We start from the raw sequence: 288,358 nt of genomic DNA, 5'->3' as shown, positions 1-288,358 counted from the left end.
TTCATCACGTGACAGAATTAATCAAACCCGAGGACTCGAAAGATGAACGATTCAATTCTTTTTCCGGCTCTAAACGCGTATGATTGGCCAGTGAGGAACGAGTGACTCAGACCCGATAGAGGACTCGAGAGATGAATGGATCAATTCTTTTTCCGGCTCTAAACGCGTATGATTGGCCCATGTGAAACGAATGACTCAGACCCGATAGAGGACTCGAGAGATGAACGGATCAAAACTTTTTCCGGCTCTAAACGCATTTGATTGGCTCGTGATGAACGAGTGACTCAGACCCGATAGAGGACTCAAGAGGTGAGAGGATCAATTCTTTTTCCGGCTCTAAACGCATATGATTGGCTTTTGCCAATGTGATGAAAACTTGAAAATAACGATACTACCTGCACAAATGTGCGCACTCACGGATGAGCGAATCACTCCCTGAGAGGACTCGTAGTTCCCGAGTCATATTGAAGATTCGTTCAAAATGAACAAATCGTTCATGAACGACCCATTACTACTGTGTACGCTTTTTCAGATCTCAAATTTCACTCACGAGTCTCATTCATGCCTGCTCTTCTCCCGAAAATCCACCAGAAGCTGCTATGAACACTTTTTGAGATCTCAAAATTCTCTGGTATGTACCATTCACGCCTGCTTTTTCTTACGCAAGTCCACCAGAGACCGCTGTCGACTGACTCAGACCGATTGTCTGACCCACAATCCTCCTTCCCTAAACCCAACCGATAGTGTTTTTAAAAGCACCGACTGACCTTTTTTTTAATCAAGATTTTGATTTTGTAAATGCATAGGGTTTAAGAATTGTTGTTAAACAAAAATGCAAACTATTTTTTAATGCGTTTCATTGAACCTTTTTAACCAAATCAAAGAATTCCAAGCATACGTCAGATTTATTGGTTGTCTGTCAATATTACAAAAATATTGCAGCTTTTAATATTAATTTACAACTTCAAAAGGTAATCTTAATTAGCATTTTCAATTGATTTTAGGTAATAATTATCATTATTTTCCCTAATTAGCATTTGCCATCACTTTAAACTATTGAGTTCATAAAGATCAAGTTTTTTTAACGAAATAATCAATAAATTATTATTTAATGTGAGAAGCCTCAGGTCAAGCTCAGGTCAGATCTACCACTTAAAATGTCAATTATACAGTTTAATAAATGCGTTTTCATAAATTAGTACAGAGTTTTATAATTAAACTAGGCACAGATTATTTTTATTGGGGAAAAAAAACGATCACATTTTATAATTATAGATTTTTGGCTGTGTACATTTTACATTTAAATACAGCAAAACAAAGTTAAAATGTTTTTAAACCTAAATTAAATGCAAACGTTACTTGCACAAGCTGCCTGTTGGAATGGTGTTGGATATTCCATTTAGAAACGTAAGAGTCACATTATTTTTAAGGCAGCGTTCAGGTCAACATCATAGAACTGCAATGCTGGGCAATAATATTAGTGATGCTTGGCTTAGCAAACACCACTTATTCACTACAGAAACTATTGCTTATTAAATAACACTTTGAAGATGCTCATGTGAGCCAATTTCTCCGAGCTGTTTTTGGTCTGTCACATTGAATCGTGTAAATGTGTGTTCAATGCACAAACACGTTAGATGAAACGGCTGACTGAGATTTCTGATTAGCCTCCTTCCTCTGTGATCAGCATGTCTTAGAAGATATTATGGGCGCTACAAAAGTAATTACGTGGCTTATTTGTGCCTCTAAACCTTTGCCAGGTCCCGGGTTATACAGTATAGGCAATAGCCAATTATATTCTATAATAATCCACAAGCAACCTTTATAAACCATGCTACACAACATTTTTTGATAATATTTTACTTGAAGTGGTTGTTCATAAGACTGTCATGACACCTTTATAACCTTGACATGACATATGACATTAATTTGAAGGAGATTTTATGCATGCTTACGGCAACTGTCGCGAAGTGTCATTAGTTTATGTCATTTTAAATGTTAAGATAGCTTGAAATGTCTGTTATGACAACTTGACATAACCAAATGCATCATATTGTATCTTTGTCTTTGTAGATTCCTGTTTATTCTTGTTTTGGCAGCAGAGTCCAAAGACTAGTCATGTCATGTTATATGTTGTGCTCAGCTCAAGTTTTCTTGGGTTAAGCGCTCATCTTTCTCGTCATTGTTTGTCCTTGTCATTGTAAGAGTGCCGTTCTGGTTGCACTCGGACCATGGCACACTGCAACTTGATACAGGCGCGCAAGGTCCGGATGTGGTCTGGATGCGCGCTCTTGTCCTGGTGTTTGTGTTCGTTTTGTCTACAGCGTGATGTTCATTCTCAGCGTCTCAGTCTAGTTGGTTTTGGTTTTGGATGGCGCTGGGAAAGAACATTCACGTTGCATATGCGAGCGCAGGGTAAGTAACTTTATTTATTGTGTGCCTGTGTCTTTTGTTTTGTTGTGTTTGTGTTGTGTAGCACATTGTAACCATGTGCTTTAGTGTCTTGTTTCATGTGAGCATGTGGTCAATGAGTTCTCTCATTGGCGACATGTTCTAGTCCTGTTTGTATGCAAGCACATGTTTTGCGTTGTGTTTTTGTACCATTTGTTCTTTTGTCTAGCGTTTTGTCCCACCCACCTTGTTATTCTGTTTATAATTTTAATTTTCACCCCTCCGCCTGTCTGTTCATTGGTTTGTCTTCCCTATTTATTCTCCTGGTGTGCTCTGTCCTGCGCTGGTTTGTTGCTGATTTTCTGATTTCATTTGCTGTTTGAAGTCTCGTCTACAACAGTTATTGGATGTAATCAAACCCCTGTGTTTTGTTGAGAACATAGTCAAGTTAAGTCTAGTTGAGTTCTATACTTGGGTCCTCGCCTCATATCCTTTCTCCCCTTATCGTGACACATCGCTACTTTTTGTCATAGATACGTCATAAACCTTATTGCAATGAATATATTCTGGAAATATTTAAAACAACAAAATGAATCAAATAAAATAAATAGCAATTTCTGAAATTACTTTGTGACAGTTTAAAAACAGGGTCATTAATATTTAATGGCATTTATTGACAAATTCAATATAATAGAAAAAAATTAGGAAACATGAATTACTCTACTAAAAATATGTAATGGCATCATGACAGTAATGTTTATGACAGATTTATGACAAGTTATGTGGTCTTGGTAATCAAGTTGTCCTGACAAAGACAAGTTATGATGTATTTGGTTATATCAAGTTGTCATAAAGATATCTGAATCATTGTTACCTTTGCATTTAAAATGACAATTGACAACTAACCAAATAACACTTGACAATTCTAAGTAAGCTAGCAGAAGTTGTATAGTAAATGTAAAAACATTTATATTCATGATGTCATGCCATTATTATAAAGGTTTCTTGACAATGTAGAGGCCAACATGAAGTCAACATAAAATATAATATAAAACAACTAAATGTGAAAAAGGGGTGAGGCTTGGTCATAAAACTAATTCATTGGTCAAGGATGCCAGAGAACATCTGACTGACATTTTAGTGAACCAGTAATAGTTTTTTTTTAGCTCATTGTCATGTTTTATGGTGTTAAAATGTAATATTGATTTCCCTATTTATTATGTATATCAGGTGTAAAACTCTTGGATGTGTCCTTGAGTTATAAGCTTTACACACTTTTGAAACTCCAACTTGGTTGATCCAGAAGAGCATTCTTTGGTGACCCCAAAAACATTAATTCTTCTGCATCTAACAAAAATATTATTATGATCTTTGGGGAATCCAAAACACATATTTTTATATTTATTATTATTTCATATTTACTTTTTTAATGTTACAAAAATGATTGGTAGTTCTCAAAATGGTACTTCTTTCACATCATTAAAATAACCCCCATTCGACTATTCAAGTGTGCATTATGAGATCAATTCAACAATTTCTGGAGATCCTAAAGACTTTGAGTGCATTTTGGTGGCTCCACAACCTTTAGAACATACCTAAACTGTGTGCAACCGTAAAACGTTTAGGGTCAGGTTGGAAGACAGTGTTTAGACCAATGATTCCAGCAGTGAATCCACAGGGCTGTGATTGAAGGCCATAATATTTATACAACACACACAGGGCTATATATCTGAGCAGAGAGCTGTTCGACAGGAAAGGGTAATTACCCCAGTCTGTGCACCGTGTTCCTTTGCTCTTACAGCTAGACTTCATTCAGCGCTCTGACCTGAAATCCACACTGATACAAGGCGGGAACCAAACAGAGATGTGGTGACATGCTTTAGTGAAGCTTTTCTCTCCTTTCTACCAAGTACCTTACTTGCCCCGATCCACTTGAGTAGCAAATGTGTCATTATCCCAAGAGGGGACACCCATCTAAGCTGTCATTGCAGCCAGGGTTGAGTGGATGAAACCAAATGTTGTCAACCTAATGTCACGATCGCTTCAAGACCGCGAGACCGAGCTGATAAGGACGCCTGAACATTGTAGTTCTGCTAAACCAGCGATGACAGGGCGAGTGGCATTAAACGCAATTCCTCACCAAACAATCGGTTCAAAATAGAGGCTCTGTTGTGGCTCTCTAAATGATTAAAGATGAGATTTGCGATGAGGCCCAGCATCTGGTAACACAATTGAAGATTCAGGGAAGCAGAGACTAATGAGCTGCTTTCTCCCTCAGTGTTTGACTTCCATCTTGTACCGTCCCATGTCATTATGTATGAATGGCAAAAAAATGAATCAAAGTTGGGTTCTAATACGCATCTGTTGATCTAAGGTTTGAAAAATATCAAGTAGTTTTGGCAGAGAAATGGAAGTTCTGCATTTAGGCAACTTTAGATCGAAAGGATTCAAGTTAAGACTTGCATTTTTATTTTGTTATTTTTATATTTTCATCTTAAACTTCAGTTCTTTTGTTAGATTGTCATTGAAATATTTCTATTTATAGTTAAACAATTTTTTAGGTTAGCTAATTTCATTCTTGGCTTGCATCCCTTCAATTATGCAGAAAAAAAAAACAATGCGGCTCATTTCAAGAAGTAAACATTTGAAATGCTATTCTAAGTCTAAGTACTAAAAGTGTTTTGAAGGACAACCTTTCCTGGCCAACGTCTGTGTGGTTTGATGTCACTTCCATCTCCTTCTAATTGAATCAGCTGTGCTCACTGGAGCACATCTGAATCCTTATGCTTCAGTATTGTTTTGCATCTTTTCCATAAATAATGCCTTAGTTGCTCTTTACTCTAAGCTTCTCTGCAAGAATCTTTAATCTTTGTTTTCACAGCTGTCCTTGAGATCCGTGGTGATCTCTTAACTCTGATACAGTTTCCACTACAATGAATTGCAGGTAAAAGCAGATTGTTGGTTAATTGCGTGCTTTTTATGCCAACTGTATTCATTTGTTTAAATGTACAATGTTTGCAACATAACTGATGGTTTTCCAAGTGGAAGGTTATGGCTATGACAAATATCTTACTGGCACTAATGTGATGTCTTAGTCTCCTCATGGTCATTACTGTCCTTGTGCCAATCCAAAAAAACACTAGTATAGATTCAATTGTAACTGTACCTGCAAAGGTCTGGAAGATAATGATCCTGTCACCAGGCAGAGATGAACTGGCACAGGCGTTAATCCAAAATAACCACATGGGAACTTGAGAAAGGTTCAATGAAATGGGCAGAGCAGAGTTTAGAGCATTAAATTCTACTACAGCTAGAGTTTTCAAATGGGAGTTAGAGGACTCTTGGGGTTCACAGAAGTACTGCAGAGCATATCAAATCTGATAAACCATACCCTTTACCATAAGCCAAATTATAATGGTTTCTGAATGATCGTGTGACAATGACGATGGCTAAACATATGCCATAAAACACATTTAATGTGATCAAATAGAGTTTATGTCATAGTTATTATATGCAAAAAACAGAAATGTGCGCACATCTAGAAAAATCTTGAAGGCAGGTGCACGATCAAAAAACAAACATAAGTAGCAAAAGATTCAAAGTAAATCGGCACACTGCCACTTTAGCTCTCAAAAAATTTTATTTAGTCAAAATTACAAAAACACTACGTTTCGACCGACATGGTCTTCATCAGGTGAAGACCATGTCGGTCGAAACGTAGTGTTTTTGTAATTTTGACTAAATAAAATTTTTTGAGAGCTAAAGTGGCAGTGTGCCGATTTACTTTGAATCTTTTGATAGTTATTATATCTCACAATATTTACAGCATGTTTTTTTTAAATTGGATTTTACTGATACCCAAAAAGTTAGTGTACATAGGAATCAAAAATCAGTTCATATTCAGAAATCCAAAATTTAGAAAATGGATTTTTATTCCCAAATGAAAATTGATTCTGCTTATTGTTTCCCATACACATAATATAGAATAGGGTTTATGTATTTGATTAAAACATTTGAATTCGCATACTATTATACACTTGAATGTAATTTGTTCATCACAATTACATATTCTGATTCCTGTTAAGGGATCTAAATAATATAAAGTGTGAGTGCTATCCTGTGCTATAGTCAACAGCTCAGGCAAGCCATTCATAAGCCCTGCACAAGTCAACAAGTGTGTGATTTATAAAATTTGACTTTTTCACCACACTGGAATCGAAACTGTTCTACAAAAAGAATGGAGAAGCAGAATCATGAATAGAATCAATGATAAATCAAATGATACCCAACCTGAATTTAGAACAGCTTGTCAAGCAGAGGTTAGACATGACCGTAAGTGCCTAAGGCCCCTTAGCTGTTCTATATTCACGTCAGAGGGCCTATTGCTTATATAGAATGGATACCCCACACAATACATACTGTATACTAAAAAGGCAGAAATATGTTAATGTTACTTTTCTAAAATATGAAACATTAAATGCAATCCTTCCACTAGAACAGTTTCTGACAGTGCCAATAAATGGCAACAGAATGATCCTAGCTGTAACAAGCTTCATCTTATGAAGCTCAAATAGAACAAGTCTGTTTTTTTATTTATTTATTAGCACTTTATATGATATTTCCTCCCACATGTCCATCTGATTATCTCTACCACACCATACTGATTCAGAGCATAGTGCGAGTTCACCTATAAGAAGCTTTATTAAACACTCTAACTTGATGAATGTACTTTAATATACCTGAAACAGAAAATATATTGCACCATGGAAACTGGGATTTCACATCCAACGCATCTCTCGCATAAGAATACTTTCTTTGACATAACGTAAGCAGAGGATACTCATAAATCATTAAAATATTTTTTAAAACAGTTAATTTAGCTGAAATACATAATATATGTATCCATAGTAGCGCAGTGGCTGATGTAATAGTGATGTAATGAGGCCACAGGTGTATGCTTGTAAAGTAATTTACAACAGCTTCAAGCCTGGCTCAGCCAATCAGAATCAAGAACCAGAATTATCAGCTTCATAAATTACAAAACTCGTGCAGCGGTAAACACCATGCTAAAGCCACAAGTCTCCACATCATTACTCTAGATAAAAAATGTGATCTGCATACCAAACAGTCTTCAGCTGTAACCTTCTGCTCCTCCTTACTGAATACTGATTCAGTCATCCCAAGCACATGTTGAGTAAATCCCACAGTCACAGCCCAAGGCCGTCCTCCTTGAACTCTAATCTCAGAACATCTCTTATCGACGATGCTGAACGACATGATTAAAAAGGAGCCAGGACAATCCAGCCTTCCACTTGGGATCTCCTTTTCTCCACGGCCTCTGTCAATCACCCAGGTATCTTCCATATGGCTTTGCCAGGGCGGCCAATTAGGCAGTTTCAGCAGTCACCTCTGTGGTGCATTAAGCACCCTGTGGACATTAGAGATTCTGTCTGTAGAGCCTGTGTATGGTAATGAGAAGAGGTAAAGAGAAAGTCTTCTGGAAGCCCAAGAACTCACTTGGTTCTTTTCTTTTTTTATCTTTTTTTAAAGCTGTTAAGAGATGCTGGCTGTTCTCGCTCCGACTGCCACTCCAAAAAGCAAATGGCCTGGGGCTCCGGAACTTCAGCCCCCATTAGCAATGAAACAAATCACAGCGGTTGCAAAGGCCTACCTGTGAAATGTGCACCATTTGTCTCCGATGAACTTCTCTCTGAGCCTGGAAGCTTATTTGCGGAGGTGGAATCCTTCAAAAGTGTACAGACATCTACACATATCGACTTAAGACCGGCAGAGAGGAAGAGAAACGCCGTCGGACTGATGAAGTGAGTGATTATGGAGGTTACTCGCTTTGACAGCCTGGCATCAAAATGCAAGTAATTTGAATGATATTGATGAGAAAAAAGAATGCTAACTTGTATATCAATGTAATCTTCCAGGCTTTGAAAGCTCATGGACGTACAGCGGTGAAGCTGAGGGTAGTATCAGGGAATTGATGTCGACAATGCTAATTTTCAGGTCTGGCAAACTGGAGAAAGCAGTGAAACAGAAAATAGAAAAATGAAAGGCAAGCTCCTGCTCACAGAGTATCCTTCATCATGCAACCATATCTCAAAACAACAACTAGCAATTTCACACAGTAATTGACAAACATTTTGCCGAAATTAGACGCAGGGAAACAACCTTTTGTTCAGTTGTTTTTCTTTTTGTGTCCTAGCTGTCCATGATGGCAAAGTAGGATTAAAGGTGTAGCTCGGTTCGGTTTGTAGTAATGTTTTTGGTCCTGATTCACTGAGTGCTTACACCATGGGTGGCACATGTTCCCCACACTACACAACAGAAATCATCCCCAGCACTTTTTCACTGGAAAAGCAAAATAGAATAGAATAGAATAGAATAGAATAGAATAGAATAGAACAAGATGAACCCTTTTTACATTCCTGGATTTCTCTGTAGCAGAAGTCGTCATAGTTAAGTAAACTTAGACCAAAGTGAATGGGAGAGAACAAAAAGAATATTTTTACCATCATATTTGCTGAAATAATAAGGAAAAACTTCATGATGGTGTTAAGTCTTTCAGAAAAAGAAAAAAAATGGGTGAGTCTGATAACGGCAGACAGAAGAGAGTAAGAATGTCAAACTTACTGTCCTGCCCATTGACACTGCATTGGAAACACCTTACATAAACAATAGTTAATTCATTCATTCAATTAATTTCTTGTCGGCTTAGTCCCTTTATCAATCCGGGGTCGCCACAGCGGAATGAACCGCCAACTTTTTCAGCAAGTTTATACGCAGTGGATGCCCACACACACACACACACACACACACACACACACACACACTCATACACTATGGACAATTTACCCTACCCAATTCACCTTCACCGCATGTGTTTGGGCTGTGGGGGAAACCGGAGCACCCTGAGGAAACCAATGCAAACGTAGGGAGAACATGCAAACTCCACACAAAAACACCAACTGAGCCGAGACTGGAACCAGCAACCCAGCGAACTTCTTGCTGTGAGGCGACAGCACTTCCTACTGCGCCACTGCTTCACTCTAAACGATAATTTGTGTTTTGTAATTTGATGTAAATGGTAATTAACAGTTGTCTTAAAAGGGTCCATGAAATTACACTTAACATTACATCACCCTCGCTTTTAAAAGGAGGCAACATTCTGGCTTACGTTGTCATTTTTAGATGAAATGAAAACTCTTTCATGACATATACAGTAGTCAACATTTGAAGTGGTTCAAAACTTTTCATCAAAGTTGTCCTGAAACTATTGAACTTCACTCATTCTTGCCTTAGAACAATTTTGAAAAACCTTTTTGATCCACTTTAAACATTGACTACCGTATTTTTGTAACAACATTTAGCCACAACAGATGCCAACAGGTAAAGGATAAGAGCATAGCGTAAATAAAGAAAACATATTTGCATTTTACTGAAAACTAGAGAGGGTGGCGTGGTGGCTCAGTTGTAAGCAATGTTGCCTCACAGAAAGAAGGTCACTGGTTCGAGTCACGGCTGGGCCAGTTGGCATTTCTGTGTGGAGTTTGCATGTTCTCCCCGTGTTCGTGTGGTTTTCCCCCAGGTGTGGGTTTCCCAGTACTAGGTTGCAGCTGGAAGGGCATCTACTGTGTAAAACATAAGCCGGAATAGTTGGCGATTCATTCCACTGTGGTGACCTCTGATATATAAGGGACTAAGCCATAGGAAAATGAATGAATGAATGAAAACTAGAGCTGTGGCACAAAAACAAAAAACACGCTTGAGAAATCATTTCTGCAATTTTAAAATGAATCTCTTTAATGGATTCGGAGCTTAAAGGTTTTTACAGCAGATGATACTGTATGCTTTACAAAGAGCAATACTCTGCTTGCATCCAATTCCTAGCAAATATCACATGAACCTAAAATAATCACGTATAAAACAAAATTACAAGAGTTTTCATAATGAGCTGTGTTTTCATTAATCTCTCGATATTAAAGTCACCTTACATGACACTCAGGCGAATGCAAAAGAACTCTCTTATAAGCATTTGAGTGTATAGTTAAAAACTAGCTTAGTGCTGTTAAAAAAATAACTCATAAAAAAACTCATAATCGATTAAAAAAAAATTGTGATGCATTTAGAAAACGTAAGAATTGATGCAGTATCATTTCCTCAATTTTTTTTTTTTTTGCCACAGCTCTACTGAGACCTATTTAAATTCAATCATTAATTTATTTTCCTTCAGCTTAGTCCCTTTATTCATCAAGGGTCACCACAGCGGAATGAACCGCCAACTTATGCAGCGTATGTCAAACCCATAAACACAAGAAGAATATGAAATCTCAACACAGAAATGCAAACTGGTCTAGCCGAGACTCGAATCAGCGACCTTGTTGTGCGTCGACAGTGCTAACCACTGAACCACCATGTCGCCCCAACTGATTTTTACTAGGGTTAAAAAGTAGTTCGTGTTCGAGTACAAAATACCTTAAAAACACTAAAAAAAGAAGTAAAAAGATGGGGAGACTGAGCACATCAACAGTAAGCTCTCCAGATTGCTGTTAAGGTCAGGCTCAAGAGCTGATCGTTTTTTGTTATTAATCCTTTCTCAACTCAATGCTAAATTATTCACACCCCAGGGTTATGAATAATTTCAGCCTTGACTGACTGTACTTGGCTAAAAGTTATTATATGCTTATACAAATAAAATCATAATGGGCATATAACATACGTAAACAAATCCATATTTCAGTCAACTCAAATGGCGAAGTTCAAACTTACTCACATATACCACTCTTAACAGACAAAATTTAAATGCAATCGCTTTTAAAAGCAAAGTGGTGTAAGATCTGAAAGGAAGAAATTAGAGGTTACCAAGATTGATGAAAAATGTCCTCAGGCATTAAATAAGACCAGCCTCTAGGTTTTTTATGCCTTGTAGAACCTTAGAAGGTCATTTAAAACACACACACACACACACACACACACACACATTTCATTAATTTATCAGTCAATTACAGCATGTCACATCCTTAAAGTCACAACAATCTTTTATGTTCACCCTGAGTCTTCGATAAGTGAGCGCAGAAGCATCAGATCATGTACGATACTTCAGTCACTCGCGTTATAAATCTCTGCAGGGAACCCGCTCATCTTCAAAAGACTCTTGGACCATTTTTCTGCCGCCGACACGAGTGTAATTGTTAATTCTGAGATATTAGACTACATACATCCTAACTATGTCTCACAGGATATATGGGCATCATTCAGTCTCATCACAAGACTGACACGATAGCTGCTGTTTCAGCTCGGCATGAACTTAATGAGTTGCACTACAAAGGTGGCGCGCAAAGTTACGATAAAATAAAGTGAGTGCTGTAAAAGCAGCTCATGTGACCTCAAATGGCCTTGAAAGGGAACTCAGCTGGAGACACATCTGACAGCTGACACTTCCAGGGCAACATGAAAGAGGCATTTTCGGAGGTTGGGTGACATTCAGAATGTGCTCGACAGCCAAAACACTCGAATCAAATGTCGGTAAATAACATCTTGCAAAATTCAAATGGCAAGCATCTAACTCTCAAATCTACTGATGCATTTCACGAGCCAAAGAGTTAACGGTGGCAAGTTGTGTGCGATGTGAAGTGCAAAAGCCATGCTGTGTAATATCGGGAAAAAGAAAAGCTGAATAAATGGCAAATTATTATATTTTGTGCAAGCCTAGAGGAAAATAACGCACTGTGGACGCTGCAATTTTCAGCCGCTCACCTGGGCTAAACTGATTTGTGCCAATAATTATTAAGTATGATATACTGACTGCGCTGGGATGGAGAAGAGGCCTGGAAAATTCAGTTAAACATTACTGACCACAGAATCGATACTAGACACAGAGGATAGATATATGGATGTGTCATGCTCTCTGACATTATATTCTGCTCATTGACTGACGTATGGATTTTGAAATGGCCGTGGCTGCTGGAGGCTCTGAGAGAACAACCCATGGTAAATGCTTTTATCATTTCATTCTGAACGCTTGCTTTTTGGTAGTGTGGTTTTTATTATTAGTCCACCATTACAATAATCATTTCAAAACCAGAACTGCAGTTTGTTTTGTTCTTTGTTTGTTTTTTTCAGGACTGCAGATTTATTACGTGCACTTTGATTTACAACTTAAAAGGGCAAACTTTAAAATGTTTCTATTAATGTATTTAATTACATGAACTAATAATGTAATTTAGTTCTAGCAATTAAGTAGAACTTAATGAATAATACTAATAATACTGAATTTATTAAACGATGTATATTTACTAATGAATTATTAAATTACAAATTGATGCTTGTTATCATTGGTTAACACACCGTAGGTTAACAATGAAAAACTTTATTTTCATGTAACATTAACCAAGATGAATATATAATAAATGCATTGTTCATTATAGTTAATACAATAACATAAAAATAATACAACCAAACCTGACCAAAAACTTACTAAAAATAAGCTGAAACAACACAATTCTTAAGGTTTTTTGGGAGCAACTTATTGTTTTATGTTTAATCCATTTAATTTTGTTAAAAAAAATTATAAATTAATAATCCTAGATTAACATCTATGTTGATCCTGAGACATCCTTTTTATTGGAAAATGTAATCTACACCCAATCCCTACCCCTAAAACCATAACTATAATTCACTCCCAAAATCAGAGGGGAATAATAGTTGGTAAACAATCGCAAAGAAGTCCATAAACGTAACCGCAACTTTACATAAAAGGTAAACATATCCCTTATTTTGATTGGCTGATTGTAATGTTGTTCCAGGGTCATTAATCTGGAGATTTTTAAAAATAGGCGAACACAGCAGTACGGATAAAGGCTGTGTGTCTAAATGGTAACAAACTCAACTGATAAAAGTCCACCATTCTCAAATTCTCATACTGCTCGTACTGCTCTCCTGACAAAAAAAACAACAGCTTATCGTCCCTGAAAGCATCACGGGGAAAAACATGCGACAAATCCGTGAATCATGGAAACAAACACATACAATCCTTCTTTTATGACTAAATACTTTGTACTGTTCGCAAGCGTGGTCTCATCCCGTCATTGGGTCTTACAGCTTAGCAAGTCTGTCTTGCCATCGGAAAGCACATGCTCTCAAGAATAATAAAGAAGCAGGGTCTTCTCATAGGATAAGAAAATTTTGCACTGAATAATAATGAGAAAGTGACGAGTCATCACTCCACTAGCAGACTTGCGCTGCATCACCGATTTTGATCACCCCCAGATTGATACTCAACACACACACACAAATCTGTTCAAATCTCAATAAAAGTACTCCAGGGTGTCTTGAACTTTTTAAGCTATACACTTAGCAAACTCTCTAATCATAAATAATTTTATCATGCAATAACTCATTGGTATATTCTTAAAAATTCCGACTGAACAAACTTTAGACCATCACAAAAGCATGTTTGTTTCACAACTGTTCTCAAGTCTCTTAATGTGCAGAAAAAAAAGGGTTTTGATTAGCTAGGAAAATGGGCTGAGTGTTGAGTTTGTGAAGGGCTGGCCTCATGGGTGTTGCACAGATTGGCAAATATCCTGTGAGTGGCCCTCAACAACACAGAAAAGTGCTGAATGATGCCCTTGTCTCAATTCTGTGGAGACCGACCTCACCGATACTGACAAATTGTCACAGCATGTTGGTTAACCTTCACTACAACAGAGAGTTGCGCTTCTCCGTGACCTATCCATCAACTGATCAGGCGTCCAATGAGATCATGCATCTTACTCTGCTTTCTGTCAGGTGCATATACATATGCGCTACCAGCCACAAACTCGCACTCCAAACTTGTGTGGGCCTTTATGTGCCCTTTTTAATCGTGTTTGTTCAGTTGCTGTGCACATTCTGTCCACTGGGACGGGGCTTTCAGTGAAAACAAATGCAAATCAGTGTACAGATACCATTCCAAAAGCACTTGACTGAACCACCTTTAGCCATAATTACATGCTGGTGATAATACTGAATTACAACAGACCAACTACCAATGCCAAAAAGAAAAAAAAAAATGCCAAGAGATGCTACTGCATCTTTAAAGAAGCTGTAACTAAAAGAAACCAGGGGATGTTCACAAAATACATGATCCTTTCCTTTGATCCTTGTTATGGATATTTTTAAAATATATTCCTTTTTGGCCTTTTTGTACTGTTCTTTCTCTGTCACTCTGTATTTCCCCATTATACTACACAATAAAAAATGTTGGGGTGTCCTAACACAAATCGATTATGTTTGTGTAAGTGGATTGAACATGAAATAATTAAGTTGTCCCAAAAAAAATTCCAGAATTGTATTAAGAGATTTAAGCTACAAAAATGCAGGGTTCCACACAATTCCTTCATGTTGTCCCAACACAAATTGACACAGCTGTTAGACAATTTAAATGTACTTTTGAGGATTTTTAGGTGATAATGTAGTTGTTTAGATTGCAACAATGCAGTTTATTTAGGACAGTGTCTAATTTAAATATTTACAATTCAGCACATCGGTGGCCATTAGCCTGCCATTGAGCAGAGCAAAGAGGGTTGACGTTCTGCCACAAGATGACAGAGACAGCATAATAAATCCTTAGAGAAGAAAAATTCTGCGAAAACCAATTCTAATTACAGCTGACTAAATAATTATAAAACAGGTGATACTTTAAGCTGATCTCTCTCTCTCTTTTGTATGTTGTAGTGCTGTATTTATACCTTAATAATCTGGTAGAGTTTGCTTTACTTTGGCTTTTTTGGGGTTGATTATTGTGATCTCTCGATTGCAACACTAAAATACAGGGAAATCTCTGTAGACTGATGGCATTTCATTTCGTTCAGCCTTATAATCTTAAAATGTAGGCAATATCAACTGTTTTGTCATCACTTTAGATTTTACACTAGAGAATCATTTAACTACTAGCTGTAAAGGGATGTTTATGAAGTAATGATTTCTTCTGTTCTGACGTCAGCTGCAGGTATGAAGGTATGGCGGAAGAAAGTAGTTCCTCATACAAAAAAAAGTTTAGACTTAGTTTGATTTTCTGTTTTAGATACACTATTATGCAGTAAAACTGTTGTATAACGCAATATTACACTCATACACTCAAGGCACCAACGCACCTCACACTAGTGCCGATATGAAGTGTGATATTGCTTACATATATATCAATGTTTCAGAAAAATCAACAAAAACTTCATTGTAATTCTGATAAAAAAAAGATGTAAATGACTTTGGCTCCAATAGCAGCACCAAACAGAAATGCCTAAAAAAAAGCCTTCCTAAATTAGGGGTCATTATTTGGACAAACAGTTCTGCTCCAAATACAGTCAGACTGGAGTAAAAGCTGAAAATATTCTTGCCACCTTTAGCCATGATTACACGCTGGTGATATCACTGAATTACAGCAGACCTGCTACCACTGCCGAAAAAAAAGAAAAAGCAAAACTGCCAGGAGACACAACTGCATCTTTAAAGTAGCTGTAAGTAAAAGTTGTTCAGTTGTTTCCCTTTTTTTGTGTGAGGAGCAGGACGCATCATTTTGGGAGGGGGGTGAACTGTAGTGTGTCAGCTCTGTTTCTGGGTTATAGTTTTCCTTTTGTTTCATTTTTGCTTTTTGTTTTTAGTTAATTAGATTGAACACCTGTATTATTGTATATATGCATTGTTTTATATTTAAAAGAATAGTTCACCCAAAAATGAAAATTACCCCATAATTTAATCACCCTTAAGCTATTCTGTGTTTTATTTTATTTTATTTTTTTTTACTTTCTGATATTTTCTTGGCACACTTTGGGTCCATTAGTACCAATTGAGCATCATGTCAGTGCCACAGCCTACCTGAGTATTGTTGCTGACCATGTCCATCCCTTTATGACCACAGTGTACCCATCTTCTTATGGATACTTCCTGCAGGATAACGCACCATGTCATAAAGCGCAAATCATCTCAGACTGATTTCTTGAACATTACAATGAGTTTACGGTGCTTAAATGGCTTCCACAGTCACCAGACCTCAATCCATTAGAGCAGCTTTGGGATATGGTGGAACGAATGATTCGCATCATGGATGTGCAGTCAACAAATCTGCAGCAACTGCATAATGTTTGAGGAACATGACAAAATCTTTGAGGAATATTTCCAGTACCTTGTTGAATCCATGCCATGAAGGATTAAGGCAAAAAGGAGTTCAACCTTGTATGAGTAAGGTGCACCTAATAAACTGGCCAGGGGGTGTATATGATGTGTAATAGGAATGATTTAGATTGTTTTGTTTTTCGTTTACCAAGTATTTATATCACTTCCCCCATTATACAATATGCTGTGTAGGCTGTACTGTAAAAACTGTGCCTAAAAGCTTATGATATTGTATGTAATAAAGTTGTGTGCATGCTTGTTACCAACTTGGCAGAAAATCAATAGTAAGTTCAAAATAAGAAGAAACTGCAAGTGACTTCAACACCATTAACAGAATTGCATAGACAATAGCTTTCCAAAATCAGGGGTCAATATACGGACAAACACATACAGGAGTTCTGCCCCATATATAGTCAGACAGAAAAACAAGCTCAAAATATAATGTTATGCTTTAAATAAAGTATCAAATCCAGTGCTGTTTTTACATTTCAGCAGCCAAATTAATAAAAGAGGATATATGTACGTAGAAGCAATTTCACAACAACACGATAAAAGAGGCCTTCTGGAAACCCATTCAAGCATGCTCATGCCTGCAGCAAACTTTACTTTGCAGACTTTATTAGATGCAGAATAAATATGCCAGTAAATAATAAATGAGATAAAGTGAATGTCTTTGTTCCATTGAGTTATAGCAGAACACTGCACACTCAACGTTTCGAATTTTGCTACCAGTGTTTTATTACCAATATACAGTAATACAATTTTGGTTGTTTGGCCATGTTCACACATAAATGACAGCTTTTACAGGTCAAATCCATTGGGCTTGGCTGAATTAAAAGTATTAATACTGCACACACTTAATTAATGTCATCAATCTTTCAGTAACAATTCTGAAATAACAATAGGGCCAGCTCAGCCAAAAATAAAAATTTGTGGTTAATTTACTCACCCTCAGGTCAAAGATGGAGGTGACTTTTACCGAAGGTTTCCAGCTACCAGCACTTTAAAAATCAAAATATATAATAGACTAATTATAAGAAAAAGCATTTAAAAACACTCATTTTCAATCATTTTCCTTCAGATTAGTCTCTATTTTATGTCACCACAGCGGAATGAACCACCAATCATTCCGGCATAGGTTTACGCAGCACATGTCCTTCCAGAAACAACTCAGCACTGGGAAACAGCCATACACTAACTCACACACACTGGCCAATTTAGTTTATTCAATTCAGTTTAGCTTACAGCGCATGTCTTTGGACTGTCTGGGGAACTGGAGCACCCGAAGGAAACCCACACGAACATGGGGAGATCATGCTCCACACAGAAACGCCAACTGGTTCAGCTAGGACTCAAACCAGCAACCTTCTTGCTGTGAGGCGACAGTGCTTACCACTGGGCCACTCATTTCATACCAAAAATAAATAAATACCCATGGGTACAAAAAATTTACTGAGGTCTTATGAAGTTAATCTATTTATCTCTGTATTTATTGTACCATTATGTGCTTAGGAATGTTTGCCAAAGCTTTGAATTAAAGATAATAATGTTATAAATAACATTCAGTTACTTTCTTAGACTAATCATTTCCCTTCATGAGATCTCAATGTATCACTTGAGACCAGAGTTATAAATATTGTTATCATTATTATAAGCATATGCTATTTTGACTCTCTAAGTGCCCGTAGCTGTTGACTTCCATTTTATGAACATTCAAGTAGCATGGTTACAGCTAAAAAAAAAAAAAAAAAAAAAACGTTTCCAGGGTTCTACTTGGATGGTCTAATGCCAAATTCACACTGCACGATTTTAGCCCTGATTTTCACTCACTGACAGGTTTTGTGAAATCCCCAGCAAATGCCCGGAATAGCAGTCAAATCTCTGCTCATTCACAAAACTGGCAGTCACGAAGCAAATGATCAAATATGCAATCATAGAGAATCACAGCACAGGCATATATTTGACATGCTACTGTAAATAACTGGAACTGTCTGCAATCCAATGCAAATCGTACAATGTTAAAATGAATTCTGGCTGAAAAACACATTGATGACCTACAGCCAATACACAACATGATGGATTCAGTTCTTTTTGAATGTTTGGTAAAACCTAGGCAGGAGCACCCATGTCTTTTTGTTATTTTGTCAAGCCTACTACAACAGAGTATCCCTTATAGTCTCACATGAGACCTCTGATTTTACAGAAGATCTTGCAATATTCCCTTATCGGGTCAAGTGGGTGTGTGGTTGTGAAATGTTCTTTGTGAGCCAGACAGAGTTGTCAGCAATTCTTCCTATAGTAAGGTCAAGCCGCAGTGTATAAGCTCCTGTCGCAAATTGTGCAATGTGAACACAGCAGCCACTGAATGCTATCAGATAGTCATGTAAAGTGAAAACAACAGTGATCTGATGAAAATCACACGGTGTAAACACCAAAAATGCAAATTAAAAGTGTACTGTGCCAAAAGTAAGCCCTATGTTAACTGTGTCCAAAAGTGCAGTCAACTTCTCTAAGCTCAGAGGCATCAGTGATGGATCATCACACAGTGGAAATGTGTACTGTGGTCAGATGAATTAGTAATTCAGGTATTTGTTGGAGAAATGATTCCTTATAATTATGTGTAAACAATTAAATCAAGATGTCTTGTGAACTACAAGGTTGTCAGGCAGTAGTACAGTAGTCAACATTTGAAGTGAATACAAATCAATTTAATCAAAGTTTTCCCAAAACTATTCAACAACACACATTCTTGTTTTAGGACAATTTGAAGAAAAAAATATTTGATCCACTTCAAATGTTGACTACAGTACACTTTTATTGAAACTTTTTAAAATGTTGTATTAATTAAATGTGGAGTTTCAACTGGAGTCAATATTATCGATAATTCTGCCAATAAATAAATAAATAAATAGGTTAAATACAATGACTGTAAAAAATATGGACGACGCGACAGCCCTTTTTCCCATTGAACGCCTTGAGGGCAAAACGCCTGCTTGACGGGCACAAACTGTCGCAAAAGACTGCTGAAATTGGAGCCAGACATGCGCAGAAGGATTGTCTGATGGAGCCAGAGGAGGAGCCGCGAAAATGAGCGTAGTCGAGCTTCCAATCAAACGCTTTATGTAAAATCAACTACGCCCCCCGAACTTCTCAGCATGCGTTTGCTGTCATATCAACACAAATGGATGTAATAACGTTAACAAATATGAGGGTTTTATATATTCAATCGCACCAGCTCCAGGCCGCAGCGCACAACTTACTCGCGGCGTCGCGGGCTGATTCCGGCTCGCATGCGGCAGCGCCGGCTCGCTCGGCCGCCGCATCTGGCTCGATTGACTCGGACTGGAATCGGGCAGTGAGTCCAGGCATCCGGAGTAGGTCCAGCAGAGGTAACATTAGTCAGTCTGAGCTCTAAGAGATAAGTCTCCGGCAGGCGAGAATCTAGCCGGAACTGTGTTTTGCTATCTGGGTGGCTAGGCGTGTATCAGCAAACTAATAAAGCCCGAAAAAAGCCCTGAACTTAGCGAATAAACAGTGTTCCACCAGGATCATGTATGTCAGAAACTATAGTTTACTGCTGAACTCATTTTGTCATGGTAAAATAACACAGAAATCGAATAATAACATTTCAGTCTACTTCAGTCTCCTGCCGAAGCTCAGACGCCGCGCTTTGAGAAACTGTCAATCACAGCTGTCAATCACGATGACACGCCCAGCATTAAATTACTGCTAAAAACAAACTGTTTACAAAAATGAAGATCTGCACCTATTTTAGCACAATAACCAGTGCCTTAATCGACCAGAACTATCTTTCGGGACATTTTATTGCAAGTGTAATATTTTCTTTTTATTTGGGCTCAAGTCTCCTTCATTAACACGGAGGAGGCGGGCTTTATGACTTGTACTGCAGCCAGCCCCCAGGGGGCGATCTAACGGCCGAAACCTTCACTCGAAAGTAGGCTTGCGGCACACTTGGTTAAATACAACAAGCTCAAGAACTCTACACACCCATTCCCATGAAGCATAGAATATATATATGTATGTTATATATATATATATATATATATGTATGTTTGTCTCCATGTGTGTGGATCTTCATGGAAAATATGTCGAAAAGTCCTACATGACGGTAATAGTTTGATTGCGATGTTTATTTAAAAAATGCCACTAATATATGCATACTCCACATCTTAATTCCATTTCTGTTTAGTTCAGTTATGACTTTAGTCGGATTAAGGTGATCAAAAATTGCTGTTTTGAGCTCACGTAGACCTACAGTTTACTGAATAAACAGTTAACACAAGTACATCTTATTGAACATCATTTATTTTCATCACCAATTATCATAGTAGAGCAGTTTCTCAAGCAGTTTGTGATGCATTTTGGAAACAGGAGATGGGCCCCTGTTCTAATGCGCCACCTGACTTGAGAAACCTGTTCTCAAAGACTTATTATTTAGGTAGCACACATATTCTGAATGCCTTCGGCAGAATTCAAATGAGCCGTTTTTATCTAGATTAATTCCAAGACTACAGTGAGATTAATCTAGATTAAAAATAATTAATCTATGCCCACCTATAATATATATACTAAGTCCACAAGATCATATGGGTGTCCTATTTATCATTTTAGTTTTCAGAATGTGCTCATGATTGCCCCCTTCACAGCCATCATGAGGAGCTTAGGCAGTATAGGTGAAAAAATTATAAATGACGAAATGTCATAAAACTGTATTGAAAATCATGATTAGTTAAACTTTGTTAAATTTCTATAGTTTTTACCAGAAGTTTAAAAACTGTAGTATGGAGAAGTACAGAAAAGTATAACACATGCCATGTGGAATGTGTAAATTATTATCATTAATATTATATTGGTGCAGATAACTAAAATGATCTTTTACTCCTCTCTCTTACTAGATTTACATGGAAATGCATATTTTCAGAATAAATAAAGACTTGTTTGATAAGGAATCGTTGAGTGAATGACTCCATGACTCATTTAAACCACACATAAGACTCTCACTTATCGCCACCTAATGGCACAACAATGTATCCACCAGATAATAAGCAAATTAGTGAAGGAATCTTTTAGATGGCATGATTTGTACAGATTTGTCACAGAGATGCAGTTTAAGTGATTCAGGAATCCTTGCATTTATAAAAGAAGAGAGCAACCCCATAGTTCTAGCCTTAAGAGATTTTGTGTTGACATACAGTGTGGGAAATTCCCCATTTAAGCCACTATTATTACTAAGTGAACATTATAGCTTTGCATAAGAATTTGGCTTCTGTAAAACACGGTGTTTCCATTTAACGAAGATAAGTAAGCTCACAGTGAGAGCAAATAATGACTGTGACATTAAAGCAGACTTTTTACTTCCAGACTCGCTTGCCATTAACCACCAGGGGGTGCAAAGATGACACCCATTTCACCCACATCTTCAGCCAAAAGCCTTCAACACAACCGACGAAGCTCTCAAAGACATTAGATTACTTCAGCATCTGCCATCAAGGTGGATTTAAGATCATCCACTAATCAAATCATTCCGTTCAAGGGCTGAATCGAGATGCTGCAAAGTTCAAGACACACATGTTGCACATCCAACGCACTGTGTACACATATTTCTTCTATAAAACAGAGAAGCACCGTAACCCTTATCGTTCACATATAGCTGAGATTAGGGTGACTTCGTTGGATTTAAGGTTTAATGTTTGACTTTACGTGTATGCTTGGGGAGTCACGAGCACAATTAAGTTTCTTGCATCACAGGCTCACATTCTATTTCACAAGGTCTCATAATCCCAAATGCGTGTAGAATAATAAAGCAGTAATTATCATAAAAAGTAACCAGTGATTAAACTAGAGGGACTTAAGTTATAAATAATTTACCAAAAAAGGGGACCTAATTATCATGCAAATCATGCAGTGTTCATTGACTATCAATTGTTGCTGTGACTAATGCAGAACAATTGTGACAATTTACTTCAATGTGCATTTGGCACACAAAAGCTTCTAAATGTTTGAAATTGCATGTAATAATTTATTAAGTTCTGCCTATCTAGCCGATTTGTCAGGCTGATTCAACATCAATGATTCCCACGCCGTGTGTCCACAGAATCAGAATGATGTACATCCAAACACGGCTTTAAAGTCTCGGGATCCAAAGCAATTTCCCATGCAAACCTATCCATCACATGTTGAATAAACTAAAGGCAGAATAGACCTGCATGAAGCAATGAAGCGAATCGTCTTACCTGTTTTAAGCTCGTCGTTTATTAATGCTTCCTCGGTTTCGGAGCAACGAAATCACCGCTGTTTATTCTTCTGCGAGTGTTTTATTTGGCTTAATATGAGCTTTAATGATCAGCTGTTGTTTTATAAGCACTGCGCGCGCGTGCCTTGTCAATTCCCGCTGTTCTGTGGTGCCCGGTGCAGCGCTCTTCAACACGATTAAAGAAAAAACGAAGCCTTAGCGGACGGCACGCCGTCAAAAACTACTTTCGAAGGCCACTTCATCTTATTTTTTTCTCCGTATATATCCGTGTGATGCGAGAGATGCGGGGCAAGCGCGCGCTGTCAAGAAAAGGAGGAGGAAAATCCGCATCCCAGTGAGAAATAAATGAAACAGATATCCTCTTTCGTGTCAAATTAAGTCAAGCATCGACCGGCGTTCTTCTTCTGCTCTCTTTTCTTCACTTTGCTTTTCCCTCTTTCCAGAAATGAGTAGCTTTGAATAAAGGTTTTGAACGCGTGTGATAAGAACCCGATAGCTCTCCTCAGTCTTCTGCCTCAGGACCTGCACTGAAACAGCTCTCACTCTCTTCTCCACACACGCGCAAACACACATACACGGTCTCCCACTCGGCTCAGTGCATCTTTCTGGCTGTGTGGGATTTCTTTACGACTAAAATGCGACTTAGACCGTTAAAATACCTATATGAATGGGAATCGAAAAGATTTGAGAGATTCGGGCTCTTCGTTTACCTTGACGATTCCATTAAGAGATCTTTTAGTACTTTTGCGGAGGAAATACTTGCGAGAATTCCTCTGAAATATTAAGAGAATATTAGCTGCTTTTACTGCCCTCAGCAGTCTGTTCAAAACAGTCTATTACAGAATTCAACAATGAATTTAAGTTAGATTTAGCAGCAGATCACCTAAAATAAAATCATTTGTTGAAGTGTTTAGACCACGAGACTAATATGCCTAATTAAAATGACAAACAAAGAAAACAACATTTTTAAATCGTTAAATGTAGTTTGCTTGGCCTATAAATTAAAAATAGAGCACAGGCTACATTTTAGTCCATTCAGAGTCATACACGATTAGCCTGTCATCCATTAGATGACTCAAAAAATTACAGTTTCCGTTCATTCAGCCTGATGTGATGAGTTTGGTTCATAATATAATATGTCAACAGGAACCATTGGTAGGCCTGTTCATTTTGTCATACCTACATGTTTCACTTTATTTTCTCTTTCTCCTAATGTTAAAATATAATAAGCATCGTCTCACACACAAAAAATGCAGGGTTACTTCTGTAAACACATCTTTGGGCAGGGTTAAAACAGCTGGGCTGGAGTGCTGCAAACACACAGTTGGGTTACCCATGCCTGGTCAACCCAACTGAGAAGGCAGTAAGGGGTTTTCTATCCTTTGAACATCTGAGTTGAGTTATTTTGACCCAACTGGTTTATTCATTTTTCATGGAACTTTCTTGATTCATCACGATGTCACACAGCAATGGAGCTTGCAAGCAGGATTACGAGGTAAAATTAGTGTTACCTGTGTAAATATCAATTACACAGTTTACCAATATCTGGAATAAATGGTGCTAAAGGTTTACCGATTTTAATGAATGTAGCTTTTTATACGTCAATATGTGAGTTTTGCCTTTTAACTGAATAAAGTCGCCACAAAAATTAGGCTAGTGAAGGCAAAAAAAAAAAACTGCTCGTCTTAAAAAAACGGCTTAAATGCATAATTTTTTGTTCCATTTTCTGAAAAGAACCGATTCATACGAGTTGTTTGTTTGGGAATCAAACTGGCTTGCGCTGTATGTTTCGCTCCATTGGTTTTGAGTCACTGAATAATGCAGGAAAAAAATGCCTATTTTTTTGTTCTGTTAGATGTAAGTAATTCAGCCTAAAAGTAACCCAGTTTCATTCGGGAAAATCATTTGGTTCAAATATTTTTAAAACAAAATCAAAAATGCGTGAGAACCAGCGATCGGTTCCCAGCACCAAAGCAGCCTCCTCAAAAAATAGCCTCCTCTCTTTCTTGCTCTGTCATGCTGTATGTGAGCCAAAGTTCCCCCGTATTTCTCATCAGGTGAACATAACGTGCTCTCTGATCGGCTGCATTAGACAAAAGCATCGCTGTTTGCTGCCAATGAGTAATTCATTAATCACATCTTCCCATACTCCACATGGTTTTGTGAACACGCTCTCAGCCTGAGCGGAATAATCACGGATGAATAACAATTGACCAAAATGAATCACGAGAGTGAGTAGAAATTCATATTTGAGCAAGCAGGTTGTCAGCAGCATCAGTAAACTCTTTGCACAGCAGATGAAGGATGCGGGAGATGGGAGCTCTTTCATTTACTCCATGCACTGCCCAAAAAAGGAAATTCACACATTATCATGAGATCAAAGGCTCTTTCTCTTCACATCCACCACAGCTCTCCATACAATTACCTCTTGAAATAGTTAAACCGTGCGCACTAGACTCCAATAAATGATAATTTTACTTGTGTGCGTGGTGCAGAAATTATTAATCACTGTCAATAACAACAAACAAGAGATCTGGAGAATGCAAGTTTTTTTTTTCTATGCAGGTAATAATTAATGAGGCCTCTCATTCGTCCCACCGCCCTTAATGATGTATTTAAAATTTAATGCATTTCTAAACCTTGAGTCAGTGAGCAGTGCAGGTGTTCGATAGTTTGTGTGTCAGCATCCCTGTAGAAGAGCCTGTGAATCAGCAAGGCTGGAGCTCTGCTAAGCGAGGACAAATCTCCACGGGCCGAGAGCTAGATTTAGGCTAAATGGACGCATAATCGTCGTGAGGAGAAGATACGCATCTGTGGTTGAGACACAACAATCCTGCCTTTTATGATGTGCCTTTAATAGAGACGTAGCTCTTGCAGAGCCCTTTACGTTCTTAGCCAGAGCTAATCCACGTTTTCTTGACATTTTGTCCCTACGTCGATGTTCGCAGCTGGATAATAAGAACAGATGTCAAGCCATGTGACCTTTTCCTTCAAACATACAGCAATCATGCGACCTGTCATTCCAACAGAGATGCATACTTTGAACTCCCAGAGACGAGGTGGGGAAAGGGGGCAGAAGGAGGCTCTGCTAAACTGATGACTTGAAAGCTCTGCAGATTTATGGGTCAGCGTCAAGAAAGAGTGTCTCCAGTCAGGAAAAAAACAGGTTTATTAGAAAGTTTTAGAGTGTTTCTCCCACCTCCAAGGTTAAACAACCAGCCTGACTATTGATAAACAAAACCAAGTTTATATTTTCTTTACAATTTAAAATATTTCTGGGTGTCACGGTGGTGAAGTAGGTAGTATAATCAGTTCACAGCAAGAAGATCGCTGGTTCGAGCCTTGGCTGGGTCAGTTGGCATTACTGTGTGGAGTTTGCATGTTTTCCCTGTGTTGGCGTGGGTTTCCTCTGGGTGCTTCGGTTGCCCCCACAGTCCAAAGACATGCAGTATAGGTGAACTGAATAAGCTAAATTGGCCGTGGTGTATGAGTGTGAATGCAAGAGAGTGTGGGTGTTTGCCCAGTACTGGGTTGTGGCTGGAAGGGCATCCACTGCGTAAAAAATATGCTGGATAAGTTGGCAGCTCATTCCGCTGTGGCGACCCCTGATTAATAATGGAACCAAGCTGAAGAGAAAATGAATAAATGAATATTTCTATTAGTGCATAAAAATAAAGCAAAATTTCAAATCAGAACGCAAGTAAAAACATGACATGAATCTTTGTAATTATGTCTTCATTTATAGAAGTTAAAAAATTAAGTCAAATCACTGACAGAATTTGAACAAGATTAATGAAGTTAAAAATCCATCCATTTTGTTTTATTAAATATTTATAGTTTTTAATAAGGTTTTCTGCTATACTAAGACATTTAACCCTCATAATACAATCAGGTCCTTTCTGGCAGTTTTGAAAAAAAAAATCCCAAAAAATGCATCTAATATTTGTTTCTTTTTTTCTAGTTTTCATGCAGCGATGTTTGAAAATATATACCGTAACAATGACACACTTTGTATTCTGCTCATGAAGGCATGAAGTAGTTTGTCACAAATTCATTCATCAAATCATTTTGCTTCAGCATATGCCTTTCCAGCTGCAATCCTCTTGCATTCACACACATACACTATGGACAATCTATTTTCAATTCAATTCACCTATAGCACATGTCTTTAGACTGTATGGAAAACCGGAGTGAACACTGGGAGAACATGCAAACTCAACACAGAAATGCCAACTGACCCAGCCGGGGCTCGAACCTTTGACCTTCCTGCTGTGAGTCGTCAGTGCAGTGTCAAAAAAAAAGTGAAATTATCTCTGAAGTCATATTAGTCTCAAAAAAAATCATCATATTATGTACGGTAGTTAGCGGTAGTTAGCCTTTTCGTTTTTTGCTTTACCCCAAAAATGATTGGTGTGACTGAATTTTGTTGATTAATATTTATGCTCATTGACAATTTGACAATGAAAATTTTCATTCAATTTCTTTTCGGCTTAGTCCTTTTATTAATCAGGCGTCACCACAGTGGAATGAACGGCCAACTTATCTAGAATATGTTTTATGCAGCGGATACCCTTCCACCCACAACCCATCATTGGGAAACACCCATATATTCTAGTTCACACATACACTAAGGCCAGTTAAAATTTATTAAATTCACCTATACCGCATGTCTTTGGACTGTGAGGGAAACCGGAGCACCCGGAGGAAGCTCACTCGAACACAGGGAGAACATGCAAACTCCACACAGAAATGGCAACTGACCCAGGAAGGGCTCAAATTATACTTAGTATCATTATCAAACATTTCAAAGTAATGTTGTTTTCTTAAAAAATAAGAATGTCGGTTTCACAAATCTGGACTTTTTTTTGAGCAAACATGGAAGTGAATTCCGTTAATTTCAATGAGTTAAATACTTTAATTCTAACCAACTTCTTATCTTATTAGTATTTTTTTAGAGAGAGAGAGAGAGAGAGAGAGAGAGAGAGAGTAATGTGTAGTAATATCATTGGTAACACCATGAAGTCACATATACACTCAATTACTGAGAAGCTGCTGATGAGATGCAATGTGCTTTAAACTCCATTATGATTTTTCTGATCCAAACGGGCCCAGAATCTGAAAATAGTTTACAGAATCTGATTGTGTCATGAGGGTTAAATCCATTTCGGCTTCTGCGTGGGCCTACTTATTCCTCTAGGTATGCTGTCAATGGCCTTCTCCCACTGGGATTCTCATGAAACGTCCTCGTAAAGGAAACATCTGACATCTGTAAAGAGGAGAGGACCTGCAAGTTTGATGAAATGTACGAACGCATATCCACTTCATCTGTCATAAAGACACACACTCACCTTGTCAGTGAAGGAACAGAAAGCACAGACATTTAATCTCCAAAGATGTAATGACACTTTTAACCTCATATCAGAAGTAACTGCATGATCCGAGCCAGTGATTTAAGATTCGCATTACGCATATCTAAGTGAGCCAAGTTTGAAAGTTATCTAATACTTTTCTTCTAATGGATTTTTTCTCTGAAACGCAGCTCGTGAGGCAGCAGATTCATTCTGTACTCAGCTGAAATTAAATCTGAAATGTCATATATCCCATGTTTGCTTGTTATACCACAAATGATATGAAATTTCATCTTTTTACACAACAAATGTATATTCGAGGCGTCGTTCTGATTCCCCTGGCATCGAAGCCAAAGCAACAGAATGCGAGCATTAAATCTACTGCTTAAGTCACTGCCTTTCCATTACAAGCTACATAAGTTTGTGCCAAAAGAAATTAAGACAACCCATGCGTTGGTAAACAGATGTAGTCTGCGTCTGTTCCCGGGATGATGAATCTGATTTCCTGTGTTATCTTCTATGGCGCGCAGATATTTCTTGTTTTATCAAACACACCGACTTGTTACAGTGAAGAGTTGGAGCTCACTGTGAAATTTCATCCATCATCGGTGGCAAAAGACAATCCGTTGACGGTCTTTTCATAGCCCCTAGATTTATTAACTCAGCTGCGAGGGGCCAAGGAGATGATTTGCCTGTAGAAAGGTTGTTATACTGAGGCAGTTCAATCTCATGCCAGAACCAAGGGCATTTGCACTTCATTATCGCAGAATAATTTCAAATAGAAACTGCAAACCAGACCGCAACAGGTGATGCATTATTACAGATGGATGGCATTCGGAATGGCGCAGACCATCAATCAAGAGCTCCATTTGAAGCGATGATGCATTGGGGCAAAATGCAGATGCACATTAGGCTGCAGAGCGTTAGCCATAAATGATCTCCGCATTTCAGCAATATTCTACCGCCAATAAGACAAGATGCAGTGCAGCACGCGCAAATACGACTGTGATGAGAAATGAATTGGACAAAACAGAGGTGACACTTCTGGTACTGAAAAGGATCTCTTGAGTTGGAAAATCAGTCATGGTCGTCCTTGTCGGGGCAAACTGCTTTGAGACTGCATTATGATGTTTGTGATCATAAGAGCCTTTGCCAGAGCTGTTTTTGCGGCCCATCTAACACGAGGGAGGGTTGTTTATCTTTGTCCCTGTCCAAAAAAAACCTGCTCCTATTGATTGAGGGAACTGATCCTGACTGGAGAGTTGATGTTCATAGTTCTTGGTGTACTTCGGCGAACGTCATATTGTTGTTGATATCGATGTCTGGTGAAGCAAAGGTTCAGAGCAGTGGTATCTCCAGGGTGCCGCACTTAGAATAGCATTTTTTGGAAACATAAAATACATTGTTCTAAGTTTCATAGCACATTACTAATACTATAGTATACTATAGTGTACTACACATTACTGTTTTACTACTATAATCTACATAACATATAGTATACATTACTTTGGATATGCTTTGCTGTATGTTTCAGATACATGCCCTTCTTGCACACGTCTAAAAAAAAGTTAGGGCTTCTAGTGAACCACTGACCTAAACACAACCAATAGTGTTTTCAAAAGCAAACATTAAAGTAAAATGCACTGTGAGCACTAGTCATGGGACCATAAATAGTCTTGGATATAGGTTTACTGTGGTTTGGATAAGTCAAGTTTTTAAAACCAATAAAATGTTCTGTTATACCATTTCTACAGTATTTGAAAGACTATGAAAACATTAGACATGTCACTAATATAGTTTTGAATGGGGAAGAGTCAAAATAGTGAATGAAGCCCTGCCTACTAATACAGGAGGCAATCATCAATTGCTATAGACTGACGTTTCTCCCGGGAGAAGCTCAAACCAGGCATCAACAAACGCACTGGAATCTCAGCGACTACCTGCTTTACCACCATGAGAAATCTTGACAAACTTTTAAATAAACCAAGTGCACTTGAAAACAAAAGTTTTTGGGTAAATATAACATTTTTTTTTTTTTTTTTTTTTACATGTTTTTCACAACTATTTTACAAATTTATTTAGGGCAACAGTAGCTCCAGCAGAAAAGGAACCTCCACACTAAAATTCATCGGTCAACCTATGATTCAGGTAACATTTGAAAAACAAAAATCACATATGCACCAAAATCCTAGCATGCTATGAACAGTGCAGTGGCTTATTTTATTTTCAAATAAAAGAAAGGCATCTAAAAATTCCTTTAAGTTGCAAAAAAATTGTTTTTTGAAACTAACAACAATAGTCAATGCTCACAATGTGAGTGTGTGTGTGTGTGTGTGTGTGTGTGTGTGTGTGTGTGTGTGTGTGTGTGTGTGTGTGTGTGTGTGTGTGTGTGAGAAAAGAGCAGAGTGTGACAAGCTAGGAGATCTCCTCGCCAGTTCTTGGAGTTTTTGCTCAATAAAATAGTTAGTCGTCAGTATTTTCAAGTCCATCGTCTGTATTTACATTCACCCACTGGCAGGCAAAATCCACGCCTTACACTATGAAGCGTGTATGCACTGTGACTAATTTTATTTTGTTGATTAGCTGCTGGGCATTTCACTATGTCTTGCGCTGAAGGCAGTCAGTATCGACTTATCGCAACAGACTGTAATCGGTCCAATCAGAGCAGATTAGCTTCGTGCTAAGGAGGGGTTTGGGAATAAATGAATCACTGATCGATTCATATGGGAGTCGCTGGGATACTTAGGTAAAACTAAATGCAGATTACAAGATAATAAAAGTGTTTTTTGACCTTGCATGCATATTAGACTGTTGTTGGAGACCCTTACATAAAAAATATGACCCTATTTCATGTATAATATGGGCTCTTTAAAAATAAAGAAAAAAAAATCAAAGGGGGGCTAATAATTCTGACTTCAACTGTATGTTTAAGTACATGTATGTTAAGCACTAATTTCCAATGAGCCTGTATTGGCACAGAGTGTTACTACCAACACAAATCAAGTAAAGATGGTTGATTAGAATGATTTATGTAAACATCATTAACAGCACATTTACTACCACTACAGTAATTTAGCCCTAGACAAACAATACCACCAGTCAATATGCTGCTATAAACCCAGCAAATTACACACATAATAAGTAAGAAATATATTCACACAAAAAAAACGTATATTATTTACAACGGATTTGGTTACATTATTTTTAGTATTTTTTCTTAAATGGTTTGTATGGAAAACCAAATTTGATACTTTAATGTTAATAGTCTCTTCCACATAAACACAGTGAACACGAGAATGACTTTTTGACCCAAGACATTTTAAGCTTGACATTGTAACTATCCAAGTGATGGGTCTACAAATGCTAATATAGGGTCAATTTGAGTTTGAGTCTTTGGCTAAATGTGAAAGGAGCATCATTGACACCACAAGCAGAAGGTAGAGATGAAGAAACCTCACTAGTTCTCAAAAGTAACATGAATATGACATTTTTTAAATCCTGTTGGATATTTTCATGGATATTTCTTAAATCCTGTTTTTGGATTTAGGTTTGATTGGGTTGCTTGTGTGGACCAAACACTAACTTTAACTAATGTGTGGGCCGATATTGACAACCTAAACCCTTGCAGTATCTTTTTTTTGAGACATATTCGTGACGTATTGCCGCTTTGATCTTCAGAAGTCGGCTCAGAGCTTGCCTTAAGACCATTTCACTCTAAACATCACAACTTACATGAAGTACAACCCAATGAAGTTCTTAAATCAAATCAGATCTCTATGGAGCTATTCATACCAATCACAATCAACTGCATCATAAGAAAGCTGGGAAGTATTTTTTCTTTGTCACTCTGTAATAAAATGGACCAACCAATTTGTGCTTTCCAGAGTCAAAACCTTCACCTCACTGAATTGTAGTTTTGTAAGAAATGCATATTGACGATATGTAGCTGCTTCAAAGACGTGACTTGTTTGCATTTTCCTGAAAACTAAATGGGATCAAGGACCACATAACCATCGTAAATAAAGTTAAACAAACTTCCCATTATTTTATATTTGGACAACATTTGTTAAAGATACAACTATTAAAAAATCTGGAATGTAAGGTTTCAAAAAAATGTTATTATGTTTGAGAAAATCCCCTTTCAATTTGTCTAAATTAATTGAACTGTAATGCAAAAAATTGAGTTACAGTAGGTAATTCACAAAGTAAATCTTTTTTGGAACATGACCTTCAGGTAATATTTGAAAGACTTTTGGCATTTAAAAAAAAAAATCGATATTTTTGACAATTGCCAAATATATACCCCTGCAACTTAAGTCGGTTTTGTCAACTTCACACAATATAAGATATTGGAGAAATCCTAAAAAAAAATTCTGCGCTAAATATTGTGATATGATTAAAGTTTCATGAAATAGTTTGAATAGCACTAATTCACAGTTTTCTGGGGAGTCTAACAGTATTCAGGTACAGATACGGAATAATCACAATGGAAAAATACTTTTCTTACTTTGCTTTGTCGCGTTTCTCCAAATATCTAAAAATTCTTAGACCAAGCAAAAAATTATGTTTTGTCCCTCCATGGCCTTGCCCCTGAGAATATTTCTGAACTAGTTAATATACATCAACCCGTGAGATCTCTTCGCTTGAAGGATTAACTCTACTTGACAGTTCCGCGATCACGCTTAAAATGTCGAGGTGATGTAGCTTTTTCGATTGCAGCTTCAAGACTTAAGAACATCTCCTATTTTGGAGTCATTTCAGAGGTCACTGAAAACACACTTATTTTCTTTATCTTTTATCCATGTGTTGTGAGTTTATGTATTTTGGCCCTTTGTATGTTTGCATGTATTATGTGTTTTTGTGTACAGCACTTTGGTACGCTTTGTGGTTGGTTGAAAGTGCTCTAGAAATAAGTTGAGCTGAATTTATTTTCAACTTCTGAAATAGGGCTGCACGATTCTGGCTAAAATGTGAATCTCGATTTTTTTTTTTTTTGCTTAAAATCGAGATCACGATTTTTTAGATGTAAAATAAAGATTAATATGAGTAGGCTATTATTATCATTAATTCTCAAACATATCATCACCTTGGAATTATAAGGTTCTATCTGCGTTCTGAATGATTTTGAGATATTGAGCTTCAAAGCAATTCATATAGCAAACAGTATGTGTGCAACATTTTTTTTTTAAGTTTTAAAATGGAAACAATAATTTTAATAAAAATGTCAATAAATAAATTTTTACAAAAATGTCAGGATAGAACCTTAGAATTCTAAAGTGATGATATGGTAAAACAACACTAATAAAATTAGACCTATGTGTACCTCTATTGTTGCTTAAAATGCTAAATGTTGTACAGTCATTATGGTGGACTTGAACAGACTTTCAATATGTCCTGTTTGTTAATTCACAGTAAAATGATGACATCAGAATACAACTATTCATAATTATAAAGTTGAATTATTATGTTTAAGACATGTTTGTCATTTTTCATTGTCAGCATTATTAGACCATTTGTTTCACTGATAAAATCAGACATTTTTGCATTATATTCAACAGTATATACGCTAGAGTAATACTGACACTGTAAAACATTTATTTTCATGCACACCACTTTGTAAGCTATGAAAGAAAAAAACATATTAAATGCTTGCTTTAATCATAATTGTAAAATGCATTATGACTATTTAAATGATGTGCGCACACGTTTCACTTTCACTTCCCAGTGCGGCTCATGACTGCCGTCACTGTAATAAAACACACACATGAAAATCATTCTTTCAGCGCAGCTCTCAAACGATCGCTCTGTGCAACAAACTAAACGTTATTTACAACGTTCTAACTTGTTAATTACAGCAAATGCAGGTTCTGTTCACTAAAGTAGCCGTCAAAAGTAGCACGCGTTCTCGGTAGCTCGTGGTCAGCTCACGTGTGATTTTGTGGCCGCAAATAAATCATTACATGACAAAGAAATCACAATTCTGAGTGAATTATACCTTATAAATACAGTATGTGACACTTTTAATGGCAATTGAAGGTGTTCATGTTCCTGTGAGGACCTGTGCGGCCGCCTTTAAGCTTCTCTCCTGACTTTGAAAATATAATTGGCTGAATTGTAGAAAAGCTGAATTAAGATGTAGGGTCGAGTCGAGATTGTGATCTTTTTTCGATTAATCGTGCAGCCCTATTTTGAAACAACCAAAATTATCGGCCAGTGGGCAAAGTAATCTTGTTTCTGCTTTGAAATGTAAATATTTTGATTAGAAACAAAACAAATATCTTTTATAAATATTTTTTGGCATAAATTCCATATAAATACAGTAATAAAATACATTTCTGTAGCTCCTGGTCAACTATAACATTGCATATATTGCAATGCAACTATTGCGGATGCACACATAGCAATATCAATGCTGAAATGATATACTGTCAGCCATACACAACATTTATTTTAATGGTCGCAACATACCAAGTACACATGAATTGTGCTATAAGTGATTGGACCATACATAGAAAAGCAAAGGAAGTACAGGTTTCACATTACTGGCAAACATACTGAATAGTTTGTAATCTGGAAAGAGCTAGTTTGCATTTTATTTCACTGACCGGGCATTCCGCACCACAACAAACACGCACATTTGACAAGAGACCATTTGCTGTGAGCAGACTTCTGAGCTTACGATTGTCAGCCTTTGTGATCTGCCAATAAGCCTTTTAGCTGCCAATTAGATTGTAGTACTCTCAGCTCAGCTTAACACAGTTTACAATATTTAAATCTATTCCCGCGCCTCCCTGGCAAAATAAGTGGAGGAAACGTCAAGAAAAAAATAGAGTCGATTTCTTGCGGGGGTTAACCAGTACTGGTTCAGTAGCTCCTGAAGAGTAATGTGCAACCTGAGCAGGCTTGGAAAATATTCATTAGTTATGAATCAGCCAATCTCCTGAGCCTGAATGCACTGCTGTGCTGTTGTGTTTGTGTCAGCCAGAAGTATAGATTCCTCTTCTCTCTCAGACAGACAGCTGCGTAACGGCTCTGGCATTCCACCAACAGGCTACCACAGAAAGCCTAGTGTTCGAAAACCATAAAACCGAGACCCATGTTCATTTAACAAAACTGCCATTCAAAGAAATTCTCATGATATATGACAGAGTTTAGAGCAATTATGCAATCAGATGCCAGTAGTTAAACTTTTGAATTTCGTCATCAGTGGGCCTTTATTGCACATGTAAAACTTAAGATTAGATATTAAGTAAAAATGAAGCTGCCAAAATTAACAATTTAGCGCAAATTCATTTTAAACAGCACTCATTTTAGTTTTTTTTTTTAAATACTTTAATGTGTACTTGTTTTCTTTGACAACCAAGACAAAATTGTGAAAATAGAGTGTGACTGTTTCATTCATTGTGTAATCTATGGTGAAAAATTACCAAAAAATATGGGGGGGGGTGTAATACAAAAATGTTTACAAACTATGTATTTGGCCATGTCTTTCATTATGCCAAGAATTTTCATTTTGGTGCATTCCTATAAAACAATGTCTGTGTCCCAAATTGCATACTTTCATACTATATAGTACGCTAAAAACAGTATGCGAGCTGAGTAGTATGTCTGAATTCATAGAATTCAAAAAACAGTATGACCGAATGACTTATTACTTCAGTTGAGATACTGAAGTGCACATCCAATGCATGCTGCAATATCCTATGATGAACTGAGAGAGAATTCATGAATGGGAGCGGAGCGACGCAACTGGCGCAGGAGGAGCATGTGACATTTACACCAGGCTGTGCATGAGGAAAGCCAAGAGAATTATCAGCGACTCCAGCCAGCCAAGCCATAGACTTTTCTCTTTGCTACCCTCAGGCAGACGGTTCCGCAGCGTCCGATCACGCACCAGCCGGCTGAAGGAAAGCTTCTTCCCACAGACTATCATGCTGATGAACACTTAACACACCAACAATATGTAGCATGCACTGCACTTCAACCAAATCATACTTGAAACAACACTGACTACAACTATGTGGACACCTATTCATTGTACATATCACTGTCAATCTTACATTATCCTGACCTGTCCTTTTTTTTTTGGAAGTATGCAGTTGTATGTTGCACTGTCTGGATTTTGCACTGTCGTTGTATTTGCATCTGTACTTTGTACGGTCTGGAGCCAGCACCTAAGCTTTTCACTCAACATAGTACACGTGCTGCTGATGATGTGAAAATAATAGTGATTTGATAAAATGGAGAATGTAGTATGTCCCAGTTCCATTCATACTACTCGCATTCATACTGCTTAGACAACTTTTCTAACGGTCAAGTAGTAAATTAAAATACAGTACCTACTGAGTAGAAGACGACGCAGCCCATGATATGTTTTAGTTTGTATTGCGTCAACTTAAGAACCTGATAAGTTGTTATGTAGTTTCCAAATGCATCATTAAATTTATTTAAGGTATCAATTAAGGTATTCATTTAAGGCACAGGTTTTAAACTCTGGAGGGCGGAAGCTCTCAACAGTTTAGTTCAAAAGCTAATTAAACACACCAGATCAAACTAATTGAGTCCCTCCGTCTCGTTTAAAAGCTACAGGTTAAGCTGTGGTCACACTGCACTTTTCTCCCCAAAGACTTCCATTCATATGTGCGCGAATGCACCAGACCGGAAAAGCAAGCGCACATGAGAAGTTTCGTAGTTTGTTGCGTTGCAAAGTTCTTGCTGCGGCCCTTCAGGAGTTGAGTTTGACATCCCTGATTTAGGGTAATCTCAAATTAACTGGTGGTAATCATGCAAATAATCATAATTCGAATAATCGATTTACAAAAATACAAAAAAACCTGTAGTTGAATAAAGAGATGTTGGTTAATTAGATCAAGTAAAGATACATAAAGTGACTAAGTGTAAAAAAGGCTTTAAAGTGTTTTCTGTGTAATGAAAATATCTGGGGTGGCACGGTGGCACCTTTAAGCAAGAAGTTCGATATGGGTCAAGTTCCAGCTGAGGCCAGTCGGCATTTCTGTGTGGAGTTTGCATGTTCCTCCAATGTTGGCGTGGGTTTCCTCTGGGTGCTCCAGTTTTCCCCACAGTCCAAAGACATCCGCTATAGGTGAACTGAATTAAGTAAACTGGTCGTAATGTACGGGAACGGCATCTGCTGCAAGATGAAATAGTTGGTAGTTCATTCTGCTGTGGCGACCCCTGATAAATATGGGACTAAGCCAAAAGAAAATGAATGCATAAGTGAAAGTATCTGGCTATAAATTCCCCCTTCTTTAAGCAGCAGAAATGCAGTTAAGACTATGAAATGTTAATATTTCATGAGCAGACTAAATCGGTTTACACATGCCAAGCTCTAGTGACAAAAACCGAACCTCATGGATAACACAAACACACACACACACACACACACACACACACACACACACACACACACACACACACACACACACACACACACACACACACACACACACACACACACACACACAACGAAACTCCAGTTTGCATTTCAAGAGCCATATTTTTGATGCATTGTGTTTTGAGCTGTCAATTGAACTTGATAATTTGGTACTTAGAATTATGTTTTTTAAAAATAGCATTACATGTTTAATCATGACTTGACAAACCACTGGCACAGTTAAATTAATAAATTAATCAGCATATTATCTAATCAATTTAATTAAAGTGTTTGTTCAGCTTTATTTTAATTTCGCTGTTTTTCCATGTATCGTATTTGTCGGTTTACTGGAGGTCGATCAGCTCTATATGTCAGTCAAAAGCTTAGACTTTATTAAGGGCTAATCAGACTAAATAGACATTTTTCCTCTCGAGAGAATTGAATTTACTGCAAGGGCCATTGTAATGAGACGCTGTGAGTAGAGAAGCCATCAATTTATTCCTTGTTAAACAAACAGAATTAAAAATCAAACTAGATCTGCACTTGCCAAAATGCTTTAATGGGATATCTCACTCAAACATTTAAATTCTGTCATTATTTACTGACCCTTGAGTGGTTTCAAACCAGTTTGAGGTTTTTTTCTCTGTTGCATGTGCAGATTGTTTGATGGTAAACAAAATAATTTTTGCATTGATTAAAACTTAAGTGAGGATGTGTTAAGTGTCAAAATTATGGTGACTTTAATAATTTATATTGGTATACATTTTACATGCAGACTAAATAACTAAATAACTAAATAAAAAAGGACAATAACATTAGCAAAATTTAAGGGGTCAAAACCAAATCTTTCTTAGATTTATTTTTTATTTTGTATTTTTTTTAGCTGAGACATGACTAAAGTATCATCATTTTTTAAATGTATATAGTGTATATAGTACAGAGCAAATGTTTTAGGCCAACATTAAATCAATTGTTTTACTGATGGTATACTGTATGTGACCCTTTAACAAAAAACAGTCATAAGTGTAAATTTTATTTGTAATTCTTTATTATTATTGAGATTTACAGTATACAGGGTCAATAAATTATCTTTCAGTTGATGTACAGGTTGTTAGGATAGGAGTTTAGTTAAAGTTTGAATTATTTTGGTTTAATTGTTAGACATGTGAAAGACAATATTGGATAGAGGCTGTTTGTCCTGCTCTGAGCTGCATTTCTACCAGTGTTGTTAGGAATAATCTCTGAATTGATAGAATTGTGAAAGGTGCATATTTTAATCCATTAATCTATTATGCCATTCCTTCTGGAAAGGACTTTAGTGGTAATAGTTTTAATTTTTAGCATGATAAATAATTGCAGTGAAATCCTATTTGGAAAAAAAAAAAAACTGATGAAATGGCCTCCACAGTGTCCAGACCTGAATATTAGAGGCTGTAGGAGATCACCTAGACAGAAAAGAAAGATTTGACAGTCTAATCCTAAAGAAGAACTAAAGAAGCCTGATATGACAACAAATTATTTAAGAGAATGTCAAGACAATTAGACAAAACAGTTCAAGCTGTGCTTGGTGCTAAAGGAAGCCACATTAAACACAGACTTTGCTTGAAGAGGAAATGTTCTGCTGTTGATTTCTTTTGTACATTATCCTATATTTTCAGTTTGATTTAATAAAGAGGCTGGTTATACATTGTGCAAAAGTTTTAGGCCAACAAAGCTGGTAAACTGCTTATAGAATTTTATATATTATTTAAAAAAAAATTTTACAGTACTTAAATTATTTTTTTAAAGATATATAATCATTATAATGAGTAAGATAAACGTTCAGGGTTAGGTTTAGGGATATTATTACCTACAGTATACTGACTATAGTAACTACATGCACTGTTAGTATTTTTAGAGTACAGTACTGGCAGACCAGTTGCCGGCAAGGTACTGTAAAATGGAAAATGGACTAAAGTAGAGTAACTGTAATTCATTTTACAGTAAATGGATTTTTTTTAACATTCAGATTATATTTTAAAGTATTATTACTTGTCTATAAATCACTAAATGGCTAAGGACCCCATTACATTACAGATATGCTCTCTATATACAACCCCCAAAAAAAATCACTCAGATCTTTAGGATCAAATAAATTAGAAACTCCAAGGTTTCAGTCAAAGCATGGTGAATCCACCTTCAGACTCCTGCTGCTTCCAAAAATTATCTGATGTGCTCCAACATTAGACACATTCAAATCAAGACTGAAAACACATCTGTTAGCTGTGCCTTTACTGTATGAGCACTGTGCTACGTCTGACAGTACACACTATTATGTCTTTCTGTTCTTTTTCAATCTTTTAAAATGTTTTAACACATTTTAATCTGTTTTTAATCACTTTTATTATTTGTTATTATTTTCTTATACTCGTTTCTTTTTTCCTGTTTATGTAAAGCACTTTGAATTGCCAGTGTGTATGAAATGTGCTATATAAATAAACTGGTCTTGCCTTGCCTTACTTAGTCTCATTTTGACAGTATTATAGAATGCTGCAAAATATTGCTATATTCTAATAATTACTAACAACTATTATATGAACTTGCAATGATACAGTTTATCATTGTATAGCAAACATATCATTGTGAAACAGGACAGCAAAATAAAATCCTACCATTGATCCCCTTACAAGAACGTCTTCAAAAAGCTCAATTTTCTCAGGAAAAAAGCCATCTCAGAATAAAAGGAAGGCGAACGCATTTACAGAGAAAAAAAAAAGTGGATGTACCTTAAAAGTGTGTTTCTGTATCTCTCAACCCTTTCATAAAAACCACACGTTAAAAGCCACACTGAACTTTTCCGGGGCCGTCGGAGGAGCGCAGAGCTGCCCTTTTCCCACAGAAGCCAGAAGACTATCAGACGCATTAAAGTGGACAGCAGGATGTCTGACTGCCTCTTTAGAAGGGCTCCGTATTGAGTTTGACCCGCAAAGGTAACGGACAACAGCACACAAGTCATTTTCATTCCAGTCAGGCTTTTGTTATCCAGCTGCTGCCCGTGTAGCGAGGACTGACATTAGCATGGGAGCGTATTGATCTGAATGCTGTGACAGTGTTTCAGATAGATTAAATCACCTGACCTTTTTTGTCACCTACAAATAATTCAACTTTCCCAAACAAGCATTTCATTGCGCCTCCTGTTATCTCACTTTTCAGACGGATAAAGACTGGCAGGAACAGGTGTAGTGTTTGTTAGCAACGTCATCACCTTCTGACTATCCAGCTATGAATATGAATATCATCTGTGAACAAAATTTTATGTCCAAATTGCAGAGATTCTTGAAAATGACCAATTGTATGGTTTAGGTTTGTGGCATTTTGAAGGGTTATATATGAAATAAATAATGCTATTTTAATAAAAGGCTTTATTTTTGATCAATTTAAAACCACAGCTGAATAAAAACTGCAGAAAGAGGAGTGTATTTTTAATTTATTTAGATAAAGTGAAGTTTATTATAAACTAATTGAGAGAATCTCATGCTTATTGCCATGGCTGGTCCCACATAAGCCAGCTTATAATTTACTAATCAGATGAATCCAAATGCACATAAATATCCAGATTTCCTTACCATAGTCATCTTCGCCTTGAAGTATCTCCCCATACAATTGGACAGCATGCCAAATACGCTTTATTATCAGTCATCAGCTAAGTGTGAACTCTTGAATGTTTACAAATGGATTAACATCATTCATATGTAAGGGTGTCACGATCCTCCAAATCCTCGATTCGATTACATTTTCGATTCTAAAGGCACGATTCGATTCTCGATTCATGAATATAAATATATATTATGAATATAAATATTAATTAATTATTGACCAATTAATTATTTGTAGCCTACCGTTTAAACTACCAGACCTGGATTTTCTTTGTTTTACCCATAAACAAATCATACAGTAAATGAATAAAGGCAAGATACACACATAATTAACACCTTTCAATCACTTTTTCTGCGGGACTCGTGAATAGGCAGTGATGTGTCGTTTTAATGGCGTCGGTAAAAAAGACGCACATCCAACAGGAACCAGCCAACAGTATCTGAGGTGTTCGCTAAAATGACTAAGTACAAGTGAGTGAAAGATTGAAGCAGTCCTCTGACTGCCTGGACCAGCTGTCTCGAGAGTATGGCTGTGTGTGCGTCTGTGTCTTTGTGGTCACGTGATGTGCATTTTTAGAGGTAGAGAGGAAGGAGGGCTGCTCAGAAATGCTCCACGCCACTGTGGATGTCAAATCGTTGTCGTTCTAAAATGCCATTTAAAAACAAAGACAGTGTAAACAGGGCCTGAGTGTGTACTTTTCGTGAGCGGATTTGCAACGGGGACGGGCGGAGGATCGCTATGCCGGTGTTGTCTATCGGACAAACCGTACGTAATACGTACATAGCAGAGCTTGCAAAACTGTGCTTTTTTGTCGACAACACGAACGTTGTCAACATAACTCACTGGAAATCCAAAATGCTTACACACCGGCGACTTCATTGAAAGAGGAGAGGGTTTAAGTTCTGTCGACGAGTCTCCTGTATCTGCAGTTCAACAAGCACTTCAACAAGCCTGTTTTTTTCCCCACTTGGCAAGCCAAGCTGACGTGACATGCGGGCGTGGCAGCATCGACGATTCTATTTTTTGATTCGATAATCGAAATTGAGCATAAATTTTGATCGATTTCGATTAAAAATCAAAATCGTGACACCCCTATTCATATGTTTGTGTGATTAAAATTAATTATTTTTTATTCATTCATTCATTTTCTTTTCGGCTTAGTCACTTTACTAATCTGGGGTCGCCACAGCGGAATGAACTGCCAACTTATGCGGCACATTTTTACACAGCGGATGCCCTTTCAGCCGCAACCCATCACTGGGAAACATCCGTTCATAATCATTCACACACATACACACATACACCTGTATCACATGTCTTTGGAATGTGGGGGAAACCGGAGCCCCCGGAGGAAACCCACGCGAACGCAGGGAAAACATACAAACTCCACACAGAAATGAAAAATGACCCAGCCGAGGGTCGAACCAGCGACCTTCTTGCTGAGGCGATAGCACTACCTACTGCGCCACCACATCGTCAACATTTATTTAGTGTTTTTTTTTTAAACATTTCATTTTTATATAGTTTGCTTTAAAGTGCAAAATCTGTAATATTTTAAATAAATTATAGCAATTATTAATTTGTCTGCCTATAATTGTATTTTATTCTTTAGATGCAGGGCTAACATTTACAAAAAAATGTATCTTATTGGTTTTATCGTTTCTATTTGATACTGCGAAATGGTTTAAAAACCACTTAAATATATGGAACTATATAATTAGGAATTATGAGTGCTTAATATACAGTAAAAATTATTTTTTTTGGAGAGTGAGTTTGTTTGTTATTTGTTGCTGGTGGGTGTATAACAGAAAAAAAATACCGAAAAGAAAGAAAAAAGTAAGTTTCTTTATAAAAAAAAAAAAAAAAAAAAACATGCCTGTGGTTAAAAAAAGTGTTTTATGTAATACATGAATTGACTTGAATGGAAAGAGAATGTACTTGATATAGTAACATAAAATAAAATTCAAAAGTTCACAGCTGATGATTGATTATAAAACGTGTTTGGCATGTTATCCTGAAAGAGAGCCCCGAGCTCATAAGATCCTTGAGCCCTGGGCTCCCTCCCATTTGCAGGGCGAGAGAGGAGTTTGAGATCAGGTAGATCTCAAGAACTTTTCTACTTATTTATGGCTAATGACATATTAGGGATTGATATGGAGAGATATACTGCTTACTAAGAGCTCATCTGTGGTAGCAATTTGGTGTGGTCAATTGTCTTTGGACATGTCTTTGGATTGTGGGAGGAAAGTGGGGGAAACTCACGCGAGCATTAGAAGAACATGTAAAATCCGCACAGCAATGTCAACTGGCCTGGTAAGAACTCGACCAGAGGCATGTGATCCTCTTGAAATTAGTTTATAAATAAGCTTCACAAAATGTTAAAAAATATTTAAAATATCTATTTCAGCTAGTTGCCTAGATATTATTTTCTATTTTAACAGTTAATAAACTTATAATATGCAAATTAATACAATATTTTTAAGGAAATGTTAAAAAAAAACTATTAATAGATTAAAAAACAATTAAATCAAGGCAAAATTTAAAAGTTGCATTTACAAGTAATAATAATTAAATATACTAATATAAACTATAACATATATCATGCTAAAGAAAACTTTTTAAATAACGTGGGTCAAAAAGTATCCAAGTGTATTTTTTTATTCTGTATAATCATGCTGGGTTAAAAAAAAAAAAAAAAAAAACTATATAGATATAAATAATTAGACAACAAATTAAAATAGCAGCACGGTATCATTTTAGTTTTTTCTTTCTTCTTTAAGGGTGAACGATATCTATGCAACCTGAACAAAGATGGCAATTTCCACAAATACTTCCCATTTTTGTGTCAGCGGTCAGTGAATGCACTCTAAGTGGCAGTGGCTGTAATAATCCATAAATGACCAAAGTGCCAAATCATGACCTGAAATACACTTACTGCATAGAAACCTGCAAAGTTCAAGGTTCCAGTGACTCATTTCATCTCCTCTGATGTCATGTTGAAAGTGCCCAGACTCCATCATAATTAAACAGAGCACAAGACATCCAATAATGTCAAAGAAACAAATGAAAGTGGCACTCATTTATCTTGTTGCTTTAGTGACCAAAGAGCCAAATGGCAGCAGGGCCTAAACATACACCAGGGTCACTCCAATACAAAAAAATATGTAAATAAATATATTTGCAACTATGAGACTTTTTTCCTTAAAGTATGTTCCTTTTAGACATCAAATAAAGATTTTCTTCCAATGTTACGTTAATGAATTTTTTTACAAATTGATTAGCCAATTATTTAAAATGCGTTTAAATAGATTATTGATAAATATATTTTCAAAACAACCTTAAGTATGGATGGCTCTGCTTTATGATTTTAAACGAAATTGAATAATTTGCAGGTGATATTTGATGCCAATCAAACATTCAATTCCAACATAGAGTCAGTCTAAAAACGCAGCCCAATTAACTTTTCTGGAGATCGCAAATTATGTAGCCAGAGGTAAATACATCTGCATTTTGTCTTTAAAAAAAAACGCTATGGGGTGGCATGATGACATTCCTTTTACCGCTTATTGGCTGACCGTTTATCTCTTTATGGACAGCTTTCCCGCTTTTATTGTTGTTCTGTAGACCATCTAAAATATGTTAGTTTAAAGGGGCTAATCATTTTGACCTTAAAATGGTTCATAAAAAATTAAAAACTGCTTTTATTCTAGATGAAAAAAACAAATAAGAGGGACTAGACTAAAATAAGACTAAAATAAAATATTATCAGACATACTGTGAAAATTTCCAACTGTATATTAAAATATTTAGAATTACATATTAAATGTATATATTTAAAAATGTGTTTTGTTTGTACCATGTGGTCTCCTGTGATTTCTCTGAGGCTAATGATAAAGCAGACGTGTCGGATTGCCCACCATGGTAATGAGACAGTGGTTAAACCTCCTCCCGCCTCCATCTCCACAACCGCTCGATAACTACATCAATGTTGTTGGCACAATACAGGAGAAAAGACCGCTGAAATTTATGAGGCCCTGTCCTTATGAAGTTGAGCTGAGCGACTCCCTGTGGACGGGACACAGAGATACCAACACAATGCGAGCGGGTGGAGAGGCTTTCTGAAGCATATCACACAGAGACTTTACTCAGCACTGGTCAGCTGTCAGTGCAGATCGATTGCATAGTTCTGCATTAGAGGGCACGTTCAAGCCTCTGTTGAAGACGGCTGTCAGTCTTGGTTTTGAGTGTAGAGACGTTTTGTCAGTCATTGCAAAAGTTAGAGACTTCTGTTGATCTTCAAGCAATACAAAATGAAGATATTTTTGCTTTATACAACAAAAATGGGAGAATTCTGTTACTCTTATTTAAGGCTGGTTTATTCAAAAGCAAGAAATGCTTGTAGAGAGAAAATGTGAGGGATGTCAACATTGCTAATTTATCATTTATGTGTGAATAAAAGGCTCAATTAAATCTGCTCATCATATGAAGCAATCGTGTCTCATCTCTAGATTTGGGTTAAATGGTCCAAATCACAAGGATTTCTTGTTTTGATCTCTTTATAAATGGTTTGAAGCATCAGAGCTTCAGGTGAATATACTTTCAATAGAGGGAACCGAAATCTCTCAGATTATGTTAATTTGGGTTCTCGAAATGAACGAAAGCCTTCTGTGTTTACAACAACATCAGGACAAATCAATCTTAGTGTAGTGTATACCCTTAGGTTTTGATGTTAATTCATGCTACTCATCATGTATGGTTGTAATGCTGGGGTTAGGACTTGGCATTTAGGGTAGGTTTGGCTAATATTTGGGCATTACATCACACTACTCAGAATCAAAATAACGCTGGTAGCACTATAATAAATAACATTGCATTCAACATGTGCTGCCTACTTTTTTTTTAATGGAGCAGCAGAAGCAGGTAGCACAAATCATTAGAATGTATTTCTTAAAATTCCAAATTGATATCTTTCAATAACGTCTCTAACAATTCTGAATTTTTACCTTGAATTAAATTTGTTTTCAGATTTCGTTCTAACAAAATACCATTTTACAATTTTTACTATTTTTAAAATGATGATATTAACTTTTATAGTCATAGAAAAACTATCCTGCTGAATGATTCGAAGAACATTAAGGTAGTTGTATATGCACATTAAAAAAAAAAATGTAAAACAGAAATGATCGTCATCCATCTGTTTACACTACACTTGCATTACCAGTTTTTAGTATTACACTCCAAAGAGCTCTGTCATTATCAGCAACACCATGTAAAAAGAAACAGATTTTTTTTTTTTTCAAAATTTTGTCCACATCAGATCAGGGTTTTACTACAGACAACATGTTTTGTAAAATAATTTTGAGGGGAGCATGTGATGTGACTGAACATGGCTGATCTTGCATCAATAATCACTGCTAGTCCATTCAGATATCATTGCTAGACCAATCAGATGAATTTTAGCCTCCAATAAATAAACCCATTCATCCTACCTTCCTTCGTTTCGAGGAACCCCACCATCCACCTTTCCTCTTTTACCAGGGGGAGCTACATGACCAGACGGGAGACCTAGGCTCAAGTATCTTCAAGCTCAGGGTTCTCTACCGGGACAGCATGCCAAATCTGCAATTATATCAAGCAATAGCTAAATGTAAAACAACACTTGTGATTCATGCTGCTGACTCTAAAGGGAATATGCCATACTGTCCAAGTTAAACAGGCACCTAGACCTCACTCAGAAGAGAAGACATTGGTCACAAAACAAATGTGTTTTTATTTATTTATTGTTTTTTTTTATTGTTTTTTTTTTTGGGGGGGGGGAGGGGTTATTAGTTTTAGTTTTTATTTCATTTTGACTTTTTGTTTTCAAATTCAGATAGCTGAAATTAGTTTTATAGAGATAGATTTACTAGGTTTTATATTTTGAAATTGCTTAGATTTTTGTTTAGTAATTATTAGTTTCAGTATTATTTTTTGTTTGTTTTTAGTAAATTAGGATATTTGTTTGGTGCAACATTCAAAATCATCTGAATAAATACTGTATAATAAAAACTCAACCAAAGATAGGCTACATCATTACCGTCTAAGACTACCATCTACACATCCTCAAATTCAAATACAGCAGCCCACAAGATAGCAGGGTAAATATTTGTGCAAGGCTGCTTCTGACGTTGGATACAGAATTGAAGAAAAGTTCTTTTGTTACAATCTTTCCAAGTTTTGACTCAACATATCACAAATATGTAGTCAGCATTTAAAATGTCAGACAGTTAAAACATCACTATGATCTGAAAAGTTTCTTACAATTACGTTTTGCAATCCAACTCAAGTATTATTAACTTATTTCAATTCCATTATGGCTTTCTGTTATGAGATAAACATACATTTTGCCAGATCCTCTCATTTAAGCCCTTGGTTTACACAAGCTGCAGTTGTTCAAGTTTAGCTCAGTCACAGCAGGCTGTCATGTACCGTTTCAGTTAAGCTCACTGGATCATGTATGTGCAGTAATATCGGTTCACTGCTTCTCAAATCTGATCTCAGTGTACTGTTCTAATAACTGAATAACTCAGTATATATTGGTTTATTTCGAGTCAGAGGGGGTATTAGTCATGTAAAAAATAAGTTGTTTGAAGTTATGTCCTTAACGTTACTGAAAATGAGAATCATTTCAAGTAACTCAGTTCGATTTGGTGAATTAGTTCAACCGGTTCACCTAGAAAATCTGGTTAAAAAGAACGATTCGTCTGCGATCGCGATCACTAATACAGAATTAAAGGGTATAAACAAAAGACAATCATGGTGGAAACCCAGACAGGCAGTCAGGCAGCGTTATACAGTGAGTGGAGCAAAGCACGTCAAATGATCTGTAATTAAAAGGGGAAAAAAGAAAAATAGAATAAATATATATACTTTTATATTAGACACACATCTGATGCTTGTATTTGCAGCAGCTCCACGTCCACAACTTCACACATTGGGTTAAATTATGCTTTACAGTCCTTTACTTTGTTATTGTTTCCGTTTAGCGAAGGAAACTCAACCAACCCTGTGACGTCAGACATAGCGACATTCCAAGATGGCAGCGCCCTAGGTCTAAAATCTATAGTAAGACATGCCGTTTTCTGCTAAATGGTTACATTAATCGAGTTTAATATATTTACATTTAAGTGGAATCCAATGCACAAAATAAGGTAAACTTGACTGATTGCTTCACTTCCCTTTTAAAACCCATTATTAAGCACAAACGTGTTCAATTAATACTTTTAAGTGTCGGCTCAGGTCGCCCTGTGACCTCGTGACGGTGGTCACCATGCTGCTGTCATGTCCAGCCGATTTCACTGGAGCAACAGCGAGGACCAGCTTGATCTGGCATATAGGTCACATGGCAGCGCGAAATAAATATACTTACTTCTAAAAGGCATACAGTACATTTACATGGACGAAAACAAGGGATTTTTGCTACAATTTTAGTTACAGTTAGTTTTGTATATACACAACAGCTTCAGTTCTAGTTTTTCAAAAAAAAAAAAAAACTCTCGTTTTTATTGTTATTTTAGTTAACGAAAACAAATGAAAAAACAAAAATATGGTTAACAATAGTATAATAACCTTGCTGTGGATGACAAATACCTTGAATTTCATCTTTAAAAAAATCTTAATTTGTGTTGTGTAGTTGAAAAATGGTCTCCAAGCTTTGGAACAACACTAGAGTGAGTAATGCAAAACAGAATTGACATTTTTGGATGCACTAACCCTCTATGAACTGTTCCCTGAATACTTCTTTGTGAAACTAAAAATGACATTACAGAAAAGACACCATTTTGGAACTTTTATTTTCAAAAGTGTTACTTTATGACTTGATTTGCATTACAGTATTTCCCCCACAGCTTCACTCTAAAAAAAAAAGTTCATAAATTTGAAGCAATTTTGAAGTCAAGAGGAAAAGTCATTCTTGCAGAACTTAATTCATCCAGTCTACTGTAGCACGGATGTCATTCACACTAATCCATGTGTTCTTCTCTGAGTGGTCTGAATAATAATTTGGAAGGGGGGCGTGTTAATTCTCTCTATATTAAGCCAGGTTTGTTCACCTATGTAATTAAAAGCAGCAGAGCGCCGTTCTAGGGAGACTAAATGCCGAGGGGGAACGTTCCATTTAGACGAGTCAATATGAGCGAAGAGGTTCATTAGTCACCAAGGGGTGGAAGTGAGGTCAGAATCAAACACTGGCGTCCTACAGGGGACTCGTAACCTCTCCTTGCATGTCTCTTGGCTGCCACATTACGCCATAATAAGCTTGAGAGGTTTCTAAAAGCGTATTGTCTTCACTGTACTGCCTCGGTCGAACTCTGATGTCTAAAACAGCTTATCCACATTAACTCCTGAAACAAAGTGGCTGTCCTGTTGTTTTAGTGACTATCAAAAACTATGCAGGTTCATTGTTCGTATGCATATTTATTCATGACGCGACCTGCTATTCAGGGTGACTTTAAACTGTCTTGCTCGCCTTTGTTAAGATGAGCTGCTTTATATTAAAATATGGGTATCACATCATGTCAAGTGGAAAATAACTGTGATTATGTGTTTTAATAAATGTGTTAAAATGCGAGTAGCTCAGTATGTCAGGCAGAACGTTGCTGTGAGGATGTACACCCACTGTAATGAATAAGCTAGAAAAGCCCACACAGACTGAGCGCTCGCAGAACTGCACTGTGAAGATTGTGATATTATATTAAAGTGATCTGCATTAAGACAAACAGTAGTAGCTTTATCAGGTCATTCAGCAAATGGAAAATTGAAATGATTTAAAAAATGAATGCGGAAAAGAAAGTTGGGCAAATCCCTACTCTGCATGAAGATAGAATTGATTTAGAAATGTTTTAACATTTTATACAATTATAAGCTTAAAGGAGCATTGATCTTTTTTGAAAATAGACTCTTTTTACAACTAACCTAGAGTTGTTGAGACCTTTTTGTAATCCATTCAGCCAATATCCAGGCATGGAGGGAGCACATTCAACTTAGCTTAGCATTGACAATTAGAGCAGATTAGCCCCTTCAGACCCTGCGTCCATCACAATGGACATCACGACATCCCATTTTTCTGAAATTTGAAACATAATTCAGGTCTGAAGGGGTTGGACCACTAGCATCTTAAAAACCACAGTTTTGATCATTTTTCTATTTAAAGCCTGACTCTTTTGTGAAGTATTTACTGAGCATTGTGGATGTAAATATGCTCAAAAAAATTTAGAGCATAACATAATTTAAGATATTTTAAGATAATTTAGAGCATAACATTTTTGTTGCTGGTCCTATTCATTATATTTCTTTCTCATATTATTTCTGATGGGGATGTAAGAATGTAACAGTCATAAAAATACATAATTGCGTAAGAATTATGTAAAAGCGGTATGTGATGTCTCCGATGACCTGTTCGTTTTGTCACTTGTTTATTTATTGTGAGTGTGTGCTATAAAATTGTTAAAAAGTACAATGTTTTTAAAAGTAAAAGAAAAAAAAGAAATTGTGTCTGGCTAACATTGTGTGCCAAATCAAATGGAAAATGAAAAGTAGTATGTAATATGAAAAGCTCATTTCTTGGTCGATGTGGTTGGAACTATAGTCTCATTTTATCAATAATCAAGGAACTTTGCTGCTGTATTATGACTGCAGAAGACGCACTCAGATTACGCATACTGAAAATCAACTTGACTATTGGGGAGGACTAGGGCCGCACAATATATTGTTTCAGCATCAATATGGCAATGTGTGCATCTGCGATAGTCACATTACAGAATGTGCAAAGTTAAGTTTATATTATAGGATTATAGTTGACCACATTTTAGAATACATGAAGTTTGTAAAGTCATGGCAGAGTTTAACTATATTAAAGTGAAATTTATTTCATTCTCAGGTTTTTCTAAGGCTTGTGACTATATAAGCATTCAGGAAAGTTAATGTATTCAGGCACAATCAAATGAATCATTTTTAACTTAATTAAAATATGGATTGCATTGGATTATTTATACAATGAAGACTATAGTGTTACTTTTGATTTTTCGATATCATTACCTGAATCCCCAGAAAACACTGTATATTTCACTTTTATCTGTAACTGCAACTACATTTTATGAATGATTCACTCCCCTACAGAATAATCCCAAATCAGTCTAAATAAATGAATACTTTAAAACAGAGCTGTTCAAACTACATGGTGAAACTGTATTCATATACTTGCAACATAAATCTCAATGTTATATTTTAAAATATCCCCATAAAACTGGGGAGGGTGGGTGGAATTACGGGAGTTTGCAGGAAAAAAAACAAAATAGGAGGGTGGAGGAAGATGGGTGTAAATTATGGGATACTCTCAGGACAAACGTGATTTTGGAAGGTATGGGCATGACTAAAGTGAAAGAACTGCAAGTTCTCATTGGCAAGTAATCATTTTGAACTTATTGCAAATTGTATTATTTTAAAACTGCACATAATATAGGCTCTTAAGTGTACTTAAATTTAAATCTGAAAATGCACCTTGTATCATTCAAGTCTACAGTTGAAAATTGCATAAATACATAAATGATACCAAATTACTGCTTGAATTCACACCGATTTTTGAACCATACAGCAATCCCCACCCTATAGCTTAGATTGCCTTATTTGTTAGAGTCCTTTTGACATTTGATGCATTCATGACATTTTAAAAGTAGAACTTGGTGTTGTACTTTAAGCCATACCACAAGCATATCTATGGCAACACTATTAACTAATATATATATATATTTATACATATATATATATATATATATATATATATATATATATATATATATATATATATATATATATATATATATATATATATATATATATATATATATATATATATATATATATATATATAGTATAAGTTTTCTTCTTTTATACATTTAGCTTGTCCTAATGATCACTGACAACAAATCACTTAAACACAATCCGCCAAGCATCATGCGTAGTCATTCATTTCTTCTATTTGATGACTAGTCTAGTTTTAGGCTATTCTTAGACATCTATTAGCTTTCTATAGACAGTTCTGGATTAGCCTGGTTTAAGCCAAGATGTAGGTGTAGATGTCTATTAGATTTGTTTTAAAAAACAAAAATGCTTGCTGGAAAAGAAAGATTAACTAGTATTCACAGCAATTTTAACAAAATGCAGCTTGAGGCCTGCACTCATGAAACAACATAGATAAACTAAATGAAGAATTATACAATTAATGTCCAATTTTCAGCATTTACTCAAAATATTGTGCTGATCATCTTATTTCTGTATTAATAATTTTATAGATTAAAATGCAAAAAAAAAACAAAAAAACACTTAATTGACTGAATTAATATGCTTTAATTGTAAGCATGTTTTCTGTTCAGATTTTGAACACATGGCAGGGAACCACTGGCATAGAACTGTATTGACTTAGAATACAGTAAATTTTAGTTTTCCATCGGTTTAATACACAATGTAACAACAAAATGTGGAGTGTGCCTTAAAGAATATTTCCTCCAGCATTTCGGTCTTTCTATCTGACCACCTGCAGACATTTTCAGTTAGGCTGTCTGCAGTTTTTTGTAACAAAGCAAAAACGAATCGAAAAGAAATGTGCAACAAAAAAAAATTTATATATATATATATATATATATATATATATATATATATATATATATATATATTTATATATATATATATATATATATATATATATATATATATATAAATATTTATTTATCTATTTATTAAATATATATAATTTGAACATAGTAATTTTTAGTATATCATGTTTGAAAGTCAACCATTATTTTTGGTTAATATAAAATGTGTCCACCTTTGTTAAAGCTTTTATTATCATCTTTATGCAGTTGTTGTGATAATTAATACATTAAGACATTTGAATGTTAAAATAATATGGCTCTCCTGACCCAAAGGCTGGAAACCATTCTTGTAAATAATATACTCTTCCCTAAAGTGTGTGAAGCAAAAAGCGGAAACATCAACGACTCCTGGGTTGGTCTAGGTGACCTAAGAAACTGCAAAAGATGTGATGTGACACCACAGTTCACCCCTTTTCTCGCCCCCCTCAGCGCTTCAATTAGATAATTGACAGGTGCATGCAGAGACTGAGACAATCAATTATCCTGCTGACTGACTGTTATCCTGCACCGGGTCTTAAGGGTGAAATCACGAGGACATTGCACCAAACGGACACTAGTGTAAAAAGCAGAGCGTTTTCCTTCAGAGGAACACAGCGTCTCTCGAAAACTGCTCAGAGGGAACTTGACTGAGGCTACAAGGGAGCTCTGTGATTCATCTGAATGAGTACTACTGATGTATGCAAGAGCATGGTTATGCAAGAAGCTTTTTTCCTTGCTCTTTTTTGATTTGCAACAAGTGTTGCCTTAATGAGCAATGCCCAAGGAGGACCGTCTGAGCTTAACAGGACTTGTAGTTTTAAACATTTGATCTGCTCTGTTTCTGCATGGCTAACTTGTAGAATCCAGTTAAAGCCAGAGCATTGATGTCATTGCAGCCCTATGGGTTTCACACAGTGTCCAGAACAGACAACAAGCAATATCTGCCCTCTACTGGCCGGTCTCTGCAAAATCAACAGCATCTTCTGCATACATGGGTTGGTTATATTCAGGGTGCGAATTGCAGGGGGTTTGGGGGGAACTGACCCTCTTAATTAAGCCTTGATCCCCCTAAACGATGACAAAGGTTGTGTGTGGGGGAGTCAGCCCTTGAAACTGAGAAAAAAAAGTTCACTCTGATCTGTATTTTAAATAATAATGTTAATAATTAAAATAATATAACTCTTTTTTACTTTTACTTAAGTCTTGGTCTCTAGTACTTTATACATCTCTGATTATCAGTGGATGTTCACTGCATCGATAAAAAAAACAAAAACAAAACTATAACGTTAACAATGACGAGGCAAAAATGAAATGACTAGAAGGCATAGCCGACTCGTGGTTCAAGCTACCCAACTTTGTCCTAAAGTAAGTAAAAATAGCTAATCAGGTCTGATAACACTAAATAGCCTAAAGTTGTATTTAGTAGCCTAGTGGGAAAGCTCTTGAAGGCTGTGAGTTTTTGGAGGTCAGACGAAGCTAAGGAAACTAGCTTATCATATGATGTCTAATACTGGATTGTCCATATAACTAACGTACAAATGTTAGATGAGGTCAGTCTAATTATCCAGGGATGTTCACTGCATCGATAACGCCAAACGATATGACGAGGCATAAAAAAACTAACTTAACGTTAGGTGACTAACGTTATACTTGTGACAAACGAACTATATGGACTCAGCTGTAGCAAATATGATTGATGAGCTTTAACTGGTTTATTTGATGTGTTATGATTTCGTTCTATGTTCCCTAGCAATAACAATTGACACATTTTTACACAAAACGACGTTTCTACATTTACATGACACAATTGGGAAACGATTAGCGATTTTCAGAGAGTAACGTTATGGGTAACGTTAGGTTCATTTACTTACCTTCGAGCAAGTGAAAATCAAGTTCAACGTCTTGTCGCTTAATGAAGGCCTAAACGTTTGGAGTCTGAAGTCAATAACCTCCTCTTCAAATTCACCTGCTACTACCAAATAATGTACTCTAATGTGGAAAGTATGTTTTAGTACACACATTAGTATGCAGGAGGTAATGGTTAGGATATATTTTAATAGACTATGAATCCACTTTGAGGAACACGCTCATATCCGCCGCCATTGCTAAAACAGTGTGGGCTCATTTGAGTTTGCGTCCACGTAACTTAGGCGTCATTAAGCAAAGCTTGCGTGCGTATTGTTTGATTAAAGTTAATAATGTTGTAAATCTAGTTCGGTTTTTATGTATTATTTATATTTTTGCTTTTATCTCATTGTGTTAATATTAAATGATAATAATTTAGTTTTATTTAGTTTTATTTAAATTTCAAATAACCAAGTATTTAAAAGTAAAAGATTTACAATTTTATCAATAACCAAGACAAACGGTTGTGCCGCATAAAATATTGTAAGAGCATTAAATTGATTTCAGGTCATTTATTTTGATTGATCACATTAGTATTCTGATTGGACGTCAATTAACTTAACCACAGCACATACATAAAATAAACAATGCTACTTCCACTGTTATGAACACCACTTTAATTTTAGTTATCTTATTTTGTAGGGTTCTGGTCAAAAAACGTCTTTAAGCAATGTAAGATCATGTTGAAACTTTCAATTTACTAATTTATTCTCTATTATCTGAAGATCAGTGGCCTACAAGTTATAAAAAAGATATAAAACATCATATAGCTATCCATTATTTATGTTTATTTGCACTATATTCATTATTTTGCTCCTTTTTTTCGGCTTAGTCCATTTATTAATCAGGGGTCGCCACAGTGGATGGAATTGCCAACTTATCCAGCATGTTTCATGCAGCAGATACCCTTTCAGCTGTAACCCATTACTGGGAAACACGCATGCACTCTCATTCACACACATACACCACAGACAATTTAGCTTACCTAATTCACCCATACCGAATGTCTTTGGAGAAAACCAGAACACCCGGAGGTCCACACAAACATGTGGAGAACATACAAACTCTACTTAGAAATGCCAACTGATCTAACCAAGGCTCGAACCAGCGACCTTCTTGCTGTGAGGCAACAGCAATACCCACTACGCCACCAAACCAATACAGCTATCTTAATATATTTAAATATATATTTCAAAGACATCAAAAGTCAATTGCCAAAGACAAATCTCGAGCTCATAGCAAGTCCTTTAAAGTTTGGCCACACTGAAAGTCAGTGCATAATTTACACACTGGGTGTGTCGAGTAAAGAATCATGGTGGAAGCAAATGAGTATTGATCATAAACCGTTGTAACTGTGAATGATGACTGTACAATTTAGTTTGTACCCAATTTATGTACCCTTGATGAGGAATAACGATAAAGCTTGCCAAAAAGCACAACTCATTTAGCTGCTTTATGAGGAGACAGGCTTGCACGACTTGAAAAGCAAACAAAATTTCCCATCATGCTCCAAGGCAGTACATAATTAGAGCATTAATTATGCTTACATTCTTTGCTCTCCATTTACTGGCGCTTGTGCTAAAGAAACTTGCTGTGTTGCTGCAAACTTAAGAAGGTGACTGAAATCACATACAACCCTGAACTCTTAGGGAAAATCTTGACTAAAGCAATTGTCCATGATAAAGAAAATTCACAAGCATTTGTAGTGTCAATGAAAGCAGGGATTTTCTGCCAGCATGAGCTACTGTGGGCACTTTTATTTTTTCATTTTTGTTACTGCAAACTCAAAATTTAGAAAAGTTTCTTTATTGGCATCTGATTCTGTGAAGAAACTTTAACATTCATGGAACTTATCAATTATACTGGTTCTTTACGGTAGACAAACTTACTTTGATTACTGATTTCTGGTCATGTTTTCTGTTGCTACTTTGGCAGAGAATGTTGCAGTCAATGGCATTCCACATGACTTGGAAATGACATAAAGCGAGACCAAAGTCTATAGATTAATACATTTCATTACAGAAACTTTGATGATAATGAGTGGAACGGCCGTAAATGAGGTTGGTGTCGTGATCTTGTTCCTTTTGAGTGCGCATGCGCATTAGCTTGGGTAACCTGAAAATGAGCGATTTTGTTTGATTTAGATGTTTAGAAACTAAACTCATGAGAGTTGTTGTTTGATTTTATTGGTTATTTTAAATATGTTATGTAAACATGAACTTGGCAAAGAGTTTTGGAGAATTTGATGTTTCCCCATTCAGACACAATGCCCGCGAGTAGACATGCCCTAAGTGAAGTTTCATAAACTTGAGAAGAGCACGTGATATGATTGAGCATGACTGGCTCCATATCTGTAATCAGTAATAATCCAATCAGTGATCCAAGCTTACAATAAATGGATAGTTTTATTCTTTACTGCTCTTAGTTTTGGAGAAATCCCCCTCCTCCTTTTCCTCCCTTTTCTTAGCGGAGCTCTTGAAACCTACCTGATCTCGCATCCTCTTATATGCTTATTGACCGGGCTCGGCCTTGGGCTCAAGTATCTCCGAGCTCAGGGTTCTCTCCCGGGACAGCATGCCAAACCTGCTATTAAAGCTAAGAATGTCTAAGTGGGAACTCTTGAAAGAGACTTTGGCACGATATAGCCTTCACCAAATGTCTCACTGACTTAAAGTTGGAAAAAAGTTTCCAAAAAATGGGTTTAAAAAAAAACAACAACTCCAGGTTTCTCTCCATCTTATGCAAATAAACAGTCTAAAATCCAAATTTAGCTCACTTTAAAGAAATGTAAACATAAAAAAACATACATGAATATAAAGCTCTTGTATAGCTCTGCAATACATTGACACGTTAGTTCACAATCTTATGGAAGGCAATTGTGTGGTGGAAATAAATGTATGCAATGTCTTTAAAAAAAAAAAACGAAAGTGTGAAATCAATCACAAAAAACACATACAGTAGGTGCTGTTTCATAGAATAGTCATGTTAATAAAAGCTCTATATATTTTTTTCACTTTTCCAGTGCCTTGGACTTATGCTTCCGAGGACAAATTCTATTTTAGACTAAATTTGCATAGGGCTTTACAATATATTATTTCAGCATTGATATCGCAATATGTGCATTCACAATAGTCACATCACAGGATATCCAATGCTGCTTTGGATTAAATTTGATCAGCACTACAGTTGCGAATGCAAGAGATTTGTGGAGTAACTATGAAGTTTACCCAAAACAGAGTGAAAGTTTATCATTTGCATGTTTTTTTAAAGGCATTTCAAGAGAGATTGAAGCATTTGGGTACAAAAAAGTACATTTGTAACTTATTAAACAATAATTGTTATTAAATATTAATACAGTTAAGTCTATTCATTGTTATAGTATTATTGTACATGACATTTGATCATTCGATTTCTGTACCTGGATACTGTTTGACATGCCAGAAAACCATAACGCTGTTTGTTTGACTTTTTTTCTTTGCTCTATTGTATATATTTTTGCTTGCAATTTTTTTTTTCTTATTCCAATACAAAATCACCATAGTCAGTCTAAATTCAGGATTTCTTTCCAAAATAGTGCTATTAAACCGTCTGATGAAATTGCATTCATACTGCAATACGTATCGCAGAAAAACAAAATATCTTAATGTCCATTTTTTCCAATATCGTGCAGCCCTAGATGTTATGTTGAGATCCAATTATAGAATTATAGAGTTTTTTTGTTCACTGTAAAAAAAAGATGCTGGGTTCAACACAATTCCCTCATGTTGTCTCAACAAAAATAGATTAAGTTAGCTTAATTGTTTTTACAAATGTGAGTAGACTGAACATGAAACAATGAAGTTTTCCCAAAAAAAGATTTAATAATTGTGTTGTTTCAGCTCAATTTAAAAAGGCAGCTTGAACAAGCAGTAAAAGTATTGTTTTGCTTGTCAAGAACATTATTAGAAATAGAAACATTTCCAGTTTTGGTTTAAACTATTCCTTCAAAAGAAAAACCTGTTACTTTAAGAGCTATCTAGTAACATTTATCATGTTTGGTGAGCACTGAGGTTTCTCTATAGAGCTTCTGTAAAAAACCCTACCTTACGGCTTATGGTTTCAAACAACATGCCGTTTTGATTGACAAGCTACTTGAATTACCACTCTGGGTCATGAACATGCCGGCACATGTTCTCATTATACTCCTTCAGAGCCTCAATTTAAAAGAACTGCCAAAAACCAAGCCAAACTGATCAGCACAGAAGCTTTATCATTGCATTTTTATTTCCAAGTTTTGCATCACCTGCTATTTTGATGGTAATTCTCTCTCTCTCTCTCTCTTTTTTTTTTTACAGTCATCATAATTTCACTGCAGACCAGGAGAGCCTGAGCTCCATCCAGGAGGGTCTCGAGGGCAAAACCAATGAGTCCAGGGCTCTGGGAGGAATGTCAGCTGGCTGGAGGAACAGAGCGAGGCCTTCAGCAAAAAGAAAAAACTCTCTTTATGTACTGCACAGATTTGGCCTTCCATAGAAAAAAAGGGGAAAAGTCTGAATTCGGAAGCACTCGCCCTGTTCAGTCATCCTGATGCCTACAGCTACAGACAGCTTAAAGAGTTTCAACAGCCAAAAGCATGCAAGAAACATGGAAAAAACACTAAAAGAAAAATAAATACATCTCAGGATTTAAAAAGAGGAAAAAAACAATACATTAGTTTTTTTTAAAAATCCGTTCTCGACTGTTTGTTACATACTGTATATATATTCTGAAGACACACAGCTTTGTACATTTTGGTATCGTTCTCCATTGTCTAGCGAGGACTAGCAGACTGGGCTGCCCACGTTTGCTGGAATGAGGACATGTAGTCGGGACAGGTAAAGGCAGAGAAGAGACAGTCCGTCTTGCCTAATTGACGAGTGCTGACAGAAGCAAGAGAAGAAAGCTTGTTAGAATATTCTCCTCCTCTTTTTTTTTGGATGGAGGTGTTCAGCAGTGAGGCAGACAGGCTTGTGCGGAGACTGAAGAGATGCCCCCGTCATCACAGGAGCCGGCGACTTCTGCCACTCTTATTTCTTCTCTGCGGGAGGAAGGACACAGCAGAATGACAGAAGGAACTTGAAACAACAACTGGTTTGAGTGGAAATCTGTAGTAGTGGACGTTACCTCTGCTCTCGTCTGCTTCTGCTGCTGATCCGACAGGCCTTTGGCGAAGTAGATTATAATACTTAGTTTCCATCTCCTACAAAAAAAAACAAAATGTTCATCAAATTAGCAGATCTGGCTTAAAGGGCCATGACACCCCCCACTTTCGGTTAAAGTCTACTTCAGAATTTTTTCAAAAGATGCATGATTAATAGGTGTGGAGCTCCGCGAGCATCGGGCAGGAGTGGGTGTAGCCAGCAGGGGAGAACGTGAGCGAACGAAGCTAGCTCACAAAATGAGACAAACCGTGAGGAGACGCATGAGTTTATAGTTTACAAAGTTAAAATGCAAAGAAATGAACAGTGATTTAATGCCCTGCTGCATTTGTTATTCGTAATTTCATATACACATAACCACAATTTATATCATTATAAAGATACGTGTGTTCATGTAAACTATAAATGAGGACTTCTCCCTCAATCCCCGAATCCAGCAGACTCAGTGCAGCAGGTCTCCTGACCCGTCTATTTTAACCATTAACCCTGCTGGTAATCTGGAGGATTTAGGCAAACACAGCAGTACAGTGATGTGTCTGAATGTGAACGAACTCCTGATAAAAGACAGCGTCCGCCATTCTCTAATTCTCGTGCTGCTCTCCAGACAAAAATGCTAGCAGCACACACACAGCTTTGCTGTATGATCGGCCCTGACAAGATCGCGGGGGAAAACATGCAACAAACCCCGTGGATCATGGAAACAAACGCATATGGGTGCCATGGGTCCGTGACGTGTCTCACAACTCGGGCTTGACTCTGGCAGGTCTGGCAGGTCTCATGAATAATTAAGCAGCCGGCTCTTCTCATAGGATAAGAAAACTCCGCTATGAATAATAATGAGAAACCGACGCGTCATCACTGCACTTGCAGTACTGCGCTATGTCGCCGATTTTGATCCCGCCCCAAAAATCATTTTAAACCTGGAAGCTGAAATTAGCTGACAAAAGCTCAAAATTATCCAGTTTTCCCCACAATTAAAGCTGACAGGTGCTAACATTGTCTTAACTGATGCTCAACACACACAAATCTGTTAATATAAAAAAAAAAAGTTCTCCAGGGTGTCCTGAACCTTTAAGAGTAAGGCTCAATGATAAAGCTCAATGTAATTGAGCCTTCAGATATAATATTGTATTTCACATGAAAATTAATTGAACAATTTAAAACATTGAAAATTTTTTTATGTTAAATTAAAAAAGTTGTACTATCACAATTTTCAGTAAATGATTCGAGCAATAAATTGACTCTGGTTTGGTTCCAGTAAAAAATGGTTATAAAATTCTCCTGCAGTATACCAATAGACAATAAAGATACTTTCATATCTCGAAATATAACTTTGATGTCCAATAAAGGCGGAACAAACCATCACAAACAAAGTAGTGGTAAAATCAGCGAATATACACAACTAGACATATCAAAATATGCAAACTGTACATGTATTTGAGCACTATTAATATAATTACAATAAATCAAATTATGGCTCTAACACATTTATTTAATTTAAAAAAGTATAATAACTACTAATATTTACAGAGTATATACAGGAACCGAGAGTGAAATTCAATACCTTTTAAGACCTTTTTAAGACTCTTTCCATACATTTTAAGACCTTATAACCACTTGAGATTTCAACTTACAGAACATTAACTAAATATTAATGTAAGAAACTAATCCAAAACTAAAACATTATTCTTATACTGAATACAAATCAATGAAACTAGCCAATTCAGCAGGTTGGCGCCTATAGAACTGCAGAAAAAGTAGTGTTGCCTTACTGCAGTAAACAAAGCAGCATAATGTCAAATCTAGCTTGATTTCATAAACTACACAGCATATTCGCCTGATATTCGCAGATTGAATTCAGGCAAACTTTAACATACAAATATACATTGCATAATCAAATATTATATAAAATCAAATACCTTGCAAAATAGCATTTATGACATTTTAATACTTTTTAAGGGCCTTAAATTTCTCTACATTGATTTATCAACTTTTAAAGACCCTGCGGATACCCTGATTTATTATTTTATTTTATATATATATATATATATATATATATATATATATATATATATATATATATATATATATATATATATATATATATATATATTTAGTAATGTTGGCTTTTTTTATGGATTAATTTATTATTGTACATTAACTTTAACTACATGAAAATGAGAAATATTTCCTTTTACATAATTTAATTAATTAAATTTTTTTCCCAAGTAACAAAAATATATTGTTGTTTTTGTTTTAGTAAACAAAAATGACCCATAATCAAATAATGACCCAATTTTAATAAACGTAATGGTCTTAAATAGTACAATAAAACCATCAAAAATATTCACCATCATGTTTTACATTGGTGAATAAACAATCATGAGTATGCTATAATCAAGGGGTGCTCAAACTCAGTCCTGGAGAGCCGGTGTCCTGCAGATAGCTAATAATTAAGATAACTAATAACAATACCTAATAAAAAAAACTGTTTTAATAAACGTAATGGTCTTAGAAAGTGCATTAAAACCATAAAAATATTCACCATCATGTTTTACATTGGTGAATAAACAATCATGTGTATACTATAATCAAGGGGTGCTCAAACTCAGTCCTGGGAGGTCGGTGTCCTGGGTTAATTCCAAACTCAATTAGACACTCCTGGCTAATCAAGCTCTTTCTAGGTATACTAGAAGCTTCCAGGCAGGAAGTTGGAACTAAACTACGCTGGACACTGGCCCCTCCAGGACCAGGTTTGGGCACCCCTGCTATAATTCTTTATTGCAACATAAAGTCCTAAAACACAGAGTGAGGTGGAAAGTGGGAAACCTTGAGGTGGTTGAGGTTGGCCTGCAGGCAGCGCAGGTGTGAGAGCACCTGTCTGCTGAGACGGGACGTGCTGCCAGAGGAGGGCGAGGAGAACTTCAGGCTGATCCCAGAGTCAGCAGCGCAGCTGTGGGCCAAACCAGGCTCCTTTCTCCCAACCTGAAAATCATCATCAGTGCTGCTCTCGCCCGAGCCACCGAAGCCCTCCAGAACCAGGTACGCTGCTGAAAAACCCAACTACTGTCAGATGGCTCACCTCAAGCATGACACACATTTGACCATTTCCAAGGATTTAATTGTATCTATCATGTAGTGATGGGCAATATGGTCTAATACACTGTAAAACCCAACAGTCAACTTTATCAAATGAAATAAATGTAGATAACTCAAAACTGACTGAAAGTTAATTCTACTCATTTGAAAAGAGTTTTGAACTCAGTGTTGAAGGTAAATACCTCATTACTTTAACCTAAATGGAGTAAGTTCACAGTACTCATATAGACTAGTTTTTTTTTTTTAATCAAATGGTTTGTAGCAATCGGTTTCCTCAAATAGTTTGAGTTGCCTTGACTTATTGGGTAAGTACTCAGTTGTACTCAGTTAGTACTAGTATAGTACTCAGTTGGTTTGACTTCTCTTCATTTATTGGGTTTTACTATGCTCAAATTGCTTTGTTTATGTAAATGGATCAAGTTCAAAGTACTCATTAGGATTAGTTTTTGAACTTAAATTGTTTGTTGCAATTGGTTTCCTCAAATGGTTTGAGTTAACCTAACTTTGTGAGTTTTACAGTGTAAGATCTTATATCATATCAATTATGGCTTTATTATTTGCGTAAATACATCGTAAATATGTTAAGATGATTAGACTTGCCTACTATCTGGATCTGCTAATGTACTGCAGCAGCACATACACAATACAGTTATGTGTGTCTGTTTACAAAGAGATTTACCAAATATACTTCCAAATTAACTCGTAACAACAGTCGAGTGTTTGAAATAATTACTATTTATGACCAGATGTGGTTTCTTTCACAAAATAAGTAAGAACTCGTACTATTGTGTGATATTCTAAAGTATGTCTTCAGCTCTGTGATGCATATTAAGGTAATGCATGCATCTTAAGTTATTGCATGTGATCATCCTTTAGCTTCAAATGTCAATAAAACTGTCATTACATCACATGTGCACTCACAACACCCTATTTTTTTAGGGTGCTGTTTAATGGCTCAAGCAGTTTTTCAATGTTTCCTAATATATTTTGTTCTTGTGGGAAAAGTCTTATTACCTACTGCGCCACTGCGTCACCCTTTTTTTTCGTTTGGCTAAAACCAAAGCAGTTTTAATATATTTGACTTTTTTTTGAGTCAATATTATAAAACCACCTAATTAACCAAACTTACCTAGTTAACCTAACCTAGTTAACCTATTTAAGTCTTAAAATTTCACTATAAACTAGGGATGTAACGGTATTGTAAATACCGTCATACCGCAATATTAATTTTTTTCGATATTACCGAAGTCGCATGACTCGGTAAAACTATAGGTCTTCTGAGAAAATTTGCTTAGGCGAATGAAGCGAACGGGAGGTAGCAAAAACTACAATACCCATCAGCCCATGCTTGACCATCATCCCTTGCAGTCTGTTGTCGCTACAGATCCAGTAATGCGGAAATGGAGTGTACTGCTAGAAGCGGGGATGAAAAGAGTTCTCGAGCGCCGAAAACGGAGCGTTTCGAAATGTGTGGATAATGTCTCAGTGTGGATAATGGAAAACTGAGACACCTAAAAACGGAGGCGGGGCTGCAGACGTTCGCCTCTCTGATTGGGGCTTTTCCTGAATATTAAGTAGCCTAACACGCACAGTCCAGTCCTGCATCCTCTCCTTGTAAGTTCAGACTTCGCAAGTTTGATCAAGGCTGCAGTCTCTTCTTCTCAGTTTGATATGGAAAAGCAGACTATACCGAGGACACGGGTAAATCTTCAAAGGGAACAATGTACTTTATAACTTCATTCACATCACCCTGGCTTCGTTGTTTCACTTTATCAACAATAAAATGTAAACATGATTTAAGGAACTGCCTATTTTCATTTTAATATTAGCAACTTAGACAACAGACATGTTGAGGCGTCGTGCTGCATATATGAGCGTCATCTTCACTGTGGATATTTATAACAAAACGGAGCCGATAACAACTGCTTCCTTTTAATTTCAGTGAAAATACGAAACACAGCCTCTCTTTTGCTGAATATCAGTTTTAATAATCGATAATGGCCATTTTAAAAGTATAACATACAATAAGTTTATACATTATAGGAAATAAAGGCAAGCTATCAGTCAATATACAGAATGTACGTGGTTACATTAATCATTAACTTATCTTTGCGCTCAGCCAAAACACGTTAACTGAGAACAAGTAATAGATTCCAATGACCAAAGTCAGGGAATATGTCGTTAGATAAAGACAACAAGATAAATGAAATATCCCGTTTAATAAATATAGTGAGATTAGATCCAGCGGGAGATGCTTGATGAGAAGTCCGACTAGCAGAGCTCTCATCTGTGTAGATGGGCTGAGTGTGATTAAATGTTGAATGTGATGAGTTTTCAACAATACTAAATTGAAACTTTATTGTTTTTACATGGTTTAATAATTTTTTGTTATTAAAATTGAAGTTCCTGTTTCAAAGCTAACAGATAGATGGCTAATTTGTATGTCATTGACACTTTTGGCACTTTTTTGGAGTATTTTCATAAGTTTTGTTTTTTCCTGTAAATGATTCAATAAATACCGTACCGTGACATTCATACCGAGGTATTACCGTACCGTGAAATTCTGATACCGTTACATCCCTACTATAAACTGAATACTAGTATATTGCAAAATAACGAGTAAAATATAACCCACTGTCATCATGGCAAAGGCAAAAGAAATTAGTTAACAATTTTATTTTTAAATGTGTTAAAAAATATTCTCTTTTTGAGCACTTTTATTATTAATTTTATTAATATTTGAAAAAGAATTCAGATTTCACAGGAAGGCAAGTAGTTTTCTCCTCAATTGTATTGTAGTTTTATGTCCTGAAGATGTGAAGCACTCACCGTAATCCTCCGGGCACTCATAGAAGCCTGTGTCGCCAGAGGTGTAGTCCTGAGCTCGACTAGGGGTGCGGTTGGAGTTGTGCTCCACTGGTGTGCGTAAAGAGGTGGTCCTGAGCAGACGACTGCCGGCCGATCGGCCCAATCGCTCACCCTCATCCTGAGCCATCAGCTGAGTCAGCAGCACCTGCTTTAGCGCTGCCACTGAAAACACATGTACACACACCTTAAAGCAACCTTACACAAAGACGCTGATGACACAACACACAGGCCAAATGCGATATTGAGAGCCGTCTTTTCACCGGCATCAATTCTCTTGTTTAGATTTGATGGTAGCATTCACTTTTATTCAAATAAACCGCACTAACAGAGCAATCACACCACATTTACTTTTAATCGCACCAAATCTGCCCAGTGTAAACACAAAAAAAGTTTGTACAAGGTTGTACAATAACAATGTAACCTAAAAGTGTTCTAAGTAATGAATTCACAAATTCATTCATTCATCCATTAATTTTCCTCCGGCTTAGTCACTTTTTTATCAGAAGTCACCACATATTATTCCATATACACTCACCGGCCACTTTACTAGGTATAACTGCTCATTAACACAAATTTCATTTAGGCATGTAGACATGGTCAAGACGATCTGCTGCAGTTCAAACCGAGCATCAGAATGGGGAAGAAAGGTGATTTAAGTCACTTTGAACTTGGCATGGTTGTTTGTGCCAGGCAGGCTGATCAGAGTATTTCAGAAACTGCAGATCTGCTGGAATTTTCACGCATAACCATCTCTAGGATTTACAGAGAATGGTCTGAAAAAGACAAAATATGCAGTGAGCAGCAGTTCTGTGGGTGCAAATGCCTTGTTGATGCCAGAGGTCAGAAAAGAATGGCCGGCTGGTTCCAGCTGATAGAAAGGCAACAATAACTCAAATAACCACTCGTTACAACTGAGGTATGAAGAAGAGCATCTCTGAATGCACAACACGTCGAACCTTGGCAGATGGGCTACAGAAGCAGAAGACCACACTGGGTGCCACTCCTGTCAGCTAAGAACAGGAAACTGAGGCTACAATTCGCACAGGCTCAAAAAAATAAGACAATAGAAGATTGTAAAAATGTTGCCTGATGAGTCTTAATTTCTGCTGCGACATTCGCATGGTAGGGTGAGAATTTGGCATCAAAAACATAAACACATCCTGCCTTGTATCAACGGTTCAGGCTGGTGGTCATGGTGTAATGGTGTGGGGGATTTCTTTTGGCACACTTTGGGCCCATTAGTACCAATCTGAGCATCGTGTTAATGCCACAGCCTACTGTAAATGTGTATTGTTGCTGACCATGTCCATTCCTTTATGACCACAGTGTACCCATCTTCTGATGGCTACTTCCAGCAGGATAATATGTCATGTCATATAGCGCGAATCATCTCAGACTGGTTTCTAGAACATGACAATAGCAGTGTTTCCACTATCACTCCTAAAGCGAGCGAGCCAGGGCGAGCCAAGGCCAGTCGCGGTTCCACTGTCACCTCCGGGGCCTGATCGGGCTAAAGCCCTTTTTCGGCCTGCCAAATACCTTGGGCCAAAGAGGGCCAGTTGGGGCTTCGGGATGTGTGAAAGGAGAGGCAAACTTTGCCCGAGTCAGTTAAAGATGGCATGCCGTCATTACCCTAGTTTTCCGATCACACAAGAGTACCTGCGCCAAAACAATAAATAAATAAGGTAAAGAAAACATAGCTGATCAGTTTAAGATAGGCTATTCCATAAAACACCTTATAGGCTAGGGATCTTTTTGCTTATGATCGCCCTTATGTTTCCCTTTTAAATCTAAGGCTGTTGCATAAAAAAAACTTTTAATTTGAAATTTCCTTGCTGCGTCCTCCTTGATATTTCAATAGCGCATAATAATCTTTACACCATACTAAAGACACAGCAGCCAGTAAAGGTTGTTGAGAGTTTTTTGTCAAGTTTAAAAGGTGTGTTTGTGCATGATACGTGCGTGCTGAGAAGCCTGTGTGTGTGTGTGTGTGGCCGGGCAAAAGAGCGCGCTTGACAGCTCTGTTGATGCCACGAGCGGCTTTTTTCTTTTAAAATTTATTTTGGAGATGATACAAAACATGAATACAACGGACAGACATAAAACTTTTACAAATTATGTGTCCACTTTTGTAGGCTCAAAACAATTGTGTCATATCTCTATAAAAAACAGCCTAAGCTATATTGAAATAATTTAAAGAATCACAAATATTGATATAATAAAATCACATTAAATAAATGAACCAATATAAAACAAACAAAAGCTATAACAATGTAGGTTTATACAATACATAAATTTAACCGTTTTAAGCCATATATAACCTTCATTTTACAATTTTAAATATTTTCTAAAAACAATAAACACCAGAGGAGGGTTAAAATATTGATTAAAAAGTATTTGGGTTCGATGATATTAAACAAATCGTGCAAACAGAGCATTTTTAGGTAAGTGAAAGCAGAATCTACCTTTTTTCTGTCACGCAGTCCTGCGCAGCGCCGCTTTACAAACACATTAGGGAAAACTGCAAACACAAAATGTGTTCTGTGTCCTCAAACAAGTGTTTCTGTTTTTAGCATTGAGCTGAATGTTTGACAGCGTCTATCAAAACAAGGATGTTATAAAATACATTTTATACCGAGTTATTACTGGAGAATATCTGTGGTTTTATGTTATGTATGGGTGCGCTCACTGCGCTGGGCTCCTCCGTTAGTGGCGAGACCCAACAGACGATGCCAACAGTCGGTCGGTGAATAAACAAATAAAACGAATGAAAACACACAGGCCTGTGCGTATAGACATATAATGTAGCCTAATGCTGTACAGTAACGTGTCATCTCTTTGTTTCGGTTGTCTTCATTTTAATCATTTTGTGATGATGCGATGGTGTGCTTTATCTGTTTGATTCCCGCTAAAGTGGGCGGGTTGTGTAACGTTTGATTCAGGGGACATTCTGGGGGCTGCTAGCCCGACAGTGGAAATGCGACATGATTTCGGCCTCACTACTCAACCTCCCGGGATATTGGCCCTGCCTGGCCCGATAAAAACCCTGGCTTGCACTGCCCCGAAAGTGGAAACGCGGTTAATGAGTTCAAATGGCCTCCACAGTCCCCAGACCTCAATCCAATAGAGCACCTTTTGTATGTGGTGGAACAGGAGATTCGCATCATGGATGTGCAGCTGACAAATCTGCAGCAACTGCGTGGTACCTTGTTGAATCTATGCCATGAAGGATTAAGGCAGTTCTAAAGGCAAAGAGGGGTCCAACCCAGTACTAGTAATGTGTCCCTAATAAAGTGGATGATGAGTGTATACATTTTTCTGTCTGATTTAACTAAACAGGAATATGAGTACATTTGAAGAGAATCAAAACCTTTAATCAAAGTTGTCCTAAAACCAATAAACAACATGCGTTCTTGTGTTAAAACATTTTTTCTTTACTTTTTTGATCCACTTCAATTGTTGACTACTGTATATGTGAATCAGTATAGTATCTGCTGAAGTCAATCTTTCCATTACCAGTGTTGGCTTCAGATACCAAGAGACCCATTACACCAAATGCAAAAAACTTGACAAAAAAGCAGATTGATCTTAAGTTCACATATTTGTTGTTTTCAACAGAAGTGAATTCCATTAGGAAGCAAAAGTAGCCAAGCTCTTGTATTGTTAGATACTAAACTAATTAAAAGGCACTTGGAAAACAAACAAATCTTTTCTGGAGTGTTCTTTTGTTTTTTAATCAATAGAGGCTGAATTGTCATTTTCTTGAGTTGGCAGGCACACAGACAACTGCCACCCAGTGCTGAGAAAAAGCCAAAACAAATGGCCGCACTAGACTCAAATCATGCTTTCTGCCTATTTATTATGCAGATTGTCATTTTGCATTTGTCATTTGAAGCTGCCAGAGATGAAACACCACATGAAAGCAATAGTATTCAAATCTACCAAAGACTTACATGTTTTCAGGGCCTCGTCAGCTTTAGATGAACAAGATAGAGAGTCTGTTTCCCTGCCGTTCAAAAGTTCAGAGTCCTGATAGGAAGCGTCTCTGCCAGCTCTCGCGACCTGGTCCTCTTCCCCAGGGTTGGTATCGGGCACACAGTCCCGCAGGGCTGCTGAGGGCGAAAATTCACCGTCTTTCTCTGAGGACAGATGATGAAGGCTTGACTTGAGTATGGCAGCAATCAACACTTTTACAATCAGAGGAGCGTTTGTACATGCATAGCTACCTGCGGACTGGATGCTTCCTGTGGAGATCCGATCAGAGCCTTTGCTGAACTTGCTTAACTCCACACCGTCTCTGTCGCCACTAGAACACAGATGAACAGTTATATAAGCTTCATGCCTTCATATTTGCTACTTTTTAAATTGCTTTTATGAAGAGATTAGATAATGTTGTCCCAAAAAACTGTTATTCATGTCTATGAACAACTTCGACTAAAATAATTTAAAGAGTTAAATAATAATAATAAAACATTTTGATAAGTTTAAATATATATATATATATATATATATATATATATATATATATATATATATATATATATATATATATATATATATATATATATATATATATATAAGAATTTGAAACTATTTTGTGTCTAGGATTTTTTTTACAAGATAAAGAACCCAGGTTAAAGGTGCAGTACGTAAGTTGTTGAACTAAGTATTGCATTTCTGGATCAAAATAAATGCAAGTCAGTGCCAACAGCCTAGTGGTTAGAGCGTCGACACATAGCACTAAGGTGGTCACAGCGCCCCGAGTTCGATTTCCCTTCTCTTCTCTTTCCTTCTCTCTGCTTCCCACACTCTCCTGTCTGCAATCTCCTCTGTCCTTATCCATTGAAGGTGAAAACCCCGAAAAAACAATTAAAAACGCAAGCACAGATTGCTAGATTGAGAACCATTGAGCCTAAACACTGATTTAAGGCTAGTTTAAATTGTGTTCTAAATAAAACCAACGACACTTGAAAGAAGAAATATTCTCCATATGTAAAGGAGGTTTGCTTTAATCAACACCTCGAATAGATATATTAGAAGCAGCTTTTATTTCTTAGATTATAAACCTTACCATTTCGTGAGTGAGTGCATATTCTGTGCTTCTGAATGGCTGTATTTAAATTTCTGTAGTGTTTCGTTTGGTGAAAACATCCAAATTGCTTATCACTGCAAATCTCATCACGTAGCATGTTGTTAGGACACACGGTTACAATCTAACATGCTTACCTAATGTTTACACGTAATATTTATATCATTTGCTAATAAATAACCTCATGTGGAACTCTGAATCTGCGTCTTTTTGTTGTTGTTGTGTGTGAAGTGAAGAGCTTTTCTGCATCCAAATAAGCATACATTCATGGAGCAGGTGTATTAAATAAATGGGATGTTAAAATAGTATGTTCAATATCACTGTATTCATAAAACAGGAGCCGGAAGTATCTACAGCGTTTTGGAAGTGTGCATCTAATTATCCCATTAGTGTATGGAGGAAAGATTGAGACCATAAAAAATTGAGCGTAAAACCACTTTAAGTACAACAATTATTTTTTAAATATGCAAAAATAGCAAAATACTAACACCCCATGTTTTTTTTTAAATATTCAAAAGAACAGAATTTGTTTGCTATATAATACTAATCTACAATATAACTGTAACTTTTGATCAATTTAATACAAATAAAGTATTAATTTATTTTATCTTGACCCAGTGAACCCCTATATAACATGCATTTTCAGGGAATAAATGGTCAATTGAGATGCATTAGTCACAAGTACTCACAAGTACAACTAATGAACAAACCAATGCTACAGAGCTTACAAAGCAATCAAATAAATAAGATTTGAATGACAACGATTTTGATCGTACAGTGTGTGTTTTGGTACATTGTAGCAAAGTATGACCACCTTGTTTGTCCCATAATTATCATGTGTTAGTAATACATCTGACCTTTTGTGGATTTTTAAACTCAATCTACCACATGAGCATCAACACTTTAAGAAATCTTAAACTGAATGAGTTTTTAGCAACCTATTAAAGACAAACTCGAAACATTTTAGTCTCTGTTTACACCTGTATTCATCATTGTCCTATTGTGATCAGCTTGATGAATATGCATCTAAATACCAGGTGCAAACAAACCCAATCTTGTGGTGTAAAATGGGCTTGCTTAACTAAGATGGTTTCAATTGTAAGTATAAAGGAACTTACTCGTGTTGAGGCAAAGGAATGACACTGTGAGGTTTGGTGTTCATAACCTCTGCCCTCTGAGTGATCTGCCGTTGCCACCTGATAGAAAAGACAGAGAATAAACTCAGCTCTATTATAAGAGAGACAAGTCCTGCAGAATTATGAAACTGAAAGAAGTGGCCAAAACATACATCCTCTGCTCAGACACCGTCTGGGCCATCAGCTCATAAATCTGAGCTCCGTTTTTGGACATGGAGATCACAAAGAATGATCTATTATCTGTTTGGGGAAATCAAGGAAACTGTTATGGATTCATTCTTGAAATATACTGCGGGTAAAATAAGTCTTGAACGTGTCCTGATTTCTCATGGTAAATATATTTCTAAAGGAACTGTTGACATAAGATTTTCATAAAAACCCAAACAGTCCAAACATACAAATAAAACAAAACATAAAAAGATGTGTAATAACAATATAATGACACAAGGAGAAGATACTGAACTACTGAAATCTATTTAATACTTTGTATAAAAGGCTCTATACATGCTGTATTTTAGTAATGACAGCTTAAAGACGCCTTTAATATGCAGTCACATGCATTACTCAGGTATATATTTTTCCAATACTTGAACAGAGTTTAAAAATCTTAATGGTTCCATGAGTCTCGTCAATTAAACCTGATTTTTTTGTTCTTATTTTCTATTGGATTCAAGTCAGGTGATAGCATGAGCTATTTTAGCAACTTTATTTTCTTTTTCTAAAAGCAGTTGTGAGTTTCCTTGGCTGTGTTTTGGATCATTGTCTTGCTGAAATGTCCACCCTGGTTACATCTTCATCATCTGGTAATGTAGGTTTTAAGACTAAAGCAGCTAATATTCATTTTACAATGTCGAAACACATGGTTACTTTCTAACTACTGAGAGATTTGAGTTGCTGTCTGGGCTTTCCATGGCTTTTTTCACCTCCCTTTCTTTATGTGTTCAATACTTTTTCCCTGAGCCATTAAATTTTACTACACATAACTTCATTTCTAAACTAATTTGTTTAGTTTTCTTTTGTATTGATGGATTACTTTGGTTGTTACTGACACCTGGTGAACATTTCTAGTCAATAGCACCTTTATAAATATGTTTTCTGAGAAAAATTGAGACATGTTTAATATAATAGTCCTTTCATTTTTGTCAGACACTGACCTGTGGCCACAGAGCGCACCAGCACAGTGCTGAGCTTGATGATAGGGCTGAAGATGTGTTTGGTTTCAGCTGTTCCTGCCAGGTTCTTACTGTGACACCTGAGAATGAGACGCTCGTCCTGCTTCTGCAGCAGCACCAGTATGTCTTCCAGGAGTAACGTATACAACTCTGCAACAAAAAAAAACACACTGCATTGTGATTATACCATCAACAAAAGCAGCTCAGAAGGCAAAAACTGAAAACAGTGGCTTACCAATTGTTTTGTCTTTATTTATCTTCCAGGAGAGAGGACCCTCGTGGACCATCTTTCGTTTAGTGAGATCCAGGTTCTGTGTGACAATAAATAAATGAGAAAAATCCTAGTGGTTACTAGAAGGGACTCACAAGTTTTGCTCACACAGAGCCTAATTAAAACTTGCTTTTCAAACCTGATGCAGGATATTAAATGTCGCCGACATCAAGATTAGTTACAACACTGTGAAAGCCACATTAGAGAACTTTTGGGTAAATTTAGGCTATTACAGTCCAGTGTTATTTCGGTTAACTCATCATTAATTGAAGAAAACCTATATTTTATTATAGCTCGAAATAAATACTACAACAAAACTTGCTCTTAAAAATGTTGTCCTCTTAAAAATAAAGTTACAGCATAAAATGTGATTGATGTTCATCCTTTTTCATGACTTTAAAAAACCTTTTCTTACTGCTTCTCAAATTCAGTTCTCCAGGAAAACTCCTAGACAAACTCCTACACTAACACTAACATTAACACTAACCTTGAACTCTGAGATCATTGGGTTCTCGCTCTGCTTGAGGGAAGAGAGGTCCAGCCGTCTCTGGTAGTCTTCCAGTCTCTGTGGAACATCAACAAATATAGATATTCATGCAGCAGAATGCATTAGCCTTAGCCAACCTCTTAAAACGCTGACTTTAGACACCCCCAAAACTGTAAAGCTTTAATCTTGCACAAATCACACTGATAAGGCTGGAAAGGATGAGATTTTGCTAGCTTGCCTCTTAAAACACTGAATTTATACATCCACAAAAAACTGTAAAGCTTAAGTCTTGTGCAAAAATACACTTTAGGTGCTGGGAACTATGAGATTTTGCTAGCTTGCCTCATATAATACTGAATTTAGACATCCCCAAAAGCTGTAAAGCTTTAGTCTTGCCCAAAATTAACTGCAGACGCTGAAAAAGATGAGATTTTGCTAGCTTGCCTCTTATAACGCTGAATTTAGACCTTTTAAAATAATATTCTTGATCTTCTGGAGTTTACAGAGGGTTGGATGATCTCTGTTTGTACTCTAGGAACAGTGTTCATAGCTGACGCAAGAAGATGCATTAAGTTTGCTTCTCCAGGCATTCCTTCAAGCTTAGCTGACCTGAGGCTATAAACTCTGGATGGAGTTGCACGACTTACCTGTTTATTCTCGGACTCCTTCACAGACTGATTGACGTGGTTGAGAATCTGTCGACAGCATTCTGCTGCTCGTCTCACTTTGTCTTTTTCCTCTGACTCATCTGTTGGAGGAAGATACAGACCGAACACGTTTCAAGAAGAGACTTAATCAACTCTTTAAGAACACCCGGGCCGGCCGGGTGTCTGCCATTCCCTCCAGTGTCCACTATTGCCAAGCTCAGATGAATATGAGGAAAATCACCTCCTCCTTAATCGCTAGTTATACTTTACATTTATTGCTTTCCTCTGACAATGCCAAGAGAGCCACAATTTAGCACGACTGCCAAATAATGTGCGGCTCCTCCCTCAGAACATCTCGGAATAATAATGGGGATTTAAGAGCATTGCTCTAATTTACTAATGGTTGGTGTCCAGCCAGAAAATGCTTTCTGAGAAGCCGACATAGTGCTGTAGAGACCACGAGAGGGACATTTAGGTCTGTCGAACATTTTAAGGCAATATTATATTTAAAATATTTTTTAAATCGAACTAGCATTTAAATTTAGGTTCAACTAAAATAACTAATACAAGAATTAATATAATGATTAATAAAAACTATATTGACATATTTAAGTATAAATGTAATCATAAACAATAATAAAACTACAAAATAAAAGTACGTTCTAAAAATTAAATCAATCCAAATAACTATTAATAAAGACTACATTCATTTTAAATATAACACTCGCTTCATTCAAAACTAGAAGTGAGCCATTTGCAGGACTCAAAACTGAATTTTAAGTGTGTTTAGCTGATTCAGTCCAGAACTAGTTGTCTGTCACATCACTTGCATACCTCCAGTATGAGGTGAAAATGTCACAAATAATTTTTCTGCTGTCAATCACTAATGTTAGGACCGACAACCATTCTCTGGTTACAGAAAAATGACAGAAAACAGGGGTTAGTGGAGGAGAAAACACCTGTTAAGTGCACAGGACAACAGGAATCACACCTGTTACCAAACACAGTGCAACTCTTAAACAAAGATTAATGCTGCAAAAAGAATTTAATCTTATTTTAATGTAAATCAAATTAAACTCCATGTTTCCATCTGGTATCAACAATCAGTATTGCTCCACTTGTGCCTGGTATTTAATGAGACCCATTAATTTAATATCCGTTCTTATTTGTTTTGTTCGTATTTATTGCCTTATTTGTATGACACACAAGTACTATTGAATCAACAAACCAGCTTTAGTCGCTTACATGTGAGTGGGAAATGAAGTGAATAAAAAGGATGTGGGTGGTAACTCCAATTTTGATAATCCATTTGTTTTGGTACAAAGCAACAAAGTTTATTTCTCCCAACAAAACCTATTATAATTACATGTTCAGTCAGTATACTGAGAATAGCTTGTGTATTGTGTCTATTTGAATGCATTCAACCATGAGTGCTTACACTGTGAAAGCAATCCGATTTAAAGAGTTTCAACTAAATCTGGAAGTAGCTAAAAGTGGACAAGATTATAGAAGACCCCATTTACACCTGTATTTAGAGTTGTCCACTCCTGAGAAGATTAATGAAAATGATTAGAGGCATCGTTTACTCAAATAAATGACAATCTACTCACAATTTACTCACCCTTAGGGGGTTCCAAACTATTTTAACTTTCTTTATTCTGATAACAGAGTATATGCAGGAATTCTAAAGGTCATTTCAATACCTTTTAAAAGACCTTCTGAGAATATTTTAAGTCCTCATCACCACTTCAAGTTCTAATCGGTATCAAACCTTTAACCAAATGAACAGTTGTAGTTAAATAAATCAACCATGCAACAGAACTCAGATAAGCTCTGAAGAAACCAAGCTTGAAATGAATTACACGGTTGTTTTCAGCGACAGGCTTCAGCCACTGTTTAAACTCGTCTTTCTCCAACCAGGACTACGCAAATTAAAATTTTCCCATTTTGCCGTCTGTTTTGCTCTATGGTTTCCCAACATGTGGAGAGCGTCACATCACCTTCCCGTGTTTGCAGCAAATTACGTGACATTACACGAACGGAGAAGCTTGGCCGGACACGCCCTAGCCTGAACCAATCGCATGAATCGAGCACGCCGTTGTTAATATTAGGAGGAATATAAATATATTCATGCTTTTTTGGAGTCAAAGACTTTGGACAATGCTTAAACAAAATTTAGGACCTCGTAAAACTGCGATTAAAGACTTTTTAATGCCTTTTAAAGGCCTTAATTTTCTCATAATTGAATAATCAACTTTTATTACTTTATAAGACCCTGCAGACACCCTGTGACTTTTAAAGAGAAAGGAAAACCTGTAACTACTGACTTCCATACTAGGAAAGACAACTACAATGGAAGTCAAAGGTTTTCAGCATTCTTCAAAATGGCCCCTTTTGTGTTCAAAGAAAGTCAAACAGGTTTGAAACCAGTAAAAGGAAAGTAAATGATGACAGGATTTTCAGTTTTGGGTGAACTATCCCTTTAAAACCATGTGTAAACAAGGCCAAAAACACTGATGGAGACAATTGGAAGCTTGTGTGCTTAAAGAAAAAAGATACCTGTGTATTTGGCAATGTTGTCCATTAATAATGGGTATTTGGTGAACCTCTGCATCTCTGCAGGGATGATGTCCTTTAGCTGTAGACGCCGACACAGTCGATTGCTTTCAGCCTCCTGCAAATGATGCAGAGATCATCAAACAAGAAATTGAGGACAGCAGTACAAGCAAATCCACAACAAAATCCTCCCTAATCTTTTGCATATTTCCTTGTTATCAAGAGTCTCCAACATCATGAATAATACACTTCGGTGTGGATTTTATCCTTCGCTCAAGTGCAGAAAGTAATCCTCTGCAAACCACAATATTGTGATCCGTCAGCAAGGTGTGTGAATGAATCCCCGATGTCTTTGTAAGCAACTTTGAAATCTCTAAATACCCCGTCGCAAATGCCTTCATGGTGTCCTTTAGAGGGAGTTTTTATATATTAAACCACACAATGTAATGATGAGTAAATGATGCCAATTTTGTATGATCTGCTTATTTGAAATGTCAAAAAGCTGTTTTTTCTGAAGTACACACTGATTAACACATTTCACAGACCCTGTGTATATTAAGAGGCTGTAAGCAGCAGGCATTATTTTCTGTTCCCTGCATCCACCTCTAACACATGATGAATTAAAACATTCTAAAACTGTACAGCAACACAAGCTCTCAACACTCTAAGGACTGAAACAACTGCATGTGCCTAAAGACAAGAAACTCTGATCTTCAAGATAAGCAGATCTGGCAGTGTATTCTACAAAATTAGCTCCAATTAGGCAAAATCTGTTTTGTCTTCCGTTTTCTCTGATGTTTAGCTGCCAGGCACAGCTGATACAATTAACAATTCAGATATTACTCATTTAAAGCACTTCTGCTGCTGTTTTTGTGCAGCTAAAATGACTCAAGACATCAATCAACTACATTTAAATAGCAATTAAAGCATGCATATATACAGCACATGTGCATATACATAAATGCATAAATAGAATCAAACAAACACACTTATTAATTGCATTAAAGTATCTTGTTCTTCATTCATTCATTCATTCATTTTCCTTCAGCTTAGCCACTGATTTATCATGGGTCAACACAGCAGAATGGACTGCCGCATTTTGTTCTTAAAAACACTAAATTACTTATTTCTATATAAAAAAAAAACACTTTCAAATTATGAAGAAATTTTGCTAATTACCTAACCGTGCACAATAAATCGTCAGAAACCACAGAACAACACTGCCTAGTGCCTAAACATATTATTAATAATTTAAATATCACAAAAAATTAATAAATTATATTAAAAAAAAATAGCAGTTCATAAATATACACATTCTATTACTCAAAGGAAACAAAGACTTTAAATGTATAATATAATTTTATTAAATTTTAGGATTCAAAATTCATATTATAACAAATAATTACTATTTTATGTCAAATTAGCATAATCATGCAATGATTTTTATGAATAATATAAGCTGTTTATAACAATATACAGTATTTGTATTACTTAATACTATTATAAACTTATTTATACTATTACTAGAATAATTAATTCTAATATTAATGACATAAATCTAATAATTATAACAACAAAAAACATCATATCAGGGATGTAACAATTTATTCACTTTTATGATGCATTGATTACAAATCTTGCCATTTTGCATATGAATCAATTTTGAAAAGTGTATTTTGAATCATGAATCGTTTTTCTATCAATAATCTATTTCATTTATGTGAAACGAACGAATCTCGATTATATGACGATGCACAATTGCAAAAATATTTCAGATATTACATTACTTGCATATGAGCATAGTCAGCTGCGCCCTTAGTACAGTGGTGCGGAGGGTTACGTCACTGGCACCTGTTTGTTGTGCTTTTTCGGTAAACTCAGCACTATACAGGACAACTTCGGTTTTCACAAAACAAATGGAAGAATTTACACGCCTTTTGCAGTTAGGAAACGATAAAAAAAAAACTCATGATAAGGTAAAGGTACTGTTGTGGCTATCCCTCATATTTTACTTTACACCAAACCTCCTCAGTTGCTACATATATTTTGTTTTAATAACACACAATTTGACACAACACAGGAAAAGGTATATTTTTAATTTTAAATTAAGTTTCTGTTTTAAACGTCTCTGACAACGATGCTCAAGTTTCTATTTTAGAATCTCTTACTTTTGCGATGTCTCGACTAGAGTAAAATAATATTAACAGCCCTACATCATATTATAGAACAAAACTGACGCTGCAGCTCTGGTTACCCTATGGCCAGAGCAAGGAGTATCAACCCACCTGCATGAAGGAGGAGAAACGTTGGTCCTTCTTCTGTCGGGATTTGATGAGCTCCAGGGCGAAGGGCTGGTTACTGCAGAAAGTGCCCACTGCTTGCTTGATCTTCTCCTCCTCTCCACTGCTGAACTAGAAAACAACAAGCCAGAGGATACATGGGTGAGTGGGAGTCTCATCACCCAGACAGGGCCCACCACATTTTACCAGCAAAACAAAAGCCCTTACCCAAGACAACAACTCGTCTCCTATGTGGTCGATTACAGACGTCTCGTTCTTCTTGCAAATTGCTGTCATTTGATCCACTATTCTCACTGAAATTTAAAAGAGCAGATGCCATGAGACATGTGGCTTGGATTATTTATATGAATGTTAGTTTGAAGAAAAAAAAAAAGCATACCGTGGAGTTGGATGATTTCCTCCAGGTTGGTGAATATGTACTTGATGTCAGCAGGGGGCAGTATGTTGTCTCGGTTGAGTTTCTGGTAGAAGACCTTGTCTAGGACCTTCAACATGCGTACGTGAGCTCGCTCCGTGTAGAACAGCTCTGAGAGTATCAGACAGACAGGGATTTGGGGGATACAAAACACTGGATGAATAAAAAAAAAAAAACTAACCAAAACATTATTTTACCACGTCTCGTAAAAACATCACACCAAATATATATATTGCACATTTTCACCTCCAACATTTACCACAAAAATTTAACTTTTTTTTAATCAGTTGATGCTGATAATTAGCATAATAAATGTCAATAAAAAACTGTCAATTCTGACAATATGTCAGAAACATGCTAAAGAACATGAATACAAAAATGAAAATGCTGCTAACATTTTATCATCCTTCACTTGCTCCAAATTTGTTTGACTATCCTTGTTATGTAACACACAAATTAAGATATTTTGAAATAATCTGTAACCATTGATTACATAGGATTTATTTGTCCTACTATGTTGTAGATTTGAAGCTTTCTTTAAAATGTCTTCTTCAGTGTTCAACAGAATAAAAAAACTCGAAGATTTAAAGTAAATATTGAGCACTTTCTTATATTTGGGTGAACTACCCCCTTTAACCAGATGACTATTATTCCTTTAAAACATATCTACATTTATACACAAAAGAAATATGAATAACATGATCTCCCAATTCTGCCATAACAACATGAGTACCAGTTACTGGTACTACAGTAAATCTGTGAAGTCAGTAAGTCTTCTTAACCGTCTTTTTTTTAGGGATTCTCATGTTTGTTTCAACTAGATTTAAACAAAAATCCCAGAGACATTTTGTGTTCTCATTTAATTCGAATTCTTGCCTTTAGAGCTGCTCACATGATCTATTCGAAACCTGTCTGAGAACATATAAATAGCCTATATGGAACAAATGACTAGCGCAGTTTAGTGAAGTATATGCATTATGCCATTTATCAAACATGTATTAATGGGTTAGTTTACCCAGAAATCATTATTAAACCTCATGTCATTTCAAATCCCTGATACTTTTGTTGCTCTTCAGAATACACACTGACAAAATCTTTTAAATGTGCACCCTGACACTAGCTATGTTTCCATTCAAAAATGAGAATTAACTTTATGCGCAAAACAGGAATATTGCTTAAAAGATGTGCAAATAAACGTTCCATCCAACGAGTAAAAGTGAACTTATTTAACTGCCGCTAAATTTCAACATTAAAAACAGAATTTACTGCGGTAGAAGAAACAGCATGAATCTTTTCCCTTTTTAATAAATGACTTGTATCTCCGAAGACAATGCCGACATGCAATGAACGTGTGGTGGCATTTGAGGCAATGAGACGCAGAGGGCAGACGCTCTTGACTATTTTGGAGGTAATTAATATTCTAATAACACTAACACTGAAATAGTGAAGGTGTTTCAGAATGACCAAAACAACATTTCAGATGTGTTACAGTGTGCTCAGCTAGCTGGTCTGTCCATTCACACACATTTTAATCATCACATGATCTCTTACAACAAAATCGCACGACCTTTTTTAATGTGCATAATGGAATTTGTTTGGTAAAAATGTTATATCGTAGTTTATGCGCATCTTTTCTTATTGAATAATTATAGTTTCTTATAGTATCAAAATAGGTGGATGGAAATGTAGCTACTGACACTGAGGAGATGAAACTGTCAAATAAATAAAGTCATTATTTTTGTTTTGTGTGCAAACAAAAGTATTCACATAGCTTCATAATATTCTAATTCAACTACTGAATGCATATGGTCTGTTCTGAGGATGTTTCCTGAATAAGTAGGGAGACTATGGAGGATGAGGGAGCTCTCAGATTTTACCTGAAGTATCTTAATTTGTGCTCTTAAGATGAACAAAAGTCTAAGGAGTTTGGAATGAAATCAGGATAATTATTGACAGAATTACATTGTGATAAATAATGTAGCTTTTTTATCACAGTTACATGTCGAAATACTTAAAAGTATTAAGAATACATCTGATAAATGAAAACCAAAAATCTAGTCAAATGCATTGTGCAAATCCAACCTACAAATCAAGAGTACTTGTCTTGATTCAACCAACCCAAAAATGTGTCTTAACCAACATTTTCACAAAACTCCAAAAAGCTATGACTCATTGTACATTTTACTGTTACACTGCCTTGAAATGTGTTAAAAATGGCATCACAGGCACATTTTTTTTCATGAGCCAGTGTTGTGATTCACATAGTGAAAGGTGAACAAGACTGTACCATTAATGACTTCTTGTCTCTTGATCTCGTGGGGCGTCAGGCCTGCTAAAACATCACGCCCGACCAGCTGCTGCCAGTTTGGAGGATCTACATCAGAGTAAACATCACTCCCCTGATCATCCTCACTCTGCAGATCCTCAAACCTGTGAGGGAGGAGATGCTACATAGATTAACGCTCCTATTAATCGAAATGTGCAACTCTATTTAAATATGAGACTTGCTGCATAATGTTTCCTTAAAAAAAGAGCTTAATGGTGTATTTCAACCAAGTGTTAAGCAATAAAAATGAAACTAAACTGACCCAATCAGACAATATTTAATGTTTATTATACATTTATATAGGTCACCACTTTAAACATACAAGTTTATATGATCAGGTACAAAACAGAAAGCACAGGCAATAGAGCAAATGTTCTCATCACAGCTGGTTAGGAAGGAAATAAATAGCTTTTATCGACTGTGACTTTATCAAGTCTCTTCTGGTTAGGACACGGTGTATTTAGAGTGATGTGAGTGATTGACAGAAGCAGTGACCATTACCTTCTGCTCGGTTTAGGTGTGCCCACATCAGGAGGTCTAAAAAAAAAAAAAAAACGGTACACAGATGCTTGCTAAGATTAGCAGCTAAATCAATAGTATTGGTTTTATTGTATGCACAAATCACACACTGTTTATTTTACTTTATCTATTTACCTGGTTTAAAACAGTAGGCAATGTAATATATTAATTGATAAACAACTGGTAAAACAATAAACTCCAATAATTCCATATTTCAATAATGCTTAAACCTTTAAGTTATTCTGAGTTTTGGGTGCGTATTTAAACGGACATATACACATAAATAATAATAATATTTAAAGACAGTGATCTTGATGGGTTTTTTCAAACTAATTTTGTCCTAAATTAGCATAAAATGTTATAAAACCAATCAAATGCTTTCATTATAATGTTAGATGTGTGCATTTTTAAAGTGACACCTGTTATTTGATTGTAATAAAAAAAAAAACGAAATAACTAAGAGATTCATTCGTTGCTCTTTATTCAGAATGTGTTAGTTATACAGTGAAGAACGGCTAATTAGATTTGATAGCTTGATTCTATTTCCTCATAATAGCTATTTTAATAAGCTGAACTTTTTGCTAATGTATTTGCTGCTAATGTATACTATTTTAAAAAATTTTTGTAAACAATAATAATAAAAGATATTACTGACCAGTAAACTGTTTAATTACAGCTAAAAAGCTCCAAATGAACTTAGTAATTTGGGGGATTTTTTAGGGGGGGGATACACCTTATTTTCAAATCCTAGTGTTGACAGGTATGGAAATGACGCTACCTGGTGACGTGGAGCCGATCTATGAATCACAGCACATTATGTTAGCTGATCAATCTGAGCCTCTTGTGGGTGGGCTTTTGGGAAAAAAACTAGGAAATATGATTGTCGTTTTTATGTTAGCTGAGTAGCAGTATATAATTAAAGTAAGCGGATAAAAAAACGCACATTATTTTCTACAAGTGAAGCATGAGCACACACTGCTTTGCATCTTATAAACACAACCAAACCATAAAAATACACTCTGAACCACCCCTTTAAGTTTGTTTAGTCACAATTATCATTTAATAACATAATGGCCTGTTTCCACTGAGTGGTACAGTATGGTACGTTTCGGTTTGGTACGCTTTTATGGTCGTTTCCACTGTCAAAAAGCGTACCGAACTAAACCGTACCACTTTTTCGGCACCCTTTCGAAAGGGTACCAAACAGGAGAAAGTATACCTAAAGGTGGAGCTACACGTGCAGCTGAACGCTGATTGGTTACAAAGATACGTCACGAACTCGTGGAGCTACACAGAACGTAAACAAAGGAACCGCCATGATTTTTTAATACAAAGCCAAGACATTAACTTACATGAAAATACTACATGCATGACCTGGCCTCAAACAAACCTTCACGTCGTCTCGATGAACAGACACAAAGCCAAGAAGAAAAATCTGCTGTGTCCTGTTGTTGTTTTACGAGCCCGTCTAAAAGTGCGAGCGGTATTCGCTTTCTTCTGGGAGCTTGCGACCACGTCTATATTTGATATAACAGTTAACGAACTTCTTGAGCTGATGATAATAACGTGAGTGCGATTGTAGAAGTGTCTCCGTCATCTGATCCATTCAGAAAAAAGGACAAGCACGAGAGTGAAGCGGAAGTGACAAAATTACTCTCTAACAGAGCTTACATGTGCTGCTGAAGATTACAGAAACAGATGAGAGGTTTGCTCTGACCGTGGGCTATATTGCGTGTGTTTTTGAACTCAAATAAGTACTAAATGTTTGCTGTGTGTAATTTTTCAGTAATTAATAATATATCGAAGACTGTAAGAGGCTGTATGTGTTCATATATGTTGCATTTATTTATTTATTTTATATAATTGCAGTCGTTACAGTAGCCTATTTCGCACTGTAATTGATCTGCAGTTATAATCCGATCATGTTCATAGACAAGTTAGTAATAAACATTTATGAACAAGTATTTATGTGTATAAAGCATCTGTTTTAAGAGAAGTGCTGCTCATTATGATGTGTGAACGACCCATACAGCTTTACTGTAGACATTTATTCGAGCGAGCATGACGTCGACTTAAACTTTATGTCGTACACCACGCCCACCAAAAGGGTACCCTTTGTGGTGGAAACGCAAGCCTGATAAAGGAGACCCGTACCGACCCGAACCGTACCGTACTGTACCAGTCAGTGGAAACGAGACATAAGTGTTCTCTCATAGTCTCATTTAGCCAAGAGAAAAAAAAATATGGTTTTTAACCAACATTTTATCATGGATTTATTTACTGACATTAAAATGATAGATTTTCAAAAAACAGTATTTCCTGCTAATTTACTCACTCCCCGGTCTTCCAAGGTATAGGTGTTTGCATTTTTGGGTGAACTCTCCTTTAAAAATTTCTCAAAAATCAGCAAAATCGGTCTTGGATTTACACCCTAATGTGAAACTAGGCCAGGCAAACCAGGCATTCTCTGCTGCATGTGCTTTTTGTAGTATGTACCTGTCTCCATCTCTGTCTTCATCCAGCTGGTCCACGTTGTATGGGATGTAGTCACAGGGTGGGTAAATGCTGTCCAGTGGATCTCCAGACTGCAGCCCATCACTGAGCCGAGGAACCACCGCAGACGGGCTCATATCTGAACACAAAGAAGAGCCAGTCTCAGATTGATCACTTAAAAAATAAACAGAACAATCACTCTGAAGATGCGGTACTCACTGAACTCAGAGTCCCTGCCAGAGGGGTCTGACGGTGAGCTGTAGGGGGCACTAAAGGGGGAAGAGGTGATCAGTCCTGGGCTGTGGAGCAGGTCTGAGCCCTCACTTGACTGACTGCCCCTCAGACGTCCGGCATCGATCAGCTCTGAGCCGCCCAGTGCCGGCTGAGACATCTGCTTCTGAGGTCTTTGCTTGATGCTGTCCCCGACCCTACCAGCTGCTCAAACACACACCAAACACCATTAGCATAGATACTAAACTTTCACCACATAGAGGAAGGAAAGCAAAATCAAGTATACTGATATGAGAAAAAATAACTGCCAACAATCAAAAAACATTCAGGCTTAGCACTAAATACACAGAAGTTCAAAATATGTGTTTTACAAACACCAATGCTTTATTAGCACATGTTTTTGTTGCAAATTGTTAAAATACAATTTTTTTTTTTTTTTTTTTTTTTTGCTTTAAAATGTTATTTACTTCTTTATGAGAAAAGTTAATGACATTATTCATCAGAATATGCTTTGGTGCTAAGAACACTTAAATATCAATGTTGAAAAAAAGGATAATAAAAATAAAGTTTAACAGCAGACCATTTAAAAATGTATTATACATTATAAACATAGTCACTGTATTTTTGTCTTGCTGAATAAAAGCATTCGTTTCAGGAATAAAGTATTAAAAATGTATTTTACAAACCTCAAACTTTTGAGCAAGAGTAATATATTTTAAAGGGGTGGTCCATATCATATTTTAAACTTTAGTTGAGGTGTAATGTAGCTGTGTGAACAAAAACAACATCTCTGAATGTAAAATGCTCAAAGTTCAATACAAAGGGAAACATTGGTTTTTACAGAATTAGCTTAGCAAAGCCTACAGCAGACAAAGTTTGGGGACTACAAAAAATACATCCGGGTTAGTGAGATCACAATCGCGTCAGGTTACCCGCATTCAGCACGTGCACAAACACAGAGCAGCGAAGGGGCGTGGCCTGAGGCGCTGTAATGTTAGAGTAGAAAAAGCTAAAATGTTGTCTAAACGCTGATATTTTCACAGAGCTCATTCTGTCTGTATTTGAGCTTCCAAAGGACACGACACAAAAAGAGAAGTGTTTACATTTTAATTATGTTGCAGAGAATTCTAAAATAAATATATAGCTAGTATTTGACAAAACACAGCTTCCAGAATTCAGAGCTCTCCCAGTTCAGTGCTGGATTCGGCTAAAAACCGAATCTGTGGATTGGGAAATCCGAAAGCTTTGGACTGACATCACATAACCTGTAAGTATTTTCATTTGTTAAAATTGATCTACTACATGCATAGTGTCTAGCGTTAACAGTATGTTGTAGAAAGGACATAAACAAGCCAGTAAACAACAGGAAATGCTGTTTGGCACCGCTAACAATTCAGCTACAAATTCATATTTATCAGTCAAACCGCTGTAAATACCCACAATCTTCAGCAGCACTGCAGTGTCTTTCTATGTGGCCGCTTTCCCTGCGTTACACATCTCAAATATCGAATTTGCAAAAGAAATGTGAACATTTCATATTACAAGCTTATTCCGAATATATGTGAAAGACACAGATTTTATTTTAGAGAGCAGGCATGAGGTTCAGCTGTGTCCTTTTTATTTTCTGTCTGATTCAGACAAACTGATATGGCTAACAGCCACTCTGACTGACAGTATTTACACAGCAGAGGCACAGTGCGTGCTATTAGAGTATGTTAGCTGACCAATCAGAGCTTTTTGAGGGCAGGCCTTCAGAGGAACTTGTCGTTTTCATGTAAGCTGAGTAGCTGTATATAATCAAAATAAGATATATGAAAAAAATAACGTGATTTTACAAGTGAAGCCTGAGCACACACTGCTTTGTATCTTATAAACACAATAAAGCCTTAAATACACTCTGAACCACCCCTTTAAATATGATACGTTATTGATATAGCCCATAAAAGGCATTTTTAAAAGTCCTGAAATCGATGTTATCTTAGTTTTTAATTTAATTCAACTTCACTGTAAAGTCTGTAACATATTTAAACAAACAAATAAAGATTCAGGCAACTAGGCCAGGAAACAATATATATGTTAGGTATATTTTCTCCAAAAATCCATTGTTTAATGTTGTGAATACTTAAAATAAAAAAAGATCAAAGCTTTAAAAAATGTTTTCAATAGCTCCAGGTTGTAGGACTTTTCGTTCGACTTACATGGTACTGAATCGAGGCGACCGGGCCACCGCGGGGGCACCCGGATGGGGAAGCGAGACTTTTTTAGTTTCTCCTCCCCATCCTTTTCTGTTTTGCTTTTCTGTTCAGGAAGGATAAAACAACAATCCTCAGGGTAACAGCATTACCATGGTAAGACTGAAGATAATTACTCAGTTCCAAACCCTAGTTAACTGCTTATAAGGGCATCATTTCAAGACATAATTTGTGTGGTAATTATGCTAGCTCTTAAAGAGACAGCACACCCAAAAAATTAAAATTCTGTAATTTACTCATCCTCTACTTAGTCCAAACCTGAATTACTTTCTTCTGTTGAACACAAAAAAGATATTTTGAGAAATGTTGAAGTCATTGGTTTCTTTTTTATGTTTTCCCCTTTACAGATTTTAACAACTACCGCTTTCCAACAATCTTCAAAATATCTTCTATTGTGCTCAAATATTGAGTCAATTCATTTTTGGAAGATATATCTTTTAGGTTGCGTAAAACATTTCAAGAAATGGCACATACCCTTAGTTTGGAAGGAAGGAAATTAATTCGAACTCGTTTGGATTCCAGGTTTCGTTGTTCTTTCGCCCGAACTCCCAGATGCTTCATGTACATGAAGATCACATACTGTATAGTGGAGCTGGAAGAGACCAAACTCAGATTTAGGGCTAAACTGAACTCTTCCCTCACTCTCTGTCCAACTAGAGCACAGCGATGAGCATCGAAGTCTTTCATTTCCTAATTTAGATTTGAGTCTCAGAGGGTTGTCTTGTGCATGTTGAGTGCTGTTGGCTCCATGTGGTCGACTCCTTCTGTTCCACATGACTCCTATCTTATTGTGCCTTCTGCCATATGTCACAAAACACGTGCACGAGTTTCCCCATCTATCTTCTCGCATATGTCCTGTACATTCATAAATCATACAAGCTTGTGGTGTTTCCATATGGCATCTCAAATATGTTTGCCTAAATTATGGTAAATGAGGACTAGGAAATGCATGAGGATTACAAATCTCATTAAGTCGCTCTGTTCGGCAGCATCTTGCATTTGTGTCAAGTGTCAATGTGCTGGAACCCCAAGCTAACAATTTACAAACAAATCTGACACAATGTCTTTAAGCACAATCAAATACTGTTCATCCATACTATAATTAGGGAAGATTATTATTAATGAGGTTTGCGAAAGGAAAACAAAATATTCTCACCATTTCTCCTCTTCTGTGGGTTGTGAAGTCAACCTGTTAGAGAGACACATGCAAGATGAGGGAAAGCAATGCAGGATATAATCCTAAGTGTGTTAAATAGTGCTGGACGGTGTGTCTTTTCACTAATATAATATAATATAATATAATATAATATAATATAATATAATATAATATAATATAATATAATATTTATTTTCTTGTTGGCTTAGTCCTTTTATTAATCCGGGGTCGCCACAGCGGAATGAACCTTTAACTTATCCAGCACGTTTTTACGCAGCGTATGCCCTTCAAGCCACAACTCATCTCTGGGAAACACACACACACACACACACACACTACGGACAATTTAGCCTACCTAATTCACCTGTACCGCATGTCTTTGGACTGTGGGGGAAACGGGAGCACCCGGAGGAAACCCATGCGAACGCAGGGAGAACATGCAAACTCCACACAGAAATGTCAACTAAGCTGAGGTTCAACTCTTTGCCTTTATTAGATAGGACAGTATTGAGACAGGAAGAGAAGTGGAAGAGAGAGGGGGTAGGGTAGGGAAATGTCGTCGAGCTGGGATTCGAACTCGCGACGCCCTGACGTGCTATTGCACCATATGATGGCGCGCTAACCACTAGGCTATTGCGCCGACAATACCATGCAAATTTTAATGGTGTGTTTTATAATTACATGAATAAAAATATATCAATTAATACATTTTTTATATTTTTTCATCATGTTGAAAAAAACTGCTACAGTAGTGTACATACAGCAGTAATTGGGTAAAATAAATAAATTGTAATTGTGAATTTTTAGTTTTAAAAATATCAAAATTTAAAACAGAGTATTATTAGCTATCCTTTAAACAGCGTTTCTTCAGGTTTCACCAAGTTAAATTTAAGACTTAAGACATTTTTAAGACCATTATGAATTAAATTTTAGACTTATACTTTTTTAAATATCCCAATTAAAAAAAAGATTTTCACTTGCCCTGTAAAAAAAATGTTAATATTGAATAAATTTAATAATACAATAATATTAATTTTGTTAGAATATTTACAATTCATTTTCAAATATATGCATTAGCAAACTTTATAACCCTTACCAAAAACAGAACAAAACATAGCTGTCAAATACTTGTCTACAATAATGATAATTTATTAATAAAAAATATGGGTCAGTATCCTCAGCAGTAAAAAATGTTACTGTAAGAAAAGTAATTAAATGCTATATTTAAATAAAAAGTTGTAAAAATCAAAATATTGAGATGGATTGTTGGCGACTGTGTGGCTGTTAATTGCCAAATTGGGTAGCAATACATGAACAGACAAAAATTAAGACCTGTTAAAAAAAGATTTAAGACCTACAACACAACATTTCAGTAGATTAAAGACTTTTTAAGGCCTAAAATGTAGCTTTTGAAGTTTAAGACTTTAAGACCCTGCAGATACCCTGTTTAAAGGCTGTGAAAGATTGCAAAAGTAATTTATTGTTATGAACTGAAGGGGTAAGAACACATAGTTTTGTTTATTATCATCAGCAAAATCAATGTAAACATATAATAAATATTCTATATATAGCCCAGCCTAATGCAGAGTGATGATCAGAGTGTGTGTGTGAGGCTCTCACAGAACGTCATCTATCTTTGAGAGGATGCTTTCAGCACAGGCTCTCTCTCTGTCTACAGCCAGCTGTTCAGAGTCCAGACGAGACAGCTCTGTATCCGCCAGGGTCAAGCCCATACTACGCTTCTGCCTGCAAGAGTGCATGCAGGACATTTAAAGGTGATTTTGTCATTGGGTTACAGTCAATCTCAATAATAAAACAAGTGACAGCGCAGGTAAGCTATGAAAGATGTCAGTATTCCACACCTGAAGTCTTCCAGGTTCCTCTGTACATCAGGAAAGAGAGTTTCCTGCATTGTCTGTATGTACTGCCTGTGTAATTCCTCAGGAATCAATTCTGGTCTCCTCCGCTCTGACAACACAAACAAAAATCAAGTAGTCACACATATGTTATTTCTTTATATTGACTTAAAGCTGAGTAATAAGTAAAACACTGAGGCGTCGTTATACTAGAGCGATTTTATTTTAAAATGTCGTTTTAGAATGAAAATGCTTGTCATCCAGACTACTGTTTATTGCGCTTCAGAAAAACGATCTCAGTCAACACTTAACAACCTAGAACGCATGAAACATGACAACTGATCACACTGGAAATGCACACTTTTTGACTTTCTGCAACTGAACTTGTAGTCTACCTGTTGTGTAATTATCATAAGAAAGGGCTTTTATAAATAATGAGATATGCAACTGAAGCCCAGTCAGAAAGTTAATGTGGATAGCCACACCTCCATATTAAAACTGCACTTTTTCCTATCCATAATGAAATGTTCCGCCAGCAATTACAAACTAAAATGGGGTCTTCAGGTTGGCACCAATAGGCTAGGTAGTTAGTGCGTCAACACAAAGCACTGAGGTGCTTGAGTTCAATTCCTAGCTCAAGGTCCATAATCATCACTTTCCCGTCCATTAAACGTGAAAACCCCTGTCATAAAAAAGGGCTTCAGCATCTTCATACTGGGAAAACAAATCTTTTTTAAAATGCTGATGTACTATAGATGCCCGGCATAATATGTAAATGAACTATTGTAAATAGCACCTGAGTACCTGAAGCACCACCAAAACATTCAGACTTTGGGGTCTGGCAACTGTCAGGCAGGCTGAGCCAGAGGTTGTTTAGCCCATTTGGTAATGTGTTGATACAGTTATTTCTACTGTAACTAAGTGTGATTTGTATTGCAGGGATATATTTACATGTTTCCACTGAGTAATGAGATGCACTTGATCTTATTGCGCAAGCATATAACATAAAAAAGGCAATAAAAGGCATTCTATTCTATTCTGGCTGATAGGGCTGTGCTATTTGGGGAAAATATCTAATTGCGATTTCTTTAACAAATATTGCGATTTGACTTAAAATTTAATTCAAGCTTCAGCTCAATAATCTGTAAGCCGTGGCAACAATTCTGTGACAGCTCTTAAAAATGACCAGTTTTTGTTCAGTGTCTGTGACTTTGAAAAAAAAAATATTACCATTAAACGAATGCTGTTTTTCTTTGATATTAATGCTTCGGAAGCATCAGACGCCATAATCCCACTTGTCAGCGCTTTCCTGTACATTTTCTTTTTTTTATTGTGGGCGTAGTTCGGTTGCGCAATTCTGATTGGGCAGAACAAAATACGCTCACTCAAATGGCTAGTAAGACTGTCACACGCATTTGCTCTGGGCAGGGGATATATATATATTTCATATCGCAACCTCTTAACTAATCGCAGCAATTCAAATTGCTATTGCGATTCAATTTCGATTAATTGCACAGCCCTAATGGCTGACACATAAATCCATACGTCAAGTTTTTTAACGTGTGCAGGAACCTGCATAAAGTGCAAGCTTTTCGTCACTAGAACAGAGTATGTATACAAATTGTTACCAAGTGTACAAATGTAGGTGCAGTTCGCACAATCGCTTTTAATTGTTTTTGCACTACTCAGCTTTCAACATTTCAAACATACACCACTGTTGCACAGTTTGAATAGAATGTTCAGATTTCTTTAACCTGTTTTCTGATTTAACATCAGCTGCTAGAACATGAATTGAGAAATTATTTTCTCGGTTATTAAAAGATAAAAAGATTTTTGAAATAGTTGTAATCTTTTTGAATATATTGCCAAGCTTGTTTACAAATCGTTTTTCCAAAACACTTCAGCAAGGTAAGTATACTCAAACATGTCTCACAAAAAACATAACACACCCATTTATGATCCGTAAACAACCTGCATGAACAGAAACGGCTCATTTGGACCATAGAGAAAGTAGGTGTCAATACACATGTTGTCTTTAAGCAGTGTCAACATGACACACAGGGCAGCGTGACCAAGAACTTCAGAAGCTAAATCCATAATTACATGGAAAATCAACATGTACATTAAACAGGATTTGTGCTTTCTGAACAATTGCAGGTTTCCCACTGTGAGCTGAGAAATGATTATGCGGTTGGACGCTGAAATGAACACTGCAAGGGTGAGAATGGGTTTTGTGCTTCTAAAATTAACTCCGCTTACCGAGTTCAGACGAGATGGATTCAGGCACAGTGACTTTCAAATTCTGTTGAACAAAAATAATAATAAATTAAAATGTTTCTGACAAAACAGTCGGTTTAATTTTTTTTGCCTGCAACGAAACTACAAACATTAAAATAACAAGGTAACCAAACAGTTCTAGGAAGAAAAAAACATGTCCAATTTCCATCCATCTGGCAGAAAGAGAACAAAGTTCGCTGCAGGGAAGACTCGCACCCACTCACAAACACACAGAGTTGGAGAACAACAATATGTGATGACCGTGGAGGTAAAAGGTTGTCTGAGAGCGCTCATGCTTCCTGACCCTGAGGCTGCTGGGAAAGGAGTAACCCTCCACACACCTCTCGGGACAAAAGGCACAGTTGATCTGGGTGGATCAGGCTTTTGCCTTAACATGCCCAAAGACCAATTGACACCAAGGCAGTGCAGACAATGACGGGTTTGAGCAAGAAGAGATGAGCTGCGAAAAGCTCCACTTACTGCCCCCCGGTCTATGAAGAACGTCAAGAAGTCCGTGAAGATGCGCCGAGTTTCTTTGGAGTTGGTCTGTTTGTAGAGGTCAGCATACAGATAGCAGAGCTGTGGAGAACAGTGAGAGATAAACAGAATGATATGAGGATTTGTACTACGTTATAATTTATTCAAATACTAAAATATTTACTTTTACATTACAAATCAGTAAAAAGGTGTTTTGAAAAAAAAAAGGTATAATTGAGAAAAAAAATTTAAGTTTTAATAGTGGCTTTTCTTTTTTTCAAAACTGACAATAATTCTTAAATTTGTTAGTTTCTATACTGTCTCTAAATTCTGAATTTCTTTCTCAGAGGATCTGTATTACTTAAGAATATATTGAAATAGAAAGATTTACTTTTTCTACACAAATTAGTGAAAAAAGGTGGTATAATTGAGAAAAAAGTCTGATTTCCAAGCTTTTATCTTACAATTGTTGCTTTTCTTTTCAGAACTGCAATTATTTCTTGAATTTGTTCATTCATATGCACTCTCTAAGTTCTGACTTTCTTTATTAGAGAATTTGTATTACTTTAGTATTTATTAAAATAGAAATGAGTTACTTTTCCTTCACAAATCAATGAAAAAAATGGTATAATTGGGTGAAAAGTCAGAATTTTAAGCTGTTCTCACAATTATAGCATTTCTTTTCTTCAGAACTGACATTATTCCTTCAATTTGTTAGTTCATATGCTTTCTCTAAATTCTGACTTTCATCCTCAGGGGATGTGTATAACTTCAGTATTTATTAAAACAGAAAAACAGTTACTTTTCCTTCACAACTCTGTAAAAAAGATAGTATAATTGAAAAAAAAGTGTGAATTCTAAGCTGTTTAGAATGTCTAAGCTACAAATATTTCTTGAATTTTAGTTTAAATGCTCTCTCTAAATTCTGACTTTCTTCCTCAAAGGATTTGTTTTACTTTAGTGTTTATTAAAAAAAAAAAAAAAAGAGTTACTTTTCCTTCACAAATCAGTGAAAAAGGGTGGTTTTATTGAGAAAAAAAGTCTGTATTTTAAGCTTTTATTTTACAATTGCAGCTGTTTTTTCCTTCCGAACTGACATTATTTGTTCGTTCATATGCTCTCTCTAAATTTTGACTTTCTTCGTCAGAGGATTTGTTTTACTTTAGTGTTTATTAAAAAAAAAGTTACTTTTCCTTCACAAATCAGTGAAATAAGGTGGTATAATTGAGAAAAAAATCTGAATTCTAAGCTTTTAACTCACAATTAGGACTTTGTTTTCATCAGAACTGACATTACTTCTTGAATTTGTTCGTTCATATGCTCTCTCTAAATTCTGACTTTCGTCCTTCAAACTACAAGATACAATGTGGCTATTCCAAGTTTATAATATATTATATACAATTATGTAATATTTTGCAATTCAATGCGATTCTGTGGCAAATAAAATAGCATTTTCTGATCTGAATTATTATTTGCAATAAACAACTTGAATAATTTAGCTTTTAGCAGGAAAAGGTGGCGTAAAAAAAAACATGCTTAAAGCACTTCAAAACAACTCTCAGGGATATTTTTAGTCCATTTAATATCTAAAAGCACAACCAACACTAGTCATGCTAGCCTTAGCAAGCACGGTTAATTACAGCTGAAACTCACCAGAGGTGCAGGGTCAAACTGAGAGATCACATGATGCAGAAAAGCAGCAAGATGAGCAGGTCGAGTCTTGAGCAGCTGGATGCTCTGGAAGCAGCTGCACTGGCCATTAACCTGGAACACATCAGATCATGTTTAGATTCAAAATCACAGTCTGAGCGCTTAGAAAAAGAAACTGAGAATACCTGCTCCTGCTCAGAGTCAAAGTCATCATCTTCAGCAGCAATGATCTCAGAAACCAAACGTGGGCTCCCTACGGTGGATGGGAATCGAGAATCCTACAACCAAAAGTAGTGGAGTGTGTAAACTGCATTTGCATGAATTCAGGCACTAAAGTCTATCAGAAGCAAAAGTACTTACCAGGTCAGAGCCGTAGTCAACTTCAGGAGAAGGGCAGGAGTTGAAGCTGTCTCTGGGGGTACTTTTCGGACTGGAACAGTTAGAGTCCCGCTGACTCTCTGGAGAAGCTGGGTAGAAGCGCCGGTGGACCTGAACATCACACACACACACACACACCATAAACACAATTAATTACACCACTGGGAAGGTGACCCACTGAGTAAACTCAAGATAAGTGCCACTGTTTAACTGAGATCAGTGAAAAATTCTCAGAGAAAAACTACACTTACAGATGGCACTGAATTTCCGCTCCAAAAAGCCTCTGGGCTGAAATCTCTCTTATATTGATCCTCTTCCGCCCATGAGCCATCTTCACTGTTCCTGAGACACGGACTCTCCTATAGAGCATAGATGGGCATTTCTGAAGCCAACAGTCTTCTAAATAGCGGTCAATCAATATAATCAATCAGATCAGTAGACTATCATTGAGTATGTTTAATGAACAACCGTATACGTCTAAAAAAAAATAGAAAATTTAATTACCATGTGGCATTGATTGTGTGTGTGAACTTGGTTACGTGTGATGTTGTCACGTAACCAAGATTCAGAATTTTAAACATTACGCAGAAAAAACATTTATTTCCACTGAGGAAAATAGAGATGCTGCTTGCTGTCATGTCCGCTTTGGCATTAAAAGGCAAAGCCTCAGCTTTGAGAGCAAAAAATGAGAGCAAACATGAACAAATGGAAGGACAGAGTAACGAAGGCTTTAAGGGATACTGAAAAAGCACATTTGAATCGAAAAGAAGAACAAAAACCAGGGAAAAATCCACTGAAAAGGTGAGTGGCCAGCGCAATTGTGTACATTTCTAAATAAACCACAATATTTAGCTATGATGTATGCACTTTATGTACTTATTGTTGTATTTATTTATCGTTTATTATTAATAATTGATTGTTATGGCCTGTACAGTAAGGTCTAAGTATTGTACATTGTTTATACTGTATTTTCTGTTTTTTAAATAATAATAATAATAATAATAATAACAACAAACTTGAAAAAATGTTTAATATTAACATGAAGTTTCTGTTACTGTATTAAAACTAAGATAACGTATCAGATTTTTTGAGGTTTAAAACGATTTGATATAAAAAAATTCAAGTGATGTACTGTTCTTCCACATGTGAGAAATATAAATCACAATAACTTGTGATTTTTAATATTGTCACTGAAAATTGTATCTCCTTAGAATTGAGAATCTTCAAGTAAAATAAAAATATATAATATAATGTTTATATATATATATATATATATATATATATATATATATATATATATATATATATATATATATATATATGTGTGTGTCTCAAGGCCTCAATTATTAGAAGGCAGTTGTAGCAAACCATATTCTGGTGCATTTTGGATAAATGACATGTATCATATGGATATATCAGGGGAAAAATGAAAACATTAAACAGATATGATGTAATGTAGAGGATTTGATCTGAATATGACTAATACTGATCAAAAAAGTCATGTGGAATGTGTTTTTTGCCTTCCTGGATGTCCCGTAGTGGTTTGGGTGTAGGGGTTCTGCTGTAGTCCTCTTTTAGTCCCTGAAGAATCAGTACATTTTCATTTACTATATACTCAGACCTCTTATGCTAATGATACACAGGGCATAATTTGTTACAATGTTGCTTGGCTACTTTCCTTTTAAGAATAAGCAACAGTATTTTATCTGTAACCCATTGCCCTAATTAAATGCCCCATGTCTCACCTGGTGTCATCCATATTAGACTCGCAGATAAATAAAAAGCAACAGGCCAAAAAACCACTCCGACATGTTACTCTGCTCTGTTACTCCAAGCTTGTATTTACTAAATTATAGGTCTACTATTAGGAAGTCTTAGAATGACAGCGCTTTGTTTACAAGTTCTGAAAGGTGGTAAAACTGCACTGTTGAGTAATAATGGGAGGAGCTTAAGTTTGCCCTCACATTTATCAGCCAACGGAGCTGTAAATTACCTCCAACAGGATAGGCCTCATTCTTATCAACATAAGTCATACAGAAACATTACAGCACTGTAACTCAACACTTTACTGACAGAAATACTTTGTCATATTGAAAGCAGAATAGGTGTAAGCTTTAAACCTGTAGTCTGATATTTAGATTCTGACCTGCGTGTCCTGTTGATCCTTTAAACCAGTCCTTCTGCTGTCCATTCTTTGGTTGTGTAGAGCACTGTTCTCTTCCTATGCCGGGTAGGGTTGAGAAACAACAAGGAGGAGCGATGTGATAAATATTGAAGAGGTAATTTAATTGGACGAGAGATAGGAGGAAGTAAAATGACAACAAATGAACAGAAAATGAAGGTATGAAGAGATTACCCATGATACAAGAGGAGAGGAGGTGCGTTCTGCTGCATTGTAAGAGTTGGGAGATGTAATAAAAGGGTCCCCGAAAACATCCGGTGACTCGAGACCCACGTCCACCTCAGGGAGGGGGATCTGGGGCAACCCGGGCGGTCGGCCTAATACTGTGAGAGCTACATAAGAGCCGGCTGGGAAGAGAGCGACAGCAGTATGAATAAGAACATGTATATAATGAATAAATAGTAGTTTGTAAAAAGTATAAACTAGCTTTTATAAATAAGTATGAGCATCGAATAAATAAGCACAAGTATTTAAAGATTAAAATTTAGATCACCCTACAATAATTCCAAACCTTTATGAGTTTATTCAATTGAACACACAAAAAAGATGTTATGAATTGTTTGATTTCAAACATTTATCAAAATAACTTCTCTTGTGTTCAACCAAGGATAGAAAGTCAAACAGTTTTGTGACAAGTGAAGGATGAGTGAATGACGACGGAATATTCGTTATTCGTTATAACGCAACTATTACGTGAAGTATGGAGGATCAGAAGTGCCGGTTAGAAATAAAACAAAGAACTAAATGAGAATTTCTTAAACAGAAATTAGTTAAAGCTAATAAATCACTGACATTTGAGTCGCTTTGCTGATCATAAAATTCCCGCTAAAATGATCTACGGCTTTCTCTCTGTAAAATGACAGAGCGAGATTCATTGACAAGTGAGTAAGGGCTTAGCTTGACTTGAGGCGACAGTTGTTTGGTTGCTCCCATGTGTGAACTGTCCAATGGCATATTTAAACTCGATTTGTTTTTCAACTCGAGACATGCATGTAGCAAAAGAAGAAAAAAAAAGGCTAATAGAGAGAAATGCAATTTAAAACCAGAATTCAAATACATTTTAAATGATTACAAATATGCGTTTTTATTGTTTGATTAATCGGCATTTAAAACATAAATTAAATAAACAGCTATAAAATTGTCTTTATTTATACATTTAAAAGATATTTTTACATGCAATGTTTTATTGCTTTATTAAATTACATTTAAAAACACACACTTAAATATGTCAATTTATTTGTCCATTAATTGTTGATTTAAATTGTGGTTTATTTATATACATGTTCATGCTTTAAATTGATGATTCTTCATTTTACTTCTAACCGGCACTCCTGGTACTTCATGGTTAAATATTAGTATCTAAAAATATGTACTGCCATACAAAATAAGCAATAACACTTAATGAATAACTGCTAAATGAACAATTTTTGCTTTAGAAACTGAAATGCATATTGGTCGAGAAGGAATACTTGCTCTCAATGACAAAAACAACAACAACAACAACAACAACAACGACGAAAAACAATAGATCAACAGAACAGTTACTATCGAAATACATACTAGCATTGAATGAATAACTAATGTCTATTCATCTTAAAGTGGTTAATACTCACATTTGATTAACTTCACCACCTCAACATGGTTTGATTGCGTTACCAAGGTCCCGTTCACCTAAAAGTGAAGACATTAAATAAGCATTCAACTCTTAACTGCAAAAACTTTTATATGCAGGTTTTGCTTGTACACAAACACGAGGTCAGTGTGTAGCCAGCAGGTGGCAGAACAGACAGATGCACAAATGCAGTGGTGAACAGAGTGAAAGGCTGGGCAGTGAGGGAAACACAGTAAACAGAAAATAGTGTTTCATAGAGTAATCTGTGTGTGTCTCACCTTAATGATCCTGTCCCCCGTCTGAACACCTGCTCGCATGGCAGCGCCATCTATTGACAAAAAAATACGATTCATGGATTAACAAACTAAAGGTACTTTCTGGTGTGGTATGTGGTTGCCAAAGCTCTGTCTAGTTGCTAAGGGGGTACTGAGTGGCTTTTAGCACATTGCAATGTGGTTTGTGTGCTCTATTTGGACTGCAAACAAATAAGTTTTTGCTGTCATTCTGCAAATGATGAAGCCTCATGCATCTATTGTCTCATATAGACTCGTTTGTGGAAATTGATTTGGGCCAAATGAAAAAATTCAAAAATTGTGAAAACTCACAAAACTGAATAAAAAAGCACAATTTAGGAAAATAGATAGTCTTCAAATAGATTGTATTTTTATTACTTTATTCACTTTCACTTTTTATTCACTTTTTATTTACTTTACAGTTTTGCATGCTCTGCCATTGTTTTTGTTTTATACCAAAAATTTAGTTTGCACTTCACAAATAACATTGGCTGTTCTGGCACAGACCTTTTGTGGGGGCAGTGTACTCTGATATCTAAATCCATAGTCATTACCTACTGAGTATAATGTCAAAAAATTGTGAACAAAACAATTATAAGTGTAATAGGACACTATTATAGAGAATATTGCATATTAAATATGCATTATTTTCTGAACAAATTCCTTGCAGACTGAGATAAATAAATGTCTTCATTGCATTTCAAATGACATATGTTAACAATTTTCTACTGTTCAGACTTAATTTGAGTACTTTTGTGCAACTTTAAAATTGGTAAAGGCTATAAACCTGTCAGGGTTGAAAATATACTGACTGAAAACATGGATGTGTAGAAATTATTTAAGCCCAAGGAGGAATACCTCTGGACAATAGACTACACAGCCTTTAAAGGTATATCAACACATGTGCACTAGGAAGATTCATACTTTTTCAAAGTGTGTGCACTTTTTCTATGCAAAATGTATAAGATTTTGCCTGTTTGGTGAACCGTGGTGATTTAAGATAATTGGATCACATATAGATAAAGACAAATTCCAGTTTACATTTTATATTTAAATAGTTTCTATTGTCCCCTTTAGCCCCCCTATACTTGATAATTAAGTTACTAGGATCTTCAAAAAATAAGTACTAGTAGTACGAAAACCGAGATATAGCTCATTTTTTAGATTAAATATTAAAACTGCTTGCCAAATTCATCTACTATTTTGCAGTCTTTACTAGTTTGAAGTCTCCTCTGCTTCTTTTCTGAATGAGAAAAAACTGCCTTTTCGGTTAAAAATAAATCAATCAAAAACTAAATAAAATGGGCTTTGGCCGTATTGTGTTATAAATAAAATTCATGACGTGTATAGTGGACAAACGCTAGCAAGCATATAACATCTGAAGCAAACTTCAGGCTTTACAGTCTTTTTATTCAATATGTCTTTCACTATCCTTTGTGCATCCCTATAATTGGTTCTCTTTAGAACATAAACAGACAAGCTCCATTTCTGAGCAACAGTGAAGTTATATTAGCTCGAGGAGGGGGAGAGACACAGTGAAAGACATTCACAGTAGCTGATGGGCAAGACAGCAAGACAAACATGAGTTTTACCCTGTTTGACGAGCTGCACGAAAACAGGGTTGTCCCCACTGACGGTCAGCCCAAAGCCGTTCTCATCTTTCTGAATGATCACGCATCTCTGCACTAGCCCTGGAGAAAGAGAGACAGAATAAGAAGCAGGATTATTAGAAGAGAGCTATGAATCTGATTTTGCAAAAGAGAGCTATGAATAAGATTTTGTCTTTATTAAAGCATTCATCAGGACAGGCCTATCAAAGTAGATTAGAGTAACAATAACTCTAAAAGTGGATTAAAAATGTCAGTGTAAGTAAGTGCATACAGGCACACTCATAAAGTTCTTGGCAAATAAAATATCTGCAGAGATGTGAAATGAATGGTCTCCAATTAAAATCAAGCACCCTTTCCCAGAATAATAGAAAGACGTAGGAAATGATGAGAGATGTGGGTTATTGTGGTCATCTAATGTTACTAGCTTGAGAAATGGGCTTGCTTAGCTCATCCAATCATATCTGAAAACCGCAGTAGTCTTTATGACAGAAATGAGTAGAAAACTGCAGTGTAAACTGAGCAACCAAACACAAGAAGGAAAACCTAGATCTGTGTCTTCATGATGTCTTCTCACCTCTCAATTTTTTCAAAAAATGTTTTACAGGCTCTCATTTACCACAGAAAAAAATTCAGCCCCTTCATTTGAAAAAAGAAAACCGTATTTGCCAATGGACTTGGCTAATGATATCTAAAAGTCTAAATCATGATATATCAGTGATCTCAAATTTGAAAGACCAAACTAAACAATAAACAGAGTGTATATATATACAGGGCTGATAGTGGAAAAAATTCCTGAGCCTGAACTTTTTTTCCTTGCTGATGTTTTAATTTAAACGCATTTATTTTATGTATTCGTAGTCATACTTCCGTACGTAATATAGTCATTTGACAGTACATGTCAGTCAAATTTATTGTGGCATGCTTATGTATGCCAGTAATGTCAGTGACACATGCCAGTGTCAGTGATCTTGTGACATGTGCCAGTAGGTGTCAGTATAAGCACGTTATAAGCACATTAATCTTATAAGTCTCTTTGCTTTAATATTTAAAAATCATTAGGCAAATGACACCTGTTATCTTACATGCATATATGTTATGAGTTTTCAACATGCATTTTATTAAAACTTTTTAAAGGATATTATTTAAAATACCTTAAAATGAAAAAAAGTAAATAATAAAATAAATGAATGAATTAAAAACATAGAGAAGTCCATATTGTAGGGAACAAAGGAACTGCCAGGATGCAATAATATACAGTACAACAGATAAGTGTAACCCCTCCCATACATAAGCATGCCACAATAAATTTGACTGACATGTACTGTCAAATGCCTATATTACGTACGGAAGTATGACTACGAATACATAAAATAAATGCGTTTAAATTAAAACATCGTGGAGTAGCTCAGCAAATAAACTAACTTGCGACGCGATAAATTAGGTTAAAAGTCGCGTAATGATTAAATATGGTTTTGCTTGTGTTAATTAATGTCATAAGCTTCGCCGGGTGTCGATGTCACTGCAGTGACATGCAGCGCGACACTCTGAGTTACACAGGTCACTACACATGCCACTAGCGAGTGACACATGACAGTGGAAAACCGGACGTGCCACCGGAAGTGTCACTACACTCAGTGGCATGTGCCAGTGTCATCTGTACGTCAGATGTCGTGTCACTCCATGTTAAAACTGCTACTGTGAATCCGCGTTCACACAATAAGCTAAAACTCGCCCCAAGCACCGGCAAAAACAAATAACAATCAATGTGTCGAGGAAAGAGTAAGGACATATCTTAATTATTTATTAATAAACTTATTCTGAGTCAGTGTCGCAGATCCTGACTGGCAACCTTATTTTGGATTCGCCTTTACAGTGAAATTCATCTTTACGGATTACATGAAGGAGTTTTTTGTTTTCGATTTGTTTTATTTCGTTAAGTAATAATTTAAAGCTTTCTATAAATATATTTATTATGTCTGTGCGGCATATACATTTTGCTTCATTTTGTTAAGCTTCATTTTGTTAAGCTGTAAAAACCAGACGACAGAAAGCGCATAATTTTGGTTTTCTTTATTTTATAAAAACACTGTAACGTTTTTTGATGTATTACTCGTACTTTGTGAGCAAAAATGACGGATAACTTTATCCCACTGAAAAAATGCAAGTGATTGCTCTGGCGCCTCGATGTCCTGCAAGCTTTTTATAAGCAAACTATGCGCCTAATAGCACACATTCTTTAACATTTAAGCTACCATTGTTTTATACTTGAACTGTTTTATATCTTTTATTTTAGGCAAGTCGTGATGATCTGAGAAGGCAAACTGATCAAACAGACAATGATGGTCTTCCGCTGGGCGCTGTTCGTTAAAAAAACAAAAAAAAACTTATTTTTAATAAATAAAAAATGCTCCAAACGTTTTAAATAAGCTGAATAAAAACGAAACTAAATATAAACACTTTGCCATTAGGCTACATACAAAACTGAACTATTTTATAGCTGAAACACTAAGTTGTTTAAGGAGAAGGGGGAAATATATTTTTGTCCCGTCTATTGCTTCACCGTTATTTCGAGAATAAACCCAGCGTAAATATGCAGATGCCATTCCCAAAACATATCAGCGTATATGTGCCGAAAACGAAAGTTTCATACAAATTCTGAATGGATTATAGCCTGGAAAGTGCACAGCACGCTCCTCTTATTATCACTAAAAAGCGTCACTAATCTTAGTTCATAGAGATCTCACAGAGATTCGTTATAATTTATAAAGCTCTCTAAATTACACAATCTTTTATTTACATGGCGTCTACACTCAATAGATGATTTACGAGCACACAAAATGGCACTTAATAAAAACCAGTCCGGCGCTTTCAGCAGTGAGTGAATTCTGTGAATCTAGAGAAATGACAGATCAATATCCGTGAACCTGATTTTTTTTTTCCCCGCAGCCACATTACGCCGGAAATCCGGCGTGGTGCCGGAACGCTATCACCCCTGTATATATATATATATATATATATATATATATATATATATATATATATATATAGTCAACCCCTAGGGTATGAATAATTTCAGCCTTGACTATGTATGATTTACTTAATTATATATTACATATTGTCATAGTAAATACAGTACAGCTAAACAGCTAAATAGCCTGGGGTCTTTAGGGTTCTTTTTTTTTAATTGAGAATAAATACAAGGAAAGCAAAAGGAAGAGGAAAGACACCAAGAGGAGGAAAGAGGAAAGATATTTATTGTGTTCTAAAAGATTCTATATCAAATAAATGCTCAGAATTTCTCCACAAACACCTTATAAAATTCCTTAATCACAGTTTGCATAAAAATATGAAGCTTTCATCAACACTGACAAAAAAAGGATTATAGTGCACGATATCACATGGAATTTTCACATTTAGTTTTCATTTTAACAATTTAAGATGAAACATGAGTCATTCATGAAACATGAGTAAATCACTCGTAAATCTGTTCTGATATAAATTTTTGGATTCATGAAAGTTCATGAAAAATTGCTGGTTGCTGCAAATTTTAGATTCTGTGACATTATTCAAAATGAAATAGTAGTAAATAGGCATGGAACGATAAAAGGTTTCAAGATTAAGATTTTAGTGGTTTGGAAAAAGTCTAGGTTTTAAAACCATTAAAAAACTCTGTGCCACAAACTCAATATTATTTACAACTTTATTACCCGTTACTCACAGCAGGTTCTGTTCACTAAAGGAGACTCTACAGCTCACGGTCAGCAGCTCACGTCACGTGTGATTTCCTGGCCGCGAATACAACATTATATGAAGACAAAAATGACATTTTTAGTTTAATTATACCTTATTAATACAGTATGTGACTCATTCAACATCATTTGGAGGTGTCCATGTCGCAAAGCAATGTATGTGCAAGAATGAAAAGACTCGTGCAGCCGCCTTTTCTTCTCTCCTGAACTTGAAAATATGATTGACAGAATCGTAGAAATGCTGGATTAAGATCGTCTAGGGGGTTGAATCGAGATCGCGATCTTTTTACGATTAATTGTGCAGCTCTAATATATATATATATATATATATATATATATATTAGCGCTGTCAAAATTAACGCGTTAACGCATGCGATTAATTTTAAATAATTAACGCGTTAAAAAAAATTTACGCAATTAACGCAGTTCAGAATTTTTTTACTTCCTGTTGTGGTGGACGTGTGTTCAGCATGCAATAAATGTGGATAAGACCAAGGAAGCACTTTTTGAAGGCAAGTTCCAGTATAAAACAATTAGTTGCATCACAAGTTATCCAGAGTTTCATGCAATTTCGGGTGTTTAATTTTTAACTTTCGACATCTGTTGTAAGTTGATACCGCATGGCGAACAGAAAGAAAATCCTCCGCATTTCGTGACTCGGTGTTCCTTTAAGGTAAGGTTCCTTTTAAGGCTACACGGTAGAATTAATAAGAGTATTATCTTAATCATATTAAAATCGGAGTATTGGTGTCTTATGTAAATGTACTCAGAACCTCTGGTGAAGTCGCGAGCAGTCAAAGACAGGGCATTACTCTGCCTTTCAGCATGAGCCCTCCAAGTTTAGCATGTTTCCTCATTAAACGCAACGAAAGCGTATGCTTCGCGTTGTTGTGTCAGAATCCTTGTGAAATACAGTAATACTTGGGACGCTTAGTTTAAGCAAATTTGATGAATGTGATCATGCGTGTTGAATCTGAGGGGAGTCGCTCCAGTATGGAAGGCCGTTGGGGCCAAAACGTCTGCAGCGCGTTGTTTGTGTCTGTCTGTGTGTGTGTCTGTGTCAGGCCCGTTGAGGGGTGTCAGGGGTGGAGTAAGCGACGTATCTGAGTAGGGGCGAGAGGGGTGTGCAATGTATTTAACGACCGGTTTGCAAGAAATTATCATTCATTTGGGGGCATTTGAGAGTCTCTGTGCACTTGCAGAATACTCCTAGTCTTAGCAACTGGATGAATGTAAAGGAGGATTAAGCAAAATTGTTTCTACTCTATAATTAATGTTCTCAACTTACAGCAATAAAACTTTACAATGAGTGCAACAGTTCGTATTCTATAGTTTTTATTATAATTTTTCATTTTCCATATCTGCAATTCCTGTATTTTGGCATTTTTTTGCAGTCCACTTAGAATCCAACATGGAAATCAATGTTTTCTTTATTGGCATTGATTGTTTTGAAATTTAAATGTCATTAACATGCCTGTGTTTTAATTTCTGTAATAAATATGGCTGTCAAGCCAGGATCTTGATGGTTTATTTTGGGTATGTTGTTTACATGAAGAAATCTGTGTTACAAGTTAAACAAAAATTCTATTAAACAATTATATTTTGAATTTAAATATTTTTTTCTTGCGTTTAGTTTGATTTTACATTTAAATAGGCAAAATTACAAGTTTGAGTATTTTAAATGCGATTAATCGCGATTAATTTTTTTAAAAGGTGCGATTAATTAGTTAATTTTTTTAATCGATTGACAGCACTAATATATATATATATATATATATATATATATATATATATATATATATATATTTTTTATTTTTTTTTTTTACAATCCATATATTAAAATAATAAAACATAAGCGTTATCAAAGCAGAAAACCAGGCTAAATTTATCCTGTCCATACACTTTGCATTTCAAACGCCTCAGGCAAGCAGCAATTAATTTTTTTGAATTTTAATGCAAAGATGATGCATATAAATGTACAAATGTTTTTTTTTTTTTCAAAATATTAAAAACTTTCAAGGATTTAAGATTATGACAACCGTTAAAAACGTCATAGCAGTCTTGTGAAAAGGGTCCATCTGTGGATTACAAATTATCACAGCAGCCAAAGTACCACCAAACGATGTGCCACCAAAGTGTCACCAGCTGCATGTTTATTGAAATTTTTTTTTTAGGCATATGACCTATTTGTTATTCCTAATTTCATGAAATATACTGAAGCAAAACCTTATGCTTTGTTTACACCAGACGCTGATGAAGCGCCAAGCACAAGTGATTTACATGTTAAGTCAATGTAAAACATGAATAGACATTCGGCGACTCGATTCGCGAAAATGACGTGATTTGAAATTTGAAGTTAAAAAGTTTGAGTTGAAAAATATGAACTTCAAAGGACATTCGGGCCATGTTAACCAATCATGAGCTTGCTCTTGTAAGGGTGTGAATATGATGTAATGCCTGTTGTTGGTTTACCAAGGGGAAACTCTCTTGGCGACACCGGACAAGCTCAACCTGGGCTCGGCTCAGTTTTAAGCACAGCTGGAAGCCTCCATCATTCAGGTATAGTTTCTGGAGGAGTTTATGAACCCAAATAGCTGGGTGCACCTCTGAAAGGATCTAGTTCATTCAGACATAATGCCGAATGAACCTATGCTGTTTGTCAGCCTTCCTAAAGCAAATAAACACAGCTATTCTCTTAATAAAATCCATGTTAGCCATTTAGCAACAAAGCTAGAGTCACTGGGTAGAAAGAAGCCGCACACATGACGCGAATCCGTGTCTATCGTGAAGTGAATTTGATCTGCAAATGAAATGAATTTGCTGCATCTGGTCTGGTGTACACAGCACCAGAAGAAAGGCAGTCCAAAATATTCTAACGCGTTCATAGACACTTAATTTACATTGTAGACGTTTATAGGTAGGGCTTATGCTAATTTCAGTTGAGCATGCATCCTATTTACAAATGTTTAGAATTCAGAAACATTTAACTCTCAAATCGGATTTGTTTTGTGAATCTGAAGGAAAGTGTTGGGAAGGTTTGTGTTAGGTGGAATTTACTTTAATATTTACAAATGTTTCATGAATGAGGCCCTCTTACTGTACTTTAACAATATTTGTAATCATAAAAATAATTCACATTCACAGCATTAGAGTTTGAGTAACTTTTGAACCATAAAGTAAAACAAGAGTAGTTCCATTTTTCCCCACTTCATTTTCCAATACAAAAAAAGACTATTTTAAAAAATAGCGCAAGGCATGTATAAAGTCATCAACTATCTTTCTGAATTTGTACCTCTTGACTGAGCCAACAAAGTAAACACGATCATTTATAATCAAATAAAATGCACACAGTCCAACATCAACTCAGCACTAAAGCTACATTTAAATGCTGACAGTACTCAAACTTCACAGTATTGGAGAAACAACACAGCAACATTTCAATCATCTTACCACAAGACTCAGGTCTCCTGTCAGCCACTACACATCCACTCTTCTGCACCAGCACGTCTGAGCAACACAACACCATGATACAAAAGACACACACACACACACATCACAGAGGACACAAAGAGAGGACTCCAATGAAAAAATGAGCAATGGCACAAGTACACAAAGTATGGCTGTTTTGGAGTGGATTGTTGTCTATAGATAAGAAATTAATTCCCAAAGGTCTGTTATTTTAACAAATGATATAAGATGTTTAAGTATTAGTTTTCCAGGTGTTAACCCAGAAACTAATGCACATTTAAATGGTTACAAAACATTTAATTTGGTTTTATTTAGGTTTCATAAGCATATAACATATAATAATAACACAATAGAGCAAATTGTGAGCTTGATTAGTTCAGGCTACTTATATTCTCAACAAAACAAATATGTAATCAGTACTATTGTTTAATAGGACCCTTAGGATCTGAAACAACGGTTTGCATCATTGTTAGGCCTATACAACTTTATAATTCAATCACACAAAAGAGCCACACTTCTCAGACAGTCCAAAAGAGATACTGGAAAGAAACTAGGGCTGAGCAATATATCTTGATACTCTCTAATAATCTGTGTGCTGCATTAATATGAAGGATTTTGCAGGTGTTTTTCCCACAGATTTTCAATTATGCGTAGTGTAATTTACACAAAAGCAAAAAAAGAGTTAGAGCAGAGATATTTTATCTCTGAGTGAAACCTAAATCTCTGATTCAGCTTGGGTGCTTTCATTTGTCTGGAATAATGTTATTTAAATTTTCATGTAGTAAAATGCTTTCTAAAACTATACTATTAACTTGTTAACTATTTTATAAAATAATAATAATAAATCAAACTTTAGATGTATCCATTATAAAGTTGTCAGAATATAATAGAATTGAACTGAATAAAATTAAATGTACCTAAAGTACAACAGAGCAATTGAACCTTGCCATGATAGAAATTAAGTTTTTACCAAATTAGCGAAAATCCTTTCAGGTTGTTTGTGTATGCTCATATTTTCCAGTTCTGTACAAATACTCACAAAGTCTCCGTGTCAACGTTTTCAAACCAAGTCAGAGAATTGAAATTCCACATCTGTTACATCCTCAACGAAGAGATGTCATATCCATAACAAAGCTTTTTCCTTATAAATGCATGTGATTGTAAAATAAAAAACAAGTTTTATTGTTTTATAGAGAGATAGCTCATATTTATTAGATTAGCATTATTTCTTTTTGGGTTGTGCAGTCTAATTTTAAAAATTCTATAAATTACTTTTTTAATGTGAATTCACATACCTTTGTGGTCACATTCATAACTCGTTTATTTCTCTTATCGTTTACATACAAAGTTTTTAGTTCCCTCAATTCTGTGATTAGTTGTTTTGAGAAATATAAAGAGACTTTATTTCAATATACTTTTAACATATAAATCCTCCGTGAATTGAAGTTTTAAGTTTGTACTGCAAATGTCCCATACATAACACTGGAATCGGTCAGTTTATGATCCACGGTGAACATGAAACTTTTTAAAAACCATTAAACCAGTTAAATAGAATTTAACCAACTCTATATTTTTGATCAATATTGTGCATACATTACATATAAAATGCCACATCAATAAACATCACTATTTTAAACTTGATTCTAACTTTTTCCTTTTATTTTGGCTTTAAACACATGATATATCTCAAAAAACTATATTTGTAGCTATATTGCCCAGCCCTAGAGGACAGTGAACGTCACACCATGGTTAGGATAATAATAATAATAATAATAAACTTTATTTGTATAGCACTTTTCCAACATACATGCAACTCAAAGTGCCTCACAAACAACAACAAAAGCAATTAAAATAGACCACAAAAACTTATCACATATACTGAAATAAAAACATTCATGTACACAAAATGTAAGTGTATATTCACATGATCACACACACAATAGTCCTTACATATGCAGGCACACACCATACATTACATACATAAACCTACAACAAAATAGATAAAATGCGTACACCTAACAGACTTGTTTAATCATACGCAATTTTAAAAAGATGTGTCTTAACACGCTTTTTAAAAACATGAATACTTGGTGATTCTTTCACTTCAAGGGGGAGACAGTTCCAAATTTTTGGAGCATAATGGCTAAAAGAAGTGCCGCCAGATCGCCTCAGATTTACAGGGTAAAATTCTAAAAGTCCAGCACTAGAAGAGCGTAGAAAACGGTTTGGATTATATTTTGTTAAACAGTCGGAAATGTAGGAAGGTGTCATATTGTGTAGTGCTTTAAAAACTAATAAAAGAATCTTAAAATCTATCCTTTGGTGCACAGGCAACCAGTGTAATTCTATTAATACTGGTGTAATGTGTTCTCGTTTCTTCAATTTCATTAAAACTCTGGCTGCTGCATTTTGTATCAATTGCAACTTCATTGTAGAACCCTTAGGTAGACCAGTATAGATAGCATTGCAATAATCAAGCCGAGAGAAAATAAAAGCATGAATTAATTTCTTGGCATCATCAAAAGATAGGAAAGAACGAATTTTGGCAACATTTCGTAAATGATAAAAACATGTTTTTGTAACTTGATTAATATGAGATTTAAAACTAAGATCACAATCGAAAATAACACCCAGGTTCTTTAATTCTTTTTTTGATTGTAAACCTAAAGAACACAGTTCTGCTTCAATCCTCTCTCGCTCAAGTTTTTTGCCCACAATTAGAATTTCTGTTTTATCTTTATTCAACTTTAAAAAATTTGCAGTCATCCATTGCACAGTATTGGACATGCAGTTGGACAAATTTTCCAATGCAGTTGTGTCTCTTGGCTCAACAGAAATATATAATTGTATGTCATCAGCATAAAGATGATAATTCATGCCATATTTCTGAATTATACTACCTAAAGGAAGTATATATAATAAAAATAGACTTGGGCCTAGGATAGATCCCTGAGGAACACCATATAATATATTGTGTTCTTGCGATGTATATTCATCTATATTTACTAAGAATGTCCTTTCTGTGACATATGTATTGAACCAATTTAAAACTATCCCAGAGAGACCTACAAGTTTTTCCAGTCTGTTAATCAAAATGCAATGATCAACCGTGTCGAATGCTGCACTTAAATCTAGAAGAATTAAAACTGATGCATTACCTTTATCTATGTTTAAGCGCATATCATTAACTACTTTCAATAATGCTGTTTCTGTACTATGACCTTTTCTAAAACCTGACTGATATTTTTCCCAAATTTTATGCTCATCTAAAAATTGATTGAGCTGTAGCAATACAACTTTTTCTAAAATCTTACTAAAAAATGTAACATTAGAAATTGGTCTGTAATTATTTAAAACTGTGGAGTCCAAATTTGTTTTTTTTAAAAGTGGCTTTACCACAGCTTTTTTAAAAGCATTAGGAAAAATTCCTGTCATTAATGAATCATTTACTATGTCAAGGACATAGTCAATCAAGCAATTTGAAACCTTTTTAAAAAAAAAAAAAAAAAAAAAAAAAAAAAAAAAATGGTTAAGGATGGTTAAGTCATGCATCAGAAGAGGAGAGTCCAACACCAGAGAAACATCCGAAATAAACATGCACATCACATCCTCCCTTCACCACTGTTCCCTCTAACACACATGTGAAAATCAGACATTTATGTGAGGTCAAACCACAAACAATAAATCTAAAACTGCGTCAGAATGGCTCAGAAATCTTCAAAAAGAAGATGATGTACTTCTGTCATCTTCATACACTCTGCTATTTTCCAATCCAACTGGAAAACGCCGCCTCATCCTAACCATGTGAATCGTATATTAATTGATACGATTAGCACATTGTTCTCCACCATAAACGTCCCATTAACGGCCAGGCACAGGACTGCTTTTCCTTCTCTACTCTTACCGGCAGCTGAGAGAGAAAACAGAGGCCGAACTTGAAAGAAAAACACACTGACAATGTCTTTCAACTGCCAAAAGCGAGGCCAGGAACATGTGCATCGTTTATGGTCAGCAAGTATGAATCATGCCGCTGTTTAAAGCCGCTCCACTGCAGTTAGTGGACGGGCACAGCCTTCCATCTGTGCTGTTTGTGGAGGAAACTGTTTCCATTTTGGAGTCTGAAGAGACTGTGTGCTTCAGTCCACACCACATGCGCGCACACAGCTAAACACTACGATTCTGTATGAGTAGAGAAAGTAAGCGAGAGTGAGAAAGAAACTGTCGAACGTCACTTACCTGTTGGGTCAAACTCGTGTGTTGGGGTACCGGGCAGCTTATCACTTTTGGGCCTCTTGTCGGGAGGGTGGTCTCTGCTGAGAAAGCTACTGGTTCTGTGAACACAAAATGGAAAAAATCAATGTAGGTCAATGAAATACATTAACACCCTGCAATGAGCACAAAACAAAAATGGGACACATCCTGATGTGGTGGAAGATGTTAGATAGGCAAACTATTACATATAGTTACCAAAAGGCAACTACTCAACTAAAGGCTAAAAGTTAGCAAGATTAAGCTAATGCTAGCATGGATATGCCAATTAAGAAACACATTGAAGAAAACAATGCAAGGTCCTTTTGAGAGATGTTAGTTCACTCTGCAGTAGAGCTGCACAATTAATCATAAAAAGATCGCGATCTCGATTCGACCCACCAGGACGATCTTAATCCAGCATTTCTACGATTCTGTCAATAATATTTTCAAGTTCAGGAGAGAAGCAATGGTGGCCGCACAAGTCTTCAAATTGTTTTACATACGTTGTTCAGCAACATTGACACCTCTGAATAGTGTTAAAAAGAGTCACATACTGTATTTAGAAGATATAATTCACCCCAAAAATGTCATTTCTGTCTTCATGTAATGTATTTGCGACCGCAAAATCACACGTGAATAACAGCTAATAAAGTTGTAAATAACTTTCAGTTTGTGGCACAGAGTGATCGTTTGGGGGCCGCGCGGGAAGTGAACCACTCTTAGCAGTGAAAATGAAACCGAAAGCGCACACTGTGCTGCCAGATGTAGCTGACTGATTCCAGCTCAAAAAGTATCCAAAACCCACCGAAATGCAGAAATAACCACCCAGTCTTCTGTATTCATGAAAATCAGGTCAGTGACAGATTTTAAGCAGAAAATTACAGATTGTAAACATATGTCTCAAACACAATGATTCAACATCAGAATTATCATCAGCATTAATGACTAGGCCAAATCTGTCTGTTCAAGTCCACCATTCAAAATCTATACAAAATTGAGCATTTTAACCAACAGCACAGCTACACAAAGCCTATTGCTGTTTTACCACATGTTTGAAAATAACAATAATAATAGCCCACTCATATTAACCTTTATTTTATATCTACAGAATCGTGAGAAAATTGTGATCTTTATTTTAGGCTAAAAATAAATAAATAAAATTTTTAAAAAAATAAAAATTTGCGATTCTCATTTTAGCCAGAATCGTGCAGCTCTACTCTGCAGCCAAATTGGACAAAATTCTAGGCAGCCATTTTCAGACAATCAAGTGCAGCTTTTGTATATTTTAATAAAATAAGATGAACATTATCAAAAAAGTGCTTGATATTACACATCCAATACGTTACAAATTGTCTCCAAAAATATAAAACTGTAATAGATTCTGTGATAACTGCAAATAAATTGCAAAATAATACTTCATAATATTACTGTTTTTACTGTACTTTTGAACAAATAAATGCAGCCTTGATGAACATGAGATGTTTTAAAAAATTAAACCAATCTTAAAAATGTCTCCAGGTCCAAACATCAGAACGATAGTTTATATAAATTAAAAAGTATAAATGCCAAACAAATAAATAAATATTATTATTATTTTTAACTTGATATTTACTTTCTTTGATTTAATTAAATACTTACTACTGCACAATGAATTGAAAAAAAAGATAAAAAAGAAACAAAAAACATTTATACATTGTAACTTCATTAACCAACTAAAAAAGTGGTTAATTGTATAAATGGTAAAAAAAGATAACTAAAAATAACAAATGGGCGGAACAGTTGTGCTGTGAGTAGCACGATCGCCTCACAGCAAGAAGGTCCTTGGTTCGAGCCCCAGCTGGGTCAGTTGACATTTCTGTGTGGAGTTTGCATGTTCTCCCTGTGTTCGTGTGGGTTTCCTCCGGGTGCTCCGGGTGAATTGGATTAGCTAAACTGTCCGTAGTATATGAGTGTGTGTGAATGACTGATATATAAATGAGTGCATGGAATGAATAAAGTTTATGGAATGAATGAATGAATGAATGTATGTTTGTTTCCCAGTGATGGGTTGCCGCTGGAAAGAGCATCCGCTGCGCAAATCATATGGTAGATAAGTTGGCAGTTTATTCTGCTATGGCGACCCCAGATTAATAAAGGGACGAAGCCAAAAAGAAAATGAATAAATGAAAAATAACAAATTTCAATATTATTGCACTGCAAAAAACTATCATCCTTATGTACAAAAAATACTATTTATACTATTAGATTTTGTAATTCAAAATTTCAATAAATTATTATTTTCTTTATAAGCGATTAGCCTAAACCAGAGGTGTCCAAACTCAGTCCTGGAGGGCTGCATATTTCAGTTCTAACCCCGATTAATCAAGCTAATCAAACTCTTTCTAGGTATACTGGAAACTTCCAGGCAGGAAGGACTTTGGACACCCCTGGCCTAAACCATTTTACATGTCATGTTCAGTAACCACTTGATGTTTATTTTAATCCACACACAAATGCTTAGATGACAAATCTGTACAAAAAACTAAACATTTTTCTATGCTTTTAGAATACCGGTTTCAAAAACTTTTTGATTTCTATTTTGTGTTTACATGGACCCTAATAATCTGAATTTAATACAATATAAACAACACTCTGATTAAGATTCTACCAAGCAAACAGTGATTATTGATGACCTTAATCCGTCTAAAATCAAACTAAACAGAAATGGAATTAAGACGTGGAGTAGGCCGATTTTAGTCGCATTTTAGAAGTGCAGTACAGACATGTAAACAGAAACACCTTAATCAAACTATTACTGTTGTGTAGGACACATGGCTGTTTGACTCTATAGAGTCAGTGAAGGACCACAGACACCTGCATCGTGAAATGCTTAGGTTTTTTTCCCCCCATACAGTGTGCTGCATCAAATTCCATTATAACAACACTCTTCCAGCAGTTCATAATCGCATCCAATATCTCCTTTGCCACAGGGGCATGCATGAAATGTTCCTGAATGAAAGTGAGAGAGCCAAACTGCAGTTAAAGTCGACAAAATAAAAATTAAACGGCTGAAATTACACGTAACTCTGTAGAAAATGTGGATAACATGGTGGAGCAATGACGTTAATAGAATTATGAATTTTGAACATTCGAAAAGCAACTCATGTAAACACCATCACATTATTGTCCTATTCAGATTAAGGCAAATACTTCGATTACTGATGTCCATGTAAACGTAGTCAGTGTCAAAATCAAGTAAATAAACTACCAAAACACATAAGCTGTATACCTTTTATTTGACAATATGTAAAATGTAAATGTAAATGTAAAAGTTCCAAAAAGCCATAACAATTCAGATCGGTGACTGACTAATACCTCCACATTTAACCATGTTTATTAATTAATCCTTTATAAAACTTGCTATAAAATAAGTACTCATTTAACAGAAGCGATTTTACATCTCACAATCCATCATAAATATGCAACATGTATTTATACCCCCTTCTCAAAATCTCATATTGTCAGTCATTAATTCAAACCAGCTTTAAGTGCGCTGACTGATAGCACAGCGTATTGTGTAGCACAGAGTGTCCTCTTGCTGTGTGCAATCACTGTTTACTTAGTTAACTTCCCGCTAGGACAACAGATGTGCCCCACCGCGCTAATGTAGCCCTATTCATAACACACGCCAATTAAGAGGCTCCACGTGAATCCTGCAGCTTCTCTATCAAAAAAGCGAGTGGAAAAGCCCGCGTACAGCAGTCTGACTCCAGGTCTTAAAAGTAGCCACGGTGAGGTGAGGTGGGAAAAGCGTGTTAAACAGGGCTCTGCTTCCCGCTCACAGGCTGTGTGAGAAGCCTCTGTTCTCCAGGCCAGCCAGTGATGGGACACACCGTGCTGAAGAAGCCCTTTGTAGGCCTGTCTGACAGTGTTGAACTGAGAGCCACTGTACTAACATCCTCCTGCCATTTCTCTCACCTGTTGGGCCTGATGATTTCCGCAACTCTGAAACCGTGGACAGAATTGCAGAATCATAATTATGGAATAATATAAACATACAAGTATGGGTTGTTTTTTCTGAATGCTACTTTATTGTAGAAGTAGTCCACATTTCTTCCATCTCTTCATTCACCTGAGCAAACGACAAACTGACCAACCACAGAGCTTGCACTACGTGTCGTCGAGGCATGTAGTTACATTTATTGAGGTTATTTATTATAGTTACATTTTATATGTGCGTGAATGTGCCCACGCAATGGCTGTGCAGCACCATACTTGTGTGCTTGACCCAGAAGTATAAATCAGCCTTAACGAAGGGAAGTCACGTGACTCCACACGCGATAGGGAAAGTAATAAAAAAATTAAAAAAAAGTTGACCTGGAACCATTTCAATTAACTGCCCAGCCCTACAAGATGTACATTTTCCGTAGGCTGGGTGGTTTCTAACACATATAGCATGTGGTTAGCATGATGCTAACAAAATTGGTAATACTTACATAAGTAGCATACTACTAGCATGATGTTAACACGATAAAAAAATTTACTATGATGGCAAAATAATTAGTGTGTTGCTAGTATTACGTTAAGATTACGTTAAAATAATGCTATAAACATGCTGATCACGCTAACATCAAGTTTAACAATCTGTTAACAATTTGATAATGCTAAGAATTATCATAAAACTAACGGCATGCTAATCATGTTAGCATTAAAATGAACATGTTGTTAATAGTCATCAAGTATTTAACAATATCCCATCAAGATTAGCATTAAACTAATACTTCACGTTACCATGTTAAAACAGTGGTGTTACAATGATGGAAAATTAACTTGCTAGCATTACATGAAGATGATTAGGATGCTAATCATGCTAACATCATGTTTAACAATTTGCTAAAATGGTAACAAAATTATAATTTAATTGACAATGGTAATAATTATCACACAGCTAATAACATACTAATCATATTAGCGTCACAGTTAACATGTTGTTAATATAATACATCAAGTATTTAACAATATCCCATCAAGATTAGCGTTAAACTAACACGTTACCATATTTAAACAGTGATGTTGTGTTACAATGTCGCCAAATAAATAACTATTATTGCTAGTATTACGCTTTATGATTACGATAATATAACAACATTCTAACATCATGTTTAACAGTTTGTTAAGATGGTCACAAAATAAAATTTAATTAACAATGTTAATAATTATCATATAGCTAACAACATGCTAGTCATGTTAGCATCACAGTCAACATTGTTAATATAATTGATCAAGTATTTAACAATATCCTGTTAAGATTAGCTTTAAATTAAATGCTACCATGTGCTTGGTAAAATGTTAATGATTACCATTGTTAACAAAATATTAAAATAAAACTGAATAAAGCCATATTATTGTTATAAAAATAAATAAATGTAACTCTATAAAAATGAACTAACAAGCCCTTAATATTTAAATTAAGCAAGTTTGGAAAAAAAAATAGAATATGACAAAAACTAAAGTGTTAAACTGTATGTTTCACAAGTGAATTAATAAGATAAGCTTTCGGACGACAACTTTTATTTTAACCATTATATTAAGAAAAGAAAAATCTACAACTGGGTAAATGTTTGACCCATGGACCTAGCAGAGCCCTAAACTGACCAAAAATAACATACACAATGAGAAACATCCACACAAAACAATCACTTCAGCAATTTAAATGATGGAGGGTCAGCATAAACATCACATATGTCCTCCAGGCTGACAGCTTGTCAATTTTGAGCTCAATCTGCAGGTCAGTCAAACGAACGGTTCATTACAGGACAGTATCAGAGAGATTTTAAACTTCAAACCCTCACAGTGAAGTGTTGCTCTGAACACAGGGAATACTTTTGCGAATGCTTAACTAACTTTTCTAAGATGGCTTCAGAGGTCAGCTAACTGTGAAATTAACACTGCAGCAAATGCAATGGAAAAGGCTCGCTGGGATTAGCCTACCTTTTGTAAGGCTGGTAGATTATTCAGAGCAATTTGTCACTGCTGGTAAACTAGATTAGTCTAATGAGAGAAAAGCAGTCAATCACTGACTGCCTCAATTAAAACTCAATTAATGAAATTAACCTTCAATGCTTGGCTGGCGCAAGCCAATATAAAACCATCCTGTTGCACACTATTTCCACATATTCCCCAGCTCTTCATTTACCTGAGCAAATAAAAATAAACTACAAACATCCAGAGTTTTACAAAGTACAACACATCTTGAATTAAACATAAGGACAAAAAGCCACTGCAACTGCAAGCGTGAATTTTCGATTAATGATTCAAAAGGAAATAAAAATGACTGATAAATCAGAACCAGAGAGAAGCAAGCAAAAGTTCTGCAAAAAAAATTACAGCACTCACTTTTTTAAACCTGCATGACTAACTGGACTCTTCTGTATACAAAAAATAACGTTTTGAATATTCTTTTTGAAGAATCTTTTCTTTTTCATAGTGAACGCTTTAAAATTATGCAACCATTGCAGGATGTCTTTCATGTTGCAAAAGCTTTTGCAAGTCTTTTGAAATCATGCAAAAGATTTATGTGAAGATGAGACAACATTTAGGTAACTGAACACAAGTGGTCACAAGAGATTGCATGTTAAATTGAATGCATGTTCATACCAGATGTACACTTTAAAACCCAACAGTCAACTTTATCATATGAAATGAGTGTAGTTAACTCAAAACTGACCGAAAAAAGACAGACCAAAAGTTTTGAACAAAGTGTTGAAGGAAATGAGTTAAATACTTCATTAGTTCAACATAAATGAAGTAAGTTCACAGTACTCATATAGATTAGTTTTTTAACCCAAATGGTAAGTAGCGATCAACTTCGTCAAAGGCTTTAAGTTGCTTCAACTTATTGGGTTTTACAGTACTTGGTTGGTTTGAATTCTCTTCATTTATTGGGTTTTACTGTGCTCAAATTGCTTCATTTACTCAAATGGATCAAGTTCACAGTACTCATTAGGATTAGTTTTTTAACTTAAATGGTTTGTTGCAGCTGGTTTCCTTAAATGGCTTGAGTTACCTACACTTCTTGAGTTTTACAGTGTACTGCTGTGATTTTAATATTAAAAACCAATATTAAATTAAACCAATATAAAAAACCCGATTTTTTCACACACACACAAAAAAAAAAAAACGATTTATGTGTTTGTTTGGTTTTTTGGCGGGCGTGTTGTTTTCCATTTCATTTCAAGGAGCGCAACATTTCTCCAAGTTCTCCTCTGCTTGCTGCATGTTGTTTGTGGACCGATTTTTATTCAAACAAATCGTTGTGAACAACATACTCATGTTATCGATAAAATTGATTTATCGCCCAGCCCTACTCCATACGGTAAATAACTGTAAATTGACAATTCCAGAATTCCCAGCAAACACTTAACTATGTTTTTGTTGGCATTACCATTGTTCTTTTGTCTTATCAGTTACGTAGATTTTAGCTATCAATTATTGATAAATAATATTTATTTCATTATTTTTCATGATAGTGTTTAGTAGTTGTGTGAAAAGCTATGTTTCCATCCAAAGATGCAGATTAAATTTATGCGCAAATCTGGAATATCGCATAAAGGACGTGTGAATAAAGCAGCGTTTACATCCAATGAGTCTAGGGATGCACAATATATCGGCGGCCATATCATTATTAGCCAATATATGCTATTTTTAAGATTATCGTTATCGTTTTGATGTCTAAATTAGGCAGATTTTTTTAAAGCTGGTAAATTGCGTAATTGTACAGAACTGTCTGCCTCGCGCATGCGTGGGAGGAACATGTTCAGAGTCAGACTTGTCCTGTGCACAATAATGAAGCTCTCTTCACACTGTTTATTCCTTCAAAGTCTGTCCTTGCTTCGTGTGGTATTGCTGTGCACTAATAACTCAGTAAGTAACCAAGTTCCTTATCATTGTGGATATGTTTGATTGAGTGTTATTGTGTATTTTGGTTTAAATCACCTCAGGAAAAATATTACATGTGCAAACATCACAGCAGCAATGCACATGTGCTAAACAACTCGTTAGGCTGTTTGTAATCTAATATGATTATTTGTTATTATCAACGCGTTGCTTGCCGTGTGTTGTTGATGTAAAAATGTATTCAGTTTGATCGGAATATTCACACACACACACACACACACACACACACACACACACACACACACACACACAAAGCCGGCGCGTCCATAGAGGTGACCCAGGCAGCCGCCTAGGGTGGCAGAATAGGAAAGGTGGCGTTCAAGACAACGGCCCGGTCCTTTCTTTCGCCTGTGATAATCCCCAACAGCCGATCACTGAATCCAGCGTAGGAGCTCTCAACTCACCGCACATTCTGTCTTTATATTATGCTCTTTGTTTGTCATAAAGTCATCTGAGCTCAATGCTTGGCTGCTACGCCTGCAGTTGAATAAAACAGCGTTTTATCATAAACTTTTCATCAATCATTTTTTCCGCAATTGACAGCAAAAGCGAACACAGAAGCGTTGTCTGATTGCCAAGCAGCAGCTACATGTGTTCACAAGAATATAAAATGCATAATAGGATGAATCTATGCCGCATGTCAAGTAATGCATTCTGTATCTAGCTTTTTGCTTGTACGGAGGCTTTGACCTTTCAAAACACCTCTAAAGAAGGCTTTTTCGGACATTACATATTTGTACACATCTACGTCACTGTAACACGTTTTATTCAAGACCATTTGAGGTGGTTTTAGTCCTTAGCTCTTTCATTTTCATCTTATTTAAAATATATTGAAGTTGCATGTAAATTTGCTATGAAGAAAAGGAAATAATTTATTTTTTGCATGCTGATTTAAGTGAAATCATGAATATAGGTCTATATAATCACCTTGCAATTTTGAAATTATAGCTTTTTTGCTTTGAGTAGAGACTATTCAGTTCATAAGGGCAGTTCAATCTCTTATAAAGTTTGCTGTATAAAAATATAACATTTTGAAATATTTACAATTATCGGTCCATACATATCGGCCTCAGAGTCTGAAGAGTTATCGGTATCGGCCAAAAAATCCATATCTAAATGAGTCAAAGAAAACAAAATTGTCACCTCCTGATTATCTGGCGCCAAATATCAAGTGTAGTGCCTCATTCACACTAGCAGCGACTTTATAGCTGCCTTTCGCTCTCAGTGGCAAGCTGCTGAAAACACAGGTCTGCGTGGGTATACAGCACAGATACAACCGGCCTCTGACAGGTGGAGAGGATCAGGTGAGCTCTACTGGTGCTCCTATTGGCTGTCGCTCAAGTCGCTCTTCATCAACTTTGTTGCATCGATCAACACACCTTCCTGGTCGCCAACAGATGAGATCGCTCACTCTCTGTTGAAATTAACTTTTTTTCGTCTTTAATAAATGACTTGTGCCTCAGAAGACAATACCGATATGGTGGTGTTTGAAGACATCAGACACGGAGCACAGACGGTTTTCACAGTTCTGGAGGTGATTTAAAAATATATCAACACTAATACTGAAACAGTTAATGTGTTTTAGACTGAACAAAACAATATTTCAGATGTTTTACAGTGTGCTCAGCCTGCTGGTTTGTCCATTTACAGACATTTTGATCATCACATGCTTACTTGCAACAAAATCACATGACTTTATTATCATACTGGAATTTGTTCGGTATAGGTGTTTCCATCGTAATTTATACGCATCTTTCCTTATTGAATAAAAAGTTTATCCCACTCAGTTGTGCGTATATGTTTTTTATGCGCATTTTTTTAATTGATGCTCATCTTGCCGTTTCCATCAACCTTTGATTCCAAAATTCCAAAAAAAATAAAAAATAGGTGGATGGAAACACAGCTAATGACACTGAGCGCCTTCTACATGTTACTCTGCTTGTGGAAAAGCTGTTTGAGATTAGCGTTGGCTCATCATGTGACTTTATCATCCCCATCTGCTTTTGTTGGTGTTTTCGTCTGTGTAATACAAAAAGATACAACGTGCAGTTGCTAATACTTCAAAATGATTGTATATTAAACCTGTTTCCCCCTTTTTTTTTTTTTGTTGAACACAAACGTTAATTTGAAATAAGTTGGAAACATGTAACCAGTAACTTCCATTGTTTTTTGTTTTTCATAACACAGGTTTCTAACACTACTCTAACAACTCGATTGAGGGTAAATAATGAGTACATTTTAATTTTTGGGTAAACCATCCTCTGAATGATTTGGCTGCTGAACTTGTTGGGAATGACTGGGACTCAATGATCCAGTCAGAGTGGTTTTGAAGTTATGGAAAAAGTGGGAGTCAAAGCAACTTTATCAAGACTGCACTCTAAATAAAGAAGAACTTATATGTGTTTTATCAAATACATATATAATACGTTTATAATGAAATGCATTTATGTGGCACTTCCCATTTCCAGCAACTCTCTCTTTCGCTCCTCAAGATGAAAACAATTGTAGTTTTGAGTCTTCACACAGAAACTCTTCTTGCGTGTATCAGAGCTCTCTGTAGTGACACAGGATCCTTTTGAGAGCAGTTTGAGGGAACTGAATGGGCCATTTATGAAAGTGCCTGTAAAAGGTTCCATGGTCTGCTTGGCTAAAAACCTCCCGCTAAAGAGGAGGAATGGAAAAGTAAATCCAAAACAACCAAAGCAGCCAATAATCATACATTTAGCATGTTATTCTCTCTCTAATGAATCATACATACTGACGGTACACATAAGAACATTGACATTTGTGCTTAACACAACGTTACACCAACTCTTAAGCATTAAAAACATTTTAATGCATGAATCATTTACTTTTAGAATCTCTACAGTAAGATGGGTCTAGCCAAAAAGAGTAGCAGTCTTTACTTCTGAAGAAAGTCCCATTAATTGGGGTGATTAGAAAAGATGGAGAAAATATAACAGCAGTAAGTGAAGATAGGATTGGTGAGGTGAGAGAGCTGTGTTTTTTTCCTCAACTGAGGTTTTGTGCAATACTGGAAAAACGTTCGACATGAAGCCAGAAAGGCCTGGGTAGGGGACACCCCAATTACTCGACTCTGAAAGGCGTGCTTGTAAGAAACCACTTGAAAAAAAAAAAAAACAGCAGGACATTGGGTGGAAAACAACATGGCTCTTCTGCAACGTCATGCCGTCTCTTTCGCACTTTTCTGTAAGTTTGGAGTAGAGATTATGATGTGATGGTGTCATGTTCAGGTCGTGGTGGGCATGCTGGCATAAGGATAGGGGGCTGCGGAGAGCTGAGGGATGATATCAGTGCTGGCTAAAGCACTGGAGGAAAAAACGAAGTGAGTGCTGGACTGGCAGACAGAGAAAGAGCAGTGACTGCACAGAAGAAAGAACACATGCTGTTTGTGTCCAGTGTGGTGCAGAGGACCTCTGTGCTCAAACTCATGACATCAGCGTCCAGCGCGGCCACACATGGCTCCAAATGGAACCCATGAATGGGTTTTAGCAGGAGTCGGTGTATGTCAGACAGACAGCAATATTAAAGATGGCCACAGGACTAGGACTTATTAAATAATGATAATGTAGTGTTTGGATTCAATATAGAATCAACTGTGTGGATTGCTTTCAGCTGTTAACGATCAAAATCAAATTGATTTATTTTAGATGTTTTAATATTGTTTGGCGCTCATGCAATCTTTCAGCACATCAAGATTGTGAATTAGGGGTGTCAAAATTAATTGTTTATTCGGTGCATCGCGATGCAGACACAGACAGTTCAGTATCGGTTTAGTAATAATCATAACTGGTTATTATGTATTGACGTCATTTAACTCATATGTGCTTTCGCTGTAGCTTACTATGGCGATGGGAGGTGAGCGCGAGTATTTACAACGCTCCAACTACTTAAAAATGCAGAAACTGTGCACAATTTCACTGCGTCTGTGTTTGCTGGACAATCTTTCACTGACACTTACAGCAAAAGCCTCTATTTAACTGCAAATGAAAGTAAACTCCATTTCTCTCACTCTCACGGTCGCCCATTTGACCTCCTGGTGTGACTTTTACTCTCCTCTCGGCTGTTATAGCAATACTTCTGGATACAGACACAAGCGCGTGTCTGCAGAGTTTTTTTCCACCGTGTCTATCATGGATCAGCTGTGATCTCCGCTACTGTTTATCAGTGTCACTCATCTGTGAATAGCGCCAGTGTGCAAGAGCCAATCACAGCCCTTTCTGTTGAGCGCATGACCAAACAAAGAGGTGTATAAACTTGGTAGACAAGGCTCAAAAAGCGAGTGGGATATTTATTTTTGTTTATTTGCTAGAAATGCTCTTGTTGTTTAAAGGTACAGTTTATATATCTGACTGTTTGTATGAAAAGATAAAATTGTAGTACAAATAGTATGTAAATATATTTATACATTTTAATACAGGAATTGCTGTTGTGAAGAAAATATAAATCTGTGTATGGAAAGCACCTTCAATGCACCGTGATTCACAGAGATATCGAATTGAACTGAATCAATGGCATGATAATCGTAACTGAACCAAACCATGAGATATATTGTGAACGTATAAATTGTGTAAAAAAAAAAAATCTTGGTATAAAAATGTTCTGGAAGATATTGAAGGTGGAGTAGGTGATCTGCCTCCTGAAATCACGAACATGCACATTAAACATGACAGAGACCCACTAGATCATGTCATTCGCCAGTAATAAAACTTTACAGTGCTTTATAATACTAAAATTCTGTAAAAAAAAAAAATAATAAAAAAAAAACGTTTTAATGCTAGTACGTTTTCAGGTGTGTAGCAAGCAAATCTTAATGTACAATATTTCATGCATGCAAGGATTGCTGGACTCACTCTTTTACGCACTTTGTCCTAAAGGAACTACGGTTCTTGGCCGGCGGGGTGCAGGAATTACATTTATTACTAAGCCATACTTGAATGAATATACAAAGTAGCATGGTAAACTAGAGAACGGATCACAGGTTAGGGAACGTGTCACAGGTTGTCATTGTTCAAAAATGAACCAATGTGAATATAAAACCAACTACAGCTCAGTAAATCAGGCTAGAAGGAATAGCGCTATTTACTGATGTTTTGTTGTTAAACTACTGTTTTGCTGTAAAAGGTCCTTATGAAATTGAAAAAGGTAACATCAATTGTTCGCCGGAAGATTGTGGTGGATGAACAACACTTCTATGCATACAGTCCATTCAACAAGACAATCGACATCAGCTTTGAGTGACTAAAATAGTTTTAAAACATCACATTACCCGTCTAAAAAAAATCCTTCAGCCATGGTGTCAATGCAAAAGTAACTTCAATATTGATTCAGGATTTTAAAATTCTGATTCAACATTTGTTTTTACATCTGTCTCTGTCTCTCTCTCTCTCATGTGCAGGTGAATGTGGCGCACATTCACGAGCAAACAAAGAATCTGTCTGCGTGAACAGGGTATGCAGATGTACAAATCTACATTTGCTGACAGACAGTTTGGGCTACTTATCACAATTATGGGTTTAGAAAAGTGTGTCATAAAATGTATTTTTATTATTATGTATTTATTTTGTTATTATTATGTATATATTATGTATTTATTTTGTATTTTAAAAAAAATCAAACATTGGACATGTAAGAATTAGTTAAAAACTCTACACAAATGCATGAATGAAAAACAGAAAAAGGCTAATAGGCTTTTAATTCACTAGGTAAATAACAATAAATATTTAAAATATAACATACCCTTTTTAAATGTAAAGTAATTTTTACATTTTTATTATTCAATCATTTATTTTATTTTCAGCTTAGTCGTTTATTAATCTGTGCTAGCCACAGCAGAATGAACCGCTAACTTATCCAGCCGCAACCAATCACTGGAAAACCTCCATACACACACACACACACACACACACACACACACACACACACACACACACACACACACACACACACACTCATACACTATCCGCTTGTTAAGTGGTAACGTTATTGTGACGTATGTAATACTGTTTCTGGGTCCAAGCCGCCATTCATTTGAGTGGAGAAATCATTCGTTTATGATCATGTTTTATTCCTATCACACATTAAAGTTAATTTTATATAAAATCATAGTGTACACAACAATCTCTGGGCTTGCTGCATAACAAATACCAAATATTTAAGAATTTATAAAAAAAAAATTAATCACTTTCTGGCCATCGGATATTATGCATGGACATATATATTGCGATCGTGATTTTCGAAAGCCTTTGTAAACGTTTATAATTACCATTTCATGAGTCTCCCCATTCAGTTGAATAGAGCGCTTGGACCCGGAAGCCGCTTCGCGTGACGTCACAGCATATCCAATTTACCTGTACCACATGTCTTTGGACTGTGGGGGAAACCAGAGCACCTAGAGGAAACCCACGCAAACACGGAGAGAACATGCAAACTCCACGCAAAAATGACAACTGACCCAGCCGAGGCTTGAACAAGCGACCTTCTTGCTGTGAGGTGAATGTGCTACCCACTGTGCCACCGCGTTGCCTACTTATTATTTAAAAATAATTTTAATTGAAACATTTTAGGATAAAAAAAGAAATGAATCAGACTGCTTCAACTTTATTAGTTTTATTTATATTTACTTTTATATAAATTAATAAACACTGTTTATTGTAAATTTATACAATTGTAAAACATTGGAATTAATGTATACTGACTTTTCAAATGTATTACATGTAAACGGACTGAATGAATGAACAAAATAATAACATTTGTCTTACTCTTTGTTAATATATCTTGCTAAAAGCAAAAAATCTGCAATGGATAAAAACCATGCGACAAATTTTACAGAAATTACAAACTACAGAAATGTCTTGCACACTTTGCCGTACGTATAGTTAGATTTTAGCTGATTGCGCAAGCTCTACATCTCAATTGGAGGTGTCCGTGTCAGTATGGTTAAAAAAAACAACAGTATTTACTTTAAATTGCTATAGTATATTTTCATCTGGGTGTTGAAAATAGATCTGGAAGCAGATATTGCAGCCTCTGTTACTTTTTACCCTGCCTTTTTTTATTAACATTTAATATTATTTATTTAGATATGCATTTTCACATTCTGATTCCAATGCCTAATTATTAATTTGTTAAAATGCCTATAATTATGTGAAATATTCTTAAGAATAAAATATTATGTGTTCTTTGGAAGAGTGTACTTGCATCGTAATGTTATTAAATTACATTAGTTAATGTATATTACATTATTATCACAATATATGATGGTGCAATACATCGTACAACAAAAAATAGATATCATGACAGGCCATAATATTATTAATGAATTGTAAAAGACTCACGTGCAGATTTAAAAGTCAATCTGCAAAAATAAAACCACACAGGCATAGCAAAGTAACCTAGTAAAAATATACACAACAGCCTTTCACTTCTTCTTCACATGCAAAATGAGGAACTGGTTATTAAACTATAAGAGACAAAACCAGCCACTCTGGGGGAATGAGCTCTCATTTGCAGATCTGTCAGATTTCGGCTGCTTGAGTCAGTGGAAATAAATGAAGTGGAAGCTCACAGGAAAAATAAGCATTGAGAAGGTCTCTTCAGATGGTGTCGTTTAATAAATACAGCCCTGCGTCTATGAAGCAAAATGAATAAGCAAATCCAGGACAAAGTGGCTAGGCAAATGAGTAGAAAACAAATGCTTTTGCGGACAGATAGAAGAGAAGAGCCAGAGTCTTTACGGCCCCAAGCGCACCAACTGGCTTCACATTTGCTCCAAAAAATCAGCTGTTAAAACCCATTAAACAGTGAAGACTGAGTAATGACATGATCAAACAAGAGCAGAACGACTGAACACACACAGACACACATGCACTCGCACAGACACACACACACACACACACACACACACACACACACACACACACACACACACACACACACACACACACACACACACACACACACATTGTGGGTAATAATGAGAAGTGAAAGAAAAAAACTAAATTAAAAGGTAAGTGTCATTTGAGGTAATGTCTGATGACACGGATTGAGCTGGGCCTCCAAAACAACTGGCCCCTCCCCCTGATGACATCACAATGAAAAACGAAAGCGGCCTGGGGAGATTTTCCTTTTCTGCTCCAATAAGCTCAATCACCCGTCCTGACAGGGCTGGAGGATGTGCATTTCTTCACGCTAGATTGTCCGTTTAAATTCTTTGATATTGCAGGAGGAGGTGGGAAAGGAGAGAGCGAGCCAACTTCACAACACACTTTGTCGCCACCAAGGTCAGGAGGACAAGCTGACGCCGAAGGGCAGTCAGGGCTCGTACCGATCCATGGATTCCAAAAAAACTAAAGATCACAACTGACATGGGTCCCACTCACAAAGCTAAAGATAGGCAGCCTGCTAATTAGGAGAAGCTGCTCCAAAAGGAAGATCTGCTACTTTCGGGCAGCCAAGTTGGCACCGTTTATGCTGAAGACCCAAAACAAGACACTGCAGATGTCATTAATTAGCATTCATTATCCTAAACCTCTGACTTTATATTCCTATAAATTAAATTTGATATACTTAGTTCAAGCTAGCAAGAAAAAGCAGTCTTAATGTGAAAGTGCTGAATGGGAAAACAGGCTTATTTTCCTTGCAAAGAAAAAAGTTTATTGTACAGTAATTATAAGAAAACTTTTATTCTTTTTTTGTTCCCAAAATGAGTGATAAAATCACTATGACAAAGATAAAATGAGCTTGCATTTGGGTGTTTTAAATTGCAATTTTAAGAAAAAGGTGTGTGACATTAACTCTGAATTCTTAGCTTTGTTTTGTTTTTTTGTCCCACAGCAGGAACAAACCAATATGAATCTTTTTAAAACTATTCACAAAAAAATTCAAGCATGTCATTAGGGCTGAGCGATAAAATCGATATCGATATTTATTGACAGAACACCCTTGTCAATAACGAAAAAACAAATGTTTGGTGTGTAGTTACGAAATGAAGCGCTATAGTTTTATTAAAATGTGGCTTCTAAGGAATGTCAATAAGCTTAGGGGATAAGTTAGTCATTTCCAATGAAGGGGCGCGACTTGTACAATTTGCATATGCTGTGCATTTTCCAGGTACACCTAGTTAAAAAACATTGAACTTTTCAGAATGCCGCGAGCGTACTGCGATTCATGCAAGTAGAACTAATCTGCTTCACACTTTGAATGGAATATACACATTTCAGTGATAACAGCAGACTAATTATCTTAAACAAACACAGCGTATCCAAACACTGCAGTGCTTTTTACTTTTCTCCATAAACTTACATCAGAGCTGCAGCAATGGTTTGTCCATTTGTCTACCTCTGAGAAAACTGCTGATGATCTCCCATAGTGGTCGCCTAGTTACGAGAGACGCCATAGAAAATGATGAAAAACTACGCACATGTGCTTCTCACTTCAGGTCAGATTTAGGTTTGTGACGATGAGGAAATTTCCCCACAGGTTAATCGACATGTGACAACACTGGTAATACTAATAGCTTATAAATGCTAAACTCCACAGGAACAGTTTTATTTGTTTTGTTATTTGCGTGTTGTTCCTTTTAAAAATACCTTTTATTTGTAAAATCTCTCAAGTTAATATTTTCTATATCTGGTAACATAATCTCCCTCAGAGATATTGGAGTTCAATAACATGGTGCGCAGATGACTATTGATCAACACCTCCCTGTAAGTTTACACACTGTATTGACTACAGACCTTCTGGTGTGTTATGAATTGCATGTTTTAAATGACAGCAAGACATGCTACATTTAGTTTTAATTGTAAAATATACATTATAACCCAGTACACAGTAAATTAATTTTTTTTGAATGGTTTGCCAATTGGCAGTGTATATAGCCATTAAGCTTAAATAGGCCGCGCATATTTTTATTAATATTAAAACAAATTTATACAAACTAGCCATCCTTTGATTTTTTTGTTTCCATATATTTTTTATTAAAGGAAAAATGCAATGAATTGTTTATTTTGGTTTTCATTTCATTAGAATTAATATAATTATTAGGCGACACAACTTCAACATAACATTGGCTCGTATTGCGTTTTTACAGATATCCTACAGATACACTTTTTGGCTCAAAGACATTTATGCCTGTTAATTTCAGTGCTGTATTTTGACAGATTTCGCAAAGGCTTCAGCTTTTCAACTGTCAGCTGGAACCAGCCTCAGTTTTGCGACTTGACTTGTGTGGCGTCTATGTATCAATGTCTGCATGACAGCGAGAGTGAGAGATGAGATCAGACCTCAGATTCGATATGTGGCCGCACGTAACAGTTTACTGCAATTTTTTTAATATTGGCAATCATGGCAAGCCTAGTCAGAATGACAACACGTGCAAAAATAAGTGTGGCGGCTAGCAGCAGTGAGGATTGTACATAAAAAAAAAGTCACCAGAGAGGCTTTTTGGTTTCTTGTCTTGTGCATTCCAGCTACTAGCACCCCATCTGAAAGACTTCTTAGCATAGGGGCTAATGTGGTCATTCAGCTTCCCAATTTGTAATGTTGCAGTATGTATTTGAATAATGATGGTTTGTTCCCTTACTTGAAAGCTATGATTTTATTATCATAATTAGTTTTGTTTACAGAGTTTGAGGTTTACTGTATCATTATTATTGACACCTTACAGATTTTGATCTACCTTTACCATTGCATATACTTTGTAAGATTTAATTTATCAAGTTTAAGAGTCTCTTTAACACTTATATTTATTTTATTATAAAGAGATCAGATATTTTGTTTAAATATTTTAGTTTTTGACTAGTAAAACTATTTGCCTCAGTAATGTTGGTAAATTAAAGCAAAGTGGTTAAATAAAAAAATCTATCCTAATATTCCTAAATGGATTGTAAAAAAAACTTAATAATTATCAATGACGAATAATATGAAATATGATAGTGATATTTTTTTTTTTTGCAATATCGCCCAGCCCTACGTGTCATGTGTGTGTCGCTTGCATACCATGTGCGTGCCGCTCCTTTGTGTGGGCAAGCCGCGTGCCTCGATTCGAAATAACCCTAAACTTATTGGCATTCCTTCCAAGATGCGTGCTCAGCAGCCACATTTTAAGGAAACTATAGCCTTCATACTGAAACTTTATAATGAACTTTTATTATTATTAACAATGGTGTACGGTCAATAAATACTGATACCGTTTTACCACCCAGCCCTATAAAGTAACATATAAAAATTATAAAAATAAATGACTCAATACTCTATAAATTAAAAATATTTCTTTCTTTAGAGAAAAGACTACAACCTACAACCTATCCTGCTGACAAAAATTTCATTTAAATTCTCTATAATTAAAAATGTCATTATATATCATATTTAAAAATAATTCAAAATATCTATATCTTTAATATTCAACACATTGTCTGTGTTAGCCAGAAATAAAATCAAACCGGTTTGGATTAACATGCAAGTCAATTAACAAATTTATACAAAATTTTTTGGTGCATGATGCTAATCATCTTTCAGTCTTTCCTCTCTGCTTTATTTATATGTATCAAAGCCATGTGAACTCGTAGCCAACTGTCATACCATCTCACAGCAGTGAAGCACACAGGATTAATCTCAGCCTAGTGTGCCTGCCTTGCCATGCTGCCCCAGAAACTACATAAGATTTAAGCATCCACCCAGCGTGAGGGAGAAGAGGACAGGCGAATAAATCATATCCAATCGCCTTCTGCAGAGGCAGTCGTCTCACCCTCCCCACACTTTTTAGTCACAGCTTAATGCACGGGAGAAAATACAGCACAGCAGTCTGGTCTCCGCTTGGCACAGAAGGCCAGGGATTGCATAAGCCAAGACTGCAAATGGTAAAGAAATATATCAGATGTAAACGACATGGCATAGCGAATAGAAAATATCAGATGTTCATTCTGAAACAGGTTACTGTTAAAATGACACTGGCAGGACCAATCTCGCCACTGGTGAGTTGTAGAGCGTTTTGGTATTGGCGAGTGCATACAAGCATTAACATCAACATCCCAACACTGCAAGCCCCCGGTCAGCGCCCCTCCCCCTCTTTATAGCCAGAGGGCCACTGGCTGCAAATCCACATTTCTCACTCGCTGTCGTGGTGTACAGGGGAGTCTATGTTCAAACAAACCCTGTGAAAGAGCTCGCTACACTCAGCTGGCATTTGCTGTGCTGATCAGAAAAACACATTTTAAAACCTTTTACAGACATCCGTTAAGGTTACAAAAACTCTATTGCTAATGTAGTTTTAGTCTAAGTACATGAACTGTTTACAATTTACACTTCTTTATATAGATGCAATTTACAGTTGGTATTAATGCACATTTTAAATGATCACAAGTGAAACAAGACTACTTAATACAAGTTTAAATGAGGGGACTGTCTATGTTTGACCACCTCCGGATGTAGTGGAAAACACACTCATCCTGTTATCATAGTGTGAACACTTGTGTGGTGAAAAGCATTCAAACTACAATTAAAAAAACAGCCACTTTCTACTGACCAAATATGAATGGTTCCAATGATTATGGAGTTGTGTAGTAAGAAAGCACCTTGTTGGATGCAATATACAAGTTGAGATAAGATACTATGACAAAAAAAAAGTCTTTCACTTCTGCCAATATGGATTGAAAAGTCTGAAACTCCCTCCTCTACACATATATACACTAAAGCTGTGGCTCATACTTGTTCACACATTGCTCTGTGAGTTCATCAACTCCTCTAGAAACTGTACCTGGATGATGGAGGCTTTCAGCAGTGAAACTTCAAACTGAGCCGAGCCTAGTTTGATGAGCTGTTGTCAGTCTCGGCAGAAGAATTTCCACACAGAACACCAACAGCAAGCACTATGTCGTAATCATGCCCCTACAAGAGCAAGCTCCTGATTGGTTAACATGGCGCCAATGTTCGCTGATGTTCAGATTTCCCAACTCGAGCGATTCATGCTTTAAGCATGTCAAACATACAAATCGCTCAACTCACGCCATTTCATTCATGCAAATCACATCATTCGCGCCACAGGATGTCTATTCACATCTTTGTGACTAAACATGTAAATAACTTGTTCTTAATGTTTTATCTGCACGCTTATAAGAATCACTCGCACAACAATATCATAGTGTTTTCATGATACAGAAATTCGGAATCAAAATTTTAAAAACATCCATTTCCTGCTAACATTTGAGCGGTGTTGAGCATGATCTTAAACAGCGCTGATTTTCCATTTTGTTTATATGCTCAACAGAAATGACTGTGATTGACCGTAAAGGTCATTGGTTCACTGAACTTACCTATGTTTACTGAGTGTCACTACAGATACAGGAATAATAGAGCATTTTAAAGCTTCGAAGATCCGCTAAGAAATCGACTGATCTTAAAGGGTCACGAAACACCAATACACATTTTTTGAGCTGTTGACAGTCGTATATGTGTCCCACACTGCTAAAAACACTATTAGGACACCTATATTTCACTACAAAGTGTAAATTGGTTGTTTTTGCGTTATTTCAAGCAAATTCGTACTTCTGGTTTGAAACGAATTTTTGAAGCTGCGTCACGGCCATGACATAATAGCGTTGTATTCCAGCGTACAGACTGGACGTCTGTGCCAGAGTGTGTCTTATTATGTCTTACAGTGTGTTGCATTAATGCATGAGTAAGGCTTGGTTCAAACCAATCAGGGCGCTTTATTGTGCAACTTCATTAATATTCATTAGTGTCACCGTGTTTACACGACAGAGACGCCACGTTGTGTTGGCAAAACAAGCGTGAGGTGTTGCTTTTATAGTTGGCTGCCGTTAAGTTTTGTTTTCATTTTCTCTCTGTGAGAGCTCATCTGGAGTCACGTGTGGATAAACAGTGTACGCGACGCTCGACAACAATAACTTACGTGTCTAAGGAGGATTTTTGTTTACCTGAGAGCTGTTCTCATCTGCAAACGCTGAGATCCGGATTCGCTTTTAGTCTTCTCTTTATAAAGACGCGGCTCTAGTTGCTGGTGATTGTCCTGTCTCTACAGATTTGGTAAGTGAGCGACCAGTACTCTTTGTTTATTCCGTTTGTTCGTATCGAACCAAGTTAACTATTGCACCGAGTGTAAACACGTTAGCATCACAACCAAACTTTTACCTCGTGTAGGGGTTTTACCGCATTTAGTGACCGGAATAACACATGCGGCTTTCTGCCACTACCTGCCGTGTGCATCTAAGTTTCCGGGAAATGCGGAGGTTTTTTTCTCTCATTCGCCGTGCGGTATCAAACATTGCATGAAAAATACACGCTTAGAGCAGTTCCTCGAATCAAATATCTTGTTTGTCGCGAGGGGCATGAATGAATTCCCTGAATGAAAGAGCCAAACTGCAGTTAAAGGCCAACATTTAATAATTTGGCAAATAATTCGACTACAGATGTCCATGTAGGTTAAACACCATCACTTTCTCCTGTGTGTGTACTTTGACTCTGAAACTCGCGCGTGCCCAAATAGACACTCCCACACCATCCCACTTTAGTTCCTCCGACACTCCCCCCTAAACAGAGCTGGACACGCCCACTTTTCTGACTTTTTCCAAAGTAGAGGTGTGAAAACACCCTGCTGAAACGAAGGGGTTTCATGGCCCTTTAACAACTTTAAAACTCTCCAGTGGTGTGTATCTGTAGTTACACTCAGTAAACAGCAGTAAGTTCGGTGAACTGTTGACCTTCACAGCCAATCACAGTTATTGTTCAGTGCTTAAATGTTAATGGGAAATAAACGTTTTTTTTTATTTCAGTACCGTTTGGTACTGAATTACAGTACTGTGACAACACTACAGTGTTCTACCAAAAAGGTGGAGCTAGACTCATTACGTTCATTCATCATCATCACTCAGTCAAACAAATAAATCAATGAAACTATAATAAAACAATAACAGTTTGTAGCATTGACCCTTACTCAAACAAAGTCTGTTTCTTTCTGTGACAAACAGCCAACATGCTAAAAAACAAGAGCAGAACCTACTGTATGTCCTCTACTGTTGTTTACTGGGTGATTCATGTCTAAACGTGTGGAAAGCGCAAGAGGTGCCACTATAGCTATCTGCACATCCTTGCCTCATGTCTGCATTTGAAATGATGAGTGCACAAAAGACGCAATATGTGAGTGATCTGTGTGGCTTTTTCCTTTAGCGAGAATGATGTTGATCAAAACTTTCTGGAGTACACAACTCCGGCCAAGCAAGGGTACTATTGGTAGTAAAAATACAAGCCTGATCAGGGTGATCCATACTGAACTATGCTGTACTGAACTGTACCACTCAAAAGAAGAGACACATTAGTGCACTATATATGCAACAAAAAACTCAGATCAACTTGAATTCTACACAATCCTTTATTTTAAAGCAAAAAAAAAAAAAAGAGGCTAGGGTGAAAAGATATAGATTCCCTGCAGCTGTCATAAGCTGTCAAATAAGGCTTTTTTGAGCTCAACAGCTCTGGACAAGCTTTAAAATAAGTAAAACGACATTGGGTATTTCAAATAGGGGGAGGAGCTGCTTTATATTTTCTGGCTAGTGTTGCTAAAAGCATAAAGTTCAGGACCAATTGGTAATGAAATTTGAGTTTGCACTTGGTGAACAGGGGTAAAGGCTGGTGAACTGATGACTTTTACAGTCAATCACAGTCATTTCTTTTGATTCTTGTTAAAGAACGCACTCAACAGCGCTCAAACATTAGCTGGAAATAGAAGTTTGTTTTTTTACTTCAGCACTGTTTGGTATCGAACTACCTTTCTGTTTCAGTAGAAATTACATCCACTCGTTAAATACTCTTTGTTTCAAAACACTTCAGTGGACCTTCAACAGAATTCGGCTTGCCGAGGTAGTTAGTGTTATGGCCATACATCAACTGCATACTTGCCTGCCTCAACTTGACTTTATGCTGATTATCCAAAAACTGTGTCTAGAATTAGTTCAAGCTGCTACAGTAGCACCACTCGTCACGTTTAATGGTCACACTCCAAATACTTCCCTGCTGTAGCAAAATATGTCATCTTTCAAGACATTTAGTATTTGCACCACACAACATCACTCCTCATACAATCACACACTAACTCATATGTGAACAGCTAATTCAAAACAAGACCCATCATCAGGTCAATCCTGTAATTATACAGCTGCCATATGATCATTTAACTGATGACAACAACCAAACACTGTTTTAAGCTAAAAAACACCTGACTCAAATTTCAAGGGTGTCAACTGTAATTGAGCGCCGAAAACAAATTGAAATAACACCATACCTGAACCTTAGGGAGAACTTGCCCATGCTTATTAATAATTACTTTAATGGCCATGTGAAACGCATTTCTTGCCAGTTGGCTCCAGTTGACTCCCAAAGCGACTGATTTTACAGCACAAAATGTGCATTCATGGCTATCTTTGTGGCGTGAGACTGTGATTTCAGAGTTCCTTCTATACATAGACTTTCAGTTGATTTCACAGCGCGGTCTGGGCTTCATGACTGTCGACTGAGATTTTCTATGCTGCCAGAGAAACCAGAACATCCGCCCTACATGGACAAGCCCTCTCCAATCTATGATTTTCGCTTCTTTTTTCTATGCTTGGTGAAAATCTTACTTGAAAACATCTTTGTCGATCCTCAAACTTCAGGATTTCCACTCTGTCGATCAAAAAAAAAAAAAAAAAAAAAAGACACGAGACAGCACAGCCTAAATGCACAATGAGCGCTTTGACAAGACTGATGACTCACTTGCCGCTAAGCTTACATGCTCATATTTACGTCTGACAACGAAGTTACTAGGTGTGTTTCTGGGACTTTCAGCTGCTTCACCCAAGGTAAAGGTGAGCGCAGGTGTGGCCCGTCGCTCTGGTGAAAGGCCCATTTGTTTGGAGGTGGGGGCAGGGGTGAACCGAGGGCGAAAATCGGGGGTGTCAGACATTGTTGTGCCTCAGCAGGGGCTGGTGATCTTTACTGAGACAGATCTGGTGCAGAAAGAGCAGCGGAGAGGAGAAGGAGTGGCTGTTGTGTGCTTGCCAAAGTGGCAGCAGGGTGTGAGGACGGCCCACTCCACTCTTCTTTTACACTCCAGTGAGAGCGTCTGTCAGCCACTACATGCACTAGGATGAGTATATAGTAATATTATGCACAAAACATCACTGCGCCGCTTAAGAATTCTGAACGTTTATCTTTGTTTTTGCAGAAAGAGCTAGGCGTGTGTCAGGAGAAAACAGCCCTCGTGTTGACACTATGATCTAAACTTGGAGTGGGCAAACCGGTTTTGTGCTTAGAAATAATGGACTGAAAAGCTGAGATTCAAAAGGAAGCCCTGCATGATCACTAGCATCACATGCACAGCTGGTAGAGCAGCTTCAGTGACCATAAATCAGCTAGATTTATTTATTGAGCAAATAACTAAAACTAAAAAAAACTAAAAAAAATATATTAAAAAAACTCTAAAACCAATAAATCTCTAAAACTTTGAAATGAATATCACAAAAAATACATATAATTTAAAATATAAAATGAAATTAGTTTACAAAAATATTATATGCCAGCATACTAAAATTAAACATGTATCAAAATAATGCAGCATAAATTAAATCTAGTTTAAAGCAATTAAAAACTACCCTGGATTATTTTAATAATAATAATAATAATAATAATCTTAAGAAAATCTATAAATAAACTTGTATAATAAGAAATAAAAACTTACAAATTATAGTTTTAGAAATACTGTTTAAATATTTATATTCCATTAAATTTAATATATATTTTAATGCAATTTAAGTGTGTCAATAATTATATATCAAATTGTGAATAATATATAAATGCAAATACTGATTTTATTAATAAAATTGAGCAAAAAACAACATTTCAGTGTTTTGGACCTACCAGGCAATAAACAAAAATTAATAAGTATACTTACAGCTTTGTAGCCAGTAGTAGATGATTCAGGCTGATGAATACTCTGTTCAGTTAGCCTGACTGACTGATTCATCTGATTAGTTTAAAAATGCCTCACCAATCTTAATGAATACATTGATGAACAACATATTCTGCTTTATGTTATTATAGCATGTGGCCAGCAAGGACAACACAAATAAAAGATGGGTTATTTATGGTAGAAAGTAGGGCTGGGCTGATAAAATGGTATCGATATTCATTGACCAAACACCATTGTCAACAACGATAAAAAAAGTTTGGTTTTAAACGCTGTAGCTTTTTATAAAATGTGGCTGCTGAGCGCACGCCTTGGAAAGAATGGCAATAAGCTTAGGGTTATTTCCGATCGAGGCACACGATATGGCTTGATGCAATTAGCGCGCACGTGATGCATGCATTTTACAGGCGCACATAGTTGGAAAACATTTTAGAATGCCGTGTTCGCACACGAAAATTAGTGCTGTGACAAGCAGCAGTAAGGAGATTGTAAGTAAGAAAAGAAACCAAAAAGCCACTCTGGCGACATCCTTACAGCTTTTTTGTGCATCCCAGCAACTAGCATCCCATCTGAAAGACTTTTTAGCTTAGGGGTAATGTAGTCATTCAATTTGTAATGTTGCAATATGAATCTGAATGATGGTTAGTTCCTTTGCTTGAAAGTTCAGATTTGATTATCATAATTTGCTTTGTTAATAGAGTGTGTGGTTTACTGTGTGATTATTATTGACACCTTGCAGATGTTGATCAACCTTAAAGGGTCACGAAACCCCCTTGTTTCAGCAGTGTGTTTTCACACCTCTAGTTTGGAAAAAAAATCAGGAAAGTGGGTGTGTCCGGCTCCGTTTAGAGGGGAGTGTTGGGGGAGGGAAAGAGGGAAGGTTCATAAAATTTGCATAAAAATGGGAGTGTCGATTTGGGCACACACTGATTTTCACAGAGGCAAAACCAACACACATAGACAGGGCAGAAAGACAGTGACTGTGTTAACATGGACATCAGTAATCAAATTATTTGGCAAATTATTAAATGGTGGACTTTAACTGCAGTTTGGCACTTTCATTCATGAACATTTCCTGCATGCCCCTAGTGACAAACGAGATATTTGTATTTTTTATTTAGTATTTTTAATGCAATGTTTGATACCGCACGGCAAATGAGAGAAAAAAAAACCTCTGCATTTCTTGGTAACTTAGATGCACTCGGTAGGTAGCGTCAGAAAGCTGTGTGTGTTATTCCTGTCACAAAATGCGGTTTGAGCCAAGTCTTTTTCATGAATTAATGCTGCACACTCAGAAGTACTTGCAGGTACAGACAGCCAGTCTACACGCTGGAATACACGCAAGTATCTAATCGGCGTTACGCAGATTTAAAAATTAGTTTCAAACCGGAAGAACAAATTTGCTCGAAATAACGCAAAAACAACCAATTTTCAATTTTTTGTGAAATATATGTGTCCTAATAGTGTTTTTAGCAGTGTGGGACATATAAATTACAGTCAATAGCTCAAAAAATGTGTTTTGGTGTTTTGTGACCTTTTAAAGTTTGCTTTGATTGTTCAGCGTTTGGACTTTATCATTGCACACACTTTGTAACATTTAACTGATCAAGTTTGAGTCTCTTTAGCACTTATGTTTATATTATTATAAGACATAAGAGACGAAATATTTTTATTTTGTTTTTGACTATTAAAACTATTTGCTTTAGTAATGTTGGCAAATTAAAATAAAGTGGTTAAAAAATATATCCTAATATTATCTATAACGAATGATAGTAAACATTATATCATGATATAATTAATTAAACATTAAAATAATACAATATTTAAAATATATAATGTGATCATTTTTTTCATGCATCACCTAGCCCTATTTGAAAGATAAAGTCTATAAACAGCTCTTTTGCTGCAAATGAACCAATAGCCCAGCATCATTCCTAAACAAAGGTTCAGGAAACACAGCTGTATTAGATTAATGAGTAAAAAATTATTTTCACATTAGAGTAAAACAAACTTAAAGTACTCATGAAATCTAAATAAAGATTTTTTTGAAACGCTAGTATCAGTGTGTAAGCTAATTTGTTATCTGATGTGCTCAAAAATAATAAATATATTGATTAAAAAGTAGAAAATAATAAACATATTGATTTAAAAAAGTTGGTGTGCTCCAAAACATTTACAAAATTCACATTAAAAAGATCTAAACATCTAAATTTTGCTGTTTGTTCTTTTCCACCTAAATGGATCAACTTTTTTTGACGTCATACTTCATTTTCTTATTAAATCTTCTGACCAATTAAATGCTCTCTAGTATCTGACATGTCCCGCCCCCTCCAGGCTGTTATTGCTTGAGCTCACCACAGTGACAGGCAGAGTTGTAATACAAAAAAATCTAAAAGCTATTGACTTTTTCTTTTAAGGGGGGAGGAGCTAATCTATGCCCCGTCCTGTCTTTATTGTCAGTTCAAATTAAGTCACACATCAAACAAAATTGTGCTGTGGTGACCCCTGATAAAGTGAGGAATAAGCTGAAGAGAGTTAGTGAGTTCATTTACTGACCGTCATAGAAATAACTACTGCTTTTGTTCAACTTCAAACATATACTCAAGATGTCAAAGCACTTCACGGAACCTTTAGGTGTAAAATGTGCTTTAGATACCAAGAAAGTGTTGTAGTAAAGGTCATAATGTCAATCATAATGACAATAACTAGCCAGATCTACAGTTGTGAGGACCATAACATACATTTAATTTCCAACTGTATTACTGATGGAACAGTTTCAAATGCTGGAGTGTCAAAATATCATTAGTGAAGCTATGCATCAGAGCTCAGCAGCACGGCTATTTTAAGCAACTTGGTTATTAAGCTGCTCTCTGCTTATCACTGATGAACAGGAAACACATTTCAAAGATGGTGCCTCTGAGCGTGACAAAAAGAAACATTAAATTCATTCTGTTACACAAGTGTCAGCAATGTCTAAATCGACAATCATTTTTAATTATTACGGTTTCAAAAAACTGGACTTAAAATGTAAAAGAAAAAAGTGTTTTACAATTGTATATATTATATTTCTTCTATAATTTAATAGTAATAATACTCATTTTTGGATGCACTATTTAAAAGCCTAGTTAAGTCAACCTATTCATGGACTGTGAACCAATCTGCCTTTAGGATATCCTGTTATGTCTTAGGTGTCATTCTGCAGTGTACGGGTGAAAGTGAATGAGGTCTAGACACAAAGAAGCAACAAATGACTCTGAACTGGCATAACCTTACCATTACAACAGAACAAAACATGGCTGAAGATTACAAAGGATGCATTAGCCACATACATTGCACCATACAATGCATCACCTGCAGTGTTAACAGATGAGACAAAAAACAAACAGGGTTGTACAAAATTACAAGATACACCGTAGGGACAAAATAAATAGTCTAACATTTCAAATCATGCTCTATATTATATTTTGTGGTGTTGCAAAGTACATAGTTTGAGATTTTTTTCATTATTTGAATGAGCACGATCTTATATGTCATCACAGGGATGCAGGACGAAATGTTAATAACAGCATGGTGGGAGAGCTTGAAAGTACAATGTATACATATTGCATTATATTTATGCTGTGTCTGTGTTTGAAAGGGGTTTTGTTTTTTGTTAATATTTAATTCATTTTATATTTCTATATGTAGAGACAGAATGTAATTTCTGCCACTAGGGGGGGCGTTTATTCACAACAAACAAAGGCATATATTGATAACTGAGTGTGGTATCATGGGAGTTGTTCTCTTCATGACATCCTATGGAGCTTATGCAGAGATACTGTTCATGGATGAACTCAAACATTCAATATAACATTATCAAGGCAGTATCAAGTAGGGTTGTAACGGTATGAATTTTTCACGGTATGATAATCGTCTAAAACAATACCACGGTTTGACGGTTTCGCGGTATACGGTATGTTACAAATGTTACAAAATAATAGAACAGTGAAGCAAATTTGACTTTTTCCATATAATATATTTTTAGTTACTATAAACAACACCACTTACAATGAACAAATAAAAATAAGAAAATAATAAAGAATGTGTCAAAGTCCAAATAAAGTCCAAATAAACATGGTGCAAATCCTCAGTAAAAAATAGATATAAATATTTACTACACTATAAATAGTTACATAACGAAACTAGATTCAATATGGAACATCCTTAGGTTCTATGTGCCAGCATGGATTTGGATGTGGTTGTATGCAATGCAGACAAACAGCTGCATCTTCATTTGCGTCTTTTGAAAACAGCAAGAGCAGCAGTTCGTCTTTGCTGTGTCACTGTTTTGTCATGTTTCTGTGCTGCTGTGCATGCAAAAGTGCTTAGTATGAGAATTATTTCATGCAAAACGTTTTTTTTTTTTTGCGTTTTATTTAGCCGCGCATAAATGTATGCCTATCTCTCATTCCGTGTTGTTCAAAAAGCTTGGTCCACAAACAAAAGCGAAACCTATGCTTATTGGTTGTGATATAGCGAGTTTGAACCAATCTGGGCATGGAGGAGGGACAATGCATCAATGTATCATGTCTGATTTGTCCGGAGACACAGTGACGAGCGTTTCTTTGTCAAATCAGTGTTGTCAAATGTTGATGACGTAACCGCACTGATTCCGGAGCCTCTGAAAGTCTGCGAATGTTATGTGATACAGCACTGGAAAGCTGAGATTCTCTTCTTTATGCCAATCTTTGAATTGTATGAATCGGATCAGCGGATCAAAAGTTATTAAACATTTAAGAGCAATACTTATTTTTAGCCGCGGGCGACTGTCTCGGTCTTTAAGGGTTAAAACCGTTGATATGCAATTGTTCATGGTATGATAATCGTGCACGTTCAAATCGTGGTAAACCGTCATACCGTTATATTGTTACAACCCTAGTATCAAGCCATCAAAGCAAAACATGGCTGCAAAAGCAATTACTAACAAGAGGCAATCACAAAGTGACACAAAAGTAGCAGAGCTTTTAATATGCCACAGTCCAATGCTTTCCGTTATTCATTCGTGATCACATAGGGGAAGTAGCAGCACAGTTTTATTATACTAAATACATGTTAGAGTTCTGTTCTGTATGGTGTTTATCTGTCAAAACAAACCAGAAATTGAGGGTGTATGACATCATTAGCATGGTGACAACTCACTCGTTAAAAAAATGACCACCTCACTGTCCAAAGTCACGCACTATAGGTAAATTGAAAAAACTAAATAGGCAAATGTGTGCAAATGAGCGTGTATGGGTAGTTCCCAGCACTGGGTTGCAGCTGGAAGGCCATGCGGTGTGTAAAACATATGCTGGAATAGTTTGCAGTTCATTCGCCTCTGAAATAGACACCAAGCCAATGGAAAATTAATCAATTAATTAATTAAAAGATTAATTAATTAATCTTTGAAACAGCATCTTTAAAGCTTTGATCCAAATTATGTTGTTCTGGTGACTGTTGCATTAAATTCAAATGAGATTCTGCTCTTTTCAAAAAACGGCGGAGCAACAAACACCTGTGCATCAGCATAGCAGCAGATTCAAAACAGTATTAATGTTATTCCTGTGAAAAACTGAAAATGTCAAAAGAGGTGTCCTTAGATGGGAGTCTATGGAAACTACAGTATTAACTTGTAGATCCTAAAACTCCACATGTATAAACCTCTGAGTCGCTGACATTATCTTCAACAGGTGAAAACTCGAAATGGTGGACAGCTGCTTCTCACTTAGGGCTGTTTATGCTAATAAGGGAGAGATTGTCATTAATTGGGAGGGCTTTCCCCGTTTAATGACACTTACAAGGAAAAAATATCAATAAAAGTGTTGTTTTTATCAAGTGTGATTATAAATAAATATAATTCATTCATTTATTTATACCATTACCATGTTTATATTTGCACACTTACCAATATTTTAAACCCTTTATAAAAAGCTATTTTTGCATAAAAATAGGCCCCCTCTTTATTCAAGCATCTGCCCAGAAGTTCTAAATAAAAAGTTACATGAAAAAAAAATTTTTTTGAGAATATGTTTAAAAAAGAACAAAAGCAGTAGTTATTTCCATGTGGTGAAAAAATGAACTCACTCACCAACTGCAACACAGCACTAACAAACAACTGACTGAATTTGCAGAAAAGGTATTTTATCGAGATGTATATTTCGTTATGAGATGACTTGTATCATGATAATGAGATTTTGTTTTACCCAAGTATGCAAAATAGTTCAATCCTGCTTTTGAAACTTCATTAAATGGAATGAAAGGCAGACAACAAAACCAAGCAAACCTGTCCCTCATAGTTACCTTCAAATTCTCATGTTTCAATCTCTGCAACACTGAAAGCTCATCTGTCATCGTGGAGATGACCAGACAGACAAGCAGTCTGCTGTTCCGCAGTGACGTCAGTGGCACAGACCTGTGAGAGCTGCTCAACAGCCCAGTCTGCCATTAGAAAACACTCTCTGAATGACATTTTTCCACCAACAGGAGTGAATAGTGTGCTGAACAAACAGTGGTTATTGATACTTTTATTGAATTTTCCCATGACTTGTTTTCCGGTAATCACTTGTTATGAAAAATAATGAATACACGATCAATACAAAATGACAGAATGATGAACTTTTCACTAGAATTGTAATATGTAATGCTGTAAACTAGTTATGAGATTTGTAGTTATGAAATGATCGAAGGAAATGCAATACAATAGAATGGATTTCTCCTCTTATCTACATTAAATTATTGACCTTGCCACTAACTGTGAACGCTTTAGGCTTATTGTTTGGGCATTTGGCTTACGAAATGAGATTAGAGACAGTTCGGACCACATTTGAGATAAGAATTGCATAACATGCTGTCAGCATCAACATGACAGAATTACCCACACAAAACCAAACATAAGCATGTTATTGGGTGATGGAAAATCCAAGACATCAGCACAGCCTACAAGCTTAAGATAACAATGGCATACTAATACGAATAGGCAGCATGTACAGTACATATATAAAGTATTACTAGTCTGTCTGTGTAGTGTACAAGCATGCCAAACATAATTAATAATTTAAACATAATTTACAGCATTGATCGGAATATATTTTGACCTTAAGAAAATCTTAACTATAGTAAATTTTCTCTTATTTTAAAAAAATCTTTCAATTTTTTTCCAGTAAATTACTGTTCATTAAAAAACTATTAATTGAGATTCAGTTTCTTTTACAAAAAGAGCATGCAAAAAAAAGCAGTTTAAAAAAAACACGGTTGATTATTTGAAATACTGCATTAAAACAATTGAAGAAATTCACACACAAAAAAAAGCGAATGTATACCCACACATTTTCTTAAATTTTAATACACTTTAATTGAAATTCGAAATAAAGGCTTTGTAACAAACTCAAATAAATAAAAAAGAAAAGATCTATTAAATTAACCATTAAAAACTACTAACATGTGAAGGTGAATCAAAGTTCACCAAACGTACCGCTGTTTTGTTAAGTGTAAACAAAGATACAGGGACACTAGAGCGTTTTAAAGCCATGAAGAACAGTCGAATCATCCGCAGATTGCTCTTATGTCAGCTCATAAACGGACCAGCTGATCTTCGAGGCTTTAAAACGCTCCATTGTTCCTGTATCTGTAGTGACACGTTAAGAAGCAGTGAGTTCGGTGAACTGATGACCTTCACGACCAATCAGGGGTGCATGTTCCAAAACAATCGTTAGCCAACTAAGATCGCAAATTCCGTCGTTACAAACATAGTTTGATGATTTGCCGTTTCCCAAATCTGTCGTTCCAACGAACATTCTCAAGCTGTGTCGCAAACAGCATTGCAAACTTAAGCACTCGCAACTACAGCTCTGGAGATGTAGTTTGAAACATAGTTCCTGGCTGTTCTATTGCCACTTATCCCCCCTATGCCCTATTCATTTAGAACATTCCAGTGTTTCCTCTAGGATTTTTTTCCAACTGTGGCGTCAGACTCTGTTGGCCATTACACATATCTACCACTACATGTGGCGTTTTTCATTGACAAATGTCATGGGCGCAGTATTAAGTCGCATTCATGTAATAGCCTACGAGCATGTCAATCTTTGCTTAAGTGCCGATTTCCTCTGTTCGTGCACAAAACTTCTTGCACGCCCTCAAGTATACGCTGCTCAAGTGCAGATTTTCTTACGCGCCCTTAAATAAACGATATATAAAAGATTCTGAAGATGATTCTGATTCTAATAATGATAATCGTCTCGTTTTACCAGTAAAACGTTGGTCTAATAGGTTTGTCAAATGGCAAGCATAAGTCTCAAACATAATAGTTCAACTTTAGAATTATGAATAGTTGTATTCTAATGTCATCACTTTACTGTGAATTAACAACCACCATTCCAACCACAATCCACCATTCCAAGTCTATACAAAATTTAGCATTTTAACCAACAGTAGACTTACACATAGGCCAAATATTATTGCTGTATTACTATATGTTTGAGAAATAACAATAATAATAACCTACTCATATTAACCTTTATTTTTTTATCTACAGAGTCATGAGAAAATCATGTTTTAAGCATATTAAATCGTGATTCTCATTTTAGCCAGAATCATGCAGCCTTAATGTCCAAATGTGAAGTATGCACAAAACATCAAGCAAAAACAACCAAGAGGAACTAATGTCCCAGTGAAAACTTCCCCATAATGCAACTGGAGCTGTCAATTTCAAAGAGTTGCCAGAGGAATACAGGTACCAAGAACATGGCTCATCATGCTTGTACTTGTGATCAGCAAACACTGAAAATTATTCAAGCTAGCATAATTTACAAGTAAAAACTAAAAAAATTCCCAACGCAGTACATTCTGTATGTCCATGACTATATTTGGACTACACCTAAGAAAAATCCAAAGAAATGAACGTAACTGCATCCAAATTCTCATTGAGTGGCAAATAGAAACAAACTTCTCAAAATTAGAGCAAAATAAAGCACAAAACAGACTGCAAAAACAAATAAAACGCAAGACCAAGTACAATCATGCGCTCACATTTCTCCATTCAGAGATTTCCAAAGGCTGAGATATAGGTGTCTGCCCAAGTACATTGTAGGATCAGAACAAAAGCAAGTTTGTCCACATAGCATAAACATAAATCATACATACCTGTCACTGACTGTAGACCGTGTGTCGCTCATTGGGCTTTTGTGTTTAGCTTTTATTAGTCCAATATCCTATAGTCATTTTCAGATGCATCAGAAGCATCGGTTTCTGATGTTGAATGAGACTGTTGCATCCGTATTCTGCTGTGCTGACCAGGAGGTTCACTAATAAAAAAATTTAAAAAGCAGAACATTTATTATAAAATTTTCCCCTGCAGTTCACAAAAACAGCAATTAAATCCTGACTGTTTTGAAGAAACTCATACTAAAAACTGTCGAAACTGAATGTGCAGATGACATTACAAATTAAACAACATGAAAGGGTTTGAATAGCTTTGAATACGTAAAAAGCAAAATTAGCACAACTATATCTAATTTAAAAGAAAAACAGTAGTTGACCTTTGTGCTGTGCAAAAGAGTACGGAAATAGACATCTAAACATATTTTAAAAACTGAGTTTCTGAAGTTTTTATTTAAAACCAAGACCTTGTTAAGAACAAAAGAACTTAAGGGAAGTCAACACAATGTATACACATGTACATTACATATACATACACACACACTCAAAACATTCTTAGATTAATGTAAATGCAAAAACAGCATGAAAAAAGTAACTTGTATTTAAAAAAAGGTTAAAGTCAATGACAATATTTCACCTTGTTTTAACCAAAAATCATTATTTTACTTTAGATTTGTTTAAAAGGAAACTTCATGTCCACATTTTGCATTTCAAGTTTACAATGTACTAGAAAACAGAACAAAAAATGAAGAAAAAAACATTATTTTTGCAGTGTATGCATCTTCAGGGTTTCTGCAGGTATCTTTAAGTTAAATTTAAGACTTTTTCAGACCCTTGTAAGACCATCATGAATTAAATTTTACACTTATACAGGGCTAAAAACTAAAGATTTTTTGTAATGGCCCAGTTACTTCAGTAAATTATAATTTTATTCATTAATGGAAGATCATATAAAGGGATGTGTTGCTTTAGTTTTCTTTCCCTGCTTAGGGAATTTAATTAGGTGAATTTGATGTAAACATTTCTAACAGCCGTTGTGTGTGTGTGTGTATATATATATATATATATATATATATATATATATATATATATATATATATATATATATATATAGTTTTGAGATGGATTATTGATGATTGAGTAGCTTTACTTGGACAGGGAAATTATGACTTGTTTAACGTGATTTAAGACCTACAACTAAATATTTAAGTGTATTTAAGACTTTTTAGGTATAAAATGTTGATGAAATTTAAGACATTTTAAGACTTTTGAAGACCCCTCAAACACCCTGATCCCTGAGTGAGATTGACAATTAAATGAAAAATAAAGACACAAGTTGCAGAAATCAGGACCTTTATGTCAAATTATGACTTTTCAAATCTGCAGAAACCCTGAAAACCATTAAATGAGAAGTAAAGTGTCCTGATGTAAATCAACGAATATGTGGTTCCTCCAGCAGTGGTGCTGTTTACCAATAAATGAACCTACTGTTTATAACAACAACATTACTAACCATAATTGTAAATTAACTGTAGTTTAAACTTATAAAACACACTAAACGTATCCCGTACACACAAAAACGAATCATCCACAGGAGTTTAACGACACGGCAAATCAAAATACGCGCATACATCAGCTCTATAATTTACCCAAAATAACTCTAAAAATTGGTCATTTTCCGCTATGTCGTGCAACTGAAAATGTACCTTCATGTTCAGCAGCAGCTCCCCGGTGAAGCCCAGACACTTTTTCCTTGTTAAAGTTACACTCCTTTAGCAATTAAAGCACTTTTGAGCGTCCTAATGCTGAATGTGTATTTCCACAGCCAACAAGGCAGCAGCAGCAGATGATACCCGCACCGCAAACCAGACTGCAGACTCAAGGCCTTTGCTATGCTAAAGCTAACAGCAGCCTAACATCGTCAACTCCAAAAATGAGACGCGATATTTTTCCAACAATAACAATAAACACCCTTATGCATCCACACCAAGCCCACAGTCATCCAGACAGGGTGAAAATGCATGCGCTCATACACGTGTCACCCCGCGGAGAGTTTCCATGGAGCGGCGACGAAGTCTGCATCAAAATAAACAAAACCGCTCAGTAAAGTTCGCATAGGTCTCTCCGAACGCGTTAACGGGTTATATCTAGTTCGTACGAAAGCGATGATCCACATTAAAATCCGTATGGAGGTTGTAGGTTCAGCTCCATCAAACTGGGGAAAGTTGAGAGTACCGGAGAGTGCTGCCGTGTCTCCCGCGGGGCTCTGTCTCAAAACCTACTGAACTTCCTGCACGGACAGCATTTCCGACTCCGCAGAGTACACTCGCGCTCTCTGTGCTCATCCGAATGGCAGTGTCACACAATGCTGTCTAGTTAGACACGTTTAGTCATTTTTGAGTAACTGTAAATGTTTTTGGTTTATACTAAAGTGCATGATGGGGATTCAAAGTTGCTTCCTCACAAAGATTCACCCCAACTTCTGAAACATGTTATGACAGAGCTTTTGATAACTATTTAATTAGGCTGTAGATTGCGGCGGGCGTAGCTGCTTTCGGAATTTTGTTCATAAAATATTTGCATAATTTGAATGGAACGTTTGTGTATGTAGTCATTAGACAAGGCGTTCACTGTTCGCTTGTTTTCCGTGGTATTTTCAAGTCGTACATTTTCATAATTCCAAATGGTCAATTGTCTTTAATTATTCCACTGGAAAACGTGAGCCACTCACTGTTGCAATTGAACAAACTTCATACCTAAGGGTGCGAATGTGTTTTGCAACTGTTGATTTAGTTTGCCACATGGTGGACGTTTACAAAACTGCAACGCTTACTAATGGGTTTGACTTTTTGATACTGATAAAAAAAAACGTCTACATGAAGCCTTTACAAATTTCCAAATAAATGTCTTAATTCTCATTTAAAAAAAAGAGATATTTGTTCATTTTTGGAAAGTCAAACTCCAGATGACAATATTTTTACTAGTTTTGTCTTCTGTTAAGGGGGTGACTTTTTTATAAAAAGATTTTACGTAATTTATTTATTTATTAATTTTCCTTCGGCTTAGTGTCTGTATTCATCAGGGGTCACCACAGCGGAATGAACCGCCAACTTTTCCAGCATATGTTTCCCACAGCGGATGCCCTTACAGCTGCAACCCAGTACTGGGAAAGATACTTTATTTATAATATGAAAATGTATATTTTAATTAAAATTATATTGAAGTCTATTACATACTGATATAGTATATATGTTTCATCCTCATTCAGCAAAACATTTTAAAATGAAAATATAGGCTACCGTTACCTATTGTTATATCTGGAACAAATGAGTACACAAAAATATACTATATTGTAAATTATTATAAACTTTTTAGTCACAAAAAGAAAATGTTTTGAAGGACAGTGGTAAAATATAAATATTTAAATTCTGTAAATTATGTTAAAATGTGTGTGTGTTTGTGTGTAATGTATTATATATTAAAAATACACACACACACACACACACACACACACACACACACACACACACACGTTGGTTTTTGTGAAAAGTGGGGGCATTACATAGGTTTCCATTCATTTTATACTGTCCAAACCGTATATTGTATTGCCCTCACCCCACCCCATCCCTAAACCCAACCATCACAGGAGACTGTGTGCAGCTTAACTCTCTGATTAAACTCATTCTGTAGGATTTATAAGCATTTTGAGAAACGAATGTCCTCATATTGCACCTCCTTTTTGTAATACCTGTGTCATACCCATGTCATTATACAGATTTGTGTCCTGATATGTCACAAAAACATGTGTACACACACACACACACAATGTTGTAACATGAAAAAAAACATGTAAAGATGTATTACTTTTATTTTATTCTAATGCTTAGAAAATCTCTTGAACACATAAATGATACATTTACACACACCATTGTAACATAGTTATGTTTAATCTGAGGTGTGACAACGCCCTATAACACTTCAATCTAATTTATGAAATGTATGACAATGTTTACAGATTTTATCAACTGGTGTGGTCAATTCACCATGACAGATGGACAGTTTGTAAGTCATCACCCAATTTCCCTTTTTAAAAATAGTTAAAATCTCCAAACACATAAAGATTTCTGGGTTTACTTTTTCACACAAAAATCATTCAGTAATCCTCCAGAAACATTTAGTAGTGTTTGATAATCCTTACTGCATATTGCACATACTTAAAGTTTAAAGGGGTCCCATTATGCTGCTTTTTAGAAAAATGTCAAATAAATCTCTGATGACCCTGGAGTGGGTGAATGAAGTTTCAGCTCAAAATACTCTGCAGATAAAGTTTTATAGTTCTATGAAGTTGCCACTTTTGGGGATCGATTCAAAACATGCCGTTTTGGGGGGTGTGGCTTTAAATTCTTATGAGATTGTGCTCCCGGGCCTTCTTATAAGAAGAATGTCAGTGCTACTTCTGAGGCCTTGTCCACACAAACAAGGGTATTTTCAAAGCTGCACTTTTTCTTTGTGGTGCACTGTTGTCCACACGAAAACGCATTGTCAGGTGACTATTATGTACAGTTGCCTTGAACCGGGCCAAAGCATGCTTGTCGCCCCTCCTGTCTCCCCCGACGGCCCACACTCGCATTACATTTGGCCTCGGCAAGCTTACATCATTGATGCTGCGCTGGTCAGTAGCCGCTCTCGCTCACAGTGGAGATTTCTCTAGTTATATCGTTTAAGTCATTTGATATGCAGTGATACGCAGTCAAATAGCCAAACAGATCAGCGACTTTTGACGCTCATAAACAATCTGGTTTGTTGAAGGCACAGCTGTCGTGCAGTAAGGGGTTTGCGTCTTTAATAATCTACGGCAGTTTGCATTCACTGAACAGTAAGAATGATTAATAATTCCACATTTTTCAAAAATCCAGGTACAGTGTGTTGTGTGGATGTTAAGGAGTTTTCGCCTCATGACGTCAGCATGCACGCTGTTTTCTACTTCTAGATTGGCCAAAATGGCTGGGCTCACACCAAACAGAAGACGTGAATGAGGCAAATTCTGCACAAAGCAAACGTATCACGCATTCTGCATTGTTTAACCAGAGAATGGTAATCTACCTCATTTCTCCAGTTTGCATTAGACATTTCTCAATATGCGTTCTTCAGCATTTTTGCGTCCTTGTGTAACGTTATCATCAACTGCTCAAGTTTAGTTCCAGAACTAAGGGCTGCAAGAACCGAGGACGCGTGAAAGTTTCTGGATGTGTTCTATCGGGGATGCATCGATGCAGACTTTGCTCATAAAGTCCCAGAAGTCATTGCGGCTGTATAAAGGAGGTGGGAAGGGCAGCATTTTTATTGTTAAAGTTCAGAGATATAACTTAATTATCTCAGGAGTTTGCCTAAATGAGATGGTGAAAGTAAACATTACCATGAAAATCTTGGCAAAGGCATAAACACATTAAGGGTGTTTATTTGCTGAAATGCATTTTAAAATATTTTATTTGTATTGTGGAATATATAAGTTCCTTTTTTTGTGCATGTTGTATATATATTGAAAAGCATAAAAACAATAAATTGTTGTGTGAATGCTGTTATGTTTAAATAATTGTCTATTAAAAACGTGTGAAGGTCATGTGACCATCAGTAAGAACACAGCATCTCATTTCTCACAGGACGCACTCTGTTCTTGCAGACTTCAGAATTTGTTCTTCCAAGGTGACCTAGCAAGAACGCGGCTCCGTTCTTGGAATTGAGAAACAGCTATTGACTTGAACGCAATTTACCCACAAAATATACTTAATTCTCCATTTAGTGTAAACTCCAGTATAAAAGTGTCACTATCGCCACCTGTTGGCATGCCCATCACTTTTTTGCGTTTTCATGTGGACAGAGATTTTTTTTAAAAACGAAAGCAGGGAAATCTTCATTCATAAAAACATCCATTTATGTGTGGACATGGCCCACTCAGGGCTGAGTTTATGCTAACAGGGAAAAGATCGTAACTAATTGACAGGATTTTCCACCAATGATATAAACAGTCAACGTGTTTCTTATAAAGTGTGATGAAATAAGTATGGATTGATTTTTACCATTAGAAGTTGGCTATATCCTCACAAGGTAGATGTTTAAAACCCATTTATAATAAATCTTTGCATAATAGGTCCCCTTTAATAAAAAAAGCAAAAATGTAAAGGCAACGTTACTAATTAAAATTTATCACAAGTACTGTTCCTAAATACAAAAAATATCAAATATATCCAGTACTTAAAACACTTCAATCCTTATGAGTACAAACACAGTATATGAAATTAGATTTGATTGTAAGAATATCGTGTTAAACCGTAACTTCAAATCATAAAAAAGACACATCAGAGCTGTGTGTTTATCACCAACCAGAAATGAACATTAATGGCTGATATCCTTTTCAAAAAAATATGTAAACATCTATTAGCTGTAGAGCGTTATTAGCTGGTTCACTAACTCTCATTCTTCTCTCCAGTGTTCAAAACAAAAGGCTCATATCTGAGAGATGCATTTCAATCTCTCTTCACGTTCAGCCCATTGACCTCTGCCATCATCTTGTGCCGATTCATCCAGACCTGATATTTACGATATGTAAAGCGTACAATATCAGCCATGAACACCCAGGATAGCGCATACATGGCCACTCCGCCACACTTAATAATGAACTTAGGCCTCGGAGAGATCAGCTCACAGTACAACATGGCACCGCCGACGAAAATGCGCATGAACACAAAGAGTGCTACGAACAGGATGTCTACCACATCTCCGAGGATAGAATCGTATCGGCCAGAGTGTTTTAAAAACCAGCGCGTCTGGAGCAGGGGGTTGGTGATCTCGCTGCCGAATAGAACGGCGCAAGACTCGATGCCTGACTCCTCCAGCCACAGGGTGAGCAGGATACCCAGAATGCTCATGGTGTGGTGGGCAAGCATCACCAGGCCCTCTGTGCGGAAGTAAACACACCAGGCCATGTCAAAGATGAAGTAGCCCAGACTGACCACCAAAGCGCTGATCTGCAGAGGGGTGTTTTTGGTACCTGTAAAGGAAAAGCATACAGTCAAAAATGAGAAATAAGACCGCTAATGAAACAGTTTTATTTTAGGGGTGTGCAATATTGTGATGATAATATAATTTGTGTTTTACCAAAGATATATGTATTGCTGACAGCGTGTCAAGCAATTATAAAAAAGGGAACATTGGCACTATTTCAAATCATTTTAGAGGTCTCCAGAAGTAAGTCAATATTAAATGACTTGCATGTTAGACCAGTGGTGTCCAACACTTGGTACTGGAGGGCTGGTGTACTGCAGATTTTAATGGAAAGAGTTACAGACAAAATCACTTTAGAAGTGTTGCACATTTTTGAGGAACACACGGTTATGTCAGAATCACTGTATGACTGTGTTCTTAAACAAAACAGTTGAGTGAATACTTCAATGACCCCTTCATAAAGTGACTTGACATGATTCTCTAAGCAGGGCTTGACAATAGTGCTGAGTTCATACCAGATGAGGAAAAAACATCAAGCACGAGTGATTTACATGTTAAGTCAATGCAAACGCGCGAATAGACATCCTACGGCGCGATACGCGCGAATTGAGCATTTTGCGCGTTTGATGCACTTAACGCACGAATCGCTCGAGTTCAAAGATCTGAACTTAAATGGACATTTGCGCTGTGTTAACCAATCAAGAGCTTGCTCTTGTGGGGGCATGATTGTGAAGTACAGCCTGTTGTAGCTGTCCCGGTGGAAATCCTCCAGCGGACACCGGCAACAGTTCATCAAACTGGGCTCAGCTCAGTCAGAAGCACCGCTGAAAGCCTCCATCATCCAGGTTATGTTTCTGGAGGAGTTTATGAGCTCACAGAGCTGAATGCACCTCTGAAAGGATCTAGTGGACTCAGACACAGCCCTAAATGTATCGACGCTGTTTTTCAGCCTTCATAAAGCACATAAACACTGGTATTTATTTTCATATAATTCATGTTAGCCATTTAGCAATAAAGCTAGAGGCTCCAGGCAAACAGCAGCCCTGCCCATCACGCAAATCCACGTCTTTTCTGAAGTGAATTTTACACGTGAATGAAGCGAGTAAACTCAAATGTTCTTGCGGCTATTTATGTGCGAATAGCGCGATTTAGCCACGCATTCCACGTTTGGTGTGAAGACAGCATAAGGACTAGAGTGCAAGATGCTAGAATTTTTAATTTGGCTGCGACTTGTCAATTGCGTGCAAATAGGGTGCTTTCACATCTAGATGTTTGTTTCAAAGCGGTCTCATTTTCTCAGTTAATGCGGTTCATTTGGCATATGTGAATCCTGCAATCGTGCTCAGATCTGCACCAAAACAATTGGTCGAATGAGGTGGTCTTGGCTTGATTGAAACAAACTCTGGAGCAGACTGATTGTAGTGACAAAGCAAAACAATCCAATGAATTGACAAACCAGACTATATCACAGTGTATTATGGTTGTGTAATAGTCATATACGGCTATATGAAGAGAGAAATATGAGTAGGGTGGGGTGGCATTCCTACCGGTAAATATGCATTTCATGTCGAATACGAAAGTGAAAGCATGCTGAAATTTTACCGAGAGCAGTTTATCGGTAAGAAAAATTGACAAATTACCATCTGATAATTTTTCCATATTTTTATCTTAAATAATAAAATAATTTTATTGGGCCTATTGTTTTGTTTGAAACCTCGAAAGAAGGATCAACTTTGGTCTGCTTCATGATTTGACTGCAGTCTCGCTTAATCTGTTATTTCTCTCTAAAATGTAAGCCTATAATGCATAATTCTAGCCAACTTTTTTTTAAAAGATTGATTAATTTAATAGATAGACTTTTACAAAACTTGTAAAAAAAATAAAGTGTATGTATACAATTATGTTTGGCTTTTGACACATTATTTAAAATATGTGGCTAAAATAAGGTATTCTCTAGAAAAAATCCTTAGCGTTGAACCCTGTCTATGAATCAACCATTTAAATAATTTGATTGGATGAATGATTAGTTCCTACATCAATATATGCCTACCTGCTAGACATGTATCTTCTCACTCGACTCAAAACTCACGATATTAATCTCTTGACATGATTTTACCATGATTTTTCTAATAAAATTAGTTTGATAAAATTCTTGACATGATTCTTTCTCGATTTTGTCAAACAACATGAGTTCAGTTACAGTGGTAAGTTACATTTGTAACATTGCAAATATTGTGATTGCAAAAAAGTAAACAAGTCAAATATCAGCATGACTGCAATAGTAATATTGACAATTGTAATAACAGAATTACAACTACAACAGTTCAATAAGGTTATATTAAGTGACAGTGATGATATGGTACATGTAGTTCCAGATTTCATTATTAATATGCATAAACTATACTGAACTTTTATACTATATTGAATTTATTTTTGTAACAGTTGCAATGTAGGTTTTTATTTAAATGTGGTACCTACTTAGAATATAATGACACAGCAGGTTACTTTATGATTTAATTTAATGTATACTATTAAATTTAAAATGATTACAGAATAAAATCTACTTAAACATTAATGACATACAGTAGTATTACTTATGCCATCATAATTGCAGTTTCAATACAATAATTCCATCTCTGAGCAGTATAATGCTTCAATAAACTTATAGTTCATGCAAAAAGGATTTTATTTATGAATTATTTACTCGCACTCAAGCGGTTCTAAAATTTCACGCATTTCTATCTTCTGCTCAACACAAAGCAAGATATTCTGAAGAATGCTGTAAACGAGCAGCCACTGACTTCATTTTTAGAAAAAAAAAAAAAAAACACGATGGAAATCAATAGCTGCTGCTTTGCAACATTGTTCAAAATCTCTTCTTTTGTGTTTAACAGAAGAATGAAACTCAAACTGGCTTGCAATAAGTAGAGGACGAGTAAATAATGAAAGAACTTTTATTTTTGGGTGAACTATCCCTTTGAACAGCAAGAATATATCGCACACTCCATTACACACATTAACAGTTGATGTATCTTGCCTGGGTAGGTGAAAGGCCACGGTCCATCGATGTACCCAATGTAAGCAGTTATACAGACTGCAAGGATGCCATGGAATAGTGTAACAAGCCGACAGTTCCATTCATAGCCACAAGAGCCATTAGTGTAGCACAGCAAAGCATAAAGAGCAATCCAGCCGGCTAAACACACTCCGACTCCCAGCACCAGCGGCGACATCTTTATTCTGTGGAGCTAATCAAACACAATGAGCTGTCAAATTCAGAAAAACGCTTTAGCATCTTAAATTACATGCATGCATGAGATGAGTACTTACTGTAAGCACCACAAAGCTGTTTAAAAATGCCACTTCCTTAGATTCTGATGTGGAATAAGTGCTCAAGTAAAGAGTCTGTGTCTGAAGGGGTAACAGTGGATTTCACATCACGAGTTGAGAAATACTAAAGTCTGGATGGGTGTATGGGTGTGTCAAAACTAGACCAAAAGTTACTGTGGCAACCTTATCTGTGGCCCTTTATCTGAATGTTGTGCGAACCTCGTATGTAAAGTACTAGAACTGTGTCAATATTAGGCTATTTTATCAAATCTAAATATGTGTCGGGATGCTGATATGTAACGCAGGTTTTGGGAAGTTAGAACAGTTTTTTTTCTTAACAAAATAATAAATAATAAAAAAAAAATAAATAAATAATTTAAATAATAAAAAATAAAAATCAACAAATAAATAAAAGGCAAATACATTTAAATGCAATAAAAAATATTTATTAAATAAAAATGCTAAATTATGAAGTGTAAATAAAATATTTTATTAGTAGGGCTGGGCGATTTGGCCTGAAATCAAAATCTCGATTAATTGAGCATTTTAAACTCGATTACTATTAATGAACGATTCTTTCTTTAATTTAATTACAATTTTTTGCCCTCATCGTGCCACCAACACTCGTCAACACTACCAAGCAGACCAATCACAGTGCTTTGCATCATCACAACGTGTAGTTACATTTTTTGAGAGGTTAGTGTCGGCATCAGTCACAGCGAGGGGTATGCGACCGCGTAAAGGCTGTGCCAGACCATATGCTGTGCTTGACGCTGAAGTGTAAAACAGAGCGGGGTCACCTGTCTCCACACGCAACAGGGAAAGTAATTGAAAAAATTGACCTGAAAAATTTGATCGATCATTGGTTCTAAATGACGATTTCAATTACTTTCCGATTAATCGCCCAGCCCTAATTAATAGCTTTATTTAATCAAATACTTAATCAAAACATAATGTGACCACCTGTAGATATACATTTTAAGGCAAATTTTTTAAGGTATACATGATAATTAAGATTAAAATCAAATTATAAAACCATTTAAAGTATATATTTCTGCTTTGTTTGAATTCTGTCTGTTTTTTTTCTTTTGGTTGTTTGTTTTTTTATTTATGAAATGATCTGTACATTTAGCCAAAGATTTTCTTCCTTTTAATTTAATTTTTTTGTTCTTTAAATGTCTTCCTCAAAAGCACTATAAAGAATAGTTAAGATAATATTAACTAATAACATCACAGTTAAATAAAAATAGGTATGTTTATTGCAATGTAAGATTGAATGTTAAATTAATGGGTAGAGTTTTTTCGTAAAGTGTGCCTAAGCTATAGAATGGTCTACCCATCAGCATCAGGAATGCCACTTCCCTAGACTGGTTTAAAAAAACTTCTCAAGACTCACCTTTTTACTGTTGCTTTCAATTTAGGTTGATATTTTTGTCAATTTAATCATTCAATTTTATTGTTCATATTTAATTGTCTTATTGTGGTGTTTTTACAGTTTTTTTATTGTTCTGCTTTGTTACTGTTTGCCTTGTCGCGCTTTGGGTCTGACAAAAGCACACTATAAATAAAATGTATGATTAGTATTATTGCTGTTATTATTATTATTATTAATAATAATAATTATACGAAGAAGAAGAAGAAGAAGAATTACACATTTGAATGTGAATAAAATATTAGTGAAAAATATTGTCCTCTAAAAGTCATTGATAGAATTATTTAGAAACAAGGAATTATTCACTTTTTGATATTTTATCCCATGTTAATGTTATGGTCAGGTTATAATACATGTTTGATTAAAGTAAATGAATATTTAAGTGTAAAATAAATTGATTAATATAAAATGAACTAAAAAATTGTAAATAAGAAATAACAGAATATTTTCATTTTCCTACTTTTATGGGGTTATTATTAAAGCTCATAAAACAGCTGATTACAAATGTAAAATAAATTGATTTATAAATAAACTAAGTGAAATACGAGTAAACTTGAATAAAAGTGTAAATCCAAATATTTTACTTTTAAAACAATCAGTACAATCATTTAGAAACTGTAACTGATAAGTTCCATACTTTTATAATATTTTCACAGAACTTAAACATTTCAAAGTTATTTAAACAGTTGTGTTTAGCACACAAATGTAAAATGAATTAAATATTTATTAAAAAAAATTAAATTAGCCATTAATGTAAAGCATTGTTATTACACAGTATTAATGTTACACAAAGTATTATTGTTAAGCAAAATATTCAATAATAGAATCGTTTGGTGACTGTTTTCTAAAGCTCTAATTTATATTTTCGTTATCATAATATAATTCACAAACAGACACGTTCAAAATAAAAAAGATTTAACGTTAAACCAAAGACATAAAATTAAATAAAAGTAACTTGCCATATAATTAAATATCACTTCTGGGCTTAGTTTAACGCTCAAAACAGATCCTGGCTCTTAAGCTAATCATCAGGGCTGTGGTTTATCTAAAGTTAATGCCACGCTTCATTAAATTAACACGAGCTAGTTAAACGCGTAGCCACGAAATGAAACCTATTCTTAGAAAAAGTAAAGACGCTCTACACACACCTCTTCAAGCTGCAGGCATGTTCAGTGGCAGGCCGGGGAGAAAGTAAGTGCTGCTCGGCGTGGATGCTGGATGTTCCTCCGCCTGAGCATCACGTCCAGAGGAGCAGCAGCCGAGAAGACACGAAGCCTTCGGGGATCTCAGCGCTCTGCTCCGGCATCGTCTTGGAGATGGTACGCAAATCACCACACAAACAAAAGCCACATTTCAGTCAGTCTCTCAGCGTCTGGACAACACACAAAACAGGGAGGCAGAGGAGGAGGAGGACAACAAAGAGGAAGACGCTTCACTCTACAGTAGGGCGACCTCTGCTGGTGCGGTCCAACAAACCCACGCAATTAAAGGGATAGTTCAACCAAAAACTGAACACCCCAAAAATAAAATCTTTTATAATCTAGTCATTATTTACTTGTTTTAAATCATAGGTCTCAATTTCAATTCCCGAAGGGCCGCAGCTCTGCAAAGTTTTGCGCCAACCCTAATCAAACAGCTGTCTAGTAGTCTTGAACACCTTGGTTAGTTGGATCAGCTGTTTGATTAGGGTTAGAGCAACACTGTGCAAAGCTGCGGCCATCCAGGAATTGAGTTTGAAATCTATGATTAAATACTTGACTATCAAAAGAAGACATTTTGAAGAAAAAAATAATTCTGAAAAGTTGTAACCATTGACTTCCATAATGTATTTCGTTTTTAAAACCTTTTCATTTAATGTTCCACGCTGGTGGAATGATCTTCCCATTACCATGCAGACACACAAAATCATTCAAACAACAACTAAAACCCATCTGAGATCACCTGAACCCATGTGAATAAAACCAGAACCCCTCTTTTTCTTCCCCACCTCACCACACGCCAACACTTAAATATAATCAATTCCATGTGTGCCTCACATAGGTTAGTGGGCTTAACAAACCACCTGTTGAAAACGCACTCTTTACAATCATTCAAAAAATAAATAAAATAAATAAAACTTGTGCCTTTATGAAATGTGCTTCACACAGTTGAGTGGGCTTGACAAACCACTTGTAGAAACACAAACACTCCTGTAAAACAACAACTTCACCCTCCTTAGCACTTCTGAGCACAAATGGTTCCTTTGTGTAATTAACAATTCTTTTGTGTTTTGCCTCTTGCTGTTGAATTGCTGAAAAGTGTCTGCTAAATGTACCAGTCAATGGTAACAGGGTTGTTTAAAATATCTTCTTTTGTGTTCAACAAAAGAAATTCATATAGGTAACCAACTGAGGGAGTATAGAGTTCATTTGTGTTTTTGGGTGAACCGTGTCTGCTGGTTTTATTTTTACAACGTGCCTCATCATACCACATTTCCATCGTTTGTTTATAATAACAGTGATTGTACAAAGGTGTTTTAGAGGTAACTATGGCTACTTCGAGATTAGTATCCGCTTTTGACGCGCGTCGTTTCATTTCCCAAAAACAAAACAATTCACAAAAAAGGTAAGTATTATACATGACATTTAATAACCAAAAATAAAAATTTTCCATAAGTTACATAGCAACTGAAAGTATTTTATAATTAAAAATATAATAATAAAAAAAATCTGTTATTTTTAATGATAGATTTTTTTTGTAATGAATGATTATTAACATATTACATTGTATCGAAATACATCAACAGATTACAAATTACAGAGTACAAATTTACAAACATTTAATTTGTTGTGCCCAAATATTTAAGTTTGCTCAAATTTCTTACAAACCAGGCCTTAAAAACAAACGAAACAATAAACTTTTACTCAAAGGTTAAAATTTAAAATCACTCCACTATGGTGTTAACAGTAATGTCTGGTCAACTATATTCCTCACTACAATGCAGATCCTTGCGTTGTGACTATTGTGGACTCGCACATTACGATATCAAAGCTGAAATGATATATTTTGCAGCCCTAATGTATACATATTTTTGATCAGATAGTGTAACTAACACTGTTACAATAAATTGTAATATAGTTGTAAATACAAATAAACTGAAATATTACTTAAAATAGTAATTTTATATTTTTTTGCAATATCATTTATTCAATATTCTGTTATAAGATCCTTCAGAAATCAGTCTAATATTACATTTTCTTAAGTTCAAGAAACATGTCTTATTACATTCAGTGTTAAAAAGAGTTTTAAACAAGTGCAAATTTCTAACAGTAAAAACACAGGTTAAAGGACATTTTGCTGAAGAGTTTTTATTTAAAATTACTTCATATTATGCTCGTATTCATTTTCATAGGAAAATAGTTTATTCATAACAGCTTTTATCCTTAAAAAGAATCAGTAAACACTGAACTGAATCACCAAGGCACTTGAATCCCAGACAATGGCTGTTGGGTGGGGAGGTTAAAGGAGGTGTAATCTCAAACAACACTTTCAACATAACACTTAAAATCTCTTTGAACAAAAAAAGGAAATTAAATAAATCAGTAAAAATCTTTTAGTACCATGAACAACAGCCGAGTCAACTGTGGCATGTTATGCGTAAAACATTCATACAGGAAGTGATTTGTGAGTTGCAGGAGAAATGTATTTCCTCTTCTTCTTCATGATAGCGCTCAGTCTGTGCATTTGAGTGAGTGATTTCTGAAGCAGAGAAATCCTGACACCATACAAATTGATGTTAATCTGTATTTGGGATGGTTTCACAGCTCTGTGGATGTACTGAGGTTATACTGAATGAAGAAGCCTGAGTGACAGTAATGTCGCGTAACCAACAGAGGGCAGTGGTGATGCACAGTAGTGAAGATCTAAGCAGGATTTCAGCAGAACAATGCTCATCTTTCACCCTGCTTTATCAGAACATACTTGCTTTGGTTACTATCACAGTTCCCAACTTCAAAGTACGAGTTAATATTGAACCAACCGGTCCTTAAAAGGTTAGTTCAGCACTAAATAAAAATTATGTCAACATTTACTCACCCACATGATAACTGAAACATAAATAAAGACTATTTTAATCAAATCTGGGAGATTTGTACGTCTATTAAACGTCTAGGCACCAAAACCCTTAATAGTTGTGATCAAAAACTATTCAATTCCACGAATCCATTTAATCAAAGTCATCCGAGGAGACATAATCTCTTTATATCAAATTTAATTTAAGCCTTTTAATAAAGGCTGCCAATTAATAAAATTTTACCTAATCATGCTGATGAAGATCAAACATGCCATGTGACACACAAGAATGAACCTGATTGGATGTCACACATCAAGCAAGCATCAGCCTCTCTGACCTGATTTAAATGCATTTAAATTTTGTTTTGCTTCTTCTGTTTTTAAATCATTCGGTTTTTGGATTTGTTTTAGGTTTAAGGGCAAAAAAACACATTTTATATATATATATATATATATATATATATATATATATATATATATATATATATATATATATATATATATATATATATATATATATATAAATATATGTATGTATATATATATATATATATATATATATATGTATGTATATATATATATATATATATATATATATATATATATATATATATATATATATATATATGTATGTATATATATATATATATATATATATATATATATATATATATATATATATATATATATATGTATGTATATATATATATATATATATATATATATATATATATATATATATATATATATATATATATATATATATGTATATAAATTCTAATTTAACTAACAAATTACAAATGAAGTTGGAACTAATAAACTTTTAAATGTAGGATGAATTAACCTTTTAAATGAAACCGTTGTGCAATGTAATGAAGGCAAATCCATCCATATAAAATAAAAACATGCACGCACACACACGTACTCTTAAACAATCTCAAACTGTTGGCAGCATTAAGACTTGAGGTGGCTGAATCTCTATGTATGAAATGGACAATGACTCACGACTTATGTACCATTAAGCAAAGCACGTCCGTCCACCATGAATTCAATACAGTGCTTTGAATCAGAGTAAAAAAAAGGAGAAAATACAATTTCTCTGAACATGTGCGCTGTGCTTCAATCATTTCCCACTGCAAAAATAAATAATACAAGTTTTGGGAAACAAATTAAAAACTCAACCTGACGAGATCCAGCTATCATATCTTCTTATATACTGACTAATTCACAGGTCGCTCATCCCAAACTCACTTTGAGTCAAAAGAACTCATTCCACGGTGCCGTTAAAAGCAGGAAGAGCTTTAAAACTGCCGACCAGCTGAAAACGCACAGCCAGGCTAAAAAAAACAAAAAATTGGCCCTACATCCATACTCTTATCCAGCATAGTTTCGTTATTGAACTGCTCTGCGCAAAAGGCACGAGTCTGAAGGCTTGGAGGTGAAGGTCACATTAAATATATATATTTTTTGTGAAGCACATGTGGTTCTAGGTCTCTTCCTCCCATAGGCACAGCTGTTTGTGTGGCACATAGTACGTAAACTGGTAGCCTTTGCTGCAGCTCTTGATGCCACATTTGTATGGGCTGCCCCTGCCGGAGACATCCCGGTTGCGACAGTATTTTAGCAAGCATGGGTACCACTCCAGTCTGAGGTTGTAGCTGCAGGAGCAGGGCTGCCACAGGTCCTTCACCGTCCCGCAGCTCTGCAGGCCAGTCATCTCCACTGCCTGAGGCTCGAACATAGAGCTCTCCATGCCTGAAGAATAAAAAAAAAAAACACATTAATTACAGCTTGACTGTATGTGACCAATGCAAATGCGCTCTAATGGGCTATATGCACAGCTAGTGTTTTCAGCCAATGATGAACTTCCGGTAAGAGCTTTATGCGACTATTTTCAGCTTCATAAGGATTTTTACAGCACTAATGTTGTAATGCAATTAAAATATAATCAGTTAACTAGACTTAAGCATCCATTTTGGTTGTTAAAGCATAACAATTAAAGACGGAAACGCCATCATTAGCAGCATGCCAGCGCAGAAATTCTAAGAAAAGTATTGGGGTAAAACTAATTTCCATATTTTAAAGACAAGGCACAGAAAAATATCATTTAATGTAGTGTTTCTTGTTTGGTCCGATACCCATTTTATAAGGTATCTCAGCCAGGCAGTGAAGATCGCTGTTTTTTAAAGAAATCAGATCTTAAACGTGGCGATTTTGTATAGGATGGCAATTAACTGGAAGCCCAGGGGCTGGCTGACTGAAATTAAAAGTTTGTGTGCATATACCCTATATTATAACTGTAATGAGTCTTTACTGGTCATTTAAAATGATTTGCTATGGATACTTTTCCAAAATTTAGATTGTATGCTGTTTTATTGGAACTTTCATGCAGTTTATTGTTAATGTATTCTGTAATGTCAGATGATTATTTAGATTAAGAGTTTGTACTAAATCCAATGGAAAAAAATCAATTAATGAAATAAATCTAATGTAAATAATTTCCTTAAAATGTATATAGAAAGAGTTTGATTGCACAACATAAAAGCATGACATGAAAATGACTAAAAATGTAGTTATTTGTTAAATAAAAAACAAGTATAAAACAAATAACTACAGTTTTAGTCATTTTTATGGAACAAAATCAATGCCTAAAGTCTTGAATTAAAAAGCTTGTTGAATATCACAAACTGAAAAAAATAATCCACCGTATTAACAAGTTCTTGCATTTTAATGACTTGAATTCCAGGGTTTGTATTTTTAGGTCCTGAAATTTAACATATCTGTATATTTAAGCTGTGAATATTTCAACGAAAAATATTTCAAACACGTTTTCATACTTAAAAATTCAATAATTCATATTCAATTTTCAGATTTCACTTACAAAATATTCAATACCCTTTAAAAATACGATGTATAATATTCAAAAGGTAATTTTCAGTTCATTTTATTTCAGTTCAAATATTCGCTTCCATAAATTCAGTGGATCAAATTCGACTGTTAAAATTTAACATTGCATCCGGGAACTGCAGGAAAAGCAATAGATTGCAGATTGAAGATCGCCAGCTGCTCTAGCTTTCACCAGCAGGTGGAGATGGAATGTAAGATTTTTAACCCCGTAAACAGGCGAGAAAAAGGCTATTAAAGGCACAAAAGTAGCATTTAATATTAATATCAATGTTTTGGACATTAGTCATCTATATTTGCCCTTATGTAACGTAAGCCAGCTGGTGATCGCGTAAATCTCAGTTCTCGGATCCAGTGACAGACGTAGTTCTGCAATCATTTCATTCATTCATCAATTCATTCATTTTCCTTCTGCTTCGTCTCTATTTTAGTGGAAAAGCAATATTCTGGACAAACTAAAGACATTTTGCAAACGTAACCGTGGCAGAACCACAAAAAATAGAAAAAAAGAAGAGAAAGACGATAGCAAAGTGATAGCTACAAATAGAAATTTTAATTTAGAATCACGGATGATTTAAGCGCAATAGCCCAAATACATGTCATAAAATATTAATATTAACAATCATAATTTAAATAATGAAATTATATAACCTATCCCAATCCTGACATAGTTGCGTTTAAATAATAACTGAAGACGCTGCTTTAATGCATTCGCACGTTATGTTAAATTATTTTAAATTAGACGCCCCATCCATAACCAACCTTAAATCATACCTGAACACTGTTTAACAGTTCCAAGTAAACTGTTTTGTGTGACATTCTCATAAAATCTCTCTGCTTTTGAATATCTTTGTTCGTAATTGTTCTTAGCCCTGTCAATGTTTATCTATTTTGTATTATTATAATATTTCCTTTCCTGTTTCTCTTACGTTTATATTCTTTAGCTGTCAATATAATACTTCGCGTCTATGGAAGAAAGAGTCAATAAAGATAGACAATGTGTAACATCATATTCATCAAAAGACGGTTTATGTGCAAGTAACTGCACCGGTCCGAGCAGGGAGCGAGCCGGCATGGGAGACAAGCTCCGATAAGATTGCAGAACTACGTCTGTCACTGGATCCGAGAACTGAGATTTACGCGATCACCAGCTGGCTTCCGTTACATAAGGGCAAATATAGATGACTAAAACCTCATTTACTCATTTTACTCATACTTTTTATCATTTATAATGTCCAAAACATTGATATTAATATTAAATGCTACTTTTGTGCCTTTAATAGCCTTTTTCTCGCCTGTTTACTGGGTTAAAAATCTTACATTCCATCTCCACCTGCTGGTGAAAGCTAGAGCAGCTGGCGATCTTCAATCTGCAATCTATTGCTTTTCCTGCAGTTCCCGGATGCAATGTTAAATTTTAACAGTCGAATTTGATCCACTGAATTTATGGAAGCGAATATTTGAACTGAAATAAAATGAACTGAAAATTACCTTTTGAATATTATACATCGTATTTTTAAAGGGTATTGAATATTTTGTAAGTGAAATCTGAAAATTGAATATGAATTATTGAATTTTTAAGTATGAAAACGTGTTTGAAATATTTTTCGTTGAAATATTCACAGCTTAAATATACAGATATGTTAAATTTCAGGACCTAAAAATACAAACCCTGGAATTCAAGTCATTAAAATGCAAGAACTTGTTAATACGGTGGATTATTTTTTTCAGTTTGTGATATTCAACAAGCTTTTTAATTCAAGACTTTAGGCATTGATTTTGTTCCATACATTTTCATGTCATGCTTTTATGTTGTGCGTTGAAGAGCACATATGCAAAAAAACATGATTTATGAAAATGACTAAAACTGCTTTATAGTAGTCTTCATAAATCGAGTATTGAAGTGTTCAATTGCATTAAATAGAGTAAAATGTTGAAATAAGTTTGTCTGAAATACTCTTCAAAAACACAAATTAGTATATTGTCATTTAGTGCATTAGTGCAGAAGATGCCAACCACCAAGCATTTCCAGGACAACACATACACTTAATACACATATACACTTTATTAAACATGTACACAGACATCACCTATATGCAATAAAATTGCAGGTTAACTATGTCTGTATATAATAACTTCTATTCAGTGATGTAATGTAACAAACTACAAATACTCAAATTACTGTAATTGGAAATTTAATACCTGAGAAAAACTACTCAAAGTAGTTTTAAAAGTAAAGTTTTACTTTCACTTGAGTACATTTTTAGTGCACTATTTTCCTTCAACCTGCAGTCACTACTTTATTTATTTTAGTCTATGGGGATTGGCTAAAGCAGAAAAAAAACAGTCCTGTGATTCCAGTCTAATTAAATAATAATATTTTTGCATCATAATGAACAATTTGAAGACCTGTTTGGAAAGTGTCCAAGCAGATGTCCAAAATCTTCACATGCAATCACCCTGAGATGGTTTAGATGGCATGTCACTGATGAGAAGATGATGGAAAATGTCAAATGGCCTAAAACAGTGCACTACAGAATGTTACGTTTTCACACACATGCACAAACTGCATGTAAACGCATCAACCTTTCACGGAGTAATACTCACTACTCTTGAGTACTTTTAAAAGGGCTATTTATTACTCATGCACAGAGTAATTTTTACAGCAGATACTTTTACTCTACTTGCACAACATTTTTTTGTGCAAGTAATGGTACTTTTACTGCAGTATGATTTTTCAGTACTCTTTCCACCACTGCTTATATTTGATTGTAACTTTAACTTAATTTAATTGTAATGCAATAACATTACAATTGCACCTTTTGTAAAGCTGATTTGAAACAGTAATTATTGTGAAAAGCACTATACAAATAAACTTAAATTGAACTGAATTTTTCATTTTATTCACTTCAGAATAAAACTTTGTCCTTTATTGTGATTGAAAATCAGGGTTAAAGATTAAACATTGATTTTGAATTCTAAAAATTATTAACAACATGTTATCATTTGTTTCAATATTATTTATCATTTATTTTCTATTTTTTACATTTAAAAGAAATGTAATCAGTAGTTTACAGAATAACTTTTTTTATACTTAATTTTACTTAACTACCTCAATTGCAAATCCCAGAGATTAAGAAACTAAGAAATTCCAAGTGGTCTTGTTAAACTTACAGAAAGCTTGACAGATTTTTAAAAAGACAGAAAAATCATGCAAAAATTGTTAGAATATTAAAATATTAAATATTATACTGTAAATATATTAGCCATGGTAATGTCCATAGCTAAGCACTAAGTTAAGACAGCTTTAAAAGTGATTCCCTTAATATTCAGATATTTAAATACCTGCATCTCTACTAAATACAGTCTTATTATAAAGTATACATTAATAAGAAGCTTATTTTTTCAGCTTTCAGTTGATGTATAAATCTTAATTAAAAGAAGAAACTTGTGACTGGTTTTGTGGTCACAAATGCACTTTTAGAGGAACAAAAACATTACTACTGTTAGCTACGTCAGTCATAATAGGGTTAAAATCTGAAGAGAGCAATATGTCAATCAGAGTTCTATTTAAGCATGCTGGGTTTGGTAGGCTGTAATTAAGGGTCACAGTAAGCACGCTTGCCTCGGTCCAGCCAGTGTCTGACATCAGCCTCGCGCGTGTACACGGCCTCATGGGCCACGCTGCACATGTTGTGGATGTGGGCACTCAGCTGCCAGGTCCGTGTCAAATTGACCGCTACGTTCATGCTCAGCATCTCAGTGCCTCTCTTCTCCTCTGCTGTGCGGATGGCCTGGGGATTTTTCTGCAAAAATAATAAAACGGAAAGATTTTAGCATTAGCACTGTAGTTCTAGAAATGTTTCCAGTCTTTCATCACACCTTTTATTCATTTTCACACCTTTAAGGCCTTGGCTGCCCTCCTAGGAAATACTCAAAGACCTTTACAGCCTTGCTTCCTCTGAGATCTTCCATTTAAAACATCACACTCCCATGCAACACATTAACACATGAACCAACACCCCGATCGTGACACAATTTTATTTTACAAAGCAAATTGAGGGAGTCCAACACAGATTTATTAAATTTAAATTAGAATGTATTATTTAAAAAATAAACACAGTAAAACAATGATATGACATTAGCTTTGTGAAATTTAGCTTTAAAAAAAACAGAAAGATTAAAAGCTGAATTAAATGCAAATGGAAACTCTTCCTTTAGGTGGTGCTAAAAGAACAGCAGGAATAACAGTTTTCTGTCATTTCAGTAGTGCTGTAATCAAACGAGTAGCGCTGGTATGGAAATCATCTACCAAAATAACATCTAAATGTTTCCGAGGACAGGAGTTCCTCTTATAGTTGCTTAAGAGAGAGAAAAAATGTAGATTTTATTACCATTTCAGCTTCTATGGCTATGTCATGGCTCAAAACTGATCCAAGTTTACCAAATTTTATAAATACCACTTTTCTAGACTTATAAAAATATTCTAACAATTAAAAGTCATCAACAGCAATATATAATACACAAGATAAAATACATAATTAATAATAATAATTATATATGATGAGATAAAAATCTAAAACATTTTACGGTTTACTTTTTATAAAAATTGTACAATTTTAGGAGGATTCACATTTAAAAATATTTAATTTAAAGTCTCTCCAGATTAAAATTGCTGTCTGACCACATTAATAATAGGGCATTCTACAATTATACATTTTTGGTTTCTACTGCAATATTGGCATTTTGGGGGTGGTTCTTCTTTGAGTAAATGTTAATGTGTCTCGTGTGTCCAGTCTTCTGTAAACAATCTCATCAAGTCTTAAGTTTTTTTCCTATTTTGAATTAATTTCAAAAAGTTTCTTTTCAGAGCACTGATACTATTCTGTCTGCCATTTGTTTAGAATAAAGCCTTTTATTAGAGGCCCTAAATCTGAAGGTGGGATTCCATTAGCTTTCCGGCAAGGGCTGTTTTGGCGGCTTGTTCATTTTCAAATAGTCCAGCATGTCCTAAGATTCAGCAGAAAACAATACTATCAAACTTCCTCTGTAGTTCGTTTACTTTGATAAAAATGTCAATAATAATGGGATCTTATAGATGCTTAAAAAATCCCCCACAAACAATTCAGTATTTTGCATTTTCTTTAGTTTTTTCAAAAACATCCACACATCCACACATAATATAAAATTAATAGACATAAAAGTACATTGAAATATTCAATGCAAAGCATACATCATGTATAGATGTTTTCAACCTTTATTTTTTGTGAGATTAAATTAATATTCATCTTACAAAGCTTTCAGAATAATTGAAACATAATAATACAAGCAATCACTTGAGATTTGAGCTGTAACTAAAGCAGGCTAAGCTCAAAAGTCTTGACGTTAAAGTGTTTTTTATAACTCCCACTAAAGTGTTTTCATTTCATGTATAAACAGGGCTCGAAATTAACTTTTTTACTTGGTAGCACCGGTGCTCCCAACTTATAAAAAAAATTTAGGAGCATCAGAAAAAATTTAGGAGCACCCACCAAAAATGATTAAGCACCACTGCAAATTGTATTTTAAGGGATTTATTGTATTTTAAAACAACATCAATTAGGACTAACAAAAACCAGAAACAACTATCTAACTAATGCTGAGATGACATTGATATTTGTGTGCAATAATTCCAAAATGAATGTCAAATAAATATAAAATATTAATGATGATGAAAATGACAATAACAGTAACAATGAATTACATTTGTCATCATCATGCTGCCTTGAATGTGCTTGAATGCAAGTTTTCTGCTATAAAAAGTCTGTTATTTATGAAAAATAAATGTATAGTTTGCATCAAACAAAAATGAAGCGCTGCAGTAAGAAATATTTATTTTGTACTGCTGTTTATATATGCATGTCAGTTTAATAAATAATATTTCTGCTACAAAACAAACAAAAGATTATAATAAATAATTAAATTCAAGGCTGAAAGCTACAAAGCAGTCATCAGTAACTAAATAAAACAATTTTGCCTATATATACACCTCAAGAAAGAATAGACAAAAGAAAGTAAGTAAAGTCTCACTTCTATCACTCTTTAAAAGTTTTGGTTTCAGTTTGTGTCAATTAAAATGTTCAGTCTGAGATGATTTTCATTTTTCTGTGTTAGTTGAAAAGCTGGCGAGTCAGCCGACCCAATTTATGAGCAGATTAAGCAGGATTCTTGCGGTGACCACCGGCGCAATACCGCTGTTTGTTATGAGCCGCAGTTTCAGTGTAAACTTAGTTAAGGCGAGCTTCTTTGGTGATGATATGTACAGTATTAGATTTGACTTTTAGCGGACATTTGCGCTGAACACGCAGTGAACGCAACGCATCGAGATTCGAGCACCTTCTCCGAAAAGCAGGTACTCGATTGATCTCAGCTGGCGGATCAATATATATTAGGTGGGGTTTGCAAACCTGTGTGCTTTAAGTTTTCACTCTTCAGCCGTTTGCATTTCCCGTGGTCATAAAAGCTCCTTCCTTGTCATCTGACAGCGGAATACCTTGCGTGATTGACGGCTTATATAAACCAATATAGCGGCAGGGAAGAGCGATTCAGCACATTTTTACAAAAAATCAAAACAGGTCGCACTGCAACCATTATCTGCAGTCGCACTAATGCTCCCATATATATTATGAGGTCGCATAGATTAATTTTCGGGCGCATATGCAACCAAAATGGTCGCAATTTCGAGCCCTGATAAATATGCAAACCCTAATAAAAGTACAAACTTGAAATTGGAGTAAGCCAAAGGAAAACTGTATAACTCTTTTTTTTTTTTTTTTTTACGTGTTCTGATATACACTTTCTCTGATCATCTTCTATTTTGCACCCAGTAGACACTGAAGTCCCGCTAGACGCAGGGTTGTCCAAACTTGGTACTGGAGGGCCAATGTCCTGCATATTTTAGTTCCAACCCCGATTCAACTCACCCGAACCAGCTAATCAAGCTCTGTCAAAGTATACTAGAAACTTCCAGCGGGGTGTGTTGAGGGAAGTTAGAGCTAAACTATGCAGGACACCGGCCCTCCAGGACCGCGTTTGGACACCCCTGCGCTAGAGATTCCCTTACCGTAAAACACCTAAAACACAGATTGCAGTAAAAACTTGTCAACTGCAGGGGAAGTGTTGTCTCTTAATTGATGAGGTATCTGATCGATAAATCATCACATCATGGAAGTATGAAATAAACATTTATTATATGTTACTTTAACAAATGTAACAAATACAGAATGTTTATTTTATACTTGCACAATGTGAAATTTGGACACTAACTTTTTGTCTGCCTCAGATAAGATATCCATTGTCTAGTAAATGCAGAACATCTTGTGTTTTTCTGTGGGTGTTCGACTATTGACTGCACTGCAATATGCAAATTAGATCTGTTTAGACAAGTTGTACTATAAAGTCATGGCAGAATGTTGTACTATAAAGCCATTGCAGAATAATTGTGGAACAAACATCACTACTTGCCATACACTTTTATACACACATACACTTATTTAACAACACACTTTACATGCCAATTTGCACATAACAGCTGCACATATAACATTGTATATAGTAATATAGCTCTACACACACTTGTCTATTTGTATATTTTGCATTCACTTCTTACTGCTTTTTTATATATTTATTATCTGTTTATTGTCCTGTCTCTGTAATTCTGTTGCACTGTAGAAGCTCTGTCACAAAAACAAATTCCTCGTATGTGCAAACATACCTGGCATTAAAGCTCTTTCTGATTCTGATTCTGAAATCAGTCAAATAAAATAAAAACAGCCAGTTGCACTTTTGGAGCACAGAATATATAAGATTTCTGGCCTGTCGACTAGCGCATCTATAATTTGCTCCCTCAAACCCAAGCCTTTCCACCCAATGACTTCCTCCTGCCCCGTCATCAGACTTTGGTGGACTGACCTGTCTCAGTCTGGCCATGGATTCACTGGGGATGATCTCATTGTGGTTGAGCCGTGTGATGAAGCAGAGCGCTTGGTACTGGCTCTGCCCTCTCTCCAATTCTCCCAGAATCAGCGCTCGGAAAATCTTCACATCCTGAGGGCAAAAAAACATGCAGTCAGCATTCTGTTGTGCTACTTCTTAGGGAATATAATACATAAGCCTTGACCACAAAACCAGTCTAATGTTGCACGGGTATATTTTCGGCAACAGTCAAAAATACATTATGTTATGGCATAAATCTTTCAAATATTATGTAAAGATCGTATTTCATAAAAATATTCTGTAGATGTCTGTGCCACAAATATAAATAACAAACTTAATCTCTGATAAGTTGCATTGCTAAAAACTTAATTTGATCAACTTTAAAGGTTTCAGAACAGAAATATAATTCATTATAAACACCATTTATGATGAAAGACTGAGCTTAAATTGACTGAACTGTGGTGTTTGGGAAACTCGTATATCCTTTCCAAATGTGTGTGCGCTTTGCACATAGTTTGCATGCTTGACATTAATTTCTCGTTCCAGAAAATTAAACAAAATATTTATATTCTGGAAAATACAGCAATTATAATTTCATTTCAATTTCTGCCCTTGATTTATTAAAGGCATGTTCACTCTAAGAATAATAACATAATGGCACCTATAATGTTTTAATTACATTCTAATTATATGAGAATAGGGAATTCCACACCACAATTACAGCACACACTTCCATCCACACCACAACTAACAACATGAAGGGAAAAATAATGCTGGAATCAGAATCAAAATGTTGTTGTTTTTTTACCCGATAAATAATAAATAATTGGCAGCCAGTCAGAATACATCCTGATTTATAAGCTTCAGCATTAAAGTGGCAGACAAAAGCTGTAGTGTGCTTATAATAACTCAAACGCGAGTCCTGATTATATTGTTTCTAACTAATGTTGCTGAATAAATGCAACCTTTGTGCTACAACAGTCTTTTTTTTATTGTTTTAATATCAACTTGAATATGATTGTTTCAATATAAACATGATATGGAATTACAGTAGTTAATATGAATTTGCTTTTTAGAAAAGCTTTGGGTTTTATGCTCAAGGTGGAACACACAAAGCTGACAGTTGGCCAGTGGGCAGTATCAGGCCACTGATGAGTGCTTGTTAGGCATGTTCCACATGTTGCCTCTCGTTGGGCTCACAATGGTGGGAGTTTGCCCAATAGGGTATATGCAGAAGTATGCAGAGAGACTTTTAATTTTTAAGTAGCCTTGGTCAAACGCTTACGGTGAACTGTATGTAGTTACAAAATGACAGCGTTTAAGGTCTGTTTTCTTTAAAAATCTCCACTGCCTGAATGATATATGATATACCATGGATCTCAGAATGTGCAAGAAGCACTGCATCAAATTCCATTCTCCCCCACCATGTCTTTCAAATATGAACACAGTGTTTCCTCTAGGTTTTTCTCCAGCTGTGGCAGCAGGCCTTTTTTACACAGATCTACCAACTACCAATGGCGTTATTTCAATGACAAATGTCGTGAGTGCAGTATTACAAGTCGAGATCGCATTCATGTAATACGAGCATGCGAATCTCTTTGCCTGTGCGCCGATTTTCTCTGTTCGCGCACAACGCTTCTTGCACGTCCTCAAATATACGCTGCTCAGAGCATTTTCTTGTGTGCTCTCAAATAAACATTGCTGATTTTGCTAAGAATATTTATGAATCCAACAGACCTACAGAGCGGCTATAACCTCCTGCAAGATAAAGTCATTGTATGCAGACCTTTAGACCTGTTCTATGAAGTATAATTATGGAAACTGCTCATCTTAACTCAAAGCTACGTTGTGTTTGCTGGCCTCACATATCACGCACCTGTCAGTCTGTCAGTCAGCATGTCACCTTAAGGGTTAAACAAATAACTCACAGCACTACTACAATTACAGAAAAGTTTGCACTGTTAAAATTCACTTACTTTTTAATACATTTTGGTGCGATTATAACCCACTATTTAAAAAAAACAACAACGACTGAATGTTTTGAATGTAATGCTATAATGTAGCCGTGGCGGGATGATTTTTGGTGCGATGCCCCACCATGGAAGAATAAAATGTAACGGACACCATGTGAACATTTATTTTACCCCAGTATTTTTGATCGAATTTCTGCACTCGGCTGCTGATCATGACAGCGCTAGCGCTTACACAGTCTTTTATCTCGTTTTACACTTGAACAACTAAATGAACGCTTAAGTCTATTTAACTGACTGTATTTTAATTACATTTTAACATCGATGCTGTAAAACGAACCTAATAACTTGAAAAAGTCACATCAACTGTTCACCAGTATGGGAAGAAACACTAGCTGTGCATATACCCATATTCATCATGTAGAATTAGTGTCAGCTGATGGTGAAAGAGAGAGCACTGACTGGTTGTTCAGGTACGATTCAGAACAAAAACTAAAGTGACAATTCTTAAATTTTTGTAAATGATATGGATTATCAGATATCAATTATAAATCTGCATAAGAGCACCCTCTGGCTTTTAGAGGAGACTTACTGAACACAGAGCCGTGTTTCCCTGACAAGATGTGCGTGAGAATCGCAGATCATATTTTTTGATGAATCACTCAGGCCTAAAATATTCCAAAAGATAAATTTGTTTTTAAAATTATTAATAAAATTATTTTAAGATTACAATTACTTAACAAATCAATCAAAATCCTCCATTATCATGCTGCCCTATCAAGCGCCCACTAGTTTTATTGGCTTTGGCTCCAAAATTCTTGCAATTTAGCCTTTAAAAGTCAGCAGTCGACCTTCAAGCCTACAGTAAGATCTTCATTAGAAGATTTTACAGCACCCTGGCCCAGATCAACACATACACAGAGACAGACACTGTATATTTCAGCACATCATTGAGTTGCTGTTAGCAACCAGACCAAATCTCTGGCAGCGCCTCCATGCCTATAAAGACTTCCATGTAAAGGCATTATGGGAAAGCCCAGAGAGGAGTGCAAGGCCGCAGACCTGTCTACCCATTCATCAGTTTCTCGTTGCTCTGCCAGCAGAAGACACACATACTCCTCTTGTTTTTTCACAAAAAGGTCTCGAGTCCTGAGCCGACAGAAGGGAGCAAGCTTTCAGGATTTCACTCAGAAAGTAGGAGGTTTTCTCAGACAATCAAAATAAACAAGCCCAAGCTGTCTTTGTTTGCTCTGGAGCGTTTACCTTATTCCCTTTCTAGAAACTTCCATCTGGTTTCCAGAGTTGGTCGACCCCCAAACTCATGGAGCTGCCGTTTCACTGAGCCCCGTGGCAGAAACTCAGCCAAGAAACACTCACCTCCTCTAATATTCTGTCTGAATGACAGCGCTCATACGGGTCTCCCTGAGGACATGCATTCAGTTCAGCAGAACAACTCTGTGATGGCTACCAAACTGAAACCAAGTATGTCTGTTCTTATTCCACAAACGTAGTGAGAATGAACAAAATTAGCACTTAAAAAAAGACTAGAAGAATCAACTTAAATGCAGAAATCAGTTGTAAATACATGTATTAGTACAAAAAAAAAAGTTAACACCACAATACGTTAAAAGGGATAGTTCACACAAATATGAAAATTTCTCACTAATTACTCTTACACAAGTTGTTTCATTCTTCTGTAGAACACAAAAGAACATGTCTTGAAGAATGCTGAAAAACGGTATCCATTGACCTCCATAGGAAAAACAGATACTATGAATGTCAACGATTACAGGTTTTCAGCATTCTTCAAAATATCTACTTTTGTGCTTAACACAAAAAGGGTGAGAAAATGGGTAAGGGGAGAGAAAATGGAGCCAAAAATTTCATTTTTGAATGAATTCATTTTGAATATTTTTAAGTAATGTAGTTAAAGGGATAGTACATGTACTATCCCTTTAACTACATTACTTAAAAATAGTTGACGCAAAAATAAAAACATACTCTCACTAATTACTCTCCCTCAAGTTGTTCTAAACTCTAAAAAGCTTAGAACCACTTGAGGGAGAGTAAATAGTGAGTACATTTTTATTCTTTTGTGTTTAGTAAAATGAAAAAACTCAAAGGTTTGAAAGGTAAAGGATGGCAGAATTTTCATTTTTGAAAACTGTCCCTATTTCATTATGATTTAATTTAAAAGCAAATGTCTGTTATCATTAAGGTACGTGAGCTAACAAACTAACAAAGCTATTTTATTTAGCAAACAAACAGTGCAAATGGTGTTCAAATATGTAACAAATTAAAACCTCTAAACCTTTAAATGCTCTATTTTTTTGTCAGTAGAGTTTACATGACTTTGCAAAATCATAAAACATTTAGTTGCATTGAGATATTATATATTCTGAATTAACATTTAAACGTATGTTTACAAATAAACAGTAAAAACCTAAAACCAAAGTATATTTCAAATTAAACTTTATATTAAAAAAAAACATTTATTTACCACTTAAAAAAAAGATAGTGTAAAACTGAAAGCTGGAGTAATGCTGAAAATGTTGTCATCAGAGAATTAACACTTACTTTAAATAGTAATCAGGGTTTCTGCAGGTTTATGTCAAATTGAAGACTTTTTAAGACCATTTTAAGATCATTATGAATGAAATTTTACTCTTACACAGGGCTAAACACTAAGGATTTTTCTAATGGCCCAGTTACTCCAGTAAATAGTTTTTGTTTTAATGGAAGATCATGTAAAGGGATGTGTTGTTTTAGTTTTCTTTCCCTGCTTAGGGAATTTAATAAAGACAATTTGATGTAAACATATCTAACAGCCGTTGTGATTTGTTTCTCTTTCCAATAAAAACAAATATTTTAGTTATGAGATGGAATATTGGTGATTGATTAGCTTTACTTTGACAGGAAAATTGAGACATGATTTAAGACCTACAACAAAATATTTAAGTAAAGTTAAGACATTAAATTTATTTTTTTTATTGTTTTCAAATTGAAAGTTATTTAAGACTTTAAGACCTTGCAGACATCCCGGTAATGTTGTACTATTTAGATAAGTTAAATAATATTAATATAATGAATATTTTATTTTATTCAAATAAATGCAGCCTTATAAAGAGCTGAAGTGACTCAAAACAAATATTTCTCAAACCCCAGCGCTAATGAAGACTCGTTCTGCATGGAAGCTCTCTGTCGGAGGAATCAGCAGGAACGTAATTAAACTGCTGGAGGAGGCAAACCTGGAGGAATTACTGCATGGCTGACAGAACAATCAGCAAACACAAGAGGGGGAGAGAGAGCAGCCGCTGTTATTTTAAGAAGGACCTCCCAGCAGCCGGCCCGGCAGACAGACGCTTTTGCTTTAAAGAACGGATTGAGAAGGGGGGCGCTCAGTTTAATTACAGGGAAGCGTTGGCGTCACTGCTTCGCAAACACCTTGAAGACAACAGGAAGAAACCCCTGCAAAAGCTGACAATGGCCAGGTAGACCATTCACATCTACCTGATATCAGTAGCTCAATCATTGATTTCTCTTTACAACTGCCCTTTATCTTCATTTCTCAGCAATTTCCTCTTTTCTTATCAGATGCGAAAATCTCTTTCGCTTTGTTCCGGGGTCTGTTACAATTCTCTGTTTGACCTCCTCTATGACTAAGCCGGGTTAGAAAATAAATATTTCATTCCACAGTTTAGTACTTTATTTGTTTATCTTCCTCCTAAGCTCTTGGCACTTCCGTACTGTACAATTGTGCTGCATAGTGGCTTTTATTTTCAAGCTTCCAAAAGCGCAGACATTTATCACAAAAGTAACCCATAGGCATGTCTTATGAAGCAGCTCGGAAGTATTTTTGTAACAGAAATTTCTAGTTTTTGTAATTATAAACTGTAATTGCTGATTCTTGGTGGAGGCCAAAAGCCTGTTTGTGCAACTGACTTATAAAACACAAAATGTAAAACAGGTAGACACATGTATGTGGAACTGTAAGAATAATATACCATATAAGGTTATACAGTTATGCCAGGCAAAATACACAGTTACCTATTTTTGTAAATTACACAGTTTCTAACTGTAATATGTAAAGAATTTTATTGTAAAACAGATGCAGTATGTTACTGTATTTTCAAGTGCAATATAGTTAAAAATGACTTTATTTTACAGTGAAGATATACAATAATACAAATACAAATACCACAAGACAAATGGTGCTGTAAATGTAAATAGAGTATTTTGCTGTAATTGATTTACAGTAAATTACTGGCGAACTGCTGACAGTATGTTAAAGCTGGTTTATACTTCTGCATCAAGTGATTGGCATGACTCACAGCACATGCATTTATACATCTGCACGCGATTTTTGTAGCACTAGGTTGTTTTGTTCCTCTGTTTCTTCACGGTTGTTTTGTTTTTTCTGAACACTACATTAAATGTACAAGTATCTAAAACTTGCTTATTCAGAGGCGGGAACTGGTGGACATGCAACAACAACATAAGGTAAACACAAAACTTATCTTTCCATCCAGGGCTACTTAACGGGACTCGACACTTAAAAACACTAGCTCCAATGGGTCCGTGCGGCTTTCAGCACCACCCACACTTATCACAGCTACCAAGCTGACTAATAACAGAGCTTGCGATGTGTCGTTGCGACCTGTAGTTAAATTTTTTGAGAGGTGCACGCCAGCATCGGCGTCAGCCACAGTGAGAGGTTTGGACCGCACAAAGTTTGATGCAGAAGTATAAATCAGTCTTTACTGTAGATTCTACAAGAAATTTAAAAAGTGTAGTTTTCTTATTGGTCTACTTTGGTAAACAATGTGTGGTGAGTAGTTCCCGTGAGACTGTTCTATTCTCTGAGTTTCTGCTATGAATGTGTCTTTTGTCGTTTACATCTATCGTGTAATGTAATGAAACGTAATTTATCGAGTATTTGTATGGAACATTTTATTGTGTATGGTCATACACCCAAAGCGCTTCACAATCATGATGGGGGAGGGGGGGTGTCTCTCCACACCACACCAGTGTGCAGCATCCACTTGGATGATGCGACAGCAGCCACAGAACGATGCTACAGCGCTGACCACACACTGCTATTTGGGATAGAGCCAATTCAGTGGATGGGGATGATTGGGAGGCCATGATAGTAAGGGCCGATTGAGGGACTTTGGCCAGGACACTGGGGTTAAACCCCTACTCTTTTACGAGAAGTGCCCTGGGATTTTTAATGACCACAGAGAGTCAGAAGCTTGGTTTAACGTCTCATCTGAAAGACGGCGCCCACTGACAGTATAGTGTCCCCTTCACTTTTTACTGGGGCATTAGGACTCAAGCCTGGTTTATACTTCTGTGTCAAGTGACCAGCGTGACCCACGGCGCATGCAACGCGCGTAGCTGTGCATTTATACTTCTGCGCGCTGTCTCTGTTGGTCTGCATTAACACTTCCAAAACGCTAGTTGGCTAGTTGGCGAGTTTCTTCTCTGCTGTTTTGCTTTTCCTGAACACTTCCTGGATGTACAAGTGCCTCAAACTCGCTCAATTTGAGGCAGGAACCGGCGGACGAGCAACAACTTTAACTATGAGGTAAACATAAAACAAAACTTTCCATCAGGAGCTTCTTCAAAGGACTCCACACTTGGTAACAATCGCTCCATTGGGCTCGCGTCCAGCTCGCGTCCAGCTCGCGTCCAGCTCGCGTCCAGCTCGCGCCATTCGCGCCATTCGCGCGGCTCTCGATCCCGCCCAGACTCGTCAGCGCTACCAAGCCGACCAATCACAGAGCTTGCGCTACGCGTCGTTGCGACGTGTAGTTACAATTTTTGAGAGGTGCACGTCAGCGACGCCGACGGCCACGGCGAAGGGCTATGCGTCAGCGCCGTAGCATACGCCGGCGTTTGACGCAGAAGTATAAATCAGCCTTCACACAGACCACAGGTTGAGCAACCCCTGCTGGCCTCTAACACCACTTCCAATAGCAACCTAGCTTTACTATGTGGTTTCCCATCCAGATACTGACCATACTCAGCCCTGCTTAGCTTCAGGGAGTAACCAGTCTTGGGCTGCAGGGTGATATGGCAGGGTGATATGGCTGTCGTTTGTAAAGCCTGGTTTATAATTCTGCGAGAGATCGGCGTGACCCATGGTGCATGCCTTGCACGCTGCCGTTCATTTATACTTCTGCATGCTGTTTGTGTTGCTCTGCAATAACATTTACGAAACGCAAGCTGGCAGTAGGGTTTTGTGTTCCTCTGTGCCGAGTTTCTTCGCTGGTGTTTTGTTTGTTTTAAATGCTACCTAAATGTACAAGTAGCTCAAACTTGCTCATATTTGGGACAGGAACCGGCAGTCGTGCAACAACTGTATTCAAAAGGTAAACACAAAACAAAACTTTGCACCTGGAACTCCTTCACGGACTTAACACTTGTAATCCTGAGCTGCTGCTGCGCTGTTGGTCATGGGGGAGTGGAGAGGATGAGACTGATTCCAATGACGCTCCAGGGACAGACGAGTCTTCGCTGAGGCCAGCTTCCAGCGTCCACCGCTGAGACTGCAGCTCTGCACAAGACTTTTGGCCAGCGGAGAAATTAAAATGGTTGTGCCGAACTGAATCTGGTTCTCTCAAGGTTTTTTTTCTTCACTCTCCTATTGGTGAAGTTTTTTTCCCTCTCCGCTGTCGCCACTGGCTTGCATGATTCAGGATCTGTAGAGCTACGCATCAATGAATTTGCTCTTCAGTGTTTGGACTCTCAATAATGATTTCAAACCACACTGAACTGAGCTACACTGAACTAAAAACTGAACCACCCTGATCCAGTTACTATGACCATTTATGTGTTACATTGTAAAAGCGCTATAAAAATAAAGCTGAATTGAATTGAATTGAAAATGCTCGCTCCATCGGGTTAGCATGGCTCTTGGTTCTGCCCAAACTTGTCAGCGATACCAAGCCAGCCAATCACAGAGATTGCGATATGCGTCGTTCGCAACCACAGGGAGGGTTATGCGCCCATGCAAAGGCTGCGCCACAGCATACAAGTGTGCTTTAAAGGGTCACGAAACACCAAAACACATTTTTTGAGCTGTTGACAGTCGTATATGTGTCCCACACTGCTAAAAACACTATTAGGACACCTATATTTCACTAAAAAGTGTAAATTGGTTGTTTTTGCGTTATTTCAAGCAAATTCGTACTTCCTGTTTGAAACGAATTTTTGAAGCTGCGTCACGGTCATGACATAATAGTGTGTATTCCAGCGTGCAGACTGGACGTCTGTGCCAGAGTGTGTCTTATTACGTCTTACAGTGTGTTGCATTAATGCATGAGTAAGGCTTGGGTCAAACCAATCAGCGCACTCTATTGTGCAACTTCATTAATATTCATTACTATCACCGTGTTTTCAGGACAGAGACGCCACGTTGTGTTGGCAAAACAAGCGTGAAGTGTTGCTTTTATAGTTTGCTGCAGTTAAGTTTCGTTTTCATTTTCTCTCTGTGAGAGCTCAGACTCACGTGTGGATTAACAGTGTACGCGACGCGCGACAACAATTACGTGTGTAAGGAGGATTATTGTTTACCTGAGAGCTGTTCTCATCTGCAAACGCTGGGATCTGGAATCGTTTGTAGTATTCTCTTCATAAAGACGCGGCTCTAGTTGCTGGTGATTGTCCTGTCTCTACAGATTTGGTAAGTGAGCGACCAGTGCTCTTTGTTTATTCAGTTTGTTCGTATCTAACAAACTATTGCACAGAGTGTAAACACGTTAGCACCACAACCAAACTTTAACCTCGTGTAGGGTTTTTACCGCATTTAGTGACCGGAATAACACATGCGGCTTTCTGACACTACCTGTCGTGTGCATCTAAGTTTCTGGGAAATGCAGAGGGTTTTTTTCTCTCATTCGCCGTGCGGTATAAAACATTGCATGAAAAATACACGCTTAGAGCAGTTCCTCGAATCAAATATCTCGTGTGTCGCGAGGGGCATGAATGAATTCCCTGAATGAAAGAGCCAAACTGCAGTTAAAGTCCACCATTTAATAATTTGGCTAATAATTCGACTACAGATGTCCATGTAGGTTAAACACCATCACATTCTCCTGTATGTATGTGTGTGTGTGTGTGTGTGTGTTTTGACTCTGAAACTCGCGCGTGCCCAAATCGACACTCCCACACCCTCCCACTTTAGTTCCTCCGACACTCCCCCTTAAACAGAGCTGGACACGCCCACTTTTCTGACTTTTTCCAAAGAAGAGGTGTGAAAACACCCTGCTGAAACGAGGGGGTTTCATGGCCCTTTAAGCAAAAGAATAAATCAGCCCTAACGCGCATTTATTTGCTGTTAGTGATTGGAGTTTAGAATTTTAAAAACACATAAATCAGATTTATAAGAACCAGCGGTATATGGGTTAACTTGACTACAGATTTATGCGATTTAGGAAGCTTTACAGTAAAAGCCACTATCCATCACAATTTAAAGCATGGAAACCATATTCATATGATTTTTATTATTACTAAATTTATTCATTGTATATTTTAGTGCTTCATCTCATGAGGATTTTTAATTCCTAACCAGATGTGAACATCTTTTATTAAACAAACAATTAGGGTCAGGATCTATTTAAAAAAAATTTTTTTAAACAAATAAGTATTTTAATTTAGCAAGGATGCATTATATTAATCAAAACTGACACAAAAAACTTCTATCTCATACAAGTCTTGTTCTTCCTAACCTTCTATTCATTATTTGTCTTCACAAAAACATTAAGCAGCACAACTATTTTCAGCATTTATAATAAAAATAAATTTTTCTTGAGCAGCAAATCATAATGACTTCTGAAGGATTATTTACTGAACAGTGAAGAATAATAATGCTAAAAATTCATCATTATCATCACAAAAATGACATTTTAAAAATAACTTAATAGCAAAGTTAATAATAAAAAATTACATATTTTTTTATTCATTCATTCTCTGCCAAAAGCAGATCTGAAACATAAATCTGGGTGCAAGAAAGTTTATTTTGACAGTCTTGATGAAATATATGCCATCTCTGGAGTCAAAGCAAACATTAGCTTCTGGTGCTGCTTCCTGCAGCAGGATCACGGCATGTTTGTTTGGACTAAACTGGCATCTGACAGTGGCACTGTCACTAAAATCTGGCACTGCTTTTCAAGTGAGTTCCCAAATGTTGCTTATGCCATAAAATGCATGTCAGATAAGCAATGTTGATGTATTATCAACATCAACAAAGTTATGGATGAAAGTTCAGCTGCACCAGTGATGTTATGTTTAACCTTTTGTCTGAGTCTAAAACAACAATAGTCCTAAATCTGCATGATTCTGGATACATTTGACTATAGGATTGCACCATATGGAAAAAATCTGACATCACGATATTTTGTTTTGCCAAGATACAATATAAATATAATTTCTGCAGATGATTTAAATAGCTCTATTTGGAAAGATTTAATTAATTTAGATAGACTGGGATGATCAAGTTTTTAAAGCAAAAATAAATAAATAAAACAGTGCTATATAGTTTAGAGTCTTAACAGTGTTCAATTACAAAAATTGAACAATCAAATGTAGAATAACATGATCATTCTACAAATAATTAAAAAAATAACAATATTTATTAATATCTTCATGTTTTACTTTTTAACAAATCACATAATTCTGCGATGCGACTATTGTGGATACACACATTGGGATATCGATGCTCAAATGATATATTGTTTAGCCCTACATTTGACAATCATAATTTATTTTTGGCTCTCCGACTATTTAAAAAAAAAAAGGGGGGGGGGGATTATATAACTGCTAAACTCAATTAAAGTATTATTTTGATTATATTTAAGGTGTGTCATGAATGCTTAAGTGACTCATTAAATAACAGAATGAATCAGATATGTTTTTTTATTAATCTTTTGAATGAATGTCCTAATGACTCATTAAGAACACTTGTTTCATTACAGGATGAACGTTTTTGATTGAATCTCTTGAACAAGTGATTCAATGACTCTCAAATTCAACTGGTTTATTTGGTATTTTAAACGAATCTTTTAAATCTAGTCTTATGAATGTACTATTCCAGCTTTGTGGAAAATAAAATTATTCAGGTAAAGGGTTCTGCAATTTTTTTTTTTTTTTTTGATTAAATTTTTATAGATTTTACATGTGAGGATTATGCCATTTTTATGAGATTTTAAGAAATGCATTGGTTTTCATCTCTAGAAATTATTTTAAGCTTATTTTACGAGCAGATAGACCTAGTTAGGCTAGTTTTATGAACCTAGAATCAATTTAAGAGAGAATAGCAATGTATGTAAGATTCGACTTGCCAGCTTTAGAAGATTCATTAATTCATTCAAAAAGACTTGACTTATTTTATTAATGGATGAATCAGCGTTTTTGAACAAATCTTGCAAAAAGATGATTCAATGACTCACTCAAAGACTTTTCTATATCAACAAAATCAGCGATTTTAAAACAAATCTCTTGAACAGATGATTCACTCAAAGATTTCACTTGTTTTAATACTGATTGAATCAGAATGTCCAAAATCTCTCAAACAAATTCTCTCAAAAAGATAATAATAAAATCTGCATTTAAATGAGTCCTTTAAATAGATGACTCGCTCATGAGGACTTTTAAATGAATCTCATAAATAAATGACAGTGCAACTAATATATAGCAATCCTTCATTCATTTATTTTCCTTCAGGTTAGTCCCTTATTAATCAGGGGTTGCCACAGCAGAATGAACCGCCTACTATTCCGGCATATGTTTTATCCAGCGGATGCTCTTCCAGCCACAACCTAGTACTGGGAAACACCCACACACCCTCGCATTCACACATGCACTCATACACTAAGACCAATTTTGGTTACCCAATACATCCATATCGCATGTCTTTGAACTGTGGGGGAAACCCAAGCAACTGGAGGAAACCTACATGAACACAGAGGGAACATGCAAACTCCACACAGAAATGCCAACTGGCCTAGCTGGGGCTTGTATGAGATTGCAATCTTTTAACAATAAATTGTGCATATCCAATTGGATACCACTGATCTTTATTACATAGACTTTCCTCCTGAAAACATCTTTATCTTTTGTTGTGAACAATCAAATTAAACCAGTTTAGATTCACATGACTGGATTAAAAGTCTCATTAAAATGAAACTTTAACTTCTTGTGCCTTATTGCTTTATTTTGAGCTAAAGTTCTGACACTTGGAACTAAACGACAGTTGTTTAGTTCCGAAAAGTAGCCTTCTTATGTTTGTTTGTGTCTTTTAAACATAAAACACCATCTCCGCTCATCCCTACAGACAAGCAGCAATGACAGACGTGATAGAATGTACTTTTGCTAATTCCGCCACACAACTATGCAATGACGTTGATGAAGGATTTTCAAAAGCAAACGTCAATTATTGCTCTTTGTTGTGCCACTTTAAAAGACGTTTGTTTTAGGTTTGCTGCTTTCTGTTGTAACAACTGGCATGAATAACGTCGACCCAAGAGGTCTTCAAAAGCATTGCATAAGATGCCTGTTTGCAATATAATGCACGTTATTAAAAACTCTGTACTGAATAAAAGTACAAAGCTACGAATTACACAAGAGGAAAAAAAACATTGCGCAAAACAAGTGGGTATTAACTTCAAGAGTATGTTTTCACATTGCATGCATTATTAACATTTGCATTAATGTGGGTTAACTGCAGACAGATTTATGGATGAATTTGATTAGATGAAGGAACAGGGATGCTTTTCAAAATTCCACAACACTTACCCAAGGGCCCAAAACATGCATATGTATGTGTACGCAAGACTTTGCACATGTATATGAAAATCTGTCAGAACACAATTCATTATGCGCTTTAGTGAGCATCAACATTAACACTCCTTCATTCCAACAGTTCTCTTTCTTCGTCACGGAGGAGCAACAGTTTAGTTAATACAACAGCCCGCATTCTACTGTTGACATGTTTATAGCTTCTACTTGAATAACAACACATCTGGTTTAATAGCACAGACATTCGAAGGTAATGGTTAAGCTCCCAAGTGTACTTTTTACACCACATAAGCATGCACAACTGTATGTCTGCTTAAGGACTGATCTGCGTGGAATAAATTTCTGGCCATCCAGGCTGTCATCGTTTAGGCTACTCGCGCTCATTTAGTTCCAGACTTGTGTAGCTTTCTTTATTTGGAACATTTAATGCAAAACGTGAATGAACAAAGACGTTTTGGACAAAAAATAACAGGCTCATGAAAAACAATTGCCTCTGAAATGCCCAAAAAATGGTGGCTTGCTCTGACTGCGGCAACAGGCTATTACACAATTACACAAATTAAAGCAGTTTAGAAATTATATGCTTGATTAATGTTGCAAAATTGCTAATGCTTTATTGTAACTACATTTGGTTGATAATGTTAAAGAAAACAATCTGCAATGAAAGCACAATTGTTGAAGAGACTCGTATCTGAGCTCTTCACTCTATAAGTGCGAAGCTGTACAAGGTAAGCTACTGAGAAAGTTTACTACATGAGAAAATCCAAACATTGGCATATTATATTTTATTATATTATATTAGGTTTTCAGTTCATTATTTCTAAATGGTTCGATACATATTTTAATACATTTTCGGCCAAAAACAGACACTTTTTATTCATTTTGCCTGTTTATTCACAAAACCAAAGTGATTTTATGACTGAAAGTGCACAAATGGATGTTCTTGAAAAGGCTACCCTAGTCGTTTCTGAAAATGATTGTCTTTGCAAATATTGACATCATGCGCATTTATAGTTTGTGTTTAGGGAGGTGTAGATTAGGGCTATACGATATTGGAAATATCTAACATTGCAATATTTTGTAACTCTGCCATATATATTGCAATAGGAATGCCATTTCTCAAGATGAATATCTCTATTTGGAAAGAATTGATTACTTTACATTAAATAGGACGATTCGGTTTCATTTTCTGAGTCTAACAGTACTCAGCTGAAACGATATGTTGTGCAGCCATAGTGTAGTTTAAAGCAACCACAAACAAATACCCAACAGTAGCAGAATGGATTTGTGGATATGACGCATCTTTTACATATGGCAAATTCTACATTGGCACCAAGCCACTGACAGCATGCTATCACTTCCATACAGATACTTTTACTAAAAAAGTGACAGCACCAAATACTGGCCTGGCATACATAATACAACATTTTGTTCTTTTCAAGAATGAGTGAATGCAGATTGTTTTGGAAACGTTATTGTGCAAACATGAAACTTTACACAAACTTAAAAAAAAACATCTCCATTTTTGGCTGCTTTGTTGTGTAAACTTAGCCTTCGAAAGTCGTAAGTCGTGGCATGCGTCTTAGATTAATCTGCAAAAGTTAAATAGAAATACGTCTATTAGTCTACACAACACCAACATTTTCAGTGCCCTGAAACAAAACTTTAGGCATAATGTGCTGCAAAGTGAAAAAACCTAAAATCTTCGCCAATGCCTGGTAATGCTATCTCAATTAGGCAACCAGCATAGATGAATTAAGAGTTACACATATTTTTAAATCCACCAGAGTGTCCTGTCTATTTCCAGAGCTCTAAAAAAGACTTCATTCGCATGCTTACTACATTCTTGATGAATTTGTGTATCCTGTGGCTCTGTCTATGTTTGTTTACCCCACTACATGTAGGTGTGGCATATGAATTACATTTTAATCCAGTTTTCCCGTTTCCATTTTAAACGATACATGCAAGGATGCAAAACTTTTACAATCCACCAAAAAAAAAACCTGTTGCCTAAATATCTTTTCATGTTCTGCAGAAAAAAAGTCACAAAGGTTTGGAATGACATGACGTTATGTTTTTTTGGGTGAACAATCTCTTAAAGCCATGTCACTAAACTAAATAAAAAATAAAAAATCAAGGCTGAGTCACAATGCAGGTATGCGTGCTTTGAAATTTCCCTTGTGAAACAAAATTCCAGACTGGCAAGGCTTCAAAGATTCAACGGTTATTACAAAGAACCAAACACCCCTGAGCAGTTAAAGATAACTGGTGGAAAGATTCATGATTAATGTAAACAAATAACATGGCGTGATCCAGAAAAATTAGGTATGCAAATGTTTATGGTAAGTGTGGTTTCTCTTCAAGAAGAAATTACAGAAATGCTATAGTCTAGAATTTCACTTTAACTGGATTATGACTCCTCCTGTGATGGCAGAGATGTTTAATTGGTTTTCTAAGAAGGCTGGTGAAAAGGCACAGGTGCATGCCAGCATTTAACCTTTCGCTCTGATGAACAGCAACCTTGGACAAAAGACCAAGCGTGGGAGAAATGCCCAAGTTCTGGTGGTTAAATACAAGAGGTATTTGAGGTCTTGAACACCTTAAAAAAAAAAAAAGAAAAAAAAAAAAAAAAGGCTGCACAATAGATTGTTTCAGCATTGACACTAAAGGTGCACATCTTCAGTAGTCACATTGCAGGATGTTCAATGTCAAGTCGATTATTGTTGACCAGGCACCACATTTTAGAATGCATGTCGTTTGTTGAGTCTTTGCATCTATAATAGTGCGAACGTTTATCATTTGCATGTCTTAAAGGCCTGTAACTTAGTATTTTAAGTAATTCAAGTCAGTTTAAATCATTATGCAACAAGCGATTTTGTAGATTAGTTGTATTTAATCATTTATACAAAGACTCTAAAGTGTTACTTTACATTAAAGGACTCGTTTTTCTGTACCTCCAAAAAAAGACTCTCCAAAAAAACCCTAAAGCGGTGTTTATTTCAAAACAGGCTCACTGGCAATATGTGCTTAAGGCTAAATGAATGCTTAAAGGCAATATAACACCAACCACTTTTGTTCCCCTTCCCACTAATGATATTTAAGGAGACATATTATCGACAAATAAAGAATTATTTCCATGCAGTTATTTGCACAACACCAAACAAATACCACAAAACAACTTAACCGTGTCTATAATTTCTAAATTGTAATTGAATGCATTTACATCAACTTTTTTGTTGTGGTCAGTTTGCTCGGTAGCTCACCATGTATAGTCATGTTTTTGTAATACAGATAACTCAAGTTTGAATCTGCTGAAGTATGGTTTCCCAAAAGAGATCAAATTCAATGTAAGATCAAAGTAAAACTATGTGGTCGCAGTGCACTTTTCTCTTACGTTGGCAAGTCATTTCACTCGGCGGCCATCTTTAAAACTCCTCTCGGGCAGTATGCTAGGACATTCTGTCTAAATGGGGACATGTCAAATTCTCCAAAACCTCTAAACTTTCAAATCAAACAAAATCTGCATTTTTTCAGGTTGTATGAGCGAATGCACAAGTGCACTCGAAAGAAACAAGATCATGACACCAAACTCATTTATGTCTGTTCTACACATTGGCTGCGTCCGAAACGGCATACTTTCATACTATACAGCAGGGGTGTCAAACTCAATTCCTGGAGGGCCGAAGCCCTGCACAGTTTAGTTCCAACCCTGCTGCAACACACTTACCTGTAGGTTTCAAACAAGCCTAAAGGACTCAATTAGTTTGATCAGGTGTGTTTAACTAGGGTTGGAACTAAACTGTGCAGAGCTGCGGCCCTTTTGGAACTGAGTTTGACACCTGTGCTATACAGTATGCTAAAATCAGTATGCGAGGCGGGAAGTATGTCCGAATTCATAGAATTTGAAAAACAGTATGCGAGAAGTACCCGGATGACTTACTACTTTCCGGCGAGATTCTGGAGTGCGCATCCCATGCACGCTGCGCTATCCCATGATGCCCCGCGAGCGAATTCATGAATGGGAGTAAAGCGACGCAAATGATGCAGGTACGTCACGTGACTATGTCAAAATGGTGGATGCAGTACGTTCGAATTCCATTCATATTTTTCACATTCATACTGTATAGAACGTACTTTTCTAACGGCCGAGTAGTACGTTTAAATTCAAATACAGTACCCACTGAGTAGTAGGCAGTTTCGGAGGGAACCACAATCATTCTCTGGATAATGATCATCTGATTGCACTGCTCTACTGAAGTGATTCACAACTTGATCATGATGGCGAATCTCCCCCGGAGAAACATCAGTCTATAGTGACTGATTCGCCATATTGACCGTAACACTTTTCCCCATTCAAAACAATATAAGTGACATGTCTTGTGTAATCTATAGTCTTTGTCTGTATGACAAATCTTGCCTTCACATAGACAAAAAGGAGGTATATCTAAAACAAAACTTCCCTTAACCAACACATTTCAGGAGGACAAAAATATAGACAGCGTCCTCCAGCAGACTTGTCATCTAAAACTTACAACAAAATATACCCAGAGCAACATTTTTTAAGTTTCGCAAAATTTTAGGCTGAAGCACATATTTCTAATGAGCCTGGGCTGGTGTATTTTATTAGCATCTTTGTTGCAATGGATTTATCTATCCTTGGAATTGGCTCGTTTTCTAAAAAAAAAAAATATTCTTTCCATTCATCTGGTGAAATTGTATTAATTTTGCAAGATATTACAGAATAACAAAATAGTGAAGTATATAAAAGATAAGACATGGCATTCTTATGTGACAATAATGTGCTAAATGAAAGTTGACAGAGGGAACTAAGCGAATCTATTTCGGAAACATCGTAAAGTAGATTTCCTCTGAAAATGACACCAAAAACCAACCAGCATGGCAAAAATAGAGGCAATTGGCTGTAACAGTAATGGAAAACCATGGCTTCCATCAGCTTGTCTCCGTGTGACCTTTGACTCCTATTTGGCATGTGGCTAACTTGAGCTTCTTTACCCTGTTACAGCTGTCTGATTGTGCTTTACACTCACTGATATACGCTCTTCTGCACTAGTCAAGATCATAGCGTTACGTCCCACGGCTTGTTAACTCCTTCCACAACTAACAAAACATCTTGATTTGGTACAAAGGCTGCGTGTTCAATAATAAATCAAGATCTTAAAGATGATGCCACTTGAAAACAGTCATGCCAATATTTCAACACTACATACCAAGCCAAAGGTATTGCACAAAACCCTGAAGGGAGACGTCAGAGCGTGGGAGAAGAAAAGCTAAGACCCTTACACACCATGGAGGACTCATGCTGTTCCTGTTAACTAAAAGGGGGAAGTAGATCTCATTTCCATGAAGATATGCCTCATCAAGAAAACAGAAATGTTACCCTAGGTTATACAATGTCTTTCAAAAGCATGTTGGACAAGGCAAGAGCTGGTGTAACCCAAGGCTCGATTCATAAAGCAATGAATCTAAAAGATCAGAGGTTATTTGTTCTCTTGTGGCTGTTAAGACATGTCGCTTTAGGAGGGGCTTTAACGTAACAGCTAATCTACAGTGATAAAAAGCATGTTGAACTATGCAAACTAATTCCGGCTAAACAGTGGATGAATTACGAGAAGTAAAGCACTCTTGATTTATTTTCAGGGTTAAAATTAACACACACCAACTGCCTAATGCAAATAAAAATGGCTCTGGTTAGTAAATTAAATTACTAAGCAATTTATTTATTCGATTAATATACATATAGATTATGAAGTTCCTCATGGAACATAATCAGATTTAGGGGTGTACAATATTGAACAGAAATCATAATGAGTGATTCAAAAACGACGGATTTACTTGGGTTATACCCTTGATTTAGAGATATTATGCGATTACTAACACAAATATAATACATCTAAAAAAGAAAAAAAATACCACAGATATTTTTGAATACTTGCATAATTAAATACTTTTTGCAAATGTATTGATATACAATACTACAAACAGTTAGACTGCACATCACTAAAACAAATCCTTAAAATTATCTAACATTGCGATATTTTTTTTATTTTGTGATATATATATATATCAATAGAAATAAAATACAATTACTAAATCACTAGATTTGTTGAATATCTATTTGGAAAGACTTTATCATTGTAGATTGACTGGAATGAATCTGTAAATTATCATTAGATAAAATAATACTGCATAGTCTTTGTTTTTTTAAACAATTCAATCAAATTAATTGTTATTAACTTTTCAATGTTACAAACGGTACGATTTATTAGGCCTGCATGCTTTTAAAACCCTCACACAGTCACAGGCCTCAAAAAACTCTTGCAAAATAATCAATTAAAACCCAGACTCAACATTGTGTACAGTCGCGATATGTCTATTGCAAATTATCACATTGAGATATCAATGCTGAAATGATATATTGTGCAGCCCTAACATACTGCCTGCATTAATAGTTCACACAAAACTGAAAATTTTGTCATCGTTTACTCGCCCTTCAATTGTCACAAAGCTTTTTTTTTCTTCTGTTGAACAAAACAATAAGTTATTTAAAAAAAATAAATCACTTGAGGGTGAGTAAATTAAAAAAAATTTTGGGTAAACTACCCCTTTATTGCTTAAATAAAATGTATTGGTCAGAGATAGGACAAGTTAATTGTCTTTACAAAAGTAAATTTCCATATATAAAATTGATATACATTTATCAAAATATAATTTAAGCAAACATTTATAACATTTTATATTTACATTTATAACAGGTAACAGTTCTTCTAAACCTGTGTAGTAGTCTCATCTCAAACCAGAGACTGAGGAAAATATTACCATGTTGGTTCATATATTGCATGCTGCTAAGGTACAATAAAAGAAATCTTCAGCAATCAAACTGATGATATGCAGTTTGCTTTGGAAAATTTATGATTCCATTCATGCAGCTTTTTTTGGAAGCAATCTGTGCTTTTTGCAATCAAGAGTTTACAAAATTGCAACAAAGTTGCTTCACACACATGAAGAAACAGCCTGAGCTGTGCTTGGAAGTTCAAGAACTTTTTTTCTCTTTAAATTGTTTTATCACCATCACTGCACAAATGTGCTCAAATCAACAGACTTGAAAAGTTCAAAGCTTTGCATAATAATGTCTGCCTCTTTCTTTGTGAGTAAAGGAGGCCTCTTCCTTCTCAGCAGCATCCAAAGGGTCAACATCTGCCTTTTTCAGGCTTAAAAGAAGACATCAGCTTGTAGCCTAAGGCTGCCAGAAATGTCCTGCCTGTTGCTGACACACTGGAACATGATAATGTGAACCGACCTTGGCTTTATATGAAACAAGTTATCAAACAGGCCCTGTTTCTACCATGTTTTAACATTTGTTTTCAGTGATCCAAACAAAAGAGGTCATGGCTGACCACTTGTGATTGTATTTCATAGAGACCCATCCCAGACCTATATTTCATCACACTATACATCACATTCAGATGAGCATTCAGTCTGCAGATGTCTGTGTGACCCACACATTTTATTGAATGAACAAACCAACGTTATGGTTTTGATCATAGCAGGTGTTATTGTATGCAACACAGCAAAATATAAATACCTTGTTTTGACATGCTCTCACAACATGTCCTATAACAATCACGTTCGGTCAAAAAACCGAGGCCTTGTCCACAAACACGAGTATTTCAAAAAACCACTTTTTTTTTTGTTTTGTTTTTGCAAAGTTTGGTCCTTCGTCCACAAAAAAATGCAGTATACGATAACTAAAACCAAAACTTTCTAAAAACTCTGATCATAAAAAACAGGGGTCTTGCCTCATGATGTCAGTGTGCATGTTGTTTTGTACGTGTCCTTTCTAATTGGCCAACGCAGCTTTTTTCAAAGACTTTTATCACCACCTCTTGATTCGACATGCCCTTGACAAGGTGCATTGTTGCATTTTTACTTTTTTAACAGGGTGGGAAAGAAAAACTTAATTTATAAAAATACAAATGTCCATGGCCTGAGAGTTGCAAATACTATAGAATATACAAGACATGTCACTCGTATAGTTATGAATGGGGAAAAGTGTAACAGTTAATGTGACGAATGAAGCCCCGCCTACTAGTACAGGAGCCAATCATTTGTCGCTATAGACTGACGATTCTCCAGGGAGAAGCTCAGACCAGATGTTTGCTTTTTTCTAAAGTTTTGTGGTCAACAAACGCACTGGACTCTCAGCGAATACTTGCTTCACAGACATACAAAATACATCATACTTTTAAATTAGGGTTGAAAAAATTCAGTTCTGGACGGCCGGTCTCCTACAGATTTTAGCTCCAAATTGCCTCAACACACCTGCACGGATGTTTCTAGAAAGCCTAGTAGGAGCTTGATTAGCTAGCGCAGCTGTGTCTGATTGGGGTTGGAACTAAACTTTGCAGGACACTGGCCCTCCAGGAACGAGTTTGGCCACCCCTGTTTTAAATTAACTAACTATACTTGAAAACAAACTTTTTTTTTGGTTTTGTGATCTGTACAAAACGAACATGATGTACAGTCAGTCCTGTCAAATGCACATCACATGACAGCCACTACTCAAAGCCCACAAACTTGTAAACAAAGAGTTGCTTTCATTTCTGGAGGAGATTCGCCAACAAGACCAAGTTGTGGATTACTTATGAAGACCACCACTATCTGACGATCATTGCTCAGAGGATGATAATAAATAACATGGCCAAAAATGAGGTTGGTGTCGTGATCTCGTTTCTCTTGAGTGCGCATGCGCATTAGCTCGGTGACCTGAAATAAAACGTAGATTTTGTTTGATTGGAACTCCTAGAAACAACTTACGCGACAGTTGTTGTTAATTAAATTTTATTGGTGTTTTCAAATATATAATGTAAACGTAGGCTTGGCAAACAGTTTAGGAGAATTTGATGTTTCCCCATTCAGACAGAATACCCAAGCATACTGCCCAAGAGGCGTTTCAAAGATGACCGCTGAGTGAAATGACTTGCCTTAAAGGGTTTCTGACAGTAGTATTTTGTGGCTGTCTGAACTAATTGATTATATGACTCTGTACAATAGAAAAGCAACCTGAACAAATGATTCTTCCACAGCTTAGAGCATGTTTATAACTGTATTTATGGTGTAAATCATTTTCTGTGTTCACACTAATTTTAAAGACACTGCAGTTGGATAATTATAATTTACAAGTCAGGTGATTTCTTAGTTCCTTTACCATAAAGCCTACACACCGGGTGTGGTCTGTCATTCATATTGACGACATGAATGTTTTAAACATCCATTGTGCCATAATGCTTCCTGAGAAAGGCTGCTCAAGTCTGTGCGTCGTGTGGTTAAGGTCACATCCACCTCACATCATGACTCAGACTCAGCGGGACATTTTGAAACAGGTTGGACTGGCCACGTTCAACTGGGCAGGTTCATACACCTGGATGGCATCCAAACATGTAGCATGCTAAAAATCCAGGACATAAAAGACAGACAAGATCCCACAAGTGACAAATGACACAATCAAAAGCGAAACAACTTGATGCCACTCAATTCATATACCAGAGCCAACACAACACATCTTGTCTTAAAAAACAATAAATGATTAGCTTAAAAGTGCAATCTAACACAATAAAGCTAGCTCAAAAGTTACAGGCTGATAACATTTCAAAGTAAAGAGGAGGGCTGGCATGTATCCAAGCAGGTCACAGATATCCCAATATAGGGAGATGAGCATTAAAGCAGGCCGCACTGCTCCTCAGTTGGCAGAGGATACAAGTTGATATGAATTCATCTTCACTGCTGCATACGCTGCCGATGGGCAGAGGCAGAACGCTGAGAAACACAATACAACTACAAAGACAACAGGACAGTTTAAGAGAAGAACTTGAGTTGGAGATAGAAATATTCATATTCCCATCTCTCCTCCCATGCTGGATTTTGATTAGTTTCTATAATTCCTGCAGCCCGGAAATAGTTGAAGCTCGCCAAATTGTAAAAGAATCTCATAGAGCCCACACATTTTCCATACAGACTGGAAAACCGGTGCGTCTGTTATTCAGATTTTCCTGTTTCTTTATAATACTAAAACGCTGTTCAAAAATAAATCAAACAAAATAAATAAAATCACCACTGACATTCTTTCCACAATATATGCATGATATTCCTATCTCGTCTGATTTCCATTGAAACTGTAACTAAACAGCAACAAAACAACATGCTCTTATGTAACATGTGAAAGTAAATGCGTCTTTAAAAAAAAAAAAAAAAGTAAAATGTGACTTCTAAAAACCTTCTTAAAGATAGTTCATCTAAGACTCCCCCTCAAATGGATATAAACCTGTTATGAGTTTCTTGATTTGATGAACAAAAAAAAGATATAGGAAAGCTAGAAAAATTAATACCATGAAAGTCAAGGATTACAGAATTCATGCTTTCTTCAAAATTTCTTCTTTTGTAAACAGAAGAAAGAAGCTGAAAGGTTTGAAACAAGTGAAAAGTGAGTAAATGATGATAATTTCCATTTTTGGGGTGAATAATTCCTTTAAATGGGATAATATTATTAATAAATAATAATATTTTGCCAAATTCAGTCTAAAATATGCCACGATTGGCATTTTATCTATGCAAATTCTCTGATATTCAATATCATGAATTCTTCTGATATTAAGAAATCAGCATTGACTCTGACCTAAGATAGCTAGACGTGTGCTTAAACTTGAATCAATGCATATGTAAAAGGATAATAATATAAAAATACTACAGCTATGGAAACAAAATCTAGAGGGTATGTGTAGTGCCTGATTAGGCAGATGCCAACATCACCAGACTTCATTGAGTACTATTTCTAGTGAATGAATATTTGTCTTCCTCTGTCCCCCTTAAAGTCTTTGCAGTGTAGCGTGTAGTAAATCCAGGAAGGCAGCTGGAAGTCATCGTTAATTCAACTTTCCATGAATCCCTGAGATACAGGGGAAACTCAAGATGAGAAACACATGTGAGAAGAATGGAGACAGGGCTGCCAGTTGAACTGATAAAACGAGAATAGGAAAAGTTCAAGCCTGATCCAAACCCCCACGCTGACCACGTCTGTGCAGGATCAGGGGGCTAGAGAGGGCAGAAGGGCTGCTGACGTGACTGAACTGAGGCGGATGAGGGCAATGACAGTGCCACTGCTAATCCTTATGGTATGATCACTAGTGAAAGAATCTGACCTCAGGTCAGAAGTTCAGCACTTATGTGGATGATTTATCACCGGGACGCTGATTTTAATGGCACGAGGAAAGAAAATTAGCCACTTCTCAAATTGCACGTTTAATTGCTAGTAGTTTAGGTTTTATCTCTGTAGTAGATCTGGTTGATGACAGAGAAGTAGTAGAGCTAGAAATGATGGCAAAGTGATTCAAAGGGCAAGGTTTTAAGTAGGAGGTTCGATTGCACTGTGATCTGCTTTGCATTACTGTGCAAGCAGTTAAATAAATGAATATGAATCTAGCTGAGGGATGGGAAGTATTTATGATACAAGTACTTCAAATACGCTTTTTAAATACAAAATAGTATTTTATCATTTGCATTAGATAGGGTTGATGAAAACGGCTTAATATTTCGTATCAAGATACTTTAGTGTCTTGTATTTTAGTATTTTAAAATACTTAGTAAGAAGTCTACATGATTACATAATAAAAATGCATCCTCTGATTGGTGCTTTATCAATTATTTGCCAAGGCTTGAGATCAGAACAGAAAACGTATTAATATTGAAGAAGGGTGTCAATGAATGGAGTATGAATGGAAATTGTGCAGCAACAAAAACACCTAAAGATGGTGTACTGGTTTATGCTAAGGGGATGGAAACACAAAGAGATACAGTACTATGTTTCAACTCATTATATGCATTACATGTTTTTTTTTCCAGTTTTTAAAGAGATCATCTTCAAGACAGGACTTTCTGTTTGAAATTTGTACAAAATTTATACTAAAAATATACCACCTGACCCAGCCTGAACACAAACCAGCGACCTTCTTGCTCAAAAAGTAACTAAGGTTTCTGAATACCTACTCAGGTAATTTTCTCTCAAAGGAGTAAGGTTTACGAGGTGTGGACAAGCTGACTTAAATTTTGCTGCTGTCAAACATTGTTTGCTTACCTAATTCTGTTTAATAGTGAAGAGATTGATCAAACATGCCTATTGAAGGTTTGCGAAGAAACTTCATGCTCCCTTGTAAAAGTGTTTTATAGTATTTTTCAAAATACAAAATACAGTATTTTATTTTGATACATTTGTGGCTGCTGTACTTTGTAGATTATTTTGATACATGTAAAAATTAGCTATTTGGTATTTTACTTTAAAATACATTTCAATGTTTTTTTGCACATCCCTGATCTAGCGGATTAGATGTAACTGTTTACCAAAGCTACACATGTATGCAAAATCATTCAAATGTGTTGTTTTGAGAAGATATTGTACTTGCACTGTTGGTTGGTTTGGAGTCTGGTGTCAGCCAATTAAACAAACAAATACAAATCTAACTGAATACCTGTTTACTAGAAATATTATTAACAAAGTTACAAAAGTCACTAAAATGTTTCGTCATTTTATGGGGTTTTAGAGATGCCTCAAATTAACTGCAATTTGCTTTTAGTGCCAGAAGACTAAATAAATAAAGTAAAAGTAAAGCCAAGCATTAAGTTTGTAAAGCATCAAGTAAATTTAGAAAAGCTAAATAAAACACTATGAACTTAGAGTAAAGTACCCTGTAGTTGATAACAAACACACACACACACACACACACACACACACACACACACACACACACACACACACACACACACACACACATACATACATACATACATATATATATATATATATGCCACAACTTGCAATTTCACATCTCTTATAACATTTCAAATAGTATTTTAAGATATAGCCTACATGTATACAGTATATGAATGTTTCTTTATGCATATTTTCTTATCTATTATTCCATCTGAAAGTGAATGAAGGCTGGTTAATCTGAAAGTAAGAGTCATTTTCCAACTGTAGAGAGTTTCATGAAGAAACTCTTCAGCCAGTTTAAATGCTACAGTATAAAAGAAATTCACATTCAGGCTTATCCACAAACAAATGACCCTCAATGAATGGGAAAACACTCATGAAAAGTCATGCAATAAACCGAATTCCAGCACATTTACACACATCATGTGACAACACAGACTTTTCTCACGGCCAGTTTTCAACTTACCTGCTTGAAATCGGCCACAAAAGTGATCAGAGTCCCGTCCCCCTGTTTAAACTCCACGGTGATGGAGTCCTTCTCGCTGTCCGCCTCCAGAAGTTCATCCGTGATCTGTCCATCGGTCAAGCGGACCCTCACCTTCAGCTCAGACGCAGACCCGCGAGCTACCGACAACACCGTGAGCACTAAAACCACAAGAGTTAACCGAACTGAACCCGACCAAATCCACCACGCAAACATTCCAGATGATCCTAAAACCCAAAGCGCGAGTTCAGAAGCACTATCCACGGGAATAACAGTCGACTCATTCCACGAGACCCCCTCAAAACATCACAGCGGCTCCACTTACACAACTTCACCCATATTTTGTGGAAGCTGGATACACCAACGAATTCATAAAGTATTTTAAAGCCGGTCTAGAGCCTCCTCACGTCTGGTAAATAAACATTGGGGAGAGTGGAGTACGGAGCGTCACGCACGGAGTAATCTGCTGTTTTCACTCGCCTCGCGCCTCTCATTGAGGGAACTTTGATTCGGGAGCTCACGCTGACTCGTGTTCATGCCTCTACTGACGAGTGCCTTCATTCAGCTCTTCACGCTGACTTCTGTCTTAGTTTCTGTTTTTTCTGCTCTTGAGTTTTTCTTCTCTCTCTCTCTCTCTCTCTCTCTCTCTCTCTCTCTCTCTCTCTCTCTCTCTCTCCTAGTAATGCGGATTCGTCACTTCCTTCATTATCCAAAGTGCAGCACCCAGCAGTCCAACGGCCTCCCAAAGTTTCGCAGGCAGCACTCGGAAACTCTTAAAGGCGTAGCGCCCTCTCAAATAATGAATGTAGACCCTGACCGACAGTACTCATGTAGACAGCTCCACATAAACTTTTCTAGCAGTAGCTGCACTTTTTATACAGTTGGTGATTGATGTAATGCAGATTGAAAAAATCTGCTTATTGAGAGGATACTAAATTTGAAACAAATAATTGTTTTTCATCCCTTCTACCATAAACAAAATAAAATTACAGTGAACATAGCCTAGTAATTTTTTAAAGAAAATAATACATTGAATAGCCTATTCATTAGTATTGGGCAAAGATTAATTGCGATTAGCTAGCTTATTATAACGTTTGACTTATTATGTGTGTATTATATACAGTATAGTTATTATGTGTGTGTGTGTGACAGAAACAAATACAAAACAATTTTTACAAAGGTATTTCAATTTATATATAATTTGTATCATACAAATACACTACAAGTCAAAAGTTTGGGGTCAGTTTTTTTTTTTTTTAATAAAACTATTCTGTTCATCAAGGCGTTATTTGTTAAATGTAAAAAAATATATGTGAAATATTTATTAACATTTTTAAATAACTGCTTTTTTATTGTATGTAGTTTCAAATGAAATAATGACTCTAGTCATTATTGATTTTATTACTATTACTATTAATAAAAATAACAAAAATAATACTAATTTATATAAGAGTGATTTCTGATGGATCAAGTGACTCTGAAGGCTGGGGTAATAAAGCTTAAAATTAATCATTAAAATCACTGGAATGAATTATTCAATTAAATAACAATTATTTTATAGTGCAATAACATTTCACAATTGTATAATTTGTACTGTATTATTGTTTAAATAAATGCAGCCTTGGTGAGCAGGAGAAACTTATTTTAAAACATTTAAAAATCATACTGACCCCAAACTTTTATAACGATAGCGTACATATCTTATATTTAAATGTAAATAAACATTTTCTCAAGTATATGCTTTCATGTGTGTATTTATATGTATAATACATATACACAGTACACACACCTGCAGTGGAAGTCAGAATTATTAGCCCCCCTGTTTATTTTTTCCCCCAATTAGTGAGATTATTTTCAACACATTTCTAATCATAATAGTTTTAATAACTAATTTCTAATAACTGATTTATTTCATCTTTGACATGATGACAGTAAATAATATTTGACTAGATATTTTTCAAGACACTTCTACAGCTTAAAGTCAAATTTAAAGGCTTAACTAGGATAGGGTAATAAGGCAAGTTATTGTATAACAATGGTTTGTTCTGTAGACTATCGAATAATATATAGCTTAAAGGTGCTAAATCATTTTGACCCTAAAATGATTTTTAAAAAAATTAAAAACTGCTTTTATTCTAGCCAAAATAAAACAAATAATACTTTTTAAAATATTAAAAATATGTCAAATTCAAAGGCAGGGCTAACAATTCTGACTTTATCTGTAAATTATGTTAAAACAAACTTTTATTTTGGATGTTATCAATCACAATTAATATTGCACAACACACATATATATGTGAAATTGTATGATATGATTTTACAAAATATTTATAATACTTAATTTGTGGGTCACTAAAAATGTAATCAAATTCAAAATCTCATTTATCATCATTTACTCACCCTTGACTTGTTCCAAAACAGTTTGACATTTGTTGTTCTCTTGAATGCAAAGCTGTAATCATTGACATCCATTGGAAGAGAAATATATACTGTGGAAGTGAATGGTTGCAGGTTTCCAAAATTTTTCAAAAGATTTCTTTTTGTGTTCGACAGAAAAAAGAAAACCATCTAATTTAAATTAAATGAGCATATTTAATGTAATTTTAATTAAATAAAATTGACATTTATATAATGTATTAGGATATTTATGTTATATTATTTTCATTTATGCACAGAATATTATTTTTAATTTTTTTATCTTCAAAGTTTTTAAAGGCTACTTTTGTGTGTTTTACAAAAGGTTTATTTTGAAAACAATTTAAAAACATAAATATTTTTAATGTTTGTTGTGTTCAAAATATTTAGATTGTTTTAAAAATGCATTTGTTCACAAGATGAGTCCAGCCACCATTTAGTTTCTAGGTTTCCTGTTTGTGTTTATTTGGGATAATTCACAACATTAAAGACAAAATGTACTAATTAAACTGAACATGAAATATCTGTGTGTTTAATTTTCTTCAGTGAAGCATTTGTTTTTTATATTTCATAATGCAGGTTGTCTGTTAATATTTTGTTTCAGTGGAACAAAATACATCTAATATCAAACTGGCTTAAGTTAATGCTGTCTGGTAAAGTTAGAGAATATTCTGACAACGTTTAATGTATATCAATATAGCAATTATTGAAGTAGTCAAATAATTTAAGCAAATATTTATGTTTTATATATCTGGATTTTATTATGAAATGGAAACAATGCATTGCAGAACAGTTATGAGAGTTGAACAATTGATGTTTTTCAAAATTCTGTTTCGTTGTATTTACATTTTAATAAAATATATCTGAAACAAATAAATAAAATAGAAATGGGTGTTTTTTCTGTGGAGTTAGTTTTTGCTTTTTAAAGAAAACTTAAATGGGTAAAATATTTGAATGCATTTATGGAAATAAAGAAAAAACAGTAAAATCTAGTTGGCTATTCTATAAAAATATATTCTAAAATCCAGATAAGACTAAATGTGTGTATAATAGGAAAATACAAATTAATTAATTATTATCTTATCATATTCAGTTGCAAATGACATCAGATACTCTTTGTGATTTATTTAAATATCCAAACGTCAGTTGTTTTACATTTCTCACAAAAAAAAACTATTGTCAAACCGAAATATTTATCTAAAACATTAAAAACTTACATTTCATTGACCTTAAAACATTTTTGCACTTCATGTTTTACCATCTGTGAAAAGTAAATCTTTGCCTTCTTTTCTTTGATTGGCCACATTAGTCATATTAGCATTAATAAACCTGAACAATTAACATTTTCACATTTTCACAGGGGGGAGATTTATGCCATTTGTAATTATTACACTCCTATTTATTGATTGTTCTAATGTGGGTGTTCAATTGAACAGTTTGCAGTTTTTTTTGCATTCTGACTTTCCAATACATTCAATTAGGATATGAATCTGAGCTCTAACCCTTCTAGAATAATAATCTCCATTCATTATACGTGGCATATTTCACAGCGGGTTGCACACTACTGAGCAGAGATCCTCCAGCTGTGGCCCGTCAGAGCTCTTATTCCCAGGTGATGTGTGTCTTGCTGGGTGGCCTAAGTGTATGTTGGCTCCTCAGGGAGCATATCATCGCTGGGCAACATGCACTGGAAAGCTTCACTGGAGGAGAAAGCAAACATACAGCCTGTGGTCTCGAGCAAACACTGTCAGCTGGGTCAGGACACTGGTCAATACAGGTGACAGATTAGAGTGAAGTCCAGGTAAACATGTCCTTTTGTGACTGGCTGAACTAAAGCATTTAGAGGTTTAGAGAAGCGTCTTACTACAGTTTGACCAGCTGTGACTTCATTTTTGTATGTTTGCATTATTTTACTATGATACACATTAGCTCTGCACTCTATAAGTAAATTTTGGTCAAATGTGGATAAAGCCTAAAAATGATAAATTTTTTTCATCATTTACTCATCTCCCACTTGTTCTAGACCAGTTTCTACTGAAGAATGCTGAGAAAAAAAACAGCATTTGACTTCCAGAGTATTTTTTGTTCCTACTATGAATGTCAATGGCTGTTTTTACAGGCCCGTAGCCACCCTGATGAAAGGGGTGTTTTTTTTTTTTTTCTCAAAAAGTGGACCTTTTTGCGATTAAGGGCCTCATTTGGGCTACTGTTTAATTATGAGATTTAAATACTGCATTTTAGTGACATTTAAAGCACTATTTTAGCTGAAATAGATTGTCGAATGTTCATCATAAACAAAAATGTACATTTGAAATTCATGGATAACAACAACAGCCAAAATAGTTCATTTATTCATTCATTTCTTTTCTTTTCAGCTTAGTCCCTTTATTAATCTGGGATCGCCACGGCGGAATAAACCATCAACTTATCCAGCACATATTTTACACAGTGGATGCCCTTCCAGCTGTAATCCTGGGAAACACTCATACACTTTCATTCACACTATTGCACTATGGACAATTTAGCCTACCCAATTCACATATACAGCATGTCTTTGGACTGTGGGGGAAACTGAAGCACCAGGAGGAAACCTATGCGAACGAGGGGAAAACATGCAAACTCCACACAGAAACACCAACTGACCCAGCCGAGGCTCGAACCAGCGACCTTCTTGCTGTGAGGCGACAGCACTACCTACTGTGCCATCGCGTCTCCTTAGCCAAAATAGGATTCAAATTAAATTAAAATAGGCCGTTTTTGTAGCCTCACAGCTTATTGCTCATTTTTTTCTTTCAAGATTAAGGTCCAAGATTTAGAAAAAAAGTTACTTGTAAAATATTTTCTCTATTTAAAATTAATACCGTAGTGATTGTATGTTTTCTTGCACAGCTGGATGGTGAACTCCAAAAAATAATTGTGTGCATTGGCCAAAACTGATTAGCTTAAGTCACCACAGCCAACAGAGGATACCACTTAGTCTTAAAACATTTTTCAATGGGTTATTCTAACTATTTATGATGGCATAGCAGTCAAAATAGGACAACTTGAGTGTAGAGATTTTTGTTTGTTTTGGGGTGACCAATCACTTTAAATTTATTGCCTCTAGACCAGATATTGTCCTCTGGTATAGGCACCAAACCGGTGGTGCGTATAGAACTAACAATACCCTGGGAGGAAAGGATGGAGAAGGCCTATGAACACAAGCTAAAGAAACATCAAGGTCTCAGAATTGAGAGCCATGAGAATGGATGGAGGGCCTGGAATTTACCAGTAGAGGTTGGTTGTAGGGGGTTTGTAGGGCAGTCACTCTGGAGAACTCTTAGGTTGAATTGAAGGAATGGCCAGAAAACAGCTAGTAAACAATGTCACTGAAAAGGCGGAAGCAACATCACGCTGGATTTGGCTACAAAAGGAGGTTCAGTGGAAGAGCCAACTTGTTGGAAGACACACCACATTGACACCAATCAGAGTTGATTGCTGGTCAGCAGAAGAAGATCCAGGATACTGGATCTGTATCAACTGAGTGTATCAAAGACATCAAAGACTGGATGACCAACAATTTTCTTCTCTTAAACTCAGACAAAACAGAATTATTACTTATTGGGCCTAAATCTTGCACACAGCAGATCTCGCAACTCAATTTACAATTAGAGGGATACAAAGTTAGCTTTAGCTCTACTATAAAAGATCTGGGTGTCATATTAGACAGCAATCTAACTTTTAAAAACCATATATCCCATGTCACAAAAACTGCCTTCTTTCATCTGAGAAATATCGCTAAATTACGAAATATGCTATCCATCTCAGATGCAGAAAAGCTAGTCCATGCTTTTATGACTTCGAGACTGGATTACTGTAATGCTCTATTTGCTGGCTGCCCAGCATCCTCTATTAACAGACTTCAATTAGTACAAAATGCAGCAGCCAGAGTTCTGACCAGGTCTAGAAAATATGATCATATAACCCCAATTTTATCCTCCTTACACTGGCTGCCTGTTAAATTTCGTATTGAATTTAAAATATTACTTCTCACCTATAAAGCTCTAAATAATCTAGCTCCTGTTTATCTAACCAACCTTCTGTCTCGCTACGAACCAACTCGTTCCTTAAGATCTCAAAATTCAGGGCTTCTAGTAGTACCTAGAATAGCAAAATCAAGTAAAGGAGGTCAAGCCTTCTCTTTCATGGCTCCTACACTCTGGAATAGCCTTCCTGGTAATGTCCGAGGCTCAGACACACTCTCCCAGTTCAAAACTAGATTAAAGACCTATCTGTTTAGTAAAGCATACACTCAATGCATCACCTAGCGGGTTCCACACAGGCTTCTGCATCTTGCTTATATACACTATGAACAGCAGCTACGCTAATTATTCTCTTTATTCTCTATTTTCACCTGGGGATACTCATCCCGAGGTCCTCAGATTAGGCGGAGTCACTGATTGGATCCAAGACCAGCGACGTGATGATCCCAAGGATTCCATATCCGGGACCAGGCCATATCCTGAGCTGCTGCTGCGCTGATGGTCGTGGGGAGTGGAGAACATGTGTCTGATTCCAGCGACGCTCCAGGGACAGACGAGTCTTCATTGAGGCCATCTTCCAGCATAAACCACGGCGAATGAAGCTCTGCACAAGACTTTTGGCCAGCGGAGAAATTAAAATGGTCGTGCCCAACTGAGTCTGGTTCTCTCAAGGTTTTTTTTCTTCACTTCCATCAGGTGAAGTTTTTTTTCCCTCTCCGCTGTCGCCACTGCCTCGCATGGTTCAGGATTGGTAGAGCTGCGCATCGATGAATTTGCTCTTCAGTGTTTGAACTCTCAGTAATGATTAAATCACACTGAACTGAGCTAAACTGAACTGAACTGAACTTAAACACTAAAACCTGAACCACACTGTTCCAGTTACTATGACCATTTATGTGAAGCTGCTTTGACACAATCTACATTGTAAAAGCGCTATACAAATAAAGCTGAATTGAATTGAATTGAATTGAATCTGTTGTCGAGCCCTCCCGAGGTGTCATGGGCTTAAATCTGTGAAACATCAAGGAAAGGGGGATGCCCATCTGATGACCAGCTGTAACCACCAACCCTCAAGTAGAAAGTTTCCCTAACTGGTGCTGAAGATAGAAAGAAGGGGGAAATTAAGCCACTGGCCCACAGTTGGTGCATGGCAGAGTACTTGTAAAGATTTTGCATGATTAAACATTTACACAGTGGTTTGGTTTGTTCATATTACTCAAGTTTGGCTTGAAATAACCCTGCATTTTTTTAAAGTTATAACATAAAATGTATTTAGTTCAGTATAAAGTTGTTTTCACTGTGTGAAAAAAAATCTTACTGCCTAAAATCAAATCAAATGAACTTTTCTAGTTATCTCAACTCACATAAGTTAAACTGACTAGTTAAGTTAAACTTTTTTATAACACAAAATATTTAGTTGAAAATTGATTTACATATTAAAATTAAAGTATTTTTTATTATGATTATTTTTATATAAAAAATTGACAGTGTTTGTTAGATATGGTTAAGTTAAAATAAACTCTTGTGTCATTGCTTTGTACTTTGGTTAATCTAAATAAGCGTGAATGCTGCCGTCTGAACCTTGGTGTAAACCAAACAAGTGGGCAAAGACTGCATAAAAAATAGACTCGATAGACTTGATATGTTTCCAAGTGAACTCCTGTGCAGTTAATCTGAAACATGAAAACATGAACCAAAAACATTTAAATGAACCAAAGAACCAAAATTAGAGCGTAAACTTCAGATCTATTGTAGTATGATGGATGGAATTCCTGTTTCTTCCCAAGTTTGCACATACAAATAAAAACAAAAAATATTGTTTTGGATGTTTAACACAAAATAAAAGTCATAAAAGATAAACTTAAGATTCAGCCTTAAATGAGTAATTAGTAGATGTTTTTGTTTTGGTCCAGACCTAATAAACCAAGATAAAGTTTGAACACAACTCTAACTTTGTTTCAAGCTTTACAACTGTTTATATTTTCTGGAAGGGAAACCATGGCTCTTTTCAGGTTTAGTAGTACAAAGTGTCCTGTATAGTGTATATATTTATGTCAATTATTAACAAGACCTTCACTTTAGTTATTAGACACATGCACACTGCACTGCATACACTGGAGCAGATGTTTGTTTCTAATCTTTTAAATTTTTTTTAATACCCATTGTTCACTGAATTCATTGACATATGATATGCAAATGCAACACATAAAAATATGTCTTATTCAACCTTTATTGTAGTACTAAATTTAAGTTTTCATTATTATAATTTATTATCATATTTTTATGATATTATTTTGCATTATTATATCATAATGTGCTCACACATATGGTGTGATGTGGCTGTAAACAAGTGGCGGTAACACTATAACAACCACACACTAAATCATTTCTTAAGCATTGGCATCTAGTGAATTCATTATTTGTTAAGCATTAACTCTAATTTAGAACTGAAAAATAAATCAATAACAATTTATGAAAATAAATTTATTGAGCACATTATAAATGTGGTTATAAGTCAAGAATACAGCATTTGTCAGTTTTAAACTGCTTACTAACGTTTATCAGAGTTAATGCTTAACAAATAATGCGTTCACTATTTGCGAATGCTTAATAAATGGTTCATAGTGTGTAGTTATTATAAAGTGTTACACAAATGGCTGATACTACGGTTGACTCATATCCTACGTTGTATTGTAGCATTTTATCTGAAATGTTGACTTGGCTAAAAGAAAACTGGATCTTTGAAACATCACTGATTTGTGTAGATGAATCATGGTCAAGATTAGTTGTGCAACATACATAAGTCGATAATAAATATTGACTATTTTTAATTCCTTTTGAAACTGCTCTGTCATTTATGCTTGAGTTGTGTGGTCAATATGTGTTTAGAGTTCAACCGACAAACGTAAATCTGGTGCACAATTTGCATCCAGTTTATGAATTTCCGTAGTGTTTTTAATGACGTGTCATTTTTATGACAGCCATGATGGAGAGCAGAATGTAAACAATGCTACTGAACCAAATGAAACTTGCATATATTGCTGATTACTGCTGCTGAAAATGAATAATTATTGTCATGTTTTGGCCTGTATAAAAAAAGAAATAAAAAACATTTAGAGTACTACAGACCTAAAAAGACATATAGTACCAAGAAATAGAGCTTCTAAAATCAGCTATCAAAATATTTCACATTGTCCTGCTTACTAAATCTTTCTCAATGATGACAGCTTCTGCACATTCCTCTGTGGTTTGCACAACATAAATATGCAGAACAACATATTTAGAAGTAGATGATTGTGCAATCAAATGCTGCTCCTAATTTCCAAATGTCTGAAATGGCTGCACATATGACCAACTGCAACATATGACCAACAACTGACCAAATCTTCATCTTAGTGAAAACCCTCTTTTGAGATATCAGAATTTTGCCATACAAATGTTAACTGTGACTGCACAGCCAATGCTAGTTTGGTCGATATAATATTCATGGATTTGCTATTAGCAATAGGAATTACAATTTAACATATTTGATTTACAGAACAGGCAATGTAAGTCCTTACCCAAAAGTCCACTTGTTTAATTCTATTTATAATTTCACATAAATAAGATACACTTGATATCGTATATGGACCCTGAGCATGCGTAAACGAAATATGACAATAAGATGCTGTTGTGCTGGAAACTTGTATTATTGTCGGCTAAGTGAACGAGTTGTTCATAACGGTGCTTCATTCACAAACAAATTGTTCCCTCCGTTAGAATGAGAAGTGAAAGCAGGAAAGGGGGTGTGTATCAGGACATGGATTAGATCAAATGTAACAGGTAGGGAGATAATACATTTTCATGCACACAAACACACACTCTTTGTTAGCAATGCTCATGTGGTCACTATATCCATCAATATAGTAAAGTGATGTAAAACTATAATTTTTGTGATTTAAAAAAATATTTGCATACTGACCACCATGAAAACTCCTGATCACAGATATATGTATTTATGTGTATATATCTATGGCTTCGGGTGGCCAGTCCTTCACTGAACCTTGGTCCTGCATTCGTTTCAAAGGAGCGCTCCCCTGTACTAAAATGGTGGCACTGAAATCACAGGCAAATTGGAGCTCGCTTCCATGAGTAAATAACATAGTATGAACTATCAAAACACATGATCTGTGAGAAATGCCAATGAGTCGCCAACACCCGTGAGATATTTGGCATCTGTCACGGTTGCAGGTTTGTGCGCTTCTCCGGAGTGTATGTTGATCACGTGGGTTTGTTTTGTTTTGGTTATCCATGTGGATTTGTTAGGCTCACGTGTTATGACGTCATTCAGTTGGTCTGATTAGTTCGCCAGCTGAGGCTCATCATGGTGCCTATATCTGGGCGACGCTTTTGTGTGTCTGTGTCAGTTCGTTGTTATCACTCATGTTTGTGTGTCTGTGCTCAGGCCCTGCGGAGTAATCTGGATCTGGTTTTCCCCGTTCTGTTTCCTGCCCTGCGTCCTGCGTCCGTCTAGCCTGACACTATTTGTATTTGTCTTCACAATAAACTTGTACACTTGCTATTGGATCTTCTCTGACTCTCACTGAAACGTAACAGAACGAACTGACCTTTTACATGGATCCAGCGAGTGTTTCCCAGATCTCCGAGTTCGTCTCCCACAGCAACGCTCGGATCGACCGTCAGGATGAGGCTCTGGCCACCACGGCTCAGGCGATCCAGGCCCTGGTTGGCCAAGTTTCATTGCTCACATCCCAGGTCCAACAACTGGTTACTCGTGCTGCACAGGCTGATACTCCACCTGCCCCCGAGACTGCACCGACCCCGGAAGTGTCACCAGCGCCTGCGGTTCCTGGTCGCTCTGTTGAGCCGCGTCTTCCACCTCCGACCAGCTATTCTGGAGAGCCTCTCTTGTGCCGATCCTTCCTGTCTAAGTGTTCCCTTTACATCTCACTGCAGCCGTCATTATTTTCCTCTGAACAATCTAAGGTGGCATTTGTCATCACCCTCCTTTCGGGAAAGGCGGCTCAGTGGGGAACTACAGCTTGGGAACAAAAGCTACCATGCTGCTCTAAGTTTGACCTGTTCTCAAAAGAACTTAAGAAGGTCTTTGATCGAGCCGCTTCCGGGAGAACTCCGCCAGGGGAATCGGAGCGTAGCGGAGTACTCGATTGAGTTCCGAACACTAGCCGCTGAATGCGGCTGGAATGCGGAGGCCCAGTGGGACATGTTCCTGCACGGATTGTCTGATCGTCTGCAAGATGCGATCTATTCCTTAGATCTTCCGAAGACTCTGGACGAGCTGGTGGATTTGGCCATCCGTGTGGACACCAGACTGCTTCGGCGTGAGACTCGCCTGCAGCAGAGCAGATTTTCGGATCCCGTTCCGGCATTAACTGCGACACCGGAAGCGGTAAGCGCTGACCCGGAACCCATGCAGCTGGGGAGATCCCGCTTGTCCGTGCAAGAAAAGCGCCGACGGAGAACGGAGGGACTCTGCCTCTACTGCGGAGGGGCGGGTCATCGGGTGGCTTCCTGTCCCGTAAAAGACGACACCCATCAGTAGGTAAGGGGTTACTGATGGGTGAAATTAATTTGGAAAAATCCTCTACGGCTGCCACTTTATTGCCCGTCACTGTATCATGGGGTTCCGGAAGTCGTGACACCCATGCCCTCGTCGATTCCGGGGCGGAGGGAAATTTCATTGACTCCAGTTTCGCTTTCAGTTCTAAACTTCCGGTTATCGCACTGTCACAACCCATTGCAGTACGCGCCCTCAGTGGGCTTTCCCTTCCCACCATCACTCACTCCACCAAACCCATAAAACTTATCACGTCTGGAAATCATGTTGAACACATTTCATTTTTTTTAACAGACTGTTCCAACTCACCGGTGGTTTTAGGACATCCATGGTTAATTCTTCATAAACCTCACATTAATTGGGGTCTTAATTCCATATTTTCGTGGAGTGAGAAATGTCATGAGTCTTGTCTTTCGTCTGCTCGTTCTGCTGTTTCTTGTTCTGTGTTTCAGGAGGAGTGCATGGACCTGTCAAACGTGCCCAGTGAGTACCTCGACCTGAAGAGAGTGTTCAGTAAGTCTCGAGCTGCTTCTCTGCCTCCTCATCGTCCCTATGACTGTGCAATAGATTTATTGCCAGGTACCTCTCCGCCTAAAGGCAAGTTATACTCTCTTTCCATTCCTGAGAGGGAGGCCATGGAGAAATATATTTCTGATTCTCTAGCGGCCAAGATCATACGACCCTCTTCTTCTCCGGCGGGGGCGGGGTTCTTTTTCGTGAAAAAGAAGGATGGGTCTCTTAGACCTTGTATAGACTATCGAGGGCTGAATAGCATCACGGTGAAGAATACGTATCCTTTGCCGCTGATGTCTTCAGCGTTCGAGCGTCTGCAAGGGGCTTCGTTTTTCACGAAATTAGATCTCCGTAACGCATATCATTTGGTTCGCATGAAGCAGGGTCATGAGTGGAAAACCGCGTTTTTGACCCCCAGGGGGCATTTTGAATATTGTGTTCTTCCGTTCGGGCTTTCTAATGCTCCTGCGGTTTTCCAAGCACTCGTAAATGACGTGTTGCGAGACATGATAGATCAGTTTATTTATGTCTACCTGGATGACATTCTGATTTTTTCTCGTTCTCTCCAGGAACATGTGCAGCACGTCAGGCGAGTGCTTCAGCGGCTGCTAGAGAATGGGCTTTTTGTCAAGGCGGAGAAATGCGTGTTCCATGCACAGTCTGTTCCCTTTCTAGGACACATTGTGTCAGTCGAGGGGGTGCGCATGGATCCAGAGAAAGTTCAGGCTGTGGTGAATTGGCCAATCCCAGAGTCTCGTAAGGCCCTGCAGAGATTTCTGGGATTCGCTAATTTTTACCGGCGTTTTATTCGCAATTTCAGCCAGCTCGCCGCCCCTCTGACGTCCTTAACCTCCGCCAAGACGCCTTTCAGGTGGTCGAGTGCAGCACAGGTTGCATTCACTAAACTAAAGAGCCGCTTCGTTTCAGCTCCTATTCTGGTGACACCTGATCCAGCCCGGCAGTTCGTGGTGGAGGTTGACGCGTCAGAGGTGGGCGTGGGCGCGATCCTGTCCCAGCGCGCAGCCTCGGATGACAGAATACATCCATGCGCGTTTTTCTCTCACCGATTATCTCCCGCTGAACGAAATTACGACATTGGTAATAGGGAGTTGTTGGCTGTCAAACTCGCTTTGGAGGAGTGGCGTCATTGGTTGGAGGGTTCGGGGGTTCCCTTTATCGTTTGGACCGATCATAAGAACCTCGAATACATCAGGTCCGCCAAACGACTTAACTCCAGGCAGGCTCGGTGGGCATTATTTTTCGGACGTTTTGACTTTACCATCTCATATCGACCGGGTTCTAAAAACATCAAACCCGACGCGTTATCCCGTCTTTTTGATTCTTCCGAGCGCAATACGTCTCTTGAGCCCATCGTTCCCCAGAGGATTTGTATTTCTGCAGTAACATGGGAGATCGAGAGCAGGGTCCGCACAGCCCTGGATGGGGTAACGCCCCCGGTCGGATGCCCACCCAGTCGTTTGTTTGTGCCGGAGGAGATTCGGTCTGACGTCATTCGGTGGGGACATTCCTCCAAAGTGGCTTGTCATCCTGGGGTGAGTCGTACATTATTTTTGGTTAAACAGCGGTTTTGGTGGCCAGCTATGGCACGGGACATACGCGAGTTTGTTTTGGCCTGTTCTGTTTGTGCTGTTTCTAAGACTTCTAATCGCCCCCCTGCTGGACTCCTTCAGCCGCTGTCAGTGCCTTCGAGACCCTGGTCGCACATTTCGCTAGATTTTGTCACTGGTCTCCCGCCATCTGGTGGCAATACGGCTGTTTTGACCGTTGTGGACCGGTTCTCGAAGGCTACTCATTTCATTCCTCTGCCCAAATTACCCTCAGCCAGAGAGACAGCGGATGCTGTCATTAATCACGTCTTTCGCATTCATGGCCTCCCGACGGACGTGGTTTCTGACAGGGGACCCCAGTTTGTCTCTAAATTTTGGAGAGAATTCTGTCATTTATTGGGAGCGACTGTAAGCCTTTCTTCTGGTTTCCATCCTCAGAGTAACGGACAAACAGAGAGGGCCAATCAAGATCTCGAGCGTATGTTACGTTGTTTGGTTTCCCAAAATCCCGCCTCTTGGAGTCAGCAGCTCCCATGGGTGGAGTACGCACACAATTCATTACCAGTGTCGGCTACGGGCCTCTCTCCGTTTCAGTGTAGCTTAGGATACCAGCCACCAGCTTTTCCCAGTCTGGAATCCGAAATCGCGGTCCCCTCTGCCCACGCCTTTGTCCAGAGGTGCCGACGCACTTGGAGCAGAGCCAGACAGACCCTCCTCCAAGTGGGTGCGCGCACCAAGGCTAAAGCCGATCGCCACCGGTCGAAGCCTCCCGTTTACGTCGTCGGTCAAAAAGTGTGGCTTTCAACTAAGAATATTCCCTTGCGTTCCGTATGTAATAAACTTGCACCTAAATTTATTGGCCCATTCACTGTCATCAAGATCATTAGTCCGGTGGCAGTCCGCCTTAAACTTCCTCCAGCGTACAGGAGAATACATCCCGTGTTTCATGTTTCCAAATTAAAGCCCGTTTTTCATACGGCCATTAACCCGCCCACTCCGGTTCCCCCCCCGCCGCGTCTCATAGATGGGGAGACCGTTTATTCGGTTAAGCGCATTCTGGACTCGAGACGGAGGGGACGAGGATTTCAGTACTTGGTGGACTGGGAAGGTTATGGTGCGGAGGAGAGGAGTTGGGTTCCTGCAAAGGACATATTGGATCACTCTCTTATCGATGATTACAATCGTCAGGTAAGCTCTTCTGGAAGCACCAGGAGGTGCTCGTAGGAGAGGAGGTAATGTCACGGTTGCAGGTTTGTGCGCTTCTCCGGAGTGTATGTTGATCACGTGGGTTTGTTTTGTTTTGGTTATCCATGTGGATTTGTTAGGCTCACGTGTTATGACGTTATTCAGTTGGTCTGATTAGTTCGCCAGCTGAGGCTCATCATGGTGCCTATATCTGGGCGACGCTTTTGTGTGTCTGTGTCAGTTCGTTGTTATCACTCATGTTTGTGTGTCTGTGCTCAGGCCCTGCGGAGTAATCTGGATCTGGTTTTCCCCGTTCTGTTTCCTGCCCTGCGTCCTGCGTCCGTCTAGCCTGACACTATTTGTATTTGTCTTCACAATAAACTTGTACACTTGCTATTGGATCTTCTCTGACTCTCACTGAAACGTAACAGCATCATGAATATCTGGAGCAGTTAGCGATTCAAATCATACAGTGTGAAATGTGTTCAGATTAAAAATAACAGCCAATGAGAGAGCAGCATCCACTAGTATGGGTATCTGCAGGCCAGTGGGAGGTTGGGGAAGAAGTTTAAAGGGCTTCTTTTCTTGTTTATTTGGACCCAAGAAATGGAGGAAAAACTAGTGTAAATTTGGCAGGAGCACTGTGTCTGTTTGACGTGTCATGTGAGCAATATCAATATCACAACATTACGAAGTTTAAGAGGAATGGCAAATTCCCTTTAAAAGCCAGGTGAGCAAAATAAGTACATTTTCTAACCCACTGGTTCTTTGTCATTTTGTATTTAATAACAAAAGATATGCTATGTGACCTCATGTACGTTGTTTTCACATGTCTTTGGTTGTGAGATGCAGTTTGTGAACCGAGACAAAGTTGTCGGCGATTCTTCTATTGTAAAGTCATGCAGTGCGAATCCCCTGCCGCCGATCCATCTTGCAGCGTAAACACAGCAGCGACTGAACGCTACCCCAAATAGTCATGGAGAGTGAAAACATCTATGACATGACTTGACTTTTTCGTGCAGTCTGATCTCAGCATAACGTGTTAAAATGTTTGTCATCAATGTGTGTACAGTTTGCATGATTTTTTAAAAAAAATTCATCATTAATTGACTTAAAAATTTGAGATGAATAGATTACTCTATAGAGATGAATATAAATGTTTGCATATTCTGATAACATAAAAACACAAAAAATGTTGCATTAACATATTATATCAAATCAATATTAACAGTTTAATCAAAAACATCTAAAATCTTCAAACATTGAATGTTTTAAACAGTCTTTAAAAGATCTAAAAATAACAGACTGAAAGTTTGTCAGCATCTGATGTCGATCGCTGATTTCTACATTCTAGTTTTATTTCGTTATTTTGGATTTCATACTGTTTTCTTAAAGTCTCACTTCTTCCTAACCTAGCTTCACGTCACTACTTATAAACTGTCAGAAGCTTACGCCTTCCAAAACTTCAGTTTCATAGTAGTTCCTTGACTCTCTCCCAAATTATACCACGGTGTTGCGTGCCAGGCGTTTAGTGTGTTTGATCGTGAGTGTGTGGTTTGTTGTCTCAATACGCCGAGCAATGACAGAAATACGATGAGTAGGACATGCACCGACGAGTCTAGCCACCGTTTTGTTTCTTTGTAATCGTCATCTATGCCACCTTATAGGATCATCATTCCCTGCTGTGTGCTTTCGTCTGTAATAAAGGCCTGTGTAGACGCAGATCCTATAATGAGGTGACAAACAGCTAAGCCTTTACAAAAAGATGTATTGTATGTTTTCACCCAGAATGTCTCCTAGTGAATGCACGGAGTCTAATGAGACCGAAACATGTGCAGGTGTATTCATTCACACTCAATTCCTCTAAACACTCACCTTGAGGTGTTGTAATGGCATAATGGCTCAGCAAACAATATAAAAATAAACCATTCTGCTACCTGTTTCCTCTTCTTTCAGAGCAGCAACAAAGAAGTGTTTGTCTTACTTAAAAGTTGTCCTGGTGAGTTTTCTCTTCCTGACAAGTATGTTTGTGTTGTTTTTGGGTTAAACTAGAGATTTCTAATGCGGAATTCCTCTGCTGAAAGAATGTGTTAAAATGACCTCTCACACTGGGGATTTAAACCACAAAGGAGATTTTGCACCGGTTCAGGAAGTTTTAAGGTTAGCAAGAGCCTTACCGAGTGTCAAAAGCTTTAATAAAAAGACTATATAAGGCTTAGATTTAATTAGGCATAATTACTATTGTTTATTATATCTAGTTATTAAATAAGTGTAACGTAAAGGAGTTGCATGTTAATTCAGAAACATTTGTTATTAGCAACACCAATGGCAACTTTTTATTCATGCTCACACTATTCAATCCACTATTCCATTTCATTTTTTTTTCCTTGATTGGAAGTAAAATTGTATGTATTGTTCACTCTACACTGTTAAGAACAACATTCAGATAATTAAATTAAAGTATGAGATGCTCTTTTATCTCAGAAACAAAATAAGTGAGATGATAACAGTGACATTATATAAAAATTAGGGTTGTAACGGTATGAATTTTTCACGGTATGATAATCGTCTAAAACAATACCACAGTTTGACGGTTTCGCGGTATACGGTATGTTACAAATGTTACAAAATAATAGAACAGTGAAGCAAATTTGACTTTTTCCAAATAATATATTTTTAGTTACTATAAACAACACCACTTACAATGAACAAATAAAAATAAGAAAATAATAAATAATGTGTCAAAGTCCAAATAAAGTCCAAATAAACATGGTGCAAATCCTCAGTAAAAAATAGATATAAATATTTACTATACTATAAATAGTTACATAACGAAACTAGATTCTATATGGAACATCCTTAGGTTTTATGTGCCAGCATGGATATGGTTGTCTGTGGATATGGATATGGATATGGTTGTCTGCAATGCAGACAAACAGCTGCATCTTCATTTGCGTCTTTTGAAAACACCAAGAGCAGCAGTTCGTCTTTGCTGTGTCACTGTTTTGTCATGTTTCTGTGCTGCTGTGCATGCAAAAGTACTTAGTATGAGAATTATTTCATGCAAAACTTTTTTTTTGCGTTTTATTTAGCCGCGCATAAATGTATGCCTTTCTCTCATTCCGTGTTGTTCAAAAAGCTTGGTCCACAAACAAAAGCGAAACCTATGCTTATTGGTTGTGATATAGCGAGTTTGAACCAATCTGGGCATGGAGGAGGGATAATGCATCAATGTATCATGTCTGATTTGTCCGGAGACACAGTGACGAGCGTTTCTTTGTCAAATCAGCGTTGTCAAATGTTGATGACGTAACCGCACTGATTCCGGAGCCTCTGAAAGTCCGCGAATGTTATGTGATACAGCACTGGAAAGCTGAGATTCTCTTCTTTATGCCAATCTTTGAATTGTATGAATCGGATCAGCGGATCAAAAGTTATTAAACATTTAAGAGCAATACTTATTTTTAGCGGCGGGCGGCTGTCTCGGTCTTTAAGGGTTAAAACCGTTGATATGCAATTGTTCATGGTATGATAATCGTGCACGTTCAAATCGTGGTAAACCGTCATACCGGTATATTGTTACAACCCTAATAAAAATAACAGTGGGAAGTTAGGAAAGTAAGTTATAACAATGTGGATGTTTGCCCAAGCTGCATATGCATTATTTCAAGTGTCATTGAAAGAGTTCAAAAGGTTAACTAGCATACGCTGCAAGTTTTCTAGCATAAATGGATGTACTTGATCTTAAAAATTGGGGCTAGTTCAGCAGGACGTTCTCAATGTTGAGCTTCATTCAAAGGACAAGACATGTGCTAAACTCAAATCTCACAATCCTCTCCCTCTTGGCCATAAGTTTCAGTGAAAGAACTGCCACTGAAGATGATTTGAACAAGCTTTTAAACACTTCCTGCTCCTGTTATAAATCTGCCTCATAAAGAAATGTCTCATGGTGATAAATCATGTTATCCGACCATCTCTTCACTGGATTATTGTATGTGAAATCATTGAATAAGCAGGATTGAAGAACCCCATTCACAGAATTTGGCAGGAAAAAGGGAAAAGGAATGTCTGCATGGTGACTCAATCCTTAAGCTGTAAGCAATATAAATGAAATCCGAATTCTCCAACTTGATCATTATTCCAGAGAAACGTAAAGAGGGATTTATATGAAAAAAAACTCACTTACACATGGTGGAAATATCTGTCTGCGCGACTTTGGTCTGTGGATTTTGGATGGAGGGATATCTTCTTACACTAGAGAGCACGTCACCCCCTGGAGAAAAAGCACAAATGGAGAACAGGACTCAATCCAGACGTCTGTAGAGCCACTCTTATTGAGTATACTGTATGCTTATACATGACCAAATTATACATATATTATTTACATTAAATGGATAAATCATCCAAAAATGTTATCTTTGTAATCATTTATTCATCCCTTATTTGTTAAAAACATGTTTGACTTTTTAACGTCACAAAAGAAGTAATTTTGAATAATATATAGCTAATATAATTCTGGTACTGGTTGACTTTCAAAGTAACTGTTTTCTACTATGGAAGTCAGTTTTTCTTTTGTGCTAAACAGAAGAAAGAAAACATGAAGAATTATATTTAAAAGAATACTTCAAACAATAAAGTTTTAAAACCACACAAGGTAGAGTAAATGGTAAGGCAATTTTCTTATTTTTCTGCGAACTATACAAATACTATCAAGACTGTGATAAAAACCTGATTAAGAATCGATATTTTTAGTATTAGATATTTGTTAGATATCAGCTATTTATAATTTATAATTACACTGAAGAAAAGAGACTAACAGAGATGTATTTAGAGTTTTATTTTGTGGATTTAGCATCACTGAAAACAAGGCAGGAATTAACATAAACTTCGCCAAAAAGAAAAGAGCGATATGACTTGATGCACAAATGTGCATTTAACACTTAAGACTGAGAAGCTTACAAGTGCCTCATAATAATGTAACGTGCATGTGCCTGTTTGCCTCATTACAAACATATGCTGCAAAATTCACAATATACATGTTAAACTAAATAAAAAAGATAAATTTGTAATCTGTAAATCCTGCATTTTGCAATTTGTGTTATACTAATAGGAATTAACTAGAAAATGTATCATTGTTGTAATCTCATTAAACATTGTGACCAATCAAATGCTACCTACGTGTACCAAATAATGATCCTGTGTGGGACATCACAGTCAGTGTTTTGCTCTGATTGACCTGTTTTGTCACAAGGATTTCACAATCACGGAATTTACACGAGAACAAGGAAACAACAGTGTTTGAGGCTCATGATTTCCTTGTCCAAAACTCTCATTATTCAGCCATGACTCTGTATATTTAGATTTTCACTATATGGCACCTTTAAAATCAGTATTTTATTAATTTCTGTTGTGTTTTGGGACATATTCCATTACGATTTACTAGTTTTAAAATGCCACCAATAGAAGGATGACCAGCGGAGACCCCTAAGGCAATACAGTTTCTATTAAAACCAACATAATTTCCATTATAACCATTACAAAATTATTGTGGGGTGTGTGTGTGTTTTTTTTTTTTTTCAAAAATGAGTATCTATTTTATAGACATGTACGAACCTTAATCAAATTACTTCCATCATGTAAGAATTGTACCTGTACTTTACAGGATTTGCACACAGAAGTGGTCAACATTTTGTCAGCAAACAAAAGATCATGGATTTGAGAAAGGATTTGTACTCACAATCGTCTATTTGCACATAAATAGTAGCATGGTAAATAATTAACTGTGTGCTTGAAGCTTTCATAATATTAAAAATTAAACCCCCCCCCCCAAACTGTATATAGCAAAATAAAGACAAACTGCATGTTGATACATTAAAATCTAGAAAGGGAACATTGGATGGCATTGATGTGATTTATCTATGTACTATTACATTTAAAACAGAAACATGAAAGAAATATTTTGAAAGCAACTCATGTAAACACCTTAATCATAGTCCTATTCACAGTGAGGTAAATAATGAGATAATTGATGTCCATAAACATTTGCATTGTGTCATACTTTAATGAGGGTTGAAAGGGTGGCGTGGGTGTGCATGTAAACAGCTCAGGGAGGTCTAAGTGGGTACAGAATGTTCAATGCCACCTAACTTTCATCTTTAGAGAACTCAACATCTGCACCGCACATGCACGTCACATTCCCTGTTTCAGCTAACCGTGACAACTGTTAGGCCTTCGGAACAAAGATGAAACTGTATCCCAAGGACTTTTCCTCGGCTTTAAGGCTCAAGGGCTGAGGATAAATTATAGCTAAGGCTGAAGGCCGAAGCATTCATTGGTGTCAGTAGAAGTGATTAGACTAAAATTCTCATAATTCTTTTCAATTTAATAACAAATAATATTAAAATAATGACATACAAGATTATATTGAGGGGCGAGGCAGTGGTGCAGTAGGTAATGCTGTTGCCTCACAGCAAGAAGGTCGCTGGTTCAAACCTCAGCTCAGTTGGTGTTTCTGTGTGGAGTTTGCATGTTCTCCCTGCCTTTGTGTGGGTTTCCTCCAGGTGCTCCAGTTTCCCCCCCAGTCCAAAAACATGCGGTACAGGTGAATTGGGTAGGGTAAATTGTCCGTAGTGTATGAGTGTGTGTGAATGTGTGTGTGGATGTTTCCCAGAGGGTTTTTACCCTCCGTTTTTACCGTTGACAGTAAACAGGAACAAAAATTGTCCTGGTGTGCACTGCACTGCTGTGATCTTCATCTGCTCTATTTAGTCTCTCTTCCACAGTTCACTGATTGTAAGGTTTCTTAGCAATAACTGTTGGCAAAGATTTTCCAGAGATAGTCAGGTTTAGTTCAGGACACTGGACAGGCTATTTCATTATTTCAGTGATTTTAGATTCAAGGAACTGCTTTATCAATTTTGCTTTGTGGTAGCACTCATTAGACTGCATGGAAATTGCTATCTGTGTGGGCAGTGAACGCAGGGAAGGAACCATTTTTTTCGGAGGCATTTAGTACTAATTTTTATAATATTGAGAGTGCTTAACATTAAGTACTTAACTGAGAATCATTTATTGTGGATTCTTTACTATATTCTTGCCTCTTGTGAATTTGTCCAAACTAAGGCACTTTTTAAAGATTCAATACTTTAGAAATCTCAAATTTGGATTGATCAGCTTCTCTTGCTAGGGCTGATTTAAGACATTTATTTTTCCAAAATAAGTTAAATAAAACTGACAAAACTCTATATCTGGTGGATTTAACATAACTGAAAACAAGGTAGGAATTAACATAATCTTTGTTATAAAGAAATGAGGGATATGACTTGATACATAAATGTGCTTTATATCCTGAAGTTTTGCTGAAGTGACTTGTTACAATGTAATGTGCATGTGTCTGTTACCTCATTATAAACATATGCAGCAACATCCACAATACACATGCTAATAAACATTTAAAAGTTGTATAATCTGTATATCCTGCATTTTGCACTCTGACAAGCTGTAAACAGACAAAGTAAGATTACTATGTGATCATGCATGGATGTTTGTATAGAGTCCTGCATACAAAGGAAACACTAATAATCTGCATTATATTTAGGATATTACAGGAAAAATAACACAAATCATAATAATCAGAAATGTTTCTTGAATACCAAACCAGCAAATTAAAATATTTTCCATAATTATTATTTTAATATTATTCTAATAATATTTTCTACAGCCTTTAGAAAGGGCTGTAGAAAATCCATCACATGAATATTTCACATTGTAAAATGTATTCAAAAAAAAAAAAAATAATAATAAAAAATAATAATAATAATAATAAATGTTTTATTAAAAATGTAACTAAAACCTATATAATTGTAATATGCAATAATGTTCAGATTACAATACAATTAACTTTTTTTTTTTTGCAACAAAACTCATTAAATAGTTTTAAACAGAAACTAAGACAACCATACACTGTTAGACCTTACCGGGGTTTTTTACAGTAGAATACTGGCAACACTGTTGCCAGCTACTCACTGTAAAAGTTCGGTGACAGTAAGTAACTGGCAACAGTGTTGCCAGTTAATTACTGTAACTGAACCATTACAGTGAGTGGCTGGCAACAGTGTTGCCAGTTATTTACTGTAACTGAACCAATACACTGAGTAGCTGGCAACAGTGTTGCCAGTTAATTACTGTAATAGAGCAGCAGTGGTAACTAACTGGAAACTGTGTAGAGTTAATTACTGTATTGTAGTGTTACAAATCACAGCATTATACTGCATACACATTAATAGTATGTCATATATAGTTATTGTAGTGTTACTAAAATTAATCAGTATTCTTAGCTGTTATTTAAAAATAGAAGGCATAACATTTTTTCAGACAAATTAATTTTATTGTTTTGGCACCAAACAAATAAATAACAGAAAATGTTTAACAAAATTAAAAAATCAGCAGATATAAATATTGTCTTACATATTACAGGTCTGCACAGTAAGGCTGCGGTCACACTAATGTTTAAGCATGCTATATTCTGCACTGCGAAGTGGAATTAAACAAAGCGAGTAGTGGAATTAAACAAAATAATTAGAGATTGAAAAAGCAAGCCAGAGAGGTCATGTTTTGATCTTTGATTGGTCTCAAGCAATCACATGATGTGATTTCGCATTCAGCGTTCTCCAAGCTTGAACTTTCCAATGCTGCGAATTATGAAATTTGTCTCATGAGCTATCATTCCAGGTCTGCAGTACTCACATGCGTATGAATGGAAGTCTATAGGGAGAAAAGTGCAGTGTGACTGGGACTTTAAGCTGTAACTCTAATTAAACACACCTGATCAAACTAATTAAGGCTTGTTAGAATTCTACAGGTAATGTTGAAGCAGGGTGGGTACTAAACTCTGCTGCTGCAGTTCTCCAGGAACTTGGAGTTTGACCCCCATGGTATATAGCAGGGGTGCTCAATCCTGTTCCTGGAGATCTACGTTCCTGCAGATTTCAGTTGCTACCCATATCAAACACACCTGCCTGTAATTATCAAGTGGTGTTCAGGTCCTAATTAATTGGTTTAGGTGTGTTTGATATGTATAGCAACTGAAATCTGCAGGAAGGTAGATCTCCAGGAACAGGATTAAGAACCCCTGGTATTAGAAATACTTTTAAAGCAACTGCCAACATTGATCACAATCACATATCCAATAAACACACACACACAAAGTGCTGCAGTGAAATGTGTTACTCTCTCCTCAATGCTGACCATGCAAAAAAAAAAAAAAAAAAAAAAACTGAACAGCAAAAAAAACACAAAATAAATATTTTAAATTTTAAAGTTTTAAATAATTAAAAACTGTGTCAAATCTCAATAAAAAGTTTAAAATAATTGTAGAAAACAAAAATAAAGTTGGCAACAATGAAAAACCAAAGGATAAAATCTTTTACTATTATAATTATCTCATGACAACAAACTTTTTTATTGTTTCAAATATAAATTCATAGGTGGAAACACTGCTCTGAAAAATACTTTTGCAACAAACTCACAACCTGGGACCGGACAGGGGAGCTTTTGTGTGTGGATGGCTATGTGTATCATGTTTTTGTGATTCCCTGTGATGATGTGCACATGTTACCTTACTGAGATAATGGAATTTAATTTTGGCTTAGTTGCCAGAAAGATACATACAACTGTTAGCATCTGTACATTATGGCAGTATGCCATATCTAATAAATAATAAACAAAAGTAATGTAAGAAGTTATATGAGGAGAGGCTAACTAGCTAACAATGTAGCTTTTTTTAAGTACACAGTTCAAAATAACAACAGTATAACTTAAAACATATCCTTATTTTAGAAACCCTCAAAAACATTTGAACACATTTTACTTACTCATTGTAGATTCTTATTTAAAGCCTAAAACATAACAGACTCTACATCTGAATTGATGGACATAGCATAGAGCACACTCAGCAGTAAACAAATCAAACACCTGGCTCCCTTAAAGGGCCGGCATTTTCTGAAAACTCTTTCTAACACCTTTGTGTTTAGAATAAGACGGACAGCCTGTGGGAGTGTGTGGTGATGCCTAAATCATTGTTTTTTACAGTTATTTACTGCACAATCTACAGAGTAACAGTGCAGTTATACTAATTAAACACACCTGATCAAACTAAATCTAAAGGTAGTGTGTTGAAGCAGGGCTGGAACTAAATTCTGCTGGGCTGCGGCCCTTCAGGAGTTTGACATCCCTGGTACATAGCATATTTTCAAAGGAACTGCCTACATTTATCACAATCATGCACATATCATTGAATAAAAACAATAAAAATATAAAAACTTCATCCAAAGCAAAAAATAAATAAATAAATAAATAAATAATAATAATAATAATAATAAATAATCTGATCCACATGTTGTTCCAAACCTGTAGTAATAAAAATAAATAAATAAATAAAATAACCTGATTAATACATTTATTTAGGAAAGCCTTTATACTATACTGTTAATGCCACTTTTACCTACTTCATTTGAAGTTTTCCAGACAAATTAATTGAGTCTCTGCAAAAATGTATGTACGTGCTGTTTAAGATATTTTTTAAATAACACATTTTTACTAGTTATTTAGCAAAATACTAATATTCAGCTTAAAGTGCAATTTAAAAGCTTAACTATAGGCTAAACTAGGCAAATTAGATTAATTATAGAAAAGTAAACAAAGTTATAAAAATGGTTGTGATAATTTGGTTGCTCTGTGTGAATATTTTTGCCTTTAAATGCATCTCGTCGATATCTTTACCTTTTATTTAGCTCTGTGACATTGACATTGGTTGACTCCTGATACTCAATGTTAAAAACATAAAAGGAAACAAAGAAAACACAAAGATGTCTGCAGAGAAATTTAGTTTATCATCAATGCATTTTTTCACTTTCTCCTCAATACTGACCATACATATACCAAAACTGAAAAGTATATACAGTATATATATATACATACATATATATATATATATATATATATATATATATATATATATATATATATATATATATATATATATATATATATATATAGCAACATAAAGCATCAGAGTACATGGGGTAATAATGGTTGAGCAGTAATTTACCATTTATTATCACAGTAACTATCTGTAATGGATACATAAAGTAAATTACTGTAATTTATTCTTTGCACTACAAAATTTCATACAAATCCTGCTCCTTTTACAGTAAAATACTGTTTCCTTTTATCACAGCAAAACACTGGCTATTTTACAGTTATTTACTGCATAATCTACAGTAAGGGTTAACAGTGTAAATTTACCCCTAAGCAATAGTGGTGAATTTATTACTGTGTTTGAACATCGCAGCAGTTCACCTACGTGACGGATCCTCCTCCCGCAACTTATTTGTCTCTTGACCCCAGCGAGTGGCTTCCAGATGGGAGTCTTCCAGCAAAAACCCCTATTGCGACCCAAAGACTGTTTGAAGAGTGAGCATTTGAGCAGTGAGTGTGATGATTAAACTCCTCTCCTGTTCCTGCTCAGTGGAAACTGTCTTTCCACACACACTTCTTTGTGGAAATTCCTAAAGTGTGGAAAGCGAAAAGAGGGTCTTTATGACAAAACAAACAAACAAGTTTGGGCTCATCCTATAGGAAAGCATTAGGCACCTCAGACCTAAATGAAATACGAAAGAAAATCCACATTTAAATGACACAATGAAGTGGTTGGTGCTCCACTCCAAGCCTGTCTTTACAATAAGCGAGTGAGACTTGGTTTTCTGGTAATTACAGAACTGGCTGTCGCACACACATCTGGCTGGCACTTGGTCACGTCGGCCTGTAAATGATTACATCTACTGACACTCGAGTTATAAATAAGAGCTCCATGCTGAGGCTGAGGAAACAGGCATCTGATCTGCGGCATGTGGAGTCATCGCTGCACCCGTCAATTTACCATTTATTCCCTTTGGAAAGTTCTTTTACTGCTGCGGTTTGAGATCGGCAGGATCGCGGAGGGTCATGTTCAGGTGCTGTTGTGTGCTTTGGAAAAATGTGTTCAACCCATCAGTATTTGGGATTGACAGCTGCACACATACATAGTGGAGATCAAAATTTGAGAACAATTTGTTAATTAAATTTCCTTTTTCTTAGTCCCATTGATCATCAGGGGTCACCACAGAGGAATGAACCACTGATTTATCCAGCATATTTTACACAGCGGATGCTCTTCAAACTGTAACCCAGTACTGGGAAGCATCCATACACAGATACACTACAGCCAATTTAGCTTATTCAATTCACCTAAAGTGCATGTATTTGGACTGTGGGGGAAACTGGAGCACCCGGAGGAAACCCACACAAACACGGAGAGAACGTGCAAACTCCATACAGAAATACCAACTGGACCAGCGGGGACTTGAACCAGTGATCTTCCTGCTGTGAGATGACAGTGCTAAGCTCTGAGCCATTGTGTCATCCAATTTGTGAACAATTTAAGATTTTTTTTTTTTTTAGAAATAAGCTAATGTTTCCTCAGTTTCAAAATGATAAAGAATTTTAGTTGTAATTGTATTTTGCTAGTAGAACAGTGCTTTACTAAATAACCAAGGCACTTCAACAAAAACGCAGTAAGCTAAATTAAAGAAAACTCGTTATTGTGAAGATTTAATAGCCGAAACTTTCTGAATTATTCACCGCATTCTTTGTGTACAAGAAGTGCGGCCATTTGTATCTTTTTGGCTCAAGACTTCCGGTCTCATTCCCTTCATTCATGTTAAGAGATTAAAAACAGCTCATTATGCTGCTTGATGTTGCAAACATATTTTCTTATTGTATTATTCTATTTTGTCTTTATATTCATGCAAACACTTGCTTGTTGAGCAAGTAGTTTGACCGTTTTCTGCAGTTTATTATTCCTAGTCATTTCTTTAATGGACAACTGAATTGGAAGTTCTAAAACGATTGCGAAAATGGGCGCACTTCTGCATTGAAGAATAAGGTCAATACAGTAGTGAACAAATGATTTGAGCACATCGGCAGCTGCATGGCACTCTAAAGGCTCATACACACCAGGATTGTTTTCGTTTGAATTTTTAAGAGGATTAATTTTTCAAAGGACCTCGAGCCAGAAATTGAACTTGGGTCGCCGTGAGCAATGCAGTGGCATGTGAATAAAAGTAAACTCATTGGTCAACCAGTGACCAAAAAACAAAAAAGCCTGTGCAACACATACTGAAAATATAACCCTATATATTTCTGGAGATTGTAAATTATGTAGCCAAAAGTACGTATGGCTACATTTCGTCATTAAAACGAACGCAACAGGGCGGTATGAGGACGCTGCTTTTCACACTTACCAGCTAACCGCTTACCTCCTTATGGACGGCTTTCCCACTGTGACCAGTTTGTCCAGTTAGCTCACCATGTACATCGGCGGAGTTGAGACACAGTTGATCAGGTGAAGAACTGCTCTAGAAAGAAGGTAAGACAAAAACAGAAGCCAAAAATTAAAATAACAGGGTAAGAATGTGGTAAAATCTAAAAACGTGGTAAAAATCAGGTGAGGGTTTTTTCCTGGATTGCTTTTTTTCAACTGGGTTTAGGGACGTGGATGGGTGGGCGGGTCAACTGGTGCTTATGAAGACACTTTTGGTTGGGTTTTGGGAAGAAGGAGAGTGGGTCAGTCGATCTATCGGTCAGTCAGTCAGTGAGCTGACAGCGGCCTCTGGTGGATTTGCAAAAACTGCAAAAAAAAGATACCTTCTGGAACGTATTTGGCGTTTTTCAGAAATGTATATAGCGTTTTTAGAATTAGCCCAGGTTGAGCATGTGGATTTTAGTTTTTAAATTACACTTTTACACCTATTGTTTTGCATGTTGGTGCATGCTTAAACTAGAATAATTTGTTTAGTCACTAGACATTAACCGTTGACAATATACATGAGCGAAAATCATCCTGGTGTGCACTGCTGTGCTATGATCTTCATTTGCTCCAGTTTAGTTTCTTCCACAGTTCACTGATTGTAGCGTTTCTTAGCCATAACTTTGTTGGCAAGGATTTTTCATAGATTTTCAGTAAGGTTTGGTTCAGGACACTGGACGGGCCATTTCATTATTTCAGGGATTTCAGATTCAAGGAACTGCTACAGTATATCAATTGTGCTATGTGGTAGGGCTCAATGCACTGCATGGAAATTGTTGTCTGTTTGGGCAATGAATGAAGGGAAGGAACCACTTTTTTAGAGGCATTCAGTCCACATTTTTATATTAAGAGTGCTTAACATTAAGTGCTTTAATGTTAATAATTATCAATTATTCATTACAACATTCTTGCCTTTTGTGAACTTAACCAAACCTTTTAGGGGACTTGAATGAGTTAATGACATTGTAAAGTTGCAATACTTTAGAAATCCTACATTTGGATTAACCAGCTTCTCATGCTATGGCTGAAAAGCTTGAAAGCCTCCTTCTGAATAACCTGCTGATGATTATATATATACACACACACACACACACACACACACACACACACACACACACACACACACACACACACACACACATATATATATATATATATATATATATATATATATATATATATATTTTTTTTTTTTTTTATTTATTTTTATTTTATTTTTTTTTGCAGGGGCCAGACGAAAAGAACTTACAAACCAGAACTACATCTGTTGCAAAAGAATATGCAATTTAATAACTGCACATCTGAAAAGAAAAAAAGCATGACATCTCCACTTCAGGTTTATTATTCCACTTTTGGAAAATCACACCGTTTATCACAAACCAAAATGATACTTTCCATAACTTATTTTATTTTATTGTGGGTGAAATAATACCCTACAACCCTCCTTTGTTTCCGCACTTATTTTTTATTACAAGGCAATAAAAAATAAACTGAAGCACAGGTGATAATGATATGCCAAAAATAAAAACCTATATATTGTGTTTGGATGCAGTGGATCATGGGAGGATTTCTTCAACACATCTGTAAAGAGTGTTAGGTTTATATCAGCCCTAATGTTCAGAGTAGGTGTGGATAATGGCAGTTCTATGTGCTGTCTTTAGGCACAGCCAACAACATACAGCTGTTGATATGCTGCCAAGCTGCAATCAAGATGCCTGCTGGAGATAAATGGAGATTTGGGAGATGTAAACACATCTGGCCCGATCACTCCCAGACAGCAAGAAGTGTTTTCTTTTTAACCCTTCATTTATTTTTGCCATTCCAAGACATTTTAATATTAGAATAAATTTCCAGAATCCCTCAGAACACCACAAATATTTCACTCTTTTGAGTGTAGGAAGACAAATTATGTAATGTGTGGTGCTTTATGGGAGTGGAGAGAGCTAAACTCACTGCGACACTTTGATTGATCAATTCTCTGTGCAGCATTATGTATAATGTTTTTATGCACTAAATCCACTACTAAACTGCATTGTTTTTTTCTCAAGTTGAATTAATGTGAAAAGATGAATCTAACAAAAGCATATACAAAATCTATTAAGAAACTCACAACAGGCCTGTCTTTAAAGGTTTATCATTATCATTGTTATTGACCTTATTCTAAAATGCGGAAGTGCGCCTATTTTCGCGATTGTTTTAGAACTTCCGATTAAGTCGCCTATGGGAGAAATGACTAGGAATAATAAACAGCAGAAAACGGTTAAGCTACTTGCTCTACAAACAAATCTTGGCGTTGCTATACAGACCAAGTAAAATAATATAATAAGAAAATATCAGATTGCAACATCAAGCAGCCTAACAAGCAGTTTTTCACGTCTAAAAATTAATGGAAGTGAATGAGACCGGAAGTCTCGAGCCAAAAAGATTTAAATGGCTGCGTCCGCTGGTCAGCAAAGAATAAGGTAAATAGGCTCAATTTGTAAGTTTGACACCCAGTGGTTAAACTAGGTATTGCACACCTGGTTCAAAACATGCAAGAGAAGGTCGCTAAGTTAATGACACCAACAGAAGTGTGTATTATTATTGAGCCTAAAGGTTGATTTAAACGGTGTTCTAAATAAAAGCAACAGCAAGTGATAAAAAGAAATATTATCTATATTAAAAGAAATTTTTGTTTAACTAAACACCTAAAACAACAAGATAAACTGACATTGATCACCTCAGGCACACCTCATGTGCTTTATTCACTGTAAATGCTAACAATGTAAGTTTGAATGTCATTTTACATGACATTCATTGCCATACTACTGAAAGCAGCAGCAGATAGTTCACCTCAGATCTTGAAAATAAAATAAACCGTTTGAAATAGAACTTTAGAACTATGACTGTGTAAACCAACACATTTGAGTGATTCAGCATGCACATTTATTAATGTTGAAGAGGTTTATTATGTATTAATATATGTATTAATAAGATTATAAACCTTACAACTTTGTTGGAGTGCAGTAAGTGCAATATTTTGTGCTTCTAATTGGCTGTATTTAACTTTCGGTCGTCTTTCGTCTAGTGCAAACTGCCAAATTGCTTACCACTGCAAATCTCATCACGTGGTGTGTTGTTAAAACACGATGTTACAATTTAACCTGCTCACCTAATGGTTATGTTCATAATATTTATGTTATTTGCTAATTAATAATAACCACATCATGTGGAACTATGAATCTGCGTCTCATTTTAGACATGGCTACTTTCCACCGGAGGGTCGCTTTTCGGTTATGGATGCACACTTTGAGAGCCTTCCTGACTGAATGAATGAAATAAGCGGTTTTACATCAAGGCAAGCCGTGGGTGCTGAAATATAATTGGCTAAACGGGCATTGGGCAGGTTAAAAGAACCAAAACAAAGACAGACGTTTTGGCACGTAACGCCCATTTTCAAAGCAGAATATCTGACTTCAGCATTGTTCTTCAGATAAACAAGAATGTTTACTTAGTACGTTTCTTACATATTGGCAAACATATTATGGTATTTTTATGCTTTAGAAGAGGCAAAAACTTTATCAAGATTAATTTTTTACTTTTAGACTTTTAAATCCTGACTCTTATAATCTTATATCTTTGGAAACATGTCCATTTAAATGTGTTTATTATTTTCATTATTAGAATCAGAATCAGTTTTATTGCCAAGTGTGCTTCACACACACAAGGAATTTGTTTTGGCTACAGAAGCTTCTTGTGTACATAAAGTGACAAGTGACAGCACAAAATAAATATGAGAAAAAAAGATAATAAACATTAAACAGAGATGCATTTAGTCAAGAATGATGGTTATAAAATGTTATATAATGTTTTGTGCATTAAAGGTAATTTTGTTTCTTTTTTCACAGGCTGATTGTCTTCTATGTGTATTATCAGTAGTTGTGGGTCATTTTATTTAGCCTGGATTTGCATCTTTGAATCTCAAAGTACCTGCTACCATTAATTCCTATTATATGAATGCCAAAGACCAGCTAAAATCTTCATGTACTGTATGTCCTAATGAAGAAAAACTCCTTAGACTTTTACATTAACAGCACAATAATTTTCTTCAAGATGAACTAAACAGAAAAACGATTAATTCTTTATATCCTATTTTTAGTTTTCCATCAAAAGAAGACAAAGTATGTTACTTTTTTTTCGGCTGTAAAATGAAACGGGAGCCATTAAAGCTTTTATTATTATGTTAAAAGAACCACAGTTTAAAGTGCCTACAGTAGCAGACATATAAAATATTTTAAACCTTGTAAATAAAAAGTTATGAACTCATTTACAAGCAAAATGGTTTTATTGCATGTAGAAATACAAACGTAGACGAAAAGACTACACAGAACAAAAGCAGTGCTGTTTTCACGAACAAACCAATCATGTGCAATTGTTTTTAAGATGACACTGAGATTTCAAATACGCCTCAAATCAGCTCGACCCAGTTGTTTTGAATATGCTGATGAATAGTCTACTGAAGTCACTTCAAACGGCAACATCTTCAAAATGCAGCACAACAGAGGTTGATAGGGGTGAAAAAAGTAGCATTCAAATGGCTGCGATAAGGCAATTCTCCAAGGACATTACTGCCAAAACATAAACTTTGCTCTCCTAAATCGTGACCGAGGCATGTTTGGCGGCTGTGCTGGATTCCTCTAGCATAAATTGCGGACACAAAGTGTATTTTGTGAGTTGGTGAGCAGCATGAGCTCATGCGACAGAAACTAGCTTGTCTGTCCCATCTCCTCTGAGGCATGTTGTTTTTTTTCTCTCGGTTTTAAACAAAATATTTATCGGCACATTGTCTGGGCTTAAATGTTGGGTTGTTGATAAATCTTACAAGATGTCCCAGATATCCACAGTCTGGCTGACTGGTGGTTTTTGTAGTATCATGAACGCTTTTACTGTTTAGACTGCAAATGACCTGAAGAGCACTACAGGTGTTGCCTGTCTGGAAAGTGTGAGGTGTCCTGTAAAAACTGTCTGTCATGCGCTTTTGACTTTATCTAAGGAATGCCCCTGAAGCCGATCAAACTTTACAGGAAGAGCATTCTCGGTTTGCCTTCACACCGTCTGAGAACAAACAGACATTCTTGTCTTCTTAACATGTTTGTCTTAGATGACAAAATTACAGTGTATGAAAAAGTTTAGAGCAGTGGCCTTCAAAGTAACTGTGGGTTGTGTGGGAAGTCGATCCACAAATGTTTTAAATCAGTTGTCACAATGTTTCATTGTTACCAAATTTACAGGACAAACTCTGTTAGAGCAGCACAAATAACTCACTTAAAGTTCCATGTCATTGTGTTAGTTCATTCTAAAAGAAAAGTGTGGAATCAAGTTAGTACCACCCAAATCTTGAACATATGAGCAGTCTTTTAACCAAATCATTGCAAAAGACGTATAAACTCAAGATTATTCACTGTTTGAATCATTCTTTTGGATTTTCCCACACACTACTTCACTGAATCTGCTACAGCAGCAAGTGAATCAACATTCTGTATGACTCACTAAACTGCAAGGTTCATGTCACAACATTATTCGTTTATTGTAAAAATGTGTTAATGTAAGGGAAAATGAGTGTTTTTTCCAGTATCTTTTATTAAAATGTTAAATCTGACATGTGGAATCAAGTTTGTGCCATCAAATTTATGAACAGATGAGCATGTTATTTAATAAATCTCTGTAAAACACTCACAAGAACAAGTGTCACTTGTTTAAATGTGTTTTCCGGATTCGACATGCAAAGTGATTCACTGAATCTGCCAGAGTAGCTAGTGAATCAAAATGCTGATCACTTACTAAACTGCAAGCTTATTTTGAGTGCATTATTATTTATTTGAAATTAAAGTGTTAAGAGGGCGGCATGGTGACACAGTGGGTGGCGCTGTCGCCTTACAGCAAGAAGGTCACTGGTTTGAGCATCGGCTGGGTCAGTTGGCATTTCTGTGTGGAGTTTGCATGTTCTTCCCGTGTTCACGTAGGTTTTGTATGAGTGCTCCGGTTTCCCCTACAGTCCAAAGACATGTACTATAGGTCAACTGAATGAGCTAAATTGGCCGTAGTGTATGTGTATGAATGCAAGAGTCTCTGGGTTGCAGTATCCTGATTAAATAGGGACTCAGCCAAAAAGAAAATAAATGAATGAATGAACATGTTTAGTATGACTTTTCTGAACATATTTGACTATGGTATCTATTGGAAATGTAACAGCTTCACTATAATGACTCTGAACTGGCTCTTTTAGTGAAGTTTATTTATAAGCTAATATCGAGAGGACCACGTGCCTTTGATTGCTTGCAGCTGGCCCCCTATTATTTAATTTATGATTCACCAATCAGATGATTCTAAGCCACTATAAATATCCTAAGTTCCATATGACAGCCATTTTCGTATTGACGAATCCACCCTTCCACCCCTACTCCGCCTTGCCTAGAAGTTTGGCACGGTGGCCCAGTGGTAAGCACTGTTGCCTCACAACAAGAACATCACTGGTTCTATTCCTCACCAAACCAGCCGACGTTTCTGTGCAGAGTTTACACGTTCTCCCCGTTCTCACGTGGGTTTCCCCTGGGTTCCCCGGTTTCCTCCCACCATTTAAAAACATGCAACTTAAGTTCATTGACTAATCCAAATCGACACCATAGACATAAATAGTTATCTCTTAAGAGCAATCACTATCTGTACATTAGCTACTACAGCAGGGGAGTTCTTGAGATCTACCTGAGCTCAAACTCCCCTCTAGCCTTGCAAACAAGAGGGAGCCCAGGCTCGAGTGTCTTATGAACTTAGGGCTTTCTCCCCGGACAACATGCCAAACAAGCTTTATAATCAATCATCAGCTAAGTGTGAACTCTTAAAAACAACTAATGAGGGTTGAATCATTCTGATGAATAATTTTGACAAACCCTAGTAAATGTAAATGTATGGAATTGTCATATGATTCTATGATTGACTAGAGATTGATCATATTTTAGCTACTGACTACTGCTGAATCACAAAGGGTTTCCATTTTATTCATGAACAAAAATCTCTTTTGAATAAATTTTTATATCAAATGCTTTAAACAGTCACATTTGAATTAGTCTGATAAATCCATCAACCAACATTCTTCAAAATAGTTTATTTTTTGTTCAACAGAAGAAACAAGCTTTATCATAAAGGTTTAAATACACATGCGGAAGAATAAATGAGGAGGTAAACTATAATTTTAAACCCTCACTGAATGAACTCAATCAGCTAAATGAATCACTGCACTGAACATTAACTAAAAGAAAATAAATCTTTCCCTTTAAATTTCATTCAATAATAATAAAAAAGAAAACTTTGGTCTCAAGATATCATAAAGAAGTTTCCAAACCCCTTCTTTGAAAAGCAAAGGAAATGAAACTTCTGCTCAGAACACTTTCTACTCCAAAAAGAAAATGATTCATGCATGTGTGGTGAACTGAAATCTAGACGTCTCCCTAAAGCAAAGGCCCCTGACAGGCCAAACGCTGACCCTTCACTCCGGCCCCCTCTAAGAAAACACAGAGGAGACGGGGACCGGAGGAGAACTGGCTGTTTAGACAAAGACAGTATCTGGAGAGGAAATACAGTACAAGGACAGCTTTGAAGTTTAATAGAGTCTGAATGAGGAATGTCAATAAAGCTTCACTGCTGGCCATCACTGCGTCTAATTATCAAAGCACATTTATCGTTTTTGTGTCTTTTTATTTTTGCTCATTTTATATCAGATTTCTGTCTTAATTTGGCAAACACTGATCACCATTTCACTGTAAACATAAGATTTAAAACCATACACTGTTAAAAAATTATTGTAGAAGCTACATCAACTCACTGGCAGCAGTTCGCCAGTAACTTACTGTGAATCAATTACAGCAAAACTATGGTATTTACATTTGCCGCACCATTTATCTTACTGTTTGTGTGTTTACACTATTGCATATATTTACTGCGAAATATACAGTAATTTTGAACAATAACACACTTACAGGTACCAAATAAAGATAAACAAAATGTCTATGTTTAAATTAAAATGTGATTTAAAAAAATTATTAAAAACGGCACTGTTCTTACAAAGTTGAAAGAAAACTGCAGTAATTACATGTAAAGTATTATCATGAATAATAATACTGACCAGCCCAGGTGGGCCCCACGCGGGCAAGCCCAGGTCTCAATAATGTCTCAATAATGTCTAGCCCAGTGGATCTCAAACTTTGTTCACCTAGTACCACCTCAGAAAAAAATGTCTCTCCCAGTACCACCATAATGACTGGTATTGAAATACATGGTAGGCCTAAATAAATAAATACAAATACAAAATAAAGATGAACAAACGTCAACGTTTAAATTAAAATGTGATTTTAAAAGTTAATTAAAAATGGCACTGTTCTTAAAACGTTAAAAGAAAGCTTTTGCTGTACTTTGCTGTAACGTATTATCATAAAGTAGCCTATTCATCAAAACCTGCAAATGTTTCTTGGACCTCATAAATATTGGTTATATACATATCAATTTTGAAATATATGTTGCATGTATATATGACTTATTTTTATATCTTTGAAATGTAAACGTTAACTTGTATTTTAAATATATGAATTGGATTTACATATTTAAATTAGAAATTAGAGCTGCTTACTGCTCGCTGGAGTAGGCTATGTGTGTCAGAGAAGCAAGTGATTAAATACCTGTCAACATTGGGATAAACATTTACGAGATATGCCCCCAACAACCGTTATAAGTATGGGGAGGAAAATAACCTCAAATGATAGAATACATAACAAACATTAGAAAAATGAAAATAAAATTAAAAGTTTAGCCTATTAAAATCAAAAGTGTGTAATTTTTTTAAAATTGAATTATTTAGCGATTCCTCTGTGCACCACTAGAAGGAAGCCTGCGTACCACTTGTGGTACATGTACCACAGTTTGAGAACCAGTGGTCGACTTCCCCAACCCTAAATCCAACCATCATAGTTAATAACGTCTACACCTTCCCCATCCCTAAACCCAACCATCAAAGTTTTTATCATACAGCCATGATTCGTGGAGGCTTTTATACTTGACACGCTGGATATTGTACTGTTATTTGCAACCACAGGGGGCGACGCCGAGTTGGCTAACTGTCATGACAAAACAAAAGATGTCAGCAAGTTGCATGGTGGAGTTGCTAAATGAATGAATATAATATCAAATGAACTGGTTGTGGATAGGGTGACACATTGGCACAGTAGGTAGTGCTGTCGCCTCAAAGCAAGAAGGTCGCTGGTTCAAACCTTGGCTGGGTCAGTTGGCAGTACTGTGTGGCATTTGCATGTTCTTCCTGCATTTTCTCAGAGTGCTCCGGTTTCCCCCACAAGTCCAAAGACATGCAGTATAGGGGAATTGGGTAAGCTAAAATTGTCTGTAGTGTATGTGTGTGAAAGAAAGTGTATGGGTGTTTCCCAGTGATGGGTTGCAGCCAGAAGGGCATTCACTGCATAAAACATACACTGGATAAGTTGACGGTTCACAGGCATGTGCACACACAGAGCTCAACCGGTCCTTTTTAGTCTTGGATACAAAGTGCCCTTCCAAAATGATCAGAATTGCCCCAGCGACAAGAAATGAATCAAAAAATGTTTACAGCCACTAAACTTTTTTATACATAAATTAATTCTAGATATTTTTTCTCAGGTTTTCTAAAGAATCATCAAACAAACCAAAAATATATATTTAAAACAAAAAGAAAAATCACTTATAAAATAAGACTGAATAAACACCAACAAATTTCACCAAAATCTATCTGTGTAGGAGCACTACAAAACAAACAAATGAAGTCTTACTCTGAAAAATAAAAAAAATGAGCTATTCACATCAATATCAGACTTAGGAATCACTATTATAATTAAATGAAGGTTTCAAAAAGTCTTTAAATCAGTTTGATGAAACTTTCAAATGAATGAACTCTTTAAAGCCTATTTTGTTGCACATTTGGCAAACACACTGAGAGTCACATGTGGTGTTTACATCTTAAGGCAAGCTTTTTGAAATATGACACACAGTTGTCGTCATGCTGCTATGACAAAAAATAATAATAAAACTTCAATCAGGACTCATTGGTGGAAAAGCCCCTAATTAGCAAGAGAGATTTGGAAATAATGACAATAAAGGAAAGCAAAACAGCGCAGCCCTTTAAAGAGAATCCAAATCACTTTTAATTTGCCTCGGCTGTTTACACCACGCCAACCACAGTGACACAAGGCAGATCTAATCTGTTTTGGAAAAAAAAAAAAAAACGTTCCAGAGAACTTATCTCCAACACACTTTTACTGACAGCCGCGGCTTTGACTTCGACGCTGGACTGATAAATGATGATAAGCAGAAGAAAGAGGATTTTAGTCGAGTCAAATTACCAGATAATGTGCGCCAGTTTCTAGGAGACACTCTCTCTCTTTCTCTCTTATTGATTGTGCTTGTGGTTTATCTTGAAAACCTGAATTGATGAGCCACTAAATATTTTCCTTTTCCAAAGATTTGTGTTGGTTTAATGGTTTCTTTGTTCTCATAAAAGCTGTTAGAATTTTAAATAACAATCTTAGAAATCAACGTGTAACCCAAAATAAAAAAAATATAAAAAATAAACATTAATGCTTAATATTTTTTTCTGACAAAGGCTTCTCTAAGGAACAGAAAGTAAAACAAAATAAAAATAATATAATAATTATTATTTACTTAAACTTTCTATTCATTAGAGAAGCCCTAGCGAGTCACCACAAGAGTTGTTATTCAAATATATATATATAAAGGTCTATAAATATTTGAAGAGGATTTAACATTGTCAACATCTATTTATAATTTTTTATTAAATAAATGGTAATACGCATTAGTTAACAGTAAATATATATATATGTGAGGTAACTTATAAAATGTTAATGTTTATGATTTCTGGTGCTGTCAAAACGATGAATTCCACTATGCAAATGGATTAATTTAAATTGGAAAATGTATTTAATAAATCAATGACCTTAATTAAACAAATGACAATAATCACAGAATTACATATTCATGAGTAGTGTAAATTTCATTAACTTAACATATATTTTACACAAGCAAATTAGTATTTTGCTAAGTTACACATCAATACAATGTTATATTGACAATTTTACATAAAATTATATTATCACCTGTATATAGTCCCTTGTATTATATCAATAATAGTTTCAAATTTTATACTACATAAAAAACCATTTATCATTCAAATATAAAAAGATACTAAAAAAGATCAGTCAAAAAGATCCAATGATCCAAGTTGGGAGATGTTTACATGACATTGTTGTACTAGACATGGATGTTTTAGTTCTTTTTCTTTTCATTTTAGAAAGGTTTTGTGTACAACTTTGTCAAAACAATCCCCATTTCTAAATATTCACTTAAATATTAAATTGAACATGCCAAGCCAGTAGTTTGCAGTAAACACTTTGTGCCTAAGCACAAACAGTGGGGAAAATTAGTATTGGACACATGTTTTTATGATTTTATATTTCTAAAGGAGCTGTTCACATGGAATTGAACCAGATTTTGGTAAAACCCTTAAAATTAATTTATTCATTCATTTTCTTTTCGGCTTAGTCCCTTTATTAATTTGGGGTCGCCAGAGTGTAATGAACCACCAACTTATCCAGCATATGTTTTACACAGCGGATGCCCTTCCAGCTGCAACCCATCACTGGGAAACATCCATACACTCATTCACACACATACACTAAGAACAATTTAAGCTTACCCAATTCACCTATACCACATGTCTTTAATTTTGCTGATGGCAGCTTGAAGACCCCAATCATATGGAGAACGAAGTTACATGCATTGCTCAGGTGTGAGTTTTTCAGACTTCAAGAAAAGTAAAAAAATCGTGATGGTTTTGTGGCGCTCGTCTATCAAATCTAATCTTTATTTTTTATTATTGAATGGAAGTCATGTGATTTTCTCAGCCATTCTACAGCTGGATTTTCTTTCTCTGAAAGCATTTAGGAGTCTTGCTGAAACGTCCACCCTGGTTTCATCTTCATCATCCTGCTAATGTAGATGTTGGACTGAAGCAGCTAATATTCATTTACAATGACGAAGGGCAGAGGGTTGCTAAAGAACTACTCAGAGATTTCAGCTGCTGTCTGCGCTTTCACTGGCTTTCTACAGCTCCCTTTCTTCATGTGTTCAATATTTTTTCTTGTGTCTTTTTATTTTATTACACATGACTTAGTTTGTAAACTAATTCGATTTGTTTTCTTTGCATATATGGATTTCTTTGATTTGTCAACAGCACCTTTAGAATTTTTTTTTGAGAAAATTGGTGATGTGTTCAATACTAATTTTTCCAGCTGTAAATGGTTTTAAGTAGACTGCCATGGTTTTTTGTGTTGTCATGAACTTGACATTCTTTTAAACTGAAAGTTTTATATCACTTTTAAAAAAATTTAAACCTATTTTCAAAAAACGTGAATTTTCAGGCTTCCAAAATGCAGTTGAAAGTCAAAACAGTTGGGACAAAAACTGTTGCAAAATATGACAGTAAGCTACTTTACACACTAGATTTGTTATACGATCAAAATCCAAACCTTTAACATGTCTGGGTGTGACTTTCCTCGCCGTTTTCAGTTTCCACTCTGGAGATTTTGTCTTTTGTCATCTAATTGCTCTTCTTTCTCTGGTCTGAGTGGAAAGCACAAAAGAGCTCTTTAGAGAAATATTGCCACCCTGTGAACAGTCGGTAAAGCACAGGTTACAAAAAAAGAAAGCACACAAATCTTAACAGGTCAATCCAAGCCTTCTGGGTACAAAACAACAGATCATTTTCCAACCCTGTTTTGTTGATGCTTAATTAGTACAGAATGGATAAAAGCAGGGTTGGGACTTTTTGAAACATGTCAGTTTCTTCTGAAGAGCTGTTAAGAAATGCGATGAAACTCTATATACGTATATCTAAGCAAGGGCAGGCCTGGATGCACTGGAATCAGAACGAGCGCTGTTTTGATTCAAATGAATGTTTTGGTTTCTCTGAAGTGGCTGATGAAACAGGCTTTGATAATCTTGTGAACTCAATATGTCACAGTTGAGCGGAGACAATGCAAGACATGCCAGCAGAGGGATAATTGAAAGCTTAAATTAAGGCTCATCATCTAATAGAGGCAACGAGATGAAGAAATGCTGATACAATTATACCGTTTATCATGAAAACAAGCCAACGGCACAAACAAATCCAGTCAAGGATGGAAAAAGTACAAATCTAAAACACAGGTTCAAACATACACATTTGACACTATGTAATTTGTACATGTGCTTCGGCCTGTTTGTGTCACGTGATTGAAAAACAAGCCTATTTATATACCTCTTTCCATTCATCTCCTCAAATCTGCTTTAATTGAAAGCTTGCTATGAGTAACTTTGGAGCCTGGTCTTGTTGCAACATGTCACACAGCCTTTAGCAAAGGAAACCCGTGCCATGATCTCCATCCATCAAATCGGGCTGATCTACAGTTAAAAAGCTGACAGTGAAACATATGAATGAAATGAAGCGTACAGGCCAATCCTTGTCATAATAGCAAACACATGCGACCTCCTGGCGAGAGCTTTTATTACCACGTTGATAAAAGGAGAGAACAGCCAGGAGGCAGAACTCCCACAGACTTTATTGTCTTATAGTGAGGAAGTATTAGGAGCAAAACAAAATGAATAGGACACACAGAAAAAGGGTGGAAATACTGAATATGGTCCCATAAGTCCATGAGGTCCTTAACAAAGCTGGAGCACATTAAAGTTCTCTGTATGAATTAAAAAAGGTCATTATGAATGTATGACAATTAGAATATTAATATAAATTAGAATTTAACTTTACCTTTATCTTGGTTTTCCTGCACAAATCAATGAAAGGTGAAATGAAATTAAATAAAAGTTTGCACCTGAGTTGAGGATGAAATAAACATTTTATAATTTATTTTAATTTATTATTTGATTATTTATTATCATAATTGAAAAAAGGGGCTGACAGGCTTGCTGAAAAAAAACTGCTTAAACCAGCCTAGGCTGGTTGGTTGGTTTTAGCTAGTCAACCGGTTTTAGAGGAATTTTGGCCATTCCAGGTTGGTTTCCAGCCCTTTCTAGCCTGGTTTTAGCTGGTCAGGCTGGGAGATGAACAGCTAAAACCCCCTTGATTAGCCTAGCCGGGGTGGGAGCCCGGCCAAAATCAGATATGTCCGGCTTAAACCAGGCTCGTCAAGCTGGTTTTAGCTAGTCATTTTATAGCCTGTCCTGCTACGACCAGGCTGTAACTGTCTGGAACCCAGCCTGAAAAGTTGAGGTAAAGTTTGTTTTATATTCACACGCCCAGACTTTCTCCTTAATAATATCATTTCAGAAAAAAATATATATATTTTTTTGCTTATTCAAAATAGTGGAATCATATCAGCATGCAATGCCTATCAAAGTACAACATTGTTCACAGTCAAATAAATTGTGCTAATGTTGTTTTGATGTCATACTTCCATGTGATTTCAGACTAAATATTTAAAGTACCATGGTAAACAATACAGGAAACGTCACAAGTTGTCACTGATCGAATGTGTGAATGTAAAATCAAGTTTACCTCAATGCCTGAAAACCACTCTAAAAACCCCTCTAAAAGCGGGCTAGTCGACCAGCTAAAATCAGCCAAAAAGCGTAGTCTGGTTTAAGCTGGGGTTTTTTTCAGCAGGGAGACATTTTTGTAGCTACTTTGTGATTTGATTGTATATGAAAACACAGAAATTAATATTAACCTCTGCATAAACTTTTTGACATTTTTGATATTTACTGTCATCCTTTGCACTTGAGTCACACTAAGAGCTGAATAAATATCATGATGCATAACATGCATTAAACAGTAATATTTAGCAGTCTACCAGCAGTCAGCAGTGTACATGTCTGTTACAAACATACATGGCAAATTTCACAATATACACATTAAACAAAAACTAGATAAAGTTAACAAACCTTATACCTATTTGGGGTGTGCTGGATACCTTTATAATTCGTCTTTCCAGAAATTTGTGCTCTGATAATGACCTCTGAGAAGAGATGCTCTGTGCCTGGCTGAGAGCTGCTGCGATCTCATTTCCAAAATAAGAGTCCCACTCATTCATTTATTCATTCATTCATTCATTCATGTTTCTTGTCCGATCTGAGACCCACTTCATATTGTATATCTAACAGGCAGTGAAGATTGCTGATTTTAAAAGAAATCAAATCTTAAACGTAATAATTTTGTAAAAGCCACAGGGCTGCCTGGCTGAAAATTAGTCTGTGTGCATATAGCCCATTGCCCTGCTTTTCACAGGGATTTTGCACTCAACGGATGTACCTGAGGAATGAATGTCAAGGTATGGTATATCTATGTAGTGAACTCTTATTGTTCTGCTATGGCTGGGTATGCCCAGATGTTCATTCTATGGCATCTTTAGGGCCTACTCACACTATGCCATTCGTACCGTGCCCAGGCCCATTTCCCGGATCGTTTGAGAAGTGTGAGTGTGCTGAATCGGGCTCAAACACGGTTCACTTGGCCGGCCCTGGCCCGGTTGGAAGAGGTGTGCCTGAGCGCGGTTCACTTGGGCTTTGGCACGGTACGCTTGTGTGTGAATGCAAAACGCGCCAAAGCCCAAAACTGAAAGCGAGACGTGACTTTTTAGGGACTGTTTCATATGGATTTATTAATCATTCTTACTGTTCAGTGAACGCAAACTGCCGTAGATTATTAAAGACGAGAACTCCTCACAGCACAACAGCTGCACGGCTTCAGCAGACCTCCTCATTCCTGCAGCACGAGAGCTTTATGATTGTTTATGAGCGGCAAAAGTGGCGGATCTGTTCGGCGAAACTGCATGTCACCGCATCCCTAAGGACTGTTTGGCGAAATATTTGACTGCATGTCACTGCTTATCAAACGACTGAAACGATATAACTAGAGAAATCTCCTCTGTGCTGCTGAATGAGAGCGAGTGAGAGCGCTTCTCACTGAACAGCGCAGCATCGATGACGTAAGCGTGCCGAGTCTCATTTGTGGTGTGAGTGCGGGCCGTCGGGGGGGACGGTAGGATGGTGGACAAGCGTGCTTTGGCCCGGTTCGAAGCAACTGTACCTAATGTGAGTACGGCTTTAGAATAAAACCTTAAAAACCAAATAAACAATGGAAACAATAATCAAATTATGGTAAACATGTCCATAAGCTATAAAAATAGCAGGGTTTTGTTTCATGCAGAAATTTTTTAACAGTTTTTGCTGTGATCATTTTTATAAATAAGAATTGGTGTATGAGTGAAATGAATATTTATGATAGTATGATTTCATAGATTGCTAGCTGACTACTTTTGTTTTTTACACAATTCTGGTTCAAACTGTAAGATGTGTGTTACAGTTAATCTGTCTTTATTTTCTCTTGTCAACAAAACAATTAGACCCGTTCAGACTTATAATCTGGTGTGACTTGTTTTCTGAAAAATTTGCTATGCACTAGTTAATGTGAGTGTTCTGAAGAGACATACTCACTTTTTATGAAATGAAGAAATGTAACTTTTGTAAACCAAAATTCCCATGTAAGAACATAAACAGGAGCTCAACCAAACCTGCTTTACATGAGAAAACAAATTGTATTGGTTGTATAGGAAACCTAAATACAAACCTTTAAATATAAAAAAATACAAGAATGAATCTCATTGGTTCTCACTCCTCAAGCAAGCATAGTTGTAACCAAATATGACTGCTGTAAACGCTGTTTGCTTAAATTTGGATTTAAGGCAAAACAGACAGAAGTTTGAGTATTTGTATGGTTTCGCAGAATAGAGTTCAGTTTTAATTTTAATAAATGTATTTATTACCACTTTAATAGTACATTTTTTTCTATGTTTCATAACAATTTTATTAAAGTTACGATTTGTTGGAGACATTTTATTTAGGGTTACCAGGCAGCCTCTTTTACATTATTCTTATTTAAACAGTAAAATGCAACTTAATATGTGTTTTTCACCTCTCGAAAATGCAATCTGACCCTTTGCGACTTATAACCGGGTGTGACTTGTTTTCAGGAAAAATATGCTAGTTTCAAAACACTGCAAATGGAGTTCTCGGGTATCCTTAAAAGCTGATATTATGGTTAACAGTGTTATTATGCTCTCCACAAAACCACCAAAAATGTGAACTGGTGTATTAGAGGAACTCAGGAGGAATCCACAAAGGAACAGTGTCATATCATGTTGACCTTTTATAATCATCAAAACATTTTTAAAAGGCACTAGTTATATGGTTATACGTCATACTGTAATCCAGTATCATAATTGCTTTGGGACCACAAACCTTTTAGATGACTACGAAATATAGTATGTACATGTGATAGAAATGTTTTTCCTTTTCAGTGAACACTGTAAAGAGAACAAACAAACAAGATCAAAGAATATATGCCCATATTAGCCAAAACTGACTGATATGAAAAAGAGGGAATCAGACCAGCCTAACAGCCTCTTGGCAAAAGGAAGTAACTCGTGATTTCTTGTTAATCAGGTGACCCTTAAGATTCAGTAGACTCAAACCATCCATCTTCAATATCGGTCCATGGTCTCAGAGATCCTCACAGCAGATCTTGGCCCACACCATGCAGTCAGGTCACAAATGACAGTCCTAAATTGATGTGAAAACAATCAGCCATTAATTATAAAGATCACAGTTTATAGAACAAATTTGAAAAATGAAGCAAAACATAATAAAGAAAGAACAGCATACTGTACTCCCAGTTTAATGTATGAAATATACTGTACTTACACTTTTATGCTCATAGCAGTGCTTATTTCTTTTTCCCTCCTAATGACAGGCTTTCTGTTTTTTTCTTCTGTGCCTTATTGAGCAAAAAACACACCTTAATGTTAGCAAGAGCTTAGCACAGAATTCTGTCATCATTTACTCACCCTCATGTAAAAAACAGAAACATGAAGATACTTTGAATCATATTTCATTTTTATTATTTCTGTCCCCTTTGAAAAAGGTTTCTTCATCAGAAATAGTTTCAAACAGATATAAAAATAATACTCATATGAAACAAGTAGTTTAATGAAAGTCTTCTGAAGAGACATGATCTGTTTATGTGATGAATCAGGATTAGGAATTAGGATTATTATAATAATTTAGGTTTTCATTCACATGTAAACACCGATGAGTGAACATAAACAGGAGCTCAACCAAACCTGCCTGAAGAGTGAAAACAAACCTTATTGGTTATTGGGAAACGTAAATGTACCACAACATACAAGAAGGAATCTCATTGGTTCTCACTCATCAATTTAGCATAGTTGTGCTTCCCAGGCCAAATCTGAACACTGTAAATGACGTAAATTAAGAGTAAACCACACGATTCCAATTAATCCATGTTTAACAACACTTTTATTCAGCAAGCATACTTTAAAATGATTTAATAAAAGACATTGCTAATTTAAAAAATGTGTGCATCTTGAAAAAAAAATCATCAACATTTTAAATAAGTATTTAAAAAGAGGATATTAGAATTTCTGAAGAGTCATGTGATACTACAGACAGGAGTAACTACTGCTGAAAATGAAAGGTGAAGCATGAAGAATTGAATATTTATTGAGGTTTAAGTTCAAAATATTGAACGGGGCTGGCTAGCATATATTGAGGAAGCCTTCATGACTGCAATAAAATGCATTGCATTTTACACTAAAATTTACACAGGTGTCAAATCCAGTTTCCGGAAGGTCGCAGCCCTGCACAGTTTAGTTCTAACTCTGCTTCAACACACTTGCCTGTAGGTTTCAAACCAGTTGAAGGACTCAATTAGTTTGATCAGGTGTGTTTAACTAGGGTTAAAGCTAAACTGTGCAAAGCTGTGGCCCTCTAGAAACTGGATTTGACACCTGTGGACTAATGGGCTCTATACACACCTAGAGTTTTAAAGCCAAAGAAAAACTTTCGATGAAAGCGTAATGTGACTTCAATTTCACAAGGTAGTTTTTACAGGATCGATGTTGTAATGTAATTACAATACATTCAGTTAAAGAGACTTTAGCATTCATCTAGCATTCATTCATTTATTCTTTTTAAGCGTAAAACGAGACAAAAGACCGTTCTAACCACTAGCGCCGTCAATAGCAACAGGCTAGTGCAGAAATACCATTGAAAATACTAGGGTAAAATAAACTGTCATACTTTAAAGACGTTTTGGGGGGAAATGGAATTTAATGAAGTGCTTCTAGTCTGATCTGAGACCCGCTTTATACTGTATATCTAACAGGCAGTGAAGATCGCAAATTTTTAAAGAAATCAAATCTTAAACGTGACAATTTTGTAATGGTAAGACAGTTCACTGGAAGCCTTTGGGCTGCCTGGTTGAAAAACAAAAAGTCTGTGTGCATATAGCTTATTCAAAGGCAGACATTCTTTCACAAAACATACCTTTTCAAAGGATAATAACTGGTTTAGCATTTCTTTTAGAAAAACAAGTATGTTCACTTAGCATGTTTCTTAAATATCTGCAACCATATTGTAGTATTTGGATGATTTAGAAGAGTCAAAAACTTACTTTTTAACCCTCAAGCTTCCCTTTAGGAAATTTCTGTCCAAAATCACTTTATTTAGATTTTTTTAAATTCTTTTATTGTATTTAAATACATTTTTAAAAATAACTGCGTAATCTGAAAAGTTCAAGACTTTTTCAACTTTTTTAAGTTTGCCAACTGAACACAAAAAAGAGGACTTGATTAAACCTTTTAAATCCACCTCCATAATTTTGTCCCAGGAAATGAATGAGGAATACAAAATACTAAATTGTAGGTAAAATGACAAACGTACAATAAAAAAAAAAGTTGTACATTTAGAGATAAATAAATTTTAAAAAGGCATAAATTGCTAGATTTATTTTATTTACAATTTGTTTGAAAAAAAAAATGGGTTCACACTTGAGACCTTTGTGCCCAAAAATGTCCACAAGGGAAAAATTAAGGGTTGCAGTATAAGCTATGCTTGAGGCTTAAGCTGTAGCATGCATACATCTTTTATGACTTGAAGCTGTGGACTGTTTACCTCGGTCATGGCATCATCGATTTGCTTCAGCTCCTCATAGTGGTCACGCGAATCTCTGAGAGGCTGCACCATAATCTCTTCAATCTGAGGAAAGAGCTGAAAGGGAAAAAAATACATATGGCATTTCACACAACAAATGGTGGGTGAGTGAATGATCACAGAACTTAAAATGTTGGGCAAGCTCTACTTTACACGGATGATTTATTCCACCTACCTTCATGACCGTTTCAAACATAGGGATGAGGACAAATTTAATGAAGCCGATCTGTGCTGTGGGCTTAGTGACTTTCTCTCTGTCCATGAAGGCAGCAACAGGAAGCCCCTCAGATTTCTCTCTATCGCTCTGAACAAACGCGAGACAGCGTAAACAACCCCAGCTGTCAATGCAGAGCAATTACAACAAAAGATAAAGAGTCAGCAGACCTGCATGAAGTATTCCTCCAGCAGACAGTCCACCCACGGCTCGGCCACCTCCGTCGGCCGCACTTCATTGGAAATGTCACAGCATTTGATAAGGACCATCTTCAGCTGAACACATGACAGACAGCAAACCTTTACTTGTCAAACTGCCAACTAATATTGATCTGTCGCAGCTGAGGAAACATCTAGTGGTACTGTAGCAGGACTAGACTGGTCTTTGACAACTGGAAGCAATCTAAACAGGTCAAATTTGGCCAAAAACTAACCAGATAAAGATCAGCAGACCCTCATAGATTAGATGAGATGTGTTTTTGGTGTGTAACATACGCAAGCCACATGTTCCTCATTGGTGAAGTCAAAATGGTCCACTTTGTGCTTGAACGAGTCCAGAATCTCACCATGTCGGGCCATGTCTGTGGCCAGAATCAGCGTGATGATTGCCTGCAAATGCAATTGTTGCATAGTGTTGCATCAGTTTTCGAAACAGACAATCTATTGACCAAACATGCATGAGTATGAGCAAAGTGGCATTGATGAGAAAAGCATGATCTGTATTATTAAACAGTCCTTCCATGATTTTGCATTTTTTTATGTGTGGCCAAAAAAGAAACGGCTTCTCTGAAATTTTATGGAGTTATTGTTTTATTTTCTCATGTTTTGCAATTAAAAAACCTTACATAAACCCTTTTTAATTTGATCTCAAGAAGAATTGGACTCCAGTGGTGTAAAGAAATGAATTATAAATACTTAAATTACTGTAATCTTTCAGGACTTAAGAACTCACTGCACTTTACTTAGCAGGTTAAAATTGTGTATTTCTACTTTTACTTCAGTACATTTATAGTGCTGTATATGTACTTTTACTTTCTTCAACCTAGACTCACTCCTTTATATGTTTATTTTTACTTGTCTACAGTAATTGGTCAAGTAGAATAAGCAGTCTTGTGATTCCCGTCCAGTCAAATCACACATGAAAAAATCCCATAACAGACAAGGAGACTTTAAATATGCAGTGTGTGAGCTGTAAAAGTGCCCAAAGAAGACATAAAATCATTACTGAGAGACAGAGAAACTGTTTAATAATATTAATAATAATAATAATAATAATAATAAGAAGAAGAAGTCCTTACATTTATATAATGAGAAGATATAGAATGCCTACTGTATGATGACTGATATCACAAAATGGCCTTAAACAATGCACTACAGAATGTTACGCTTTCAAATGCATACAGAAATTTTATGTATTCTATAAGTTCTGTAAGAGCCTGGTTTGCGGTGACAACTGCTAGACACAGATAGTTACAAAGTACATAATATGCATTAACATATTGCCACAGTAATTTTTTGCCCCTTTTTTTAAGTGTTTAGGTTACACCGATTTTGCTCTGCATGTAAATGCATCAACCTGCTTTCTGTCAGCTTGTTATAAGTGTATATTACTGTGATGTGTTCTCCCCTTAAATTAATCTCACATGAATGGCAAATTATTTATCTTGCACTTACAAACACCCTTGAAAGAAACTGGCTCTCAAGTAAGTTAAGTTTTGAATTGGTAGGTCATAAGGTGGAATGATTTTTACAGCACAACTCTTGAGTACTTTTACTCTTGACATTTACTCACACTTTAAATAGTATTTAGAACAGATCATTTTAATCTATTTGTACAAAAACAAATTGAAGCTAGAGTACATTTTCTTGAGTACATTTTCCACTCACAAAATCTAGCAGGGACTGATTGTAGCTCAGCCAATGAAGCATTTACATACGTACTTCGTTCTAAAAACATTTACAGAAATAAAATTTTTTTGCTAAAAGATGACCGATTCTGCATGAAAGGTAATTTTGTAGGTAATGTAGAACAAATCTAATATCATTTAGTTCATGTTGATTATATGTGTTTACTTTTGGGTAGGGGAGTTCTTGCAATTCCTGAAAAGTCATATAGTGCAATGTTGACATTGGTTGGCATCTGCTGGTGCATTGTAAATTTGCCTTTACACTGTAGCTTAAAAGTTGTGCAGTACCTGCCGAATCTGTTTGAAGGCCTCCGGCTCCACATTGGCAAATATATTACACTCTGGCAGAGAGAGTATCTGGAAGGCTACAGCGCAGTGGTGATTCTCCAGAGGCGAGATGTCATTATAGCGCACCGCCAACTCAGTGCGGGCATTGATCTGGTACCTGCATAAAGAAAGTCTGTGATTATCTCTTCATATGTCGCAGGAATGCTTACAAAGATAAACGGCACTGTAAAATTGTCATCAAGATCATGTAGGCAAATACCTGAGTACACCTGTACGTTTTTTTATGAGAGCTGACATAATTACACAGAAGTGCAGATCTTACGTGTTGTTGTATCCAGGGTGGTCCAAGTCGTGACACACAGCAGCAGTCATTAAAATGCCCAGATCTGTCAGGGTGAGCTTTTCCTATGGGCCACACACACACACACAAGCACAGGTTTCCACTTTTACTGCTTCGCAGTAATTGCTGTACTAATTGCTACGTACCTAAAAGTTCTCACCTGGAGGTTGCAGAGGTGGATCATGCCATACATCATCTGACTCACGCAAAAACAATGACGGAAATTATGGAACGGGTTGCTTCGGTAATTTTCCTGAATGCCCAGCTAAGAACATAAAAAAAGATCAGGGATCATCAGATATGTTAAACTGGAAGCTTCACGTCTTTCATAATTCTCCACAATTATATTTTTCTTACCAGCCAGCGTTTGAGAGTAATCGGGTTTATGTTAAACTCCTTCACGAGTCCTAAGTCGTGGTACATGTACTCCAGGCAGCTCAGCATCTGATGAATAAACAGTCAATCGTAAAAAAAGAGCACGTGTGCGCCATTTGATCGCATAATATACTGTATACTCCACTCACTTCATTGTGCTCCCAGTGCCAAACATCAAAGGTTGGTTTCTTCAGCGCTTCAATGGTCTCCTGAGAAAGTGTGTACTGAGAAAATCAAGACTATTAGAGATTAATACCAATGTTCTCCCGCAGGGAATGTAATTCAATCAAAGCAAATCATAGAACTTTTAAGTACCTTTGGGTAGCTGGGGATGTCACGTCTGGGAGTTAATTTCTTCCCGTCGTCGGAGAAGTTGTATTTACATGGACAATTCACTCTGAAAGGAGAGCAAGTGTTGGATTAGTCATTTAGATACGTTTGAGACATACACAGATGGATAAACAGATTGATTGTCCTGCTTGTCTTGGTTTCCCTAAAAGGTAAATCTTTCTTGCACTTGCCTTGCTCCTGCTCTAGATGTCATCTCATCTCGTAGTTTCCTCATGTCATTTTTGCACTTTTCAATCTCTACGACCTTTAACCCCTCCACTGTATATTGGATATTGGAACATTGGGACAAAAAGACAAAGGTAAACTGTGTACTGAACAGCTTTAATAAGGGAAAGAAGTGCAAACTAATGAGACAGCATTCAAACTGACACAATCAAATTAAAAACGAGAACAATACAATTAAAGTTGTTGGTTGTATCTATAGAACTTATTACAATAGTCAACATTTAAAGTGGATCAAAAATGTTTTTCAAAATTGTCCTAAGACAAGAATTGCCAACCCAGGCTCATTCTGAAAACATACCTCTATTTACCTTTCTGGAGTCCGTGAAATATGTCCCATATGGGACGATTTTTTTTTTGCAGTTTATGTTTTGCAAATCCATAAAAGGCCGCTGTGAACACTTTTTGAGATCTTAAATTTCTCTTGCGAGTGCCATTTATGCCTGCTGTTCTCACATATACCCACCAGAGGCCGCTGTTGACTGACTGTTTGACTGACTGATTGACTGACCGACCAATCGACTGACCCACCCTCCTCCTTCCCTAAACCCAACCAATTTTATTGATTGACCCGCCCACCCACTTCTCTAAACCCAACCAACAATTTTCAAAAGCAACACAGAAAAAAAAGCTCTTGTCTGATTTTTACCATATTTTCAGATATTACCACATTCTTACTCTGTTATTTACCTGTTCATTTTGTTTTACCTGCTTTCTGGAACCGTCACCAGACTCAAACCACGTCGTTGTGGTCAATTCCTCTCTGTGCCTCAAGTCCGCCAACGTACATGGCAAGCTAACGGGACAAACTGGTTACAGCAGTAAAGCCTTCCATAAAGAAATAAGTGGTCCGCTGGTAAGCAGGAAAACAAAAGGCGTCATACCGCCCCGTAGCGTTTGTTTAAAAAATGTTATTAAAAATAAAAAATAAAACATAAATAAAACATAATTTGCAGTCTCCAGAAACGTATATAGCACTACATTTTTAGACTGAGCCATGTTGAGAATTGAGGTTGTTGAATGTGAAAAGTGAAAGTGTTTTGATCAACTTCAAATGTTGACTAATGACTAATGTATTTCAAGTTCATAGCAAAATACACACACACACACACACACACACACACACACACACACACACACACACACACACACACACACACACACACACTTGTGTAACACTTTACAATAACAGTACATGAATAATGATGTAATCATATGTAAACTAAACATGGACTAATGATGAGTTAATGTGTGCACTAATCATGAACTAATTTTAACTACAACATGAGTCACAAGAGTTAATGTGTGAATAATGGCTACATTAATTACTTGTTAGAACATGATTGTTTGTTCATTCATTCATTCCTTCATTTTCTTTTCGGCTTAGTCCTTTTACTAATCTGGGGTTGCCACAGCGGAATGAACCGCCAACTTATCCAGCATATGTTTTACGCAGCAGATGCCTTTCCCGTCACTGGGAAACATCCTTACACACTCATTCACACACACACTCATACACTAGTCAATTTTAGCATACCCAATTCACCCGTACCACCTGTACCACGGAATGAACTATTCCAGCATATGTTTTACTCAGCGGATGTCTTTCCAGTCGCAATCCAGTACTGTGAAAACACCCATACACACTCGCATACACACTCATACACCAAGGCCATTTTTGTTAACCCCATTCACATATAGCGCATGTCTTTTTACTGTGGGGAAAACAGGAGCACCTGAAGGAAACCCACGCAAACACAGGGAGAGCATCCAAGCTCCACACACAAATGCCAATTGACCAAGCATCGGCTCGAACCAGCAACCTTCTTGCTGTGAGGCGAACAAGCTATCCACTGTGCCACCATGTCACCCTATGATTGTTTGTTAATAATTTATTAATTACCACATTAGTTTATGCTTAATTTAACCATACTGAACTCATGATACGTTGATGTATAATTATATCATGCCTTTACTTGGAGGGGCACATCATCAATAACCCATTCTTAACTACTCATGATTCCTAATGTACATCCGTCTAATGTGTTTACGCTGAATAACAATAGAAAAGAGCTCTGTCTACATCAACATGAACAGTTTAAACACAGGAGTTCATGAGTAGTTAAGAATGAGCTAATGGGACGTGCCCCTCCAAGTAAATTCATGACATAATTATACATTAACAGCTTGTGAGTTCATGCTGGTGTGAAAATATAAATTAAATAACCTAGTTTCAACAATACTCTTTATATATCTGCAAAGATATATTCTTTATTTTTAAATTATATTATTTCATTCAAAACTGTAACAGCACAGCTATGAGGGACATTAAACCTTTTGTTTCCAGAGCACGAGCTGAGCCAAAGTAATGCAAATGCTGTGGGCAGGGTCTTAATGACGGTGCCTTTGTCTTCGGGTGATACTTCCCAATACTTCATTTGATCACTGCATGCTATTGTTTATGTTAATGAGATAAGGGCTGGGAAAATGCTGTTTATCTTGCTGACTCCAATACTTAATTTACATGCTTTGTTTAGCCATCTTCACCTAGTCACTCCCCTCCTCCTAAAAACATTCTCATTTCAGACCTTGTAACTGACTTGTGATAAAAACTCGCAGACTTCAGACCTGTAAGAGACTCCTAAAAGGCTCTTGCGGACTCGTGTACTTCTTAAAGACGCATTATGACTGCAGATCAACCAACATGTCTTAATAAAGAAATTCTAGTGATTGATTTTAAGTCTCCTGGACTGTGTTCTCTCTTTCATTTTTATGTTTTTAACATTAGTTACATTTAGCTTAAACTTAAATGTTATTTAATACACTATCGAACAACATGTACTAACAAGTAGCTAAGGTAGCCGTTATTCACACATGAACTCTTGTGACTCATGTTGTAGTTAAAGGTAGTTCATTATTAGAGCATGCCTTAACTCTTCATTAATTCATAATAAAGTAATGTTTAGTTCACAAATTAATACATCATTATGTATGTACTGTTATTGTAAAGTGTTACCACACACATATAATTCTGATAAAATTATGCATTTTTTTTGTTCAAATATAAATTAAGACAACATTAGGATTGTTGCTCAATAACAGTCTCTGATTGGTGGATTTTCTGCACAACATCACAGGTAACATTGATTTTCTGCCCAAATTCTGCATGCCAGTCTGCAATAGTATTTTGTCACAATTTATGAATATTTTTGTTAATTAACTGCATAGTCTGTATTATTTAATAGATTGTATTCCATACACAATATATTGTTGGTTGAGTTTCTATTTCCAAGATTATCATAGGTATAACAATTCAATAACGTAAAAAACAAACAAACTGCGCTGTATTTTTGGTATCAGAACAGTTCTAAAAAACAGTATCAGTGCATACCTAGTTTTTTTTTTTTTTAATGCGGATACAGAGTTTCTGAATGTTTAGATCACATTGCTATAAGGTTAAAAGCTTAGCACTTAAAAAAAGGGTTAGTTTGAATCCCTAAATGTTGTAATATACTGCATAATTGTGTATTAAAGTTGACAGGAGCTATAGAAAATAGCGTGTGACTGGTGCATGTTCCTCCCTGAGTGTGCTGTTTTGGGAATGACTTGAACATCAGCTAGTGTATGATCTAACTGTATGTTAAATTTTTCAGTTTTCACTGACAAAATTGCTGTTAGTGTTTTAAAATACATGTTCCACCCTCAACTATAAGCCGGCACATCAATAAAACCAAATGAAAGCAGTCAAAAGTCAAATTGTCTTAATTACATACGTTCTACTCTCTTCTCCAGCATAGCCAGTCTGTTGGTCACTTCCGTTTTCAGCTCGTTGATCCTAAATGCTCTGCAGAATAAAGAAAAAAAAAGAGTGATCTGATTTCAGCACAGAAAACGTTACGGCAACAGAGATTAATCTCCAGTCCATGGGAAAACAAACATGTCTGTTACCTGCTGAACTGCTCTGCTACCTGTGAGAGCACATTCTGAAACATGTCTTCCTTTTCTGTGGAGATAAATACACAGGCTATAAATCAGGAGGGCATTATAACATTATAATGACCGAATGTACAGTAGATCTAGGGTACTAAAGGTCATACACTCCTAAAAATAAAGCTTACAAATTTAGGTTTTTATTAAAGTGCCATGAAGAAACCATTTGTGATTCTTAAAGTACTATTTAGAGAATAATTTTAATATTTTAAAGAACACCAAAGGAAAAGTTCTATGGTTTTAAAATTTTCTTCATGAAACCATCAATGCCAATATAGAACCTTTATTGATAATGGTTTAAGAATGTAAAATGACTGGTGAAAAATGATTCATATTACCTCCCAGTTGGCTGGCAGACAAGGGAATGATTTTATACAGGAAGCTAAAAGGACAAAATGGGATAATTTACTGACAGATCAAACTGGAAATTACCATAATGGCAATTACAAACAACAAGGGCTGCATTTTACTTGGGGTTGTTGGTGGGCATGGTGGGATCAATGGATACGATGGCACCTTCAGGGTCTGTCATCATTATTGCAGTGTTCCTGTAGACAGAAGGAATGAAATGGGAATTCTGATGGATTTATTGTCTCTGGCAGTGAACATGTTGTACACTACAGACAACTTTGAGTTGTTTTCAAAATGGACTTAGGTGTTGATTAGCGCTGATATCAGTGATATACAGACCTGGGGATGTTGGAGGAGGAACACAGCAGTTCTTTAATATCACATGGGCTGCAGTGACGGCTGAAAAGCACCTGTGCAGGACAAATAAGGGTGTGTTAGCTGGACTGTGTATGTATTTGCCTTGATATATGTACTACAATGAGACCAAATGTGCTACAATTCTGCTCAAATATGTGACTTCATATTACATTTTTAAATAACACTGAAAATGTTGAGGGATTTAAAAGAATAGAAAAGTATGACAATAAATTCAATGATTTTTAGTGCAATAACTTGCTATTAGAGTGAAGTTAGTGTAAATTCACAATAGGGACGAATAAGATTGTTGCATATTTTTTTATTCTAGTTTCATTCCTAGTTTGCTTTTCCTGGGTGTGTGGCCACAAAAAATGAAACTTTGTGATGCAAAAATATATTATATTTTAACATTCATTATTTTCAAATCAAAGACAGCAATTGTAAAGGGATAGTTCAGTCAAAACAGAATTCATTATCACTTACCCGCCCATCACTTATCACAAACATGTTTGCATTTCTTGAATGTAATGGACACAGAAGAAAATATTTTGGATAAATTTGGATAAATGTTGGAAACTGGTGGCCATTGTCTTCCATAGTATTTGTTTATCCTACTATGTATGCCAATGGTAGTCCCTTATTTATGAGGGGTCGCTACAGTGAAATGAACCACTAACTATTCCAGCAAATGTTTTACTCAGCAGATGCCCTTCCAGCCACAACCCAGAACTGGGAAACAGCTATACACTCTCACATACACTGCGGCCAATTTGTTTACCCAATTCCCCTACACCACATGTCTTTGGACTGTGAGGGAAACCAGAGCATCCGGAGGAAACCTACGCCAACATGGAGAGAACATACAAACTCCACAAAGCATGTGGAACCGGGACTCAAACCAGCAACCTTTTTGCTGTGAGACAGTGCTAACCACTGAGCCACCGTGCCGCCCTGTTTTGTGTTCAACAGTGAAAATAAAATCATAAAGAATTGGAACCACTCATGGGTGAGGAACTTGTGAGCAAATTTTCATTTTTTGGATGAACTATCCCTTTAAATTGAAAATATATAAACTAAAATTTAATTTTGATCAATCAAATAAAGCTTCGGTCAGCAAAAAACCTTGCAAATATATATTTATGAAATTATGTTTGACCAAAATTTGAACAGATATACATTTTATTTGTAGTTTAAAATACAACAATAGCTTTAGTGATACATTATATAAAATATAATGTAAATAAATCAATAAAAAAATGTTATACTGTACTGTACTATTAAACCTCATGAATGTAAAAAAGGCTCATCTTGCATTATTTTCATTCATTCATTCATTTTCTTTTCGGCTTAGTCCCTTTATTAATCCGGGGTGGCCACAGCGGAATAAACCGCCAACTTATCCAGCACATTTTTACGCAGCGGATGCCCCTTCAGCCGCAACTTATCTCTGGGAAACATCCACACACATTCACCTGTGCTGCATGTCTTTGGACTGAGGGGGAAACAGGAGCACCCGGAGGAAACCCACGCGAATACAGAGAGAACAGGCAAAATCCACACAGAAACGCCAACTGACCCAGCTGAGGCTCGAACCAGTGACCTTCTCGTTGTGAGGTGGCAGCACTACCTACTGCGCCACTGCATCGCCTCTTGCATCCTTTTGTCTGTTTAAAATACTTCTTCCAATGGTCTTAACAATGTTCAGACATCAAGTATAAATGAGCATGAGTTTATAAACTGGGCTTAAACACAGCTATTTACAGCGCGTCAGTCATTCTCTATTGGAAACAACAGCAGAAAACAATGTGAAATATCTCAACAGCGTGCAATGTCAGTCACACCTGTGGGACACGGCATCTTCAGCTTTATTTTTAACCTGTGCCCGCTGCTCTCCCAGCACTTTTCCTGACAGCTTTACTGGTGCCATGACAAACTGCTTAATATCTGGCTTATTGGCTTTGATTAATCATTTCAGCTTTCAGATATTAGTGATAGATTGATACAGCAGCCAATGTTTAGACAGCTTTGTCGAGAACTGTTACAGCATGTTTTCCTAAATTTCCTCTGATTTATAACTTTGCAATTATAAGAATTCTAAGCATTTTTCAGGTATTGAGCTTTAAAAGTTTGTATTTCAGGAAACATTTGCTTTGGCTTAGACAGAAAGTTGATTGTTGATTGGTTTTATTAAAACCTCAATATAAGAGTTGTTGACTATTTGAACTTTAAGTCCTAATATTGTAAAATGTAAGACATTTTAAAGGGGTAGTTCACACAATGTGCTCACAATTTACTTAACCTCAAACGATTGCAAATCCATTTGAGCTTTTTGATAATTTTTTTTTGGGTGAACTACCCTTTTAATAAGATGTTAAATCAGCAAGAAACAGGTGCTTCAGCAATGTTGTTTTACAGTTTAATAAACATTGAAAATATCTCACATTAAAAACCTATAAATGATTTCACCAGTGCAACGAAATGGTTTAACCAACAAATAAAAAAATTAACATTTAATTGAGATTAATTTCAAAAATTGCTTCTAAATTGCTTATTAAATTACCTAAATGACTTATTTATTAGTTGTAGTTTTTGTTTTCAAAGGAGTGAGATATTTATGGGCTCTGCATTTAAAATATGGATTACCTTTATAGAGATGTGTGTGTTAGTGCTGCACCTTTTGGTTCACTTTCCAATGTAAAAAAAAATAAATATATATAATTTAAAATATCATACGTGCAAATTTAATGTCCTAAAATTACTTATCTTGGCCAAAGAGATGAGAAAATAGAAACAGAAAGATTTATTAGACTTTAACTTTGTAGATTAGCTTTTTTTCTAAATAAAATTCCCAAAGTTTAAACAACTTCACAAAAAGCAATGCATACTCTAAATAAGTTGTCACAGAATAAGAATTTGTGATACTGGACAACAAACCAGTCTTGCACAGGTATCATTTCAAAAATACAATGTATGGGCCAAAATCGTAATTTTTAAAAACCATTTAGTAAAAATCTTGTTGCATGACGCTATTTTGTAACATTCCTACTGCACAAACATTAAAACTTACGGTTTATTGAAAAATCTGCATTGGTTAGACCATATAAACAACTTTTAAGGTTATTTTTTTCAATATTTAGATTTTTTTGAACCCTCAGGTTTCAGATTTTCAAACAGTTGCATCTCAACCAAGTGTTGTCCTGTCCTAACAAATCTTACATATATGTTCATTTTGCTTTTGTTCATTTTGAATAAACAATGACTGGTTTTGTGGTCCAGGGTAACGTGAAAAAATAAACAAGTGAACAAATAACAAGTGAAAAATAAATAAATAATGATAAAAATATCTGATGCAACCACAAAACGTAATTAACTCACAGAAACCTTTACCTTTCATATTTAAATCTGAATTTAGATACACACAAATCTATTAAAACACTCACCTTCTGCACTTTGCCGTCTACATCCAAATAGATGGTTTTGGGAGAGTAAGAGGAGGAGGCAGACCCCATGTTGATGAAATGAACTGTGAGATCCACCTGTACTCTTAACCAGGAGCAGATCCACCAAAACCAGCCCTCAAATGTCCCACCAGCCAAATGTCTTCTGAAATAAATACATGAAGACATTCACATCTAGAAAGTGTAAGACTTTAAAGTGCAGAGCATCATAAAAAGAAACATGGCACAGCACATTTTTATGCTCACATAATAAAGTCTTAAATTTATAATGTCACGCCACCTGTTTGAGAACAAATGAGAACAGAGTTTGCATTTTAGATAAACTATAAAACCCACACAAATGCACTTATTCCTTTAACAAAACTCAGACAACCAAATCCTGAACACTGACACAACTTTAATAACTCTGAGTCCACTCCAATTGCCGCTAAACGCCTCGATTATCATGTCAAGCTGTCATCAGAGACTTTCCTGGAAACTTTCTTGAAGATGGAGCCTTGCAGCGTGCAGGCCGTGTTTATTTCTGAGCACGTAACTCAATCTGCACGTAATGAAACGTTCTATTTGCAGCATTGCAGGGAGAAATGTTTAAGTCAGAAAATAGCAGTCTTGCCTGTGTGCCGTCAGCAGCTCCCGGTTTCTCCCAGCCGTCCCAGGTGCTCAATGGAGCTGAAGAGAGAGCAAGGCGGACCTGGGGGTATTGAAGGACCCTGAATATAATTGTCACTCTCCACCGTTGTCAGGGGGAACAGTTACTACGGTGAAAAAAGTGCCCAGCCTCCCTTGATGTCTGTCGTAATCATTTAATTTAGTCCGTTCATTGTTCAACCTGCTTAATTTTAGCAGCCCACCCAGGAGTTTATATATATGTCTGGAAAAATGATTGTGCCGTATATGCAAGCTACAGTGTTTAAAGTTGATTAGATTCATATGGGGCTTTATTGGAGAAAACAGCATTTTCATTACAAATGGAAAACTCATTGAGGACAAATGATTGGAATAAAGCTGCAATTTACACAAAACCCCAGCAGTTAGACCTTCAACGTGGCTGTCACTGGCCCATGAACATTTCCTGCTTGTTACCAAACTTTCATAAGGTTAACAAGAGGCAATTTAATGATATCTTAATGTTAAAATGGCTGCCATAACATAATTGATAAATATGTGGAACTTTTGGATTCTTGGAAGCTATGGAAATTCAAATGTAATATAAGAAACACATTAGGACCAATGCTATTGTTTACATCCATCAAATTAGTCCATATGTGGGAAATAAATGTTGGTAAATTCAATGACATTTCTGTCACTGTAATGTGCACTACAGTCTCAAGTCTACTTAGAGCAACATGTGTTTTGGTCAGGTGAGAAAGGAAGAGGGCTACTCTGTAAAAATGTTTTTTTTTTTTTTTTCGAGATTGTTTTTTTTTTATCTAAAACGTGTGTTATTTAAAAAAAAAACTGCAAGGGTTAAATTTATATTTTATAATTAAGTTTTATACCCAGCAGTTGTATTTGTTGGTAAAAAAAATCAAGCAGTACTTCATCCAATAAAAAACGTATATTTCATTTCAGTATTTAATATTAATATTATTTGTTTGATTTTTTCAAGTAGTTTATTTTTAGGTTAAAACATTGTCAAATATAAATGTACTAAGAAAAACTAAGAAATATTTGTCTTGACCAATGTAAAATTCACACAGGCCAGTGCATGCAGAGAAACTCAATATGCTTTGTACTTTCATGGATTTATAAAAATATTGTTTAAGGGAAGTTATTTATTTTTCATTGGCTCAAGTGAGCAAATTTATATGTGAAACCATTACCCTCAGTTGTTTTAATTAGATGAACGAACATTTTGTGGGAATTTTTGTTTTAATTAAAGCTGTATGTTCTTGTTAAGAACAGAAATTGAATTTAAATGAATTGACTTTCTTCAACAAGACAAGTATGCTTTGTGCCAGGTTATATAAAATTGTTCTCATGGAGATAGAAAATATTGTTTAAGGCAATTTATTTATTTTTCATTGGATCAAGTGATACAATTTAGATGTAAACCATTAGCCAAATGTTTTATTAAATTGGATGAATGAACGCTTTTTTTCCAGTGACAGCGTGTTAAAAAAAAAGCATTATTAAAGAGTGAATTATACGTTTTACATGGGAAAATGATTTGTTTTTACTTCAAAATTTCAGATTTACTTAAATTTTACTTAAAACTACTAGACATTTTGACTGAAAATTGTTTCTATGCTACACAAAGAAACAGTGTAGTAAAAACTCTTTGGTGTAGAAAATATTTACACTCAGAATTTGCTAGTAAATTAATTGCAAAAAGAAAGAAAAAGACTGAATTAGACAGACTAAAACTTTTTTTCAAACATTCCAAAGAAACCTTTGTTGTTTCACAGATTTGATGGTGATCACCATAAGATTTTTAGTAATGTGACAGGAAGCTCTTGCTCCAAACTGTCATGAAAAATGGTCAGGACCATATGTCGCAATTTATTAAGGTGCTTTATGTCATTTTTTTACTTTACTAAAGCTAAAAAAAATGTCTGAAGATATTCAGAAATTGCAAATAAAAAAGGCCACATGAGAAGGCAAATTGGTTTGTTGTGGAAAGTATGGTGCGGTCAGATAAGGACCTACTGTATCAATGGGTTATTTTAATCCAGCATTTTGATTTGTTCATATTAAATATTTGAATGAATATTTTTAGAACAATATTGTTAAATTGAACCACAGCCATTCACCTAAACTTTATGATTCTATAAAATTTTATGAATTTTGGAAATACAGTATAGAGGTGGAAAGTTTTTTTTTTACTTTATACTGCACTGTAACACAATGATATGGCAAAAAGTCATAATACCAATGTTTTTATGCTACTTAAACTACTTTTAATCAGTGAAACAGGTTTCAAATAAATATTTTTAGTTATGCAAAGTTTAAGTTTAACTACATTTTTGAAAAAATCAGTTGAGATGACTAGAAAAGTTAATTTGATTCAAATTTTTTACAGTGTCTACTTAGGAACTTATTTTTAAGTATCTGTACTTTACTGGAGTATTTATTTTAGAAAAAGTTTATTTTATTTCACTACATTCCACAAAAAAAGAAGTACTTTTTACTTCATTACGTTTGCTTAAAGTAAAGGTTATTTCCAACTGGCTGTGATAGAGATATAGATAGTGGTGTTTATTTCCTGAAATTGTATTAGTTAGTTTGTTAAACCCTTCACAATTTGTACTGAACAATTAATTTGTGAATAGGGCTGTTAATATTACTCATTTCACATTTAAAGGCAATAATATTATAAATAATGTTAAGGAAAATGTTTTGGATGATGGCCTGAGAATTTCCATTATAGGATAAATGATCAGGCTCAGTCAGATTTGCAATGAAGAAGTGATGTTGTTTGGATCATTACCACCCCTTACAAATGAGGGATGGAAGTGTGAAGAGTAGAGACAAGTGCAAACCTGTTCTTAGGCTTCTTCTGCTCTAATCTTTTCTCTCAAGGGGCCAGAAAAAGCTTCCTACGTCTTAATTCTCATGTGCCATTGACTACACTCCGCTGTGGAAATAGATTATCGGTCCTTGCCGCCCAGAGGGGTTGTTTTACTGCTGACACAATGGACATGCTTTTGATAAGAACACTGGATAGGGCTAATGTGGATGATAAGAGATCAAAACCATTTTTTCAAACCATTTAGCCAGCAGAGTTTAAGTCTATCATTGAGTATAGCCAAAGGCAGACAAAATGAACCCGAACAAAAAAGCATAAATTTAAAAGCTTACGTAACTAGGTAAGAAAAAAAATCACACCTTGGGTAATCAGAAATGCACATGCTTGTTGCTAATCATGGAACAAAAGACGAGGAGTCCGGTCATATTTCAATAATAAAGGATCTAAGGGGAAGACATTATTCTGAAAATAAAAGGCCTTATGGTTGTTCAGTTTATGGATGTGTGTCTGGGCTAGATCTGGATAGGAATATGGAAAACTCCTCCATTAGGCTGCTTTCATCTTCTCCTTTTGCTTTTCACTCACTCCCTGTGTTTGGATCTTTAAAGTCTTCTTGAAGGATTTCTATTCTTTTCCTCTGACTTGTTAAGACCAGAGAACAAAAACAACAACAACAAAAAAAAAAACAACAACAACCTGGCTGTACTGACTTCAAAATCTACACAAAATAATGAGCAAAGTGAAGCATTTTTTTCTTTAAGGGTGTTGAAGTCAGTACTGTTTTTAAGCACACCATTTTTCAATATTCTTGACACGTCATAGAAGAACAACGGATGATTTTAATACTTCAGATATTCTGATTTCTGGTTTGATTAGACTGTCAGCTCCAATATGTTCCCTGTGAGCTTGATTGCAACCGTTTTGCATAATCACCACTTACGCGCAGCACTTTTCACCACGTCAAGTACTAGTGCTCATATAGGCAAAAGAAGAGTAATAGAACTGCTGAAGCTTGAGAGGAAAACAAAAAAATCTAAATGCTGATCATTACAATAATTCAATAGAGTGCTTTGTTGGAATTAATTGAGTAATTGTAAAATCATCTTTGCCATCTCAAAATTTGATTGCTGCATAAATTATTTTTAGATATGTCTTCTGTTTCCTTTTGATTTTCAAGACAAAATTGTTGTAATGACAGTCATAAGCTTAATGCTGCAACACAGGCTCACTGGAAATATGTACTTAAGTCTTTGTTTTTGTAAAACTGCAAAAACACACTATGTTTGACTGGAATTTTTAGGTAAAATGAATGCTACAGAACAATGTAACGTTGCAACAACTTTTATTCATTTTCAAACTAATGATAGCTTTGGGGACATATTAACAAACAAATAATTATGTTCATACAGTTCTTTGCAAAACACCAACTAAATATCGCAAAATATCTTAATGATGTCTATGATTTGTAATCAAATACTTTATCTTATCTAATTATCTATTTATTTACAACTTTTCTGCCAGGGTCAGTTTGCTTGGTAGCTCACCCTGTGCGGCGTTGTACTTGATGTAGAGCCCTTAGGATCAAGTCGGGTGAGGCATGGTCCTACAAAAGAGATAAAAGCAATGTAAAATCAAGTTAAACTATGTGGTTGCAGTGAACTATTCTCATACGTTTGCTTTTGTAAACACTATTGGTTGGATTTAGGGAATGACTTAGGTCAATGGTTCTCTAGGGGATCTATATAACAAGCCCCTCCTTCTTGTGGATGTGTATCTAAAACATACAGCAAAACTTACCCCAAATAACATATTCCAGTTAAAAAAAAAAAAGACAGCACCCTCTTGTGAACTTGTTATTAAAAACGTGCAAGAAAACGGATCTAGAGTAATGTCCATTCATTGTCAGGTGTTTATTCAGGGCAGAGTCACGGAGTTAACCAAAGAAACATTCGTTCATTTTCTTTTCGGCTTAGTCCCTTTATCAATCTGGGGTCGCCACATCGGAATACTTATCCAGCAGGTTTTACGCAGTGGATGCCCTTTTAGCTGCAACCCATCTCTGGTAAACATTCATACACACTCATTCACACTCATACACTACGGGCAATTTAGCCTACCTAGTTCACCTGTACCACATGTTTTTGGACTGTGGGGGAAACCAGATCACCCGGAGGAAACCCATGCGAACGCAGGGAGAACATGCAAACTCCACAGAGAAACGCTAACTGACTGAGGCTCGAACCAGTGGCCTTCCTGCTGTGAGGGCCACCGCGTCGCCCTAAAGAAACATATTTGACATTTTACTGAAACGTAGTCTTACCACATATGGGCCTTAAATGAGCCTTGTCGGTTAAAATGCCTGACATCTCACATACCTGATGTTTCAGTGTGACTAGTGCTCAACAGATTAACAATGCATTATGAACACAAAGGCTGTTTCCATAATAACAACAGCATTGTTGTGAATATTACACAGAATAAATAGCACATATGCATTTGATTTGAAATGATTTTTAAATTCTCAAGCAGCACTGTTTTTTATAAAGCCTGTTTTTACATTTGACTTTATTTGAATTCTATATTTAAACGAGGGTTAAAGTCAAATGTGAAAAGTCCTGTGATGTCATCAAACGTGTATATCATCGTTTATGTCATCAGTCGGAAAAACGTAAAATATTCACAGCCATGGATGGGTTTATCATTGAAGGCCCTAAGCAAATTCCAGGTGTGGGGCCTTCAACATTATGTGTCTCATTACGAAGGTGTACAGCATAAAGTTTGGTGAAGAATAAGACAAGTAAAAAAAACTCAAAATTATACTTTGAAAAGCTGAGTCTGTCATGTGTCACACAACAGATATCATGAATAATGTAAACGGTCTACAACTCAATCATTAATTTAAAACAGTTATTTTGGTTGTTTAAATGTTATCAATGGATTAAATATAGCCATATTTTGTTTCTAAAAGTTTATCACTTCTGTTATTTTGTAAACAACTTTGTTCTTAACACAGTCTTGAGGAAGTCCCATGATTATAAACATTGTTTTAATTTTTCAGTGAAGGAACTTAAAAGACTCAGATGATGGATGACAAACAAATTAAATAAAAAAATAATAAATAGACTGAGTGTGTAGTGCAAAGTATATGCGCATGGGTCTCAAACTGGATTCATGGAGGGTTGTAGCTCTGCACAGTTTTGCTCCAACCCTGATAAAACACAGCTGATCCAATAAATCAAGGTGTTCAAGACTACTACAGACTATTAAGCAGGTGTGAGTAGGAGGTGGTTGGCGCTAAAATCTGCAGAGCTGTGGCCCTCCAGGAATTGAGTTTGAGACCACTGGCATAGAGTAAAGGGAGTCATTAGGGACACAACTATTCTCTAATTTTTTATGTACAGCATCATTTTCAGCATAAAACATGCTACTAAATATTATTGTTTAGAAAAAAAAGTTAAATAAATGTGAACATATGGGTTCAACATAAGCACACACAATTTATTAATAACCTCAGGTCTAAACACAGTTTATTTACTGTAACTTCATTCTTAAACAATAATTACAATATATTTCAGTTTATACTGTCTGTCCCATCTTTATCCCTTTACTCCCATGAAACATATAAGGTAATAATAATAAAGATAACAAAAGGTGCAACCCAGATGTTAAATTGAATTAATGTTAATATGATGGTGACGCGGTGGTGCAGTAGGTAGAGCTGTCGCCTCACAGTAAGAAGATCGCTGGTCCGAGCCTCGACTGGGTCAGTTGGCGTTTCTGTGTGGAGTTTGCATGTTCTCCCCGCGTTCGCGTGGGTTTCCTCTGGGTGCTCCGGTGTCCCCCACAGTCCAAAGACATGATAAAGGTGAATTGGGTAGGCTAAATTGTCTGTATAGTATAAGAGTGAATGAATGAATATGGATATTTCCCAGAGATGGGTCTTGGGGGACCAAGCTCCATTCAACTGCAGTTGTGAAGAAATGAAAATGATTCACAAAAAGTTAACAACTATCTTGCTGTCCTTAAAGAATAAGCTTTGGCCAAATCCCCCGTGGACTGCTTAAAAAGAGATTAGAATTCAATTAAATTTGCAATTAACTTGAAGTTAGACCTACCGGAAGAAGAACTGCCAAGGGTTTGATATAAACAGCCGCTTGTGACTTGATGAAGAGGACTGAACTCCAAATATAGTTCGTGCACAGCGTTATTTATCGCGTTTAGATAAATTAAAGTTGTAGCTGATTAATTCAACGTACTGTAGGCTACTATTTTAAGTTTAGATTACAAAATATTTGGGAAAAAACGTTTTGCCACCGAAAGAAAATGCCAGAAATTGTTGGTCAGCTGGCCTGAACTAAAAACTATTATCTATTTTGTTATACAGCAAAGAGAAAGGAAGTACTGAATACTAGTTAAACAACAATATCTTGTGGTCCAGGGTATGAAATTACGGACTCAAATGTTTTATTGAATGAATGATTGGGATGTGGGGGCCTCTTGTGGTTAAAATGCGCAACTTGTCAAATGTGTAAATGGTGTCTTTGTCCTTGTGCATTTTTAAAGGGATAGTTCACCCAAATGTTTTTTATTTTTTTATTTTTTTTATTACCATTTTCTTCAGTCGTTTTTATTTTTCTTCTGTTGAACACACACATAAAGATATTCTGAAGAATGTTGTAAAAACATGCAATTTACATCCATAGTAGAAACAAAACAATTATATTTTATTAATGTTATTCAGTTTATCTTGCTTTGTGAAACATAGTAAATTATGTCAGATGTTAATTTTAGGGTGAACTATCCATTTACATACCCAGAACCAAGTTACATTTATTAAAAATAATTTTAAAAGAGAGCTATTGTAGTTAAATCATGGTAACCACAAACGTACAAAGTTTTTTTGCAACATAGTTTAACCATGGTATTTGTTGTAAAACTGTGGTACAACAGAAACAAGAGATATTTTACTTGAGTGAATTTTCAATTAAAACTTTCCGCTTTTCAATAAGAAACAGACAAAAATAATAAAATCATTTTAATAATGACAAAGTATTTACAGCAGATTCAAACAGATTCCCATAATGCTTTGTTATACCTCAAATTAAATATTTTTCTATTTATAGCATTATTTCAGTTTAGTTTAAGCTTAACCACAGCTAAACAATGATGTAAAAAAATGTATTTAATTAGAAAACAAAATAAATCATCAATGTGCTTGTCTGGGAAATTAGTTCTTTGCTTAACAACTAATGATCTTTATGTTTCGGTCCTGTAAACAATCATTTACCTAAAGTTTTTGGAAATCTTAAAACACTAAAATTGATTTTAGACTGTTTTAAATTGCGATTTACCACATACAGCACCACATAGAGGGACCTCCACTAATATTGGCACACTTGGTAAATATATGGAAAGATTGCACTGAAAATATTTTGCTTAAAATATTATAACTTTTTTTAAATCTGAAGATTCTTAATCTGGCAACCCAGAATTCACCCATTGTGTTGAATAGTTAAGTTTGGCCAGCGTGTTTTTTCATGGCTTTACCACTTTAAATTTCTCATCACACAGGTGTGATAAAAATTTTAAGTTAGAGTATATACTTTTTTGGCACAAAAATAGTTAAGTTTTTATTCATCTTTTGACTGCCAAGGGTGCCAATATTAATGAAAAGTCTATGCAAAGTCTCATAATCAAACACTATCCTTTACATTTTGTCACTTGGAATTATAAGGTTCAATCTGCATCGGCATCAGCTTTAAAATTTTTGCTGTCCATAGCGAACAGTATGTGTGTAACAATTGTTTTTAAAATAAAAAGTCTTAAAATGTAAACAACTTATAAAAAACATCCCATGATGTAAATAAGTTGTCATGTAATAAGAATATGGGAATAACTTTGATATGTGAATAATTTTGACAAAAATGTCAGATAGAACCTTATAATTCTAAGGTGATGATTTGTCCATCCTCAGTCGTGCTCATCTGGGAAGGCTGTGGTGGTGCATAGTGTTTTCTCCATCAGTGGGAGGATCTTCAGCGTGTGAAGGGGAGGAGCTTAGCCTTGGTGGGTGGGGCTTGCGCGTTAAGCTACCCGGATATATTGGACAAGACAGGGGTGGACTGAATGTCCCGTGAGGGGTCGGTGGAGGAGACGGCACAGGGGTGCGTGGGTATCTTCTTCCTGAATGCATATAAGCATCTGGAGATTGTGAGGAAGGAGGAGGAGCCATGTTGGGGTAACAAGGTGGACTGAGAGGATCAATAGGGTTGATATAATTACCAGAAGACTCATCTGTTCCCCCAGGGAAATCCTAAAAAATAATAATAAAAAAATTAAACAACAACAGTCATAAAATAATCATCAGCATAATAATTAAAGATTAGTCTTACCGTTTCATTGAGAACATACAATCCACCTGGATTCCGACGATTATGGTAATTTCTAGCAGGCACAATATCAACTACTGTAAAAAAAGTATTTTTCAAGATTTAATTAAAATTCATATGTAACAATCAAGCATTAAATTAATATTGGTTATAACAGCTGGCTAAATTAAAATGTAAAAGTACAGTAATTTTTGTATTGATATAAAAGTGGCTTTGGGCTTATACTGACACCTAGTGGGGTGGATGCAGCATAACACAAAAATAAGGTCATTGTAGATATCCTATGAAGAGTTCAGAAGCAAGAACCTTTAAATCAGGGGTCACCAACCTTTATAAAACTGAGAGCTATCTCTTGGGTACCGATTAATGTGGAGGGCTACCAGTTTGATAAACACTTCTCAAATAACACATTTGCTCAATTTACTTTTAATTATACTTTATGTTTTTGGTAATAATTAATAATATTCATCCAGGTGAAGACACTGATCATGCTAATGATTCTCACAAAAGTTATCAACAATGATTTAACAGGGTAGGAAATACCCTGTATTTAATGTATCAACACTTTATTTTTATATATCTCTGCAAATATTTACATTTTAAAATGATTACCTCTATATTAGATGAAGAAGCTTACTGGTAAGTGGTGCTATGGTGAGCTATTTTTAGAACAGGCCTGCGGGCAACACATGTGATCCTCGTGGGCTACCTGGTGCCCGAGGGCACCATGTTGGTGACCCCTGCTTTAAATGCTGTCTGAATGTCTTCCTAAAATGAGCATTTTTCTCAGCCTCCTCTGTTTATGTTCAGTTATTTCATTTTAAAGGTAACAAAAAGAACCTATTTGTCACTATAAAAGTAAAATATACTTTTGTGTGAGTCCACACACAGGAGTCAGAGCAAAATGTAAAATGTTTTGCATCTAAACTCTTCATATATCTTTATGATCAGTGATGAAAAATACGACAAAACTGAAATAAAAAAGGTAATATAATGTTATATTATATATTATATTATATATTTAAAAAAATAAAATCACATGAGGATATTTTATTATTAAAACAATCTAAATTTCAATCGAAAATGTAATTGTATTTTATATCATTCCAAGGCACTATTGTTTGTGCCTCTTTTTATTATTAACTGTATTAATACAGTACACAATTATACATAAAATGTTCAAATAAAGTAAACCAAAGACAGTTTCAACATAAGCGTTACCCTCATGACTGCCGTTGCTCTGCTCGGCTACACTTTGTCTGGCAAGCTGTTCCCTTTTTCTAAAGATAAAATAACCACATAATTTAATTAACAACACATCAAACGCAACAATATAATATTTCATAATAATATAATATTCTAATATTAATCTAGTCCACTAACACAATCCTAAATATGTAAAAGCTAAGTTCTCTCATCAGTCGTTTTGCTCTTTGTTTTCCATCCGATCTTTGCACCTTTAACCTCCTAACATTTGAAGCACAAAGGCTTTCCTCAGAAGAACAGTACGAGTGTCTGTGATTTATTGTGTCTTACTTTACAGCTATCAAAGAGACTGCTTAAATACAATAGGGATGGTACTTTTTGGAGGGTTTCCAGCAGGCGCACACAGTCACCAGGGTGATGAGTAAGAAAATGCCTCCTGTCGAGAGGATGATATAGAGAGAACTCCGTCCTGCACAAATTAAAAGGAGAATACAGGGTGACATAGTATTTCTTTCCTCTCCAAAAACACAAACAGTGCTCTGAAGGACTAAACCGCTCTTTAGGGCCAAATTAAGGAGAACTCAACTGGAAGATTGATTGCACAGGTTGCCAGGAATACCAAGTGCAGGAATGAATGGGGAGGTTTTGGGGGTTTAAAGGGTAGACTGTGCAGGGGAATGCAGGATCCTGCTGGGCTCAGAAATGAGTGGAGAAGTGGATGAGAGGATCAGAAACAATCTGCACCTTCATCAGTTCTTTTCATAAACATTCACAGCTGGATAGAATTCTTTTAAGTTAACTTTTGTCGTTGTTTACTCACCCTTATGTTGTTCTGAACTTGTACTTAGTAGTTCTGTGTTATTTTTCTGGGAGTTTTTTTCATTAGGGCTGCACAATATATCATTTCAGCATCAATATCCCAACATGATCAATAACAATAGTCACATCGCAGAATTTGCAGTGTTGAGTTAGTATTATAATTCATCATTTGCATGTGTTTTTGATGCTTGTGATTCTATAATGATTTTAAAAGCATCCAGGTATAAGAAACTGTACCATTTGTGACCTTAACTATGATTCATTTCATTGAATTATTTTTATTTTTATCATTCCATTTCTGAACTTGAACACTTGGGGAAATGTTTAAAATGATAAAATGATACACTTTATTTCAATTGTATCTTTTTCTTAATTGTATTTATAGATTGTTATGCATGAAGATACTCACAACACATGCAAATACAGAAATGCACTGCAAATAGCACAGAACAGTGGTTCCCAAATAATCAAAAATCTAATTCATTTTATTAAACTATTATAATTACTATATTTTATCCATAACCTATAGAATATAAAAATTAATAGTTACATTTAGAAAAAAATAAAATACAAATAAAAAGCCATCAGCCTTTCATTTTTTTTCATTGGTTTGCGACTCCCAAGGGTGAATACTTTATATTAAAGTCACATGCAACAGATTGGTTTTATGGCATGAGGTTAAACTTTCCGACACCTTTACGACTCACATACATTAAAAAAGGCCATGACTGAATATGGAGGAAGTCCTTAGAGTGACGTTCTCCAAAATTAAATAAAGAAGAGACGACTGGTGTGTATAACCACCTCAGAGGATATTGGCGGTCACGAATCACTGGCATTGATATTTTGGGGGTCGCAGACTGAAAAGTTTGGGAAACACTGGCATAAACCCTAACAAAAATGTGTCAGGGACACCAAAAACTTTATAGGTTGTCATCTCTGACTAAACACAAGCATGAAAATACTCACAACAGATGCAAATAGAGAAACACACTGCAAGTAGCACATACAACAATAAAACGTGTTGGGAGACCCCAAAATTGTTATAGATTGTTTCTTAGATTTTATGGAGATGCATTCCCACTTTAGAGTCATTGCACTCGTTCTAAAATTATAATTCTTTTCCAGATAGCGATATTAAGTCAAATGGTAAGCTTGTATTCATATTGCTATATATATATATATATATTGCAATGTTACATTTTTCCAATATCATGCAGCCCTAGTGTTAATTACTGTCTACTACAGAAAGTGTTACTTTTTTACTATTAACTGGTATTTACTTACATTTAAAAATGACTTTTTTTAGTTTTCTTATTTATTTTAGTGTTTTTGTATCACTTCTTTTTATTATTTAATTGTTTTAATTGAAATTAAATAAATATATTAACTAACCAATAATATACATTAAATAAAGTTTTTTAAATTATTTAGATTAACCATGAAAATTATTTATTAATTAGCATAAATTTAAATGAACTTAAACAAAATTAAATTAAAAGTCTTGATTGTATGTTTAAGACACAAAAAAGCAAAATATAATTAGCACAATCTTATTATTTCAACCTTTTAAAATTATAATTTATATTTTTTTATATTCTAAATTATATTTTTCATGTTTGATTCATTTATTTGTCAATTTTTACATTTTAAAGCTCAATTTCCAAAGGAATTACAAAAAAAAAAAACAAGTTGCACACTGAATTTAAGCAATTTGAAGCAATAGCCTAGCGGTTAGCATGCCGACAAATGAAGCAGTAGCATTTCAGGGCGTCCTGAGTTCGAATTGCGGCTTGAGGAGATTTCCCACCCCTACCCATCTCTCACACTTCGCTTTCTGTCTGATTACTGTCCTATCTAAAAAAGGCCAAAAATAAATTTCTTAAATTTGTAAAAAAAAAAAAAAAAAAATCAGTCATAAGGCACTCGAAACATGTGGAAAAAAATATTTAAAAGCCTTTATTCACATGACAAATCCTTAAAAAAAACTTACGCGTTTTGGCAAAGAACAGGTATCCTGACAGGTAGTTTTTTTAAGGATTAGCCATGTGAATAAAGGCTTTTTAATATCTTTCGAGTGCCTTGGACTGATTTTTGCTGTTTAATCTGATTAATCTCTTACCCAAAGAGCACCGGCACATTATTTAAGCTACCCCTGAGCACTTTTTGTTTTATTTTGGGATATCTACACAACTATGTTCAACTTTGAAAATGTTTTTTTACAGTATACTAAAATTGCTTGTAACATTTTTACTTTCAGTTGATAATAACAAAACTTCTGAGTTTGACATCTGTTGTTTTTATTGCAGATTTTATTGCTGTCTACGATCTTTCCTTTATATTTAGAAGCACTTTAAGGTGATTAAATAACAGAAGAATTTACTCTGTGGATCTCTTCAAACCTCTAAACTCTTGTTCCACATAATTTTTTTTGTTAAGTGCACAATGTTTACATTGATATATTTACATGTAACTAAATTGCTAACATTCCCTCTTTCCCCTCACAAATCCTTACATAATAATTGCAAAACACTTTTCATCTTGTCATCTTTTTATGTTTTTTTTTTTTAATTATTGTTTTTTCATCTTCAGAATCGTAGTTCATGTGTAAAGGTGGAGTTTCATCACCTACTGTAGACAGTGAGTTTGACCGGCATGCTCTTCATGCTGCTGATGGGGTTCTCCACCCTACAGCTGTATACATCATCATCTGACATCATTACACGCGAGATGGTCAGCACCTTCTGGTCATGTGACAACAGCAGACGAGAGTCATTGGTTAGAGATTTGCCACCCTTCAGCCAGCTATAGGTGGGTTTGGTGCCGCTTTCATGAGTGCAGTTGAGTATGAAGAACTCGGTCAGCTCCAGGACAGACGAGGCCACCATGTGTATAAATGGTCTGGACACTGGAACTGAAAAAACAGCATGACATAGACAAAGAAAGTCAGTAGCAGTTTTTTGGTATGCTTCACGTAATTAGGGCCTCATAACAAAAAAGCATCAAATCACACTCACCAAGGTCAGAAATGAAGCAGAACATGGAGCAATATGGAATATAGGAATATATAGCAATATACCAAAATGTAACAGTTTTGCAGTAACATATCAAAAAGAGTGCCATTTTTCTGAACATCAGCACACTGGTTGATCTCAATAAGCTTTTTGCTTTATTCAACTAATTTAATAGTTCCAAACAACACAGTAAACCATTGTGCAATTCTTACATGTTTGATTTACATGTTTGCTTTTATGTTTGTTTATATAGCTACTATTTTCATTTATAGCACTTCATTTTTACATCTCATTTAAATAAACTATGAACAGCAGCTTCGCTATTTATTTCCTTTATTCTCTATTTCCACCTGCGAATACTCATCCCAAGGCCCCATTATGCAGCGCCATTGATGCGATCCAAGACCTGTGAAGAATTTATGCCAAGGGATCCATAATCCTGGACTATCCTGAACTGATGCTGTGGTGGTCATGGAGGAGCGGAGAGCATGAGACTGATTCCTGAAAGACTACAGTGACAGACGAGTCTCTGCATTGAACTTGTGGGCCAGCCTGATGGACATCCAGCGTTCTCCAGCTTCTGGCACCTAGACTGCAGCTCTACACAAGAAGTTTGGCCTGATGAGAAATGGTCGTGCTCAACTGAGCCTGGTTTCTCTCTAGGTTTTTTTTTCCTTCACTTCATCAATTGGTGAAGTTTTTTCCTCGCCACTGTTGCCACTGGCCTACTTAGTTGGGACTTGTGGAGCTGCGCATTGATGAATTTGCTCTTCAGTGTTTGCATATTATAAGACCATGAAAGTGTTTTTTGACCTTGCATGCATATCAGTATATTGTTGGAGATTCATATAACCGAAATATGACCCTTTTTCATATATAATATGGGCTCTTTAAGCTGCTTTGACACAATCTACATTGTAAAAGCGCTATACAAATAAACATAAATTAAATTGAATTCTGAACAACATAATGTTTTTTACAGAAGAAATCTGCTTTTTTAACTACTCATTTTAATGATTGACTTGTTTACTCATTCATGAAAACAGTTAATGCATCTGAATTCTCATACTGTCTGTGAGGACAATACATAATAATTTAAACTTACTGACCATTAAAAAGTACATTCTAAGTAGTATGAATATGGGAATGAAGTTTGGAAGTTTTGTGCACAGACACCATCAGACGCCATCGTTGGCATACTTACTATTATAATTTTTAAAATTTCGTTTCTGTTTGATCGTTCCCTGGACTTGAATGGCCATTTGTTGGCCACTTGTTTCACTCATGTTTATTGTTATAACTTTTAACAGAATGAGCTATTATCAAAATTCTTTTTTCCAACCCAGGTGGGCCCCAGTTGGGCGAATCCAGGTGGGCTTCACGTGGTGCCCCCCCGGCTCATCAACTTTTTGGTACATTCCCCATATGCACGGAACCCAACTCGCAACAATCTTCATACCCGCTCCCCACTTTTCAGTTTGCGCGCACCTTACCCCCCGCTTTTCCACCGCTTTTGGCCTCAGGACTGCTTTGCTCATTCTGGCTCTGGACTGCTTTGCTCATTCTGGCTCTGGACTGTTTTGCTCATTCTGGCTCTGGATCGCTTTGCTCTTTCTGTCTTTGAAGTGCTTGGCCCCTACATTGCTGCTTGCAGCTATATTTTGTAAATGAATCTGCCCTTTTGAATGACTTGTTTTAATTAATTGAATTTAGTGAGTTGAAGTCGACTCACTCATAAAGAGGTTGTGTCTGTGTCTGTCATCATAAAAATGGTGTGAATAAAATTTGGACTGCTGAGACGGATAGAGTTTTAACAGACAAAGATAGGGACAAAGACACTAATCCTTCCTAAATTAGGCTATGTTTTAACTTTATTCATTAGCCAAAATCATTTCAAAGATTAAATACTGATTCAAATAATCACATTAATGAAATAATGAGAAAAGGAAAATGAGAGAAAGGATAAACGTTAATCCTTGCTGGGACAGATATGAAGGCAGAAATGTGACACTGTCGTGATGCAATCTACCATTGTTATTTGCGTTGCTTGCTGTACAGAATTTGCAAATCCCCCTTAGCTTCATGGATTAATAAAGTTAATACTGTATGTCAGATGCACACTTCAGAAACTTAGTGGTTGTACAGTTTTTTCAATACTATGAATTTACAATGTATTACTCCTATTTGCACAATGATTTTGCATAGTATGAAGCCATTTAATGGAGTATTTGATTCAACGTGTGTAAGAGTCACAAGTGTGTTAAATTAACCATAGTAAACTCTTCCTTTGCATTCTTAATTTATGATTACAGTACACTTTCACTGATGTCCTTCTGTGGTTGAAACACTGTGACAACATGAGATGTGATACATTGCAGCAAGCTACAGTGTTTTTTAAAATATACTTACCCATGGTAATTTATAACTACAGAAAATAACCAGATTACCTGGATCCTGCCTTTACTAACCGCAAGTAAAGCAATATGAAAATGCAACTGGATGGTAATTTAATTTTTTCTTCAATGTACGATTGCCTATTTTCCTGTGATATATAAAGAAAGTCCTGTCCAAGGAAAAACAGTTTGCTTTAAAGGGATAGTTCACCCAAAAATGAAAATCATCAATCATTATTTACTTATTCTTTACTTGGTTCAAACCTGTTTAAGCTTTTTTTGTTGTTGTTGTTTTAAACACGAAGGAAGATATTTTGAAAAATGTTGGACACCTGTAATCATTGACTTGCACAGTATTTATTTTTCTTACTGTGAATGTTAACAGGTTTCCAACATAAGTTAAAATATCTTCTTTTGTGTTCAACAGTAACAAACTCAAAGTGGTATAAGTGATGGATGTGTGAGTAAATGATGGATGAATTTTCATATTTGGATGAACTATACCTTTAATCGCAAATAAAGTATTATACTGTATATACTTTATATTTTATAATAATAGCAGTCAAATGTTATCTTATGAGGAGGATAAAATGAAAATATATGTGTCTTACTATCCACAGTGAGGTTGACGTGCCTCTCCCCAGTGAAGGTGTCATCAGTGATGGAGATCTCCACTTCATAGGAGCCCTCATCAGACAGCCGCAGGTTATGCAGGAGCAGGGAGCCGTTCTCATACAGGAGGATTCGGCCACGGTATTCAGGTCTCAAGTTCCCAATGATGTCAGTTCCAATAGACTGGACCACAGTGACGGGTTTGTCCCTCTTCAGCTGCCATTTAATGACAGGATGGTCTAAACTGGTGCTGGTGTAGGTCACCGAGAGAAGAGCCGAGCCTCCTAGTGTTCCTCGCACTACAGGAGACGGGCTGCTGATGTTTACTCCACCTACATCTAGTATGAATAGGAAAATTACTAAATGACATATTACCGTGAAACTCAATCTTTTTTTGAAAAAACTCAATTTTACTTGATAAGACCTCAGTATGCTAGCTATTTCATTAGAGGCCACTGGTTTTAATTAGTTTTGCCTGTATGTTTTTTTTTTTAAAACTCAAACATATGTATGTATGAGTGTGTGTGTGGACTATCCTGTCGCAAAATGCAGCGAAAAGTCCTACATGGGGGTTATAGTTTGCTCTAGGTGTTTACATGTCTGTCTGCACTTCAAATATGTCACTAAAATAGGAAAACTCCACCTGTCTTACTTCGATTAGGGTTTATTTCCAATATGACTTTACTCGCATTAAGGCAATCAAAAATCTGTTAACGCGGTAGACTCTTGATCAGAGTTTTCTCTTAATCGTATTAAATTCTGAGTATTCATGTACATATAAACGTACTTACTCATGAATGACAAAAAACTATGTTTCAGCTAAAAGTTTTTCTTTAATGTTCCTCTGTGATTTTTTTTTTCTAGTTCTCCGTTGTCTTAGAGAGAGTAGACTGACAGCAATTATGTATTTTTGGTGAACGATCTCTTTAAATTAGTGTTAAATACTAATGTATTTAAACATTGATGGTAACAATCTTAAAATACACAAACGTGTTGTAATAAAACAGTAAGATGTTAAATTTACTATTTAAAAACTGTCCTATAATAAATACTAATTTAAAGAAACTATTTAGACATTCAATAAAATTGTACTCCTATTCTATTACTTTACTAATTTTACTATAATTAAGAACTACACTGTTGTCACAATCACCAGCAATCTAGGCCTTGCAGATCGTTGAAAGACATGCACCGGGACTACAATTCTGCCACTAAACTGCACTATATTCCCCACCAGGCACCTCACTCACACACCAGTTCCGGATCAGCCCTGATTACTTGCACACAGCTGTAGATCATGAAGACTCATCACATGGACTCATGGACTATATTCAAACCTAACACACACACAGTGCTGAGTCTTGTTTGTCTGTAACTTTAGAAAGAGTTTGACTAATCTGTAAAAAATCTTGCGTTTGGACACTCACCTCTGTTGTCACCTTAAATACTTGTGTTCCACATAATTCCTTAAAGTCATTAAATTTTTAAAAACTATTTTAAGCAAATTGAACATACAAGCAAAATTTTTGTTTGATTGAATATAAAATACTACCTAAAAAAGTATCACAATAATTCTTACATTAACAACAAATAATAATAAAACAAAAAAATAAAACATCTTATTTTTTAGTCAGGTTTTACTGTTGGAACTGCTTACATAGAGTTGAAGTTAGAATTATTAGCCCCTTGTTTAATCTTTTCCCAATTTCTGTTTAACAGAGAGAGAAGATTTTTTAAAACTAATTTCTAAACATTATAGTTTTAATAACTCATCTCTAATAACTGATTTATTTTCTCTTTGCCATGATGATAGTAAAAAATATTTGACTAGATATTTTGCAAGACACTTCTATACAGCTTACAGTCACATTTAAAGGCTTAACTAGGTTAATTAGGTTAACCAGGCAGGTTAGGGTAATTAGGCAAGTTATTGTATAACGATGGTTTGTTCTGTAGACTATTGAAAAAAAACAGCTTAAAGGGGCTAATAATTTTGACCTTAAAATGTTTTTACAAAATAAAATAAAAATGCTTTTATTCTAGCCAAAATAAAACAAATAAGAAAACATTTGATCAGACATACTGTGAAAATTTCTTTGCTCTGTTAGACATCATTTGGGAAATATTTAAAAAATATATATTCAAAGGGGCCTAATAATTCTGACTTTAACTGTATATACATAGCTTAAGTTCTGCAGCAAGCTACCTGCTGGTAAACAGCTTTGTGCTTATTGGTTCTGAGTGAGCCAACATGTCCTTGCTGTCTTTGCCAGGGCAGTGCGAGTCAGCATGGCATAGCTCAATCGCTGTGGCAACAGTTCTCAGTGCTGAGGGTTTGCCAGGATGAGCTAACAAAGCTGTGGATTGTAGACTCGTTTTCCTCCAATCAGAGGTTGCGGTGCCAGAGACATGCTCTTTTGTGGATGGGGGATGCAGACAGTGAGGCCCAGTGATTCTGCTAATCAAAGGCCTTCGAGAAAGACTGGGCTTTAGTTACGACATGTTCCTGCATTTGCACTCTTCCTTGGCACATTGCTACCTGATTTTAGGAAAATGTGATGAAGCTCATGCCAAAAAAGGTTTTCTTTTATGAAAAGTTTTTATTGTTTAGGTCATAACTCAAATGGATCTGTGGAAATGATTAAAATATTGTATTCTACATGCCAGGCCAGTAGTTGGCGGTGTCACTTAGTAAAGAATCACTATGAGTCTGTGTACATTTGTGCTGCGTCCCAATTCGCACACTATCCATCCTAAATAGTATTTGAAAATGGAATTAGTATGTCCCAATTTATGGTATGTTGAAAAGAGTATGCCAAAGGTTCCCGGATGGGAAAATTTGAAGTGTAGAAGTGTCCATACTCTATTTGCTGATATTGCCCACAATAAATTGTGCGTTGGACTTAAATTTGATAAGAGCTACAAATGTGGGTGAAAAGTGTAATAAACTACAAACATGGTGGATGCGTGAGACCAACCCTCAAGAGGCTTCTTGATGTTTGTATGACTGTTAATTAATATCTAGCCCATTGGAAATTATTTAAATCAAGATTGTGTTATTTTTCATCTGCAGGCACCAATACTAAACTTATATAAAGACGTATATGAACATTACCGTCTGAATGCGTAATTATCCAAACACCTGAGGAGATTTCTCTGCATGAAATAATCGTTAACGGAAGATTAACCTGCTTCTGGTTCTCCAATGAGGTAGGAAATTCAATATGAAAGAAATGTGGATGATGTGTAGATGACTGACAGGGCTCATAATTAAGCAACAAAACGATCTGTTAATGAAGATGTAGCATGTCCCATATACTTTTGCATACTCTTTTGTTACACTTTCAAAAATATATACCTTTTCTTCACAAAAAAGTACATACCTTTAGGGCTTAACATAAGTATACGAATTGGGACGCTGCAGTGGTCTTGTATTCTCGCTTTTTTGTTTTGGTTGTCAAGACATAATATCCATCCACATGACAAGAATATGTCTCAAAGTAGTTCACTTAGACATGGTACACTACTGTAAATGCTAAGTGGTCATGATTAGGGCCAGACAAAATCTGCAGACATTTTTTGCTATTTCTGCAGAGAATTTGCACAAGTAAATGAATAGATTCAATGATTGGCTAAAAATCTGCGGATTTCTCCGTGTGCAGATTCCATGTGGGCCTAGTCATAACTTACCGTTCAGTCAAATATGGGCAGATTTAATATTGGGTTAATTTTTTTTTCAATTAAATTTTAATTGCAACCTGTGGTTGGGTTTGTCCACATTTGACCCAATGTTGGATTACAACAACCCAGATTTTTTTAAGTGTATCATAAAAAAAAAAAAAACATTTTGAAACCCATTTTCAAAGTTTGTTTTTAGGCCCCCAAAATAAATGAACTGCCAAAACGCAAGAAATTTTTTGCTTTTTTCTTTAAAATTGGTGCAAAAAAGTAAATAATTGCAAGTTCCTTTGCTGCAATTGCAATCTATACATTCTTTCCTCAAAATTGTAACTTTGTCTCACATTTTAAGCTATAATTCTGAAAAAAAGCTTGAATTCAGAAATGAAAGATTAACATATAATTCAATTTGTCTGAAACAGCTCAGTATTGCATGATATAAACTCAGAAAATTCTGAAAATTAAAAAAAAACTTTTACAATTAAATTAACTTCTTTTAAATGTATCTAAAAACACATTGGCAATTATATCCAAAGCAATGCGCCCACATTTGATCAGTCCTTGCACTTTCCACGACTAGCACAGTGCTATACTTTGAACTACAAACAAGAAAGAATTTATGTAATATAAAGATCATTCCACTTGTCTTTAAACTTCCTTACTCTTGCAGTCCTACCTCTCCCACAATGTTTCTAAAAAAAACGAAAGCATTCAAAAACAACTTTCATTGGATGTCCTAATTAAACTTGACTGATCGCTCTATTTGTGATATGTGTCAATCGGCCACCCACAAACAAAACACGTTGAAAAGTAAAACTGACAACAGCGCACACTTTTTCTTGTCTTCTCCTTTGGAAAGTTTTCCCTCAACATGCACAGACGAAAAAGTCATGATGTTGTCTTACCTGCCAAGGAAAAGATGAAAAGCCACAGGAGAAGAAAGAGTGAAGGAATGGCTGTCTCTTTGCATGATGCCTCCCGCTCTGCCTTCATCTTGAGAGCAGCGCTGGGTTTCTCTCCCACACAATCAGCATGATTTGTCCACTCAGGGCACGTCTCTGAGAATGCAGACGGGACAGTGGCGGCTCTGAACCCCGCTCTCAGGACCCCAGCCTGAACAACAGCCCTATGTGCGATCATGTGTGTGTGTGCTTTGCTGGCTTTATAAGGTTCTCTCCACAGTGATTATTTTCAGGGCCCCTTTGTGTGTGGGCATTTGTGCATGTGTGTGCTGGTCTCCTCAGTAAAGGCACTGGGATGTGTCAGATGGTTGTTTTGTAGTTATAGCCGTTGCATGGCAGATCTGACTTGTCACACTTGACAAAATTATGTGTTAGAACATATTTATGTGACAAAATACACCAACAGTGTTGATTAAAAGAAAAACCCCGAAATACATTGTGTGAAAATGACTAAAACTGGTGCACTAGAGGATTTCAAATTCTGGGGACCCCAGGTGGCCAGGAGGACAAGTGTAAACGTCAACAGAGAATATCAGAGAATAAACATCTCTCTGTCTGTCTATATGTTTCCATTAAATTGCTTGATAAATAATAGATGGACAAAGGGATGGATAGATGAGTGAGTTAGTGAGTGGATAAAGTAATTGGATGAATGAATAGACGTACAGACATGGAAAGGCAAAGATTTAGGTGGATGAATGGATGAGTCAAGGGTTGGGTAGACAGAAAGATGGCAATAGATAAATGAATGAATGAGTTAGTGAGTGGGTGGTTGAATGGACAGATGGACGAATGGATGGACGGACAGAAGGACGAACGGATGGATTGATAGTTGGATGGATGAATGGACAGACATGGAAGGGCAGAGGTTTGGGTCGATAGATGGATGTATAAATATATTTGATGGATGGATGAGTCAAGGGTTGGGCGGAGAGATAGATGAATATACATACGGACAAATGAATGGATGAGTAAAAGTTAGATGGACGGATGGATGAATGGATAGACGAATGGATGGATGGACAGTTGGTTGGATTGATGAACAGACATGGAAGGGCTGAGTTTTGGGTGGATAGACAGGTACACAAACATATTTGATGAATCGAGGACAGACATGGAAGAGCAAAGTTTTGGGTGGATAAATGGCTGTACAAACATATTTGATGGATGGATGAGTCAAGGGTTGGGTGGACAGAAAGATGGATGGACAGAGGGAGAAATGAATGGATCAGTAATTGAAATGGATGGATACATGGATGGACAGACAGACAGTTGGATAGATAGATGGATGGATAGATTGATGGATGGAAGGATGAAAGGACAGACATGAAAAGGCAGAGGTTTGGGTGGAGGGGGAGATGTACAAACATACTTGATGGATGAATGATTAAGGGTTGGATGGACAGAAAGATGGATGGACAGAGGGATAAATGAATGGATAAGTAATTGAGATGGATGGATAGATGGATGGATGGACAGACAAACAGTTGGAGGGATGGATGGATGGGTGAATGAATAGACAAACATGAAAAGGCAGAGGTTTGGGTGGATGGACGGATGTACAAAACTATTTGATGGATGGATGAGTCAAGATTTGGGTGGACAGAAAGATGGATGGTCACTGGGTTAAATTAATGGATAAGTAAGTGAGTTAGTTGGATGAATTGACAGACGGATGGACAGTTGGTTGGTTGGATGGATGGACAGACATGGAAGAGCAGAGTCTTGGGTGGATAGATAGACGTACAAACATATTTGATGGATGGATGATTCAAGGGTTGGGTGGGCAGAAAGATGAATGGACAGAGGGATAAATGAATGGATGAATAAGTAAGTTGGATGGATGGATGAACAGTTGGTTGGTTTGATGGACAGACATGGAAGGGCAGAGTTTTGGGTTGGATAGATGGACGTGCAAAATTCACCTGCAGCGCATGTCTTTGGACTGTGGGGGAAACCGGAGCACCCAGAGGAAAGCCACACCAACACCGGGAGAACATGCAAAGAGTGCTAACCACTGAGCCACCATGCCGTCCCATTAGGAAAACAAAAAAAGTATTACAGTTTGTCCTAAATTGTTAACTTTAGGGCAAACCGATGGCTGTCCTATAAGTAATTTAGAAAATGCTTACAATTGCTCTACACTGAGGGTTAAAGGAGGTTATTTCTACTATAAGTATGTTTTACATAATGTGAACAATAGAAGAATGTTTTTACTTTACTGTTACTCAAAACCAAGTCTAACTGAATGTACTGTACACGCTTCTACTGAAAAACATCTCTCAACTCCACCTCCTCCACTCAGCCTCTCCCACATTTGCATATTTCACACCCCATTTATAATTGATCCATCAGGCTATAAAGGAGGAAAAGGGACCTACAGCTTGCTAAGGCATCAGTCTTCACTTCTGTAAAAAGGCCCTTTGTGCACTGTAGTTGAATCATTTATTCATCAAGATACATTTATTAATCTATGTTTTTTAAATAATATGTTGTTTGTAATTCATTATAAATGTAGTTATGATAAATATGTATATACTTTTTGCAATAAATTTAAGGTTTAACTTATTTACATATAGGCGACATTTATTTCCACTGCTGAAAAGCTATTATGCGCCAGGAATTGTCGCCAAGCTGTCACATGTCTGTCTGGGCGCTGATGTCATTGTCCTGCACTGGTCAACTGATTTAGTCTTTTCACAGACAGAGAGAAATATTTACTGTGAGTGTTGCAAACAAACTAGGTTGCAATAATAAACTGCCTTTTCTTTTTCTTTGTCAATAATTGGGCACTTTTGGTTGCTGAAGTCACTTAGGAACTGAAAGCAAGCTAAAAAAAACAGAAAAGTACCATCCAAAAGACAAAAACACATCAAGAATCATCAAGAATGGTGACTATATTAAAGTCCACATTAACATATTATTTTTTTATGATGGTTAGTAGTTTAACCGAATAATTCATGGCAGTTATAAGCAACAGTGATGCTGGTATTAAACACAACTACTTGTTTAAAACACAATGAACACAATTTTATATGCTGTAAAAACAACAGTTGGCAAATTAGACAAGCGTACCTGATGATGCAAATCAAGTATTGTATCAGACTCTGAAATATAGGCTCCCACTCAGTAAAAAGAGTAGATTATGAATGCAAAATGGCAAAGAGTTTGAGAAAGAAGAAGCTTTTGAGTGAACATACAGTGAGTTATCCTCAAGGGTCTCCTCTGTTCTGGATGATCAAAGCTGTAGTAAGGCTTCAAGACACAAGCATACTCACACAAAGCTCGGCATTAGCTTTTGTCCTTCGGAGGATAAAAGTCCCCCCAGACTCTCTCATCTTGTGAAGAAATCTGTCAAGTAGAGTCAGCGAGAACATCCAGGGTCAATAGTGCACTGAAAGCATGAAAGACTCTCACACACGTCTACACTGGAGAACATACTCCATTTATATCTCTGTACATTCACTAAATCTGATGAGTACTTTAATAAGATTTCACAAATCATGAGAACATGCCATTAGTAATGAACTATTTACTTTAAATGTTT

The 288,358-nt window shown here is 36.1% G+C and overlaps 6 protein-coding genes and 2 long non-coding RNA genes across 26 annotated transcripts in view; 1 reads left to right on the top strand and 7 right to left on the bottom strand.

Annotated features, from left to right (window-relative positions):
* The window catches only part of grik4 (glutamate receptor, ionotropic, kainate 4), a 647,232-nt gene extending 592,230 nt beyond the window's left edge, over positions 1 to 55,002 (bottom strand). For 3 of the 8 annotated variants that reach the window (XM_073923686.1, XM_073923682.1, XM_073923683.1), the window contains exons 1-2: positions 54,741 to 55,002; positions 46,693 to 46,822 (exon numbers count right to left, since the gene is read on the bottom strand). The gene's annotated coding sequence lies outside the window, so the exon portion shown is untranslated. Of the gene's footprint in view, positions 1 to 22,805; positions 23,355 to 46,692; positions 46,823 to 54,740 lie in introns of those variants that run through there. The other 5 variants (XM_073923687.1, XM_073923681.1, XM_021466413.3 and 2 more) reach the window with 2 other exon arrangements.
* A 4,012-nt stretch (positions 55,003 to 59,014) lies between these two features.
* arhgef12a (Rho guanine nucleotide exchange factor (GEF) 12a) lies at positions 59,015 to 150,134 on the bottom strand. 5 transcript variants are annotated; one of them, XM_009291731.4, is made up of 40 exons: positions 149,561 to 150,134; positions 147,840 to 148,000; positions 112,757 to 112,851; positions 108,503 to 108,559; positions 101,286 to 101,384; positions 99,679 to 99,728; positions 99,402 to 99,459; positions 97,963 to 98,135; positions 97,753 to 97,827; positions 95,858 to 95,965; positions 95,589 to 95,717; positions 95,414 to 95,506; positions 95,232 to 95,342; positions 93,582 to 93,680; positions 93,084 to 93,126; positions 90,831 to 90,936; positions 90,589 to 90,714; positions 88,969 to 89,001; positions 88,287 to 88,404; positions 87,759 to 87,858; positions 85,549 to 85,764; positions 85,333 to 85,468; positions 82,819 to 82,854; positions 82,279 to 82,421; positions 79,956 to 80,102; positions 79,784 to 79,869; positions 79,562 to 79,687; positions 77,280 to 77,394; positions 74,721 to 74,821; positions 74,074 to 74,151; positions 73,551 to 73,626; positions 73,298 to 73,465; positions 72,296 to 72,383; positions 72,126 to 72,203; positions 70,145 to 70,224; positions 69,872 to 70,057; positions 65,880 to 66,080; positions 62,781 to 63,001; positions 59,917 to 59,992; positions 59,015 to 59,830 (listed from the first exon to the last, which is right to left on the bottom strand). In XM_009291731.4, exons 2-40 carry the CDS (start codon positions 147,869 to 147,871, stop codon positions 59,820 to 59,822), a joined length of 4,074 nt encoding a protein of 1,357 aa, XP_009290006.1. In that variant the 5' UTR covers positions 147,872 to 148,000; positions 149,561 to 150,134; the 3' UTR covers positions 59,015 to 59,819. The 5 variants fall into 5 exon arrangements, with proteins under 5 accessions (XP_009290006.1, XP_073779778.1, XP_009290008.1 ...); XM_073923677.1 differs by lacking the exon at positions 82,819 to 82,854; XM_009291733.4 differs by lacking the exon at positions 108,503 to 108,559.
* Positions 150,135 to 151,704: 1,570 nt separating this feature from the next.
* tlcd5a (TLC domain containing 5a) lies at positions 151,705 to 160,996 on the bottom strand. 2 transcript variants are annotated; one of them, XM_073923139.1, is made up of 3 exons: positions 158,187 to 158,530; positions 157,894 to 158,104; positions 151,705 to 154,902 (listed from the first exon to the last, which is right to left on the bottom strand). In XM_073923139.1, the coding sequence occupies exons 2-3, from the start codon at positions 158,087 to 158,089 to the stop codon at positions 154,379 to 154,381; spliced, it is 720 nt and encodes a 239-aa protein (XP_073779240.1). In that variant the 5' UTR covers positions 158,090 to 158,104; positions 158,187 to 158,530; the 3' UTR covers positions 151,705 to 154,378. The 2 variants fall into 2 exon arrangements, with proteins under 2 accessions (XP_073779240.1, NP_001258553.1); NM_001271624.1 differs by lacking the exon at positions 158,187 to 158,530 and adding an exon at positions 160,767 to 160,996 and having other exon boundaries at positions 151,710 to 154,902.
* Positions 160,997 to 164,429: 3,433 nt separating this feature from the next.
* oafa (OAF homolog a (Drosophila)) lies at positions 164,430 to 202,165 on the bottom strand. Of its 2 annotated transcripts, XM_695363.11 has the most exons (4): positions 201,560 to 202,165; positions 174,523 to 174,657; positions 170,198 to 170,378; positions 164,430 to 165,423 (listed from the first exon to the last, which is right to left on the bottom strand). In XM_695363.11, exons 1-4 carry the CDS (start codon positions 201,791 to 201,793, stop codon positions 165,155 to 165,157), a joined length of 819 nt encoding a protein of 272 aa, XP_700455.3. In that variant the 5' UTR covers positions 201,794 to 202,165; the 3' UTR covers positions 164,430 to 165,154. The 2 variants fall into 2 exon arrangements, 1 of the variants encoding a protein (XP_700455.3); XR_012390834.1 differs by lacking the exons at positions 164,430 to 165,423; positions 170,198 to 170,378 and adding an exon at positions 170,602 to 172,013 and having other exon boundaries at positions 173,312 to 174,657.
* Positions 202,166 to 205,791: 3,626 nt separating this feature from the next.
* On the top strand, positions 205,792 to 209,209 carry LOC141377836 (uncharacterized). The gene is made up of 2 exons (XR_012390833.1): positions 205,792 to 205,886; positions 206,368 to 209,209. It is a non-coding gene; the product is annotated as an uncharacterized lncRNA (long non-coding RNA).
* A 10,038-nt stretch (positions 209,210 to 219,247) lies between these two features.
* Positions 219,248 to 245,427, bottom strand: LOC141377835 (uncharacterized). The gene is made up of 5 exons (XR_012390832.1): positions 245,298 to 245,427; positions 242,881 to 242,974; positions 230,214 to 230,307; positions 228,221 to 228,425; positions 219,248 to 221,131 (listed from the first exon to the last, which is right to left on the bottom strand). It is a non-coding gene; the product is annotated as an uncharacterized lncRNA (long non-coding RNA).
* Positions 245,428 to 247,540: 2,113 nt separating this feature from the next.
* Positions 247,541 to 270,243, bottom strand: pde9ac (phosphodiesterase 9ac). 6 transcript variants are annotated; one of them, XM_073923670.1, is made up of 21 exons: positions 269,854 to 270,243; positions 267,283 to 267,341; positions 262,252 to 262,414; positions 258,794 to 258,864; positions 258,574 to 258,651; positions 258,442 to 258,485; positions 258,062 to 258,116; positions 257,887 to 257,957; positions 254,062 to 254,149; positions 253,856 to 253,937; positions 253,690 to 253,764; positions 253,523 to 253,609; positions 253,326 to 253,430; positions 253,148 to 253,230; positions 252,826 to 252,982; positions 251,126 to 251,239; positions 250,802 to 250,906; positions 250,593 to 250,721; positions 250,379 to 250,474; positions 248,108 to 248,180; positions 247,541 to 247,966 (listed from the first exon to the last, which is right to left on the bottom strand). In XM_073923670.1, exons 3-20 carry the CDS (start codon positions 262,318 to 262,320, stop codon positions 248,130 to 248,132), a joined length of 1,560 nt encoding a protein of 519 aa, XP_073779771.1. In that variant the 5' UTR covers positions 262,321 to 262,414; positions 267,283 to 267,341; positions 269,854 to 270,243; the 3' UTR covers positions 247,541 to 247,966; positions 248,108 to 248,129. The 6 variants fall into 6 exon arrangements, with proteins under 6 accessions (XP_073779771.1, XP_073779773.1, XP_073779772.1 ...); XM_073923672.1 differs by having other exon boundaries at positions 262,252 to 262,411; positions 269,854 to 270,212; XM_073923671.1 differs by lacking the exons at positions 267,283 to 267,341; positions 269,854 to 270,243 and adding an exon at positions 262,883 to 262,940.
* A 515-nt stretch (positions 270,244 to 270,758) lies between these two features.
* hepacama (hepatic and glial cell adhesion molecule a) lies at positions 270,759 to 284,929 on the bottom strand. Its single transcript, NM_001020690.1, is given in 7 exon segments — positions 270,759 to 272,051; positions 272,131 to 272,204; positions 273,349 to 273,407; positions 273,709 to 273,802; positions 276,785 to 277,066; positions 280,171 to 280,509; positions 284,755 to 284,929. Coding segments are annotated over 7 exon segments (1,269 nt in total). The 5' UTR covers positions 284,843 to 284,929; the 3' UTR covers positions 270,759 to 271,718.
* Positions 284,930 to 288,358: the final 3,429 nt, after the last annotated feature.

This window comes from Danio rerio, chromosome 15 (genome assembly GCF_049306965.1).
Source record: "Danio rerio strain Tuebingen ecotype United States chromosome 15, GRCz12tu, whole genome shotgun sequence".
NCBI classification, from domain to species: Eukaryota; Metazoa; Chordata; class Actinopteri; order Cypriniformes; family Danionidae; genus Danio; species Danio rerio.
Note: the sequence above shows the minus strand (reverse complement) of the source record. Positions and strands in the feature narration are given on the sequence as shown.

Coding starts and splice junctions, on each gene's coding strand:
- oafa (XM_695363.11), bottom strand. CDS start 201,793: ATGTTTGCGTGGTGGATTTGGTCGGGTTCAGTTCGGTTAACTCTTGTG. Junction 174,658..201,559: donor TTGTGGCCGATTTCAAGCAG/GTAAGTTGAAAA, acceptor TTTTGCCCTCAG/GATGTGAAGATTTTCCGAGC. Junction 170,379..174,522: donor CCATGGCCAGACTGAGACAG/GTCAGTCCACCA, acceptor TTATTTTTGCAG/AAAAATCCCCAGGCCATCCG.
- tlcd5a (NM_001271624.1), bottom strand. CDS start 158,089: ATGTCGCCGCTGGTGCTGGGAGTCGGAGTGTGTTTAGCCGGCTGGATT. Junction 154,903..157,893: donor GTGGCCTTTCACCTACCCAG/GCAAGATACATC, acceptor TTTCCTTTACAG/GTACCAAAAACACCCCTCTG.
- arhgef12a (XM_009291731.4), bottom strand. CDS start 147,871: ATGAGCGACACACGGTCTACAGTCAGTGACAG. Junction 89,002..90,588: donor TCAAAGATAGATGACGTTCT/GTGAGAGCCTCA, acceptor TCTCTCTAACAG/GTTGACTTCACAACCCACAG. Junction 74,822..77,279: donor CAACATTGCCAAATACACAG/GTATCTTTTTTC, acceptor TTCCTCCAACAG/ATGAGTCAGAGGAAAAAGAC.
- pde9ac (XM_687727.9), bottom strand. CDS start 262,437: ATGTCTTCATGTATTTATTTCAGAAGACATTTGGCTGGTGGGACATTT. Junction 253,431..253,522: donor TTACTCTCAAACGCTGGCTG/GTAAGAAAAATA, acceptor TTATGTTCTTAG/CTGGGCATTCAGGAAAATTA. Junction 248,181..250,378: donor TCGATGATGCCATGACCGAG/GTAAACAGTCCA, acceptor TTGCTCAATAAG/GCACAGAAGAAAAAAACAGA.